Source organism: Poecilia mexicana, unplaced genomic scaffold (genome assembly GCF_051168715.1).
Source record: "Poecilia mexicana isolate PSO_F unplaced genomic scaffold, ASM5116871v1 scaffold_22, whole genome shotgun sequence".
Taxonomy (NCBI): Eukaryota; Metazoa; Chordata; class Actinopteri; order Cyprinodontiformes; family Poeciliidae; genus Poecilia; species Poecilia mexicana.
In genome coordinates, this window is record NW_028263391.1 from 3,851,347 (window position 1) to 4,139,704 (window position 288,358).

A 288,358-nucleotide genomic window follows, 5' to 3' on the forward strand; every position below is an offset into this window, starting at 1 on the left:
GCTGCCTGAGTCACTGCTATTGTTCTTCTGATTGGTTGTTTGGGAAAAACTACAAGAGAGGTAGTTTTATCTGAAGTCTAAAACTTCAGTGAGTCTGTTACATCAGCCTCTAAATCTGATTATGCCTTTTGCTTTGTTTTTTTTTTATCAGCTAAAAACAAACCCACTGCCTTTCAGATGAACTCACAATTCTTCTTCTTCCACCAACTTTCTTTGTTCTAATTTGAAAAGAACTTTACATTTTGGTGACTCTCTCAACTTTACAAATACTGTGGAGCATTTCCTGACGGTTTCATTTTTCTGAGACCTGATTCCAATCATTGTTTTTGTTTCTTGATAGTTTGACTTTGTCAGTCAAGAAGTTAAGTTGTTTTCCTGCCGTTTGCAAAGTCCAAGTGCCAGTCAATCACTGTAAGATGGGAGATACAATTGAAACTGCTCATCATTTATAAGCTGGAATCAATAAACCTTCAAGAAAAATGTAATTGTTGAAACTGTTTTTTTTTTTTTTTTTTTTGGTGTGTGACAAATAATTGAAAATAAAAAGGCAGCACAAAATGGCAAGTGATAAAACATATGGGTTTACCAGATGTTTTATGTTTTTATGTCTGGATAATAACGTATGATAATTGTTAGATTATATTGATTCCCCAGTCTAACAGATACTTATTCCTTTCCCAGTTTATAAATCACTTCCTCTGAAATATCACATGAAATCAGAGAAATCAGATCTCCCTCCTACTCGCGACAGTTACAAACAACACCTAATATAATATAACATTATAATATGTAGCCTAAGGATACATTATTTGAACTTGAAACTTCAGTGTTTACATGAAACTGTAAGCCATGAAATATTTTAGTTTGAAGACCTCCTCACTAAAATATTTAAAATGCAGTTCTCATTCACGTCAACTACATGTTTTTTAATTGAACATCAACAGCATAATCTTAATGTGTTTCATATTTTTTTTAAATCTCAAAACTACTAAGTTGAATGTCGAAATTATGACTTTGTATCTCATAATTTTGATCAATCAATCAATCAATCAATCAATCAATCAATCAATCAATTGATTGATCAATCAATCAATCAATCTTTATTCCAGACACAAAAAGGTCCATAGTAAAACAAAAGGTAAAAAACAAACAAAATAAAATAAAAAATAAAAAAATAAACATGACACATTATTCACTGAGTCACAAATAAATGATGACGCCAATGATTCCACAGTCTTGAAGACTTATCAATTATGACTTTATCTCATACTTTGTATCTTATGAGTTTGAAAGAGTGAATGGTGTTCATATGAACGAGCAATGCAGGAGTACAAAGGAGGAAAGTAAAATTGTATAAGTAATTTTCTTTAAAATAAATAAATTAAAATGATGTGAGAAATGACACCGAGATTCATAGCGGAGTTACCAACCTGAAGAGGCGGGATAAATTACCTGTTTTCAAAATAAGGGTTTCAGGCCACAGATGCTGCGTTGCGCATTTCCGTCGCCATAACGTCACTTCTGGACGTCAATATGCGGCTCGGTGCGGCGCTGGGAAACAGTCCCTGAAATGATGGAAACTAAGTAACCAGCGAAGCCTTTCCTTCAGCGAAGAGCCTCCGCTGTTTTACCTCCAGGGAAACGCTACAACCACCGCTTCGATAAAGAAGGAGCCCCCGCAGACTGACAGCTCCCTGGGTGGTTATCCCCCGAAGCGGCTGACCGCCTGCCTCAAGCAGCCATCTTTTGTGAGAGAATGTACGGGGCGACGCGGTGGGCCTGCTCGGGCTCCTGCTCTGGTCCCGGCCGGAGCTTGTTGATGCTCACAACCGCGCTGCTGCTCTCGGCCGTCGTGCTGCTCTCCGGGCTGCCGGGTTTCACCGAGGCGAAGGAATGCGACAAACCGTGTATGAACGGACAGTGTAACACCGCTACGGGCAGCTGTGTGTGTTTCTCCGGCTGGGTTGGGGACCAATGCCAGCACTGCGGAGGGCGATTCAGGTACACCGAGCACAGCAAACCGCTGGTTCCATCACTGGGGCCGGTTCAGGTGGTTTGTTCTGCGTTAGAAATAGCACACCGCTTTACTACTACTACTACTACTACTACAGGTTCTGTCACTATAACACAGGGACTAATGTGAAACTTCAATGGTAATGAGAGAAAATTAGTTTAAAAGTAACTTTGTCTGGACACAATTTAGCACACCAACAAGGCTCTCCGCTGAATATTGTCCTCTTTAAGTCTAAATCAAAATTTCTTTGATAAGTATTTAGTCAACGTACTAAAAATAGCAAAACGTTAGACTATCACAACCACAAACCTCAAGAGTATGTTTTAGGCTTTTATGTGACAGAATGAGACAAACCTATGAAGTGCAAAGAAACTGTGAGAACATCAGTTTCTTTTTTTTTTTTTTTTTTTACATAAAAATCAGGGGGACTAATGTGACATCTGTACATCTGCACAGTCATCTTTCACTGGAGTTGCAGCTGCACATCTTTTGGCTGAAGTAGTGCTAATGTGTCTATCCACACATTAGCATTTTTGTCAGTTCCTCTTTGCACAACAGCTCAAGCTCAGTCTGGATGAAGAAAGTCTGAACATCAGTTTTCAAGCATCTGAGCTCTTCTTTACAAGTCTGGTTATATGTCCGAAGTCTCTTACTTTCTGTAAGACTTTTTGCTCTTTATTTGGCTTAATTTGTCTTTCCATCAACTCCCAACTCATTGCATGATGCTTTCATCTCCAAGAAGCACTGCTGCGCCGATTACAGCGCTCCTTTTGCAAAAGGCAAAAATTTTAAATTTTTATTAGTTTTGTAAAGCTGATGGAGATCTTCCCTAAGAGATGGGCAGCTGTAACAGCAGAGAAACATGAGTCTAGAAAGCACCTCATTATGCCGCCTCATTAAGACTAAATCTATACGCAAAAAATTTTTGTAAACGATTTCCATTTGTTCTTTAAAATTATTTGATTAAGTCAGGTTATTACTTGGACTGTCGCATAACATTTTAAAAAGATACGTTGAAGTTTGGCTTTGTAACGTAATATGTAAAAAAATAAAAGTTGAGAAACTTTTTCAAGGCACTGATGTGACTTCTTCCAATTTCCATCTGAAGAAAGTTGGAGGAAAAAATAAGTATGCTCAGAATACCTCCAGACACAAACATAATACTCAAAATGCTTTACATTAAAGGGAGTGAGCGTATTAGGCCTGTCATGGTAACAGATGGACGATAAATTGAAGTTATTGCGATAAACGATGATATTGTTGAAGTCATATAATGGTTTAATAATGCAAGTACACCCTCTTGATGATCAATAAACTTTAATTTCTGACAAACATTTAACATTTGGATATTTAAGACATGTTAAATATACTAAATGAATAAGTGCATCCTGGAGTTTCTGTAAACAAAATTGCCCTAAAAAAAAAAACCCAGTAAATTGAGACCAAAACACCAGACTGGAGCCTTTTGTCGTCCAGTTTTTTGGTAGAAAGAAAAACAATTTCACAAATGGAAATGACCTTGCTTGTTCTGACATCATCATGCGATTAATTGATTTATTGCGTCAGGCTAATACGCGTTCTGTTTCCCGCGAGCGTAAGTCGAGGTTGGACAATATTTACTTGACGATAAAGCCTTTGAGCTGTGTGGAAACAGCTGCGAGTTACAGTTCATAATGTGGTGGTAAATACAGGAAACGCTCACAAACTGTCCCCAGTGTAGGATGTGGAATACAGCAGCTCCATGTTGACGTCCTCTCATGTCGTCGTGGTAGAGCAGAGCAGAGTGGAGTTAACTTTCCTTTGGGATCACTAAAGGTTTTTAAAATTAAAAACAACCTTTTATTGTCCCAATAAGGGGAAATCAGGTGTAAAGGCAGCATCAGATATAATAATTCACACAAAAAAGTTGTAAAAGTGTTAAAAACAATGTATGTAAAAACCCACATTAAAAATAACAAATCATAATATACTGTACAAGACTGTAAGAGAAAATACTGAGCAGTTCTTAGAAAAAAATCAGACTCATGATCCAAGGAATGTCAGTTCACGTTCCCAAAAAAATGTACATGATATTCATGTGTATTGAGCATTAAAAAAAACAGTCTTATTTACAATACAGTATATACCAGTGGAGAAAAACACAAGTGGAAATTTCATTAAAATTGAGTAAAAATGTAATGTACCACACCATGTATTTCTACTTTGATATTAAATAAATTTCTAAAAAATAAAAAAATATAAAACGGTGCAAATGATTGTGCAAATACCAGCAAGGATGCAAACACATTGATTTTATTTTATTTTATTTTTTAATTTAAGAGCAGTAAAAAATACATTATGGTTTCACTGAGATGGGAAAAACAAAAAAAAAATCTGCATCACTTGATGACAGCTTCATTCATATTACTGACTGCTTTGGACAGCATTGCGCCTCTCTGAACATCATCCCACCGATTCGACACAAACGAGCAGCAGAGTAAGAGATCAGCTCTTCCCCTCGTTTACTTTCTCCGGACCCTGAACTGAGTCGAACATGGAAGCCAGTCTTCCTGATTTTGCAGCAAGTTAGCGCGTCTCCACCGGCTAAGCGGCGATTCAGCATAGGCGCCATCTTCCTCAGGTTTAATTTGTTACCTCGTGTCATGCTGCCTCAGCACATTGCCAGCCTGTTAGGCTGTAAAGTTGAACCCGTGTAAGCCATGCCATGTTGTGCTGTGTGTGGCTCAGCAGTTGGACGGCGAAAAGGAAGCCCAGCCAGTTGCTGAGGGTCGGTGCTGACTGGACGGAGCGGTTTGCCTTTGGTCATGCTTACACAAAGAAAAATAATAATAAAAAAAAAAGAAACATGGCTGAACTCTACATGCTCAAGCCACCAGCAAGAGGGGTTTGGTAAACCACAATCTTAGATTCGTGGCCCTTTTTTAACAGAATTTTCTCACTTATCTGACTGCATAATCGTATTTACCAGTTTATAATGTCTGGTATCCGGGAAGCGCTGGTCTGCCAAAAACCGATTCAGATTTGTCGCTCTGAACTCTAAAAGGCAACAGAATAGTTTCAATGTCTTATTTTGCGTGCTAATTAAAATTTACAACCCAAAAAGACATTGGTATTTTTCATAACAATCAAAGGTCGACAATAAAACAAATCAATGATTTGAAGCAAACTAAAAAAATAAAGCTGTCTCTAACTGTGTCGTTGAAAGCTGTGATAAAATTCCACAGGTTACGATGCAAACATAACCTTATTGTTAATCTGTACTAACAAACCCAGCGGGAAAAATAAAAAAAATGTCGCAGCATAATTCCCTTTGTTCATCTACAAGCAGGGCTGGTTCATATGGGTTAAAAATAAAATCTCAAATTTTGTCATTCCAGGTCTGACTTCCTATTTACAGGAGACAGAAAATATTTTTAAAATTGTATTTTCTCTCAGTCAGTGCCGTTGTGAGTTGTACAATGGCAAATTTTGGTTTAATTTAGAGAGAATAATGCATTAAAATTAAGTGAAAAAAGTTGTTTGAGGTTAAAAAACTATAAACTTGGAGATCTGACGTGACCAACTTTCTCCATGTGGTTCTTTCAGAACAGGCTCAGTTGTTTTCACAATCGTTTCAAAGTGTTGCTACTGATAGTAATTTAATACTGAGGTGTTAAAAGATTAAGTATTTCTCTATCTGTAAAACTGACAGCAAAGTATATCACAAGTTTCTCAACATTCCTCATTTAAATTTTTTATTTTTTGTTCTCATTAAAATTACTACTTCATTCTCCTAATATTACAATGTTATTCTGGTCCTATGGAGATTTTATTCTCATAATATTCAGATTTTATTGTTGTACAACTTCATTCTTGTCATTATGACTGTAATTTTAATATTCTGACTTTAATCTTGTAATTAAAAATAAGAGAAATCTCGACTTGGCCCTAATGTTCTGGCAGAGTTGACCTGAATCAAAAGTCTAAATAAATAGAAGCTGTAAAACATGCTTATCAAACAAGATGATAGACCAAAAATCGGATTAAGCTTAAAAATCAATTTGTATTATTTATAGATACAAAGTTTATACAGCAGTCTAATATTGCTTTTCTGTAACGGTCTACCATAAATTTCATGTAAATTAGCACCAGTGGTTACATTAATGTTTGGAGAGAGCAGTTGGTATTATGCAGCTCTGGAGTTAAATAATTTCACTTTTATCTCACTGAGTTCCATGTATGGTTTAATAGCACTTCTGGTGGTTTGTGTTAATGCTAAACTAGAGGGTTACCTACAACTTGTACATCCTCTGTTTTTAAACTTGCTCCTCTAGTTCCTCTACATCTGCAGGGTTTCCCACAAATGTTCCTAATTCATCATAAACTTTGAGATAGACTCTTTAAAAGATAAAACAGAGCAATGATGTTAAGGTCTTTCTCTCGCTTTGGCAGTCTTAAAAAAAAACAGCTGACCTTTTGGTTGTCGAATAATTCTTACATTTCTGTGCTTCCTCGCTTAATTTTTAAAGACCTCGATTAAATTCAGTAGCTTTATCACTCAGTTTAATCATCCGCACTGAAGGGTGTTACTAGCACCTCTTAGTTTAGGTACAGACATTCACTGATCTGAAAAAAGATTGGCTTTCCCCCCCCCCACCAATCTCCTGAACAGCCAATCACCGATTAGGATTGGTCAGTTCTAATCGTCAGGTCATTTTTCCAAGGCCTCTCAAATGGCCCAGTTTGCCAAAAAAAAAAAAAAGCGACTTAATATGAAAATCTGAACTTGATGCGCTATGGCTCTGAAATCAGATTTTGAACTTTCTGTTTCTAAAACCTTTGTTTGTGCTTTGTAGGGAAAAATCTATGAAAATTCCCCTTCACTCCTGTTCAGAAACTTTTAGTTCTTCCTAGCCACTAAAATGTTGATATTGTGACCGAATTCCCAATAAGAACCTAGAAATGCACGGCACACACTCCCCAATGGAAAGTCTATCAGATTAAGTCAGCCAATTCATTTGGTACAAGCCACATTTGCAGTCCATGTTCATTATATACCTATTTTAGTTAGGCTAATTATCTCCAAGTGGAAGGGTAAACTCTGTATTTTTTTCCCCACTATGTGTTTTATCAGTGGCATTGATTTAAAAACTGGAGGTTTTTCAGAGGGGAGCCTGCTGTCTGGCTGTATTTAGCATACAGACAATGCTACCATACAAAGCTCAGGAACCCAGACTCATGGAATACATTTTTGCTGCTTTAGATGGTTTCCTGTGTTACTTTTATTAGTTTTACTCCAAGTTGTAGCCATAATTATTGCTTGTAATGCTGATACCCAAAGGCTGAACAAATTAAATTATAAATTGTAGCAACAGATGTCGGCTCTGTCCTTCTTGGTTGGAGCCAAAAAGCACTCCCAAGGGCAAGCCATGGCATTTTTATTAGTACGAGAAGGTTTTGTAAAGAGTACTCCTTTTAGACGGATTGAGGTCTTGAGTCGCTATTCTTTTGCAGACAGACAGATTTGTGAATAAGGTCCTTGTCTGTGCAACATAGAGCCAGTGTAAGCCTCTGACGTGTGTTCTCTTACGGACACTAACTCTGATTCTTTGGCTTTCTAATGTAATTAATGTGAAACTGTGTACCAGCGCGATGAGCTGAAAGAGTTTTGCGTTTGTAGAATTTATGAAAATGTCGTTTTTTGCAAGGCACTTCAAAGAAACAAAGTTTCAGGGTGCCTGGTTGAGGTTCTAATCTGCTATATGTATGCTAACGATGGGTTTCATAGTTGACTTTGTTAGGGGTGGAACGTACAGCTAGAAACCTACCGACACAACCTGTCTTTGCCGTCACTGTTACAGGTTTATAAAATAAACCTATTTAAAATAAATAAACAAACGATGCTTAGCCTGCCAGGTAAATCCTTGCGGCCCGCCAGGCTTATAATACACAAACGGAAACTGATGTGTTGGCATGCTAACTTTTTGAACTTAGAAAAATGCAACGCTTATCATAATGTATTCTAACATCAGGGAATTATTAAATATTGTGACAAAAAGAGAACACTTTAGCATTATCCTTAATGCAAACTGCGATCACCTATTGGATTGCTATATTTCTCTGTTGTCAGTTAGCACAGATAGGCTAGCATTAGCCTTGGATATGCTAGCATTAGCCTCGGTTATGCTGAGGCTGGTCATTTGCGATTCGTACTTTCTTTCCAGAAAATATTATCAAGAAAAAAACGGTTGGCATACAATATCTGTAAGTTGCACCAATGTGTTTATTTTTATGTTTTTTATGTTTCCTGTAATCTAACTTCACATCAAGCTCAAAAATTCTGTATTATATATAGCTGAACTTGACTTCCGATTGAAACTTCAGATACGGCAGATGATAAATCAGATCAGAAACCAGCTTCTGATCATTAATCAGATCAGAAGCTGGTTTTGGAATAGCCTTATTTTGCCACCATGCCGTGTAATACAAGTGATCTTATCATATGTGTTGCATTCATTCCCACTGTAAAAATGTGAAACTTCATTGAGTATTTACTGCCACATGGTTGTAAAATGTTATAAACAGTGCTTATATTGTGTTGACGCGTTCGAAAGCTGGGGCATATTGGAATGACAGAAGAGCATTGATTCATTCAGGGCATCAGTTGCTGTTACGGTTCTGGATAATCCTATCAAATGCTTCAGTTTCATTTTCGGTCCCAAACTAATTGAAGTTTTGAACATTCCAGGCAAAACCAAATGAAATGATTGAATTTCCAAACTCTGATTAAATTTTAGTTGTGAATGGTATGAAAAGATGAGTTTGTTTCCAAATAAATAAAGTCACACTAAAATGTTTCTAATTAGCAGAAATCTTTGGAAGCTTGGCTTTTATAATTCTGAACCTTCATACAATGGTTTGTAATACGGAGGTTTTAAATTTGTCTAAGATTTTAACCTCATGTGTTAGTTTGATTAAGATGCTTCAAATATTTTGCAAAAAGCCAATGCTGAGTTAGAGATAATGACATCTGAAAATTGTGCTTTCTCAACTTATTAGTCTAAAACAACTGGATCTTAAACTGCTAGTCTAAATAAATTCATTTCACTAATTATTAACCATGGATTACAGTACTAGCTTGTAGCTTACCATGCAGTCTGCCTCTCTATTCCCATCCAGAGCAGTACATGATGTATTGGTTTACTGACTCAGTTAAAGTTAAGTGGGTCATCCAAAGCTGATGAGTCGACAAACAGTTTAATTGCTGTCGTATCAGATTTTGTGTACTGATTACAATTTGGTTGTTTTGTTTTATTAAAGGCACCACAACATGTTATTCTTCAATATCTGATTTTTTCTTGATGTAAAGTGAAAGCAGATAAAGCAGGTTTCATATTTTTTTTTCTGGTTAGCTTTAGTACTTATCAAAGTCATTCATTGAACATTTTTAGATTTTTTTTCCTTTCTTTTATTTAGTCGTGCAGTGCACAGCTAAATCCTTCCCTATTTCCTTGACTTTGGGAAATCGGCAATCGGACGATACTTGTCTGAGAAACCAGTCTCATTTACTGTCTCACTGGTCTGAAAATCAGCCACGGTCCACTTCTGTTGACAAGAAAAATCGGTTTCTGACCGAAATCAGAATTGGCAGGTCAGGCCTGAAAACTCCAACTGGTGCACCCCTATTATTTTTCATGATAAACATAAATTGATTTTAATTTGGTTTTATGGATGTAAAATTTACGTCAAGTGGTAAAAGAGGCTTCATGGATTGATGGACCAAAGGAGAAAATTCAAACCATCTGACAAAAGCAAATGAAGTGGATTAGCAGCGTCTGCTAGCAACTGATGGCATCATCCAGTATTGTATAAATTCCCCAATATTTACTGGGTACAGTCCTTTTAATGTATCAAAATGTGGAGAAGGTAGACTGGAATGGCATGTATTGTTGAGCAATCTGTGTCAGTAGAAATTGTGTTTTTTAAAATAAGTGACAAGAACGGTGTTAAAGAAGCTGTGTGCTCGCTGCTGGGTGGCACATTGGGATCAGGAGTGTCTGAAGCCGCTTTTTGTTTGAAGGAGCTCAGCTTGTCTGCGAGCTGGGAGTCCCTGTATGCCCCTGAGAGCTGTGATTACCGGCTAACCGCTGAACTGATACTCACATCTTTACCTGCTCTCTCAAAGCAGTTGGTAAGCTGTGAACCTGTGATACCAACTCAAGCCGTCAGCAGGATTCTGTTCTCTCTGCCTTCATTTAAAATTTATTTTCTTATGTGTGATCATTTCCATTTGGACAACAGCCGAAATTTTGAGAAACATTAGGAAAACACTTTTGCGTGTTTTCCTTGTTCTGAGTGAATGGTTATTATTTTTGGAAACACAGTTTCAATAATCCATTTTAATTGTTTTTATTTTGGAGATTTAAGATGTTTTCCAGTTATAGTGTTAGATGTTCTTTAAATCTTTTCTTATTCTTTGATTGGGTGTACTTACACTAATGAGCCATTATTATAATCACTAACTGAAAATGACCTGAAAATGACAATATTATCGTTTATTGCAATAATTTCTGGGACGCCTGACTAAGTTTATTATGGTGACAGGCCTCATAAGTACTGCAGATACTACAACCACAAAAAAGGAGAAAATTCAGAGAAAAAACCCCCACAATTTTTTTTAAGTTTACATCTACGATGTTTGTCACAAGATACAGCATGGTAGCCTTTAGTGCAGTGCTGTCATATGTTTGGCATTCTCTTAAAAACACCCTTGCCAATGGACTTTGAGCCTCCCAACCCAAACAACCGCCTGCTACTGTTGACCTGTCCCTTTGTGGCTTTAGGAAACCTTTCACAAACAAGAGGTTGCAGCGCACTTGTTGCCTAGATATGAATAAAGTAACCTTTCACAACACACATGGCTAGAACTATCAAAGTTCCTTTGGTTTCCAGAAGCATATCCTTTAAATCTTGCAAGATCTGTCAGAATAGCATCTGGTTTCTGAGGTTTCTTGAGGCTGGAGGTATAATCTTTGGGCCGAGTCACTCCGCTCGGCAGTCGATGTGTGTTCTCGGCTCGGCCGTCTCTGCAGACTTTAAGGTGAGACTGTTGTGGAAAACAACGGTCTGGGGCGCGTCGGCGGGCTCGCTGTCGTTAATGATTACGCTCTCTCGCTCCCCAGAGTGGGCGAGCTTCCCTCTGCTGGCAACAACAGACTGTACTGTACAATTACCAGCGTTTGTGTCATGGCCTCCTGTAATTTGCCGTGAGGTTTAATCATCTTTACTCACTCTGTGGCTCACTCATCCACTACCTGAAGTGACGTGTGGCAGCAGAAGTTGGTGTTTACCTGAACTCACTGATCTGCTGGCCAACTCTTGTGCAACAGTGCAAAGTTTGTTTGGTTTTCTTTTTTGGTTTGTTTTGAGGTTTTTTAATGCTGTAATGTGACACGATATGCACAATTGTTGAAATGTGGAACTATTTGTAGCTTTTGGTTATATATTTTTCTTATTATACAATTTTATTACTTTTAGTATCATATAAAATGGACATTGTTGAGCTTTACATCATATTAAGTTATCCCCTCATTAAAAAACATACCTGAATGTTGCCTTGATTCTTTTGTCCATGTTTGAGAAGTTCTTTAATTTCCATGGCAACCATTCAGCTTTGCAAAACACCCGGGTGGTTCTAGCTCCGCCTTCAAGACGTAGCTCCTCCTCTGAGCTGCGCTTTTGGCCCTCCCCCGCTTGTCTCCTTCAGACTAGCCAGCAGCAATTAGCAAACATCTGGTGGGACTGCGCATCTGCTGAGCTGATTATAGGAGCTACTTCTCAGTGCAACGTTGGTAAAAATGTTGTTTAAGAGTTAATAGAGGAGCCATGTTGTGATGACTTCCTGAAGGTGGAGCTTCAGAAAGAGCAGGAGCTTCTTAAAGAGACAGAGGCCCAATTTTAAGGTGCTAAATTACAAAGTCACATTTGTTTTAAGTCATATTTGATATACACAGCATATTCATAACAACTTTAGTAATGTGGTCGATTGTGCTACAACATGGCATTAGTACTACAAAATGCATTATACTGTCTCTATAACGTAGTTTAATTCATGCAGTATTTTTTTTTGTTTTTTAATTCTTAGAGATTTTACCTTCTGACCCACTTCCAAGTGGCATAGATAAAACTAAACACGTACACAAATTAATGAAAATAAATTCATTAATCAAAAATAAATACGTAAGAAAACTGGAAAAAAGTGGAGGGAAAAAAAAACCTAGTAAGCCGCAGTTGGTCAAACAACTCGTATACCTAAACTTTGATCAGGTTTTTATTTTATTTATTTTTATTTTAAAAGTCTATTTATGGATTTAAATGTATTCTTTCTTTCTGTCTCATTTCTCCTCCAGGCTCACAGGACCGTCCGGTTACCTGACTGACGGCCCAGGAAACTATCAGTACAAGACCAAGTGTACCTGGCTTATCGAGGGACAGTAAGTACAGTGCAAACTCTCCATCATTAGGCCAGCAGCCACAGTGCCTGAACAAAATACTCGTATCATTTTAACTTTTTTTTTTTTTTTTGACTTTTTTTGACTTTTTTTTTTTAATTTTTATTTAAATTTTTTATTTGGAAAGGCAAGTTACAGTTACATTGTACATTTCAGTTTCCACCACAGCGGAAGTATGAGAAGGAATAACACAAGCCAATCCAGGGTTTTTGTGTAATAACAAAACATCCATAACAGAAGAGTGAGCGAGGGGTCGGACGGGTTTTTTGCCACAGGATATAATAGTTTTCAAACTGTTTTCCAAAAAATATCAGCAAATGTGGCATGCATTTGGATTGAGGCCTCCAGAAATATCTTTTGCTACAATTAGAGTTGAAAACATCTTTAATTTTCTTTTTCTTGATCCTCAACATTGAAGCTGCATTGAAGACTAAAACTAAAATGGATTATTATCCCTGCAGTAGAGGGTACTTTTTGTTTTCACAAATGGAAAACAAGGTTTCATAAATCACAAACTGTGTTTTCAAGAATATATCTTCGGGGTAGAACAGTTCTGTCCAATTTCCACCCATGTGAAGTGTTTTAGATTACATACTTAACCAAAGGTTGTACAGACTTGAGTTGTTAAAAGTTAAACATTACTGTTGAGATAATCTTACAGCATGAACACCATTTCCTGCTGTTGACACCCGCTCCAAGGGAAAGAAGAACATACGGTAACCACATATCACATCCGATAATATTGGTAAAGATTCCAAAGACATTATCGCCAATTACTGCCAAAGGTAAAATTATGCACCACACTGTGACTTTAATGCAACAATACGTATCCATTTGGAGTTGTCACAAAGCCCCGGTGTGTCCTTATGTGCCTGTGTTGATGCTCCTGCACTGCAGTCGTGCTGCTGCTGAATGAGAATCAGATTTTCCTCTAACTTGCTAGCAGACAGACAATGAAAGCATAAACTTAAAGCGAAACTGTCACCAAAACTTCCTGGCAGTTCTATAAACAACATGAAAGTGGTTCTGCTCCGTGCGACATAACAATAAAACTCGCTATCAACATTTTTTTTATGACTTGCGGTGTCAACTAATCCCTGAAGCGATCCATTTTTTTTTCTCTTCCGATATCTGAAGTTTAATATCGGCCAATACCAATTGAATACAGAAAAACAGTGCTGAATTGACTTTAAACATTTTTTAAACACTTACATAAATATACTGAATTATTTTTTGCTAACTCTGCACCAGAACGGCACACTTAAATACACCAACGGCTTCACAAGCGGTTGGTGTATTGACATGTTTTTCATGTCAAACACGAAAAGCAACTTTTAATTTGTTCAGTCAGTGCAGTTAGGAGGAGAACAGCCAATGGAAAGTGAAAAAGGAAACTGAAAATGACCAAAACAATATGCTGGCCAGCTTGTTGAAACATCAAAAATAAACTGCAACAAACTTTCTGTCAAATGGTTCAGAGAGTGCATTTAGGAATTTTGAAGTTAATGTAAAGCTAATAATACAGCATGACATCGCTGAAATCACAGAGCATAGAATTAGACTGAATAGATCTGTCCTTATGGATCGGCACATAGTCATCAATACCTGATCTATAATTTTTTTTCAATATCAGGATCGATACAGATATTAATATCTGATCGGTTCGTCTCTACTCCCCAACTTAACTTTACTTCCTTTGGTGTTTTTTCATGACTTGATGCAGTTAAACTGAGTTCAGTCTTACTACACTGCATTGATAGCACAATGTTAACCATGTGCTGTTGTTTTTTAAATTGCTAAATAAATAAACATGTCATAATATTGATTATAATATTGCATGATTTGTTCTGCATGGTCTTTCTGCATAGACCATGCATGTTCTCTCTGGATACTCCAGCTTCCTGCAGATAAGAGACATTCGTGAGCATTCTTCCTCTCTCCCTCTGTTTTGCCCAGTAATGAATTGGCAAATTATCCGAGGTACACCCTGCCTCTCGCCGATGACTGGGTGAGAAAAGCACCTGCTCCCCCACAGCTCTGGACACTTCCATGGGTGGATGATTTGCTCAGTTTGTTTTCTCCAGTTTTACTTGCTTGGAGTTTTTTTGGGGGGTTACATAATCTCTTTGCAACGTGTGGAGGTGGGCTCTACTGCTCGGTTCCACTCTAAAGCCTGGGTGAAGTACAATCTGCTGCTGTCAAGTGGGGCTGAACGACATGGCTGAAAAATGTGTCACAATATAAGGGTTTCATCGTATCATTCGATACTGATCAGTTTTTATTTGTTTTAAATGTATGAAATACTGCCACACTGGTGTTGGAAACAGGTTTTTTTTTTTTTTAACCAGCTATGAAGCATGGTGGCGAAACATGAAACTGCTGTGGCGCAGGTTACTCGACAGGTTGTTGCTAGGTAACCAAAGACGATGACATAAAAGTTGAATCACATGCGATATGCCAATTCAGACTGAAGACATTTTGAAAACAAACGGGTTAGTACTACATATGGAAGTGTCTCAAATCTGATTTTTTTTTCTTTTAAAGATCAGAATTTTTCACAGCAATTCAGACTGTAGTGACAAAGTGCCACTACGTTTGCCCATATGGGTTGCATATGGGCAAACGATTTGGATTTGGGTCGCTTTCGCCCACTCTGTGAATGTAGCCTGTGATGAAGCTGAACAATCACATTTGGGTCAACAAAATGCTGGATGTTAGCTGTGCTGTTCTTCAGTAATTATTAAGCCGGATACCTGAAGGAGACCAAATCTACGGACAATATCTGGTGGAAAAAACAGAATCCATCCAAAATCGTCAGTCCTTCATAAAGATATGAACAGTTTAAAACCCTTTTATACCTTGAAAGCCAATTCTTACCCCATTAATTGAAATTATTTTTAAAATGAGTCTTTTTTTTCCTCTCATGAAATCAGAAACGTTTGCTAAGAACAGCAGCAAACTCATAAACGTTGTCTTATGCAGAATCTGTCTGGCGAGGTTTAGGGAGATAGTTTCCAGACACTGACGGATGAAAATTGGGAACAAAGTAACTGCAAGAAATCCAATAGTGCCTATTGTTTTAGGTCAGCATATCTGCTTCCCAGAGGGCGGATTGGACAGGCTAAGCTCACAAATCTTAGACTGCAGATTTATCAACACCAATAAATGTGTCGAGCATTAAAGAAGCTCCCTCTGATCAAAAGGAAATCCATAAGATGAACATCATGATGTCTTACTTTCCATTATGAGAACGAGAATCCATTTTGTGTAGTCAGGACATGTTTTTTTTTTTTTTGTCTTTTTCTAAATGCCCCACTGTGACACCATTCATTAGTAGCATGTGGCGTCTTAAAAAATATTCACACCGCTTAAACTTTTCCACATTGCCTTATGTTATGAACATAAGGTGGATATTTAGTATACTGGAGGTGACACAGTGCATTACATCAGGATTGTTTTTTTTTTCAAATTTATATCTGTATTGGTGGCATATATTTATACATCACACTGAATAAATAGTAATAGATTGTATATGGCACCAGCAGCACCCTCACAGAAAATCCCAATAAGAAAGAAAAAATCAAAAGGAACTGTAATTAATGTCTCAATCTAAAGGGAAAAAATGTGACTAAATAGTTAAAATATGCTCAAAAATGGTTAATCTCACAAGTAGTACCAATTCTTCTTCAATAGTTTTCTATCCTTACAAAAAATATCAAGATTGATATTTTTTGTAAGCTAGCTAGGCATTTGCTGTGATACGGGTCATATATGTCATTCACAATAGTGTTAAAAAGACTTAATTTCATGTTGATGAAATTTGCAGAACCCCTTTTACCGTAAAAGGAATAACTTTGTACCATCGGACGTATTTTCTTCATTAAATGGCTTGCAGTGACGTGACCCATGAAGACATTTTGTCCTGATTTGTGTGGTGTTTTTTTTTTTTGCTCCAACGCTCAAAGGGATTCTACTGGCTGCTGCTAATGTAGAAGAGGACATTTCTTTGTTGCGGCTCCTTAGCCTGTCTCCAGTTTGTGTGACTGGTCACAAGTCTTGTCCTGTAATGAAGGGGCTCGGGGGCTGCTGTCATGCCTACTTTAAGTTTTCCTCTCAGAGAGGGGACAAATGAATCGCCACTTTACTTGAATGAAGAAACATTTTTAGGATAAAAATGTGACCATTAATAAAGCACTTCTTATATCCTGTATTTCACCAAAGAAGCGCAGAAGGGATCTTTGTTCTCTTGTGAGTGTTTTCATTTTCAGACGTTAAATAGATTTACAGCTGAGACATATTTTTATGAATCTCATGTTTTCTGTCAAAAGCCTCAGTAAGCAGGCTTGCTCTGCTGTCTGCTGCTGCTGGTGGTCAAATTTAGTGATGCATCATCAAATGGCTATGATTGGCATGTGAAATACCCCCCAAAAAACCCTACTTTTTTCCCCCTATGTTCATTAAAAGCACTGGCACTGAAAAGACCCACTATTGTCTGTAAAGTCATGAACAAAATGGTTTGATTCGAGCTGAATAAGACCTGTTAAAGGTTGGAGTTACAAAGATTCAAAACTCCTACCTACATCAAGGAATCTGCTCCATTTTATTTATTTTTTTGACACTAGCTGTGTTTCCGTTACAAATGTGCGCAAAACTTTGTCAATGATATCGAAAAAACATACTTTTGCGATAGTGGTGTTTCCATTAAATAAGAAATGCAATTAAAATCACACATGAATAAGTTTGTTCATGTGATAAGTCGTTAAGAAACACGCAACATCTTATCCTATATTAAAGCCCCCTTTTGCAAAGTTAGAATTGATTTTAAGCACTTTCTGAAAACTGAGTAATCTTTGCTCCATCACAACTTCCACACTGAAGCATGTTGTTGGCTATGTGTGTTTGCTGAATGGAAAAAGATCAGACTTTTGAGTTTCTCACCTGTAGGCTCTAATAGTTAAACTATTAACATCCAGTACCTTTTCTGCTAATTTGAGCTTACATGAACAGCTCAGAGGTTTTAATTTTCCAGCCTTCTTTAAAATGTATTTTTGCTCTTAGCTTTATACCCCAGTAAAGATTGAAATATGAAACATGTTTTGCTGCTATATTGAGTGACCACCTTGGGGGTTTTATTGTTCCTTTCATTGTTTTAACTGGCAGCGCTCTCGTTAGAGGCCTGCTTCCTGTCGGTGTGTGTGTGTGTGTGTGTGTGTGTGTGTGTGTGTGTGTGTGTGTGTGTGTGGATATAGCTTGTAAAATGTGGAATATAATTTTTCTTTTTTATGTAGGTGTTTTGTTAAGTACTTCAGGATTTTTCCACTTTTAATGCTAAAGAACAGTAGCTGCAAAAATAGTTAAAGGTTTAGAAACGACCTGTTTGCAGAATCCATCACTTTTAAAGCTCTGCTTGGACTCTTGATCAAGAATAAACGCTCTAGAACAGAAATGTGTTTACATGAACAATGACGAAAGCTTAATGTTTTAGTTTAAAGAGGAGAATATAATTAGCACACTGATCTTTTATACATGTAAAACAAATATCAAGTTCTTGCCACGTTTATGTAAAATGATGAATTTTAAATCAAGAACACCTTCCACTTCCTCAGCGGTCACACAGATATTATAATAATAATAATAATAATAAAACTCTGTTCTCTTCTGCAGGCCAAACACCGTTCTGAGATTACGATTCAACCACTTTGCCACTGAGTGCAGCTGGGACCATCTCTATGTTTACGACGGTGACTCCATTTACGCGCCGCTGCTCGCTGCTTTCAGGTTGGTGTCAGTGAGTTAGTAGATCCTTTCTTTATGCTGAAAGTAAGTTTAACTTCAGCATAAATTTAACTGAAGTTAGGTTTAACCAGCATAAAGATGTTCAGGTTTTCAGTTTGGGCTGCTTTGCTATCTGAAAACAAAACAGTCCTTCTGTAATAATAGGTCAGACAACTCCTATTAGAAATAGGAAAGTTTTCAAGCACTTTAACAAGTCTAATTAAAATTTTAGGAGTGCATCAAAAAATCAGCCCAGGTTTCCTTATCTCTGGGTCATGGGCAATTGGTCGATACTTGCGTGAGAAACCAACCTTATCTACGTCCACAAACACAACAGCCACCCCACTCTTGTCAACTTTGAAACTTTGTCATAATGTATATCGACTTTTCACAGTAACAAAATCGGCATCGGCCAAAATCAGAATTAACAGGTCAGGCTTTTTAAAGATCTGTGATCGGTCAGACAGCTGCAATCGGTGCAGCCCTAAAGATTTAACTTTAGATATTTAGAAATTTGCCAACCTCTGTGGAACCCTTGATATGTAATAACAAAACTGAGAAATTACAAATTACTTTATACTGTTTCGTACGAATGAACAAATAAAAAAATTCAGTACATTTAACTGTAGTGTTCGAACACGGGATGGGTTTCACATAGGCCTACCATGTGAGGAAAGATTTGAGACGTAACTATATGTTTTATTTGTTTGTTTTTTTTCTTCCAGTGGGTTGATTGTTCCGGAGCGATACGGGAATGAGACGGTTCCTGAGGTGGTGTCCCAGTCCGGCTACGCCCTGCTGCACTTCTTCAGTGACGCAGCCTACAACCTGACAGGCTTCAATATTTCATACAGGTGAGCTCTCCTCCACGGTTACCACAATTTATGCATTGTTACATATGCATTTGACTTTATATAGTACTCTAGACTGATGATAAATGAATGATTATGTGGTGTCGTCTTATGATGAGTGCAGTCCATTTAGTTTGGGGTCTTAAACTTTGTTGGACTCTTTAATTTCATATTCTCGTATGTTTAGTTTTTTGTCTTTGTGGGAGTTTCAGTCAGGCAAAGCTTTGCCATAACCCAGTCCATCCTGTGACTAGGATAGCTACATAGCTATCAAGCTAGCTCACTTGGCATTAAAAAGGCCTTAAAACGTCTTAAATATGTCATCCTAAAGCCTCATAAAAATAGGATGTGTATTTTTTCTGGTAATGTTTGATTTAAAAAAAACAAAAAAATAAACGGTACATTTTGACAAATGGGGAAAAACAAATCCTTTAGACATCAAATTTGCCTTAGAAAATCCAAAAGACTTTCAGACCCAAAGCAGAGCCACTGTCCGCTGTTATCATCTCTAAAGAGCACGGCGGCTCCCCTCCCCAGGCTCTTCCCTGATTCGTCGATACCGTTGCCATCGTGATGAGAGTCGGCGCTGGCGGAGAAACACACAGTCAGGATGAAGGCGGAGTAGCCAGAACATCAAACCTTTAACCAAAACAGGGAACATGAAAGAATGATGGGAGGGAGGCCCTTTGTGTCTTTCAATGCCTGTTCAAGGACAGAAATTAACATCTCACTGCTGTGTCCTGCTTTGATGGCTGAAAGCTTCAGTTTCGATCAAAATGTGACACAACTTAGTGTTTTCCTTTGTACAAAAACATTCTTTCCTATCAGAAATGTTGTAAATTCTCCATAATTAAAAGAAGTCCTAAGGTTTCTTTTTCCCCAGACTGTTTTGAGTTCTTATGTTGTGTCCTGATATATAATTTTATAATTGAAAAATTGTAACATTTTCAGAATAATTTTCCTTATTAGAAATTGGCATATTTCTTTTCCCAAAAAGAAACATGTTTGTCAATAAAGTTTTGGCACTAGAATGATGTGGATTTTAATTTTTATTTTTTTTGGTCGTATCAAAATTGGTTTATATCACAAAACTGCAATGGAAACACTTTTTTCCATCACACTGGTCACATGATCAACGACGGGATGTTGCTATTGGCAGAAACCATGTGGAGGATGATGACAGGAAGTAGAGTGTCATGGTTTTTTTCTAATGACTTATTTAATGACAAAACATATTCATATGTGATTTTAAATATGGAAATAATTATTATGGCTTTATCATTATGTTACTTGAACTACTCAAAACATCAATATTATAGTTTGTCACAGTATCTTCTGGGACAATTTATCATCCAGCAAAATTTGTTATTGTGACAGGCTTAACCAAGCCCTGTGTATAGAAATAAGAATGAATGCATCTGTAATAAAAGCGTTCATCATTCTTTAAGCTGACTCCTTGTGTCTGTCCTTCTCCCCGTGTGCGTCTCCATGGTAGGGTCAACACGTGTCCCAACAACTGCTCCGGCCGCGGCGAGTGCCGGGTGGGGAACTCCACCGCCTCCGTTTACTGCGAGTGTGAAGCCAACTGGAAGGGGGAAGCCTGCGACATCCCATACTGCCTGGATGACTGTGGTTACCCTGAAAGGGGCCGCTGCCAGGGAAAGAGCTGCATCTGCGAAGCCGAATGGCAAGGTAGGCGTTGGTTCTGCCGCGCCGCGTTCTGACACGAAACGTGACGAACCACAGCGCTTCCCACGTCGGGTTTTAAATCACTCTGTTCTCAGAAGTGAAACTGAACGGTGGTCAAAAGCCTCACTATGCAGAATTATTAATATGAGATGTTCATTGAAGCACAGTCTGCTGCTTTTTGGTGTTTATGATTCTCTTTCATTAGCCGCGGAGTTGTTTTTAGTAAGGGGAAAAAAGCTAAAAAGTAGACTGGACAGCTACACATGAAACGGTGATTCTGTTTCAAGTGGAGTTGTTGGATCACGCTAAGAGCTCAGAAGAACTACAAACTTTTCTAACTAGCTTGGTTCTGCTCGGTCTGCGTGTAAAAAATGAATTCTGTGTTTGATGTTTTGGGCTCACACTCACATTTTTAAAAAAGTGTTGCAGAAGCTGCCATGCAATTTGGTAAAGAAAGAAGAAGAATAGTCAACAACAATAGGTATGTTAATAACCAACGGGTTGCAGGATATGAGCACTGCTGGATAGAAATTCTGGGCCAGACTAAATCCTGGAGCATCTCAGTTTGTAGATGCAGGCTGATACAGTCCGATACTGTATCGATACCAATATCGGATCAGGACAACTCTTACGAAACACCCCCACACCATCACCTTCCATTCAAACCATAATGTCTACTATGTGCACAAATAAAGCAGAGAGGGTAAATAAAAACGCAGTGAAGAGATTATACCACTTGTCCAGTAAATTATTATTCGATTTGAAATGGATTTGATGTAAGTTGACAAAATGCTGTGAAATAGCCCTTTAGCACATGACTGAGTTTCAAGCCGACTTCCCCGTTGTGCTGCTTCCTGATTTGTGTCTAGTGCAAATAAATGTTTTGTGATATGGAGTCTAGAATAATAAACTCCAACTACAGGAATCTGAAAAAGTGCTGAATCTTCAACCTGAAAAATGTGGCGGTGCTAAATTTTCATACAACTCTAGAATAACTGTGTGTATTAATAGCACTAAGATATAATAATGTTTTATTTAATCTCTCCAGCATCATTATTTCAGCTCTGACTAAATTTGGTGCTTCTGCTATTATCGAAGCTTTTGTTGCCCTGAACATCCACCTGCTCCACTCAGAATGACTTAAACTTTTTGCCCAATCTGCTGCTTCTTGTTTTTTTTATTTTTATTTCGGTGACATTATTGTGTCCCTGAAGCCGGACCATCTGGCCCTTCCAGCTGCTTTGTTAGCTGCTCCAACGGCTCGGCGGCGCTGCTCTGCATGAACAGACACCACCGCTCAATTTAACCGCACTTATATCAGCAGCTCTGCGTGCTTATTATCTCATTACCAAAAGCTGAGGGAGGTTAGCAACAGACAGCCACTTTCTTTAGCCTTTATTGCCTTTGTCATGGGGGGGTTTTCACAGCGGAACTGCAGCCTCTCCTGCTTTTTTTACTGCCGCCTTCAGAGCCATCTCATTTTCTACGCCAACAAGTGCAAATGTGGGCAGATGTCTGTGAAGTGGAGCGGGCCTCATGTCTGATCTTTTTGCTGTGGAAAATGACGGCAGTTTGAAGGACCAGACGCTACAGTTGGTGGTTTTTCTGAAAGAGCTGAAGAGGCAGAACGCCACCAGTGTTTTGGGCCATCAGAGATTAGAGATGAACTCTACCGCAGGCAGCTGATGAGAAACAATCTTTCCATTTCTCGACTATTGCTAGCTGTTTTAGCAGAAAGGCTGTCTCTCTCTCTCTCTTTTTCTCTCTTCCCCTCCTCATTCTCTGAGGATTCCGGTTTGTGTCGGCCGCATTGTTCTGGTTCATAAACACAGGAAGGCACCTATGATTGCTGCACTCGACCCAACAAGGCAACAGAGTGAATGTAGTTCTTCTGTACATGACTTTAAAATGAAAAACTGAAATGTAAGGATGTACAGCTCTTTAAAGAAAGCTGACCCGCTGATTCTGATTTTGGTGCAAAAAAATATTCTTTTTTGCCCTTGTGAGCTGGTGGGCGGGTCAGTCAGCCTTCTCTCAAAGCAGAGCAAATGATGACCGTGGCTGGATTCCAGACCTTTGTGAAGGTTGATGAGATCGATGGATAAGATTAGTTTCTCATCTAAATATCAGTTGATCAAAAATCTCCCAAAATGAAGGAAATCTGGTCCAATTTGCATCCAAACTAAAATGTCTATTTAAGCACAAACAGATTCTCTACAAACATATGTTGTCACCTCTTGGCCTGTCGCAATAAATCAATCGCACGAGTCATATTTGATATACATAACATTTTTCTAACAACTGAAGATAACTTGGTTAATCAGTAGTCATATAAAATGGCACTATGTGCCTGGAAAACGCATACTGCTGCCTTTTTAATAAGGTGCTTTGGTTCCTTGAGACCAAAATGAATCCCACATCCGAACGCCTGAACACACCATCCCAACGGTGAAACCTGCTGAGCTGAGAAACTCTCTGACTCGTCGGTCCTTTCCCTCCTCAGGTCCGGACTGCTCCGTCTCGGTTCCCGCCAACTCCTCATTTTGGAGCCGCGAGGAGCACCTGGAGCCCGGCCTGGCCAGGGCGTCCCACAAGGCTGTGGTGGAGCAGGGCGTCATGTGGGTCATCGGGGGCTACGTCTTCAACACGTCCGACTACCACATGGTCAAAGCGTGAGTGGCTCACCTGTTCAGTCTGGGTCCACAGGCTGCATTTCTGGTCCAAGTAGATGAGAACATGCTGGTCTGACTGCAGGGGTTAAAACATGTGACTGATGGGCTTAAATATTTCTAAAGTGTTTGAGTGCAGCACTAGAGTTCGACTGTTGCAGGGAATCCACACACTGAAAGTTTTATTGAGAAAATAAAGAACAGTGAGAGCGTTTTTCTTCCCACACGAGGCTAAAATGAAGTTCTATTTCATCCCTACTGACCGCCAGAGGCGGTGCTTCAAGCACTGAATGATCATTCTTGCGCATGCGCAGGTCGAGTACTAATGACAACAATGTCACCTGTGACCTGCCGGGGACCCACGTGACTCTATATAGTCACATGACACCCGGCGTTCAATCCCTTTTGTTCTTCTCGCGCGCAGGTGTGTTGAGAACAGGTGTGTGGTCGTGTGAAGCTAGCTGCTTCTGTGTACCACTGTAGTATATCTGCTTGTTGCTAGTAGCCCCGTGACCGAATTTGGTCGGAGCTGCGGGCGTAAGTCTCGCCCTCCAGGGGCTGCACAAGCTGCTTCCCCATTTACCAGATCTGCGGTCGCACTGCGACGACTGGTAAGTGTTTGGTTTTTTTTCTTTGCTTTGATTTGCCTAGTTGTGGCTCTTTGACTCACCTGTAGCGTTTCTGCTCGCGCTGAGTTGATTTTCAGTTTGTATTGTAACTCACCTGTAGCGTTTCTGCTCGCGCTGAGTTGATTTTCAGTTTGTATTGTAACTCACCTGTAGCGTTTTCTGCTCGTGTTGAGTTCATTTGAGTTTGGTTGTCTGACTCGCCAGTGGCGTTTCTGCTCGCGCTGAGTTAATTTTCTGTTTGTATTCTAACTCACCTGTAGCGTTTTCTGCTCGCGTTGAGTTCATTTGAGTTTGGTTGTCTGACTCGCCAGTGGCGTTTCTGCTCGCGCTGAGTCCTTCTATAAGTTATTTGAACTCACCAGTGGCGTTTCTGCGCTGAGTTCTTGTTGGTGACGAACGGATCACGCCTTTCAGCAATATGATGTTGGACAATTTCTGCTGCTCGACCTGTCTGGCTCCACTTCAACCCGACGACGGGCATGACTTGTGTCCCTCCTGTCTCGGTGTGGAACATCTCCGGGAGGCTCTATCGGATGAGGCTTGCCCCAACTGTTGCATCATGCCCCGCTCTGTCAGACTGGATCGGCTGGCGGCGCTGGAGAGGCCTACTGACTGCGTGGGCGCTCTGCCGCATGGTTCGTTGCCCCCCGGACAGGCGACGTGCAAACGGCCTACTGTAACTGCGACTTCGGAACCTGCGAAGAGAGCCAGACGGACCGATGCAGGGAGGTTGTCCACGAAGGTGGATCACCTCTCTACGGAGCTAACCCGCATGAAGACCCTCCTCCAGTCGTTTAGAACTGATGGTGAGCACAGTGCGGCTCTCCCTCCCGAGCGGGATGAGGCATCGGTCAATGATGACGATGCTATTTCGGTGGCGGCCTCGGGCACCCATTTTTGTGATGAACCTCCAGGATTGGAGTCTGGGGCCTCAGAATCTGACTCCGTTGCCTCCCAGGAGGATACAGGGGAATCTGTGACTGCCGCCATTCGAGTGGCTCTTGCTCGTTTAAAGATTGGTGTTCCTCAGACCCGACCTGCAGCTTCCAGCGCTTTCTTTAGGCGCGGTAGATCTGAGGCTGCCTTAGTGGTTCCTCCCTCAGAGGAATATATTAGGGAACTACATGCTTGCTGGTCGGATACAAAGGCACTTTCACGTCTGACGACGGACGGCAGGGTTCTGGCGTCTATGCAGGAGGCGCCCACGGTTGGCTTGGGGCAGATGCCTGCGGTGGAACCGGGCATCGCCTCCCTTATTATCCCCCCTGATGAGGCTTTGCGGCCCAATGCTCGTTGTCCGCGGCCTCAGTGCCGTATTACTGATGACCTTCTCTGCAAGGCCTATGATTCTGGGGCCCGCATGGGCCGGATTGGGAACTCCCTCTCCCATCTTCTGCTGGCCCTGTCTTCTTCCTTGGAAACCGTTCCACTGGACCACAGCACGCAAGGCCTGGTTGATGCGTCTCTGCAGGCTTTTGCTCTCATGACGAGGGAGCTGGGGCGCACACTCTCCACGCTGGTTCACGCTCGCCGCCAGGTCTGGTTGGCGCAGTCATCTCTTACGGAGCTTTGTAGGAGGACCCTCCGGACCCTGCCTGTGGTTCCTGGGGAACTTTTCGGCTCTGCGGCACTCGATGCCTTGGATCGTACAGCCCAGGCCTCTCGAACACGGCAGCAGCTGGCAGGGCTTCACAGACGTGATCGCCTGCGGGTTGGCTCTTGGGCTGCTGCGGGTCCTTCACGGAGGTCCTCGCGCCCACCTCCTTCTTTCATTGAGACCCAGGGTCTGGTGACGGGTCAGAGATCGGCCCAACGACCTGCTCCGGATCAGGGGAACCGAGCTCAAGACCGAGCTGGGGCCAGGGCATCTCACCCCTTTCGAGCCGCGCAGTTTGGCCGGTGTCCTCCCAGGCCATCGAGGGGCCGGGGGGCCCGCAGGTGATGCCTTAGGGCCGGCGGTCGGTTGTTTTACCCCGGGACAGCTCCACTTCTGGGCTGCCCACACACCGGACTTGTGGGTGTTGTCCACCCTGTCCCAGGGGTACCGCCTTCAATTCCGCCGCCGGCCGCCCGTCCCTGGCCGGGTCAGGATGACTGTGATCTGCGACCCGGTGAAAGCACAGGCACTGAACCAGGAAATCTGCACATTGCTGGACAAGGGTGCTATAGTGCCGGTGGACCCCCTGCGGGATCCAGGGGGCTTTTATTCCATGTACTTTCTGGTTCCCAAGAAGACTGGGGGTCTACGTCCGGTCTTGGACCTCAGGGGCCTGAATGTGTACTTGAAGGTAATGCCCTTTCATATGCTGACCACAAAGGAAGTGTTGCAAGCCATTTCCCCGGGCGATTGGTTCACTTCCATAGATCTCAAGGATGCTTATTTTCATGTTCCCATCGCTCCGCCCCATTGGCGGTTTCTTCGTTTTGCCTTTCAGGGGAGACACTTCCAGTTCAGGGTCCTCCCCTTCGGACTTTCGCTGTCCCCCAGAGTGTTCACCCGATGTGTCGCAGCAGCTCTATCTCCTCTGCAGAGACGAGGATTGAGGATCCTCCCGTACCTGGACGACTGGCTCATTTGTGCCACGTCACGGGAACAGGCGATTCGGGATACTCGGTTAGTGCTCCATCATGTGGAATGTTTGGGCTTGCAGGTGAACATGAAGAAGAGCAAATTGACTCCCTCCCAGGGGACCGTCTTCCTGGGCATGGCAATGAATTCCGTCTCGATGACTGCTTGCCCGTCGCCCCAGCGGGTGAGCGGTATATTGGGCATGCTCCCAGAATTCAGGCGGGGCATGGCACCACCTCTTGTGCGGTATCTTCGACTCCTGGGCATGCTTACGGCAGCATCCGCCGTAGTGCCCTTGGGGCTGCTGTCATTGCGGCCCCTCCAGATGTGGTTGAACACCTTGAATCTGGACTCCACAAGGTACGCTCATCGCCGCAGGAGGCTTCGGGTGGGCCCTCAGTGTCTTCAGTCTCTGTCCCAGTGGAGGGTGAAGTCGTTCATGACACAAGGGGTCCCGCTCGGTTCCCTCCCGTGTCGTCGGGAAGTTGTGTTCACGGATGCATCCTCCACGGGCTGGGGTGCAACATGGCGGGGTCAAGTGGCACAGGGGATATGGTCCCCGCGGCAGTGCCGGGAACACATCAACTTCCTGGAATTGCAGGCTGTGTTTCTCGCTCTCCGGAGCTTTCTTCCAGGCTTAGGGGGGAAGCATGTGCTGGTGAGATCAGACAACACCTCTGTGGTTTTTCACATCAACCACCAGGGGGGGACCAGGTCCAGGAAACTATTTTACTTGACTCGGCGGCTCCTGATCTGGGCAGCCCCATGCTTGACCAGCCTCAGGGCAGCCTACATCCCCGGGCCACGGAACGTGTCGGCCGATTTTCTATCCCGTCAGAAGCCGTTTCCAGGCGAATGGAAACTTCACCGGGAGGTGGTGGAGTGCATCTGGACGGCTTTCGGCAGGGCGGAGGTGGACCTATTTGCCTCGAGGGACGCATTTCACTGTCCCCTTTGGTTCTCCTTGGACGACAGCGGTCCTCTGGGCCACGATGCGCTGGCACACGACTGGCCCCGGACCCTCCTTTATGCCTTTCCACCGTTCAGCCTACTTTTCCAGACTCTCCTGAGGATTCGTCAGGAAGGGCACAGGGTTCTGTTGGTGGCCCCCTGCTGGCCGGCAAGGGTTTGGTTTCCTCTCCTTTGCGAGCTCAGCTCAGGGTCTCCAATGCGTCTCCCCTCCAGGAGGGATCTTCTTTCCCAGATGGGGGGTCGGATTTTGCATCCCGAACCGGACCAGCTCCAACTCTGCCTTTGGCCCCTGCAAGGCCGGGAGCCGCTTTCTCCAGCTATACTGGGTCGGTAGGCCGTACGATGGCTAATGCATGGGCGCCATCCACGCGAGTTGTCTATGCTAACAAGTGGGCGGCCTTTGTGACCTGGTGCCATGATAAAGGGCAGGATCCGGTGCAGTGTTCGGTCTCTGACATACTGACCTTCCTGCAGGAATTATTGGATCAGGGAAGGTCTCCATCTACCTTGAAAGTGTATGTGGCTGCCATTTCCTGCTGGCATGTCGGTCTGAATGGTTGTTCAGTGGGCCGAGACAAGGATGTTGTGCTGTTTTTGAGAGGTGCTCGGCGTTTGCACCCACCCGCTCGTTCTGTGGCACCAGCATGGGACCTTTCTCTGGTGCTTGATGCTCTTCGATCCCTCCCATTTGAGCCCTTGGCATCTGCGGACCTCAAATGGCTCTCAATGAAGACGGCGTTCCTTTTGGCGATGGTTTCCGCAAAGCGTGTGGGGGAATTACAGGCTCTCTCGATTGCTGAGCCCTGCTGCCGGTGGAATCCGGATGGCTCAGGTGTTACACTGTGGCCTGATGTAACGTTTATTCCTAAGGTGTCAGGGGGGGCAGGCAGTACCCAGCCACTCCATCTTGCCCGGTTCTACACCGGTGGCTCCTCTGAGCCACTGTGCCCTGTTCGTGCCCTTGAGGCATATATCAATGCCACAGCATCCTTCCGACGGACAGATAGCCTTTTCGTTTGCTACGCTGGCTCACGAAAGGGTCAGGCGCTTTCTAAGCAACGACTTGCACACTGGGTGGTGGATTTGATCTCCAAGGCTTATGCCTTGCAGGGCCAGGAGCTGCCGGCCGGCGTGAGGTGCCACTCTACAAGGGGAATGTCGACCTCGTTTGCAGCTATGTCTGGGGTACCGTTGGACGTTATATGCCGTGCTGCCTCCTGGAAGTCGGCTAGTACCTTTACTCGGTTTTACAGGGTGAATGTGGCTGCGCCCCATCCCCTTCAAGGAATTCTGGAGCAGCACGCCCCTACATCACATTGAGGTGGGTAGTGCGGTGGTTATCCCTTGGATGTTGCCTATTCCTCGTGACCTTGTTGTTATGAGTCATCCAGTGCTTGAAGCACCGCCTCTGGCGGTCAGTAGGGATGAAATAGAACGAAAGTTACTGCTGTAACTACGGTTCTATGAATCCCGGATGACCGCCAGAGTGCTTGGTCCCTCGGAATCCTTGCTCTTCGCGAGAAGGTGGAGGGATTGAACGCCGGGTGTCATGTGACTATATAGAGTCACGTGGGTCCCCGGCAGGTCACAGGTGACATTGTTGTCATTAGTACTCGACCTGCGCATGCGCAAGAATGATCATTCAGTGCTTGAAGCACCGCCTCTGGCGGTCATCCGGGATTCATAGAACCGTAGTTACAGCAGTAACTTTCGTTATGTTTATGAGAATTTTCTTCATCTTAAACACCGCTCTGGAATATCACACCATTTCCTTAAAATCAAAGCTCAGGATTGTTTTAGTTTTTTTTTTAATTTCTACCCTAAAGCAGCAAAGAAATATGGGAGGGAAATCAGAATATTGGTTTCAGTATTTTTCCAGGACTGAAAAAAGGTTGCAAAAGAAAATAAGAGTTTATTCCCTGTCCCACTGTTTAAATGCTGCTTCCCTTTTTTCCTTCCTTTCTTGCTCCCTTTCCTCTTTTGCTCTTTCCGTCTTTCTCTCATTTGTCCTTCCATCCTTCTGCTCTACCTCCTTTCTTTCTGTCCTTCCTCCCTTTCCTTGCGTCTCTTGTCGTCTTGCCTTCGGTCAATCCTCCATTCATTTTATGCTGCGTCCATCCATCCCTTCCTTTCTTCTCTCCTTTCTTTCTTTTTTATTTATTGCAAACACATTTCCTTCCTTCTGTCCTTTCTTTTCCCTCTTTGATGCATCTTTGTGGCTGACCTCCCTTTTTCTTGTTCCTCCGCTCTCCCCCTTTTCCCCTTTGCTTCTAGTTTCCTGTTTTTGCAGATTTCACATTGAGTACCCACAGAGTTTATGTTTGTTTTGCATCATTCAGCCTGCCCTAAGTGTTTTTATGAGAACGGGCCAGCAGGGGGCATCGCAGACAGTCTGAACATCTCTAGTTGTTGTTTCTGCTCCCACCAGAGACCTGTGGGTTGACCCTTTCCGTCTGTTCTCCTCTGGTAGAAGTGATGACCCTCCTGCAGATACCGCAGATCAACCTGAGCAGCTTTGTTTGTTCATCAGAGCAAACGAAGGGCTTGGTTTCTCCTCCGTTTTGTTTCCCAACCAGGATGAGTTGCTTTTGAGACAGAGACGTTTTCAAATCTAAATCGAAATCATTTTTCCACTTCTTTCTTTTTTCTTTTAGTTACAATCTCAGCAGCAAGACCTGGCTGACCCTTGACCCCTCCGTCAACACGGTGACCCCTCGATACGGCCACTCGCTCGCTCTTCACGAGGTGGGTGAGAGATCGTTGCCTGTGGCTTTAAGTGTTCCTAAAACTCCATGAATGTTAATTTACATAGTTAATTAGCCTCAAGTTCAAGAGGTTTGAAGATGGAGTGGGAAGAGAATCAGTGGCATCCACACCAGAGACAAACACAAAGGTTATCTCAAGGTTCTGTTTCTGGACTCGTGTCTGTGTCTAATGTAGAAATGTTCAGGTTCTGATGTTTTGCTGCAGCATCTTGGGCAACTCCAGTCAGCATGTCTGGATCTGCTGATGGAATAATAAATCATAGTTGTGTCCTGATGTGCAGGACAAGCATATTAATATGTGGTATTTATGAATTAATTGTATCTTTCACTTTTAGAAACACCAAATCTTACCAAGTAATAAGAGTTTGGTCTCGTTTCTAGTGCAGATATCTTGAAATAAGACAAAACTAACATACAAGTAACTTTCCAGCAAGTCAATAATTCCTTAATATTAATTAAAACAGTGTTAGTTCAACTGGCAGATTTTTTTCTCTTAATACACGGTCTTGTTACAAGGGAAAAAAAATAAAAAAATCTGAAAGAATCCTTCTTTCTTCCAGGGGAAGATCTACATGTATGGAGGAAAGATCGACTCAACCGGGAATGTGTCGAGCCAGCTGTGGGTTTTCCACATCCAGAACCAGACCTGGGTCCTCCTCAACCCGCGGCCCAAGGACCAGTACGCTGTGGTGGGACATTCGGCCCACATAGTGCCGCCCGCGCAGGAGTGGGACAGTCCCGTCATGCTGGTCCTGTTCGGACATTGTCCTCTTTACGGTTACATCAGCAATGTGCAGGAGTACAACATTGGTGAGCGGCTCCAGCTGCTTTCATGTTCTAGACATAAGTGTAATTAATCGAATGAATCTCAGTTAATCACTTATTGAAATAACCATCAACTAATTTAGTAATTAATTAATTGCTAACTGGAATATACAGACTCTTAAAAAAAAGGCCAATTTCTGAAAGAATCACACCTTTGAACAGTAATTAGTAAAAAACCGTATAAAAAATAGAGGCATTTGTTCTTGTTTGTCTGTAAAAATATTTTACCCAGAACTCTTCTAGTTTTAGCTTCACCTGGTTCAAATTATGTGAAAATCAACAAATATATTGAGCACCTTTTGCAATGCAATAAGTAAATAAATATTCAACCAATTAGTATTTTTCTTAACTGCAGATTCAGCCTTTGCAACAAATGGTCAAACGGCCACTAAAAAACGCTGCTGTTGCATTTTAGGCAATAAAAGTTTTTCTTATTCAAAAAGTAGGTGAATTTTTTGCTTATTTACATCTTTTGATATATTCCTAATATTTTGTGTGAGATAAAGGTTAAGTGGTTAAATGAAAATCTGCAGAATGTGGCAAATTTTTGATTTGATTAATTGTCAGAATAATCGATAGAATTTTACAGAAATGATTGTTAGTAGCAGCCAAGCTAAAGTGTTTGGCTGGCGGGAAACTTGACCTCAGTTAGAGATCCTGATGCCTCCTCAGAGCTGATCTCCCTGAGAAAACGGGACGAATGAACCTTTGGCTTCGGCCGATTGCTAATAAAGTGGAAGTAATTAAAATGTTGTTTCCCTAGTGATCGATAACCAAACGCTGTTTCGAGCTGAATAATAACTTGAACCGTCCTCTGAGTCTCTTCCAGTCCGACTAATGAAACGCTGCATAAACTAACCTGAGTCCCGCAGTTCAGAAAGCTTCAGTCTAAACCAGAAACACTGACACATCCACCGTCTTGGCTCGTTTTGTTTTTTTTCTTCTTTTTTTTTGCGCCCTTCTTTGGCTGAGGGATCTCATTACGTTTCAACAACATAAGGCAGCTTTCCTTCCAGTTCCTCACCGACTCTGTTGTGTGACCTTCCAGTGAAGAACACGTGGAGCGTGGTGAGTACAGACGGAGCGCTGGTCCAAGGCGGCTACGGCCACAGCAGCGTGTTTGACCCCAGCACCAGAGCCATCTACATCCATGGAGGCTACAAGGCCTTCAGCGCCAACAAGTACGGGCTGGCGGGAGACTTGTACAAGTTTGAGGTGGACAAACGGAAATGGTAAGTCTTTTCTTTTAAACCCTTAAAAAAAATAGGACCAAGTGTGGAAGTCGATAGAAAAGTCAGCTGTGGTCCAAACCAGCATCTCCGTGTTGTTGCTCAGGACCATTCTGAGAGACAGTGGCTTCTTCCGCTACCTTCACACGGCGGTCATAGTGAGCGGCGCCATGCTGGTGTTTGGAGGAAACACGCACAACGACACGTCTATGAGCCACGGCGCCAAGTGCTTCTCCTCGGACTTCCTGGCCTACAGTTTGGGTTAGTAACACCCACACAGATGTATCGGCACCCCTATTTGTTATCTTTCCATTTATATCATGAGACTTTACTAGGAAATTGTGATGAGCTTTAAAAGCCATGCAAGAATCTCTCACGCTCTTCTGCAGATGAATCTCAACTAGGCCTTTTAGACAACCTAAATATTTGCGTACTGTAATTTCTGGACTATTGGGAGAACCTGAATAAAAGCCACACCCACAAAGAAAGAAAATAATAAAGAGAAGGACAATTATACATGAATAGATCACACTGTTCTATAAGCTGCAGGTATCCACATTGTAACATGAGATATTTACATAAAGATTTTTATTTTAACTATTAATGAAGTTAATTTTGTAAATGCTTTTCCCCATCTGTGCCTGTAACTCATCTGCCTACCAAGAAAAGTCTTTCATCATTATTTTTATCTCCTTCCTGTGCACTAATTTCACTAAAGTAATAAATCAAGTATATTCATATTGCACAAATCCCAGCTCTGAGGGACGTCCTGCCTGCAGTACTGCGTTGCGACAGCAGAGGGCAACGAGGCAGTTCAAAGTACTTTACCTGATAAAAACACAAGAATAAAAAGTCATAAACACCATAAACCACTAACACAACATTTGTCGAATACCACCATCCGAATCATCAATACACATCAAATATATTGCTCAATGTTCCAGTGACTCTAAATAGATGGGTTTTTAGCTTTTATTTAAAGGAACTCAGTGTTTCAGAAGTTTTGCAGTTTTCTGGAAGTTTGTTCCAGATTTGTGGCACATAGAAGCTGAAAGCTGCTTCTCCACGCCTGGTTCTGGTTCTGGTTCTGGGGATGCAGCGTAGAACCAGAAGACCTGAGAGGTCCTGAAGGTTGACACAACAGCAGCAGATCTTTAATGTATGCTGGTCTGAAGCTGTTCAGGGATTTCTAAGTTGCATTCTTTAGTTTTGGAATTGAACAGTCTCATTCACATTTCCTCAGTCCTCCTTTTGTTGTTGCTCTCACTATCACTGTTGTCTTGACACAAATTTGCCCTTGAGCTTCTGCTGTCCTCTGACCACTGCCCAGAGGTCCATCGTTTCATATCAGCCACATTTCCGTGTTCAAAGCGTGTGAAAAAGTAGCGGCGACCAGAAATTATGGTAATTAGTATTGTTTATCATTTCAAGCAGCGGTGGGTACCGCTAACTAAAAATGTAATTGTAACTATAATCATTGGTTCCACTAATGCTTAAGCGCTAGGATTAGCAGGAGCTAGAGCTAAAGTGTTTACTTCAATTCAGATTTTCACTCTGCTTGAAAACTGCAGCCTTCAAGCACTGATTTAATGTTGACATTATAATTTACATGCTCTATAATGCCTTTAGATAATGTGTTTATTTCTTGCTCACTACCGTTTGTGTCCTATTTTATGTTCATCTGTTTCTTTTTTGAAAGAAAGTTATTTGGGGTAAAGAGAAAAGGGAATGTGACGCTAACTACTTATAACTTTCTTAACCGTCAACGACCAAAACTTCAACACAGATGTCGGATTTGATTCAACTGAAAGTTTACAAAACCGCTGAGTAAATTTAGAATTTATAATTTGGGGGAAGCTAAGTTTACCAAATGTTTTCAGTTAGCAAAAACGCTAAAACGCTCAACAAAAAAAATTAGCACATTTCCTGTTCACCCATTTGCCTGTGTTTTAATCATTTAGCTGAGTTGAGACGAAACGGGATAATTTCTAATCATTTCATACGTTTCTACAAAGACCTCATCTTGACTTCTTGCCAAATAGCTCAATCATTCTAATCTGACTTTAAAACCCTTCTCCTGAAAGCAGAAATGAACTTTTTAGTTTGAGTCCTAATACCAACTATCATACCATCTACCCACCAACCAGTTGTTTTGACCTCTATTTTGTTCGACCATCACACATATAAATGTGCTAAGGTTGCTAAACGCTATGCTGACTTGAGGATTAAATAAGTAAACTAATAGGTTGCTTATATTATTATGCTCCAAAGAAGCTTGCTCAAACGGCTAAATGTTCTTCCTATGGGTTTATTTCTAGCCTTTTCACAGACGGCTATAGCAATAGTTGGCAGTTTAGCGTGATCCAAACTTTCCACAGTAGGTGATTCTCATTATTTTATCAGCCTACAAACGTTGTTGTAGGTTGAGTTGGCCTCGTTCTGCCGCGCTGTCATAAATGGCTCGTTAATTGGAGGCCGGAGGCTCCTGGGACGTCGGCCAGATTTCCCCAGAGGCTGCAGCGCGCCCTCGGGAAGTCCAGGCTTTTTCTGTGTCGTTAGAAGGTTTGACTGACAACCAGTGCAGTTTGAATCTGACCGTCCTCTCTCATCTGGGCCGCCACTTGCCACTGAAACTTCCCAGAGGAACTGTGACTTCTGCTTCTCTACGGGTGGGGGAATCATTTAACGACTCTGTAACGAGTTTAATATTTGTCATGACCCTTAACTTTTTGCTCCCACTCTCCGTCTCCCACTCAACAATATAAATATATGTATGTATATATATATATATATATATATATATATGTATATATATATATATGTATATATATATATATGTATATATATATATATATATATATATATATATATATATATATATAATTTATCGACTCTATAAATTGGCCCACCTTGACCAGCTACAGAGTTGTTGGCCGCAGCACCTTTGGTAATTGTTGGGTAATTACATTTGAGATGGGCCAAGTCTAGAGAGCTAATTCCCCCTCCCCTCCCCCCACTTTTAACAAGCTGAACTCAATTAAAGGCTAGAATTTACAGGCGGCTCCGTGTCCTGACATTGTCTGCTGCTGTTGTAATGGATCCCAGCTCTGAGGGACGTTGCTCTGTCCCTTCTGCAGTACCGTGTTGCGACAGCAGGTGGCACTGGCTGTTCGTGGACGTGGAGCCCTCTCTCCTCTGGGAGGCCATGATGACTTGTGCTCACAGAGTGATGGATGACATGCTGTGAGTGTGAACCAGTGTTCTGCTGCTGTTCCCAGTTGCTACTGGGTTGTTCAGAACCTGACAACATGGAGTCTTTGAGCTTTTTCAGGGTTTTCTTTTCCCGCAAAACATGATTTGCACTCATTTTTCAAGACGTCAGCCATCACTATCTACAGTAACTCTTTGAGGAATTTGAGTTCATATGAGTTACAACAATATTTAATTTCCCTTTGGATCAATAAAGTAGTTTTGAATTTGAAAATAATTGAATTGAATTTAATCTGCTCTGACCTGTTGCTATTCTGCTGGAAAAAAACGGCCTAAAACCTGGTGGATAAATATGGAAACTGACCACAAAAATCTTATTGACCAAATCTCTGTTTACATTACTTTGCAAAAGTATTCACACCCCTTGAATGTATCCGTATTTTGTTGTCACAGCCGCAAATTTGAATGCATTTTTTATTTTATTTTATTTTTTTTATTTTAGATGATGGAGATCAGTTGAGATCTAAACTTATTCAGAGGCAAGTAAAAAAGTACAATTTTATTTGTGTAGCACAATATCAGATAGACCACAAGGTAGATCACAAAGTGCTTCACAAAAGTAAAACAAGACAAAAAAAAAAAAAAAAAAACGTTAAGCAAAAACTTGTGTGAATAAAAATATCTGTAGTTTCTTAAGAGTCCTTTTCAAAAAGGATGTTTCAAAGCCTCGGCGTCACTGCCATTTAAGAGACACGACGGCTCAAAGTCCAGACCTAAATTCAGGGAAGAAATTGTGGCAAGTCTTAAACATTAGTGTTGGGATACATTTACAATCCAAAGGGCTGTTTTTGCCCTCAATTAAGGTAAATGAAACTCATTTAGCAGTGCAAATGTTTCATTAACTCTGAAAAAAACTTCAATGTTTTTTTTTTTTTCAGCTGATATTTCTGAACGATGCATTTTCAAAGAGCCATCTTCCTCACCTCATAGACTTGTTCTTGTTCTCGCAGGATGTTGGCTGAAACCTCCCTCAGTGTCTTGAACACATTTATCCATCGTTGTTAGGAATAAATTCAGTCCTTTCTCCCTGCACTGTCATCTTTATTCTGTCGTTAACCTCTCGACTTCCCTTCATGGACACTTTGCTCTTTTTTTTAATTTCCATTTGACTCCAGGAGAAGACTTGCTAAAGGTCTCTCCTAACCACCCGAGGCGCATCCTCCCGCCTCAGGAAACGTGCGATTGAACGTGTGAGAGTGGGCCGTCGCTCTGACCTCTGCTTCTTCCTCTTCTTGTTTCAGCCTGCGACGAGTGGACGGTGCTGCCCCAACCGGACCTCCACCATGACGTGAACCGCTTCGGACACTCCGCCGTCTTCAGCGACAGGTATGTCTTCATCATGACAAATAAGAAAAGAAAAATAATAATGTTTTTATTTAACACGATTACTTATTAAAGCTGAAACATGTAATTTTAATAAAACATGTATTTTTTACATGTTTGTTGAAACTGCCACCATGCCGTGACAGAAACGGGTAATCTGTGAAAAAATCAAGCTAATCTGCCTTCTGCTAGTGCTAACTATAAACAACCAATCAGAGGCAGAAGGAGGGACTTGGCGCTGTCAGTCTCTGTCACAGAGCCACACGGGGGCGACTGTGGCTCTGTGGGTCTTGTGATTGGAAGGTTGTAGGTTCAATTCCAGCTGCCTCCTGCCACATTTAGCTAGCATAGCCTGTTGTAAATGCTAAGGCCGGTCAACATAGTCACAGATAACGAGTAATATACCATTTTCTTGTAAGTGGTTTCTCTGCCAATAGCACATTTAGCAGCGAGTACATTAGGATGATTGATAGCGCCAAGACTCTCCTCTTGGCTCTGATTGGTTGATTTTGGTGCATGTCTTTAGATCAGTGGTTCTTAACCTGGGTTTGATCGAACCCCAGGGGTTCGATGAGTCGGTCTCAGGGGTTCGGCGGAGCCTCTGCCACGGAGGTAAAGACACACTTATTTAAAGTCGTGATGACGCCCCGCTTTACTGTCACTTGCTCCAGAGAATCACGTTACATTGCTTAGCCAATCAGAGCTGCGGAGGATCACTGATTGAAGGAGTTCCACTCTCAGCATGGATTTGAACTTGTGTCTTTAATAACTTCAGTAAAGCTCACCGTTTTTACCAAATTCTGTAGTCTAAATCTGCTCCTTAGTCACATCTTTTTGTGGTTGGGGGTGGTAATACAACTCATATAATTACATTACTAAACCAGAATACCGCAAATTATTTTCTGTGTAGGGGGTTAGGGGGATTGGTGAATGCGCATATGAAACTGGGGGGTTCGGTACCTCAAAAAAGGTTAAGAACCTTCTTTAGATGTCAGTAACAGCTCAGGGAGATGGAGGAGAAGATCAATCTTTTCACAGACTGTCTCATGTTATACTGTCATAATGTGGTAACAGTTTTAACAAGTGTTTTAAAAATATATTTTTTCTATAAAAGTTCCATACTGCAGCTTTAACTCTGGTGTTTATTTGCATTTCAAGAAGAGCAAACCTGCTCTGATCCCTTCTTGTTGATTTTCACTCTTGTAAGTGCATCGGCACAACGTATTTAAAGATGCATTCACTCTACATTTTGGCAAACAATATTCAATAAATTCAAGGCAGCATCTCAAACAGAAAACATGTTTGTATCCAGAAAAAAAGGCAGAAGTGCGCATGTCATTTGGAACGCATCACAAAATGAACACGACTTTGTGATCATTTGGAGCCAAAATGAAAACTCTAACTCAATTTATTAGCCATCCTGATGAGGAGTTATTTTGAAACGGTATGTGAGGAGAAGCGGTGGGAATGTGAGGGGCATGGTGCTGAGTCCTAAAACAATGACTCCAGGATTGTCTGACAGACTGCCAGCCACATTGAATTATACATCCTGTTGCAGAGAACGCATCAAATATTAACACGAATCCCCAACTGTGTTCCAGTCACTCCTTCAAATGTGTCTGCACCTCCAGGTGGTGGTAAACTATTTTAGCTGATCACATTGTCACAGTAAGAAAGTGAAGACGGAAACAAGTTGAAAAAACCGAAGATAAAAGTAGCTGCACAGGAAATATGGATTAATAAACGTCACCTGAAAGTCATAAAGGAGAAACTTATTGTTTAAGGAGTCAATATGAATTTTTATGCAGTGTAGCAGCAGAGCAGGCAATGTTTGGGGTTTGATTCCTGACATCAGGGCTCTGCCTGTTTCCTGTCTGAAACACTTCAAATAAACACCAATAGTGCCACAATATCATTGGAAAAGATGCATATATACAAATTTATATCAATTTATATCACTTTCAATGTCATTTCCTAGATGTATAATCACAATAATAAGAATAATCACAGTAACAGTTGACATCCTATTGGTTGGTGGTTTCATACAAGCAAATTATTCATTTTCCTTGTTTTCTGATTGGCTGTGCACTGCAAAAACACTAAATCTTACCAGATATGTTTTGTCTAGTTTCTACTGCAAATTCGTCAGGATAAATAATAATAATTAACAGTGCAGGAAGGGGCAAAAGCCTGATAGACTTGTATAAAACCTTCATCCAAATTGTGTAGATAAAAACTAATATAATCCCACAATAATCCTCCATCAGTTGATCATAAATTGAGAAATTCAATCAAATAGAATAAAACGCACATAAAAGCACAACTAAAAAGTATTAATGGAAATTTAAATAAAATGTGTAACAATGTAGAAAGCGACCATCACCATTCTTTAATTAAGTACCGTTTTAAATAACCTTTAAACTCTTTTACAGCTCCTATATCTTGTTGAAAAGTTACTCAAAAGTTATTTTTGTCTGGACCATTTTACAGTAAGGCTCCCCTTATAGATGGCTAATAAGTAGTTTACATGTGTGTTATCAATTCATCTATAAACACTTTATATCATTAATAACTGTTTCTTATGCATTAGGTGTGAGAAGGAGGCTGTATGCTTAAAAAAAAGAAGTTTACAAATTGTACCTGTAAGACAGTCTGAAATGTTTAGTACAACAACTATAGATAAAATATGTAAGTGAACAGATTTGCCTCAGTATGTGCCTTCTCCTCCTCATCCTTAATTAATGCATGCATAATACACAGTTATTATGATGCATAAAGTGTCTAGAGATGAATTAATAACATATCCATGTAGTGTACAAAGAAACTAGACAAAAACAACTTGGTCAAATTTTCCTGCTCTTCTACCAGTGAGGCAGAATAAAGACCAGAAGGCCGACATGTTCACTAACAGCAGGGTCATCATTCAGGTCACCTCCTCTAGAGGGCACTAGCTGGTGCCTTTCCTGGCTCACCTCTCCTTGTTCCCTTCTGCCCCCCCGTCCTGCAGCGTCATGTACGTGTTTGGGGGCTTCAACAGCCTGCTGCTGAGCGACATCCTGACGTACACCTCGCCCAGCTGCTCGGCCTTCTCCAGCCCGTCATCCTGCAGCCAGGCCTGGCCCGGGATCCACTGTGTGTGGAACGGCAGCCTGGGGGCGTGCCTGCCTTGGGAGGGCAACAGCTCCAGCGCCGAGCCGCAACAGCAGCAGCAGCAGCAGCAGCAGCAGCAGCTCCCGGCCTACTGCAACACCAGATCATGTAGGAGCAACCAGGTTTTCTGTATTTTGTTGGACACGTCAAACAGGACAGGAGATGATCCAGAGGGACAGCTTAGCTGCGTTTTCTCTGCTTTGTTAAGCTTGCCGTTTGTCAAAAAAGATAAGTAAATAAAAAAAATCTCCATCCTCTGCCTCTACTGGAGGTTTATTTTAAATGCCAGCGGCACTGAGAAGATCTTAAAGGGGCAGGATTATGTAAAATTAACTTTTATTTTTATAAATTTTATTTTTATTCCCTCATCAAAAACATACCTGGAGTGTTATTTTTATTTTTTCATGCATATTTGAGAAATTCTTTAATTTCCATGGCAAGCTATGCAAACTGCCTGGGTGGACCTAGCTCCGCCTTCAAGAATGAAACTCCTCCTCTGAGCTGCAGTTTCCAAGCCTCTGCCTCCCAGAACTCCACTTCCCCACTCAGTTCCTTCAGACTAGCAACCAGCAATTAGCAAAAACCTGGTGGGACTGCACATGAGCTGTTCCATATAAGAGCTACGTTTCAGTGAAATGCTGTTAAAAATGTTGAAAGGTTAATAGAGGAGCCATGTTGTGACGACACATACACGCCACACTTTTGAGATTCTTTGCAAAAGAAAAATTCAAGCCATGTACACCTCACTAAAGAACTATCTTGTGTTCTTTTATCAGTTGAAACTTAAACTATTAATTGCATTCAACTGGATTTGAGAGAAAATTTCTAAGATTCAAATTAAAAATGTTATCTCTCAACTGGAAGTGAAGTATTGCTTTAGATCTGCTTTTAGCTGCAACAAAAATAAACATAGCTGTTTTTTTAAGATATTCATTTTACTTTATCTTTATATCTCTTTTTTCTTCAATAAAGTCTTCTCTCCATAGCAACAGAAGCAGTGATGTGTCTAACTGTTGCAGATGCCGATAATGAGAGGTGTGAGCAGTACACAGACTGCTACAGCTGCACGGCCAACACAAACAGCTGCCAGTGGTGTTCAGGCCAGTGTGTGTCTCTGGGAAGTAACTGTACCGCTGCTACGGTATGAAAACACACACATGCGAATGCGATTGCATACATACACGGGCATGCACACCCATACAGACACACACACACGCACACACACACACATGTTTGTGTTGGTATCTTTGTGGGGACTTTCCATTGACTTCCATTCATTTCTACAGCCTAAACCTGACCTTTACCCTTTTCCTAACCCTAACCATCACATACCTAACCCTAACCCTAACCTAAACTCAATTCACACCTTAGCCCTAACTCTGACCCCTGACCCAAAAACAGGGTTTCCCCTCGTGGGGACCAGGCTCCGGTCCCCACAAGGAGCAATTGGTCCCCACAACGTAGTATATGTCAGGAAAATCGTCCCCACAAGGTATTACAAACAAACGCACACACACACACACACACACACACACACACACACACAGAGTCGTGTTTTCATGTCTTGTGGGGACTTTACATCAGGGGTCCCCAAGTCCAGTCCTCAAGGGCTACAGCTTGAGGACTGTAGCCCATCCTGCAACTTTTGGATGCATCTCTGCCCAAACACACCTGGATCAAATAAAGTTCTCGTTACCAGCCCATTTCAGAGCTGAATGAATGCTGGTGAGGTAACCTTAACCTTATATAAAACTTAATTCACATCGCACCTCTAAACATAGTAGAGCTCCAGTAAAACTGCAAGAAATGAGCTCCTCACCTTCCACAAATGACTTCCTTTTGTTGGTAAAACTGGTGAAAGTGGTCCTCTGTATATATTACATACATATTATACACTACTACTGAGGAAAAGCCCTAACCACAGCATGCTGCTGCCACCACCATGTGTTCAGGATGATGTTTTGTTTTAGTTTTTCACCCAACGTTCCAAGTTGTGTCCAAACTGCAGTTCTAACAAGTTACAGCTATTAAAGCTTGATGTTAAATTACTTAGAAAAACGTGTCAGAGGATGATTATTGGTGATTTATACTTAGTCACCAACTTTGGCGAGGGAAGAAAAAAAGAAAAGAAAGAGAGATCATATTTCACTGACATTGGTCCATTTTCCGTCTGCTCACAAAGGGACTGTAGGCGTGATAAGAATGCCAAGGATACAGTCACCCTGCAGATTACAAAGAACTGAAGTCCTTCAGAGCCATTGAAAAGTTCATCATCTAGATTTCTCTAACAGCTTGTGTTTTTTTTTTTTTTTTTTTCCTGAGAATCTCTGTGACGAGGCTGGCTGTCTTGCAGACACTACTGCAGCTGTTTATGGCTGAATGAATCTTTAAGACATGATCATCTAGCTAGCTGATGCTGATTAGCTCCACCATCTACCAACTGTAACGCCACTGAACTCACTCAGGTTTTTGTCCCTCTCCATTGGCGTAGATGAGGTGCTGCTGTTGTTGTTGATGAGCTTTCGTTGATTTCCTCCATGATTTACTTCACCTTGTAAACCGGGCTGCGTCAGGCGTGAGCGACGATTAGCGCTACGACTGATGGAGCGCCGAGCCGCTCGCAGCGCTGGATCTGATTTGTCGCCCTGCGATCAAATCAGTCCTCATTTAGATGGTGTCAGACACACAGATGCACCTCGTACGTCTTCCCCCCCAGGCGCTCTCTACCGTCTCTTAAACATTTCATAAATAAGGATCAGCTTTTCTATTCTGTTTTATGATCATCTTAAAGGGTTTATTAATGCTTCCCAAACTCCTGCCATGAGCAGTGTTTGTCTGAAATGAATGTTTATCCATTTTTAAAGAACAAATTGATGCTAACTCCTGACATATGTTGTCTTTTTGCTTTTTTTTTGTTTGTTTGTTTTGTTTTGTTCCTCTCAGGGATCCATAGCGGAGTATGACGTTTGCCCCAAAGACAACCCCTCATATGTGTGCAATAAGAAAACCAGCTGCAAGAGCTGCTCTGTGGACCAGAACTGCCAGTGGGACAATCGCAACCAGGAGTGTATCTCACTGCCAGGTAGTTCTGACGTTCACTTAGTTTGAAATATTGGCGTCATAGCATGAAAGTGAATAGAATAGTCTTAGTAAAAAGAACGTCTTTATGGTTAAATGAATCAGGGTTTAGCAAAAATTGTGTTGGAACTGCTGAACAAGCTCACATTGTCTGGAGATATATTTGTTTTGTTTTCTGAAAACTGAACCGTGATTTTTCCTAACAGCTCTACTTTGGTCCTATTTGTCCAAAGGTCATTGATCCAGAAGTCTTCTGAGTCCTCCAGAAGAAAATGTCTTTTCTCTGTTTAGAAATTGAAGCTTTACTACTGACGGCCTTTTCCACCAAGCCACACCGGATTTGTTCAGTTGCTGTTTTCTAATTTCTCTGACTGTGTTTACATTACAAATGTGCGCAAATCTTTGTTTAGCTTCTGTTGAAGTAAAGAAGAAAAAAATAATAATTTCACAACTGCAGAGTATCCATTAAGTAAGAAGCTAAGTCAAAATCAAACGTGACTAAACTTGTTCACATGATAAAACGGTTATATGTTTACAGTCATAGTGCTAGCGCTCATCTATCCGCCTACTTGGGAGTGGCTACATGTGTGAAGTTTTGGAGAAATTGTAGTCAATCATTTTACAGAAGAGCTATGGATTCGACACGTTTGAATTACAAACAAGTTTTTTTAAACTGATTTTTCACATTGACTGAAAAAACCAAAACAAACCATCGTCCTGCTACTTCCTGTCATCTTCTTTGTGGTTTCCATCAGTAGTAGCTTCTGACTGTTGATCACGTGACTCGTGATGCAATAAAATTGCTTCCGTTGCAGTTTTGCAAAATACATCTATTTCTGATAAACCACCTCATCCTCAAACATTTTTATTGAAAAAAAAAACAATTTCCCCAAAACTGCCACATTTCCATGAATCAAATTTGATTTTGTACTTTCAATTTTATGTTAATGGAATCACACTTATTGTCAGGAACTTGTTTTTTGTTCTTTCTTTTTTTTTTTTTTTTTTTTCTTTACAATTTCTCCAAGCATTGTTCAGCCTGAAACGTTTTCTCCCTGTAGGACGACGGTCTTCACATTACTTAGAAATTAATTTATTGACAACAAAAACTCCTAGAATCCATTTTTATTTTTTCTTACTGTTATAAACGTATTTCAGCTTGATTTCACGCTGCGTTTTTCTCAATCCAGTGTCTTTTCTCTCTGCTCCAGAGAATGTGTGCGGCGAGACCTGGCACCTGGTGGGCAACTCCTGCCTGAAGTTCAACACAACCAGCGAGTCGTACGACAACGCCAAGCTGGCCTGCAGGAACCACAACGCCGTCCTGGCCTCCCTCACCACACAGAAGAAGGTGGACTTTGTCCTGAAGGAGCTGCAGATCATGAACATCATGGTAAGGCTCGCGATGATCCTCGGATTATCAAAAACAGAATAGTCCCCTTCCCTACTGGGGAAGTGGGAGGCAAGATCCTGATGCCACACACGCAGCGAGAGAGGAGCCGATTCCAGCAGAACGGCGGCGGTGTTTGATCGGCTCCAACAAGAGGGAGACACGACAAGGGTTTTCTCGTCTAATCGTTCCATTCATACTTGACTAGTGAGGCGCTTCCCAAAATTTGCCTTCAAGTATCTTTGTTTCTTTTTCTCCCTGGGCTCTGTTGTGATTTTTTTTGTCAAGTTGTTGGACCAATAAGCATGAAATAAGTTTCAAATGAACAGATCTTTCCCTCCAGAGCTCAGACACGTTTCATTTGCTCGATCTATTAGAGTGGAAACCCAGAAATCTATCCCAGCAACCCACTAATCACTTACAGGCTGCGTTGGCTTCTTTGTCAGTGGGGAAAAATGCTTTTTTCCCCCCATTGTTTAGCTTATAAACTACTCTGCTTTTTTTTTTTTTATTTAAACCTGCTTGAACTTTTTTCATATTTGTCTTGCTACAGAAAGAAAGCTTTTATTTATTTTATCAGGGTTTTCTGATGAATCAACACCAGATAATTCCTAAAAGTGAAGTTGTGGAAACTGGGGGAAAAAATGTCTTTCAAACACTTTTCTAAATTGTAATCTGAAAAAGTGTGAAGTCCATTGGTTTTTCTTTTTTGTAAAATCTCTCAAACTGTCAGATTGGATTCAGTTAAACACATATAAACTCACATTTACTAATCAAATGTCTGAAGACTGAAGTTGCACTGGGTTTTATTAGTGGGTATCAGAATAAAGGAGGCTGAATATAAAATTACGGCACACTTTTTTTTTTGGGGATGAAAAAAGTCTCATAAAATTTCAGTCACTTCCATTTCTATTTGTTGTCATGACACAACAAAATGTGAACATTTGAACATTTGAGGGGAATCAAGTAATTACAATACCAGTCTCTGAACTGGGAGTTTATTTCTGAGTTAGTTAAACCTTTTTGAGAGGATAGTAAAGGATTTATAAGAAACGAGAAAAGAGCACAAAGCCCATGCAGTGTGCATTTTTGGTTGTTACCATTATTATTATTTTTTAGCTCCAAGCGTGCACAAAGGCGGTTAAGATGTCCTCTTATGTGATGTTGACGTCGGCTTTTCCAAGGATTTTTCTGCCAGCATCAGTCAATCCGAACTCTGGAATTACATGTCAGCCCTACTGTAATTTGTCTCTCTCAGAAAGCCTGCGCTCTTTCTTTGACATGGCAGCATATCTGCAGACTAGACATGGGTTTAAGTTGGAGAGCCCTTCAAGTCAGGTGAAATAAACCTGCCTTATTCCAGATAAATGACTGCTCTGTCGTTTTTCCTCTCCCCTCCCCTTCTTCAGTCAGGGTGCAGCTGTTTTCTGAAACAAAAAGACGATACTTGTCAAATAGTGTTTTTTTGTTGTTGTTTGTTTGTTTTCCCCCAATCTTCACGTTAATCTAATTGGTGGGAAGGTGCCACCATTATAACAGCTATAGTTTTTTTGTTTATGGAATCAAATGAACAGAACATGCCCAAACTGGACGTATAATCGAATCTTTCCACTTGATTCATCAGTACAAGACAACAATGACTCCCTGGGTGGGGCTGAGGAAAATCAATGTGTCCTACTGGTGCTGGGAGGACATGTCGCCCTTCACCAACACCACCCTGCAGTGGCTGCCTGGCGAGCCGAGCGACGCCGGGTTCTGCGGCTACCTGGCCGAACCGGCCTCCAGCGGGCTGAAAGCGCAGTCCTGCATCAACCCAGTGAACGGCAGCCTGTGTGAGCGACCCGGTAAGCTGTTGACGTTAACGCAAAGCCAAGGCGGACTGTCCGACCATTACATGTGTTTCTATATATTAAGAGTGCACTGATTTCAGCTTTCTGTCTGACCAGTGATCTTTAACAAGCCTGATCTACTGATTCCGATTTTGGCCAATGTCCTTTTTTTTTTTTCCCCTCCCGAAATGGACAGTAGCTGATTTTCGGACTTTTGCAACGGTAGATAAGATCGGTTTCACATATAAATATCAGTAGATTGCCTCATTTAAAATGGACCAAATCGGCTTGTCACAGTTACATAGTTTTTGCTGATTAATAAATTGTCTTGGAAGTTATTGCGATAAACAATAATATCATTGTTTTAAGACAGTTTTGAATTAATACGATGGTAATGGTGGAACTTTAGTTTTAAAATTGCTCATTTTAATTTATCTTGCGATGAATTAGTTGGTTGCTTATTGCAACAACTATATATTTATTTCTTTATATTTACAGTGCGTGAACTTTTGCCTATTTTGTCAAAAAATACAGCCAAGAATTTTCTAACGTATGGCATAGAAATGAAGTAAAAACAATACTTTCCACAAGTAAGATACATAAAATCCTACTAAAATAAATTAGTATTGTATTAAGGGTGAAAAAACAAATCCTCATTCAGTCTCCTGCTCCTCTTTTCCAGAGGCGAATCGGCTCTTAACCCGTCTCTTCATGCTTTCTCCTCTTAGCGAACCACAGCGCCAAGCAGTGCAAGACTCCCTGTGCCATGAGGACCACCTGCAGCGAGTGCACCAGCGGCACCTCGGAGTGCATGTGGTGCAGCAACATGAAGCAGTGCGTGGACTCCAATGCCTACGTGGCGTCCTTCCCGTTCGGCCAGTGCATGGAGTGGTACACCCTGAGCAACTGTCCACGTAAGACGACTCTTTCCTCTGGCTTCAACACTAACCACATAGGAATTCTTAGCCACGCTGCAAAGTAGAAAATGTTCAGTCCCAAAATAATTTCCCCATAATCACATTGTGGTATAGAACACAACAATGTGATTTATGCTGGTAATCCCCATCTAATCTCCTCTGCTGCTCCGAACATTACTTGTTCAGAATCAGGAGAAAACAGGAGCTGGATCTCACTGACGATTTTTTTTTTTTTTTTTGGCACTTTTTGATGGATCGTCCTGTTTGTTTTTGGTTCATTTGTTAACATACTGAGGTGAGAATAAGAACTGAACCCAAGTGTTGCTGTGTTTCTAAAACACCTGAGTTGCATCGTGCTGTATGAAAGACGAAGCTCAGGTTTTGGTGTCAGAAAGGGGGCGATTGGAAAACCCTGAAAGATTTCACAGCTCAAAGTGGGGAGCAGGGTAAATTTCTTCAGACTACTGGCTTTCCCCCAGAAAACCTTCTAGACCCGGTGGTAGGGGGCGCTAAGGCTTATTAAAATGTTACGTTACAAAAATTCAGAAGTTCACAAGCAGATGTGTGAGGCCGATATCAGGTGGAGACTGGTACGCACTGCCCAGTTCAATGTGTCAACTATAAACCTACTTAATCCATCTTTATATATCATTACTGATATAAATTTGTTATAAAAGTATTACTGATTGCACTTTAAAAATTAGGTAACTTTATGTTATTAAAGGTAACGTTTAAACAGTAATGATTTCTTGGTTAATGTCAAGTTGTCATAACAAAGACATTTTAAATAATGTCAAATTTTTATTAAAAGTGTCATAATTTACCGAATGACGCTTTATGACAACAGTCATAAATATTCATGAAGGCTTATTCATGTTTATGACAGTGTCATGTCAGTCGTATTCAACCCCCTTCAAATAAAGTGTTACCGAAGCTTATTTTAGGGAAAAGGTCATGCTAATATGGACAGTAGCTGCTACCAATGTGGGCAGTAGCTGCATTAGCAATGTTTGTGCTAATGTTAATGCACAGCCTTCTGATTGTTACTTTTGTAAATATCACATGTTTACGTCGTGGCACTTGGTTACCAGAAATCAGGCTCATCACTTAACAACAGATTAACAACAAATATTGTTATTGTTAAAAAAATATAAGATTTCTTCTGCTCTTTTGAAATACTGCTTATTTTACACAATTTACTACTTAACTACAATTATACAGTTTGTGAATTTGGCAGAAAAGTGACATTTTTTATTTATTTCTTTGTCATTGGTGGTAAATATATTATTAAACATACACGTCTGTAGGAAATGTTGAACCAATGTGGCATCTGTAGTTCCAACAGGAAGCTTTGCCCTCCTCTGTAGGAACTGAGCGGTTCCCTGCATTTCTGCCCTCCTCAGTGTTCTGTTGCCATTGTAATTAATCCTCTCTGAAAACTGTTGTGTGACTGAGACACAGAGGGGGAGACAAAATGTTATCTCTGTTTTGAGTCTGTGTCAGTTGGTTACGAGCCGCGTTAATTGTGAAAGGAAGCCGTAGCCTTTGCAGTTCTCTCCTATGCTTTGCTCTGGCAGGCCCCAATTAAAATGTGACATAGTGGCCTAAAACCTCTGTTGTAACTGTAAGTGGTGCTGTTATTGTTTTGCTCCAGCTGAAAACTGCTCCGGCTACAGAACATGCGGCCAGTGTTTGGACCAGCCCGGTTGCGGCTGGTGCACGGACCCCAACAACACGGGGAAAGGCCAGTGCATCGAGGGTTCCTACCGAGGGCCCTTCCAGACGTTGGTCCCGGCCCCATCCACCCTGCCCGGTCTGCCCGCCAGCCCCCAGCCCTCCCTGAACTCCAGCATGTGCCCCAGTGAAGCCAAGTATAACTGGTCCTTCATTCACTGCCCAGGTAGGAACCAAGGGGTTCTCTGCTGTATGCGCTGCCCCTAATTTGATTGATTTATTTTTTTTGTCGTGTATGTTTCAGTTTTACAAAACTATAAAAAGAAATTGTTTCTTTTCAAGGCACTTTCTTCTTCTTTTTATTTATTTTTTTTTAAAGATGTTTCAATTTCTAAAAATTAGACTAGAGACATCAGAGATTAGCAGCTTGATCTCTGGTGACCTGGGGAAACTTTGGGAAAAATTAAGTAATGTCTCAAACAATATTTTTTGTTTGCGTAACTAATCATATTTAGTTAATCAAACCAAATATGATTAACACGTTTAATTTGATTTTGTATATGTGGGTGGAGTGGTTGACCTTTGTTGACCTCTGCCAACACATTGCCATTATTATTATTAATTAAAATGATAGCATCAAAAATAAATCATTTTTGCTGCAAGAACATTTAGTTTAACTTGAAGAATGTGGGGTATGACCACCTCTCCTCTGGTTGACAGGCTTAGTCAAAGTTTAGGGGTATGAATGCTTTTGTAAGACACCTGAACGACGATGCTTGGATCATTTCCTGTGTGAGAGCCTCGGCTTTGACAGACGGCTCCATACTTGTTCAGTCCCTCACATAAACATTGTTGTTTGTGTTTGGAAATGAGCGTCCATGTTTGGCCCCGGGGCTGTTTATTGCTAAACCTTTAAAAAAAAAAAAGTATTTATTTATTTTCCTCCAGGGCTTGTGTGTGTGTCTGAGACATTAATGCAGTACGCGCTTTGTTTACTCCCTGCCAGCCTGTCAGTGTAATGGCCACAGTCAGTGTGTCAACGAGAGCGTGTGCGAAAAGTGCGAGGACCTGACAACCGGCCGACACTGCGAGAGCTGCATCTCCGGTTTCTACGGCGATCCGACCAACGGGGGCAGCTGCCAGCGTAAGTACCCGTTCAGGTCTGTGCCAGATCAGCCCGTCGGCTTTCCACTGCACGCTCCCTCGTCCAACATGTCACTTTTTTTTACTGTTCATTTTTACGTCTGCTGCGTCTCTGAGCCCTGGCGGCTCCTGTTGGGATATTAAAGATTTACTCCTTCCACAGCCGATACCGACAGTCACTCAATCAGGCTATAAATCAATCGTTTAGCGTTTGGACAGCTTAATTTTGCTTTCTGGTATATCACTGCTGCTCTCTATGCTGTATATTCTCTTTCTGTCTCCCACTTGATCTACATTCACAAGGGTCTCATCAGTGACAATCAGTACATTAGGCTGTTAAAATGCACCGTTTTTCCTTTACTAGGACTGCACAGATTGCAGTTTTCTGGCCGATCACAATCTTTCATTCCGATTTTGACAGATTTTTTTTCTTTTTTTAAATAACTTGTTGGGTGTTTTAAGGTCATCACACACCTTCAAGGTTCCAATTTTATTTTACTATACAACAATACACGCTTGAACTACAATACACAGCACTCTTAAATATAAATGAAAAGCTTAAAGCGTTGCTGTCCAAAGCTGCCAAATTAACTGAACCAGAAGAGTTTTATTTTCCATAGTTTACATTTTTTCCCCTCCCTTTGTCGAGGCTGAGCAAAAACAGACTCATTTTCAGACCTTAATTCCTCTAGTGGTAGCTTCTGCTAACTGAAGAGTTTGTTGCGTTAACCCTAAAGCGCTAATCATAAACATTGGTTCTGCTAATGCTAAAGTAATTAGCAACCAAGAATTTAGGGGAAGCTAAGTGCGCTAAATGCTTTCAAAGTTAGCAAAAAAGCTACAGAGCTAAACAGAAAATTAGCTTTACCGTTAAAATGAAAAATGCATTTGTAGATCTGTGTCTCATTGTTGAAATCTATCCTATAGAATGAATTTTGAGTGTTTGAAGTACTGAAGTGAAATGTTTCCCAATACACACCAGACGTACTCTTCGTTAGTAAATGTTATTTCAGAAAAAATGGAGCCCTCGTCGTGACTCTTCCTGTTTTTCCTCCAGCCTGTAAGTGTAACGGCCATGCCAGCATGTGCAACCCCAGCAACGGGAAATGCTTCTGCACCACCAAAGGCATCAAAGGAGATCGATGCCACATGTGAGTTTCACTTCTGCTTCTCATGTCGTTTTATACCTTAAAACCACAATATTACTACATCATATTTCCTTTATATGTTTATATTTTTCTGTCTGATAGACGTCGTGTTTTTTTGAACACCCTTTCTGCGCTGTGCAGTGTTTGTTTTAGGAAGCAGGATTTGAGTTTCACAAGGCTCTGTAGTTAACGTGACATTTGTCAAAATATTCATTCCGACTCCTTGAGGTTTTCACAAAAACAATCCATATGTGTTCGATTGGGATTCTGTTATAGACACTGAATGGCTGATAAGTGGAATAAAAAGTAGATTTGCAGAAAAAAATAATTCTATAAAGAAATTAAATTCCTATTCCTGGGAAAATCTAGTTTAGTTTGCCCTTTTTTGTGAAATTGTATTTTGAATAATTCAGTAATTTTTCTGTCTTTAAGAAAAGGCAGGCACATCTAATACTATAATTAGTATTAGATGTGATTTAAAAAAATACTTCAGCATTTAAAAAGCAGCAGATTGTCTCCTCCTAATACATGACTCCTTCAAAGTCATGTATTACTTTTAGAATGAAAGTAATACATACAATAGGTGGGATCTAAACTATCCCACCTAAATATTAATGAGCCTTAAAGACTCCTTAGTCTGTCCTGAATTCTTCTGATCATTTTCTGCCTTTTATTGTCCGTCTGGCCTTTATGATTATAGGACTTTGGAGAAACCCATTAAAACCTCCAGATAATGACTGGATGAATGGCATTCAGTATGAAAACGAGGCCGTATTTGTCCTGTTTCTGCGGGAAAATGTTTCCCGTTCGTTTCCTCTCGGGTTCATTGTTCCCCTGTCCACCAGTATTGTGATGTTAATTCAGCAGACAGAAAAATCAACCCTCCTTTCTGTTCTCCTTTTGTTTCATTCGCTCCATGCTAACCACCCACCTCCCATTTCGGCTCACCTTTTCTCCACCTTTGTTTTTAAGGTGTGAAGTGGAGAGCCGTTACCAAGGCAACCCCCTCAAAGGGACATGCTACTGTAAGTGTAACTCCTATTATTACCAAATCCTGAAAAAAAAAAAAAAATCTGTCTTATTCAAGTCAATGCAAAGTGAGTCTTATAGCGAAAATGACAGAGGATGATAGATAGAGGAGACTGTGGAGAAAAACAATGAAGTATAGATATGATGGAAATAAATAATTTTTTTATTTTATATATTTATTCCATTTTAATGATTGATCATTTTAACTATATATTACTGTCATTTTTGTTATTTTAGGTTATTATTTAGTAACCACTTTAAATGTTTTGTATTTATTTATACAAAATACAAAACATTAAGAAATGTTTGTTTTGTATTATTAATTTTGCATTAATTACAAAACATTTCTTAATGTTTCATTATTAATTTAGTTTAAGAATAAATAGGTTGTTTTATCTTATTGTCATCTTATTTATTTTAGGTTATTTTTCCATTTTAATTGATTTTTTTTTCATTTTGTTAATTATACACATATAAATTATAATTTGACATTTTTAAATTAATTACGTATAATATCATTCATAATCAGTGCAATTATATTTTTCTAAAAGAAAAATAGGAATGTATTTATTTCCTTTGGCAATTTTATTTATTTTTTTTATGTTTATTTGGCTACCTGTTTGTTTTTTGGTCAGGTCCACACTCTTGCACATTAGATTTTACAGAACAGGACTGGTTGTTTGTTGTTTTTTCCCCTCTCTCCACAGCAATCCTGTTGAAAAAGAATATGGTGATTTCACGGTTTTGGACAGGACTGCAATGTGATTTAGAAAGCTGTCAGAGATTAATGAACAGGAGTTTCTGTTATCAGTGGAATTAAAACTAAGTGCTGAAGCAATTCCCCGGACTGATTGGCAAGTCAATGAAAGTTTGAATTCCCCATCTTCCCCTTCTCCTGCTGTGAACGTTCATCACCTTTCTTTTTTTTTTTTTTTTTTGTGTGCCATTTTTAGACTCACCAGAGCGGGAACAACAAAGACATTAATTGGTTAGTTAAACAGCAGATAATGAAACGGCAGTCGTTTTGATTATCCAGCTTAGTGATCGGTTTAATGATTTAATTTAAAATGAAGTTCTTTGAGTTTTCTTCGGGTTGGGTCGCGCCTTGTGCAGTTTAGCGTCTGGTTACACTGTAGATGTGCTGCCTCTTAGTGGGAGAGACTTATATTATCACAGCAGATATTAAGCACATGTTACCAGAAGCATTTTTAAGTAGTATTAGGTTGCACCCTAAAATTCATTGCCTTACAAACATACACAGACTCCCCTTGAGTTAATACTTTGCAAAAAGATGTTTTTCTACCATTATAAATCAACTTTGCCTTTTTTTGTTTGCAAAATAAGTAAAAATGCTGTCAAATTTAATTTAGTGTCAATTCTCAATTATATTAATGTCTGGACTTTGACTAGGCCATTCTGATAAATAAATTCTTTTACCAGAGCATTTCCACGATGGTAACACAGTTGCGGCATCATGAGATTTCAACTGCGTCTTATTTAGGGGGGTGAATACAAATGCTCATCACATGTTGCTGTTTTACTTTTTTCTGTAAGAGAAAATGGGAAATATTTCAGCTCAGTGGAGGACTTGGTAACTATTTTTAGCATTGCTAACATATTTACACACATCTATTGCTGCATTTCCATTACAAATGTATGTAAATCTTTGTCTGTATTCTCCTAATGTCGAAAAAAACACAAGTTCTCAGTTGTGACGTTTCCATTAAATAAGACATTAAATTAAAGTCGCACGTGAATAAGCTTGTTCACGCCATAAATAATTAAAAATCATGGCAGCAACAAATGTAAGCGGTTAAATGAAATATATTCATGCATTCATATGGTAGAGACTACGTATGCAGCATTTTGGGAAAATTGTATGGATTCAACACGCTGGAATGTAAGTTTTTATGAACTGTGATGCTGTGAGAGCTCTGATGGACCAGCACCACCTCGTCTATAAATAAAACAAAAATCAAAACAAGATCCTCCATCTACTTCCTGTCTTCTTCGTAGTTTCTACCAGCAGTAACATCAGGCTGTTGGTCACATGACCCCTGTGGTTCAAAAAACGTATTTCCATTGCAGTTTTACAAAATGCATCCATTTCGATGCGGGTGAAAACCCACCTCCTTCTTGTACAAAATAATTTTTTTCTTTTGAAATTGCCTTGTTTTCATTAAGCAAATTTATTTTCATGATTTTGATTTGAGCAATTCTGTGGTTAATGGAAACGCAGCTGCTGTCTCCTTGAACGCTTTCTGATAATGACTCGGGCTGCATCATCTGGTCGATACGTTCTCACTTCTGGAGGTTAGCTGTTGAAATTGTAACTTTTTCACCCACTAAAACACACAACGCGACGGTTACAAGTTGAGATTAAAAGTCTTATTGCAAAGACCGGGGACATTGTTTGGTGGTGTAAATTTTAAATATGATTATTTTTCTGTCTCAGTGATCAGAACTGAAGTCAATCAGCTGATAAACCAGTATGGAGACACAACAGCTCATATATCAGGAGCTTTTTATTTCTTTTGCTGCTTCCCAGATCAACCTTTGGACATTGAGTTGTGGCAGCAGAATTTCTCCTCAGAGGTTTTACCAGACTGAGGATAGATGTATTTCTCTGTGGTAATTGTTATTTTTCTTCAAAGGTTGGGGCAGGACGAGAAGCATCCTCTCTCTATATATATATATATATATATATATATATATTATATATATATATATATATATATATATATATATATATATATATATATATATATATATATATATATATATTTTTTTTTTTTTTTTCTTCTTTTTTCTTTCTTCTTTTTTCCTTTTTTTTAGAACAGCAGCTGGCGCGGCTACACACTAACAAAGAAAATGGCTTTTCCTGTGCCAGTCAATAAAGCTGAAGAAAGGCTGGGAAATTGAATTCTCGGTTTCTAGATCATGACGAATAAAGTCCAGAGAAAAGTGTAAAACAAAAAGGAAACCTTTGCGATTTTTTGTTGTTTTTTTGGGTTACTCGTTGACTGTTGTTTTGATGCTGTAATGGTTTCATGACCTTTTATCACAGGACAAACACACACACAAAAATAAACATTCTGGTGGGGGAAAAAATAAAAAATAAAAGTGGAGAAATAATGGGGATCATTTCCCGCCCGGAGCGCTGTCTGAAAGCATGTTACCGGGCGACCTTCAAGCCAGACTTATTCGCCTGTTTTGGCCTCTCTCTCCAGACACGCTCCTCATCGACTACCAGTTCACCTTCAGCCTGTCACAGGAGGACGACCGCTACTACACCGCCATCAACTTTGTGGCCACACCTGAGGAGGTATGTCAGGCAGAAAACGCCCCGCTGTCATGGCAGCTGTCCACTTGCTAAGAATAAATATATTGAGTTAACCACCACATGACCGAGGTGCTTTATTTTCTGATTACAGTAGTCATGTGTCCCCTACTGCTGCTCCTCTAACATGTTTCTTTGGCATTACCTGAAGTGAGTCAATGAATGCTCAAGAGTGGAAAGAAACAAAGATTTCTGCTTTTATAAAACTCCTTAGGATCAATTAACATTAACATTTATCAGCACCATGCAACAACACTTACTTTCTCTGAGGACAGTAAGATTGAACTTAGTATTTTAGTTTAAAAAATATTAAATAGGGTAACCCTAACCCATGCGTAAAACCCTTTGCACATCGTTAGCATGGTTAGCCTTAAACACAACAAAAAACCAGAGATGGTGACCAACAAAGTTTGGGTGGAGTCATTTGTCGAACTTTTAGCAGGAGCTCCAGCAAAATGTAGTCCTCCATTGCTGTTTTCTGTCTCTGATGTTCTTAGGAGAAGACCTTTTTGGATGCAACTCTTTTAGTTTAAAAGACTGCAAATACAACCCAGCCCAAAGCCCTTGAAGCTTCAATAACTTTAACAAGACTGTAGATGATAGGCCAACAAAGTAGTTGGTTTATCATCAACTACTTTGTAAAGTAGAAGGAAAATAACGCCTGTTTTCATAGACTTGGCAAATAGAAATCTAAAAAGTGTGGTGTGAATATGTTTTCAGAACCCCTCAAAGCTCCGCCCACACAGGAGCACTGTTTTCATTTCAAAAACACCAACCTGTAATGTCATTTTTTTTACTCCCCCTGACCTGAAAGTGGTGCCGAACATGGAGTATGGCAAGTGTATAAAGCCTCCAAATGTCATTAGCATTGGTTAGCCATAAACACAACAGAAAATTAAAAATGACCCAAAGACCTAACAAAGTGCGGGCAGTCTTGTTTTAGTACTTGATCCACCAGCTCCTGATGGTAATCCTCCATTATTGTTATGTATTGTGTCTGTGATACGTTTAGGGTTAGAGGTCAAGTTACGAGTTAAGCTAACATGTTAGCTTTATCACAAAAAATGCTTTTGCTGTCAACACTAATACACAAGAGTGAAATTTTCACTTCGTAGCCTGTTTTAGGAAATATTGTTTTTGATCCCCTAAAACGCCGTTTCCATGTGAACAAATGATTTAAAACCTTCCTATTCTAGAAAAACAAGCTCTCTTGTGGGCGGGGCCTCAGTCAATTCTTTACGAGCCAAGTTTAGCTGCTACTCCAGCTGCAGGGGTTTTTGCGTGTGTCTCTTAAACCTTTACACATTTAGATACCCACTTTCCCATCACATCCTTTACAATCCAAAGTGCTGCTTTGGCTCTGTTTTCCTAATAAATACCATGATCACCTACTGTACGAACCGTGTTTTATAGCCCAAGAAGTAGAACCTTAGGATGACAAAACATGCTGGATATTTCTGATATCTTATTAAGACATGAGGGTTTATTAAATACCCGCCTTGAACAGATTGACCTGTGAATCGAAGTGATGTCTTATCATCCCGTCGCAGTCACACAGCTGTTTTCTCAGCAAACAAAAGCTCGTCCACTTGCGTTTATTCGCCAGGAGCATCTGGAACTGAAAGTGAAATGAAAGCGTCTGATGAAACGTTCCAGATGTTTTTTCTCCCCTGATGAAGCTTTTACCAGAGTGTTGCAACGGCGGAAATGTAATCCATTTGTCATCTGAGCAGGAGCAGAGATAATTACCTTCATGCAGGAAGTGGTAACGGCTTGTCTGACTTAACTTCATCTGGAAGATTAGGAAAGAATCCAATTTAAATGCTTGTTCTTGCTTTTAATAAAGTGTGATTTGGAATTAAGTTTTGCATCTAAAACAAGTGAGTAAGACCTACTGTCAAATAAATGTGCAATATATTGTTTGGTAGAGCTAAAGGTGTGTTGTAGGGGTGCACTGATGGCCCTCATTTAAAAAAAAATATATTCTAAAAGTTGGATCAGAAATCAATCCAATCAATCGCAAAGGTTTAAAAATCTTCCACATACTTAAAAAAAACAACAACAAAAAAAAACAATTGAAGTTTGTGGTAATAAAGTGACAGCATGTTTAAAAGTTTTAAAGGTTGGATCATTTTGTAGCTGCTGCTGAAAAGTGCTAGCTTTCAGTCTTCTTTCCTCAGTAACAACATCCAAACCGAAGAGTGACATAGTAGTGCTTGGTGTGGTGCATTCACTGATTGCATTTTAGTTTTTTTCTTCTCAAACTGAGCAGTCAACCAGCACAACTCGGTCTCTCTCTGCACATCTCCAGTCATGTCGTCTTCAAAAACAATATAATACACAGAGTTTGGAGTTATTAAATGAATTTATCTTCTGTTACCTGTGCCGTTTGCTCTTATTCACAAGTGTATTTGTGATGCTGCAGCGTGAATAAAATCTCTACTCCGCTTTCTGACCTGCGACTTTGAGTTTCTCAGTACCTAATGAAATCAAATCTAGCCTTTCCTCACTGGCTTTTGCTTCTCTTACAAGTATTTTTGTTGTTTGTTGTTGTTGTTTTTTTTGGAGACAAATTAAAAGCAGTGATGTTGCTGCTGGTATAATTGCTGTGTTTCCGCTCTCCCCACAGCCAAACCGCGATCTGGACGTGTTCATAAACGCCTCCAAGAACTTCAACCTGAACATTACCTGGGCGACCAGCTTCACAGGTACGTTTCTGTGCCACAGGAAACACACCTAGCAACAAGCAGCTGCTTCACACGTCCAGCTGAAAGCGAATATTTCTTCCATTTACTTCCAAGGAAGAAAAATGAAGTTTAAAATATTGTCTTGTTGGCTTTTTTGACTTTAAATTATGAATAACTTTGGCTTAAAAAGTAGACAAAAAGAGGTTGCTACTTAAAGGGTATTTTTGTAGTTTCTACAATATTTTCTTACTATGTTGAGGTAAACTGTTCTGCTTTTTATTAATATTTTTAGAATTCCTATAGTGTTCTGTTTGGTTCTTTTCTTTCCTACTACACCAACTTTCACTCCTTTTTTTTCTTTAAATTGTCGACTCAACATGGCTTCCTTTCCTGCCTTCTTCCCTTCATCCATTATGACACTTTTTTTTTTATTTTTTATTCTGTTTTCCAGCAGGCACCCAGACCGGAGAGGAGATTCCCATCATCTCACGGTGTAACATCAAGGAATTCAAAGACAGTTTTTCCAACGAGAACTTTGATTTCCGCAACAGTCCGAACATAACTTTCTTCGTCTACGTCAGCAACTTCACCTGGCCCATTAAGATCCAAGTGAGTTTCTTTCAACCTTTGCCGAAAGACAATCCTTGGGAAACTCTTAACTTTTTTTTTCAGTTATTCAGTTGAATACAGAAAAGACTAAACGGGGAACGACATTTAGTTTGTATTACAGCACTGTTATTATTAGTGCTGCGAATTGATTGAAAAATGTAATCATGCTCTAGCACTTTGATTCATCATAAAAATGCATGTTTTCAATAAACGTTTGGGAAAAATGTTCAGTCGTCTCAAGCTGGTCAGGTCAGTTCTTCATGTTCAGGACGGTTTAAAAGAAGTCATTTTGTTTCAAACGTAATTTAGAAATGCTAACTATTAACTGGTTGCTCTTCAGTGGGAGGATAATTCATTGTTGCAGTGAATAGGTTACACTTTAGCTTGGTGTTATCTAAATGTCTATCTTTTTTTTAAAGTGAAATTTCCCGCTGAGCGCACCAGTCCGAGTCTCCTCGCTCATTTTTTCACTCGCGCTTGCAACTCTCCATTTCTTTTTTTTTTAAGGTTTTATTGGCTCTACTAGCCTTTATTTGATAGTTAATTGACAGGAAAGTGGGAAATGAGAGAAGGGGAAGACATGCGGCAAAGGTCGCCAGGTCAGGAATCGAACCTGCAACGGCCACGTCGAGGACTAAGGCCTCCATATGTGGGTTGTGCTTAACCCCTGCACCACCACAGCACCCCACGTGACTCACCATTTCTGACCGCAGTACGCAGTACAAGACCGTGTAAAACGCTGCTTTCAACTAAGTAACCATCTGCAAGAGAGAGGCTTTTAGGTCAATGTAGGTAACGCCATTAATATGAATTATGTAATATTACCACATTAAGCTTTTTAGATCAATTGCATGCATTCATATGTTAATATTTATAGGCCTAATAATTATTAATGTGGTTAGGATTGTTTCTTTGATTATGTTTTCGTTCTGTTAGCCATTCTTGGTGGCCCTGCTTTTTTCCCCCCACTTCATCCTCTCTACATGGAGGGTGTCCATGCTTTGTTAAAAGGTCTTAATGTATCTTAAAGTAAGGCCTTAAAATGTCTTAAATTCCCATAAAATAAGTTGGCCGTTTATTATTCACAGGTCTTAATTGTTGCGGTAGGACTAGTTAACTTCATATATTTTGTGTAGTTTTCTTGTTTCTCACTGGACTTTACTGCTGCGTAAAACTTTGAGTCATGCTAGCTGTCAACACATTTTCTAACTAGCTAGTGTAAAGCCACCTAGACTTTTTACATCCATCATGGTTGAGTGCAAATTTATTGCTGGCTGTCTGGACGATGCTCATCTTAGCCATTGGCTCACTTCCATTGCCATTCCTTACAATTTCTTTATTTATTTGCGATTTTCTTTTGTGCATTTCTGTTGCCGTGCAGGTCTTAAATTCCTTTCAAAGTGTTGGTGAAACCTGCAGAAACCCTTGTATAGTTGGCATATCGGTAATATTTTTTCTCCTGAACCAGAGGTGCAGTGTTTTCATTTTTAATTGGTCATGAGGCAGAGTAGGGGTCAGCATCCGCTCACTTGTAGGCGGAAAGCTGTTTGGCCCAGATACGACCGAGGCTCGTTGCTTGCAGCCGTCAAAAAGTCAAACTTGCGACTTAAGTATAACCACTGGGGAGGCTTTCTCTAAATCAGCTTTACATATATCAAAATCCTAAAAGTTATTTTTCTCATTTCTCAAAAGTTTTAGGTCTAAGTGAGACGTTGGAGGCTGTCCTGAAAATGTGTCCAGTGTGGAGGAGCTGCTGCTCCTTCAGAGCAGAGTGTGTGTGCTGGACTGGTTGATGTTTGCTTCCTGGCAGCTGCAGTGAATGAGACCCTTCATCTGCTGTCCTGCTAGCCGCCAGCGTGTGTTTATGTGGCTTTGCTACAATCAGTGCTGAACTCAGGGAAGCGCTGATGGAGAGAAAACAGTCTTTCATCAGCGCTGTAGCTGTTGTGATGTTTAGTAAATCAAAGGCTCCTTGTTTTTTTTATTATTATTTGTCGCTAACATTTACTGTGTGAATAAACTTGAGAAGCGTACTGTCGGCGTCACACAGTAAAGCAAAACCTCTGTCCCAAAATATCCAGACATCTTCCTTTCTTCTACCTGTACTTCATTTCCTTCCTTTCTTTTTTCTTCCTTTCTTCTTTTCTTACATTCCTTTTTCTTACTTCCTTCATACCATTCTTCCTTAATTCTTTCATACCCTGCTTCCTTCCTTCCCTGCTTCCTTTGTTTCTTCTTTCCTTTGTTTCTTCCTTTTAACTTCCTTCCTTCTACCTGGACTTCATTTCCTTTCTTTTGTTCCTTCATTTCTTCCATCTTTTGTTTGTTCATTCTTTCCTTATTTTCATACTTTCCTCTGTTTTTTTTCTTATTACTTCTTTCCTACCTTTCTTGCCTTCCTCATTCTTTTCTTCCTTTTTACTTCCTTCCTTCTACCTGTACTTCATTTCCTTTTTTCCCTAGAGTTGAGTTCAGAGCTGGTATCAGGTCATTCCAGAAGCTTTATGCTTTTCATAGTAGGTTTGATGTTTAAGATATTTTCTCTGTTAAAAATAAATATCAATACAGTCTAAGGTAAATATGAAAAACTCAGACTTGACGAGTTTTAGCCTCACAGATCATAAGACAATATAAACGGTTCTTTGTTTAGCTGTGATGCTGAGGATTGTTCCCATGTGGTTCTGATCTGGGCTCTGAATGTCGACCCGGTTAGCGTTTGCAGGCTTGCATGGTGTGGTGGGAGAGAGAGGCGCTCCCGGCAGTCCGTCCCAGCAGCGTTCCACCCGGAACAGCTCTGAGTGATGTGACTGGTCACACCGTGCAGACCCCCTCTGCCTGACCCGGGGGGGTGAGGGGGGGGCAGAAACCACAATCCTGCCACCATCTTCTATGCTCAGCTGTGCAGTGTGAGAGGATTTCAGGTCTTTCTCAGCTTCAGAACCTCAGGTGGTCCACGTCGCCGCCCCGCTGCATTTCCTCCTCTCATCCTGCTCTGATCCACTTCATCTCCTGTCTTACTGGGTGGGATCATGTAGAAGATCACCCCCCTGTTTCTGAAACCAAAAGAGCACAGGACTTTTTCACCCAGCACTGAGGTAAACCTCTTCACCTCTCCTCCTCCTTGCGCCGCCGCTCGTCTCAAACCACTTTCCACCGCTTACTAATGGTCCTCCATTTCCTCCTCTCTGCTCCTCTTGCCTTCACTGACCTGCTGCTGGACTTTTTGCGCGTGTGATCGTAGGTGGCGGGTGCCTCCGGCGCAGATCGGAAAAGTGGCGGACCGAGAAGGAGTGAAGGGCAAAGTGGAATGTTAAGTTGAAACACATGCTGCATTCAGAGACGGCCGCGTGTGGAAAGCCAGAGCCCCACTCTCTAGGCTTCTAACACAACTCTGCTTACTTCCTCACACACCGACTCCGTCCACCTTCACATTCTCGGAAGTCGGAAGAATCGCAGCTCATGCGTTTTTCAGTTTTGCGACCAAACCACCTGCCAGTTCCATTAAACCACTGGCATTTGTCACGAAAAATACGTTCTTTGTTTCGCCCGCCCTGACACCAAAAGATGAGATTGAAATCTTTCATGTCATCATCGTCTGTGTCGAGCAAATCGGATCATGAAAACAAAATCAATTGCGGTGAAATTAGTCAGCCAAGAGTTCCCCAAACCCCTTGACTCTGTTTTTTTTCCCTCTTCCCCCACTCCTGATGAAGAATAGATCTGAATTTAATGATGTTTGTAATTAAACACAAATCCCAGACTAATTACATTAAAGAGCTGTGATCCTCCTGTTCTTTGCCTTGGTGAACATGTCATGATATGGTGGAGATTAGAACAGCCTCCTAATTTGATGCCCCGCTGCGGAGGAGCAGCAGTAGCTGCAGCGATGGGCTGGCTGGGCTCCACTCTGTGGAGCTGTGGAGTGTTTATCTGGGCTGCCTGTGGACGCCTGGTGCTTCACAGCAATCTGAGAGGAGGGGCAACAGGAGTGGAGGCTTTGTCAGTGTGCAGCAGAGAGAGAGTAAAGCTAGGTCATAATTTGAGGAAAGAAAAAATAGCACTGGTAAAAACAAATGTGTGTATATTTATATACATGTATACAGAGTTTCCCCCAGAAAATCCCGGTGTTCTTGGCGCCATCAGTCTGGCTTAATTTGTCTTTACTATCACTGTTACTAGTGTATTAAAAAAAAACAAAAAAAAAACATATTTAAAATAAATAAATGACACTTGGCCTGTGGGGTGGCAGGTAAAGCCTGGTGGCCCGCCAGGCTTATAATACACTGGAGGAAACCCTGCTATATATATATATATATATATATATATATATATATATATATATATATATATATATATATATATATATATATATATAATCATGAATTTGCAGAAGGTATGCCTTTACGGCACATTCCTCATTTCAAAAAGGCCTCTGATGCTTTCAGATCCGGCATGTTCGATGGACGTTCGATGCTTAAAGAAACAAAGCAGAACGTTTGCTGAGCTCTGTTTAGCTTTCCTGTTATCTGCAGAAAATGGGTAACTCTCTCACTTCCTTTCTCTCAGTGGTTTCCTTTTCAAATAGCTTCTTAAATGTCCTTTCACTGCTAACTACCTAGTTAGCTGTGCTAACCTGAAGCTCTAATCGTGAACATTAATTCCTCTAACGCTGCCCTGTTGACTTCCTTATTGTCTTCCTCTTATTTGTTTCTCCTTTCCTTTTACTTCTCCTTCCTTTCATCTCTTCCTATTGCTCTTCGCTTCTTACTTTGTCTCGCCTTCTTTACTTGTTTTATTTTGACTATATTTTCCTTACCTGTGTCCTTTCCTTCCTCCTGCTCTCTCTCTTCCTTGTGACCTTCATCCCTAATCTCTTTACTTTTTACCCATCTCACTTTACTACTTACTCTTTCCTTGTTTTGTGTGTCCTTTTCTTTCACCTATTCCTTGTGTCTTGTCTGATGCAGAAACATCTGAATCAAATTCATAATAAAAGTTTGTATTTTATACATTTTAAACTGAACATAAATGAGTTAGAACTCTAGAAAATTGAGCCTTGAAAAGATTTCACATGAAAAAGGTGTGGAAATCTTGGACAAGATTGTTTGCAGTTAAATCACTGCCATAATTCATTAATAGTCACTGGCACATAACAAATCTATTCTAGTTTTTAAGAAACGCAGTACAGTCATGTCACGTTTAAAATTGAGATTCCATTCGCTCTTTGAATGTAGAACCTGTTGAGTCACTCCCCGTCGATACCGTCGCTGTCTGCCAAAGCTCCGGTGTAGATGAAATAGCTGCTAGAAACCATTAAAAGAATATTTAATATTTACGTTTTTGATACCCTACAGCAGCACGTCCTATAGGGTATCTTTCTGTACCGGGCATGCAAGAGGAGCACCACCTGGGCTTCATACTCGCCTGTTGAACACAGCTGACACTCGAGATTAGCCACAACAGTAGCTGTTCTCAAATGTGTTGTCAGCATGGCAGCCTGCTTGCACTTTCTGAAATTGAGTCAGGCAGTGATGACATGACCCAGAGGTGCTGTTCGTGGCCTTTGAAGGCCTTTTCCTTCAGAGGTTCATAGTTGTCGCAAGGTGAGAATTCTGTACATCTAATCACTCAGAGAAGTCTGCAGCTCTTTATGGCGGCTGTCACAAGGAATAAGCAGTTCCAGGTCCCCAGCCAACAAGGTTTTCCTTAATAATTTAAAGCTTTAGCTGTATTTATTCATAAAGTCTCGGGATGAATCTCATTTCCATTATTCATGCTCGACCTTTTTCACATTTTGTCATGTTCCGACCACAAACTTTGTGTTTTGCTGGCATTTTACGTGAGAGAGCAGAACAAAGTGGTGCATAATTGAGAGACTGAGGGGAAATGATACATGGTTGTCACATTCAAGGAGCTGTGATCTAAACCGCTCCCCTGTAGCTCTCGATTTCAGCTTAGTCCTGCTGATATTCCTTGATCTGTTTTCTTCTCCAGACACTGACATTTTTTATCACAGGATTGCTATGTGTTTAGAAAAAAAAAAAAAACACTTGTGTATGATTGGATAATGTCACGATGGACCACTTCTGCATTATCAAGAAGTTTAGAAGACCTCTCCAGGACATAAGACTTAGAAGAGGAGCGGATGTGGCATCTGACCACCACCTAGTAGTAGTTAAAAAAGAATTGGATAAGAACAACCTATGGTAGAATGAACTATTATGACACACGACCTAAAGGTCACCAGCATCAGGGAGGAGCTTGGACTTCAGTTAAAGGACAACACTGAGGCGCTAAAAGAGCAACACAAGAAACTGGAAAAGGAGAAAAGGAGTATACAGACAAACTGGCAGACCAGTAAAGAGACACGGATAACAGCCTGTAGAAAAGTGGTCGGAATTAAGAAACATCATTGTTCACAGCTGAGTGAACAATGACTGAGAATGAAAGAAGATGGTTTAAAAGAACAACCACAGAGCAGTGAAGACAAGCATTAGGAAAGACAAAGACTGCATAGAAGCATGGGCAGGGGGAGAAGAACAGGTGGCATACAGTGGTTGTATGAAACAGCTCTATGACACACGTAAGAAATAGTCTGGAAAGTACAGCAAGCCAAAATGACCCAGCAAGGAAAAGGAGGGACTAGCACAGCAATTGAACTGATGGTCTGAACACCTTAAGTAGCTCCTGAATGGACCCATGTCACCAAATCCATCAGCCATCAACCCAGCCAACAAAGCTCTCACCATCAACACTGACAAGTTGACTAGAGAAGAGATTAGGAAAGCTGCTGGACCTGACGACATACCTACAGAAATATCAGAGGGGACGCTGTACCCACTCTTCAAGAAACTCTGGGGAAAAGAAGAGCTACTGACTGACTGGAAGACTGGAAACACTACAGAAGTGTAGTCATCTGTAGAGTCATCCACCACATCCTCCTTGAGCGGATGATGTTGTTGATATACAACTACAACAAGCAATTCAACTTCTGACAGACGTAATCATGCACAGATAAGATTGTAACACTACGCATTATTGTTAAACAGTCTTTAAAGAGATATTTAATGTTGTATATCAACTTCGTCAACTGCCCGAAAGTGTTCACTGTGTGGATCGAGAGGTCCTATGGAAGCTTCTCCTATACTACAATATCCCAGCTATGAGGGCATGACCTATAAGATTGAACCACAAAGGGCAACATACCAATAGCTTCCAAAAATGGAGTTTGACAAGGAGCCTCGTTGACCCCATTCGTCTTCCTCATCGTCATTGACTGGGTCATGAAGACTTCACAGGAATAGAATTCAGTAGATGGTCACACTTCTCTGCCACAACCAGCAGCAAATGCAAGAGGAGACAGGTGTATTGTGCATTGGTAGGACTTGTCATCCTTAAAATCCTTAAAATCAACTCTCAATAGCATCAACCCAATCACCCTAAATGGAAGTCCTCTGGAAGAAGTACAGTCTTTCACCTAATGATGTATTCTTACATCATTGACTGGCAAGGCTGAACCAATGCAGATGCCGAGGCAAGAATTGACAAAGTAAGAGTCCCCTTCATCCAGTTCAAGAACATGTGGACATCCAGAGAGCTGACACTGACCTCCAAGATCCAACTATTTAAACTTAGTAGTTATACATGGATTAATCCTGAAGGACGAGGTTTATCTTCCAAACATTGCATTTTGTAAAATAGGTCAGAAAGTTTAGCTTCTGCCTCATCAGACGAGGTCAACTTTGGCAACATGGTTGCTGCGTCCCCTACATAACTTGTGGCAAATAGGACTTTGAGTAGGTCTTGCTAAACAAGCTTTCTTCTTGCCTCTCTTTCAGCCACATTTATGGAGTGGCTGACTTTATAGTTTTCCTGTCAACAAATTTCCCCACCCTGGCTGTGGATCTCTGCAACTTCTCCCGTATCTCTTAGCTTAAATTGATGCTTTTTTTTTTTTTTTACCTTTCTCTTTAACATTATATATTATGCTTCTCCTTATATACATGTATCTTCAGTATTCTTACAGCTCTAATCGACAAAAGTATTTCCACAGTTTCTAATTAATTACTCTTACTTTTAATTCCTCATTGTTTTAGAATACTTGTTTCGTCAGGTTACTTAAGTTGATCATTTTGATCATTTCTTGAGGAACTTTGTGCTCTTACCCTCGGTAAATCACTTTGTGCTCTGTAAAGTTTGCTTGATTGATTGATATGGCTGCTCACATTACCCAGGCTCGGCTGGAGGTTTCTTCTTGTTAAAGTGGAGTTGTCCTTTCCATTGTCGCTCCATTTATTCTCAGTATGACGGATTGCTTCAAAGTTAACTCCGTGCAAACAACTGTCTACTGTTGCTACGTGCTCGCTCTGGAAGAGCAATTGCTGCAAAGTCAGGAACTTGATGCATTCGGCTGTTTCTTGAGATCAAATTTATTTTTGAATTTGCATCATTCTGGTGTGAATGGATTGATTTGACTCCCATTTTTCTGTGTATAAATTGGAAGGTTTCTTTGTAAAGATGTTATTCTCTGAGCTGTTCAAGGCTTGAAATATTTCTCAGATAAGTTCTGCTCCTGCTTTCTTTTAACCCAGATTTTTTTGCTCAGTCAGTGTACATCTTAAATTTTGAACTCTTTGTGGTTTCCCATGTGCCATTTAGTCTTTTTTTTGTCTGTCAAGAGATTAACTCTAGAGTGCCTGCAGTGTTTTTTAACTTTTATTTTTTCTAATTAGATGCCTAACAAGTTAGCTGACATTTTCCCCAGCCTCCTGCTTGATGTTGACGTCTTTCTGAAAGTTCTCAGTGAGCCTAGCAACACCTCAGAAGTTATTTTCAGTGATCAACAGACTGGAGGAAAATTGTCTCTCTGAGGATTTGAAGCTCATCAGCAACTACCGACTGCACTTTGGTGATCCATATGGTGCTGATTACGCGCAAATAAAACACTTGTGCACCTACCTACACAACAGCCGTCTTGATCTTGTTTCATCACCTCTCATTTGTTGACTCGTACCTATTTAAGGTCATTGTAGACTCTGGTTATTCAGATCTGTATGTTAACTTCAGCCTTTATGGTGAATGGTAAGCAGCAGTGGTGATGCGAGCATGGTCCAACAATTTCATTTCGGTTCACAGAAGTTTGTGTGTGTAGAACTAAACTCTCATGAAGCAGGGGCAGTACCCTTGGGATGCCAGAGAGGGGCAGTGTTGTGTCATCACAGGTTGGCGGTTCGCTGTGAGGCACTTTGAGGTTAAGGTGGGAGGTTGTAGGAGGGAAAAGTGGGGTGGGGAGGTGGAACGACTCTGCGTGCGTTGCCCCTGGCAACCTTGATTAAGACAGGATGTCGTTGGAGCAGGGGCACTTGTGATGATTACATGGAGAATATTTCTGCCCACGTATTCAGGAATGAAGTTTATTCATTCATTCATTTTCTGTTTTTATTTTAGCAGACAGGTTGTGGGTTGCTGAAAGGCAGCGCTGCCGGCTTGTTGTCTAGTTGACATGTTTGGTTTGGAGCATCAGATCAACTGACTCAGAGCCTTCAGTGGCTGCGGTGGAGAAATCTGAAGGAAAAGGGGGAGAAAAAGGCTTATAGCAACACTGCGTAACGTTATTGACACATCACAACCACTTGGAAACATAAACCACAAATTAGTCACAACAAACAATCTTCACATCTGGGCTATGAGAACCTATGTTTGTAGTTTGTCATTCAGTGGTGTGAAAAAATGTTTCCCCTTTGCATATTCTTCCCCTTTTTGCTTTTGCATGGCACCTAAATGACTTAGATTTAATATCAAACTAAAATAACCACAGTAAATAAAAAATGTAATTTTAAAATGATTTAATTTATTTCCCAACAACTGCCATCAAGTGTTTGTAATAACTGGCATTGAGTCTTTATCCATCTGTATGTGCGTTATCTAACCTCTTGATGTAACATTTCCCGTGTTCCACCTGATTTCTAACTGTTTTTTTCTCTCTCTCTCTCCACCTTTTTCTGTGTTTTTAACAGATTGCTTTTTCCCAGCACAGCAATTTTATGGACCTGGTGCAGTTCTTTGTCACGTTCTTCAGGTGAGCACAGCACGCACACATGAAGCTTGGAGACTCGTGAGTCCCTCGCAGCACACGTTCCCCACACTGACTGTAGGTGACAGGTCAGTTTATCCGCACTCCATCCAGCTTCAAAAGGCTGGGAAGGAAAATGTCAGCGCCACTTTAGTCGGCCACTTTCAGATGAGATCTGTTCAAGAAACAGAATCTTTTCGGACGATCTTAATCCACCCCAGAGTCGAGACACTTCTTTCCCTGCCTTCTACAACCACTTGTTGAGCTCTTAAATCCTCCCCACTCTCACAGCTTTGATTATTTAACATGACTGATATTCTAAAGAAGTGTTAACGTGCTACAAATTAACTTTTCTGAGATGTGTAATGTGTGGTTAAGTGTTTTTTATCCGTGTGTGTTTAGTGTGGTGAGAGCCAGTTGGCAAAAATCTTTTGAAATTACTGAGAGAAACTAATGTGACTCACTGGTTTCAAGCTGCTGGTTAGCTGTCAGCATCCACAAACAAACTCAAGACAGGACATTGTCTCCTATGTCACACAAACATATTTTTAAATTTATCTGTGTTGTCAATCCAAAAAAATTATACTGATTGCCTTTCAGCCAATACAATATTGCCATCCTTATGGTGATGTGGTGGTGGCAATATTGTTCCTCTGCCTACTTGCCTAGAGTTGATAGGCAGATGGACTAGATGGAGTTTCACCTTCCAGCTGAAAAATGACACCAGACATGCAGCCAGAGCTACACTGGCACGGTTTATGCCATAAGTCCCTTGTCCACAGGCTTTAACCGGTTCTTAGCAGTCAATCTTGGCCAGATTCATCTCCAATTGCAGATCCAGCACGGTTCTTCCCCGTTTTTTTTTTTTTAAACCACCAAAGTGGTGGTGCAAGCTAGTGATTCAATTGGCAGCAGACTGCATTCGTTGACTGGCCTGTGGTGTTGCGTCACTGGACGAGTGAAGGCGGTACTTGTGGATGCCATGTCAACTGGATGGGCAACCTGCATCAAAATAATTGACAAAGAAATTTTGGAGAAGCTGAACCTTCAGAAGGTCGATCACAGCTCCTGCGTCCACATGGACTGCTCATTTTTCACATTCCCAGATATTGAACAGCTGGAGTGAGACATGACAATGGAGAAAGGGCTAAAGTGTGTCAAAGACCTGGGGTCAGGGGGCTGCAGACAAATGCAGGCCACTTGCTTCAGATTTACAGCTTTAAAAATGTTTGGACGAGTTGGTTGTGGTAACGCAACAGATTGTGAAAAGTTTCAAGACTTATAAATAAATTTGCAACTGCGCCGCTTTTAGCCTCATTTAGACGCTGAACAACCAACCATTCTCCGTTGCCAGACACGAGGTTCCCCCAGCAGGTAGAATGCAGAGCTTTTTTCTTCTTCTCCTGAAACAACTGCCTGCTGCAGCAGGAAACAGTGCTGATGAGCGTGGAAAGATTGAAATGAAAGCAGGAAGGTTGTGCACCTCTGTGGAACTGAGCGCGAGTCAGGAGTCTTGCCTCACCACTGCAGATGACAGCTTCAGAACTGCCTACTGCTGCTTTTTAGCAACACGAAAATGGTTGTTGGAGCAGATTTCTTACACGATTTTTATGTAGTGTGCTAAATCTGAACATATTATAAGTCCGGGGTACTTTGTAATTATGGATGTGCGTGTTCTGGAGCAGGTCTGAAAATGTGCGTGTGTTGTTGCTGCTGCTGTTGTTGGATGGCCTGAATTGTACATCTGCAGGAATTGCTGTAATGTGTTATTGATTTTAAAAATGAACTGGACCATAAGTACAACAGTGTCCGCATTGTGGTTGACTGGATGTGTGTGATTTCTCTCTGGTGTCCCACAAGTGTGTTCCTTTGTGTGCCTGTCGTCCACAAGAGAACTACAGGATCATTTCTTTTCTCTTTGTTTTTCTGGACTCAGCACATTACTTTTTGTGAACAGCCATTTATAAAAAACTGTGGACACAACAAAGAATCTTTCTCTTTGCTGAGGTTCACTGTATAAACATAGTGGAACCATTTACCATTTATGTATTCATCCCTCTTGCCTTTATCCACATCCTGTCATGTTAAATCCACAAACACAAAGTGATGAATAACTGAAGTAGGAAGAAAACTAGTATGATTTTAATTTTGCATGAGGTGTATATTTGTATTTACCCCTTTACAGTGGTTCCTCTAAATAAAATCAAGTGAAGCAAACGCGTGGAAGAAGGCAAATTAGACAAAAGTAAAAACTAAAATTTCACATGTGTTATAATGACTCAGTCGAAAAAAATAGTGACAGCATTTAAGCTAACTTTAGAATTTTAGCGAGTTAGCTTTCACATTGTTTTTTTCATACAGAATGGAGAGTATTACTGCAGATCCACATACTGTCCGTAGCCCTCGTGCTAATGTTAGTATCTTCATTTTGATATAAAAACTAAACCTAATAGACTGAATGGAGTGAATTGGTGGATGTTGACCTACAGCAGTGGTTCCCAAGCTTTTTCTTCTGCGCCCCCCAGTGGTTTCCAAACATTTTCTGTGCCCCCCCACCGCCATGGATTACAAATGGTTGTCTGGTTGAAACGACCGGGGGGGGGGCGGGGGGGCTCGACTTTTTTGGGGGCAAAATGAATGTACGTAGCTGAAAATAGACACCAACATCGGTAGCCTACAAGGTACTTGTTAAGCTTAAGGTTCTGTATTGATATTAGCTAGTCATCTTTTAGCTAACATTACCTGCATCCAACAGCTTTACTCAACTCAGTCGGTTAGTTTGGAGGGAAAACTGTGAAAAGTTCTTTGCGTTTTCTTTGCTGCCGTGATTCTAACACAAACCTATGTAGCTCCGCACAGCAGCAGCAGGTCTCCTTCACAGGTGGAAACCCAGCAGGAGTGTCGTAGCGCTCATGTTGCGTTTAAAGGCGGCTCGGAAAAACAGGTTACGACATGTTAACAACGGATTAAACAGTTTTAACTGCTGATAAAAGTGACAGAGGACACAAATATGGGAAGTGTGGAAGCCTCTACTGTATCAAATTGACATAGGAATAACAGAGAGTTGGTCATTCTAAGGTAAAAACCCAGCGCATACAGTGTTCATGTTTTGTTTTTTTCATCCAGACGGCTTCCCGCGCCCCCCCTGCAGTGACACGGCACCCCCGCTAGGGGGCGGGCCCCACAGTTTGGGAACCTCTGACCTACAGTAACTATCATTATGATAATAGTAGCATCTTTGGAAAAAAGTAGCATGTTGGCTAATTTTGAAGGAAAGCAAAGAGGAGAAAAGAGAACCCTGGGACTCTGATTGGATGGCCATTCCTGTTCTTAATATGTCACAGCTACTGTCCAATATTGTACTTTCTGTTATTTGGTTATGTAAATTGAAATAACTATGGCATGTTTTACCATGTTTTTGTAAAACCAGGTTGCTCCTCATGTTTCCAAAGTTTGCTTGTATAAAAGAAGACAAAAGGGCGGACCAACAAATTAGTTGGCTGATAAATTGGCTGAGATTTTCTTAATTTTGGGGGATCGCTGATTGGCCGATGTTTTCATGGATTCGTCACTTTCCCTTTTTGGTCTTCCTCGAGAGAGGGGTGATTGACTGCCTACCAGTACAACTATAGTCAGCCCATTGTTGCCATCTTAGCAATTTTGATGTTATGTTTGGCAACTTTTCAGACAAAAAAAGGTGGTATCAGCCAAATTTGGCAGACAGTCGGTGCTTGGCCAGCAAACTGCAATCGGTGTGCCCCTAAGACAAATGCATGCCACACTTTTCAGTTTTTGTCCTTATTTTGTGGCTTTCTTCTTCAGCTGCACGAGTGGACATAAAGCACAGCCATAAAACATTACTGTCTGTGGTTGTCGCATGACAAAATCCCAAAAAAGTGAAAGTGATATGAATACTTTTTCCAAACCATTTATCTTAAGCTATATTCCTCCTGAAGAGAAGCTTGAGCTCTGAAAGCGATCAGCGTTTAAGGTGACCTCCGTCTGTCTCTGTCACTTTGTACCGATGCTGCTCTCAGCCGCTGCTGATGATGCCAGCGTATTTACACACCTGCCAGCACCGAATTGTTTTGTCAGCAGTTGTTGTGAACAAGTCGTGCCCACTGCTGGAAGCCGGCTTGACAACAATTGATAAAGTAAAAATAAAAGAACAGACAAAAAAAAAAAACGTTCAGCCTTTCCTTCCATGTCGACCATCTTCACTTCCTCCTCTTTTGCAGCGTCTCCTTCCTGTTCTCTTCTCCATCTCCTTTTGATCTCTGGCTCTCCTCTTTTCCTCCTCCCCTTCCTCTTTCTCTCCACACTTTTTTTTCCCCTTTGCCCCCGTTTTCTGTACTCCCAACCTGCCACTCCCACTTGCTTTTTTTTTTTTTTTTTGCTGGCTGCCACTGATTCAGCACCGATGAGCAGAGAGCCTAAAGTTAGCAAGCCCCACCCCCCACCCCCCGTCCCCGTTTGCCTCTGCGTCTTTGGGCGCCGTGTTGTTTGTGTTGCGGGGGCGGTAAGGGATGCTAATTAACGTGAAAATTGTTTGCTCGCATTTACTCCGACGTTCTCCGTTTCCTAATCTCGCCTTCTCACCGCGAGCTCCGGTTCTCTGTGCGCCGCTGCTCCCCCGCGGGGACAGATGAAGGTGGTGCCATCCTGTTATCTGCAGCACCAGCAGAAACTCTCTCTCTCTCTCGCTCCTCACCCCTCCCAGCTCCACAAGCCTCCGCCAGCCGCAAAAACAGATGCACTAAACATCCGCGTTAACAGCGCACAGATGCATTCGCATATTCACACCCAGCTGTCCAGCAGCTTCATACCGCAGCTCTGCAGTTGTTAGAATTGAAATGCCACTTTGGGGAAAGAAAGGGGAGCCAGAGTCAGGAAGTATGGCGAACTTCTTATGAAATATTTCACGAAATGAACATGAATTTCGCTTTTCGTTCTAGATGCTAAAAAAGCAACAAAAAAAAAAAAAAAAAGCCCCGGAGAATTGTTAAAAAAAAAAAAAGCAGTAGAAATGTTTTCCTACACTTTTTTCCCCTCTCACTTCCCACCAGCTCAGACTGAAATTTAAAAAATGATTGCTAACGTAAGCACGCTTTGAAGTAATAAGTGACCTGAATGACGAATTTCTTGACGGCGTAACTCCACACTGCTTGAAGGAGGAATCCACAAGAGCAAAATGCTACATTTTAACAATGCAGCCCCACAATGGAAACTTTTTGCTACTTTAAAGAGGAAGTTTAGTTTTCTAAATAGTTTTTCTGTACAGATATGACACAATTTGCTAAAGATGCAAATTAAATTCGTCTAATTATAGAGACACGTAGAGGGGTGCTAATACCTCGTTTGTTTTGGCCAGCAAAGTTTGACTTTACTGTACAACTTTTAAAATAAAATTATATTTAATGTAACTGGATCTTAAAGAAAATGTTTAATCTGAGCTGCTTTGAGCCAATCTGAATCCTGTATACCTGGAGAAATAAATCGGATTTATTTGATGATACTGCAGATGACATTTGTTTCAATTTCAGGCCAGATAATTAAAGAGAATTGAATTCAAATGCACCGACTCTATTTCTGTTTACCTGGTTCTGTTTCAGTATCGACTGATTGGTGGTCCAGAGGGAGAACAAGTTTTACTTTTAATCAGCTTAATTTAGAAACAAAAACCAGTAAAAACTCTTGAGTTTTAACAAGTTTAGCACTGGAACAATCAATGGAGCTGCGTTCAGAGTCACCGTTTTTCAGGCAGGTGTATAAATGCAGTTTGTGACGCCAATCTGAAACCCGGTCAGGTTTTTTAACTTCACTGGCTTTGTCCAAAATCTTTTCTTAAATAACATATATAAATCCTATGAGTAGGGTTGTTTTAAACACATCAATATTATCATTTAACAAGCTCTTTTTTTAACAGTGGCTGTTGTTTCAAACGGCCGTTACTGCTAGTTATTATTATTATTATTGCTATTTTGATTGAACCAACTGGCTTTTCTAAATTCTTGAAACATTTAGTGCAACTACTGTTCACAGCACTATTTATAAATGCAGATTGGGTTTAGAAATGCTGGTGACCATTTATAAAAAGTTGAGCTACTAAAACAGCTTTTATAGATTTGATTAGCAATATTAGAAACAACTGTTTGTAGGTGGTAATAATAGAAACACGTGAATGTGTCCAGTCTAAATCAGACAGAACATCAATCATTATCTAGAAGAGAACCTGATAGTCTGCTAGAATCAGTTCAATTACAGACCAAAATTTGTTACATTTTCAGTTTCTCTGGTTTGTTTACAAACTGCACTGCGTCGAACGATCCAAACCATTAAAAAACCTCTTCCCTTCCCTTCCTCGCCTGTAGGGGCGCTGCACCAAGAACCTCTGAAAAAACACTGAGTAAAACTTCCTTTGTCACAATATGCAAACCAAAATGGAGTTGTGTGTTTTTATTGGTTGGAGGATTTCTCTAAAAGAGACCACAACTCCATTTCTCCAGCTAACGTGAGACACGTGTTTGTTCTGATTGTATCTACCCATAATTCCCTGCGTTACAGCCCGCTTCCTGCTTTTAGAGCGGTGTCTGGCCCACTTGGCATTCACATATGCATTCTAACCTTTCACTTTAGTTCACTTTAGTTGAACAAAGACCTGAGTTTTCAGGTTCAGACACATTCACACCTCCCCATACAAACTGGACTTTCTAGGCAAACAAACTGGAGTTTGATTCAAGTTGAAACCAATTTTATCCACCGATGAGCTTTAGAACAAAATTACATAAAAGCATTTAAGATCCTGCTCAGAAAAGGGGCTCTAGCCCTTTTAACAGAGGATTTTTTAAAAATTGTAAACTATGATTAACGGTGTATAACCTTGTAAAAAAAAAAAAAAAAGAACTCTCTAACTTCTGTCCTGAGATTTCTTTCTCTCTCTGATTGAGGCATCAGGGTAACAGAAGCTAAGAGTGTCTGAACTATTGTTCCAGAACAATCACCACATGTGGGGCCCAGTGTGTTTACTCACCGAAACTGGGATTTAACCTTGTAATAGCGGGTACTGCGCCGCAGCCTGATGGCCCAGAAAATTTGCCGTCCCCCGAGATCCGAGTGCCACATCTGTGCTGCGTGTACGACTAATATTAAAATAACTTATGCTTTCCAGTGGGCACTTCCACCCCTCATTTATTTTTTGGTGCATGACAGCTCCTCAAGTACATGCGAGGCCCTTCAGTTGACATGGCAGCGCTCGGGTTTTAGCATTCACTCTCATTGTTATGCATCGTTGCTACAGCCTGTCAGTTTGATCTTTTCATTGCGTTTGTTTGATTTAAGAAAAGGAAAAAAGAAAAAGTAGAAGCTTCAGCGTTCGTCTGTTATCCTTGTCTTATCAGGTCACTGACAACATGCCTTTTGCACCTGCAGTGACACGACAGAACGGCTCACCGCTCGTGGGAATCGGCAGCGCTGGAAAACGACTTGCACATTCGGATCAATTATTGAGATCCAGCAGACATTTAAATCTGACTGCTCGAGTCAAACTGCAGCGCGTTACCGCGGCGGTGGAGAGAGCGACTTGCGCATTTGGTTTCTCCACAGCAGGAAGATGTCGTTTCGGTTCGGGACGAGGCATTAAGAGAGGCAGCCAGTCGACTGCCCGACCCATAACCGAGTCGGGGTTGATGTGTGGGTGGCTGAGAATCATTGATATTAATGAGTCATGCCTCCGCCATCAAGACGATTTAAATTCACCCCTCGGAGATATTTGACTTGAATTTCCATGAAGAAAAGCTTCCACTTCGGGCTAATTTTTTACCCTCTGTGTCAGGAATATTTGGTCTGTTAGATTTTCCAGGTCACCAGTTTGCAGCATTTCCATCCTTTCGAATGTCTTTAGAAATAAATTGATCAGCAATTTTTTTTTTTTTTCTGATCTTCAGTTTTTGTAAAGCTTTGAACTACTTGGTGCTAATATTAGCTGATTCTGATTTCTTTTTAAGAATGAAATCATAGAAAGATTTTTTTTAAAAAGCATTGAAAATATTTTTTCTTGTCTTCATCCAGTGTAAATTTAATTTAAATGAGTTTTTTTTTGTTTTTTTTTGTCTATCCAATTAAATGTTTAAACCATATCATCCAAAGAGTTGTGACTGGTGATGCTGTGGGCCGTCATGCAACAAATGAGAAGAGGCCGTCCGACAGAAGATGTGCTAATCATCCAGGTCCTGCTCAGCAGTAGCCATGTTTTCTTTACAAATGTGTGGAAAACTTTGTCAGGATTCCGCAAATGTTGGAAAAAACACACAAAAAAGTGTTTCCATTGCAGATTTTTGAAATGAACCAATTTTGATCATAGCTCTAGAACTTTTCTCAAAAAACACTTTTTTATTTTTTTTTTAATTGCAGTATTTCCAATAAATTTCAGGATGTGAAATTGTGTAATAATATGGTGAATGGAAACGCAGCCAGACACGATATTCCACAGTCCTGGATGATGCCATCAGTTGTTGCCACGCATTGCTGAACCATTTCATTTGATTTTGCTGCTCATCTGTAAATCTCTGTCTTTAAATGTTGAAAGTACCTTTCAACATTGTTATGCGCATTTTGAAGTAGAAAAGATTGATTGAAACGACCAAATCCCAAATAATTTCCTCAATTTTGTAAAAGAAGGTTTTTACGCCTGATTGAGACTTTTTTTTATTTCCTGAAAAAGAGTTGATGTTGCATGGACCAATTTGCTGGTTTGCAACCTCTACATCTTGTTTATTACATGTGCAGCATCAACATCTGACAAAATTACTCTTAACTTGGCTAATTCACTCCAAACCAGTGGATGAGAAAAAACTCATACTTGGCATTTTCTTTTTCTTTTTCTTTTTTTGTGACATTTTAAAAGATGCTTAAAATTCACATGGCAGTTGGCTGGAAACATGGCTAGAGAGACATTGGAGTTGGATACGTTATCCTCCTTCTCTTACTTCTCATTGGTCCTTCACCATAAATCCTCCTTTTCAGTTTCATGTTTTTGAAGTATTGCTTAAGAAAAGATTGGTGGAAACGGCAAAATTCAAAGTAATTGCCTCAACTTTGCAAAAATTGAGGATTAGTAGGATTAATGCTAATTAGTAGCATTAGCAATGCTACTAATTTCCCCTCTAGTGGAAAGAATGCTGACCGCATGATCAGGAATTGTAGAATGTGAAGTTTATATTCATCTACACTATCAAAATATTAAGTGAATCCATAAATTTATTTGACAAAAAAAGCAAAGCATTACCCTGTTCTTTAGCCCTAAAGCATGTCTTTTTTCTTTATTTAAAAAGTAGACCTTGGGAATGAAAGTCAGGCGTTCTTGCGCAGTAATGTATCAGATGTTAAAAAAAAATAAAAAGAAGAAGAAGAATCTTAGAGTATGCACAATCTGCTCAGTGTTTTCTCCACATGCAGCCTTGATTATGTCCAAGTGTAAAAGAAAAGGCTGTTTTTATTTCCAAGCAGAGTCTCCCTCAGAGTGATGTCTTAAAGTGATTAATAATGAAAAACTGCTGTGCATGTAAACAGCCTGAGTGTTCAGTGGGCTCTATAAAGCATTTACCAGCTTGCTTTTCCTTGCTGTGTGCTCAGTGCGGTACTGTAAGTGTCACCAGAAATGAATCATTCATGCTAACCATCATGCACTGGATGACGCTTCACTGGACACATTTTCTGCTGGGCCTGTTTCTAAAGTGGTGGTATTTATGTAAAGTTGACTTTTTTTTTTAGCTTTACATCATGTCGTCGTGTTATTCCCTCTTCAAAAACAAACCTGGAGTGTTGCTTTGATTCTTTCATTCATGTTTGAGAAATCCTTGAACCATTCAGGGATGCCTAAACGCTGCTTCTCAGAAAGCGCTGCCCATTTCCACAAAAACGAGCCTCACAGAGCGGCTCTCCCGTGCAATCCCAGCCTCTCAGCTCCTCCAGACTAGCCAGCAGCAATTGGCAAACCCTTTTTGGAACTGCACACCTGCTGAGCTACTTCAGTCCCACGCTCCTGAGAACAGCATAGCACTGTTGTGATGACATGCTGAAGGCTCAGTGTCGAGCAGAGTAGGAGCTTCTTAAAGAGACAGAGGCCAATTTTAAGGCATCAAATTGTCAAATTTCTGAAGGCAACATAGGTACTAGATTGTGCTACACAATTGACTGAACACCTGCCTTTTAATAGGTCTGTTATGTTGACCACTAACAAATAACTGTTCACAAATTGCACCTAATTATTATTTTACTTGTTAATTTATGATTTGTCAAATTAATTTAATAGGTGGTGATGCTGCTTATTATTTCCTAGGTTTTAGTCTTAGGTTCCTGCTTATTCCACAGATGTGAAGCCAGACAAAGTTGATCGTCGATAGTTGAGGCACATGAGGCTGATCTACGGAAGAGAGTAAGAGCCTCGGTTGACCAAAAAAAAAAAAATTTTGCTCAGAATTGAGGGGGAAAAAAGTCAGAATTCTGACTTTTGATCTCAAAAGACTAAAATCAAAATTCTGAGGGAAAAGTCTGAATTCTTTCTTCTTTTCAATGGCCCTAATCCTCTTCCCTGCTGATCTCATTATAATGAATGTAAAATGAATAAATCTGTAGCAGCAATGCTTTATTTTGCAGAACCGTTGAGTCGGTCAAAGGTGCGGCTCTCTGCGGAGGCGCAGGCTGCGTTTCGCGGCAGCGGCCTTCTGCAGCTGCAGGTTTCGGCAGCCGTGAAGTGCTCTGACGACTCACTCAAGAAAAAGAACGCCGCTCAGCTTGGGACTAAATCGTGATTGTTTCCTGTTGAAAGTCGGTGAAGTGGAACAGAAGAAATTACCATTTCATTTTCCGCCCACGGACACGTAAAATTACTGCTGCTGAATATAATCAAGGAAAACTCTGCGATGTTATGGCAGTTTGGAACGCCAAAGGGCTGCATCGATATGTGTGTGTGTGTTGCTTAGGTGTATCCCTTCAATTTGGTTTACACACACAGAAACACACACATGCACTCAATTGTCATTTATACATAGGAGGCAGATGGATATTTCGGGTTGCAGTGTGACCTTCAGGCTATAGGAATGTTCCTCCCTCCGTCACACACGTTACATTGACTGGCTTTTCCTTTAAATATTTCTACTGCTGCCTGCATGAATGAGCGAGGTGAGGCGGTTTCAATGCAATCAATTCCAGATGTCAGATTAAACTATAACCTGTTAACTAACGCCGAATCGCTCTATATCATTTTCCCGTGGCATTTGTTTTCATCGAATCATTATGGAGCTGAAAGCTTTTCTGGCCTCAAACTTGGAGGGAGATCAATCACAGGAAATTGGCTCAAAGGGAAGTGACATTGACCCCGGCTGTGACTCGGCGGCGCCGTGCGCACGCGTGCACAGACGGGTCCAATCCCCCGTCCCTTCCTCTATGTGTTGGTGTTTGTACATAAACGTCGTTCAGGATTAGTGTCACCGGCGCCGCCGACAGGCTGGGAGGCGGGTGATTGACAGCGGGATAGAATGTGGAAGACTCTAAGAGTGAATATAAATCAAAGCCATGATTCAATATCAGCCTGCTTTTCAGGAGCTCTACACAAAGACCCCATAGGAAAGACTGAATCTGGTTATGGATTATGATGTTGACCTCTTTTCCACCATCTGTACTCCTTCCAGCTGCATTGTTCTTTAGGGTGTTTTCACACCTAACACTTCTGGTCTTTAAATGGAGCGGAGTGCATTTCACCCTTTAGCCCTGACCTTTTGTGCAGGTGTGAATACAATCAAGGGGTCCAAACAACCGGACCGCTTTCTGACGTAGTCTCAGTCTGCTTCCAAACCATTATGGTAAGGTTCGCCTTTGGTGTGAAAATATGCATCTTTTGGGATTTTGTGAGCCACTGTTGCTAGGCATTATGGTAAAACGAGCAAACCTGCGTCGCATGAGCTGCACTTGACACTGAAAATGGTATTGCTGCTGTAATAACAGCACAAATGTCCACAAGCAGGACTTCTGGAGTCTATAGTCTATAATTTTTCCAGGTCTGTGATGTGTGCTGCCCCCCATATTTCTGTCCAATGGAAGCAATGAGCTACACCCCCATAGCTTTGTTTACAAATTGTAGTCCTCTTGCAAAAAAGCACAACGTGAAAGCAAAACACACTGACTGAAAAAACTGAAGTTAGCTTTCAGTCTGGACCAAACAAGCAGACGAAGGGACTTTCCTGGGTTAAGTAGACCCTTAAAGACTAGATCTCACCACTATGCACTTCTTTTTAATGTCTCTGTTTGTAGCTGATAAATACAAATTAAACACTTGTTGGACAGAGTACAGGTGATAGATTTAAACTAGAACTAAAATATCAAAAGAGATACGGAAGTAAATTCCTAAGGTTGCTTAAAGGCGACCCAAAGGTACACATCAAGACCCAAAGGTACACATCAAGACCCAAAGGTACACAGCAGTCAAGACATCAAGGATCAGTAATTCAGTCATACAGTATTTCAGGATACAAGGATTTAAATGAAGTGATTAACCTGTCTAGGCTGAACATATCTGCGACGATCCAACCAAATTTGCTGTACCGTAATTCTGTGACACTGCGCTATATGAAAAATTCCATTGTTTCTGAAAGGGGAGACGTTGCACATTCCAGCCAATATCTGGTTATTACAGTAATTTCACTCCCACCGTAGCAGGGAGGGAAATTAATCTGAGGGGCGCTCTTTTAACCTAAAGACGACAGGCTGCTGGATGAATGACTGCCCTAGCACCCAACCACCAGGCTCAGCAGGTTTTCTGGGGGAAACCTTGAGTTGAGGGTTATCAAGAAGGTTTGACCATTTTGTGGTTGCTGGGCAGAGAAAGAAATGTAAAACAAATCCTGGACAGTTCCCTAGTTTTCATCTTATGTTGATTCCTTCTCAGGTTTCGATTCTTGTGATTTCTTATTTTATCTTAGATTGATAGTTTTGGTCTGTAAGAGAGAAAAGTTAACTCTAAAGTTTGATTTCTATGGCATCAGATGTAGCTAGCAGCTTTCTGCCGCAGCTTCTCTCTTTGCTCTACAAACTTGATAAATGAGACATGGGCAAATCTTATTTGTATAACTGTCAATATTCTGGAAGCCAAGCTGCCAAGCTTTCCCTTTTTTGCTTCAAATACTAAGTCTCACACAAACCCTGTGTTGTTTGCTCTAAGCTGCTTCTTTCTGGTGCAGACTGACAAACTCGCTCTCTCGTTCCCATGGGAAACCTGAGAGAGGAGGAGGGGAAAAAGAGAGAGAGAGATGGAGAGGCCCTGAACATGCATCAGAACCTTCCTGTCTGTCCTAAGGGGCCTCTCCAGGTGCTTGACTTCCTCTGCTGCCAGTGCTGTGCCAGAATCTCTCCTCTCCTCCTCTATCAGCTTCTCAGTCTTTTATTTCTTCCCCTTGTGAATCTCTTTCTTCTCTCTCAATCTTTATCTACACATTTGCTGCTGCAAAACTGCTTGTATGTTTTCCTCATCCGCTTTTCCCTTTCTGTTTGCTCTGTCGTTTTTATACCCTCTTCATCTTATCCTTCTCTTTCTGTCTCCTTTTCTATTCTTATCCCTTTTTACTGTTTTCTTCAACTCCCTGTTTTTTTAGTGTCTGACATCATTTTCAGGTTGCAGGTAGCCTAAGAAGTACCTCACGGCTCAGTCTTTGTTCTGATTGGTCCAAGAGTCTTTGGCTGTTTAATAATCAATGAGCAGGTCCACTTTGTTCGACTTTAAGCTTTCACTCTCTCCTCCTCACCGGAGTTGACGGTAGAGCACAGGGAACATGTGCAATCATGGCCAAAAGTTTGGGCGGTGATGCAGGTCACCTTTGTGACTGATTTACAGTCTCGCTGATTTTCTAAAGCTCTGACCCATTTCAGCCATTTTTTAAGAATAATATATGAAGACGATATTGGAAGACCGTTCAAAATACTTTTTATAACTTTTTATATTGTCCGGTAAAAAGGATCCCCATCTATTTGTGCTTTACCTAGATGCAGTGCTGCTTGACATGCTATTGGCTGGCCTTTGCATAGCAGCCAATCAAGATTGTTATGCAAAGGCTGCTTGGTGCTGATTGGCTGAGATAAGGAACACTGTGGATGTTACCTGCTGGTGTAGAGCCAAGATGGTTACCAGTGTGTGTAATAATGCATATTAAGGTAGTTTGAACTATTTGAATCTGCAGTTCAAAGCATTTGTCGAGGTGGTCAAGCATTTACAGATTTCAGTTATTCTCTATTCTCTTGTTTTCTGAGCCTTTTCACCTTCTGTCTTGAAGAAATAAGCAAAGCTGACTAAAAATAATAAAGTGAAGATGGAGGACATCTCTTCACTTGTTAGTTTAAGAATACCAGCGGTCCACTGAACTATCTTTGAAGCTGTAAAAAATAATAATTTGACTTCAAATTTTTAGCGGTCTTCAGGATCTCATAGAGTACTTTTTGATTACAAAAGCATTTGCTTTTTTCTTGTTTTTCTCATGTCAGCCACCAGGCAGTGCTGAAAATCAATTGCTCAGTAAATCTCTTAATGCAAATTTCTTTTGCAGACTGTTTGGTTTTTAAAAGTTTGCCTGAGTACATGTGGAGAGCTTTATTAGCTTTAGGAGTTTCTGTGTTTTAGCTAACTTCATTTGAGTTCAGTCAAGCCATCAGGACAGATGAAGCTGTGAAAAAATACAACAAAAGTCACTCGTAACCTACTGAGCTCACTGTTGGCTGAAAAGGAGAGTCAGAAGTTACTATGACTGCTGGAGATGAGCACCTGCTAAGTTACGAGGGTATAGACGATTGAAAACGTTTGAATCTTAATTGTAATTGTTTTTCAGAATATGTTAAATCGTTAAAACAACTATAAAAATGTTAGTTACAAAGCAAAATGTTTCATTTCCCAAACTTTCGGCCATGACTGTATGGTGCCAAGTCTCTCTCGTTTCCCTACAGCGAGGTATCTTCCTCTTGCTTATTCCTGTCTTTGTCACTGAGCACAGGTGTTTTCAGACCTTTGCTTTGTGGAAATGAATGTTGGCAGTGTGGGACTAGGAAAAGAAAAGCTTTCACAATCAAACTTGATCCTCGGACTAAACTGCACTTCTCCTGCAGCACCTCCAGCAAGAAAAAAAAATGTCTGAATCCCATATCAAAGACCTCCTGCATCTTCACTTTATTTTTAGTCAGCTTTGTTTATTTCTTCAGAGTAGAAGGTGAAAAGGCTCACAAAACTTCATCTTTTTTTCTTTTTACTTTAAGGAAAGCAATTTATGAAAAATTTACTTCAAAATCCTCATTGTCCCTCAGAAGCTTTTTTTGTCTATTTATTGCAAAAATTCCTGTTCCAGTGTTTTTTCTTTGTCATGTTAGCATGTCCCCTAGAATCCGACATCTTGGGCAGCCAGTGCTTTTTGGGCACCAAACTTAAATTTTTTTAAGCAAGATTTCATTTGGAAAGTAAGAGTCAATCAGTTCATCACAGTCTATCTGGAATCGCTCAGTCCCAGCCAGACTGGGTAGATGCAATCAGGAAGGATTTGTTTTCAACTCTTTCCTAAGATTTCCAGTATAATTGAGATCTAGACTTTGAATGGACCATTCTGACACATGAATAAGCTTGTATTTTGTATTTTCCTGACACACATTGCGATTTTGTAGCACGGTCAAGTAGCCATGTTACCTTTAGTTGTTATGAAAATGCTGTATATATATCAAACATAACTTAAAAGAAGTTTGACTTCATAATTTGACACCTTACAATTGGACTCTGTCTCTTTAAGAAGCTCCTACTCCTTCCTGTCATCACAACATTGCTACTAAGCTTTTAGGCACCCCTGAATGGTTGCCATGGGAGATTCAAGGATTCCTCAAACATGCGTGAATCAAGCAACACTCCAGATATGTTTTTGATGAGGAAATAACATTGTAACATGATATAAATCTCAAAAAAGTTGAATGAAAAAACTTTTCCAGGCCAAAAAGATAAGTTCCAATTAAGAAGCTGTTTTTAAGCCAAAACAGTTTTTAGGTATAAAATCTCATTCACAACAAATAATCTGTAACCAGGCTTGGGAATGTTGATGCAATCAAATAGAAACGAGTCCAGTGAGATGATGCTCTCCACTGGGCGGCAGATCGTTGCCTCTCTAGTCGTGAATGAAAACATGTTCGGACATGCCGGTTTTTGTTTCACTCCGTCTCCTTCACCAAACCTAAACGAGATCCCCTATCCACCTTCCCACCTCCGAGCCCAGCAGAAGGAGGTAAACAAAGCGTCTGAAGCTGCGTGGATTACACAGCCATTTGTATTCTGCTGTGTTTTCTGTCCTTGTTCTATTCCAGGTAGTTAGGCTTTCCATGAGAGGTCCCGCCTATCTGCAGGTGCTGCAGGGTTGATGACAGGAGCAGGGTGTCGAAGAGGACCTCTGAGCAGCCGCTGCTGCCGGCGCACGGTTCAGTGAACAAAACTTATCAGCCACGGTGAAAACGAAGCGCCGCTTGGCCAGTGAGCAGGTTTCATTTGCCACCCCTGGAGTGAACGCCAGCAGCAGCAGGGAGGATTAGTATGCAGCTGGCTTCGGACAACACAACCGGTGTGTCGGTGTTTGCCCTGTGGCTGTTGTCTTGCTGTCAGGTTAGCCAATGACACGTCAGAGCTCACCTCGCTGGCCTAAGCAGCCTGTGGCAATAATGCACTTCCTCTGGCTCCATTTCCACTCTGCAGTCTGCCTCGGAAACAGTCGGTATTCATCATTTTTAACCATATTTGATTGTGACAGGTTTACACATATGGCCTTTTTTTACCAACTGTTTCCTTCTTTGCTTAATAAGAACTAAACCAGATTTCACTTCACAACCATTTAAAGATGATGCTAAGATAAACTCATAGTGTTCATGAAAACACTGCTGTAGTGAGATTCTGGTGTATTAAATTCTCAGTAACAGAGTTTTGAATTACATCATTACCAACACTGCTGCATATTTAAATAGGCAGAATTATGTAGAATTGACTTGTTTTGAGCTTACATTATGTTGTAATGTTATTTCCTCATCTAAAACACACCTGGAGTGTTTCTTTGTTTCTGTCATGCATATTTGAGAAAGCCTTTAATCTCCCATAGCAACCACACACTGGTGCAAAAGCTAAAGCTCCTCCTCGGAGCTGCAGTTTCCAAACTTCAGCATTGCACAGCAGCCCTTCCCCATGACTCTCCCTCTCAGCTCCTTCAGACTGACCACCAAGAACTAGCAAACACCTACCCTAATGTTAGCAAATACCTAATTTGCTAACATCGAGGTAGCAACAATGGTAGTTACCCCTTCAGACTGTTGCTAATCTGAAGGAGCTGAGTTACTAGCTCCTGAGTTACTGAAAGGTTACTAGAGGAGTGAAGTTGTGACGAGTTCCTGAAGGTGGAGTTTCATGAGTTTAAGGAGCTTCTTAAAGAGACGGAAACCCAATTTCAGGGCTTTAAATTACAAAGTCAAATTTCTTTTCAAGTCATATTTGACATTTATAGTATTTTTATAACAACTGAAGGCAACATAGTTACTTGATTTTGGAATCACAAATGGCACTATGTGCCTGGACAATACAAAATACTTCCCTTTTAATGCTGGCTGCGTCCAGAAGGTTAAAGGTTTTACACGAGTCAGATACATCTGAACAATAAAACATCAGTGCCTTTTTATTTCCAGCTAGGTGTGATGATACATCACACTCATTAAACAGGAGGGTACATTAATTTTTTGGTTTTCAAAAAGTAGAGTGAAGGTTTGCTTTAATAAATATGTAATCAGGTTATTACCTTGTATTCCAGTTTTGACTAGAACCATTTATGCTTGTCTAATTCCAAAGAAAGTATTGAAAACGGTCCCTTTTGTGTCTCAAATAAATCAAATGAAGTTTTACTAAACCATAGAAGTGGCTTAAACAATCTCTGTATCATTATCTATTTCATGGTTGAGTCCACTTTTTTTATATTTTGCTCAAACAGACTGTATTTATTAAAAAAAAAAAAAAACCCTTAGGGCTAATGGGAAGCTGCTAAACAGAAACCAACTATAGCATTGATACAAACTACCCAGTCACGGTTTTCTGACCATGCTGAATCAGTTGTGTCCTGTGTTACTTTACTTATCCTTTCACTCATAATGCTGCCTCACAAACATTATAAAAGTAATGGAGGTTTCCTTTGTAACCCATTCTTTGTTTTGCTGACTCTGTCAAGTTAGGATGCTGCTCTTACATCCTAACTCCAGTCAAAAAGGCATCAAGTTGGGAACTTTGTCCTTTCTTGCTTCAAAATAAGATTCTAAAACAAAGAATCTTATTTTGACCTGAGACAGTAATCGTCAATAATCATTCCCAAAGTTTTATTTTGTTTCCGTTTTGGTGTTATTTTGGTTGGTCACTACAACCATAACAGCAAATCTGATCTACCTTGACATAGAAGTGCTTTACAACAAGATTGATGAAACAAATGCTGCATTACCTTCATGTACCGTCAATGTTGCTGTTGGAGTAGTTGCCACATTAAAGAGCAGGAACCTGCTTTCCATTCACCTGTCACTGTCAAGGGTCTGAGGCTGTTCATCACCAGTCGTTAGCACTCCAGCTAAGGAAGTTTGCCGGTGGAAGTGGATTTATTTTAGGCACTGTGGGTATTTTTCTTCAAACTGAACCTTGGAGTGCTTTCAGTCTACTTGTCGGCTACCTCCGTGCTGCTTTAGAAAAGGCATGAAAACACAACATTTGAGACAGATCTCTGCATTGAGTGGTGGGTGTTACTGCCCTTTGGGCTACTAGCAGCAAGATCAACCCTCTGCAGAACCGACAGAAATCTGAACACTATAATCTGTGTTTTGGCACCGAAATTCTTAAAGTCAAAAGATGTTTTCCGACTTATAAAGCGAGGTTTTCGAAATGAGAATGTGGGTGAATATCGGCAGCGTGTTTATCGTGGTACTTAACAGAGACAAAGATTATATTTAAACCTCAGATTTTTTTCCGTGAACTCTCTCTGTGGCTGTCACTTCTGTGATTTATGTCGGTGCATTTGAATCAAAGAAGCAAGGTGTGATTGTCACAGGTGGTTGCACAGAGACAGCGGAGGCCCGTAGCTGCTCATCTCTGCTCCATGTGGAAGCGTGAGATGTCGGCGTAATGGGAAGGTGAGATCTGAGGCGCCGCAAACTAGGCTTGTTTTCTTTTTGGAGCTTGAGATTTAATGAGGTGCGCGACCTGGTCTGTCTCTGTTTGTGTCATCCTTACGGTGTTCGCCTATATATGTTTCTGTCCTTTGATCTGTCTTTTGTTTCTTTGTCTTTTTACATTGTCAATAATTTTCTGTTTTCATCTCTCATCTGCTGTGAATCTGTCGGTTATTTCTACAATCATTATTCCTAATTTTTACCCTCTCTCCGTTTTTTTCGATTGCTGTCTTCTCTCCCCCCCTCTCCCTTACGCTGCTAAGAAGAGAAGCACATCTTTGATGTGAGTTTCATTTCCATTCATGTTGATCATTCATCAGCACAATGTCGCTCTTGAAGCAGTGAGCAGAGAACCAGATCAATAAGACTGAATGGATGGATCTCTTGAAGAGTTCTCTTCAGCCGAGGGAGAAAAAGGGAGTTATTTTTTTATTTTCAATGGATGGCTCCTTAAAGAGTCACTCGAATTGGGGGGGGGTGTGTTTGGGGGGCAGGTGAGGGTGCGATGAACGAGGATCTTAAAGCATTACCTTCAATACCAGAAACAGGAGAGGCATTTATATTGGGGTTGTTAATCTTTGGAGAAAAGTCTGCCTCACTAGAAAGTAAAAAGATGTTCCGCTTCAGCGTGGGAGTTTCTAATTAAATACACCTCAGAAAGCCTGGAAAGTCTGTTCATGTATTGTATTTGAGCGGAGAAGAAAAGCCCAGTAAACACTGAAGGGAAAAGAAGAAAATCACAGCCCATTAGCCTGTTTCTACTACATGCCAGTAACAAGAAAAGTTTTTTTTTCTTTTTCACCGGTTGATACAACACATCTTTGTAGCCGTCCGGTGGCTACCTTAAATTCATCCAGTGGATTGAGTTTTTTGTGCATTTGCTTGAAACTTCAACCTCCTTTTTCATTCCCAGTTAATCAGCCAGTTACTGATATAGTTAAATTTTTGAATCACTGATTATAAGAGGTTCAAAAGTCGAAAAAGTAATAGTAATTTCAGCAAAGCTGAAACACCACCACATTCTTTGAATGCTGTTTTGAGGTTAGAAAAATATAAAACCCATTACCTGCATCAATGACCCTATGACAGAGTTTTTTTTAATTTGATGGTCAATTGTTAGATTTAATTGCAGAAATAATAAGACTTAGAAAATCTAAATCAGCAGACTCTCTACTGCACAGTAAAACCCTGATCTTCACCGGCTATCTGGGCTCCAGATGTTGGGGAGAGAATTGAAACCATGTCAGTGTATTTATTGAAGCTCATCTTTCAATTAACAGTGGTGTGCCCCAGGGCTGTATGCTCGCTTCTTCCTCTCCAAAATCTTTTCAGAGATTACTGTACCGATTTCCACTCTTACACAAATGACACTCAGCTCTTTGTTTCAAACCCACTACATCACCACCCCACTCCCCCCTTCTTGACGTCTTGATTCATAACCTTCTCATACGTACTGTAAATGAAACTTAAATACTTTTTATTGGCACAAAATCCACAATCTCCAAATCGGTTAAATTTTTGTTGTATATCGACATCTCTACTGTTCTCTGTTACCCATAAGTCAAGAATCTGGGTGTTATCCTCGACACCAACCTCTTTATGGCTTCTATTACTTACATAATCTCCTCTCCTCATCGTACTTTTTAGCCTTTGTTCATGATCTGTTCATATGATGTTCTTGATGTAAAGCAAACTTGAGTCTTGAAAGGTGCCTATAGATAAAATCTGTTCTTTCCATCATTACTTAAAAAGTACTATTAAATTTCTGTAGAAATGTCATATCAACAGCATGTTGAGGTGCTTCTGATGCATATTAGCCAATTTGAATGACAACATGGTGTACGTTTTCATTACAGTGACAAATGTTACCACTGTACCTGCAGTTTTTCTTTGTTAATTAAAATCTCCTTCTGGAAACATCGAGCTGTCAAATTAGTTATGCTTGGCTCATTAGGACTTTTTGACTTATTGCTGAATAATAACCCATCAGATAATATAAGCCTGCAGCAACTAAAAGACAAACATTGTGCTCAGACTGTTGAAGACAGACCTACATTTTTTTTTAGATTGCATAAGGCAGAAATGTTTAAGGTGCAACTAAACCGCAAGTCAACTTTTTCTTTTCTTTGCTGATGAACTTTCTAAACAGGCCATTTACAGTTCTCTCTTTATGTTACTGTGTGAATTTTGACATTTTTGTGTAAATTTGTTTATTTCATGAATTTCCTTAGGTTGAACGGTGCCAAAGTAGTTAATTTTTCTGATTGGTTACAGAGGTACAGCTTGGTACGATCACATGACAGCCTGGGTCTGAAACGGTTTTATTCAGACACACAGCCTCACCTGGTGCTGAGTCGGAGTTAGAATAGCGATTGTGGCTGCGGCGAACATTGATTGATGGTGTTACTCTGCTTTGCAAATGTGTGATTTCTTCCTGCATGGCAACAACAGCAAGTACAGTGAAATGTCAAAAGGCTCAACAGAGTTTATGCTAAAATGTAATTTATGCTAAATCGGAAGTTATACTAGGAAGTTTAGCGTAAATTCTCTAAATAATTTACGGTTTAGCTTGTGTATTTTGTTAACATTTCTGTATACCATGCTCCGATATGCATGAACTGAAAAGGATTTTGATGGACTTTAGTCTGTGTAGGTGTGAGTACACAGTGCCTACTCTGTTTTTCGCTGTCATGGGAACACTGATGCTATAGTTGCTCTTTTGCCCTGTAACTTTACATCCAGGTAAAGGGAGATGCCGACTCAAAACCACCCAGGAATGAGAATAGCACACAGAACGATTTCCATTCCAATTAAAGCTGTTTTACCTGGAGTTGTTTAAACCGAACGCCCTACTGTGCCTTGCCTACTTCCTCTGCCTTTTTTTACCGGCCTGAACAGATGCTGCCTCTGTTTGACATTAAACACTTTCACCACATGTTGTGGAGCAGTGAAATCATCCACAGTTGTTTTACATACTGTACCTGTGAAGACGCTTCTAGTCGCGACTCCGCTGGAGTTCTCCTTTTGTCTACACAAAGCAGGTGGAATCTTTGAATGTTACATTGTTTGAGTGCTAGGATTGTCATAAAAAGGGCCTCAGAGAAACTTCTCCTAATTTAATAGTGGTATGATTGAGCTGATTTACAGTATTGTAAAACATTTTTCTGGTTATGATTCTCTTCATTGGAATTGGATGAAGTGGTTAGCTGCAGGCTTAACTTCAGCCGATTGCTTTTTAAGAACACAATTCGCATGCTGCTCCATAAACGTGTAGACGACACAAAATAAGTCCTCAGCCTCCCAGTTTTTGTCCCGTCCTCAATCAGTCTCCGAATTTCCTGCTCATCTATTCATCTCCCCACCTTTCCGCAGCTGCTTCCTGTCGCTCCTGCTGGTGGCCGCCGTGGTGTGGAAAATCAAACAGAGCTGCTGGGCGTCACGACGACGAGAAGTAAGTCCGAATCTTTTTATTTACTTATTTTTTTTAAGGAAATATAGATTTCCTCCTTCCCCCGGTTTGGGGGGAAAAAACAACCATCCCAATACATTTGTGGTTCTATTTATGTTTGATGCTGTGAAATTTCGGTTAAGCTGGATTTGTCTGATCAGTGTAAGAAGATTAAGCTCTGGTACTGATATCAAACTCCAGAGCAACTTTTGAACAAGTCTCTATTACCATGGATAATTACATATTAGCCCTGTCATGCTTTGTGATCACTACAGTGGATTGCTATTCAGAAGCTGTTATCTTGTGTTCATGCTGGTGTTATGGGATGTGTGCAGAAGCCACTCTAAACAACTCTGTTGCTGCTATGAGGTTTTACAAAATGGCAGGTCAAATTGTTGCAAGGGAATCACTCTTTTGACGCAAACAGCCAATCAGTAAACAACACTCTTCTGACATCACATGGTTGGAACCCCAGCAGAGCAATGTGATGCCACATCACTATTACCAGTGGAAAACCCTTACAACTGTATAGTGCTGAGTTGGTGCCATCTGTGAGCCGCTCTTCTTTCAGAACTGTTTTATTTCAGCCCTGACCGGACTGCATAAAGTCACACCATAGCCCCTTAATTAGGATTTAACTAAGGGTATTTATTGCCCGCATAGTTGCCCAGCATTACAGACAGTCTAAACATAGTGGTGGTAGTGTGTTTGTTTTAGGGATCCTCACTTTCGACATTCCTTGGGGTTCTTTTTGGTCAGCAGTGGTTTTTATTTAACCCGTACCTCTCCTGGAGGCCATCTTTGCCCAGTCTCTGCAGTATTTCAAAAGTTGTTCTGTGTTGTTTTTGACCTCCTGGATAAGTTGCCAGTGAGCTTTTGGGGCAATTTTGAAAGGCTGGCAACTTCTGGGAAAGTTCACTACTGTTTCATGATTTCTTCCTTTTGTGGAAATTTGCTCTCATTGAGGTTTGTGATGTTTTCCAGACTGATGGATGTGAATCACTTTAACTCCTTTTCCAGGGGCTTATCCGCTTCTTCCCAGTCAACCTTAGCCAAATTCTCCATTTACAGAATCTGCTTCTAAGTTATCTAATAATGTCTTAGTTTTTCGAATCTTCTAGCCTACTTTAAGTTCAGACAGAATGGTTTTATTTATTTTTTTCCTCAACAGATCTAGCAGTAATCAAGCCTGGGTGTAACATTGAAACAAGTACATGTGGTTACTCCCTGTTAATTCATCAAATGACTAGGTGAAGAACTAACTTCATAAAGAATTGGATAGGCTATCTTCATCAGAAAATAAAATTTGCTTCTTTGAAAACATTTAGTAGTGACCAAAAAGGCTGCTTTTGCATTTGTCATTTGAATTTCTTTGTTGCCTCCACCTTCTAAAACTCTTAACGTCTTTTGTCTGGAGATGTGTGAAACTCTTTGACGGTACATTTTAAAAAATGAATTTCAACCTTTTTTTCATGCTGAAAAATTATTGAAAAACAAACTTGACAAAAATGAAGATTAAAGCATTGATACAGGAAGTTGCAACTTTTGCTGTTCAATCTCGCATCAAGTCATTCACACCATTTTCTTTTACAGTCAGTTGACAGTTTTTACAGAGACAATTGAAGAGAGGAAAAATTAAAGCTATTTACACAATGGTAGCTTATATCAGTCCCAAGAATGACATGTTAGTGAGTCACATCAGCTGCATGGAAACTAGGGTAGTTTAGGACAGGAAGTTAACATTTCATTTTTCTTATCTAAACTCCCCAGAATGAAAATGGGGCATTTGATCTGATGACAGTCTTTCCATCTTCTTCTTAAGCATCAAGCGATTGCCTGAACATCGCTTACGGTCTAAGATGAGATGATGTTTAATTTCTGCAGCAGAAATGTTTCTTTGTTTTTTAAATCAAAATAAAGCCATTTTACTGTCAGGCAGGTGAAGGAAAACCAAATGGATGTTTTTATTATTCCAGCAAGCTTCATTACTGTGACGGTTTCCTTTTCTGTGTTTTAGCAAGTTAAGACCAACTGCGACTTGTTTAGCATGCAAAGGTTGTCGCAACGATGAGCAGACGTTGCATTTCTGTCGTTTGTTTTAATGAGAGAAAAACATTTAAATGAGGCATTATGTTTTGTATCTAATGCTCTTTTTATTGCTGTTTGGGATCCATAACTAAAACAAACAGTTGTTGTATCTTTCAAACACAATTTTGAAGCAGTCACCTTTATCCTTGAGCTTTTTGTGGATTTTGTGAATTTCAGAGCAGAACATTTCTTCAGTGCTTAGAAATGTTAATCAAATGCTTGTTAAGGTGACCTCTGGATGTTTTCACTACCAATCTCAAGGCATTAAATGCTGCGGCGGTCATTGAAAATGATTTTGTCCAGCAGACATATTATGTCTTTCCAGAATAACTGCAACATTTTTGACCTGAGGGTTAAAAACTTGTATGAGGCTTCTAAGCATTTCAAGCATTTTGAAGAATTGTACGTGGCAGAGAAAAGGCTATATTTAGGCAACAAAAGTGAAATTATGAATTTCTAGACGTTGGTCCAATTCACCTGGCTCAGTGAAGATTGGCTGTGAAGTTTTGGCTGCACTGCAGATTTGAAGCTTTTTTTTTTTTTTACTTTGTGTAAAGTTGCTTTCAATTGTTTTGATCAGTGCGATCTCTTGACAGATGGGAACAATGACTACTATGCTGCTTCATATTGCAGATTCACAGTCGCAGATTCACAGTCACAGTATGTTGGGATCGCTCACTACCCGTTCGCCTTTGCAGTGACTTGCTAAGATATTCCCACACTTTTTCATGAAACACATTCACATTGTTCACTGCAAAACACATCTTACAAAGTATTTTGGGTCTAGTTTCTCATGCACTTAAAATAAGACAAAACCAACTTAGAAGTGAATGTTCAGCAAGATATAGGTGCTTGTTATAAGTCAGTAATTCCTTAATATTGATGAAAAATTAAGATTATTTCACTTACAATATGGACGAAAAATGTTGTTACAAATTAAATAATCTGCCAGTGAAAGTAGTGCTTTTTTATTACTTGTAATTTAGTTTTGTCTTCAAGTGCACTAAGATATTTGCACTTGAAACTAGATCATAAACACTTTGTAGGATTTTGTGGGTTTTTTTTGCAGTGCATCACATTAAAGCTACAATCTTTAGTTGAAATTTTATGATGGAACAACCAAGAAAAATAATAGATTTTATTTAATTTTATTACAAATAAAATCATGGTAAACGTTTGTATTCACCAGTCTTGAGTAGATGGCTTTTGCTGCCAGTTTTGCACATTTGATTACTGAAATTTTTGCCATTTTACTTTTCTTCTTTTCATAATATCCTATGTTTTTTTAGATTTCAAACTACACATTTAAAAAATAAAAAAGAAACATCTGAACAGGACAATTTCAATAAATCTTGTCACACTGAAACACAGAACAAGCCACAACACCATCAGTCTTGTAAGAGGCACTAAATTCTGAGTGTAGGACATTCAAACTATGCTAGGCTCGGTTAGCAGTAAACACAACAAAAACAATAATAATAATGCCACTGTCTGACTACAACCATAATTCTAAAGCAGCCCAAAAACTAAAAACCTTTATTCATTTGAATAATCAAACTCAATGATAAAAATCCCAGACTGAGCACTGAAAGGAGATGAGAATCAAGCTGAATTGTGTAGGAAAGCAAACGCCACTCTACATCCACTTCCTTGGAAACCCTTAAATCTCTCACTTAGTTTCTCACTTTACAAAGTGAGCTGTTAAACATTTGCTGCTTGGACTGCAATGCTCAAAAAGCTCCAATCTGAATAGTTGAGCGTTAACAAATGAGTTTTTTTCTTGGCCTGTCAGCCAGTCTGACAAACTTTGCTGGCTAAGCTAATCCAAAGTGACGTGGAAACCCTAAAATGTCAGATTATTAGCAGTGGTGAAGAATCCCTTAAACGATGGCAGCATGTAGAGTCATAGCAGATTCTCATTAGCACCATTACTGCCTTTTGAATGACTGGCCTGGAGGTAGACTGTATATGCTTGGGGAGAGTTGTCGGGACTACAGGGATGTGGGGAATGTGTATGCGTGTGTGTGTGGCAGTTTCTGCAGGTACACAAGTCATGCCCGTTGAAGTGCCCTTCAGCTGTCACCGTGCCCCAAAGTGCTGTCATCACCCTCACCTCTAGAGGTCTCGCAACATCCACCCCGCACCCACTCCACACTCACTCCATCACAAACCTGCTGTCGTCCAGCTGGGCCCTCCGCTGCCCTAACCTTTACTCAAAATTGGCTCTGGAACTTTAAGGGAATTGGTTGTTAAAGGCAGGAGAGGTCCAAATAAACACTCTCCACTCCCCCAACAGATTGGTTGAGTTTCATTGGCGTTTATTGTACTGCTGATCGAAAAAGTGTGTTTTGAAGTATTCAACTACATAATGGAAGAACAAAGAAGTCACCAGTTATCTTTTATACCATATAAACTTTATACCAAGCTGTTGTCAGGTGGGATATAATCACTGTTATTTGTTTACCTGTCAACATGATTACTCTAAAACTTCCAAGCTGAGTTTGAGGGAAAATGATTTAAAGGTGGAAGAGCCGATGACCATTTTTCTGTGGACGTGGATCATTTTCTTCACAAGTGCGAGGTGGGCTTCCATCCCCAGTGAAGGATGACGCTCATTGAAAGGTCCTTCTTTTTGTTTGGCTAAATTGAGATAATCATGTGAATGAGTTATCAAGCACTATCAGGGAAAAATGAGATCAGAGGAGTTTCTGTCTCCGATAAGACATAGAATATATTTCTAAAAAGTCCACAAAAGCCTATAAAAAATTCAGTTTCTCTCATGTAAAAAAATTGATCAAGAAAAAGTCATGTCAGAACATTTTTCTACCGTATGCTGTAACCTAGGGTGCGTTCAAACTGCAGCCTGAAGTGACTCAATTCCAATTTTTTTGACGTAATGCGACCTGTATCCGACCTTTTCATGGCAGTGTGAACAGCACAGGTCGGATTCTTTTTCGAATGTGACCCATATCCGATACGTATCCGATTCAAATGCGACCTGACGTCCAGGTCGCATTCATCCGAACTGAACGTCACTGATTCTCAACAAATCTCACTATTCTGCGTCCTGATACGCGCAAGTGGGAAGAAAAACAATAACCATGACGGATTATATGAGGATTAAGTTGTTAATATGCTGCTCCGGCTGGACAACAACTTCAAATATGTAAGCTAAGCTCCACCGTTAGCCTCCATGTTTACTTCCGCAAATACTGAGCACTTCTTCTTTTTATGGTGGTTGGCAGAACACTTAGAACGCTGACACTATTGCGCCCTCTACTGCGCATGCGGGACACTTTCAGGTCGTTTGCCCATTTACACTGCAGAACGCATACAGGTCGCATTTACTGGCAGTGTGAACGGCCCCGGCAAAAAAATCGGAATTGAGTCACTTCAGGCTGCAGTGTGAACGCACCCCTAGAGTTTATATTTATGGATCAAGCCCAAGCCAAATCTCACCCAAAATTCGGGCCAAAATAATTTGCTTGATGTCGGGCTCATGCTTGTGTGGCTCGCTTCATAAGCCTGCAAAGAAAAAAAAAAATCACAAAATAAACTTGTTAATCTACTTATTGTAGTCTCATTAAAGGAGTAGATGGTTTAACTCATTGAGGACAGAAAGAAAGTAAGGTGCAGAATTTTATCAGACTCTTGACAAGTGCAGCGCAATAAATGTGCACAATTTGTTTAAACCATTTTTGAATTCAATTATTATTGTAGTCAAGACCACCAAGTGGAGACCATGCTAATATTAGGTGACATTAGCTTGTTCACCAAACTAGGTGTCAAACGACTGACAAGAAATGGAAACTAGTGCCCTAAAACATACAGAATATTCTGTATACAGGTATCTAAATTAACATGTATAGATAATACTGACAAAATCTTTTGTGAAGAATTCTAGCACAGGGGCAGATTGCTAACGTTAGCTAATTGGCTTTGCTGATATAACTTAAACATAGCTCATATTTCTTTGTGCTTAATTTCTAAATGACAACAAAAGTTTGACATAGTCCCCAGCATCTCTGAAAGCCTTTATGCTTCCTTCTGGATGTTGTTTAGCAAATATATCCTTTATAATTTATGCTGATGTATTTCTGAAGCGCTAATCCCAGAAAACCACCACTCACTTGCTTGGAGTGCGAGTGAAGGGAGTGGGTATGGTTGACGGCAGTGACAAAAACACATAATTAGCAATGAGTCACATTATAGCTTGGAATTGAATCATCATGTTCTGCATCCTGTCAAAGCAAGGATGCTAACAGATACATTTGGGAAAAAAATCTGCCTATTAGGTAATATTTCCACAGTTGTGGTCTTGAAATAAAATCCTCAATGTCCGAGAGTGAGAGAAGATGGAGTCCAAGACCGGTACCAAATATTGCAACTCTGGATTCAAATTCAGCATTCAGAGCAAAAAAAACCAAAAAAAATCTGGCATTTTTTCTTCACCAATGTTCAGTTTCCTTGAATAAAATGTTGCAACGTTGTTATTATTATTATTATTATTATTTCCAAGCCAAAACAGCATTACACCATGGGGAGATGAAGATCATTAAGTCTGCACAAAGGTGTTTGCATCACATTCAGATTGTGCCCTGACTCGTATGTCTCCTCCATGAAGTGGGTATTTTATCTGAAGAATCCTGAGCAGAAAACAAGGCAGTTAATTAATGTAGTCACTTCCTCCAATCAGAATTGCAAATGTAACTGTGACACAACAGGTGGCACAGTTATATTTGCAGTAAAAAAAAAAACAAAAAAAAAAACATTAGTTGCATAACAAGACCCTCTGTCACAGATGTCAGGTCGGATTGGGACTTGGACACCTGAAGAAGTATTTTTTTTTGGCATCTGACGTCCGCCTCGCTCTACACCCACTTACGGCAGTGAAGAAAGAATATGGTTTTTATCTGTGCATAAAAAAGAACAATGTTTGGTCATAAAATTTAACGGCCTTTTTCCAAGCTTTGTGATTGACCTACATCTGCAGGCGAAGGAAGCAGATACTGTTCTGCTGCCTTACAGTTCATTTGCTCTCATTCACATATTTGCCTCCTATGTTTCGTGTACTATTGTGAAATAAATTATTTAAAAACACATATTCTCTACTTCATGATCACCGTTGATGGATTTTTCAATGTAGCTGGTGATGAATACTTGGGTTGATCCATTTCCAACATCCCAATGGATTGGCCTTAATAATTCTGCTACAGTTGAGGCACAATGAAAGTTTCTACGATTGCCGGTGTCCTCACCAAAGGTTCATGCCAGAGCCAAGCATGGGATCACTTTTTTTTGGCCGTGTGACTGTCTAGAAATTACATTCGTCTACCATGAGTTCCTTGATGCACACCAAGACGTAATTCTGTACTTCTTCTTACCCTTTAGATCCATGAAGGATGTATTGTATTCATTCACCACTCCAGAGATGCACAGTGTTCTGAAATTCACTTTGATTTGTGTGACACCTCAGATCTCTTTTGGTGTGTTTTTCCATCAAGGTGGTCGTAGGGTTTAACTTGCGCTGGAGACTAGAGTAATTTCTTAGCATGTTCTATAAGTAATAAAACTATAAAACCTTCCCATATTTAGACCCAGCTATGTGCCATGGCTTTGTGCTATTATAAATATCTCATCCATCAAAGGTTTCTCTTATCACTTTTAACCGGTACTTTTTGTGGAGATGGTTTAGCTGCACAAATTGGATTATTTATCTCTGTGCCCATGCAGGCAGATGCCTTAATTGCACTATCGTAATTAATGAATGTCATTGTTTTGAGCAACACATTTTTGAATGCATCGCCATCCTGACCGGCTAATCTTGATTTATTAATCCTGCTTTAAACTCTGGGAGTTTTTAACGAGGCTCTCTCAACATTTTGATCAGTTGTTTGTGGTAGAATGGCATTAATTGATTGTTGCAAGGTACTAGCGCCAGTTTAGTCATTTGGTGGAAAAAATAAACTCTTTGAAAGTCTTTTATCAGGAAAAAAAATGCTGTCGTCATGGAAACCATGAGGTCTAAAGTGGCATATTCATTGCTGTAGTGGTATTGTTGATAAAGTAAGTAGTTGGAGCGTTGAAGTTAAAAGCTGCAGATTTCTCTTTGTGATGAACAATTGGGGTCAGAGTTCAAAACACAATGCATATAATTGTTCTTCTTCTTGGGAAACAAGTTGGTATATTACTGCCACCTTGTTGTAACAATTCATTACAGCCAGTTACTCTAGTTCATAGCTAGTAATGTATTCAAACAAGAACCGTCCACCATTAAAGGTGCAGTATTGTGTAAAATTGACTCTTTTTTTTAGCTTGACATCATGTTATAATGTTATTCCCTCCTGGAGTGTTGACTTGATTCTTTCGTGCATGTTTGAGAAATCCTTTAATCTCCCGTGGCAACCGCTGGGCAAAACGCCTGGGTCGACCAAGCTCCGCCTTCGAGGACAAAGCTCCTCCTAAAAGATGCTGTTTCCAAGCTTCTCCCTCATTGAGCAGCTTCTCCCTGCTCAATGAGGGAGCAGGGAGAACTCAGAACCCACTCAGCTCCTTCAGACTAGCCAGCAGCAATTAGCAAACACCTGGTGGAGCTGAGCAGCTGCTCAGTTCATTATTTGAGCTACATCTCAGTAAAATGCTGGTAAAAACGTTGTTAGAGGCTTAATAGAGGAGCCATGTTGTAATGACTTCCTGAAGGCGGAGCTTCAGCAAGAGCAGCAGTTTTTAAAGAGACAGAGGCCCAATTTCAAGGCGTTAAATTATGAAGTTAAATTTCTTTAAAGTCATATGTAATAAAGAATTTTTATAACAACTGAAGTTAACATAGTTACTTGATTGCGCTATAAAATTGTGCTGTGTGCTTGGAAAACGCATAATACTGCCCCTTTAAAGTAATCATGAATTTTGGTTTTAACTTGTATATGATTGAACAAACTACAACCAATAGCCGACGTCTTTTCAGATACGTTCAGGAAGCTTTTCTGTATTTCTCCTTCTTTTATTAACAGCTTCTGTTATTGACATTTTGAACGAAAATAACATTTAAAGGTGGAATTTATATCTATGTTTACAGCACATTTTTAAGCAAATTGTAAACTTTACCCCATTTCATTTAGCTTTGAAAATCCTCTCCTAGCTCCCAGCCCTGGAATTAGCCTGAAGAGCCACTTTGATTTGATTTGCGGGTTTTGGTCGGCGCCTTTGTTTCCGAACTGCTACTGATGACACCGTGTAGAAACCACTTTTGGAACAACGAAAAATCCACATTCAGCGAATAAAATCCTCTCCTAACTGATGCAAACAGAAAGCCGGTCGTGTTCGAGGTCAAGTGTCTTAGTCGAAGCCTTTTGCCTCCCAAGTTTGTTCTGATCTCTCCAGCGCCATCCCTTCTGGCGCTGGTCTCGCATTCATCCTCGATTCCTCCAAGTTGCGCATTACTTGCATCAGACTTACAGTGACACATATTTGCATCTACTTATGCCCTTATTCATCCCACTTAAGGCCCTGTGCCGTGGGAAACCGAGGTGATTTCATATTGTGCGGTTATTGCAGAGTTGCCGGAGTTTAGGGGTTTTGGCCCTGAGACTTGTTCTCACTGGTTGGTTTTTAATTTTTGTAAAATGAGTCCAAGCTCATTGTTCTGTGACAGGTTTTGTTTTGTTTTTTTTTTTTTTCTAGAAAAACTGCGAGCGGCTGTCATGAAAAGCAAAAATAAGCTCTTAAAGAGAGGCTTAGAAATTGAACATATTGTTAAAGTTATCCCCATGGACGCTAATTTTAAAGTGATAAAATTAAGTTTTTATTGGTGAAATTATTAAAGTTTATAAAAGAAAGTTGAATTTTGGATTTATTATGACCATTTTGGTTCCATTTCAGCTATTTTCCACGGCTGACTGTGAACTGCTGTGGGCTTTTCAGGCTGGATGTGCCTAGAAACCACTAAAACATTAATGCTGCATAATAAAGGATGGCAATTGGATGATTAAAACTTTAAATCCAAATATTTATCTTCTATAAAAGCTCATCTTCAGTCCCATTGTCCGTCTGATAGATATTTTTGGGACTTAAAAAATAACCCTGCATAGCAACAAACAGGAATAAGTTCTTACAAACACACTTAGCTATTTAAATATTTTGTAATGTTTCTCTTGTCATTTAGGCGTCATGAAAGCAAGACAACAGAAGACGTTCAGTAAGGACGCACTGATCTACTTTTTTCACTTCCGATATCGATGTATCGGATCGGCCGGTACCAATCCGATACAGAAGCAGCACTGAACTGTCTTAAAATGTTCAGATTTTTAAACAGACATACATGGACTGACTTACAGATTTATTTGCTAACTCTGCACATCTACTCTAATAACTTAATAATCTTGGTCAAGCATGTAGAAACAGCTTTGATTTGTTCAGTCAGTGACATTAGGAGTAGAACAGCCGACGTAAAATAAATGATAAAGAATACATCAGACGCGTCAGCTCTAGCCATTGTTTTCCGTTGGATGCTCTTGATGCATCAAACGCTTAAAATGCTCCAAATGGTTTAAATCTCGCCGTACTAGACACTCAAAATGGACCACAACGGCCCTCAACGCGACTCCACATAGACTTTGAATGTGAACCAGACGCGCCTGACGCTCTAAACACTTTTGGTGTGAACATACCATTACGCAGGTTTCATGTAAATATCTCATGTTCAGGATTCCATCAATACATCCTGTATTTTCTGTATAAACAAAGGATAACCCAAAAAGTGTTCTTTTTTGTTTTTGTGTTTTTTTACTAAATTAACAATCCATAACCCACCTGTTAGCTTCGGGGTATTCTTTTCCGCCATGTTTGCCATGCATCTGTTTCTCTGTGTTTGTGTGTGTGCCTCTGTACTGTCTGAGCCCTAATCAAAGCCTCCCTTTGAGACATGACAGCTCCTTTGAAGGAGACAGCAGCTGCCAGATGGCATTAGACCGGCCAAGCTGCAGCAGCCATTTAATGTTGCCGAAGACGCCGGACCCTTCAGTCAGAGATGAGCCGCGCCGCAGCCTGAGCTGCCCGCTCGGCGGTGGAAGCTTCTTATTCCTGCCGCAGCGTTGTTGGTCAGCATGGGTGGTGTTCACCTTTCTGCCCTCTCTTCTTTTAAACGTTGTATTTCCTCTTACCCCGACGAGTCTGCCACGAGGAGAAACTAAGTGATAAAACGAGAAATGTCGCGTTCGCTTATCGGCGGCCAGCAGCGGTAAGAACACAGACAGGTTTCAGGCACAGCTTACGGAGGCCTGTAAGCTTCCTAATTAAAGTGGAGATCCAACAGAAGCGGCTTGCGAAGGGAGAGGGGGAGCAATGCATCATGATGCAAAATACTGTAACAATGGACCAACTTCCTTTGCCTCAGGGCCAGACCGTCTTCATTCATGATTACAGAGGAGATTTCAGGCCAGATTGTGACTGAATGGGTATAATTTTAGCACTTTACCTGTAATAGTTGAGACACGTCCAACAGACGTAGAAGGGGAGTTTCTACAAATGAAACAGTGTTGGATCTTTCTCACGTTTTGTCATGTTACAACTTCAAATTTGTTTATGAGGTAGTCTCGGTTAAAGTAGCACACGGTGAAGCTCACATTAAGCTCATACTTCCCGGTCGTTCAGCAAAGAAACAAAATGACTCCAAATTTTGGCCGTCGATAAAGAAAGGACCAGTTGAGACTTTCATTTTTGTAGTTTCCTTTGTTTTGGTACTTGCTGCGCATGCATCCGTTCCAGAACTGTCTGCGTGTTGACGTTCAGTTTTCGGTTACGAAATGGAGAATGGGCGACGTTGAATTTGTTTTTTCTTTACTTTTTTCATCAATTGTGGGGCATATTTAAATCTCTTCTCCAGTTTTAAGTCTTTTACAACATCCAACAGATCTTCTTTTTAGGATTCTCCTATATTTACCTCCATCCTGTACTTCTCTCCAATCTGACCATCTTCCCTGCCTCTGCTGATGTGATCGCAATGTAACAAAATCAAAAAAAAAAAAGTGAATGGAGTATGAATATTTTTCCAAGGCGCTGTATTCCTATGAGGATGTCATATTTTCCTCCCAAACATCCTCTTGAAGGAGTGTGAACGTATCCAACATCAATAGTTGCTTCTAAAGCGCCTATAAATCTCCTCTAACTTGACATGGACGGAACTGTTTTGCACCCCAAGGTATCTGCACAAATACAGATCCGTACAATGCCCCTGACGATTGTTGCCATGCCGTACATGATGCACCGTATTGTAGGTTCTTTCCATTAGTGGCCAGGGAAAGGCAGGGAACTGCAGGGATGTCTCTTGATACCTTCATTTATTTATTACCCCATTAAGCTGCCCTCTTCATCCCCCTTTCTCCTTACAAACACCTCCCTCCTCACTGCCTTCGCCAGGCCATAAATATGAATGACAGCCACTAGTATCGTGGCTCAGCCACCTTTTTAAAGGATATCACCTATTATGCCATAAAATAGGTGGAAAGCTGTTTAATGAGCTGTGATGTGTAAACCGAACTTTTCTTTTATGTATTTATTCTCACCTCCCAAACTAATTAAATGTTTTGTGGTTAAAGGTATAAGGTGGTTATAAAGTGACATGCAGAAGAAGAAGAAGTTGTCGTCCCTGGAGAAAAAAAAAAAAAAAAACCTCCCTTTGAACATGAGCACATTCCCCCTGCCAGGAACACAGGCCCCCATTTCACTTCTCCCTTTGATGATTGTGTGAAGGAAGGTCTGCACATAAAAGTTTCTGAAGAATGGAAGCAGATCAGAGGGAAGATCTGAGACCCTAACAAGACAGGCTGCAGTGAAATAGTGGCGCTCTCTGACGTAAGAACTGTCACTCGCTGGTTTTGAGCACCTCTGGATTCCTCTTTCTTTTTTTTTTTTTCTTCGTTTAATCGTCTCTGTAAACATTAGAGGGCGGCTTTTGAATTGGGCAATTTTACATAGACTTGTTTCATCTATACCGGTAACATTTCAAAAATATTCAAAGAGCCTTATGGTCGTTAATGCCAACTGTCCTAGAGATGACGGTCAAAACTGATGTCATAAGGTGCGTTTGATAAAAACGTGTTATAGTGATAGTAGTTATAGTAGTCTGTTAATGCAAGTTTTAGTACAACTTTGCATTTAAACTTTCATTATTTACTGAATAATGAAAAGTTGGCCATTTTAATGGACTTTTAATGCAAGTTTTAGTACAGCTTTGCACAAAGTCTCATTATTTACTGAATGACACTTCATGACAACAGTCATAAACATTCATAAATTCTCCTTCAGATTCATAAGGAGAATATGAAATGTCATGTTTATGACGGTGGCATGTCAGTCTTATGCACAACCCTTCAAATAAAGTGCTCCCCATGTTTGTAACTTCTGGCTATCACACCATTAGTTTTGTTAGATATTTGTATTGTATTGACAAGTTGTGTTTTTTTCTTGTATATTCAGTATTTATTTTAATCAATAAAGGGTTTAAAACTACTTTAAACCATTTATTTGCCATGAAGACACCGGTGTCCTGACAGACCAAATGTGAGCGTTTTGAGGGCGACAGTTAAGGTCTTAAGTATTTTTACTTAACCACTTAATATTACATATAAATATATAATATGTATAGATTATAAATACAGAAGTTCAAGTTCTTGTCAGAATCATCTTGCAACATTTATACAAATGGAACATTTGTTTTCCAACTTTCATTTAGATTTTCCGAAGGTCAAAATTTAAAAACCTCCTCCGGTTTAATCGCTGCAACAAACACGAGCGTAAAGTACAGTCTATGTTAACTATGACAGTTTAAAGTAATATCTGTTCTGAAAATGTCCCCCTGCCTATCCAACTGGAAAATTGGAAACCCAACTGAAACAGTTTGACTGGTAGTGGTCTAATTGCGCCGCACCTCCTCTTAGACCTTGGGTTGTGGTCTGATCCTCAAGGTGAGGATGAATCAAAACTGGCAGTAAAGTTGTTAAGCGGTCTCGCGGCTGTGCCCTTGTGTTCACGCCCTTGACCGCCGCAAACCGTTGACCCACCTGTATTTTATCTCGCAGGTGACGGTGTCACCTAGCCCTCACGTCTCGTCCAGTTTTCTTCACCATCTTTCTCGTCTGCCCCCGGTCCATTCACTTCCTTGTTGTTGGATGAAACTGTGTGACATCTAACCTGTGCCATGGCTGCCCCTGTCCAAAGTTTCTCCAATTCTGTCTGCTCCTGCTGCTCCTAAGCTAGAGCTACATGAGTATGTGCCGTGTTCAGAAATCTCTTCAGAGCGATGCACCAGTACCAACAAACCAATCATTGAATCTGTTTTAAATAAAAGCAACTAAAGCTGCTGTCACACTTGTTAACTTGAGGCTTATGTGTTCAGTGGATCAAAATGAGGAAATGCCAGGTGTCTTACACTGGAGCTGATCAAATGTACAGACTCATTGAAAACTGAGACGTTTAGCATTCACATTAAACTGTAAGTCTGCTTTAGCATTGTTAGCAGCTGAAGGTTAGCCAGTCGCAGTATGGCTAAATGCCTTGTTTCTCATCTGTCACTTATTTTCATTTCTTTTCCTACAAAATTCCTAAAGTGCTGCGAGAGAAACAGTTTCTCTCTTTTTGTAACAGAGTGCTAGCAGCAGCCTAACAATTAGTCTTGGCTAGCTTTCTCTAGCCACGTAATGTGGCAATTCAAGATCTACTTCCTTCTACTCTTCAAAATAAGAGTCTTGAGCACAGATTTAGGGTGCTGACCTGTAAGCACATACACTAAGATGTTGAGCACATAAACGCTAACACTTCACTAGACAAAGATTTTTGGACAGCTGTCCATGAATAGTTAAGACCCTCGCTAAAAACACTTAACTGCCTATTTTATTACTTGTTCAAACACCAAATATACCTTAATGTGCATTAAAACACCAGTGGATACCATTTTATGACTAGTGCAGAAGCTAAGATGTGTTGTCTTCAGTATCTCCCCTATTGGAGGCTCAGCCAATCACTGACGAGAAAAAATGTGTGGCGTTTCTGGATTGGCTGCTTTCAAACATCAGCTATCAGAGGGCTAAGTAGCATTGCGACTAGGTATTTTTTTTATACATGCCATCTGAAAAATTCAGAATACTCAAATTTTCCACAAATCTGCAGTCACTTAACAAAAAATGTTCAAATATGTTTACCCAGGAATTCTAAACCAGTGTGTCCAACAGTGCTGCAAAAAAATTGAAGAGCGTAATGTTATGTAAATAAAACTGAAGAATATATGTGATGTATGAAGAAACTTAATGCTTTGCATGTCTTTAGTTGTGGATTTTTACCTTTCTACTCAAGTTAAAACTGGCGTATGTGACTTTTATAAGAATTATGTTTTTTACACATTAAAACTGTCAGGATGTTGTGACAATATAATATGAGATGAATAATGTGTTGAAAGTTGAAAAAAAAAAAAAACTTTTTTTTTTATAAAAGTTACATACTCCAAATCTCCTACACCTCCATCTACATTGCAGTGGCTCAGCATTGTAAGAACATTTTTGTGGGTAGAAAATGATTCACTAACACTAAGTTAGAAAGAGGTAAAATATTCTTATTTTGCCCTCATCTGAATCCTTTTTTTTTTTTTTTTTTTTTAAAAAACATGTTTGTTTCTTCTTTCTGTTCTCAGGTTTGTATTGGGCTTTTACAAAAAGTCTGAGAAATTCTGTAAGTTCTGCAAGATTTATATCATGGAAGCAACTTCGCATAATTTCTTTATAAACAAATTTTTAGGGGGAAAAAAGCTTCCTCGGCTTTAATTGAGTCGTTAAACGTTACATTCACAAAGTAAACATTACTGGTAATTAAAAAACACTACATTTTCATTCTTTAGTCATTCTCTTCCAAAAAAAAACTTCAGCACATGTAGTTTGTTGCAGTGGCTCAGACATCGAGCAGCTTATCTGCATGCAGTGCTGCAAATGAGGCCTTCAGCAGATGGTTCTGTGTGCAGGGGCAGTAGAGTGGGAGAGACCGACATCCCAACAGTAACCAGGGACCCGGAACACAATGACAATACCCACACACACGCACACACACACACACACACACACACGCGTGCATACACACATGTGTCTCCACGTTAGATCAGACCCCAGCGTTGTCCGGGGGACCTTCCCGTCCGCTGCAGGACAGATGGCTGGATGCAAACGGCCAGGAGAGAGAGAGCGGAGGAAACCTGTCTTTCCCCGTTTGCATTACAGCCGTTACCCTCCCATTCAGAGCACTTCTCCATGACGCTTTGTAATACCTAATCATTTCAGAGTCATTGGAGTGCTCTGCAAATTTCAGTCTCATCGGTTCTTCCTGCCAAAAGTGTTAAACGACCCAATCAAGGGAGCGAGTTAGTCTGTAGGGCTCCCCCGGCTGCTTTAATACAGTCTGAGCTCGCCGTCTCACGTTTTTACATATCGTAATGAAAGCCAAGATTACACACACAAAACAAAGCAACAAACCGTTAACAGTTAAGGGAGCGAGGGGATAGAACACCGGAGTGTAATACCTGCATTACTTATCTGCTGCTTTCATAAAAAGAAACGTCAACATAATGCTATTATGGCTGAGATGTCGTTACATGCCACTTTTTTATTTTTTTATTGTGCATAAACATTAATTCTATCAAAGGAACTGGAACGTTAGCATTTCTTTTATTCTTGCAGCATGACAAAAAACCTTTTCTGGTTTAAAATATGGTGGAGGGGAATAATTCACTCCAAGCTGTAACGATAAAATAAATCAGTAAAAAGTTCTGGATGAGGGTTATTTTCATGCATGTGACCTCAGGCTGCGTTCTGATTCCCCCTTGCTTTTGTTTCTTGCTTTTATTATGTTTCTTTTGAACAGGAAGGTTTGTCTTTAGTCTTATTACTGCACAGCTGTACAGTTAATAAATTCATTCACTTATGCATGTATTGTTTTGTTTTGTGCACCGTTAGAATAGAGATTTAAAGATCAGGAATTTCAACTTCTTATGCCAATTTTTAGCCGAGTCTGAATAGTTCAAGACTTTTCATAAAATGCAAATAAAAGGATTGTAGAGCAATATGAGGCAAAATATAAAGTTTTTAAAAAGCAAGGTTTAACACAGTCTAACAAAAATAAGTACTATGTCTGTTAAGCAAACGTTTGGGTCACCTGAGGTCACCAGACCTCATAAAGGTTAGCAGTAGATCACTGAGACAATTGTTAACAACTACAGGGCAATTTAAACATCTCGGTGAAACTGTAAATAGTTAACCTTGAGTCTTCTAATCACAATAATACAAGTATGGATTTGTTTGTCAAAGTAGCAGAAGGTTTCCACGCTAAAATGTCTGTCCATATTTAAACCCATATATTCTGAAAGCATATAAATAGCTATGTTTCCATTGACCATAAAATTGCACAATTTGACATTTATAAAATAAATTGGCTCAGTGGAGACAGACCAATTAAAAAAAACTTTTTTCAATAAAAATGTAGTCTCTAGGTTGAGTTGGGTTTTTTTGGGGGGGGCATTTTGAAATTGGTTTATTTTACAAAACTGCAGTTGAAACATTTTTCGCATCGCACGAGTCACATGATAAACTGGATGTTGCCACTGCCACAAACCACAAAGAAGTCAACAATAAGTGGTAGGAGGACGATGTTTATTAATGACTTATCACATGTAAAAACTTACTTTACTGTGATTTTAATTCCATTTCTAATTTTAATGGAACCACCGCAATTGCATAATTGCATTTTCTGGACATAAGTGAAATACTGACTTTTTTTTTTTTGTTTGTTTTTTTTTGCACATTTTTCTAAAATAAACTGAGCTACTGACTATGAACTAGTCACATTATATTAGTAAAGCAGATAAATTTGTCCAGCAGATATTATGAACAGGTTCTGAGTAAAGGATAATTTAGACTTTACATCGTCTGTCCTGATGATGCATCATTCTTCTTCCCTTGTGCTAAAAAAGTCCCTCTGAAAGCTGAGAACACAAGTTTTTCTTTTACAAAGTGGCTCCTTTTTATTTTAAGTTTTGGTCTTTTTGTGACTCATTATTCTGTTGTTCTACTTTTGAAACCATCTCAGTGTTCTGGGCTGAAGAAAAAACGTTTTTTAAAAACAGCTTATTAAAGTTACTGATGTCCCCTGGCAGAGCTGGGCTGGAGCTAATAATATTTAGTTGACTCAAATTGAAGTATTTCAGGAGCCAAGTCAACCTGCCAAAGCGCCAGAAGACTGCAAAACATGAGTCTTGTTGAGAGTTGGGAGCACTAATGAGCTATTTTTTTGTTTTCTTTAATTTCAATACAAAATCTAACCTTACGCATACACAGGCATACACCTATGATACATTTGGTTGGTAGTTCACAACCAGCCCAACCTGGTATTTATTGGATGATTCGAAATATTCATGGAAATATTCAACAAATTAGAAATATTTCAGATTCAGATGCTCCTCTAGAAAGAGAAAATAAACCATAGCCAAGACAAAGCAGCCATACTGCGGCCACTTGTTGTACACTGGAGCTGAATCTCATTCTGGCGCCGGCAGACTTGTTGGATTCATTTCAGCTGTCAGGGATGTCCGGGCGTCGTCTTTCCAACCGGTCCGGGGGATTGCTTTATCCACCTCAGTGAGGGAGATCACTCGCTTTGTCTCGCTCTTCCACGGAGTGCAATTAAACGAGAGGAAGCCGGCTATATCCCCCTCGGCTCCTGGGGGTCTCTCTCAGCTGGAGCCGGGAGATGGATAGCTCAAGGTGACCCCCGGCTGGTACTTTGAATGCTCCACACCCCCCGCCCTCCCTCCCCACCCTGCTCTCATACCAGCGCTCCCCACACTTATTTATTCTGCTCTTTCGTTTTTTGTGCTCTGCCAGTCCCTCAGGCATTAAACTTTAGAGCCGCCATCAGCAGCTTCTTGCTTGAGAGCCGTACCCCCCCCCCCCCCCCCACACACACACCCCTCCTGTTCTGTTTCCCCCCGCTGCCGCACAACCTGCTGTTTCTCACCGAGCACATGACGCAGAAACGGACCAGAGCTGTGCTGCTAATGGGCGCTAATCATACTTAATTACCAGTGACTACAATAACATCTCTAGGCCTATATTAAGTGAAAACCTCTCCATACTTACATACTTACTTACTTTTGCCCTTAACCGTGAAACTTTTACTGTAGAGTTGGAAGGTGGATAATCGCCCTCTTGAAACATGTTCTAATAACTTCTGTGCAGCAAAACTTCTTTTACTGACAAGTGTTAAAACATTCAAACCAGTCTAAATTCATCCAGACAAAAGAAGCTTAAATCATATTCAGAGTTTATGACCCCCTCAATTATGACACAGTTTAAAACCCTCAATTTATCATCTGGCATTGTTCTCGATTTAACCATCTTAAACAATTTACCATAGTAGATGTACAAATGAAGACATTCCCCTATTTTAAAAGCACAACTCCATCAAAATTTGTCAATAATTATACATTTTATTCCTCCTGTAAAAAAAGCCTTTTAATAAGAGTGTTAAAATCAGTTCTTTTGAAATAGAATAGCTTGTTGCCTTTGACTAAATAAAAGAGAAGGACATGCTTTAGTCTTCTGGACTAAAATAACCTCAGAATATTTTTTTTAATAACAATTTGCCCCCACATGCTTAATCGCTTTGGCAGGCGGCTCCCTTTCCCTAAGAGCCTATGTGGTTCCAATTAGAAGGTTCCACCGGTTTGATCGGCACAGTGCACCGTTCTCCATGAGTTCTGCTGCAATTTAGGGAAAAAAAATACAAATTCAACATGCGCTTCAGATGGAGAATTCAGTATCATGTTTCAGTTGTTTTCCTGGGAAACCTTTAATTCTAAAGGTTCGTTTCCAGTTTTGTATCATTGTACAAGATGTGAGCAAAAACCAGTGTGTGAGACGACTATGTCAGAGTGTCAGCTCAATACAGCTCCTTCAGAAGAAGTGCAGAAATATTTCCTAGACAGACTTGGAGAACTTGCCTCTCAACAGGCTGCTGAGAGAAATGTTGCCATGAGAAACTGACTTTTTCTTGATCTATTCCCCTCCAGCCGCAGAAAACCAATTCTGGCAGATGACCTTCAAAGAGGCAAAACAGAGAACCCTGAATAATAATTAGGGTGGAGACTTTAAGACTTTCATTAACTACATAAATCTTATGTAGTTAATGAAATCTACATTTCATAACTAAATTTTAAAAATCCTATCCCCAAAAAATTGTATCTTTATTTTATTTGGGGTTTTTTCTTCTTTTTTTTTTTTGCATAGATTGTGGAACTTTTGTATCCGCATGTTTCTGGCACATCCGTAAATCTGATGCAGAAAACAAAGCCGCTTCTCTTGGCCCACTGGGGGTTCATTTTTGTTTCAAAAACCAGTCTGATTGGACACTGGTAAAGACTATTGTTGAGTTCAAGTTGTGTTAAAGAAGAGTTGGTTGGGTGTACTGTGGTGGCACAGGGGTTAAGCACAGTCCACATATGGAGGTCTCAGTCCTTGATGCAGCTGTCACAGGTTCAATTCCCAGCCTGGTGACCTTTACCGCATGTCTTCCCCCTCTCTCATTATCCGCTTTCCTGTCAACTATCAAATAAAGGCCACTAGAGCCGATAAAACTTTTTAAAAAAAATAAGAGTTGGCCTATCAGTGAAGCTATTCAAGCATAAAAAAACATCTCAATGCTAAACATGTTGTAGCAGCAACATCAATGTCAACATCCACAGTCCATACTTTCATATTTCTCCAAAGAAGTTCCATGAATGATCAGGACTTCCTGGACCCCTTGATAGTTGAATGGGTATATAAACACTTTCCACCATTCTGAAGGCTTAGTAACCTAAATACCAGAATAAAATCAATAAATTAAAAAAAAGCAAAATCTTTTTCTTAATTGAAAGTGTAGCCTTTTTTGTTGATGTATGGATTTGGATTAAAATGCCACTTATTTCAATTAAGTGTCAAGTGAATTAATCATAGACCCTGCAATTAACTTGATTAACAATTTTAGTAGCATCCACCACTTATAAAAATAATCTAAATATGAAATCACAACATTTAATTTCTCTTAATCCTAAAATTAGGTGATGAATGTATAAGAAATCAGTGTGACTCCTGGGCCAGCAATGTCATCTTCCTTTCTGTCGCTATGGTAATCAGTTGCTCTACTGCTCAATGGGTGGTGGTAGTTTCCACATCACAGTTTATTTGTATGTCAAATTTCAGCAACAATGCACTTCAAGGTGTTTTACATCATAAAAAGACAAAAATTAAGCGAAACAAGATCATCTGTACACCAAGACGGCAGCATCAATCAAGTTCCTCCCGCTAAGCTTTGGAAGGCCCCTGTAGATTCACATGAGCATTGTTTTAAATTCTGCGAGCAATGCCTTCCATCTCCTCCTCCCTCCTGAGGTCAGCGTTTGCTGCGCCATCGCTCTGAACAAAAGGCCTACTTCTGAGGTGATCAATCCTGATGTAAGAGGTAAGGAGAGAGGTGTTGGGATGATGACAGTGAGGGAGTACAGAAGAGCAAAAGACGGCCCTGAAGGTCACACACAAAGGAAACTGACTATGCTTTTTGAAAATATGCCTTCTACATACCTTCTTTTTTTAAAATGGCAACCTCTGCGTATTCACTCTAACTACCCTTGTGTCTGATAAGAAGTGGATTCATTAAGCTGTGACAGAAAAAGGAATTAGAAGCCTTTTGAGGACCGGCATACTGCCTACAACAACATTATGAAAGGCCTTGTTACTTACGCTCATCGCTGATGCTTTACAAAACCAGTGCGTTTCTCTTCATCTCCCACTGTACCAAAGATGGAAAGTAAATGGTCAGGGTTGGTTTCAGTTCGATGACCTTCTTTGGGACCTCATACCAGAAATTTGCTTAAAGGCAGAGCAAGTAATCATACGGATTAGTGTGGCTTCTCGTCTTTCTTAGCTATGACCCAAACTCTGGTGGATCATGGCTAATAAGGAGTCAGATAAGTGAGTTCTTAACTCCCCTAAATTGTAATAGAGTTGTCTACATAAAGTGACGTGGAAATTACCAGAGTAAAGACTGAACCAAACCAAGCCAAATGTTATCAGACATGGAAAGATTTCAATCTTTTCTTGGGAGAGAGCTGGAGTTGCTGGGGCACCTGGAAAGTTGGAGAAATGGGATTGAAGGAAATGTTTGAGATGCTCTTCATTGATTTGTCTTGTAATTACGAATCCGTCATATTCTGACCCTTAGTCGTCCATCCATCCAGCCATCTGTGATCAGGTTCTGTGGGGATAGGTCCAGAAGAGAAACCCAGACGTCCCTCTCCAAGAAGACGCACTCCAGCTCATTCTAGGGTATCCTTATGCGATCCCATAACAGAATGGAAACCCTGGGCATACCCAATCGGATGAATTATAGTCTCCCAATAGACTGTAATTCCTTCCTGCCCTGTGAATACCTTTGGATCCTCAATGATGAGATTGTTGATCAGCATACAAAGTGCACTTTGTAGACAACTGCTCAAAACATGAAATGTCATGGACCGAATCTTGATTTGAACCAAACTTGATCGCCACCCAAGTTGCACTTTCTTGATTGTGATCAATAGTTCAAGGAACGAGTATGAGCTCTAATAAAAGCGACAGCCCTTTCTTCAGTATGGATTTTTTTAGCTCTAGTGACTTGAGTGAGTTGACAGGAAAGCGGGTTGTGACAGAAGAGAAAGGTCAACAGGCCTCTGCACCAAAGCCACACCCCAGGTTTTTCAAAATGTGAAGCTGAATCTACCTTTAGGTTATATGATTTCTGCCATCTTAGAAAAAAATATCTTTCTTTGTGATGGAAATTTCTCCATTGGTGGCAAAGATCCAACCACTACCAGCTTAGCCCTGTCCTGAACAGGGATCTGGTATTTTCTTGTAAACCATTCATCTGTTTCTTCTACCATCTGATTCTTATCATCTTTTGTCCTGCCATCAATGTTTCCACTGCTGTCTCCTTCCCTTCATCCCCACTCTCAGCATCTGACTGCAATAATTATCACATGGAGACCTGCAACCCGCCGTCCGTTTACTGTTGGACTGATCTGTCAGTCAAATCTGCTTGAAGCCATTCTGGTGCAGTCTGCCATCTTTGATCATGCAGTGTGACTGAAGGTACTATGATGTCAAGCTTACACAGTATGACATGTTCAAGTCCTGTAGGGTTTTTTTTTTTTTTGTTTTTTTTAAATCGCACAGCGTACTGGGCTTTAAATACTCGGGGGCGTTTGCCTTTTCAAATGTAAGATGAGATTTCGGAATCTAGGGTGATTGAGGATTTAGGGATAAATACGGGTAATTATTTAAATAAATATAAAACCGTAGCAAGAATATTCATTTTTGACTGAAGTACATTTAACATAAACTTGAAGTTTGATCTGGAAAATCTCTTTCCTCTGCTTTTTCCCTACATTTATAAGCCTTCCTGTCAAATTCGCCTCTTTCTTAATTTTAATGGCATTACACTGGCGAATTGACTTGCTTTGTTTAAGTCACTCAGCCTGACATCCGTTCCTTTACATCTCATCCATGTTTTATCGTTTTCCCTCAGATCGTCTCCGTTCAGCCCTCCTACTCGCCATGTTCACCTCTTCCTGATGCCCAAGGGGTCTCCTCTGAAATGTCAGCTCCTGGCTAACACCACCAGCATGGAGACTATTTTTGGCAGTTCTATCAAACCCCTCAGTTTATTTACCACATCCACATACTCTAATGTCCAAATCAGAATGTTTTAAAGCCTTTTATTGATTCTTTTATTTTCGTAAACTCTTTTAATTAATCTCTTGTTGTCAAACGATAGATATCTACCACATTTTGTTAGAACAGAAGCTTAATGATTATGTGATGGTGTCTGCCGTTTTCTGTCTTTGCGCTCCAAAGATTCTTGGACCCCAGCTAATGTTTTTTTTGTTTGTTTTTTTCCCTGTTTAGACTTTGCATATCATTTGTGTGGATCAGTGCCTTTGCTTAAATTGCTGCCGCTTTGCAGTCTTTCCACACATCTCAACCTTCTGGCATTGTGGCCCTTGTTTGATCATTGGATGCTCAGAACTGCAGTCAAAGCTTCACTAATTTCCTTTTTAATTGCAATTCAACTAATTCCATGTTCCTTCCACAAGCATATTCTTTTTGTTTTAGGTGTTTTTTCTCTTTATTTCCAGATGTCTTTGTCTCGGTCTTTGTCTTCTCTGTGATGATCTCCACACCCTCTTCGGTTACAGTTTTGCTCGGCTGCTTTTTCCATAGATTTCCACAGTTGAATCTATGAGCTTGTTGCTCTCCGTTTTGGGTCAGTAGCATGTAGAGGATTGCTTATTCTGGATCGTTTTAACTGTTTGGTGAGATTACTTTTGTTGCTTTGACATTATTTAACACTATCTATCCCTATATTCATCCATCCATACATCATGTTGTAATCATTTTGTGTGTCATATTTTGTCCTCAGATGTTTCTGCTCTTCAGTGGCATTGTACAGGTTATCATGATCTTATTTTTAAACATTATGGAACCTTTTATTAACAAGGTGTGCAGATTTGTTTTTAATACTCACTGTATTAGTATTTGTATCTCTGTAAGCATCTACCACAAAGTAAGTTTTCACACCTCTATGCATTATGAATTCTTGTCTTGGGTTTGACTTTGACAGCTAAAGTTAGTTATGTTGTTTGTCTGACCTTTTATTCACCAGCTCAATTTTCCCTTTTGCCAATTCATCCCAGCATTTTGTGACTACATGCTGCCAATTTGGTCCATTTCTGCCTCCTTTTTTACCTATAATTAAAACCAATTCCGTATTTTATAATTTTTTTGGTTAAGAACTATCATTAATCATGTGCATTCATTTTTTTTATTAACTTTTTTAATAGCACTTAAATCTAATATAATTTACCTTGAGTTTCTTCTTCTTTCTTTTCATTTTGGGTCAGGTTCTTATGTGGGCCAGTTGACTCTCACAGAAAACAACAGATTAAAACCCCTGATAAAACCAAAATAGCTCAGCTAACTCCTTCTGGTACATATCATTTATTGGAGTTATAAATATTACTTGTTGGTTTCTGAAGCAAATTGATGCCAGATAGAAATTGTAACCAATGGTCGCTCCCACATGTCTTGAGACTGACTGAAATCTCACAGTTAAAAGAGTTGAATACTAAATGAACAAATCTGTGATAGAAGTGCACGAACTGCCAAAGGGATAAATTAACCGAATCCCAATTTAGGACTAATATATTTTTTGACATGCATATCTATACTTTTTCACTTTTGAAAGTCTCAATAAAGATATACATTTTACTTTTATGTCCTCTAGAAGCGTTCCTTTGTTTTCCATCTGGATACACTGGATATAATGTAATTCATTGGGGCTGTCAGATGTTAATGGTGGAGTTATTCTTTATACATGATTGGTTAAAAAAAGAAAAATAAAGGGACCTAAACAAAATGAAAACAAAACAGTTATTTACAGCCCTAGCCGAGTGAAAACCAGCTTCTTATTCACACAGAGGGTTTGGAGCCTTGGCTGATGGGAAGTGATTGTTTGTTCAGGGTTTCCCCCAGAAAACCTGCTAAGCCTGGTACTCGGGGCGCTGGGGAAGTCATCCAAACGGCAGCCATGTTTCTGAGTTAAATGTTGACAGTGAAGTGAAAATATCACTTGACAGTTATGCATTATTGGAAGGCTGGGATTTTAATCACCAACTATAACGTCTTTAAAAAAACTCAATGATTAAAATAAAAAAAAAAAGCTAAGCCTGGTGGGGGCACAAGTAAAACCTGGTGGTCTGCCAGGCTTACAATACACTGTGGGAAACCCTGTTGGTGGAGGCGTGGACTCTTGATGTTTTAAATGATTGGATCTGATTTTAGCCGATCGCTAACGTTTGGCAGTGCCAGCTCGACTGTGAAGCAAGCTAACCAGACATTGCGTGCACTGTAAACAACCATCCTAATAAAATGTTCTTAAACATTCCTCTTGCTCTGACTTTAATACGGAGCAATGGCTTTGTTCGCTTCCTCCTCTGCCATTGCTAAAACTACAACCCTTTATGGACTGACTACAGCACAGAAACTCAACACCATCATTCACAACTCTCCTGTTCACTGATTGACCATGATGAAATTCTACTGGAGTAATTGACGTCAATGGGAGAAATCCCAGACTGAAGGGAGATGAGAATCAAGCAGAGTTGCGAAGGAAGGCAATGGTCAGGCTGCTCTGATGCTTCCATGGAATTTAGTAGGAAAAGTAGCAACAAGAATCTGTTGGTTTGTTGGTAGACAAACATCAGCAGTGACCCTTAGAAAAAGAATTGAAAAGAAGGCACAAAAAGTACACTAATAAAAAAATAGTGATGCTAATCAAGCACTGCGAATAAAATTCAAATAGGTTGTTAAATTATTTTGGGCAATATGACATCTGAGTCTCAAAAACTACAATATTTAATAAAAAACGTTCCATGTCTAATTCTGCTTCATTTGCTCCCAAACTGTTTTCGCTTCGCCCGCGCTCAAACTCAACTATTTAACACATTTCTCTGTATCTTCCGTCCAACAGATCCATTTCAAATTGAGTCGGTTCAAATGAGCAGCTTCAAACGGACTCGCCAAGCGTCCAACTACATTGTTTTGATGAAACACTCTTCCAGTGAATCTCAGTAAATTGGTTTGTTTGATGGCTTTTTTTTTTCCAGAGCACGTTAACTTAATTTTTTTTTTCCCATTTCATCTCTTTGTTAAACTCGCGTGCATTGCTCTCGTTTCTTCAGCTTCCTCATGAGCCACTCTTCTTTGATGGGAGTGTATTGTAGCCCTGCAGATAAAAGAGGTACAAAAGACAAACTTAAAACAAGAGATGGACTGTAAGGTGCGCGGACAGCAGGAAACAAAGAAGCAGGGAGAAAAATATGGAGAATGCATCAGAGTCCTCTCCTGTTCGTCCTCTGGCCCCAACCTGACAGTCAAAACAACAGAAGGATGCCCAACATTTATTATTATAAAGTTTATTTGATAGGGACAGATACACATTGACATAGACAAACTGAATAAAACATCATCCCATGTTTGCATCATGGTGCAATAGCAACAGCTACCTCGCAGCACTTGTCCCTAGTTGGGCTTTTTAAAAAATAACTCTAAAAATTGAAGTGATAATCATTTAAAATAGCACAACATAATGTATACAAACAGAAAAATGTAAAACATCAAAAATGGGTACAGTTCTGTTTTTGACATAACCAAAGTTTTGTTTGATTTTTGAACGTACTAAAACTGGTTACAGACTTTAAATGAACAGGAAGTGAGTTCCAGACTGCAGATCCTCTCACAGACAGAGCACTTTGAGCAAAGGTGGTTCTTCGAGAGGGGACCTTACAATTTCCATCCAAAGCTGCTCTGGTAGATCTGCTATTGCCCTGCAGTCTCTGTATACAATCGCTTAATGATGTAGTCCATTTAAACACTTAAAAATCAATTTTAATACGTTATAATTTAGAAAATTTGTAAAATCCAAAATGCCAAATTCAACCAAAATGTGACAGTGGTGGAATCTAATCGACTTTTGATATAAAACCTTTAAAGCCCGATTATAGAGACTTGCTAATGGTTTGAGTACAGTTTGATTAGTCTGAGACCAGACAGTAGCTCCGTAGGTAAAATGTGAGGATCAGTGAGTTCAAAAACATCTCTGCACAGTGAAGTGTCAAACAATGTCTAATCATTTTAAAACAATTTATATTCGATCTAACAGTTTTGCAGATTGTATCAACATGGCTCCTAAAATTTAACTGAGCATCCAAAATTATTCCTAAATATTTTTCTTGTGATACATGTTCAATAGGGTCCCCATTGATCTGAATATTCAAGGACTGTAATGATGTTTTCTTGATTGAAAAGCAAATACACTTTGTTTTCTTTCTATTGAGAGTTAAACAAGAATCCTTTAGCCATGTTGATAATCTCTGCAGACTGTTCTGAAGTTTTTCATTAACAACAATACTGCTTTTGTCTGATGTATAAACAATGCTGTCATCAGCATACATTTACAGATTGACTTCAGGACAAATTTCAGGAAGACTATTAACATACAAACTAAAAAGGACCGGACCTAAGATGGTTCCTTGTGGAATCCCTGTTACAATTTTGCAGAAGACAGATTCACTGTTATTAGTGACAACACATTGTTCACGATCTTCCAAATATGATTTAAACCAAGACAATGACCGTTGTGAGAAATTAAATGATGAAAGCCTTGAGATCAGTAAATTGTGATTCACCGTATCAAAGGCCTTTTTCAAATCGAGAAAAACGGCACCAGTAATTTGTCCCTTGCCAAGTGATTGTTTAACCTTTTCAAGCAGCAAACTTACAGCGTTCTGTGGAATGTTGACGTCTGAAACCAAACTGAAGCAGATGCAGAAGATTGTTACTTTCTAAGTGCAGTAATAGTTGTTCCAGAATAATTTTCTCCAGCACTTTGACATGACCGGAACCATATTTTATTTACATATAAATAAAAATCAACGCCTGTATTTCTTTACTTTCTCCTCCTTTCCTCCCCTTCCTTCCCCTGCTCTGCTCTTGCTCTATGCACTTTTTCTTCAGTACATCTGAAGGATGATTGAGAGCTCTCCAGCGACAGCATTTTTAAACAGGCCATCAATAAATAAACGCCTTGATTTAGTGGGCCAAGATGTGCTGCACATTCTCTGCGTGTGTGTGCATGTCCACGTGCAGTGATATGAGGACACAGGACGTGTGTGTGTGTGTGTGTGTGTGTGTGTGTGTGTGTGTGTGTGTGCGCGTGTGGGTGTGTGTGTGTGTGTGTGTGTGTGTGTGTGTGTGTGTGTGTTTGCCCGCTGCACCCAGGCGACTTTGCTCCTCATTCTCTTCTTTCCAGCTCAGGACGAAGGCTTTGAACGCCTTTGTCTTTCTCTCTCTCTTATTTGTTTCTTTCTCGTCTCTCTGCTCAGCTTCCTTTTTTTTTTTCTTTTGTTTTCATCTTCACATCTCGTCTCCCTTCAACTTCCTCTCCCTTTCCTTGTTAGTCTGCCTCTCCTACGTGCTCCTTCTCCTTTCTTTTTCCCACTCTTCCCTCCCTCCGCTGAGTGCTCTGCTGACGCACTCGATCTCTTTGGTGCACCGCTGCTGCTCACTTTGACAATGCTCAAAAACAATTCCCTCAGACAGCTTAAGTGAGACTTTGTGTGCCAGCTTGAATATAAACATGTTTGAATGCACCGATTTGTCCCGGGGCTACAGTCGTCGACTTGTGGCCTCATCGATCGGCCTGCTGATGATTTGACGTGCTTTGGTGATTGATAAATGAGCTTCTGATTATTTTTGTGCAACTCTTTCACCTGCTTCTTGTGTCTTTGAGATCAGTAGATGCATTCTACTTTAGGTACTACCAGTTTGTCTTGAGAGCAACACTTTTCAGTGTGGATGTTATTACTGTGGGAAGAAGACTCAAAACTCACTTTACTCTTCAAAGTGCTTCAAAAACATAAAAGACTGTCCAGTCAACAACTGAGAAAACTAGTAACAAATATGAAACTTTAACAAGTGAAAAATCTTCAATATTCCTCAACTATGTTGGTCAACGTTTCATTTATTAATGCTCAAAAGCATAATAACATAGTCATTTGTATTTTGACCAGTCAAACCAAACTGAAATATTCTATGGTGATTACAAGTTTTTTAAAAACATAATTAACCTTTATGTGGTGAATACAAAAAATAGTAATTTTGAGTTTTCCCCAAAATATTGCAAAATCCTTCTCATTCTGATCTTGTGAACCCAGGCTGTGTGCATCATATCTCTTGTAGGATTTTGCCTAATTATTGGAGGTATTTCCCAATTTTTTTTAATTTTTTTGTGTGTTACATTGAAAATGCATTAAAAACAATACCAAAACATTAACAATGAGCAAGAAGTGCTATGAATTTTAATATTGATTTCATACTGTTTTATAATCCATGCCCCAGTGTTTATTAAGCGCCGGTTTCCTCATGCTTATTGCAGTTGAGCGTTTCCCAGGTTGGTCTGTTGTAATTCAGTTTTGCCTGCTGAGATAAACTCCCTCTGTATTTGCGTGTGTGTAGGTGTGTGTGTTTGGGGTAATGTATTCAAAGCTGAGTGGTCATGTGCAGGTGTCTCAACCGCGCGTGCCTGTGTGCGTCCACGTCTATTCACATGTACTTCCAGGTTTTCGTATACAGTTTTGCGCTGCCGTGGTAAATGTTGTCAAATATCACTTCCATTTTCAGACACACAGTCACACTAACTGGCCTGCAGAAAACCAAGAGCCAATTTAAGAAGCAGGAGACATTCACTGTAGCGCTGCGGCGTCTGGTTATCTTTGGAGTGCTGAGTGTTTGCTGTGCTGCAGCTGCCTACTCACAGCACAAGATAATGAGATTTGTTGGGAAAATGTACAATATGCTCTGAAGGAGTTCTTCCAGAATGGCTACTCCTCCGATTTCGCTCCAGCTCTGCCGCCTTCTCAAATCCGACAGCGGCGGTCCAGCAGTTAAAAACACACGAGGCAGACTGGCCATCATATTCAGAGGAATGTACAATACTGGTGAGAAGTTTACATCATCGACATCAATAATTTTGAGGCTTTAACAATGTGAAGCGTTCTTTTTCCTAAATGGAAGGGTTACACAATTTGAAACTTCAGTTATTTTGCTGCACAAGTTTAAATTCATAATTCATTCATGCATATATGCAGCTTTGGAAAAAATGAAGAGCCCACTGAAACCTTCACGGTTATTCTACTAAATATTGATTTCTGAACTCTTCTTGAGTTAAAATATTACTATTGTTGATTCTAAATTAATATGAACTTGTTCTCTTTGCATTATTTGAAAGCACTGCATCTTTTTTGTGATTTTCACCATTTCTCATTTTCTGCAGATACTAAATTTTCACTTGGAATTTCAGAGACATGTTGTCAGTAGTTCATACATTAAAAGAACACTTTACTCAAACAAATACCTAAAATCAGAGAAACTGATCATTTTAAGAGGTCTCTTAATATTTAATAAAACCATCAAGCAAAATTGCTGGGAAACCTCCCAAATACATCTACCTGCGTTTCCAAAGAGACGACACGCTCGATTAGTGTTTAATAAGATCGTCCTACTTCGTGAAACAGAATACTACGTTGTAAGGTAAACCAAATCTGCCGTTGCTTGTTGCATCTCTACATGTTCTGCCTGTCAAACTCTTCATACAGCCATATGCCTAATTATGATGAATCAACATTCAGCACATCGACTTGCTCATTTCCACGTTCATTTCTTCAAAGTCCTGAAGAGCCGATCAGACGCTCCGGCCTGGTTCTGGTCGTCAGTCGTTGCCTCCATGTTTTGGATTCATTCATGCTTTGTGGCTGTGTTGGCTCTCCTGTTATCGTTCTATTTAAAGCTTCTGATTGCGTGTTTTGCGTGTCATGAGTTTATATTTGGTTTTCTCTTTGATGTGTGGAGCATTAATGAACTCGCCCCAATATTGTACTTCCTTTGCAGTGAGGCTTTTTCACATTCTGTTTCATCAGCAGCTTTATGATGCTTTATTAATCTGAAGCGTTGCTAACGAAGCTCCTGTTACTGGAAAATGTTGAGTTTGTGTGACATGAGCTTTGTGGATCAACTTGTGGGTTTTAAACATAATGGGGACGTTGGGTCGTGTTGTGAGGGGGAGTTCTGGTTTCTACACAGTCTGGAAAAGTCCGGAATTTGGTTGTAGTTACGGGTTGGATTCAGAATGGAAGAAGAACATGGAACGTTTTTCTTTTACGTCCAGATTTTAATCTTATTGTCTAAAAGTTTTTTTTCCATCGGTCACTCCATCCAGGCAACTGTCCATCCGCTAATTAGTTTTTCACGAGAATCTCTCAACCAAACGATGGAAAGGGATTATCAAGTTTAAAAACAAAAATCTGTTTTTATTCATATTTTATGAAACAAACAATGGCTTTTCTAAAATTAGCCATAGCCTTTTCAATAGATAATGGGAAAAAAAAACCTTTTTTGACATTGCAGCCGCCCACTCCTCCTTCTAATTGTTGAGCAGCTTTTTGCATGATGCCTCTGGTATTTTCACCCGTTATCCGCAGTGAATAATTTCTGAATCTTAGACGTTGGAAGGCCTAAAGTTGTCATGACCCTAAAGTTTCTCTCCCTCCACAAATTCACCATCAGACTGGCCTGGTCTCTGCAATATGTTAACATTACTTGCAGCCAGAAGAATACTTCAATAGTGAGCAGTAAATGGACTGTGTTGTTTTGGATTTTGAGCTTGGAGAAAATCTGACGCACAAGTGACATAAACAAACAGCAATGGATGATAAAGCTGCTTCTCTTGGCTCGTTAGGGGTTAATTTACACTTCTATACATGATGTGATGGGACAATGGAGAAGACTGCTGTTACGTTCAAGTTGTGTTAAAAGGAGTTAGCCTATCAGCTAAGCTATTCAAGGCTAAAATAGCATCTCAATGCTAACCATGTAGCAGCACAGACGCTCCTAATGCTAATGTCAGCGTCCACAGTCCACATTTTTAGAAAAGTTTTTTTTTTTTTTTTAAAGTTCCTGAAACACTAGAAAGCTGAATGGATATAAAAGCACTTTTCACCAATCTGATGGTTGAATAACCTCATTAACAGATTAAAAACGATAAATATCTTTGTTGTTGAGCTCATATGTCCATTTATTTATCTGGTTACCGATTTAAAATGCGATCGGTCGCAATCAAGTAATCAAGTAGTTAATCCTGTAATTAACCCGATTTTAAACGTTTTTTTATGGAGTCCCACCTCTACTCACTACTGCTGGCTCTTCAGTTCTGTTTTCTTAAAAACAGACCCTTTGTTGTTAGAAAATCCAAAATTAAAAAGTAATGATCCAATAAATGGAAGACACTGATTGGTGCAGGGTTACTGGGCTCCCAACTGGCTTGCCTGATATTTCTAGAAGCCAAGCTGGCTTTATCACTGCTGGTTGTCAGCCGGGGCGTAATGACAGGCAAACACGGCGCCACAGGTGTGACATGCTAAACAGCGAGCTGCTGTGATCCTGATTGGTCTTGTTTTGCTGCTTAAGACTTCAGGGTGCTGGGAATCTGAAATATCACCTCATAAAAAATATTGATGGCTCTTTTTGTTAAAGGAAAAGGACTGAAGAGGAGGGGGGGGTTCTCTTTTACTCAGATGTTTGAGCTGAGAAATCTGGAACTGTTGCAAGAGTTAAAGGGGGTTTGCGTGCTCTACGAAGAGAGTCTGTGATAAATACGTTTTCTTCAAGTTTTACCATAGAGAGAGAGTTTGCTTCAGGCTTCTACTGTAACCCTTAGAAAGGACATCATTCTAAGTGTCACATTTAGGAGAAAGGTGCTAACATGTCAATAAGCCCATTTGGCAGCCTCACAGAGGATGAAAGCACTCAGCAGATTAATTGAAAGCTGTCAAGAGGTTCACCAGGGGGACCGCTGGCCTCTCGCTGCACAAATATTTTATGTGCGATTCTGACTGTCAGCGCGCTCCTCAGCTGGAATTACAGCAGCCTGCACCTTGCTTCTTTCATCCCAACTCTTGTTTTCTTCTTCTTCTTTTTAATGAGACGAAGGCCAGAGGAATGTGTCACGCCACTTGCGATTGTTGGGTCTACAAACAAATCCGGAGCAACACACACACAAAGCCTCTTTGGTTCAGTTTGACTTCCTTTTGAGTTGAAGTGCCAGCAGACAGAAGAGATGATGATCAATAGTCAACGCTTTTTTAAAACTCTTTGTTGAACTTCTTTGGATTTTCTCCAACTAAATCTGATTTCTGTTCTTTTGACTGTTGTGGATGTTGTGTCTGAGTGAGTAATCGGGTATTTTGACAGTTTGGGTTTCTTTACTTTGGCGGTCAGTGATGGACGTGCCGCCTCTCATCCGTTTGTCCTTATGTTGCCCAGGCGCTGGCTCTTTTAGGTCAGTCTCCTCTTCCTCCACTCTAATTCTCCTACATCATCGTCTCTTCGTATTCGTTAGCTTCTGTTTCTTGTCCTCCTCTCCGTCCTTCCGTAATAACCTCTGCTCCTCCTCCTCCTTTGGCCAAGGTCCATGTTATAAATCAAAAGAAAATGAGGATGGGCCGCTGCCTCGCACTGTTAGAAAATGCATAATTACTGGAGTGAAGTTGGAAGGTGCTGGTTGTGTGTTTTCTAATGGACATGGATTGGATTCTGAAAACTGCTTTTTGTGTTGCAACCATATTTCTTTTTTATTCATTTTTTTGACAATTTAAAAGAAATTTTGACTCTAAGATTTGATTTCTCACCTCTTCTCCTGAATCCTCTTTATTAGGCCTACAACGAGCTGTGAGTTATTGATTTCAACTAAAGCTGGGTTAACCCCTAATTAATACTAGAAATGGTCCATGAAAGACGCTGGTGACCGTTTGTGAATGCACCACCATGTTTAAGTGCTACCACTACCACACTCTAAGACTCAGTATCAATGAGATGTTTAACATGATGTTATGGAAACAAGGTGGACCTGGAGTCCATCTTGGAATCCATTTTCTCAGAGACGTCTAGACGTGCTCAGTTCATCAGTGGCTCAGAATGTAGCTATATTTTTTTGATTTATAATGCCTTTCGGATCTTCTGTTCATAATTGGGGTGTTTATACGTTTAGTCTTCTCTCTCTTGCTCCGTTCTGAATTTTTCCTCTGAATTCTGACTTTAATCAGGATTCAAATAAAACAGACAATCTTTTTTTTTCTTTCCAGTGGCCCTAATTCTCTTCCGTATCTTTATATAATTTTACTAAAGGTGAAATCAGAATGGACTAAAGATAGTACTGCCAGGTAAAAACTTTACAGGACCACAGAAAAAAAAAAGCCCTGTAACATTGAGTGGTGTCTTTGTCTCTCCTGTTCAAAATACTATCAAGATTGGAAAATAAAATAAATGTAAAAAAAAAAAAAGAAATGCAGAAATCAAACATCCATATTTGGACTGTTTGTGTAAGTTTTTGGATGATAAATACTGTTGCCACTTAAAACTCAACTATCCTGATTTGTTATTCATAATTGCAGCAGAATTAGTTGTTTTTTATTCCTGAGGTGCTCTGCAGCAGAGAGGTGTGATGTGCTCATTGTTGCCTCTTCAGTCTCAAAGTTAAATTGATATAGACTAGACAGCATTTCAAATCTCCAAGACTTTTTGAAATAGATTCTCTGCTGGATACAGAAAGTTTCTCTGCGTCAAAAACAAACTGAAGCTGAAGTCGCACACAAACAAACTCAGTTGGTGGATTACACGCTCCTGTTTACTGAAATTCATCAAAATGCATCCACATTCCTTTGTTTGTCTTTATATTTTTGAGCCCATTATATTTAGAAAAAAAACTGAGCAGTGCATGATGGGAAGTGAAAAGCAATGAAATGCGGCTTTCAAAAAATAAAAACTCTCTGAAAAGTGTTTTATTGAGCCCACTTTAAACACGATACCCTGCATGTCCTAAAGACATTGGGAGTTTCATTGCAGGCTAAACGTTTAGCCATATTCTCCATTGAAAGTCCTTGAGAACTCATATTGGAAACCTTTTACACGTAAGCAATTCTGACACTAATCAGAACAAAAACCCATCACCTTTGCTGACATGCTCCAGCTGGGACTCGCTCAGCGGACGCTGTCATCGTACTTGATTAGATTCCAGATACTTAGTCTTAAATCACCCTGATTGGTAGCAAATGAAATCCTGACTGAGGCCGTCTTTGTAAATATCTCTGAATGTTCTCAATTAAGGAAGATCATGCAAATGTCTGACAACAGACTGAGTCGTTCCAGGAGGATTGAGCAGGTTTCCAAATAAGACGGAGCCTTTAGAGAGACGCCGTGTTCTGACACATTAACTCGGCAGCTGCCCCTGTTCCAAATCACCATCAAAGATATTTGGCTGATTGGACAATTTATAGTAATTATTTACCTGCCACTTACCTTTTTTTTCTTTTTCTTTTTTTTCTCCTAGCAACTGCTGAGGGAGATGCAGCAGATGGCCAGTCGGCCTTTTGCCACCATCAACGTGGCTTTGGAGGCAGACGAAGAGCCACCTGACCTGATAGGAGGAAACGTCAAGGTGAGTGTAACTTTGTCTCGAGGAAACCTCAGTTCAGCCCAGCTGATGTATCGTTTGGCATTGTTGAACCATGATCAGGGGAGCTCCTTCTGTCACTGTCCTACAGGAGCCTAGATGTGTAGCGGCCAGCCGCTGTTCAGAATATTGTGGTTTCTTTCTAAACTGACCTGGATAAGTCATGGTAGTTTCAATTAATTGTCACATGATTTACATCTTCTCTGATAACAGGATTTCTAAAGTTTCTAAGGTTTCTAAGTCTAAGAACCTAAATATCCTTGATGGTAGAGTTGATATTTGGTGCATTTAAAGGAGTTTATTGAATAATGACACATTTAAGTAGCTGTAACTCGTGAACTAGTTCCCAATTCTAGTTATAAATACAGAAGGCATTCAGATTTTAGGCATGCTTACATGTTTTATTCCACAGTGGAGAGAGAAGAGCAGGATGTCAAACTCAATATTCATTTTGGGCCAAATCAGAAATCTGAATGTTCTTAAAGGGCCGATTGTGTCAGAATGTATTGATAAAACCCATTAAATATCAATAAGTAGCTGTATCAGCATTCAACAAGTGTTTCTTAAAATAAAATAGTATTGAACATCTTTTCACTCCGGTAGTCCAGGATTTTGTTGTTTTTTGTTTTTGTGGGTTTTCCTGTAATCAAAGTCACAGATTTTGTGGTGCTAATCTAGAAATATTTGAAAGCACTTTCTACGATATTTGCACTAATGTACGATGTTAAATGTGACTTTTTATTAATCGCTGTGTCAGTCACGGACTACAACTTGACATCAAGTAAGGCTGAGGCAGCAGTCACTTAAACCCAACGTTTTTGGAAAATTTTGAGGAAAAATTTGTGTAAAATCAGAAAAAAATGTGGGGATCTGTTGATTTTGTGTGAATTTCATGGATTAGTGGAAAAACTGGAGGGGCTTACTGGTGTAATTTGGGGTCTAGAGGGCCACATGAAAAGCTGCGGCGGGCCAGATTCGGCCCCCGGGCCTCGAGTTTGACATGTGGTGTAGAGTATAAAGATGTTGTCTCTTTTACGTCGTCCATCTGTCCATCTGTATCTGCTTAATCCATGCAGGATCAATTGGGGGTTGGTTCCAATCTCCAAGGTTAAAGTGTTGGAGTTCACCTTGACTGGGAGCCATTTTTACTGCTAGTGATAAATACGTTCATTAGTTTTGGTTGTATTTACCCAAAATGCCCTGCTCTACAGTTCACTTCCTGCTTTTAGAGTGCTCATCAGTCTGTTTCACGTTTGAATTGGAACCACACCAGAGTTGATTTCAACCAAACAGAGTTGGCTTTTTTGATTGTTTGCGTTCCTGCCTCCCCAAATGAACCGGACCTTCAAGACCAACCAACCGGAGTTGGATTAAAGTAGACTAAGCAGGGCTGAGGGTATATTTAACTTTTGATGTGAGTTAAATATTAAACTGGAAAGCAAAACTGCAGTAGAAACCTTTAAAAAAAAAAAAAAACTTTTCATTCCCAGGTGGGCATTGCCACTTGATTTGAGGTGAAAGCCGGGACAAGATATACCAGGGGGAGCTTCTTCCTCTGCAAATCTGAACTTTAGGGGTTGATTTGATGCTAACTTTTAACTACCAGATATATGCGGTGGAGCTGAGTAAAAGTGAAGTTATTTTATTTTTTCCCATAATTTATCCTCTTTAAAGTTTGGCAGAGTTACAGGAATTGCAGCGAGGCTTTTGGTGGGCGCAGAGCCGCAGGCGAGCGTACCTGTGACTGTGCACCTAGTGATGAACGAACTCTGAATGCAGATGCAGTGTGGAATAATAGGGGCTGTTTCAGAGCGGTGGCTCGGGGCGGGGGGCCCCGGCTCTGACAGGGCCCATGCATCTCCAGGGATTTGGCTCCGGAGCACAAGGTTACTCCCAGCAAAGGTTGCGGGGGGCTCCTGGGAAGATCATCAAGAGAGCTGCAGGCTTGAGCAGAAACAGTTTTTTTTTTTTTAATGTCTGAACTCGTCTCTCTCCTGTAGACGTTGTGTCATCCACTCCTTTCAACTTTCTTCCTTTTTTCCCTCCCTGGCTTCTCTTCACTTCTTTTCCCACTTTCTGCTCGTACATTTTTTTGGAGTTGTTTGAATTGAGACATCCTTTCCCGTCCTGTGAGACTCATCTCCCTTCTGTTTCCTGGATTCTTCTGCAACAGAATTCATAAATGACAGCTGTATCTTTGGCTGGCTGGCCCCACAGTGAAAATCACTGGATTTTTTTGACATTTTTGGTTTGCCTCAGTTTTTTTTTTTTTTTTGCTGTTGCCGAGCCGTGAACGTAAAGAGAAGTAAATTGATGTCATTTATTTTCCCTGAATGGATTCCCAGTTTGTACAGCAGACAGTGTTGTTTCAGTGCAGGTGAGAACCAATCCCATTAGTCAATGAAGTACAAACAAATCTGAGATTGTTCTGAAATGTGAGTTTTCTTACTTTATCTCTGTCAGTTTCCCACCTCGGTCTTGGTTTCCATTAGTGTTGCTGCTCTTCTCTTCTCTCACAGATCCGTTTTGTTGTTGATCTCTTTAAGGCCCTGTGTGTTTTCCTCTTAGCTTTTTCCCCTCACAATTATCTTTTCGCAGCTCTATATTTATCTTTCACTACCAATTTATTTGTGGTATTTCCATTTGTTCATGATTTGTTTTTCTGCGTCCTTCAGGATGGCAAAAGTTTTCATGCAACTTGGCATCTTCCCCACATTTGGTCACATGACACCCTCAAAAATGGATGTGTTTTTGCAGCATTTTATTTTTGGTACTTGATGACCTTTCATGACCATCCATCGCTGCCATAACTTTTGATGACTTATCACAGACACAAGCTTGTTCATGCGTGATTTTAACTTTTTTTCTTATTTAATGGAAACACTGGAATTGCACAATACATATTTGTGTGTGTGTGTGTGTGCGTGTGTGTGTGTGTGTGTGTGTGTGTGTGTGTTTAATATTTGTAGAATGTCAACAAATATTTGCTCACTTTTGTAATGGAGACACAGACGTCTTCGTCTCTTTCCTGGTGTCTTCTCTCCTCTTGTCCATCATCTCTCGTGTTTCCTCTAATTTACTCTCCCTCCTGGCCCTTATCAGTTGCCTGGGCTTCCTGTTTTTTTGGCCTTATCTGCTGGTTCTCTGTATGCGAAGGGCTTTTATTTTATTTATTTATTTTATTTTTTGCAGTGTTTATGAGTTTGTGTGGGTGTCGCCCTGTGCGTGCATGTTTGCATTTTGTCATAAAGAGAAAAAGATGAAACTTGCTGTTAAATCCAGCCGGCCTCCTCCTCCGTCTTTTGCATTACCTTTTCTTCTCCTGACTCTAGACCTTTTTTTTTCTTGCCTTTCTTCCCAGCCTGCTCTCCTCCTCTCCATCAGGGCTAAAGCAGCCCAGGAGCAGAGATCCAATTTAGATCTTCCTCTTCAGCTTTCTGTGCCATCACCTGCTCAGACTGTGAGTGCGCTCTATCCTATCTCCTCCCCAACTCGGATTGAGCAGCATTGGACGCGGGTTATTCCCCTTGTTTTCATGCCTGTTTTTTTTTTTTTTTTTTTTATCAGGATGCCACGGTAGTATATTAAGACCTGCAATCGGAATGTATAAAAAGCCGAGCACCGCACAGGGAGTTGAAAATCATTAAAGTTGTTTATGCTTTTCTGATGGAAAGTCCAAACTTGCTTCCTCAATGAGATATATACACTTGGTTTGTGCCAAATGAGGCCTGCAGCTCCAGCATCGCAAACAGATGATTACTTTGTGACACTTTCTTTTCTGCTTTTATTCTGAGACACAGACGGGGACAAGAGGAAAGTGGGACGTGTGTGTGTGTGTGTGCGTGCGTGTGTGTGGGCAGAAAGAGGACTGTTTTTATCTGCTGTAATTGTGCTGTGCTGTCAGCACCTTCACTCACAAGGTTCTGTTGAATTGTAGCTACTTGGCTGGGTTTTCTACAGGGCTTCATGTTTACATGCTTAAATGCCTTGAAGGCTTCCCTTATCGGGTTCTAAACCATTTCTATGCAGACTGGGGATATTTTTTTTTCCCATGTTAGAAAATGTGTGGAAAGAGAAAATAATGTCTGAGAAAATACAGCTGGAGTCAGATGTTGGTGTACACATTGATTTCTCACAAATAGTCTCTTAGAAAAGGTTGATGGAAACGTGGGACTTCAAATCGACTTCCACAATTTCGCAAAGAAGTTTTTACGATCGCTTTTGGGTTTTCTGAAAAAGAGTCGGCGGTAAATAAACCAGTAAATAAAAACATGCCTAATTTACGTCTATTTTTGTTTTTCTTTCTCTTATTGTTAAGGTAAGGTAATTTTATTTATATAGCACATCCTCAGCAATGAGGCAGTTTAAAGTGCTTTACATGAATTAGAAGGAAATACAAACGAAACAATAAATCAAAGGAAAGAGCAAAAAGAGAAAAAAAAAGTAGGCATAAACTGAATGTTGGTTCTTCATGTTTGATTCTATGAAGTAAGGCGGTGCTAAATGTTGATCTAAAGCACATTAACTAAATGTTCCTGTTCTGGTTTCCAAGTTTGTTCTAATTCCTGATCTGGGTTACAAGATAATTATAAATACTCCATAATGTATTAAGGATTTATTAGTTATTGGCAACATTTTAAGATTTCGCTCAAAATTTGCATGACAATTGGTCACTGTCTGAAGTTCAGTCAGACCAAACTTCTTTCATTTTAAGTTGGTTAAAATTACCAAAAAAATTGTCAGAAATTTATTTGTCTATACCTTCAAAATCAGATGTTTATATTTGTATTCTCAATATCTGGTAGCATCGCCTTTGAGCTGTATGACTTGTGTCACATGTTCTAGGCTTCCTCATGCTTCACATAATGGCTTGCTGAAGTTCCTCATCAGACTAGCCAGCAGCAATTAGCAAACATCTGGTGGACCTAAACATCTGCTGACTTCGTTATAGGAGCTACTACTCAATGAAATGTTGGTTAAAAACATTGTTAAAGGGTTAATAGAGGAGCCATGTTGTGATGACTTCCTGAAGGCGGAGTTTCAGAAAGAGCAGGAGCTTCTTAAAGAGACAGAGGTCCAATGTCAAGGCGTTAAGTTACAAAGTCAACTTTATTTTAAGTCATATTTGATATAAATAGCATTTTTGTAACAAGTGAAGGTAACATAGTTACTTGATTGTGCTATAAAATGACATCATGTGGCTGGAAAATGCTTCTGCATGTGAAGCTCCAATTAACTCAAATGTGTCCGTTAACCTGGGGTTTCCAAAGCCCTCACAGTTTAAAAAGATAGTAGTCACTCTGTATGCAAACTTCTGACCTTGAAGACAGTAATACATAAATCTCACATATTTTTCTCTCGTTCTTGTGGCTTTTAGCAAATTGAAATAATGTTGGTGATTCTAACTGCCCTAAATAAGAGGGGAAGGTGTAGCTGTCTGCTTATTCAGCGTACACAAACTGCTGCTGTCAACTGTGCACACAGCTTGTTTTTCCAGCTTGTTGTCTTGCGTAGCTCCAGCCACCGTCGTAATCTCCCGATTTCTTGGCAAAGAAAAGGAGTAAAAACTCCTGGAAGTTCCCTCAGTGGTGCCGTCTGTGGTGAGACCTAACAACGCGCTCTGGCTGCTGCTGAGGAACACGCGATGAAAGGCGAGCTTAGTGTGCCCACATCAGTGCCCGTGTGTGTGTGTGTGTGTGCGTGTGCGCGTGTGTGTGTGCATCTGTGTGTAATACCTTGTGGGGACGATTCTCCTGACATATACTACGTTGTGGGGACCAATCGCTCCTTGTGGGGACCGGAGCCTGGTCCCCACGAGGGGAAACCCTGTTTGGGTCAGGGGTCAGAGTTAGGGCTAAGGTGTGAATTGAGTTTTGGTTGGTTAGGGTTAGGAAAAGGGTAAAGGTCAGGTTTAGGCTGTAGAAATGAATGGAAGTCAATGGAAAGTCCCCACAAAGATAGCAACACAAACGTGTGTGTGTGTGTGTGTGTGTGTGTGTGTGTGTGTGTGTGTGTGTGTGTGTGTGTGTGTGTGTGTGTGTGTGTAGGCTCAGCAGCGATCCCACGTGCTGCTGGGCTAATTACTGAAGGTAATTTAACAAAACCTTTCGCCGCTCTGCCTGGCCGGTCTAGATAAGTCTCCAGAGTGGTGATGTTGGGGGTGGCGACTTGCGAGTGGCGGGCTGGAATCCTATAAAACAAAGGCATCTGCTGGGGAATGCTATTAAGATACAGGACCACCGGAAAAGACTCTACCTTTGGGGAAACATCTTAAAGAGAAAGAGCCGGCACAGAGAATTTAAAACCAGCAGGTAATTGAATTTTCTCTGGGTTTGATCCGCCCCACACTGAAGATGAAATGTGTGTGTAAAAGGGGACGCAGAGGTTGGTTTTTTCTAACAAATACAAATGTGAGCCGCCTGTCTCATAGTTTCAGGTGGAAATTGAACTTCTGGTTGTGTGGTGACGAGTGCCTTGCATGTCCTGTTGAAGGGAAAGTAATCCCACACCGTCTGACAAGTCTCCTCTGATTCCAGATATGATCTTCCAGATCTTTTCATCTCCCATGTGCATATCTGATGTCGTGAATGAGGGGATGCGATGGGTGCATGTACGCAGTGCAGTGGAAATGGGGTTTGGCAGACGAGCATTAAAACAGTCCTAAGCTGTGAAATTAAAACGCGTCAGCCTCTCCACCTTTGCTTTATTCCACAAGGTGTGCAGGTTCGTTGGTGTGATCAGACACAGCTCGTTATTTTTCTAGTGTAAAGACGGTAAAGTGAGATGTACGTGTAACCCAAGGCCAACCCGGGCCTGGAGACGCAACCTAAACAAGCCGGGTTTGTTATTTTTTGGTAGGATCCGGTTTAATACTTCCACTTTTGAAACAAAATTAGCCAGCTGGGAGATTACAAAACCTGAGGCTAAATGGAAACAAGATTTTTGTTCTTGTTACTCGACTGTCAGTAAATATGAATGACTCGCCTGCATGGTGGGTTTTATAACTGAATGCAATCATCATGCATTCTTTTGTTATGCATCCATTAATTAATGTAGTCCACATATTTGTCCATCCTTCCTTTCATCACCAGTTCCATCCATACAACTATTACTCATCAATCTATCAATGATTACATCCATCTGTGCTGTCTACCAGACCCTCCATCCATCCACCTATACTACCATCTATCCTGTCATCCATCCATACTATCATCTATCCATATTTATGTTAAAAAATGGTAGAAAAGTTGCTGAGAACTTTGGAGAACTAATGATATTTCTAAAAGTGAGAATGAACCCTGTACTTGTGACTTACAGTCATGTTAAGTGGCCCTGGTGTTCTTTTCAAACACATTGGAAAACTAAAACAGAGTGATTTTGTTAATAGAAGCATTTTTATTCAAGAACTGTACTATAGACGAACCTTCTTAGCCCTTTTGATTTTCCTGTCAGATAGAGGTGGAAAGAAATGTCAGTCTTCTTAGCATTTCTAATACATTTCTGCAGAAATACAAATTAATTCATTTCCAATGAAAGTAAAATATTTGACCTTGGAATATTTCTTCTTATTTCATATTCTGTAAAACTTGGGATTGTAAAGTTTTGCAGGTTAAAAAAAAGTTTTGTTTCCTCTCAGAAGACCTCTTAGCCAATCAGAATTCGTAGCTCTTTAGGAGTTGGATTTTTCCTGCAGAGATGCTACAGCATCAAATAATCATTTTCATCGACTTCGGGTTATTCCATCCATCTATTTCATGCTTCTAAATGACCATTTAATGTTGTTAAAAAGGCCAAAGGAAATTCCTCCAAACCACAGTGAGAGGCAGTGTGTGAAAGACCATCAGTAAAAGGGAACAAAATGTTTTTCTTTAATGAAAACCATTAAATGGAAGATGGAGCTGTGTTTCCATTTTTGATGAGTTGGTTCCAAATCCTTCCTTCTCTGACTCAAAGGTTGCAGGATAAACCACATCCTGTCCAGCGTCTCCAGGTCAGCCAGTTTAAATAAACCTGACAAGAGCAAAATAAAAGACGACCCAGTGGAAGCTGGAGATGGAAAGAAAATAAAACAAAGCGGCGACCCGCTTCTTAATTGAAGTAATTTGTTTACTTTAGTCAGGCTCATTTCTCCAAGTCAGGACGTCGTCGAATCATTTATTTATAAAATTTCCACACATTGGGGGCCGAGAAGCAGCGGCCGACTTTAATATCCGCCTGCTTTTGCGGCTCCGAGCGCTGCTTGGACTGAGCTTCCATCCCTGCAGGAGCCCATTTGTCTGCAGCTGAACTGTTGACCTCTGTCGGCTCCTGGGGAGACGGCGGGGCCGCGTGTGCGCACCGGCTCAGCTCAAAAGTGTTTCGAGCTCCGAGACGGGTATGGAGAGACATACACAAGTTGTTAGGAAGTGTCTTTGTTCAAAGATTCATGACAACAGAAGTTCCCAGCAGCTTACTGCAATCACTCTGCAATTACTCATGAGCAAGAAAAAAGAAACGGGAGCCATTTTTTGACAAAGAATCTGTAATGTTAGTGTCTTTTTTTTATGCAAAAAATGCCTTCAGGGGATTTGTACACAGGCTTTAGCTTTTTTAAATGGCCTAATTTTCTCCTGGAAGTAAAAGGAGAACAAAAAAGAACATGAAAAAAACTCCTTAATGTCTGAAATCATATTGTTGAGCTACTTAGTCGACATGGATTTAAGGTGTTTTCACATCTGATGGTCCGATAGACTCGATTGGGAAACCAACATTTGTTACGTTTTGCTATGTATCCAAACTAATTGAAGAACCTGTTCACCTCCTCGCCTGTGGTGGCGCTGCCCCGAGAACTACTGAGGGAAACGTCATAGAAACCTCAGAAGAAAATCTGCATAACTTCCATCTTCACAAAATGCAAACAAAAATGGAGTGGCATCAGATTTTAGTGGTTGTAGGATTTCCTTTTGTCTCTGGTAAACGACCACGAGCCGTTTCTCCCACCAGCTCTAGACTCGCTCATTTGTTTTGTTTCTATTTACCCAGAATGCCCTGCTCTGTAGTCCACTTCCTGGTTTTAGAGCGATCTCCGGTCCACTTGGCGTTCGAACCGCACCAGAGTTCACTTCCACCGAACCGAGGCCGAGGTTTGTAGGCAGACATGCGTTTGCTTTGATGAGTTTGATTCTGCATTCACACCTCCTCAAACGAACCGGGCTTTCTAGGCAAACGAACTGGATATTGATTAAAGGTGTGAACGCACACTTTAAGGGCATGACGCAGTCTGGGCTCAGATGAGCCCAGGATCATGAGAAAGATGGGAATGTGTGTTCAGATCCTGTTGTTATTGGGTTCCTTCAAGTCTGCAGCAACATAAGCATTAACTTGAAGGAATTTGAGACTTTATTCAAATTCCCACAAAGTTCCTTTTTCTGTAAAATCCAGAAGAAATGGGAACAAAGAAATCTGTGTGAGAGAATACTTATTTGCAAATTTGGTCACATTTTAGCTAAACACGTCAACACATTTAAACCAGTGCTGGAACTGCAACGCGTTAAATTAGATTAATGCATTATAATATAACGAGAAAGATTCCTCTTTTAAGGAACTTTCCCATTTTATTGAGATGAATTTCATCTCATTAGAACGAGAACTTTCCCATCTTAAGGCATAAAAATACACTCCTAACAGATCACAGTGTGTGAATGGACGAATGACTGAGCGTAGAGTGAAGTAATGTGGACTTCATAAAGTGTCATACAAGTACAAGACATTTACCGTTTACCATTAGGACTTTTTAAAAAGGCATAAACCGGCTCGCTGTGACTCTCCTAAAACGTCCAAGAGGTTCTGCTGTTTTACTGTTGCGACCTTTCTCATTTTTAAGGGAAGATATTTTGGTTTTAATGATGTATAATTCTCATTACATCGAGTTTCTTTTTAATCGTCGTAACGAGAATCTTTCCTGGTTTAAACGAGATATTTCTCCTGAATTTATCTCCAAACTCTGGTAGTTAAACACTTCCATAGAGACACACATTATATTGGAAGAAAGACGTCTCTGTGCTACAACGCAGTGAATCTACACACAAGCGCCTCGGGGTTTTTACGCCTCATCCATGTGACGGGCGCCGCGTATGAAAGCTGCGGCGTGGAGAGATGGAGCAGAGAATAAATGTGTAAAATGGGTCAAAGCCTGAATAACTACTACCGCTGTAATGTGTGTGTGCATGTGTGTGTGTGTGTGTGTGTGTGTGTCCGTTACAATGACAGAGATGAGTTATGATGAACCTGTGCAACACTGTACGGAAACACCAACTGAAACTCCAGCGGCATTCCCTCTTGGGGGATTGAACCCGACTCAGTGGGGAATAAAAACCAGCCTGCTGCGTTCTGGACGGTGTCAGTGGTGTGTGTAACCGTGTCATGGCCCAGTTTCTCACAACGGCCTTTGCAAATTCAAAACACAAAGCCAACGAGACGTAGAAAAGTTATCGGTATGCTGCAGCGGCGGCCTCTGTGCCCACACTCTGTTCGTCCAGGTAAAGCCCATGAATTTTGCAGGAGGCGAGCCGCGGCGGATCCAGGACAGTGTTTACAGGAGGATGGTGTGTGTGTGTGTGTGTGTGTGCGTGTGTGTGTGTGTGTGTGAACAGACTCATCTCCACATATGGATGAGATGCTGATAAACAGGAGATATTGGTTTTTAGAGAGTCAGGTGTGTCACCCAGCCTGCGGTGACTGGAGAACACCGACGTAAATGCAGCCGATGCAGACGGCTGACTGCACTGAGCTCAGTGTGGGTGGAGGGGAGCGGTGGGTCCGATTTGTGATTGTGAATCTGTTTGTTTATCTCTGCTGAGAATAAATAGCATTTTTTTTGTCATGCTTGTTGCTGACACAGATGAGAACAGTAGCAGCAAAGCTTCTGTGATCGCTCGGATTTAGCCGGCTAGTGATGTGTAACGCTCTTTTTTTTCCCCTCTTTCTTTCCACAGTCCGTTCCAAAACCCATCGCCCTTGAGCCTTGCTTTGGCAACAAAGCCGCCGTGCTCTCCATCTTTGTACGGTTACCCAGAGGCTCTGGCGGCATCCCTCCTCCAGGACAGTCTGGTAAGATGCAGCTGCTGACTGCTTTTGCTTTTTTCTTCTTTTTTTTTTTAATACATTTTCTTTGATCTGACATTCTTCCTTTCTGCTGCATTCTGTTGCTTTGGTTAGCTGGAGCATCACAGTTTCAGTCCTTCGGGCTCCCCCAACCCGGTTCACTTCCTTCTCTTTTTGTCCTTTGTTGTTCAATTCCTTCTTGGTTTAACAAACACAAACTTTAGTTTTTACTAAAAATAAACAATTTATATTAAAGCTACGGAGACGGATCATCAGACATTTGCACAGACAGGAATAACTTTTCTTAACAGCGCATCAAGTGGGACGTCTCAACGAACATGTCAGGGATGAAGCTGGGCTTTGAAGCCGCGTTTGGTTACAGAACTATATCCTAAGTTCTGAACATCTTACATCTCAATGCATTTCTGAGGATGAAATGACTACAAACCTGCCAGTTTACCCCAAACATGTGGAACAAGGTGTTTGGGGTAAATTTGGTGGAATTTGTGCAACACACAACAGTGTTTCCCCCAGAAAACCTGCTCAGCCTGGCAGGTGGGGCACTGGGGCAGTCATCCAGCAACCCATCGTGCTTTTGAGTTGAAAAATGTTCAAAGTTGACAGGAAATTTGAAAGTATGGTTAGGTAATTGTAAACGTGTTGGTGGAAGACATTAACAAAACCCAAACAGCAACTATAAACTCTTATAAAAGGTAAACATAAAAATACCGAATAAGGAAACAATGCTTAGCCTGGTGGGGTCGTAAGTAAAGCCTGGTGGCCCACCAGGCTTATAATATCCTGCACAAAAAAGATGATGCAGCACCTTATGTTTAAGATGAAAACTTAACGAGACTAGATTTGTTTCCACCAAAATTGTAATGTTTGCTACATTTTTAGCAGGTTCTCTTTCACACTGCACTGTCAGTCATTTCCCATTCATATGTAATGAAAACTTCACATTTAAAATTAGAGTAATACATCAGACCAGTAAAAAAACAAAAACAAAAAAAAGATTTGTAATGAAAAGTATGCTTACTACCTCCTTAAAGGTTATTTTTAAAGTCACTTTTAAGCCAACAAATCTGGGTCGTTCTTTAGGAATACCTGTTGTTGTAAATGCAATAAAACCCTGTTACTTTTACAAACTAATTTCAAATTCCGATAAAACGCTGAAATCCTTTACGTCAGAACTGCAACGCAGGCGATGAGATGGCGGTGTCTCTGAGCATCCACCAGCGGCTCACATCATTAACATGTATTAACACTCTCTGAGGCGCAGCATTTCCAATCAGCTGTGTTTATCACTTATGATTAATGCAGTTAACCTCACGGAGAACAAATAGCTGGCAGCAGAACGTGAACTCCCAGAGGAGCAGCCGGGATCACACACACCCTCCTCGCTCCCGGTGGAGGCTGCACACATTTGCTCGTCATCTGATCTAAGAGCGAGTTTACTTTGGCTCACATTACCCAAACAAGCCTTCAAACGCAAGCTGGAGTCATCTCTGTGGATGTTTGGTGGGGCGTGAGAGCGGCCATCTTGGAAGCAGAGAGAAGACAGATGTGATGGGAGGCCGCAGCGCAGACGACGGAGAGTTTTTGATGCAGCGACCGGATGGGAGACGACTTAACAGCGTTTGTAGCAGGAGCGCAGCTAACACAGGGGGAGCGCTCTGCCGAGAGCCGGGGCCACTTTTGTTTTGACAAAAGGACTTTATGGTAATTAATAAGAGCCCTGGGCACACGCAGGGTCTGGGGACTGAAACTGTGAGAGGCGAAGCAACATGGTGGTGGTAAAAAAAAAAAAAGTTTTTGTTAAAGTCCACGGAGGAATGAAGCAAGTCAGGCTATCCTGGGGAAAAGGGATAATAAAAATAAATGTTAGATCAAAGGAGAAGAGAAACATAGCAGAGAGAGACGGTTGAATGGTGTTGAAAAATTATAGTTGATGGAAAAAGATTAGTACGGACAGAAAGATTAACGATCGGAGGAGTCTGAGGAAAAAACACCAGACCAACGACTTCTAGCATCAGGTGTAGAGGCGTTCAAAAGTATTCACACCTAAAAACACCAACTTCAGTTTATGTAGATTATTTCTGAAATCACCCTGATTTTATAAAGGGGTTCAAAGCAGATTTCAGTGGAAAAAACAATACTGTAGATTAAGCTAGTTAGCATAGCTGAAGCTGTGCTAACTAACTAGCATAGACGACCGCTGTAGCATAGCAGTGTGTGAGCAGTGTTAAGACCCGCCCCCTGGCTCTGATTGGTTGCTTTTGTAGATGAATACTTACTGCAACTTTACATCACAAACATTTATGGTGGCAATGAAGCAACATATGTGAAACAACCGGGGACTGTAAATGTTTTTCCAAGTCGCTGTATGTAACTGACACGTATGTAGCGCTGTACGTCTTCACCTGTTTACGCCGATGTGTGTGTGTGCGTGCGTGTGTGTGTGTGTGCAGGTCTGGCGGTGGCCAGCGCGCTGGTCGACGTCTCCCAGCAGATGTGCGTGGGCTACAAGGAGAAGTCTGGGGGTCTGAGGAGCCGCAAGCAGCAGCCTTCTGCACAGCCGTCCACCTGCATCTGAGCCTACCACCACCCTACACCCAACGCTCTTCATCCCCCCACCCCGCTCCCTCCTCCTCGCTGCTCAGCCTCCCTCCTTCAGAGACTTCTGCCAGCTCCGCTCTGGCAGGGAGAGGTGCATGCTGGGACGTAGTACTGGAACATTTTGATGAGATCAGCAGGTTTTCCCCCCGATTCCCCTACACTCTCTCTCTCTCCTCGTACCAGAACTGACCGGTTCAAAGATGGAGGGATGTGGGGGGGTTCAGGTGGGGGTGAGAGAGGACCAGAGGAGACGCTGACTCCGCCCCTTCCTCCATGTTTTACATTTGTTGACATGGACTGGATGGAGTGGAGGCGGCTCGCTGCTACAGCACATCCTCAGTCTCGTAGTTTCTAAAAAAAAAAAAAAACCTCCAGAGACTCTGCAACCCTAAATGTTGTTTTAATTTAAATTATTATTATTTTTTTTGTTATTGTTGTTCTACTTTTTTTTTTTTTTTTTTTTATTTCACTTTGAATCGAAGGAACAAACTGGAAAACTACACACTCCAAAAAAAAAAAAAAGAAAAAACCCCGCAGCTTCCCCAGCTGCGTCGTTACCCATCTGTAAGCACCGAGTCGAGGCTGCTGACCGGTCGCCCCGGGCAACATAACCTCACATCCAGCAGCCTTCCGGTGGCGATGAACCACAGTTGGATGATTCCCTGCGTGGCCAAAGCCCGACGTTTCCATCCGGAGCCGCCTTCCTGGAACCAGACTGGACAGAGGACAGGAGACACTCCGTCCGTCTCGGGTCAGCTCAGCAGAGGCCGCCGCCCTGCCAGTCTGCTTCCAACGTTTCACACACGGCGAAACAAATCATATGTTCATCCATCGGTAGTTTGTGGACATGAGAAAATGGCGTCTGATAAAAACGTTCTGGCTCCTAAAAGCTAACTACAGCGATGATGAACATAATCGGACCAATAGTTCTGTCTCTCGGTTGTTCAAATTATTGATCCTGAATCCTAAATGCATTGCTTTGAATTAGGATTAGTTAGCTGCTCAGTCAGCTGCTCAGTCAGCTGCTCAGTTATGTACGGCTTCCTGTTGACGGACCAGGATTTATACGGTACCAGACCGATTGGAGCTGAGTGGTCATCATGTCTTATTCCGTTTCTTTGTTGTTTTTCTATATGTGCTGAGTGATTCATTTTACCCCAACATTTTATTTCAGATTCTTTTTTCAGAAAGTCGTAATGAAAACAACCGTTAACGTCTAGCTGGAGGCCGTGGCACCAAACTCCACTGATTCAACCAGCCGAGGTTAAAAACACTAAATTTGTCTATGAAAAACATAAAGATGCTGCTATGACAAAAAAAGTGAACAATAAATAAACCAATAAACATACTTTAAAAAATGTAAATTCCTCACATCATTTAGCACAGCTGTAAGGCTGTAAAACTACCATCTCTATCCCCTGACTAAATTAAAAGAGAAAAATAGCACTAATAAATGTTTATGCCTACTTTTTATTTTTTCAAAGAATGGAAGATGAGGGAATCAAAGGAATCAGTAAAACTTCTGCCGGTTGTATCAAACAACAGTGTAGTTATTGTTGTGAGTCCATCTGGACGTCGGATCGTCTGCTGTTTTCACCAGAGTTGCATCGGTCAGACGCTTCAGGCCGACTTCCAGTCTACGGTTGTTTTTCTCAAATCTTTGATCTGAAAGATTAAGATTTTCAGCCTTCCTGAAATCTGCTGAATTTGTCTCCCATGTCAGGTTCACTCATACAGCAGCTCTACCAAACACCAGCTATTGTTTTGAATTTCTGTTTGCATCAACAATAGCCTGTATGAAAAGCACAAATCTACTAAATTAAACCCAGCTTTCTGTTGCAGGAGCCTGAGTGAATTTTATATCTGCTTTATTTGAAAACACCTTGCTTTTACTTAAAATGGACAATTGAGTATTTTTCCCCACAGTCGCCATGTTTCCACCCAGTTTGCATGTGAATAACAAGCAAACATTTGAAATGTGTGAAACGTGTTCCAGCTACTGGTTTGGAGGGAATCAACCAGACTATGTTAGCCATAATTTAATCTGATGATGACGCTATCCACAACTGTCATAAGCAGGAAGTAGCGGCTGCTAGCTAGCACAGACCACACATCTCAGAAAAAGGTGTGGTCCTTCCCTCCTAGGTGAAGGTTCAGATTTTAAAATTCTTCCAAGTTTTGTGCTTCTGGTAAGGCCCAGCAGTGGATGGGAAAGTTTAATATGTTAGAACTTATTTGGCAAATCTGTTTCCATCTCCTCCTTTAGCGCATTAGCTCTTTTTCGGAAAACCCATTTCTTGTGGGCTTTCCGATAAATGCTAGCTTGAACGTTCCTCAGTTTTTTGCGAAACCCCGTTTCCATCCACCATTTCTAATGCCGATTAAAAAACAGTAATGAAAACACAGTTAGCAAAAACACAGAAGAGTTTTTTTAGCTGTCGCTGCCAAGTAGCATTTCACGGAACCGGAAGGGACCTGATTTTTTAACTTTTGACTGACCAGTCACCTGTCCAGCTGCATTCTGGTCCAGAGACGATATATTTTTTGTATCGCATTTCCACTTTTTTTTAATTTATCTTTATTTTTTTTTACCTTCAGCTCCATTGTCATTCTCTGTTTCCTCCTTGATGGTCATCTTTTATGCAGCCACAACACCTGCAGGGTTCTGACAGAAGACAGAGACATAATTCAGTAGAAGAAATCCCCCCCCCCTCCCCAACGCCTCACAAGGTTATTAACTTCCCGCCCTCTGAAAAGTGCCGTTATGGAACAGTTTAATAACCTGCGTTGTGCCCTAAAGAGCTTGTTGTGTTTGGTTGCGAGCTCTCCCATGTGCTCGGTGCCGTAGAACTGCGCAGCGTCGATCTGGTCGGTTAAAGGGCGCACTTTTAACGGCGGGAAAAGGTCAGAGCAGAAACCATGAACGAAGTTGACATTCTGTAATTATAAAGTGCCCCACAACTCCACTCAGCAACTCCAGCAGTCACTGTAGCATTAAGAAGTCAACACTACATCTGCTGCTTTTGCTTTTTCTTTCTATTTTTTTTCCTCTCCACTCATCATTCCCATCTAAGTAATTTTTTTTTTTAGTGTTTATTGCAACATTAGGAACTACTGTTCATATCTGCTGCTTCTGCTGAAGCGTGGCGTTTTTAAAAGTTTCTCAACATCACACACACATGCACAAAAATGAAGCAGAGGTTATAAAATGCATGTTACTGTTGGATCTTTTTTTTTTCCACCATCTTTAAGAAAACAAAGGCCTCCCTTCACCGCTTTGCTGCGCTGGATGTTTAATATCGGAGTTTGCAGTCATTCGAAAATGTCGCCGCTTTCTCGCTTTTCACAAACTGATTTGCAAATCAAAGATTCTTCATTTATTACAAATTGGAAAAATGAAAAAAAACAAAAAAATAAACATTCAGTAGTGTGTAATAGATGGCGACCAGAATAAAGATAACCTGCGCAGCCCGGTTACCATGACAATGGCTGATGTCCTGCTGACACTAAGATGGCCGACCCCTGTATTGCTCTGTCTGGCTTTTGCAGCTTTAGCAGGACTTTGAGTCCAACAGCAGCAGCAAATCATGTTTTATTTACTATTGAGTTTCAGCACCTTGGTAACCGCCAAACCACACTTATGTTTGTGTTTTATTTTTCACAAACATCACCTACTATATTTATTATGAAGTAAAACAACTAAAAAGTGTCTCTTTTTAACTCCTAAATGATTGTACAACTAAATGAAATGTTCTTAGTCTCAGGTTTTAGGATAGCTGAGCAGAGCCGGTCTGAAGTGATCCACTGATTGGTTTTGGAGTCGTGTTTCTCGGCATTGATGAAACCTAGAAGCATCAAATATGACCTCAGATTTACCGTCAGCTGCTGTGTTGCCTCAGTGTTCAGATGCATTGTGAGAAAATAGGGGAATGTAAATGAAATATTCTCTTGGACATTTCACCTCCAACTCTTTTTTTTTGTTTTTTGCTGAGTTAGCGGAACATGTAGGCGGAAACAACCTGCTGGAGTTAGACCTGTAGAGCAGTGCTGGTCAATTTCATCTTAAATTAGGATCACTGCAGCATTTTAACTGGCTAATGTTTATCACAGCAAAACAAGTCCAGTCACAGATTCAGTAGACCTGTTTTTGTTGTTTTTTGCCAAGTCATGAAAAGTTTTTTTTTTTTTTGTAACATCGTGGAGCAGTTTTAGCTCAACTCTTCCATCTTATTCAAGTCTGTTGGATTGTCAGATTTCTTCAATGTTTTCAAAAAATACCTATATTTTGGTTCAATGCCAACAGGTACAGTGTTAAATTATTATTAACAAACAAAAACTGAAACAAACAGAATGATCAATTTCCAGTTTCTTGTTTTTTCCGATACTTTTTCCCCCCCAATTTTTTTGGGGGAAAAGCTGCCGATTTCTTGGCAATTTTAATTTGTCTTTAAGAACTCATTAGCAGGAAGGCTACGTCGAACTGACATCTTAAATGTTTTCAGCATCTTAAATGTTTTTTGCTTTAGGCTAGCGGTTAGCATACCAAGCATTGCTAAAGAAACGGATGTTTGCCATAGCGATCAGATTTCTAAAAGGATTCCAGGACGTCGAGGTCTAGCTTGTTCCATAGCAGAGTGAAAATGAGTTGAAAGCTCAAAAAGATTTAAATTTTTTAAAAAGTGTAACTTTATTTTTCTCCGCTCCACCTTTCTGTTATCTGCTGAAATTCTGTCTCTCTCACCCTAAACGAGCCACAGACGTTTCTGGACAAGTCTTACATCACTGTGCTTCCCCTGACCTTACGGTAACTTTGAATTGTCTTCACTTTGACCGCATCCACAGTTGTGTCGGACCAATTTTTTAATCTTTATCACTGATCAGGAAAAAAAAAAAGAGATTTCTGAGCAAATCAAACCAAAAATCTTCCAGATTCCCCCAACAGTCGATTCCTTGGTTCGTCCCCACTGCACCTTCCAGAGCAGGTTGAATGTTAAGGTGTCGATGTTCAGTGGACTGAAGGGTTCCACCAGTAGATCAGAGGATGGTATTTATGTGGACCAGCTGTAGGAAAATGGCATGTGTCTGTCCAGCTGGCAAGGCTTTTTTTTATTTTTTAGCTTTTTTAGCTATGTTGCTTTTAGATTAAAACTGAAAACTGCACGTTGCTTTGTGTACAACACAAACCCGGCCTGCAACATCTTACCAATGGATTTGTTTTAAATATTGCATGGGGGAATGGCACAGTGACTGCAAGCGGACACTTTTTGCAGCTACTAAAACAGATTCCCCACACAAGTTCTTACCTTGCCGTGATGTGCTGGCCGATGAGAGTTGTGAATGTCTTTTTTTTTTTTTTTTATGAATTAGTATCATAGGACGATGTTTTAGCTTCATTTTATTTGTTTCCTTGCCAACTCAGACATCATCAGTTTAACAAATCAGATCTAAAGAGCACAAAACATCCCCTGGTATCTGTAAGACTTCAGTCTCTTGACCTTCTCCCTCTGAGTATCACACATGGAAGCTCAGCCCTGACCGAAAACATGAACTTTACTGTTCGAACGCTTCCCGATGTCGCGTTAAAGGACTTCCCCCAGTCCTAAAGTTCAGATTTTCCACACGATTACCTCCCGCCACCATTTGCGGCCACCCGAGTGTGAAGTGGCCCCCGAGCTGCTCTAAATATCCGAGGGGGTGGATGGAGTGTGTGTGTGTGAGTTTGGGGGTGGGGGGACGTGTAGGAACCTTGTACGCTGTCACCTCAGTGCTTGTGTGAAGAAATGGGCAGCTTCCTCCAATCGATCTCACTTACCGAGCCTCAAACTCTGCCAGGTAACTCTCTCACCTCTACATTGGCCTTACTTCCGCTCACTAATCTCTTGTGTTTTCCTCTCGAAGTGTACAGACAAATATTTATAAATCGTCATGGAAATAATGTCTAATTTTAACAGTACAAGTAGATTTATTTTTGTCAAACACTGGCAGCATTAATGCGTATTTAAAAAGCTTCGATGCACAGGTTTAAAGCATCCCAATAGGGTCATTGTAAAATCAGGCATTACCCTCTTCTCTTTCTCTCTGTCTCTTTGTATAGCGGCATTATATATATTGAGGAAGTAGTTTGTTAATATGTATAATTTAGCAGTTGCTGTTCTTTATTTGTAAATAATGAGAAAGTATTGTGAATGACTTTTGAATGAGTTTTCAATTCATTTAAGGCAAGTTCCATTCAGGCTTTTAATCATGTGATTACAGCACATTAGCATATTTTGTATGTCAGACGGCACTGTAAGGCAAACCAGCATCACTAAAAGCTGATGAACAACATGTAAAACTTGAGAATGGCTTACTGACCTTGTAATTACTGATGTACATAAAAGAATGACAGAACATTTTGTCTATTATTAAATGTGAAAATTTCACCCACTGCTCTGTGTCCTTCTGTCTGGGTTTCATATTTAAGGGGTTAGTTAAGGATATTAGATGTGAAGGGTCTCTGCCGACTGGTCTGGGGTTGCAGTAGATAACGCTTTACTTAAATAGACGACTTCTAGCATTTCAAACGGCTCCAAGCTCATAAAACGATGATTCTATGAATCTTTAAACCATTGTCACTCTTGCATTTGGTGGTTATTAAGACTGAAGCCAATTAAAATCCTTCCATCCGTCCTTTATTTTCCGCTTAATTCCGGATGGGGTTATGTGGTGAAACAGAAAAGCCAAGACTTCCCTCGGACCTGCTCCTCTGGGGGAATCCCAGACCAGAGTTTGTCTCTGAAGTGTCTCCGGGTCTTTCTCTGGGTTTTGTCCCAGTGGGACGTGCCTGGAACACCTTCTCACCAAGCAGGTATCCTCACCAAGATGTCCGGCACCTGAGGTCGAAACTGCTGCGCCGGAGGTCGGTAGCCTTTGCTTACGAGGCGCCAGCGATAAACTGCGTCGCGACGCCCCAGTGTCGACTAATTTTGATCATTTCAAACTTTAAAAAAGGGTGCAGTGCTAAATCTGGCTATCTTGCTTAATAACCTATATTTTACACAAGGCTGAACAGTTTGTTTTTAAGTTATTAGACAAGAACCCGACCGGAAGGGGGGAGAGATATGCGGAAAAGGTGCTGAGGACTGGAGCTGGAGCTGAAGCAGGGGGGCAACTATTGGGTCACGCGACGCTGCAGGGTTGACTAATTTTGATCATTTCAGCCTTTACACTGAGAATGTAGTGCTCAATCATGTTTGAAACAGTGTTGAACAACTTTCGAAAAAATATTTTTGTAGGCACTAGTGACCGTAAGGGTGCCGAAGAGAGTCACAATACCTTTTTCGGAGCTCCTCCGTTTACGGGGCGCCTGCGCTAAGCTAAGCTAACTACCGCGAGTCGCGACGCCCCAGGGTTGACTTATTTTAGGTGTAGCTGCAGGTCAGGATGTCATGATCCGCTTCACTTTCCATTTATAATTCATGTCAAAACCGAGAAATGTTTGGTAAAAACAACAAAAAGTTTCCTAAATGTCCCGGAGTCATGCTGCGCACATCCATAAACAAGGCGAGATGACGATAATTGTCTGAACGAGGCTTGGTGTCAATCGCCTCAGCAGGTGTCGCGCTGGCGCCCTCTGAGAAAGAAAGGTGGTGTTTCTTCCCCCCACCGTGTTGAACTGTCATATTGTCGCACACGCCCCGCTCCTCCAAGTGGGATGAAACAAATGTTGGGAGTAATTATTTGTAAATACGCTTTTCCTCGGGCCTGTTTTCAAATGATCGCTGCTATTTTTAATGCGGCGCTTGATGTTTTTGCGAGGCCTCCGGCGAAGCGGGAGAGGCTGAGCGTCGCTGCTCCGCTGTTCTCACCACCAATTATTCATCAGCAGTCATCCCTCATCACTCTTTCATTCCACCTCTCCCTTTAATCTCTCCGTCTGACACGTCTCCCTCCCTCTCCCTCACTTCATGTCTCCCTTTCTTTCTCTGTCACTTGCTCTGCTTGCTTCTTCCTCCTTTCCCCAGTCTTTCTCCTTTTTTCCCCTCACCCGTTTTCCTTTCTAATTTCATAATCTCTCATTTTTCCCCCCTTTACTTTCCTCCGAAATCCTATAATCTTTTCAACACCTTTACTTCCTTTGCTCTGCTACTCCACCAAATCCAGTCCCTTCTGAATTTCTCTTTCCTTTGGTCTTCTCTTTTCATCTCTACTCCTCTATTCCGGCCTTCTTTCACTTTCCTTCCTCTCACTTCTTTTTGTAACTTATGGAAGGTCAGTGTGTCAGTGCTCAGTGTGTCGCCTCACTCTTGCTCCTTCCTTCTCCCTTTTATGTTCTCGACAGCCAGTGTTTACTGCACAGATTATCCGCATTTTATGTGATAGAGCAACTCAAAGTAATCCATACTTCTGAAGTGAAAGGAAAATACGTTCCTTGACTTCTAAAGACTAAAAATTTTGCACTTTCTTCTTTGTAAAAATTTCTCAGGCTCAGTCAGATCGGACGGAGAATGCCTATGAACATCGATTTTCAAGTCTTACAGCAGAATTGTACTTTGGTTAGGTCTGGATTTGACTATAGGCCGTTTTCATACTAAAATATTCTTAGATCTAAACTATTCCGTTGTAGTTCTGGTTGTGCAGAGTCATCGTCCGGATGGAAAGTGAAACACCAACCCAGTCTGGAGTTTTTTCCAGCCTCTAACAGGTTTTCTTCAAGGTTTTTCCTGTGTTTAGGATCATCCGTCTTCCCATCATCTCCAACCAGCTTCCCTGTCTCTGTCTTCATCACCTAATACATTACTGGCAGGCAGAGTTTTCATGCATTGCATCATATTATAGCCTACCAAATATTGTATAGAGGCAGTCCATTCCGGTTGCAATATAGTATGATATGATGTTGCAATAATGACTGCAACATGATACATTTGGTAGCTCTACTTTACAGGAAGACCCTTCTTATAAGTCTTTAAGTCAAATCAAGTTTATTGGTGCACACACGTTCCACATTGTTGTTTACACCCAGAAATTTTGTGCATGTACAAAAAGCTGGAGGGTAAAAAGTCGAATCTTTTACTTGTCATCCATAGTCGTGCTACTGTGGTAGAACGGTTTCATCAACAAAATGAAATCTGGAGTTGTAGGTATTACTAATTTAGTGCAGTGCACACCGCAAAGGGAAAATAACAGAGAAACAGTTGAAGATGAACCCAAAACCACTTTTATTCTACTTTTCTCTCACTTCCTGTGAATGATCGCTGTGATAGGTTAACTTGATTAGCTGATTTGAACTCCTGCTCTACTGATGATCTGTCACAGAGTTGGTGTGTCGGTCACCAAATAACAGCAAATTCTGCAGCACATCTACATGTTAAGATTGTCAAAGTCAAGCTAGCGTAGCTGTGCTACTTCCCTCTCTCTCTCGCTATTTTTTTATTTATTTATTTTTTTTTTACTTTTTCCTGGCCTTGTTAGCAAAGCAATTCAAGGTGCTTTATATGATGAAAACAATACGGTAACCAATTATGAAATAACCAATAACCTTTATTCTCAAACAACAAATCACCATATTTGGTCAAATGCCATCATCCAAAACATGACTAGTCATCATCAAATATACATTAAATTGATGAATGTTCCAGTTATTGCGAATTGAAAACAACTCTAATTAGGTGGGGTTTTAGGCTTGACTTAAAGGAACTCAGTGTTTCTACTGTTTTGAAGTTTTCTGGCAATTTGTTCCATATGTGAAGACGCTGTTGCAGTATCAATGCGGCTGAAGAGAAACTCACAGATGAGTTTCTCTAGATCTTGCTGAGACATTAGTCCTTTAATCCAGGAAATGTTCTTCAGGTGATAGAAGGCCGACTTTATGACTGTCTTTATGTATCTCTGAATGTTCTGGTCAGTTGGCCAATAAATACATTTAATGGCCATCCAGAAACCCACCGCCACACTATCTGGATGAACAACCAAATGACAGACCAAGTCGAAGTGTGACGATAAATGATGCTGTGTAGATAATTCCACCCTCCAGGGATAGAAATGTGTTTTAAATTTTTAAATCGACACATGATTTATATGGAACCGCTTGAGAGAGCGCTCTCCTTGAGAGAGGCTGGACGTACTTCCACTCTGGAGTTCCCCATGTGAGAGGCACCGGGCAGGAGTGGGCATACTTGTTGCCCTCCATCTCGGCGCCTGTACGTTGGGGTTTACCCCAGTGAACGAGAGGGTAGCCTCCCTCTGCCTATGGGTGGGAGACGGGTTCTGACTGATGTTTGTGCTTATGGGCCGAACGACAGATTCAGATTACCCACCCTTCTTGGAATCCTTGGAGGGGGTACTGGAGAGTTTATAGTGGGGATGATGTGCTATTGACCTCGACTCTGGATGTTGTAGGGCCGATGGACAGAATACTGTCCCACCAAACATGCCTCCCATTGAGGAAGCTAAGCCTGGGGACTCTGGGTCGGGCTCGTCCTGAGTGATACTAAACTGAGTTTTCGTGTGAATGAAAGAGCATAAAGACTGAATTTCATCAAATCTGGTTATTTTCTGTTCTCATGACTTTTCAAGCTTCATTGTTCATTGAAAAGTCAACACAACATGAACCGATGATTTGTCCTTTTTGTGCTCTTAGCTAAGAGAGTACTTGGCACAAATGGAAGTAAAGATCATATTTTAAGTAAAGATCATATTTTTTTGTGCTTTGTAACTGCGTCACCGTTCAGTAGCGATACACCATTAGCCTAGCTATTGCCTTCCCTTCCTGTTCCTAAGAAACAAAATCTCGCTTACAGCACAGTCTGGGCTTTCTCTCGTTCACTCGGATTGTCTTCAGTAGATTATACACTGGGCCAATCAGTAAACAGAAGGAGAAGTGAACAATGATGATTTTCTGCGCTGTTTTTCAATTGTAGCCTGCCTTTGAAGCGGAGGAAGTGAACGAAGCCGTTCAGTTCATGTGCCACGCTTCCAAATATTCAATTAACATTACCAGCCTCCTCGTTCGGCTCAGTACTTCTCTGTTCTCAGTTTGCTTACAACGCAGGCCATTTCTGGAAAGCTCCATAACACGAAACTAACACACCAAAGTAGCAATTGGTCAAAATTTTAAACTCCAACGCAGTCAATGCCTTAATAGCCTAAATAAACATTTATGATAGCATCAAAAACAATGGTCAAAACAGCAACGACTCGAACAATTTCTTAGACCGTCTGTAGGCAATAAACTTGCTCACAATGTCAATTTAAACATTCAACGAGCACTAAAGGGTTAGATTATATCAGGTTTTTTTTAACAAATCTGGAACAAACTTCCAGAAAACCACAAAACAGCCAAAACATTGACAAGGAAAAAACCCACCTGTTTAGATTTGCTGTTGATTAAAGTGGAACATCCACCAAACTATTTGTTTGATGATTTTGATTACCTTCCAAAAATAGTAATTATAATGAATGTTTTCTTCTTGGTTTAACACATATTTTGGAAATAATTGTGGTAATTTTTTTTTTAAATTCAAAATAAAATCTTGGAAATGTGACGTCATGGCAATTTGACAAAAAAAATATATTGCATGTTCCATAACTGATGACTGTGTGAGGTTTTTATGATGTAAAGCACGTTGGAGTGCCATGTTGCTGATGAACTTGACTTCATAAAGTTTGGATTATTTTATTTAAACTAGTCAGAGTTAAGGCTCTGACCTGTAGGGGAGTTCAAAGTTCAAGCTGCACATTAATGACCAACACCTCCTCTCAACACTAATCTGCGGACCGCAAACAGAACAGTAGATCTGCACAAACACGTTTTCCGTGTTTATTTTTAGTTATTGCTTTTTATCCAGCATGGCTGTAATCACGGGCTTGTATTGCATGTTTGTGTTTCTGCACAACTCAAACCACTTTCTGCTGAGTGTCCAAGCAAAACTGTGACAGCTGACATTAAGAAATTCAGGTGTGGTTGTTGGCGTGTAAGAGTTACCTGAACTATACAAAAATATACATATGTTTATTCATGATTTCACATAAGGGGCAACTTCCTTTTCTCTTAGAGCCAGGTTGGTTTGGAAAGCAAACCAACCTGCTTTAACAAATTAAAGCATTATTTAAAAACTCCTTTGTTTTTAGTGCTTTTTAACTGCTAGAATACAGTTTTATAGATTTTTCTATTTTTCATAGTGCTCGTTAGCATTATGAGTAAAAGAATTGACATTCTGCTTCACACTGGAGATTAAACTGCTGTTCTGTATTGGGCATTTAATTACAAAAACACCAGCTCTGTGTGGAAAAAGGAAAGTTCCCTCCAGACAACAGCTTATAGAAAATGTAATTAATATTCTTTTTTTTTTCTTCCCAACGTTCCTTCTTAGAGAAACCAGCCCATTGTGCAGCTGGAATAATTACCCATATGAGCTTCAGGGAGGCTGGCTGTGCAGTTTAATGTGTCTTCAAGCAGATAGATATTTGTTGCAAGTTCGCATTTTATTTGTTCATATTATAATTATGTTTAGTTTTAAGATGTGAATACATCTTGTGGCCAACAAAAGTATTTATACTGTCCCTTGAACCTTTTCAAATGTTTAACTATACAACAGACTTCATTTTGTCTTATTGGGATTTTACGTGACAAACAGCCTAACAGTAATAGGGTCTTGGTGCTAAACATGTTGGTCTGTGCATAGATGAACTAAAAGATTTTAAATTGTTTAATTTTTAAATTCAAGATGATTAGATTCAAGAACTGGGAACTTCATTTTGTAAGAATGTAAAGAATAACCTTCATAACGCTGCAGCTTGAAAAGATTTTTCAGTGAAGTCATCTCTCAAAATTTAATGAATTTGTGTGTGTTTTTTTTAAATATCTACACTTGGTTATTTATTTATTTATTTATCATACTTGCCTCTTTAAAAAAACTGTACTGATGTTTTTGCCTGGTTAGGGGCAATTTCTGCGGCCAAATTTTTTTATTTATTTATTTGCAGCTACATTGCTCTCAATTTTCAAAATCTAATTTGAATAAAAGTTATTAAAAAATTAGCTCATGAGATTCTCTTTTATGTCAATATGTTGACTTGACAGCGATGATTGGGAGCTGAAGGGAAGGCATTATGATTGATAACGGTGGGTGGGACAGAGAGCAGGTGGTTTCCAGTGTTTGATGCAAGATCAGATATCCAAAAAAAAGTTTGAAAAGGTTTAATATGGTTAGTGATTCATGTTTAGACAGGCTGTATTTGTGAGTGGAAAATTTTGTATTGGCAGAAAATGAACAGCAGTAGCAACCGAAATCCCAACAGAACTGCCAAGAGAAAAAAGCTGCTGCAATAAAAAATAAATATTTCATCAATAAATAGCTAGCCAACGTTAGTTTCGAAGCGTCGCCCTCTGCTAGCTATGCTCAGCCAGAGCTAACTATGGCTAACTTTAGCGAGGAAGAAATGACGCAGGTGAACAAACAGGACAAGATAATGGCGCCTCCTCGAGCTCATTGGAAGCAGGGAGTACCTTCATGAAGATCCAGCACCACCAATTACAGAAAACATCCGGAAGGAAATTCTACTCACAGGAAATTCAGCCATTCAGAAACTGTGAGGGAGAGGAGAGACTTTTCTAGAACTGAAATGAACAAATAATAATAAAACTCACATCTAATATGAGTCGAAAAAGGCTTTCTGGAATGTTCTTGATGGCTGATGAGCTCGTGCGGGAGCTAGACTTTGAGGACTTTATTTAAAAACCTTTCAAGGAAAAAACAAGAAAGAAGAACTTCTAAAGATAAGAGCCATTTTGCTTTCTGTGAGTTCAGTTGGATTGTGCGCCCAGATAACTAATATATTCTGCTTATTTGATATGCAGTTTGGATAACGTCATATTATGGTTTGATGCTGATGGTTGGTTTAATGCTGTGTTCCGGTTACCTGGGAAGTAGGAAATGGGGAAATGAGAGAATTTCATCATGGCGGTTCTATAAGCAAACACCAATTTTAATTTGTTCAGTTTAGAGTTGCATGTAACATTGTTTGTAGATCATTTTAAAAGACTCATTTTTCCATCACAAGCTACTACTGTTGTTATGAGGAGCGGCCATATTGAAACGCGAAGTCCAAGTCATAACTGTGGGTAGTTGGAGTTGCTCCCTGTTTCCCAGTGGGAAATCAGACTTCTGAGGGCGTTCCAGTCTTTTTTTTATTTTTTTTTGACTGGGAAGTTAGAATTTCCCAGTTCAGAGTTCAACTGGAACGCAGCATAAGGACAGTAATTGGCTCTTGGAGTGTGTGAAGTTGCCCAGCTCATTAGTGGCTGTTCTAATGTAACCTGCACTGAGCTGTTATGTAATGGCATGGTTATCTTCAGTCTGTAACATCTGAGCTGAATTGGTTTGCTTTCTGCTTGGGTGATTATCAGTGAACAATTTATTCCCATAATTTTGAGTCATGCCTTGGCTTGGAATTAATTACTTGATTTATTGTATGGTTCTGTGATTTGTGTGTGAGATGGCAGTGCTTGGTTTCTCATACTGGAAAGGCTTACTTTCAGTTGGACGAGTCATTCAGCTTTTGAACATTTTAATATGTGTTTGTGTGTGTGAAGTCTGTCTGGCAAAGGGTTTAAGTGCCTGGAGCTTGTAGGGTGTCATATGGCCCATAAATGTTGTTTTATTACTGAGCATATTGACTCTGTAACAATTATAAAGTATCACATGACTTGTGGTTGAAAACGTATATGTTGGAGCAAGAATTTTAGATTTTAATCAGCTTTGGCTAGCTTCGCATCGGTGCTAATGCTAAAGTCATGCTAGCAAGCTGAGATACTTAACTCTGAGGAGGCAATGGTTGCTAAGACCAGCACATTTCTGCTTTGTCTGTCAGAGAAAATGCGTACATGCCTCCTTGATAGAATAGACTTAAAAAATGTAATAATACATACAAATGTTTTATGATTTGATCACAAATCGTTTTCAATTATAGCAGGATTTCCTACATGCCATATTTGTGCATTTATAGTAACCATAATCAGAGTTTGAAATGAATTAAAATATGAAACATTAAAATGCACTTTATTCTGAAAACCCAACATCTCTGGGTCCTGTCTGTCTCGCTGCACGCTACTGTGCGCTGCGCTGCTCTCAGTAGTGAAGTAAAACTAGAGACCACAGCCTGAAATAGAGGGAGAGAAGGTGAATGAAATATATTTTAAAAAAGATGAAGTTGAATGCATTTTTATTTTGTTCAAACCTGTGAAAACAACCCTAACGTTAATGTTTGCTGCATTTGAACTACAGTATTTAATTAATATAGTTTGACCTTCATTCGTAATGTTATATGTTTTGAAGGCTCCCTGATTACAGTGTTCAATAAGCAGCTTTGTGCCACCGCCCTGCTTCAAGGCATTTTGTTTCTACTTCATCCTGGTTCATCATTTAAACATCTGTTATTGCTGTCATTTAAGAATTTTAATCTGGCAAAACACACATGATGAGAAACAAACATTTTTTTCGAGGTCCAGTAAATGATTAGCGCTGCTGCAGGAGTTACTGATATTTATAAATTAGATTCAGGATTAGAACATTAACAAACTCAGTAAGTAGAGCTCTATGATTTAGGAGCAGGGGAAGAACATTCTTAAACTTTACAAATAAAAAGGAACAGAATTTGAATAGTTTTAATAGATTCTAGTATGAGAACAACATTTTTCTTTGCTTTTTTTTGCAACTGCTGAAATTGAATAAATTGTCGCTTGGAGCTGGAGTTGCAAGAGAGCATTCTGTGTAGACGTTCTGTGGTGGTGTCTGAGTGAGACGTGGTGCCGCACGCGGCTCCCTCCCTGTTGGTGGGATTTCAGCTTCCTGTCAGCCTGCAGCAAACAGCTACAGTATTTGGAACAGCAGGAGGTCTGTCCCACATAGCTGCTGACCCAAAACGTGCAGACTGGCGGCAATTAGAGCCACCATATGCAAAGCGCAGGTGACACACACTCTGCAAGAGTTTCAATTTGTAACGAGGTTCCCCTGGGCCATTTTTCCTTTTTTTTTTTTTTTCTTTTTTTGTTTCTCTATTCCAAAACAAGCAACGGGGATGAGATAATGATGCAGTGATTTTTTTTCTTCTTTTTTTGATTGCAACAAGTTAGTGTCAGGCTTGTTTTTTTTTTTATTGTTTTGTTTACTAAGTAAGAAAACCTGAAGCAATTTTGTGAATATTTTCATTTCACAGTTGCTCATCAGGAGTGTCAGAAGCCAAGGAGTCTGATGTTTCTGTTCAAAGAGGAACTCTTAATGATTCACCAGCAATTCTGTTTGTCCAAAACATTAAAGCTGTAACCTGTAGGGGGGGGGATGTTACAGCACTTTGCACCATATTTTGTCAAATTACAATCATAGACCTCAGTGGATTTTTATGGATTTTATCTGAGCTCATCCATTGGTCCAGAATAACTACTCATCAGACTGTTGAGACTTCAGTCAGAGGTCTGTACAAATCCCGCTGTAACCCAGACTGCTACAGGAGGCCCTTCCTGAGGAACCACGTATGAGTGTCTGGCGATTTGTTTTGTGATTTTTGGCGGTCATGGTTTGATTCAGAAATTATTTTTACTTCAGAAACGACCAATTTTTCTAGTTGCTTGGATTTTTCTTAAATTAAAAAAAAAACAAATGAAAGAATTTTATAAAATAGCCATCCATCATCCATTCATTCATTCAACACCCTTATCCCTTAGTGGGGTCAGGAGGGGTGCTGGTACCTATCTCCAGCTAACTTTACAAGCGAGAGGCGGGGTCACCCTGGACATGTTGCCAGTCTGTTTTTTCAAAATATGATTTTACAAAAAATATTAAGCAGACTAAAATTGATTTTTAAGCATTTTCAGTCAATTCTGAATCGCCAGGACTAGGAATTGCGAATATATAAAATATAAAAATATATGAAATCTATTATTTGAAACAATTGCGTCTCTGGTAAAACCATCCGATTTCCCTTTGGGATTAATGAAGCATTTTTAAATTTCTGAAGGAAACTTTTTACATTCAGTGAAAAGATGCATTATCTCCATTTAAAAAAGGACTTTGCCATCACCAAACCATACCTTAAATTGAAAGAAGAAAATTAAAATCAGTGCCCACAATTGATTGGTAGTGAATGCTATCTGTCCTGGTCCTTTGGCTCACATGCAGCCCCATATTGTCAGCAATATAATGTTCCATAGCTCAGAATGCCTCGTTTCCTCCCCCTCACAATTGACAGTTTAACCTCTGAATTTTCTGCTTAACTTCACCATCTGGTTTCCTCAAATGGTCTCTGTTCCTGTTTATTCTTTAATTCATGCTTTGCTTTGTCCTTTGACCTGACCTCCACATGACTTTTTTTATTTGTACTTGCTGACTGAAACTACCTACACCTTTCGCCACACTTCATGCTGATTTTCCTTTTTGAAGGAGTTTTAGAATCTTTTCCACAGTTTTAAATAACAAGTTGTTGTGGCCATGTTTTAATTTCAGTCAGCTCCAGACTTTTCCTCAGCTCTCCAAATGCTCTTCTTTAACACTCTTAATTTGCCAGATTAGATTTGAGCAGGTGTTTGTCTCAGGAATGCGGCTTTCAGCAAAACTAAGAATTTGTTTTCTTGGTCTAAAAAAAAAGACATCTATCTAGTAGTTTGTGGTAGGTTTTCCACAGTCAGAATATCCTGCTGTCAAAACATGTTTTGTGTCATTTTTGCTCTTTTGCTTTTGTGACTGAATATCCATAATACACCATTCAGTGTGCTTCTGTTTTTCTCTACCTGTCGTTTTTCAATTCTATATTAAAACTGACACTATGAATTTGTATTTGTGTTGCCCCTACTGGCCTTGCAAAGTTATTCATATGAACTCAACTTTTACAATTTGTGTATAATTGATTTGAATTTGATATGATTTTTATGTGAAGAGACTGAAATTTTACTTAAACCTAATTATTCCTTTCTCTATTCATGTCCTGTAAGGTTGTTTTTTTTTATAGCATTGTACTAACGAAGTGCTAAAATGAACAGAAACCATCTTGTCTAGTGAAGCGACAGCAATAAAAGCAGGTACCAGACTACATATGAGTGAACTGGCCCTTTAAGACAACTATTTACATGTTGAATTGCTTTAATTCCTTTTGTAAAACACGTTTCTGGTCTCGTTTAGAAAAAAAAAGAAAACATGGGTGACACAGAGCATCACATCCCATAGAACTCATGAGAACAAACATGTTTTGTGCTGTTATGACGTCATCAGGAACGAACAGTTTGGTTTTCTCAGCTTGAGCTTGATCAAGTCTTACGGCAGCCATTTTCAGCCTTTTGTTAACATCATTTGACAATTCACAGTATTACACTGAATTCAATGGTCAGAGTGGAAAGTTTGCCCAAGAACTCCCACTCGGGATGCTTGAAGGAAATGCCCACTCCAAAAAGCAGATCTGTGTCTTTTTATTGTACGGTAAATATTTTTTGATGTCCCACGTTGAGCGAAGACTCTAGAGGGGAGCGGAGGGCGACGCGGGTCACCACTTTCATTTCACGGACAGCGGGGACGTCGTCACCTGGAGCCCCCCCGTCCGTGTCCCACTGGTTCCATAGCAAAATGGCTCACAAACTCTTTTTATAGATATCTGTTGTCTTTGTGACAAAGTCCACATACATTTATAAAATATAAACTTGTCTCAATCTCTTACTGCTTCACAGAAAAAAATTACTTGATTGATTTTTTTAATATATATATATATATATGTATATATATATATATATATATATATATATATATATATATATATCAGAAAAGAAACAGACCGAAAGTCCTCACATTTAAAGCTTAATGAATGAATGTGAAGAGTTCCCTTCCAAAGTGAGGTATTAAAAATTTACATAAGGGGGCATCTACTCATACACTTTTTATCAAAAACCTAAAACTGAAAAAAAAAAAAAAAAAGTTCTAAGTATTCATATTTACCCCATTGGATCATTACCAGATTGAAAGTTGAGCTTCAAAATGCAAAAAGAAGAAACAGGAGCAAGATTAAATTGATAAATCAAATAACTGCATTAAGCTTAAGGGTTTAAGTTTATAACCTCAAAAAACCCAAACAGAACTTTGTCAACGTTCTAAACAGCAAGTAACCCCACAGATCCTAGTAATTAATTTCTCATATGTGGCATGCTCGATATGTTTCCAGTAAATTGCTCCTTGTGTCGAAGGTTGCTTCACAAAGGGAACCAATTATTGTTCTGGAACTGACATTCATTTTTGTAAACCTGTTTTGCCTTCCCCAAATCTTCTTAATGGGATTTAGACCAGGGGGACATGTTGGATGGTCCAAGATGGACGTTGTACTCCTTAGAGACGTACTTTGTCTGATGGCAGTAGTAGAGCTGTATCTATCTGTGGACAAAGAGGGATCCACTTAGCCAACTATGGGACCTAACGCTGGGTTGAGAAACCACTTGTGTTTTTGTGGACATTCTAATGGATCCTTTGGCTCAGAACAAATACTTCCCCCCCTTACCTTCTTTCGGCCTTACTTACAGTTTTTGTCCCTTGATTATTACATTTCATTAAGAAATTCAAGATGTACTGCTTGTTCATCTCAGCAATCCTGAAGACCTTTTCGCCTTTGCTATCAGGCACCATGTGAATGCCTGACAGAAGATATTGCGGAACCAGATTCAGATGCAGATCGACACTTTTTAAGGCAACAGTTTTACCCTTTTGATCAATAGATGAGAAATCTTACTTTAAATGTAGTGTAATTTGCCTTCTCTGTTTTGTATATCACTCCTGTTAGTTCTTTTCAAAGCTTTTAACCACATCTTGCAGCCTGGTTCTGATCCATCAGAACAAAATGTCATTACTTGTAGTTTCCTTCCTAGTCTTAAGACTTTGAATAAGGCTCTTTAAAAAAATCAGACAGTTGGTCCTCAATTAACAGTATTAAATACAGGCAGATCCTAATTTTGTTTAACTTTAGCATAATCTTAGGTAAACATTTTCATTGTTCTCGGAACTGAACTCTTCGACCTTCAACTCAAAACACGACCACGGACAGTCAAAGAATCTCATTGTGGTTTGACTCGGGTTATAACATGTGCTTCTAGCTAACATTTGTGGTAACAGCTCTTTAAAACAAAATATGTGGCATCAAAAATAAGGAGCGAAGCTAAAAGGGCGGAGCGCTGCATGTGGACAAACACACACATTCCACCTTAAATCTCGTGTAAGATGTCGTCTGAGAGAAGAGTTTCTTACATTGAATGTCTTCTTTTTTACATCAAGGAATGTTCAAGAACAAAGAAAATCATTTATTCGTTTTATTATATATATATATATATATATATATATATATATATATATACAGGTGCTGGTCATAAAATTAGAATATTGTGATAAAGTTCATTATTTTCCATAATGTCATGATAAAAATTAAATTGTCATATATTTTAGATTCATTGCACACCAACTGAAATATTTCAGGTCTTTTATTGTTTTAATTTTGATGATTTTGGCAAACAGCTCATGAAAACCCAAAATCCCTGTCTCAAAAAATTAGAATATTATGAAAAGGTTCTCTGAACGAGTAATAAAAATAATCATCTGAATCAACAAAGTAACTCTAAACACCTGAAAAAGATTCCTGAGGCCTTTAAAATCTCCCAGCCTGGTTCATTACTCAAAACCGCAGTCATGGGTCAGATTGCTGACCTGACTGCTGTCCAGAAGGCCATCACTGACATCCTCAAGCAAGAGGGTGAGAAACAGAAAGAAATTTCTGAACGAATCGGCTGTTTGCAGAGTGTTATATCAAGGCACCTCAGTGGGAAGTCAGTAGGAAGGAAAAGGTGTGGCAGAAAACGCTACACAACGAGAAGAGGTGACCGGACCCTGAGGAAGATTGTGGAGAAGGGCCGATTCCAGACCAAATTAAATTTTCATCTCCATAAAACTTTTCAGCAGATGGAACCATGAAGTGCTCCAAAATCTTCTGATAGCTGCTGCATTGATCCTGCCCTTGATAAAACCCAGTGGACCAACACCAGCAGCTGACATGGCACCCAGACCATCACTGACTGTGGGTACTTGACACTGGACTTCTGGCATTTTGGCATTTCCTTCTCCCCAGTCTTCCTCCAGAGTCTGGCACTTTGATTTCCGAATGACATGCAAAGTTTGCTTTCATCCGAAAAAAATACTTTGGACCACTGAACAACAGTGGTCCAAAGTGCTGCTTCTCTGTAGCCCAGGTCAGGCGCTTCTGCCGCTGTTTCTGGTTCAAAAGTGGCTTGACCTTTGACCTGGGGAATGCGGCACCTATAGCCCATTTCCTGCACACGCCTGTGCACAGTGGCTCTGGATGTTTCTACTCCAGACTCAGTCCACTGCTTCCCCCAAGGTCTGGAATCGGCCCTTCTCCACAATCTTCCTCAGGGTCCGGTCACCTCTTCTCGTTGTGCAGCGTTTTCTGCCACACTTTTTCCTTCCTACTGACTTCCCACTGAGGTGCCTTGATATAACACTCTGCAAACAGCCGATTCGTTCAGAAATTTCTTTCCGTTTCTCACCCTCTTGCTTGAGGATGTCAGTGATGGCCTTCTGGACAGCAGTCAGGTCAGCAATCTGACCCATGACTGCGGTTTTGAGTAATGAACCAGGCTGGGAGTTTTTAAAGGCCCCAGGAATCTTTTTCAGGTGTTTAGAGTTACTTTGTTGATTCAGATGATTATTTTTATTGCTCGTTCAGAGAACCTTTTCATAATATTCTAATTTTTTGAGACAGGGATTTTGGGTTTTCATGAGCTGTTTGCCAAAATCATCAAAATTAAAACAATAAAAGACCTGAAATATTTCAGTTGGTGTGCAATGAATCTAAAATATATGACAATTTAATTTTTATCATGACATTATGGAAAATAATGAACTTTATCACAATATTCTAATTTTATGACCAGCACCTGTATATTTATATTTTGTAATGTTTTCGGTCACTGCATCTTCAGTGTCTCTTCACTATACACTTTCCAAACCTGTTGGCCTTGTTCTCTGCAGATATGCAGCTGAGAGAAGTCTGTGTGTGTGATTTTTTTTTTTTCTGTAAAAGTTGGGCTGGTGTGCAGCAGGGAATGATGCGTGGAACCTTTTTTTCCCCAACTCTGTGGTGACACCCTCTCCTGTGGTCCTGTCCATGACGCATCCTCCACAACACAACGACTCTGAGTCATGATTCACAAAAAGATTAGGTGGGATTCTGGTGTGTGACAGGGAGAGGGGAGTGGGGCAGGACAGAGCTTGCTCTTCTTCCCCCACACCGTCATCGGACACTCAGGACTGGCCGTTTCTCTCTCGCACCCCAACCCTCCTCCCTGTCGGCTCTGAATAGCGCAGTCCATAAAGGTCATTAAAGGGACGCCTCCTACGGCTGGGAGAGCAGCACCATGATGGGCCAGCCTAGGATGAGCAGCATGGAGAGATGGACGGGCTCAGGGCCGTGATCCAAAAGGCCCGGAGAGGGAAGAGTGGAGTCTCCCTCTTCGCCCCACAATCTGTCATTACCATTTACCTGAAAGAAAGCACACGGGCGGTGATTTATGGTATCGTTTTTGGGTTTGTGTCCCTCACAATCATATTGGCACCTTCAGAGGAGGGGCCCTCAAATCAAGCCTCAAGGGCCAGTATCCTGCAACTTTTAGACATGTCCCTTGTCCAACACGTCTGAATCAAATGGCTGAATGACCTCCTCGGGTCACCAAAGCTCCCTAGAGTCCTGCTATTGATCTCATAATTTGACTCTGGTGAGTTGAAGCAGAGACACATCTAAAAGTTGTTGGATACTTGCCATGAGTCCTGGATCGGAAGACGCCTGCCCTAGAGATTTTCTATACTTTGATCATAATACAAACAAACTCTAATGTATTCTGTCTGGATTTTATTAGAGAATTTGACACAGAGTACTACTTAATTGTGAGATAAAATGTTTCCAACATTTTTACAAATGAAAAGTAATGATGTCCTAGACTCATAGGCTAGGCAAAGAGAGCATTAGTCAGAGAAGCAGACAGAGGACCGATGCCTTGTCTCCCCTGAGCGGGACAGGACGGTTTTGTTCAATACTCTATTTGATCTGTTTCTATTGTAAAAGTGGTCCATACAACCGACCCGTACACCATTCCTGGGCCCCCTTCAGTTGTGGGTTCAGAAGACAATGGTACCGTAAGTGTGGAGCTACTGGCTTTACACAACACAACCCACTGACAGAAAAAGGTGCAGTTTGTGACAAGTACGAAACATAATGTTTCGTACTTATGTCTCGCACCCCAACCCCTCCTCCCTGTCGGCTCTGAATAGCGCAGTCCATAAAGGTCATTAAAGGTACGCCTCCTACTGCTGGGAGAGCAGCACCAGGATGGGCCAGCCTAGGATGAGCAGCATGGAGAGATGGACTAAATGCATTTAGTTGCTAAATGCATTTAGTTGCATTTAGCAACTAAATGCAACATGCTATGTTTGAAAAAGCTAATTGCGCATCACCTTTAAAAACTCATCTTGAAACCTTTTTTTTACTTTTTGGACAGTTATGATAGCAACAATGTTTTTTAACAAAAGTCTAAATACATAAATTATGGACGTAAATGCCTGAGTTAAAGAGGAGACCTTCTCATTCACCTACAGTGCCTCTTAAAAGTATTTACACCCTTACATGTTTCACCCTTTTTATTGCTTCAACAATTTTTTTTTTGTCATAAAAATGACAAACAAAAAAAAGAAAAACCTTTAACTGATTATGGCATTGCTGCATTATGGCACAATTAGCATTTTCATCTGTTTGTTCAAAAATAATTAAAGCACTATTTTTTTTTAACAATTAATATAATTACAAACATTTTCTTTCTTTTTCTGCTGTGGAATACCGGAAACAAAGAAATTACAATCAAAGATTGATTAATTTGTCATTTGTAATTCAGCTTTCAATAAATCTGGACCACTTTTCATTTGCTCAAAATCTAACATGCAGTTAAAGTTTTTAAAGCTGAACTGATTTTTTTTCCAAGCTATGCACAGATTCGCTAAAAAGCAGAATATGAACCATGAAACGTTTTTTTCTGTTTGGGAAAGCATCAATGGTGCGATTTGAGGGTTAATAAATTGACTGTCAGATGCGCTATGAATGCTCCCCAGTGCAAAATAGTTTTTTAAACAACTACCTTTAACTTTAAACAATTCGGCCCAATTTTGACCAGTCCAAATATTTTGAACTAAAACAGATCAAACTTATTTCAGATTAACTATACAATTAAACAGTGAAATGATTCGGGCTGTGATTCAGATGCTACTTCTGGTCGGCCTAAGTCAGAGACCTGAGGAATAAAAAGTTATGTTGATGAAAAGAGTTGATTAAATGATCAGAGATTTAAACTTTATTTCAATGGACATCATTTAAGATGATCTACAACCTCTTAATGACGTTTAGCCTAAACGTGGGCTGCCTTTTTATGAACACCTCTCTGAATATCACCTCACAAAAAATAAATACGATATGGTTATTGTGTTATTTAAAATATATGAACTTGTAACTTTGTGTGAAAAGTTACCAAAAATCAGAAGTATGAGGCCAAAGCTTGTTGATACCCAGTTCAATCCATCATCTATAAGTCTTGCTTAATCCATTTTTACTGTCACTGTTACTGCTGTATAAAATACCCTATTTAAAATAAACAAGCATCACTTAGCCTGGTGGGAGGGGCAAGTTAAGCCTGGTGGCCCACCAGACTTATAATTCACTGGGGCATGCCACAAATCCAGACTGCCATCCAGTCTGGATGGCAAATCCAAATCAGCAGCTCCTGTGATGTTTTTGTTACTCCTTTGTTTTATTTGTATTACATGTCCACCCACTAGGGGCACTGTTATGCCAGGAGCATATGTTAAGGGTTTGTGTTCTTCTTCGGGGCTCTCGGTCTGGCTGTTCGGGAGATGCACATGGCGGAATAAAGTTGAGAAAAGAAACGAGTTATTTTTACTGACTGACTAACATTGGTAGCAGAGGATGGTTAGTAACTACAGAGTTCCGCCAACGTTTGAGGAAGGAAAGCCTTACGAAAGCTGGAAGAATGAAGTCAACATTTGGACGAGAGTTACAGATTTGGAGTCGAAAAAGCAAGCGCTGGCTGTCGCCCTGGCCCTGTCTGGAAGAGCGCGGGACACGGCGATGGAAATTCCGGTAGATGATCTAAATAAAGACACTGGAATGACAACGTTGTTCGCTAAACTAGATGACTTGTTCTTAAAAGAGGAAAAGGACAGGATCTATGAAGCATACTCGGATTTTGACCGGATCATAAAAGAAGTTAACATGTCGATGGCGGACTATATTATTGATTTCGAGCAGCGTTACTCGCGGATGAAGAAATACAACATGGAGCTGCCTGACCCAGTTTTGGCTTTTAAGCTTTTGGACACCGCGTGTTTGGATATAACGGACAGACAGTTGGCTTTAACGGCATGCTCAGATGTAACATTTGCTTCAATGAAGTCCGCTTTGAAGAGAATATTTGGCGAAAAAAGAGGTGCGGCAGCAGAGGGCATTAGCCAGGAGTCCGTGTTTGCAGCGGAGCAACGGCGGCAAAAAGGCAAGTTCTGGCGGCAGAGTCCCCATCAGAAAACTTCACAGCTCAACACTCCGCAGCCCGGTACAAACCCGCTGGATAAGTACGGACGACGGTCAAAATGTGCAGTGTGCCAAAGTACTTTTCACTGGGTTAAAAACTGTCCGCACAAAGCTGATAGTGTTAAAATTGCTGATGATACAAAAGACGTGGAAGAGTGCAACTTAACTCTGTACACCAAAGAATCACCAACAGATGCAGAAATATTCATGACAGAATGTTTTGGCTCAGCAATAATAGACACTGCTTGCACTAGGACAGTTTGTGGACAAGAGTGGCTGGACAACTATAGTACTGTGTTGCAAAAGAAAAGTGTGAAGACTATGAAAGAGACAGAAACACAAAGTCACAGGCCCTTCAAGTTTGGAGATGGAAAAATCGTCTACTCCATAAAAAAAGGTAAAGATACCTGCTAAAATCGGCAACACAAAGTGTAATATAGAAACTGAAGTAGTACCTGCTAACATCCCACTGCTGCTGAGTAAGACCTCATTGAAAAGGGCAGGGACTGTTTTGGACATGGAAAGGGACAGTGCAGTGATGTTCAACCAGCCTGTCAAACTGGACTTTACTAGTTCAGGTCATTACTGTGTAAACATTGTGGACAGTGAAAATAGAAGTTTCATTCACTCTGATAAGCTATTGCAAGCTAATGAGGAAGAAATACTGACGACAACAGACAAGATGAACACAAGTGAAAAGATGAAAGTTCTGGAGAAACTTCATAAACAGTTTGGACACGCATCTGCTGACAAAATACAGAGACTTTTGACTAATTCTGGCAACAAGGACACAGAATGTGACAGCCTGCTGAAAAACATCGTGAACCAGTGTGAAGTGTGTCAAAAATATTGTAAGACCAAACCAAAACCTGCTGTCGGCTTACCATTGGCATCTACATACAATGAAACTGTTGCTGTAGATCTGCACGAACTTGAACCTGGGGTTTGGTACCTACACATTATTGACCAGTTTACCCGTTTCAGTGCTGGTAGTGTCTTAACCACCAAGAGGTCTTCTGAAATAGTCAGACGTTTTATCCATGATTGGATCAGTGTGCATGGCCCACCACAAAAGTTGTTCAGTGACAATGGTGGTGAGTTCAATAACGAGGAAGTGAGAGACATGGCCGAGAACTTTAATATTGAAGTCAAGACAACACCTGCTTACAGTCCATGGAGCAATGGACTGTTGGAGCGCCACAATCAAACTCTGACAGAGATCCTGCTGAAAGTCAAAGCAAGTACTGGATGTGACTGGAGCACTGCCATGGACTGGGCCCTGATGGCAAAGAACTCTATGCAAAGTGTCCATGGATACAGCCCACATCAGCTGGTGTTCGGGCAGAATCCTAACCTGCCTTCTGTATTAATAGACAAAGCTCCAGCTCTAGAGGGCACCACCAAGAGTGAATGGGTTGCCAAGCACATTTCAGCCTTGCATGCTGCAAGAAAAGCTTTTACAGAAGCAGAATGTTCAGAAAGGATACGGAGAGCACTAAAGAAACAGATGCGGCCCATAGACGAGCGATATGAAACTGGAGACAAAGTCTTTTACAAAAGAGTGGATTGTCCAGAATGGAAAGGACCAGGAGTGGTGATTGGTCAAGATGGTGCAGTCGTTTTTGTTAGACACGGAGGCACCTGTGTCAGAGTCCATCAACTCAGATTGAGGAAAGTTACTCACGAGAATGAAGAACCTCAGATTACCTGCGATGAGAAAAACAATCGAGGACAACACACAGTGGACATCATTGAAGAGAATGTAGAAGGAGACACTATTGCAGTAAATCCTGAGAATCATCATTTGCCTGCTCCTGAAAATGCAGAGGCTGAGAGACCGCACTCTGGGAACACCATCATAAAGACAGGTCAAATTGTGACATTCAGAAATGCAGAGGGTGTCTCACAAAAAGCCAAAGTGTTGGGACGTGCAGGCAAAGCAACTGGGAAATACAAGAACTGGTTTAACTTGGAGCTGCTTGAGCCAGCAGAAGTGGCTGGCAACAGTGAGTCAGCTGACCTGTCACAGTTGGAGGATCTTCACATCCAGGCAGATGCTGAGGATACAGATATGCACGAGGATGTTTTTGTGAGTAAGGACATATCGTTTGATGAAGCAAAGGAAAATGAAATAAAAAGCTGGAAACAGAACCAAGTGTTTGAGGAAATTGAGGACAAAGGACAAAAGTGTGTCTCCACTCGTTGGGTGTGCACTCTGAAAGAGACTGAAAATGGAATAATACCAAAAGCAAGACTTGTTGCACGAGGATTTGAGGAGCTACAAGTTTCTGACCTACAAAAGGACTCTCCAACCTGTGCCTCAGAGTCACTGAGACTCTTGGTGGCAGTTGTATGTCAAAAACAATGGGAACTTCACTCTATGGACATTAAATCTGCCTTTTTACAAGGAATGCAACTGTCCAGAGACATTTTCATCAAACCTCCTCGAGAGGCCAATAGCACAGGTGTGCTTTGGAAACTGAGAAAATGTGTGTATGGTTTAGCTGATGCTTCACTGTATTGGTATAACAGAGTAAAAAGCATCATGATTGAAGCAGGAGGCATCATGTCTAAGGTTGACCCTGCAGTTTTCTATTGGCTGGATGAGCGCAAAAATGTAACTGGTGTACTTGCTTGTCATGTTGATGATTTTATATGGGGTGGATCACACATGTTTTCAGAGTCAGTCATGCCTCACCTGAGGTCAAAGTTTAATGTCGGTCGTGAAGCACACAATAGCTTTTCCTATGTGGGTGTAGATCTTGTTACTCAAGGTGAGAAGGTACAAATACACCAAGAAACATACATTCAGCACCTGCAGTCCATACACCTCTCACCCTCACGAGCAGCAGAGTCAGCTTCACCTCTCACTGAGAAGGAAACAGAGCAGCTCAGATCTAAGATAGGCCAACTTCTGTGGGTGGCAAGACAGAGCAGGCCTGATGTCATGTTTGATGCTAGTAATTTAGCATCCCGTCTCAAACATGCTACAGTACAGACCATTAATGAAGCAAACAGAGTTGTGTGTAAGCTCAAGGCCAAGTCAGTTGAATTGAATTTTCAACACCTTGGGGATGACAGTAACTTAAAGATGGTTACATTCACTGATGCATCTTTTGGAAATCTTTCAGATGGAGGTACTCAAGGTGGGCACTTCATTGTTTTGATGGGTGACAACGGGCGGTTCTCTCCTATTGCATGGCAGTCAAAGAGAATTAAGAGAATTGTCAGAAGCACACTGGCAGGTGAAACACTCGCCATGTCTGAGGGGATTGATAATGCCATTTTTCTTTCCACACTCTTTTCTGAACTCAGTGCTGGTAGTACTGCTTGTCCTCCACCTATAATCTGTGTGACTGATAATTTCTCTCTTGTTGATGCACTTAAGTCAACTAAGTTTGTTGCAGAGAAAAGGTTACGCCTGGAAATCAGTTCAATTAAAGAACTGATGCAAACTAAGAAAGTTCATCAAGTGTTGTGGTCTCAAACAAAAGACCAACTTGCAGACTGTTTAACAAAGAAGGGAGCATCCGCAACCTCACTCCTTAGGGCTCTTTATGAAGGACTTTGGATTCTTCAATAAACTCAGTCATAAGATGTTTCACATTCTGTTACGTTGAGACTGTTCTGACAAAATCCTTAATGGCTGCGCTTTCTCATAAGCCCTGTTTTTGTTTGTTTTTTTTGTTTGTTTTTTTTTTTTTTAAGAAAAGTGGGAGATTGTTACTCCTTTGTTTTATTTGTATTACATGTCCACCCACTAGGGGCACTGTTATGCCAGGAGCATATGTTAAGGGTTTGTGTTCTTCTTCGGGGCTCTCGGTCTGGCTGTTCGGGAGATGCACATGGCGGAATAAAGTTGAGAAAAGAAACGAGTTATTTTTACTGACTAACAGTTTTGATGAGTTTACAGATGCACATTTTTAGTTTTAATTAACAGTGACTGGCACAGTCACAGCAATATTTTATTTGAACCTCAGCTGATGTTAAAAAAAAGTATGTTCAGCAAAGTGTCATTTTCTGTTCCTGGTCACAGATTGAGTTGAACAGCTGTGTGTGGGACGAGCAGCACTGAGGACACAAAGCAAAAGACCAAATTTTCACCACTTTTTTTTGTTTTTGTTTTTTTTTTTTAGCAGCTTTTCCTTCTGGAAATAAATATGGCCTACTTACACATTTAGCCTGTGAAGTTTATTTATATCTGTTGGCAGATTGTCAATTATGTTTTCTGCAGCATATTTAGACCTCAGGAGCTACAAAGTGTTTTAAGTACTTTTCTTTCACGTGCAGAAAATGCTCTTATTCCAATTTCTCCCTAATAATACTGCATATTTAAAGCTTGAGTGGTTTTGTACATTAAAATTATTTTTTTTTATTGTGTGGTCTTAAATCATGACTCTCACTGCCTTTGTTATGGACATGGACCAGTTCTAGACATGGTCGTACAGTGCATGCTTATAATTTTTTTTTGTGTATTTTTAGCCCTTTTTGTGTACATGACAAATAGGTCAAACATTGCTTTATGTTATAGACATCTTTTTTCTTTAATAATGTAATAGTTGTCTTCATTTTATCTTTTTTCTTCTCTGATCATTTAGCTGAAATATAACTAAAATGAAACAGTTGCGGTATGAGTGATGGCTCTGTTCAGGCTGAAAGTGGTCCAAAATATAAACAAAAATCGTGTCTTCAGTCAGAGGCCTCTTCAAATTTGCTGTAATACAGACTGCTACAGGAGATCCTTCCTGCCCAAAGCCTTCACCACCTACAACTCCTCTTTGGAGAATCTTGAAAAATTTGAGTTGCAACATTTGTTTTCCATTTGGGATCAATAAAATATTTTTTTTAAATTTGAATTGAAACTAATTAAGATTTTTCAGCGTCTTGTAAAAGTATCAATGCCCCCTGAATGTATCTTTACATTTTGATGGGATTATATGTGGTAGACCAGAACAGGAAGATAAAATGTTTGTTTTTTTTCCCCCAGAAATAAAAATCTGAAGTGTGGAGCTTGTGTTTTCTCTGAGTCAGTACTTTAGAGAACAACACTTTGCTCCAATCAGAATAGGAGGCTTTTAGGGTAAATTGCTTTGACTGGGCCATTCCAATATTTTATGAATATGGTTTGATCTAAACCAGTGGTGTCCAAACATTTTGTCACATACGCCAAAATATGAAGTTGGAAGTCCTTGAGGGCCACATAACTTTTTTTTAACTAGAGCAAACTTTTTTACCCCCTCAAGAATTAAAAACATACAACAGTTTAGAAAGTCTTTTTTTGGAAGGAAAATAAGATGTAAATCATTGTAGAACCAAAACATAATAAGGATTTCGTAGACCAGGGGTGCCCAAAGTCGGTCCTCGAGGGCCGGCATCCTGCATGTTTTAGTTTTCTCCCTGGTTTTACACACCTGCATCAAATGATGGCCTAAGCAGAACACTGACCTGCTGAGGAAGTTGTTACAACCACTAGGGAGAGAACTAAAACATGCAGGATGCCGGGCCTTGAGGACCGACTTTGGACACCCCTCTCGTAGACTGTCGATGTTGACATTGCTGAATATTAAGTATTAAAGTTAATATCATTAAATAAAGCAGTAAATATTATTAGCTCTGTTTGATGTTTGGAGCTTGAATACTGTTTTCCAGTCTCACTTTGCTTCAAACCTCTCCATGACCTTCCCCCTGACCTTTCTACGATGTTCTGTTTGTCACTAATTTCCTCTAAGAAACCTCTAAGGGCTGTCGTAGAACAGCTGGATTTACAGAATAATTTTCCAGGTGGGTGGATTATTTACTAATTAGTTGACCTCTGGAGAGCGGAGTGTTTGTTAAATCGCTGCTGTATGACCCAGATCGAAGCCAGCGCCTCTCCACCGGCGGGTTGCTTCTTTAGAAAAAAGCTTGCACATCACATTTCCACTCTTCCGTCTCGTCTCACCTGAGTAGGTATCTGTGCTCGCAGAACGTTCTGCTCTGTTTCCATGGAGACGCCCGGGGCGGTGGTTGCCAAGTGTGGACTGTGGCTGTCCGTCGCCGGACTTGACATCCCAGGCTGACTGGCACCCGTTTTCACGTCAGATCCGTTCCCGAATGCTAAGATGGCATTTTCTGCAACACACCAGCAGCAGAAGGAAATGTTTAGAACACGCAGGATAACAAATCTTACTGTTATGCAGATGTATCTTAACACAAGATAGCGTAAGGTTTCAGCAAGTCAAATTTAAGACTTTTAAAGACCTTTTTAATGCCACCTTAAATGAATTTTTAGACTGAAAAAACTGTAAACATTTGGAATAGTAAGACGTCCTGCGACATTAAAATCAAGGACAGCAAAAATTGGGAAATTTTTGGGGGATGGGGTATTTGTGGGATCTTGGCAGCAGCTTTGTGTTTCTCTTCCTCACACTGCATATGGCTCTCTTCACCTGAAACCCCCATTGAAACCAGGCTTAAGTATTTTTTTTTTGTGTTTTTGTACAACATGAACCTAGCATTGTACGTGTTGGCAACAGGAGTGGACCAATTGCGAAAACAAACAAATACATTTGCGCTTAAAGGGCTCGACACACGAGAGGCGACGCAGACAGGAATATGTGGGCTAGTGACGAGACACAAGACAGTTAAAATGTTAAAGCCTCTGCGGCTATAATCAAATAAACACACAAACCAAACGCGTAGCCTCCCACATGTCTGGTTTTGACTTTCGCTGGTGATGACTTTTGCCTGTTGCCGTCATTCATTGAGCTAATCACCAATGAGAGACACAAAGAGCTAGCAAGGGTAAATTAGCAGCTAGTTACCGGTAGCCTCAACAACTTTGAGTCACAGAATGCACTGAAGATTTTGGCACACAACTCAAACTTTTACCTGAGAGAGAAATCCCACGAGGAAAAAGCTACGAGATTAAACACTCCTGCTCACACAAAATTTAAGACCTGTGCTTAATATATTTAAGACCAACTTACATAATTTTATTCAATTTGAGCTTTTTTAAGGTCTTGATTTTAGCTACATGAAATGAAATTTTTATGGAGACATTGTAATAAAATAAGCTATCATATTAAAGTCATTATTTTCAGTATATCAATTAAAGTGAATATACATGATAAAATATAGATTAATTACAGACCGTGATATGCTGCAGTTAAAGTGTTTTCTGGTATGCTACTGTTTACCTCTTACAGCTCAAATGTATGATCACATAACAGTGAATAAAGGATGTTAATACAGAAATGTTAGGGCCATATTGCACATGGATGCACTTTAAAAAGTCCCAACATCTTCTTTAGTGACCGTATCTATATACTCTTCAGTAAGCTCATATTTCTGATTTAAAAATTTGAATTCATGAAGAAGCTAATTTTGGATTCTTACTATTTGCAACAATCAAAATGGAGAAAAATATCACTCTGTGTGTGATAAATCCCAAAAATGCAATGACTGGGGAAAAAAAATCACATTTCAATGTGAATGTATGCCAATCAACCAAAACAAGGAGAACTCCGTCTGTTCACGTTTGAACATCTCCTGTCTTTTCTTCTTACAGGATGCAAAAAAAATGTAGATGATTTGGGAAGCAAAACCCTGAACACAGATACTTCTGATTTTCCACATGTATACATCTAGTATTTCTCTCAGGATCACCGGTGTTAGAAAACAGCTACGAATATGGAACATTGTGTGTAGTATTCATGCTTGGGGAATAGACTCCAATATGTTCTTCCTGAGGCAGAAAAATACTGCAGTCCATGATCCTGTACAAAGCTTTCTGCCGTTACGCGACAAAAAGAGTCCGAGCAGGAATTCACCACATACTGAAATAGAACGTTATTGTAACATGGAAGGCTGCCTCAGCCATAGGCAGATGACAGCCTTTGTTTTTTTTTTACATAAATATGTACAATCTTAGCCTAAAACAACTAACTATATGAGCTGTGGAAACCCTGGTCAAATAATGAATAACTCATCTGCTGTCTGTGGGCTTGCAGACACACCTAAATAGCTGCGGGGCAGTATTAAAAGACAGAGGCAGGAAATTTTCTAAATGCATTCAACTTGGCTTTTTTTTTAACCTCCCTGCTGGTTTTTAAAAGCTGTCAGCATCCGAAATCACCCTCCCAGCAGTGTGCCTCTGTCAGTTGTGAAAATATCTACAAATATAGGTTTTAAAAAGGCAAAGTATTTACTGGGAACTACTTCTGAAATGTCAGTGGGGGAACAACAATGGGAAGTAGGTTTTTTTTTCGTGTATTTTTTTGAAGGTGCCACCAACTTCCACTGAAATGCGGCAGAATATGAATTAGTCTACGTGAAATAAGAGGTTAAGAGAAGTAAAAGTGTTTGAATCACAAGGTGAGAGTGTGATCATTTTTGTATGACAACGTCTTGGGTCTTCAGCTACTCTCTCATACAATTTTTAGTAGAAGCTTCACAATAAAACTGGAGCACTTCCAACAGTTCCAGAAAGAAGTATCTGTAGCTGAAGGGGAGCATCTTCATTTATTCAGTGGAGAAACACCTAAGAGGTTACCTGTAGCTGCATGGTGGCAAACTGCTAAAGTACAACACAGACATCTAATAAACAGTTAGGTTTAGGATCTACAGCCCTGTGAAAAAGTATTTTTCTCCTTACAAACGTAGTCTTTTATGATTAAGGGTGATTAGTAGTCTTGAATTGATTCCCCTCCTCCCCTGCGGTGGCGCTACACCAAGAACCAATGAAGGAAGTGACACGAAGACACTGAGCGCAGCAAATGGAGTGTCATCATATTTCAGTTGTAGGATTTCTCTTTTGTCATTGGTAGAAACAAACAAACAAACAAAAAATGCTAGTGCTAGGACACGTGTGTTTTCGGTTATATTTACCCAGAATGCCCTGTGTTTTTGTCCGCTTCCTGCTTTTGAAGTGGTCTCTGATCCACTTAGCATTCATACACATTCGAACCTCACCAGGGTTCACTTCAACCGAACCAAGACGTAAGATTTAAACTTCTTTTTTTTTTTGCCCATATCAGTTTGTTTGAGCGTTCACACCTCCCCAAACAAACCTGACTTCCTAGGCAAATGAACTAGAGATTGGATAAAGTGGCCTAATCAAGACTGTTGTAAATGTCCCCTATCAAACTGAGATGGTAAATAAATTACCATCTGTTTTAGGTTCTTTCACTTTCACAAATTCTTGTTTAGTAAAATGTCACACAGTATCATGAGCACCTTAACATCCACATTAATGTCTGCTGGAAATAAGATGATTTATTTAAATTATTTTTAGTGTTAATAGCTCAATTAGCACCATAAGCTAAGGGGTAAACTTAGTGTTGCGGCGTATTGTTGGATTGATTTGGGATTGCTTCCATTTTCTACAATATAGGATTGATTTTTTTAATTTATTTATTTGTCTGTGAGTGTGAGGATTGGGGAGGGATTTCTATGGAGTCAGCTGTAGTCCAAGTGCTAAGGGAGCCAACAGAAGCGTTTTTGCCTAACAGAACTTTGAAGCACAAATTAGGATTGTTAGATTTCATTTGAACAACTGCAAGACTTAAATCAATTTTCTTTGGAAACCTGAGACCAAACCTGAGATACTGATCCCAATACAATGATTGGATGATCTCATGCACTTCATTTAATTAACATAATGACTCAAAAACAAAACGGTGAAGTACAGAACTCGAGCTGATGAGTGGAAACAAGAGTGATGGTCAATAAGTCAGTCTGGCTGTATGATCTATGCAAAGAGACATGCACATTACCCACTTAAACAGACTTTATAGGTTTATATAAGACTCATATAAAGTCTTACACAGACTATATAACCCCATTCACAGTTCAGTATTCTAGCTCTCTTTCAATGAGAATATGTGGAATATTCTAGACTATAATGAAGCGTTGGAAGTTGAAATTCCTAGGCTCAATGCAACTCTACGCACATTTATTTTTAATGGCTGACTGTACCACCAAGAGCAGAACTAAATGTGAGAAAGATGAGAATCTTAGCCCTACGGTAGAGCTGATGTGCTTTCCACTGTGCATATTAATGCATATAAAGTAGGGCTGAGACTTTAGTCCCTTAATTTTGATTAATTGATTTAACATGTTAAACATTTTAAAGCAATTAATCATGTTCTTTTTCTCATACAAAAGTCCAGAGCCTGAACCTTTTGTTGCTGGTACAGCCATAAATCTGATGTACAAACGAGATCCGCCAACGGCGGACAAGTGACGGACAACAAAGCCAGTTTCTGTAAAAGTATTTTTGGTATTTGAACTTTTAAAATGGGTTGTTATAATTAACACTTTATTTGAAGTGGTGTGCCATGATGAGTCTTAATGACAGTTTGACTGTTGTCATGAAGTGTCATTTGATCAATAATGACATTTTTAATGCAGAGATGACATTTTTAATGGCCTTTTAAAGCAGCTTTGCATTAAAATGCCATTATTTACTGAATGACACTATATGACAACAGTTAAACATTCATGAAGAATGCTTCATGTTCATAACAGATACTATGTGTATGACGGTGTCATGTCAGTCTTGTACTTCTTCAAACAAAGTGTTACCAATTGTTTTTAGTGGGGATCTCAAGTATTAGCTAGTGGGCAGCAGACCAAAGGTCCACTGAAATACCTCAATTTGACCATTTCCATTTTGGCCGGTCTGAAAATAATAACTTTATTTAGTGTTGTCACCATATAGAGCAAAATTTGAGTTCTTATCTTTTGAGCAGACAAAAGAAGCCAAGTTGTACAAAATGGTGGTCCAATGAGGAACCCAACAAACTTCCTCACAATTTTTCTGCTGATGTTTGGTTAAACGCTACCAAAATTCTGTCCCAGCAGAACAAACGCAGCATTTGGGTCAAATGTATAATCAAGCAGATTTTACAGGGTATTATTGTAGTGCAGCAAGCGAGTCATTACGTCCAATCAGCAAATAACACCCATATAAAAGAAATGTTGATTTGAAGGCCAGCAACAATAGTTATGCTGTTTTCCATTACCGCTGCCTACAGTGCTTCTGAAACCAGGATGCACCTTTCTGCTGGCGCACAAAGGCAAAACAAACAAAAAACTTTACCAAAATTATAGTCATGCAATCTTTGATGATGAAAGGTAGAGGGTCTAGCTAGAAAGCAATGCTAAGGGAACAGGTTGGATTATATTTATTCAGCATGAAAGCAGTTCTTTCTACCGTATAAAAACACACATTTGCAGCACTACTGTTCAGCAAAATTTGTAGATGCTGCAAACTGATAATCAGGGAATGAGATTCAATATAACACACATTGAAGTTTATTAATTGCAGTTTTATGTGTGCTTACAGGGTTTTGGAAAAGTATCCACACCCCATTGGTATACTTTAGTAGGATTTTACATGATAAACCAGAACAATGAAGAAAAGGAGATAATGATCTTAATACAGTAGCTGACTTTTTTGACATTATTTTTTGCAGAATAGGATTGGATGAGAGAGTATCCTCAAACAGAAATTCTTGAATCTTTCTTCAATGTCTTATTTGGAATGAAACCTGAAACCATTTCATTATAGATCTGACTGTATGTTTATGCTAACAAAGAAAAATACCATATTTGATTAAAAAAAAGATGGATACATGTGAGTTTGATAAAATTCAGAAATTGCTATTTAAAAAAAAAGAAAAGTCAAACAAATCAATTCTAATCACAGGTTTTTATCTTAAGCCATCTGGAAATAGAATAGAAAAATCAGATGCAAGTAGCTGCAGTTACCTACAGACCAAAAATAAATGTATTAAAAACTTTGATTTTATCTCTGTATAGCTAAAATGACAACTAGACAATTATTCAAACAGACCATTTACAGAAAGCAAATTAATACCTTAAGGAATATCAAATTATGGGAATTTGGCACCATGTATAATTTACATGGAAATGTGTGCTTTCATAACTCCCAAAGGAAACTCATTACATCAGACTTTTGGATCTACAACAACCAAAATGACTGATGATCATGTGATGCATTAATATTCCTTAAGCATTAATTTTCACCCACTTAATGGGCAACTCGGCGACAATTACATTTGCATGAAAGTCACTTCAATTAACACGTGCTCCAATAAAGAGATGCATGGCGGAACCATCAATTAATATTCTCGGTTTACACTGTGGCATTGATGTGGCGCTCGGAGATCAAAATTGCTCCACACTTCCATCTGTTTCCAGACAAGAAACAAAAAAAAAAAGAAGAGAGAAAGCCCTGAGATTTCTGAACCGGCTCGCTGATTATTAGGGAGAGGATTCCTAAGCCTTTAGCAGAGTATCGGGTGTGACATACAAACATTGATTTCTCACAGGATCAAAACAAATTGATCCATTCTCCCGAGGTAGTTTGCCTTTGCAAACAAGATTCTGCAGAAATCAATGTGGAGACTCCGCTCGTCTCTCTTCACTGATGCGATTCTGGGTATGAACTGCAAGATAAAGATGGAGGATTGGATGGATGACCTGGAGGCTTCCACTGCCAACCCAGCAGTTTTCATACTGTTTAACAAAGTGGATCATAGTCGAGTGAAATTTAGGACAGAAATAGTTCTGGGTGTCCGTTGTCTTTGATCTGAAGCGCACAGAGTCCGTTTGTTCTACAAAGAAGACGGGAACTACTGATCCACCCGACCACCTAACCCTCTAAGCCCCTAACGCAGTGATCCTTGACTCCAGTGTGTGATAGTGAATCCCAGATGGTTCAGAACTGACAGAAGTCCCTGGTCAACATGTTTTCTGTAGCTTTAAAAATTCATCAATCATTGTGATGTCATGCAAAAGCAGCTATTTACATTTTGCCATGTTACAGCTGCAAACATAAGTCATAATAACATGATTTAATGTATTTAGACCAATACAATGTAGTACGGAGTTGTAACATGGTTGAAAATTTTGCGCGGACTGATTTTTTTTTTTTTTACTTTAGAAATATCAAAAAGTGTGAATTGACCTGCTTCTATTTTGATTCCTCTAAAAATCTAATGCAACAAATGATCTCAGAATTGAGCTAATTAGTAAGTAGTCGATCTGTGTGTGATTTAATGACATAAAAATAAAGGTGTTGCTTGAAGACATTAGAAGATTGCTCGAGAACATTGGTGAACAAACGACATCACACAGAGCAAGGGACACAGGAGTCTGCATGATTAGCTTGTGAAACGATATCCCTAGCTCTGAATGTCTCACAGAGCACCTAGCAATCATCCAAAAAGTGTAAAGTGTTGTGAAATGATCGTGCTACCTCTAGAGGAGCTGCAGTCGTCCTCAGCTATTATAACTGTCTATATTGGTCATAACGTTAATTTAACCAGATTAAAAAAACCTTCTTTTCAAGACAAACCTGGTAAGACGGCAGCACCGTTTACAACACAGGTGTCAAACTCCAGTCCTCAAGGGCCGCTGTCCTCCAGTTTTTAGATGTGCCAGAGGTTCAAAACGCTGGAATGAAATGGTTTAATTACCTCCTCCTTGTGTAGTTCGGTTCTCCAGAGCCTTAATGACCTGATTATTCTACTCAGGTGTGGTGCAGCAGAGGCTCATCTAAAAGTTGCAGGACACCGGCCCTTGAGGACTGGAGTTTGACACCCCTGGTTTACAAGTACCAACAACATGCACTCTTAAAATGTGCTTCATTCAAGCGTGGCAAAAAGAACGTTTTTGTTGGAAAAAACACCAACTTCACTGTAAAACATGGTGGAAGAGACTTGAGCACAACAGGGACTCTATACCCAGGGCTACAACAGAATATTCCAGATAGAAGAAAATTCATGTGGCCCCCACTTCATTCTACACTGGTCAGCACATACTCGAAGTGGACTCAATGCACATGTCTGCTGGACACGTCCGTGCAAAGATAAATTTTTACAACTGTGTACTCTGTGTGCTACAGTAAATGACTCGGCAGGAAACTGTTCAAATCAAACTGTCTTGTATGCAACGTCGGGCTGATAAGGGCGAGAGTCAGCGCAAACGGTCACAAGAAATGAGGCTAGGCGTCCAGCTAACTCATCAAACTAGCTAGTATCCATTTGGATTGTGGGAAATTAAGGGACTGTTGTCGCGAGAAATGTATCCGATTGGCACGGTTGACTGTCACCGTCCATGGACGGGTTTGACGGTTGACACGGTTTAGAGTCCCTGCTGCTCAAAGATTATATCTCTTCAGTATGTGGAAGCCTTTTAAAAATGGCACTGAATCTAGTTGCTGTCCATTCAAACTGACTGACCTTGAGCTGTTTTGTAAAGAATGAGCAAAACTTTTACTTTAAAACTACACAAAGCAAGTTTCATCACAGTGAAAGGTGGTTCCACCCCTCAACTCATGGATATTAAATACTAATAGAAATGTGTGCAACACAAAAAGCATGTGTAATATTCCTTCCACTTCAATACCATCCTGTATTTAGTAGGGATGTGCCGATCAGGTTTTTTCCTGCCGATACCGATACCGATCACCCATGAGGGCCAATACACCGATACCGATCACCGATACCGATCACATAATTATTATTTATTTATTTTTTATCATAAACACTACTGGTTACATTATGTGGAAAAAGGAACCATGAATTCACCTTAATTTAGACAAACACTTGTTTTTAATAACTTTTTCCAAGAAGAAAACTAAACAAAACAGGCATTGTGCAAATTGTACTGCTATTGATAATACTATCTCTAACAGACTGAAAACATATGAAGGCTCTGAAGAGGCTAAATAATGCAAAGAGCCAAAATAAAACCTCTCAACATTGCCAAAAAGTTCAAGTATAAAACTTAACATTCAAAGGCAAAAACAGGATCCATTACAATAAACAATCCAGAGTTACTGAATGAAAACTTCCTGATAGCATGGCGGCTAGCTGATTACTGCTAGCTCTGATTGGCTGTTTCTGACTGAGCGGAGTAATTATGCAGAACAGGGAGGAGATCGATTATTTTTTTAGAGATTATCTGTCTCATGTTAGGACAGCGAAAGTTTTAATATGTAGGTAAAATGTATTTTTTTAAGTTAGATGCTGCAGCTTTAAACAGGTTCGGTGTGAGAGTCACTACCAGGTGGAGCAGAAGCGAAGCTCCGTCTGTGAAATATTACTACCTGTAGCGTAGCAGCGGTTCAACAGGAGAGCAGAACCAGCGTCTGACATCGCAGCTCGAAGACTTAAATAATTTTGCGGGTTATTTGTTTAGCTTTCTGACCGTCATGCTAATCCGGGTGAGTGTTTGTAGCTGTGCGCTGCTTTACCTGCTGTCTGATCCTCCGTATGTCTTTTTTACTGCAGTGAGCCTCGATGTAGCCAAACTCCGTCAAGTATGGCACTGTTTTTATGTTGTATTAGCTTCGTTGTGTTTATGAATTTTGACGTCCTTCAATTTTCCGCCGCAACACGCAAACTTCCCCATTCACTCAGTGCGTTATAGTTCCACATCGCTTAGGATTTGTTGTTGCGCGTTTGCGCAGAGTGAAGGAAAGAGGAGACCAGCTGCACAAGCAGGCTGCGAAATGAGAAGCAGGTGATCGGTATCGGTAAAAGAGACAATGATCGCCGATCACCGATCATGCACTTTTTCACGAAAATCGGCCCGATTATGATCGGTGAACGATCGATCGGCACACCTCTAGTATTTAGTGTTGGTATGTCACAATAAAGTGCATTAAGCTGTGTGGCTGTACTGTGACAAAAAAGGTTAAAAGGCTTCAAGGCATAGAAATACTTAGCTATATCTGAGGAAGGCAGAATCCATGTGACGGTGTACGTAGCTTGCAGATAAGCCTGTGGATCGGCATACTAATGACGCCGTGGGTCAATGGTGTCGGTGGGACAGGTGGGGAAGTATGCAGGAGCGCTATAAGTGTGCAGTTACCCTTCAGTAGCACGCATCAATCTCCTGGCAGGCACAAGGATGAGAGGTACAACTCCAGCTGCTCACCACCCGCTAGCATGCTGAGACGAAGTGCCAATTGATATCTTCAGTGGTAAGCTGTTGTGACAGCTCCTTTGTAAATCAATGGACACTGCTGTTAAGCACCACCACTCATATCTCTTTGACTTTAAAGTTTTTCCCCAAGGGTTATTTTTTTTTCTCATACCCTGACTTCATAGCTTAGCCAGCGGCGGCAGAGCACACCCCGTGCATACCATCCTGTCCCTAACCTGGCTGATGAATCCCTGGGTACACTCACTCTTTTCTATTACGCGCCGCAATTTGACTTGCAGAGAGAAAATTTCAAATAATTGCAGGAATAAATTAGCTTCACCTCCATCTGTCCTCTTCTTCTTCTTCTTCTGTTTTTTTGTCCCTGACACTCTCAGCTCGCAGAAAATGAAGAAGTCCAGATTCGTCGTTCTGCATGGTGATTTGGCTGTTATTGCTGTGATGAGGAGGTAAAGCAGGGTGACAGATGATTTTTAGGACCTGAGTGCGCTCACTCCGGAGCGCGATATTTTTCTTTTTTTCTTTTTTTTTCCTCAGCAGTTTTTCTCCCCTCTGTCTGCAAACAACTGTATTCAGCCCTGCCGCTGTTCTTTCTTTTCGCCTCATTAGTTCGGAGGCAGGAAACCAAATTACGCTCAATTACAAAGTCATCAAAGGCCATCTGAAGTCCTGTCTCAGCAAGCTGGACCATTCACCAGGGAAGGAGCTTGAAAAACAAAGCTGAATTTAGTCAAGATTTAGCCGTAAAAGAAACTAAAAGGAGGTATCGCATCAGTAATGGCTCAGTAAGAAAAAACAAAAAAAAAAAAAAAACACAAGGAAGCCAGAGACTTCTACTTTTGCAGATATGGATTGTCTCCAGACTCTCACCAGGCAAATTAGAGCTCATATGTTTATGTACGCAGCAAAAATTTCAAATATTTGAGAGATTTTTCAGGAAAAATATAATACAAAAACTGCCACTAATGAACTCCCTTCTTGCTTATCTGGGGTCGGGCCGCTGGGGCAGCAGCCTAAGCAGGGAGACCCAGACTTCTCTCTCCACTGTCCGGCCTTCTCATCTGGGGGAATCCCAAGGCGTTTTTAGACCAGTCGAGAAACACAGTCCTTTCCAGCATGTCCTGAGTCTCCATCCAGAGGGGTGTGCCTGGAACACCTCAGCAGGCAGGCGTCCAGGAAGCATCCGCAGTCTCGTTCTTACAGGGCTTGTGAACTCAAGTCAGAGCTCCCGGGAAAATGGTTCTGGATGGTCATCCTGAGTTCAATTTCCACTTTTGACCATTTGCTACATGTGTTTTCTCTGCTCGTTGTTTCCTCTCTACTTACTGCTCAATAATGACCACTAGTACCAAAAAGAAACTTAAAAATACAAAGATCTGCAGACGACTTTAGCTGACATACAGAACTCTTTGGAAAATGTGATGTGGGAACGTTTAAAGACGCTCTACAAGCAGGCTGTAAATCAAAAATGGGGACTATGGTGGCGACACCAAAATAATCCAATGTCTACTATGTCAAGCAACACAGAGAAACCTCAAAACATTTGGCGTATGTGTAAAGATGAGTTGATAAAACACCATCTTTGAATTCACACAACAAATAACCATGACGCATTATTCATACTTTCAACAAAATGTCCAAAAGGCAGAAATTCTAGTGGCGTATGTAAACTTATGAGCCCAACTGCATGCTTTCTGTAATTGCCCAAAATTCCGTTTTTTGCCAAATCATAATTTTTCTTCCCCAGAGAGCAAAGCACACTGCCTGCAGCTTAGCTACACAGACTTTCGTTTATGATGCGAGCTCGACATGCATCACCGATTCATAAATCGCCATTCCCATTAGAAACTTGTTCATCCTTATTATCTTGTATATACCGCTTCGCTTCCACCATTTTACTCAGACGAGAAGGACTTTTTTTTTTCTTTCCTATAACACAGGAAAATGAGGCCAGTCAGTCTTTTTTTTTCTCTGAGTCTCTATGGAGCTAAGGAGCTTAGAGTAAATAGCACACAAGAGCAGGCAGGGAGAGTCTGAGTCCTGATGCACACAAGTAGTTCAATTGAAAAGCAAGACTTCCATCAAGTTAGTGAAACATGTCTGACTAATCTGGAAAGTTTTTCTCACCACAGAGAACTCTGAAGGGGGAACTCGGAGTTTAACTTTCGGCAATCATGAGATGACGGCGGATCAATGGTCCAGCTTATTCCTGCTGACTGGAAACAATATGAACAGTGTTTGGAGTTCATATTACCAATTGGTACATCTGACAGAGAATCTTTGGAGGGAGCTAAAAATGAGTGAGATGGTAAGGAGGACTCCCAGCATCAAAGACTTGCTGCTTATCGCAAAAGATGTATTGGCAGAAATTCCTTCAATTTTAAGAAGGGTTTAACTGCAGCAGTGCCAAGAAGAAATGCTCTGTTGATTATTGAGAGGTAAAAGTAATAGAGATTTATTTTAATGATGGAAAAAGAACAACAAAAATTAAACTTAATCATTATCAATGTTATTTGTCTGATATTCTGCAGTTCTATTTAGATCTGTACCGTCGTGCACTCAGACTAAAAATAATTTAATTAAGGAAACAAAATCCTTTCTGATTGTTGGAGATTTACTCTAAAATGCAGCTCAGATAAAGTTACGGAGAGGACACTTTTTCTTTGGAGCAAGATTTCCTCCAGCTGCCTCCATGGTTGTAGGACAACTGTTACAATTCAAGTAGCCACTTCAACTATAAGTCCCAGGTCTGCCTCTAGATGTGCAGTCATTTCTCTTTTCTTTCCACCAACAAAGGAACCCAGACGGGTAACTTCCAGCTGCGTGTGGACTTGGGAGACAAAGAACGACCAGATAACCCAGAGGTTAACCGTTCAAGAATAAGAAGCAACGAGATTCCTCCTTCACAGAATACGAAAAGGACGATCTGTAAAAACTCAATCATTTTCCTCCTTAGTGGGAGGAAAGTGAATTTACCAGAGGTGAGAAATGTTTTTGCAGGGTTTTGGTGTTTAAGAAACTATCTGGATATGGGTATCGCATAACATTTGGACAAATGAATTCCCTTTTTTTTTCTTTTAATATGAACCAGAACTAGACTTCAAAGGAGAATTTAAATATGTTTTTCCTTAAAGCAAGACAATGTGACTGATGTCAGCGTCTCTAAATGTTGCGGTTCATGTCTTACACGGACATGATTCGCATTGCGTTTCTAGAAAGCTTCGCTCTGGGGCCAATTGTCAAATGTATGCTGTTACCATGTCAACCAGAGGTCAAACGCAACAGAACATCACCAGAACCTGGTGTGACCTGAGCCTAGAGCTTGGTTCATGCTTGACGCATTTACATTCAAACCCGTGTTGAATACCAGTACTAAGCATGTGATCCTACATGCAACATGTTGACCAGCCATCATCTTAACTCATTCATTTGTTCTAGACACAGCAGCCCCCTTGTCACAGGATCAGAATCGCCACATGGTCTCAGCATGTGTTTGGGAAATCATTTCTTCCATTTTGCCTCTCCTATTGATATTGATTTTTATTTCCCAAATACACAAACACACGTATGTACACGCACACACACACACACACACACACACACACACACACACACACACACACACACACACACACACACACACACACACACACACACACACACACACACACACACACACACACACACATTCAGATTAAGTTATTGTCGTCAATCAAAAATAGTAATTTGGATTTAGAAGGTTGAATATGAAACTGCCAGGGAGAGGTAAAAGAGCAAAACTACAGAAAAGGTTCATGAATGGATATGCAGAGAGTTGAGATGAAATGAAGTCCAATAACCTGTTGGACCGACCCATGAAGGGAGCAGCAGAAAGAAGAGGAAAGTTAAGAAGTAGTTTGAAGGTTGAGAGGAAAAATGCTGCTTGAAATAAGTGACCTACTACCAAATCGCATGTGGTTTTGTATTAATGCATCTAATAGAAAACGAAGCCTTTTATAGGGTTTCCCCTAGAAAACTTGCTAAGCCCAGCAGTAGGAGCACCAGGGCAGACATCCAGTGGTTTTCCGTGTCTGTGAGCTGAAAAATGTTTGAGGTTTACAGGAAATTTGAAAATATGACTGCGTTATTGAACGACACTATTAATACCTAAACACCAACTTTAAAGTCTGGGAAAAAGTGATTAAAATAAACATACCTGTTTTGCATTAAAGTTGTTTTAACCTACAGTATCTTTGAAGTGTTCATCATTTATCCAGGACTTGTCACTTTATTTGCTGAAGTTGTTGGTGTATAGACCCATGGTGGTTACAGAGTCAGTCTAATGCAATTCCACCTTAACATCTTTAGTATCACTGCCACTGGTGTATTTCAAAAAGAACTATAATATATAAACAAAATGCTTAGCCTGAAGGGAGCAGTAGTATTATTTTTAGCTTAACTCAATGTTTAAATTAGGTTTGACTTCAGCACCATCTCATAGCTATTTAGACGTCTTTTTGAGAGTCTGTATTCATTTGAAACATTTGTTATCTTTGGAGACAATAAAAATAATAATAAAAAAGAGCAGCTGTCTTTGAAATAGTTGCTATATTTTCTGTGTCTGGTGAAATCAGAGTAGCTACGATACATCTAAAGCACAGTCTTACCCTCGCCGGGCCTAAACAATGTCAGCTTTATACAGACGTAACAAGCTGTGACCTTGCATTTTGTCACCACATGATGTCTGTTACAGTTCGTCTCGTCTCTGGAGTCACTGGCTCATCACTAATGCTGTTACTCACAGCGACAGCCTCGTAAGAACTTGTCGTCTATTGTTAGACAAAATAATAACCCAAAACAAACTTCGCTGCCTGCGAAACCAGCAGCCACAATTTGTACTACTTAGTCACCAGTGTCATTCTTTCTGTCACTGGTGCATCATTCATTCGGAGGGATGATCTCTCAACATCAAAGCAGCCTGGTTGCCTCTGGCTGATGAATAAAAGCTACAACACAGAGTCTAAGACTGTAGAGAATTGGTGGATAATGCTGGATGTAAGCCGTAGTTTATCTGCTATAACAGTGTTATACTGAAAATGTCTCCATTAGCAGCATTATCACCCACTGTTATATATAAAACACACATTTTTGATAATACAGTCCTTTGTGCAGCTAAAGATACTCTTTAAAATCTGGTTCTGGCTGCAAAATTGCCAACTTTTCTTGATTTTTCATAAGAAAGATATTGTTGCCCATCATTTCACACTCATCCATGTCAGGGTTTCCCCCCAAAAAACTTGCTAAGCCTGGTGGTAGGGGGCGCTAGAGCAGACCACTGTGTTTTTGTGTTAAAACTTAAGTTACAAAAATTCAGAAGTGTACAAGAAGACGTCATAATTTAAAAATAACAGTGTGTGAGGCCAACAGGCAGTTAGAGGAGATCAGTATCTTTATAAAAGGTAACGTTAGAACGTCATTGGTTTTTGTTTTAGTCCATCATGTAACAGGTTTGGTGTTCTGTGATGGTTTTCTGGTGACTTCAGCTACTTTGCAGCTGCTCTGCCTTTCCCCATCTCCCCTCCTTTCCTCATTAACTCACTTGACTTCATTTTATAATCACCTTCTGTAGTACAGCATCTCAGGGTTTTATTTTCCATTTCGCCATCGGTTGTCTGTGTTCTTGTCATACTGCTGTTCACTGAGTTGCCAAAAAGTTCAGATTTGTTCCTCAACTTACTGCAGTTATAAAATTATCTATAAAGGCAGACGTAGGTGAGCTTGACTTGTCTTTAACGTTGATTGTTTAAACAAAGGCAGTAGTGGATACATTTTCTATCTTCTATAACTAGCCTGGCCATTGCCTTCCACTCAGTTCTCGGCAAGTTTTCTGGCATTTAGCAAATATGAATTTTGGTTATTCAAACCATATTTTGAATAACCATAATTACATGAGCTAATTTAGTTGTTTTTTAAATTAGATAAAACAGAAGTTTTACCTAATTTAACTTCAGGCAGTGAGGAAAAAAATGTTTGTATTTTTATTCAGTGTATGTAAATATCTGGTTTCCACTGTATATTTGAATAAATTTGGTATGATTGGGCTAAAGTTATGATTTTTTTTTGTCTGTGGTGGCTTCAGCTTTGATTCAGTGCAATAAAAGTAAACAGATTAAAATGAAGCTGAACTGAATTGCAGCTGGACACCACAGAGGAGGTACTTGGAAAGGTGTCGGAACATGCAGTACTTTGAGTTAATGGAATGGCTGAAGACTGATTAGATCTGATGCTAATTCCACTGCAGGCTGAAAGCATCCTCAGTGTTAGAGCAGCACTGAGGACAGGCAAACAAATCCTGTCCTAGCTGGTGACTGTAACACTTTTTAAAGTGAGAGGAAGTCATTCCCAATTAATTTATTAACATTTTGTCACGACAAATTGGATTTTATTGGCATTTCATGCTACAGAACGTCATCATTCTTTCAACGATTTTCAGTTCTTGCCACAGATTCTTGACTAAATTTAGGTCTAGACTTTGACTGGGTCATTCAAATTTATATGTTTTGATCTAAACCGTTCCATTGTACGTTTGGCTGTTGGAGGCATTAATAGGTTTTCTTTCAGGATTGACCAGTTTTGAGCTCCATCCATATTCCTTTTAATTTTCTGATTTTCTGTCCCCGCAGAAGAAAAGCTCCTCCACATCCACATGTTGTTCTTAGATCAATTTAAAGTTCTGGTGGGACACAATTAAAATTTTTTTAATTGAGTTCATTGCAGGGTCTGTAATTTATCGCTTTTTAATCAAAAACCATACATCGACAAAATAAGCAACATTTTTGATTCAGAAAGCCTTTTTTGCTGCTGGATTGTTGAACAGACATTTGAGCTCAATAGTAAAGAAATATATTGTTTTTAATCTGTTATTTAGGCTATTTAACAATCAGATTGGTGCAAAGATCTAATGTACACATCTAGTTCTCCAGTGTTTCAGGAACTCTTGATCGTTCGTGGAACTTAAATGGACTGTGAACGCTGACATTAGCGCTGGGGACGTCTATGTTTAGCACTGAGATGCTATATTAGGCTTTGGTGATAGGCTAACCCCTTTTAAGCACAACTTGCACATAACAATATTTTTCAATGTCCAATCAAATTCTGGGGGCTACAATTGGGTAAAGTTTAAAACTTCAACAGTGTCTACACCTCCATAAAGCAATCATTTCTCAATAGTTGAGAGTAGAGACCTTCTTGATTTAGCAAATAAGTGTTTTTTTTTACCAGACTAGACCCTTCTAAAAAAACATGTCTTTTTAGAGCTACCAGTTCTCTTCATAGTTGTTCTGGTCCCTTACTGAGTCGGTTATGTTTTGGCTCTTGCCACAGCTACTTCCTGTTACTTACTCAGACAAATGTTGTCATGGAAAAAGGCCAAGAAGTCATTGCATTGCTCCCTGTGGTTGCCACTTGCTGCACAGGAGCACCAGGGTCCCACGTTGGAAGTGGAGTTGTCAAGGTAGTTGGGAGTTATCGTGCTTCCTGCAACGGAGAGAAGGGAAGATGAGGCAGATCTGGATTTCTACAGGTACATTTGAGCAAAGACAGATTCTTACATCACCATGCTTGAACTGGACCAATAAGACACAGTCTCAGCAAAATGAATATTTAAAATTTTTAGCTGTGCCTCGGTATTTAGGCTTTCCCTTACAGATTGGTTGACTACTGTATGTGTAAAAATGAAACGGGATGTGCAGCTTCTGACGCAACACATAAAAATAACAGAGGGGTTGAACGTCAATTTGGGTAGAACTCTGGCTGATTTAATCTTGTTGTACGTAGGCCGATTAGGACTTCACTCTGATTATAATAATCAAATAAAGGTCTTTACGCAGCAATTTCTATCATCACACAACACTGGCCTAATCAGGTTTAGATGGAGATGTTCATCTGCATGTAAATGTAGTCATTTGGATGGACAGTGAGAGGAATTTAAAACGTGGGAAAAGACAAAGACGTTCGCGCGAATGTCTGAGATCAAGAAGTAGTGAAGAAAAAGTTCTGGCAATTTGTTCTGGACATCTTCAGCACCTGAGGCTGTCCAGAGATGGTGAACTCAGGTGTGATAAATCGCAGTTATTTTTTAACAAGGGGGGCAATCACTTTTTCACACCGGGCCATGTGGGTTTGGATCTTTTTTCTCCATCAATAATAAATATCTTAATTTAAAAACTAAGCTTTCTGTTTATCTGTGTGGTCTGGGATTAGGGCTGGATGACATGGCTGAAAAACGTATCAAGGTTTACATTTTTTTTTGTTGCCATTATTGATAATTGATTAGTTTTTTTTGTTTAAAATACTTGAAATACTGCCAAACTAGTGATGTGTCCTTTCCTGTTTTATCCTGTTTTCACTCGTGTGACAAAGTGGTTCAGTTTGTGTTCACCACTTGTCCCTTATTCTTTCTCATTCACTTACTTTCTATATTTGGTTATAATTATTAATTTAAACATTGCAATTTTGCTTCACTTACTATCCCAGGTTTGTTTGGCCAGCATTATGTTGCAGGGTACATCTATGTTTAGGTTAAAGTTATTATTTTTGGATTATGGGTTGTATTTGTTTCAAGGTATATTTATGGTATTTGTTTTCCTTTGTACTCACCATCATTTGTCCTTGTAGATCTGCAGCAGGGCAGGAGTATGGGAGGGGCCGGCCCAGTACTTCCTGCTTAAATGGCTGGATGATGTCAGTGATTACCTTCCTGGGTTCTACCAATTAGAGGGTTTTCTTTTGTGTATTGCTTTGTTTGTTTTTCTTTAACGTAACCTTTTGAGTTATCTTGTATCATGTAGTTTGTTTTGCAGACAACTTCATTATGTAGGAGTTTGTAAATTAGATTTGTAATTTTAGTGTTTCTCTGTTTAGATTTTGTTTGTCTGATCTGTTCCTTTGTGGCTGTGTCCAATCAAGCACAGGTGTGGTGCCAATTAGAGATAAAAACAGAGAGCTTTTGGATGCTCGGGGGAGAGAAGTCGGAGAAAAGAGTGAATAAAAAGTCCTTTGAAGAAACTGAAACCGGGTGGCTGGTACTGATTTTCTGTTCACCTTCTGACCCTTGTGCCTAAACTACTTTACAACTCGATGGTGCTATTTTTATTTTTTTTTATTTTTATTTTTTTAAAGAAGTTATGAAGCATGGTGTCATGTTGCCAAGAACTACTATAGGTACTGTTGTCTTATGATAACTTCTTTAAACTGAGTGGTTTCCAGCAATCTTCTGTGTATTGTGTGATCACTTGCTGATTTTTTATCTAAGGTACAATAGCCATGTTTTAAGCTTCTGTGCGCTTCACCTCATCATCATGTTGGGGATAATTCTCTTAAAACAGCAGTTGATAGTTGTAATTGCTTTAATGTGCACAGCCACTGGCATTATAATCAGACCACCATCGATCACTGAGGCATGCTTCTCATCACAACCCTCAATTCGTTCTTTTGAGTCGTGTTCAGTGGGCTTGACAATTCTGAGCCTTTCTTGGCATAAAAAGGCTCTTTTTTGATCCAGATATATCACAGAGGCTGGTGCGAGTGAGCAAGAAGTGAAACCGAAAGGCTCGGTCCTTACCTATCAAGCCGGTGTACGCGAGTAGACATGATCCATGATTCTCTCTCTTGCAGCCACTGGCGCTGTGCTCGGACGCTTCACAGTCATACTGGAACTGTGCCCAGCGGGACCTGCGGGAGCAATAACACGCCATCCATCATTCGCCGGCTGCTTGGCCGCTGCACTCATTGTGTCGTTCAGTGGTGTCGAGCACCGGCGCTTTTTCCTAACAACGGGACGGAGATCTAAAACCCACAATGCTCATCTAAATACTCATACTCCTACATCAACTCCCTCCGCTCCGCAAGAGTTCCCATTCCACGGCACTTCCAACCCATAATCCAGTCACCTCTGGTGACACTCATTCCTCTGTTTCCAATCCGGTCACTCTTTTCCCCCATCCCGTTATCATCTGGAAGGCTGCCAGACTGTATAGAGTCAATGAGGGGCACAGACAGGCCTTGGCTCCGCTCTCTAAATACCGTCGGTGCAGTCTGGCAGACGGCACGCCTCCCTGCCAGCCATTGCTGGAATATCAGATGGATATGGATGCTGCATATGAACACTTCCTCCCACGGTCACTTTGCTCTCCCCCTCCTTACCTTTTCAGTCAGCGACCCACACCACTACCCACATAACCGTCATCATCATCCAAGGCTATCGTGACCATTACGTTGCATCACTGGCCACCCCATCCACTAGAACTTGCAGCAGGATTCCCTCAGGGTGCCGCAGCTCTGCATCCTGCCCTCATTTGACATGTCAATGTAATGATGTGCATAAAACTCAAAGGGCTGTGCAGTGAGTGAAGGCAGCCTCCACAGGCGGGCACTTAATGCCGGCTGACTGGTATGGGATTATGAGGGGGGCCAAGACGAGGCCTTGAGATGGTCCGTTCGCGGTCGGACGACACCTGATCGATAGCCATGACAGATGAAGTCCTTTGTCTTTTTGACATTTGAAAGGAACCAGATTAAATGTTGGCGACGCTTTGCTGACAGAGAAAACAGACGGGACGTGTGTGAGAAGGCCTTGCTCTCGAGAGACATCCTGTATGCATCCTAATGACTTCATGACGTTGTTTGGATTTTTGATTCAACAAACTGATTCATTAAAATTTTCATGGCATCTAGTTTTCATTAGTACGTCACGTAAACACATTTTAGGCTGTGCAACCATAACATATTTTTTTTTGCATGCATTTTCTGTCGTTTGCTCTCATGTCCAGAGGACGTCTCAGTGTTTAATATTTTGCGAGCGTCCAGAAAAACAAAACGAATCTCAAGTGATAAAGACACGGCTGCTTGTTGCTAGCTGCGTCCTTCAGAGAATGAATGCGGACTTTAATTGAGCTAATTAAATGAAGTTAACAAATATCACAACTGAGAATAATTAACCACAACTGACAGCTTGCATCTAAATGAACACATCACACTTGGCAAACCAATCTTTTAGGTTAGAATACAATTTATTCTCTAGCAGTAAATCATCCTTGAATAGAGTCCTGAGCCCCTCCTGACTTCCCTGTGGTCTTCTTTTGCTTTAAAGAATTTCTGCCCAGTATAGAACGAATCCAGTTAAAGTCACACCAGTCTGATCATTTTAGTTCTCTAGCTAGAGACTGCAGGCGAAACCCATTGAAACAGTGTCAATGTGGGAATCCATGCACCCCACTTACTCCTCTGTGAAGAATGCTGGCCTCCCCACTGGGGCACTGTCAGTCACCCTCATGTACACGCTACTCACACCCTTCCCCGTGCTGTCTGCTAGGCTAGGCTATTGCTAGTCCCCCACAGAGCCTGTTGGAAATGCTCAGGCTAGTTAGCATGGCCACTGATGACATTGGATAAGCGGTTTTTCTGTGACTGTAAGTTGTTTCTCTGCTATTGGCACATTGAGTTGCATGTATATGAGCATGATTGACAGTGCTAAGACTCTCCTCTTCTCTCTTTTTTTGTTTTTTCCCCATGACAGAGCAGTATATATCTATAGATTGCTTTAGAACCACAGGGTGAAGGCCAAGGAGCTCAGTTTTTGTACTTTTTTCGCCCCCCAGAGATTATCTGTCTCATGTCAAACTGTCACGAAATGGTGATGGTTTTAAGACGTATGTAAAAAACATATTTCATAAGAGTACATACTGTTGTTTTAAAGTGGAGTATGTCATTTTTATACAAGTTTTGTGCATATCTGTTGAAATTATGTCATGAGAGCACGAGACGGATAATCTATGACAAACATCGACATCATCCTCCTCTTCCTGGTTCCACTATTTTCATCTGAAGAAATGCACCAATCAAAACCAACCAACCAGAGCCAGGAGGAGTGTGTTGGCATTGTTAAGCATGTGCTTACGTACGTGCTGCTAAATGTGCCAATGAAACAACTTTCTCTGCCATTGACGGTTTATCCGCCGTCATCGGTGGCTATGCTAACTAGCCTGAGCATTCACAGCAGCCTTCATTGTCTTCATTATGGAGTGGCATGTTTGTTCAGATGACAGCAGGTCCATAACTTCTAACATGTAAAGAGGCAATTGTCAACTCTTAACTGAGCTGCGATGCAACGTTCAGACAGTCTAAACACGAACATTTCTAAAAAACGGGCCAAGCGTCTACCTGCACACGTAGTCTTGTTTGCAGTCTCGCAGCTGAGCCAGGCAGTTGGGCTTGTCCTTTTCTTCGTATGAGCAGGATGGCACGATGGTTTGCCTGCGGCGCTCGGCGCAGGCTGTGTCGGTGCAGGGACAGAACAGCAACTCATGGGTGTAGTCGGGGGGAACGCGGTCAAAGAACTTCCTGAGCGCCTTGTTGCACTTTGGTCGGTTACATGGCCCCGAGCGGGCCGACGGCTGGATGCAGGCTGAGACGTACTCGGTGCGCAGCTTTTGACACGTCTCATCTATGTTGCACGCCTTGGCGGCATCCAGGCAGCGGTTCACTGTTGTTACCTCAGACTCTGTGGGAATAAACAAAAAACAAAAACAAAAAAACCACAAATGAGAGGTTACAAACAAAGCTTTTTATCCCTCTGTGTGGTGTGTGAGAAGTTCAAATCCCATGCAATGTTTACAAATGATCCCCAGACTTAATTGGGGCCGATCGCGACTCGCCACTGTCACACCTCCGGACTCAGACGCGGCGGATAAAACCATAAAACTGCATCTGGAGTTAAAATCCAAAACTGCTGATTATTTGTACTAAACCTCTTTGCAATGAATAGAACATGAGTGGTGTTTAAATGCTGCATGAGCTCTGGTGCTGGATGTGTTTCAGCCAAGGCCTAATAGCTGAATATTTCATTCTGCGAGGTTAATGCAGAGTGGCAGCGGAGAAGAAGGGGGCTCCTCCATCTCTCCAACCACACAACAAGGTCTGTAATTACTGTTCCTTCCCCTTCATCAATCTATTCATCTATCAAGCTCTCCCCCCTTTACATCTGGGGCTATCCCTCAAACCCCTGATTCTCTCCTTCCCTTCCCGTTTTCCTTCCGTTGTCATCCGTCTTTTTTCTTTCTTTTTGCTCAGGTCCCTCTCTGTCTGTTCATCTATTCTCCACAGTCTCCTCCATCCCTTCCTCCCTCACTGCCTTCCCTGTTAATGAGTCTCCTCTGTGGAGGCAGTGAAAAGCTCCCTTCACAACCGCTGCTGTTTCGGCCGCATTATTTCCCAATCCATCATCATGTGTTCATGTTTTCTCTCTTTTTTTTTTCCTCCCAAGAGATCCCCTTCCCCGCACCCTACAGTCAATACTGCCATGATGACGCTCAGCTCCTCTGGCAGATAGAGGCGCTCATTAGTTTGTTAAGTGACTGTGTTTGTGTCTCCAGGTGGATTTAACTCTGACTGAGCTGTCATATATGAAAAAAGGAGTGACCTTGGAGAGCGAGCTAACGGCCCATTGCAGAGCACGGGTTACTGTGTTCCTGACTTAAATGCTTGGAAGCCCACCTGCGTACACTGGTTGGACTTTGACAAATTGTTTCCTAAAGGGGCGTTAATGGCAAGGTTGCATCGTGAATTTAATTTTTGGTTCTTTGGGCACTTTTTTTCAGCTATTATGACCTTTTAATCTGCTGCTAACATGCCGTAAAAGTAACTGTATTGCCATCAACCATAAAACAGTGTGAATTTGAAATAAATGTTCGGTTAACGGAAACACACCATCTCAGAAAAAAAGAAAAAAAAAAACTAAAGTTAAAAGAAAGTTTTTGCGCTAGGAGGAGGCGATTTTTCAGCTGTAACAAAATTTGTTAATTTTACAAAACTACAATGGAAACACTTTTTTCCCCGCATTGCACGAGTCACATGATCAATTATTGGATGTTACTCCTGGCGAATATGATGAACAAGTGGTAGAAGGATCATGGCACATGTGGTTTTAATTTCATTCCTTTAACAGAAACACTGCAATTGCAAAATTGTGTTTTTTCAACATTAGCGGAATATCGACGAGGGTTTTCACATTTGTAAGGGAAACACAGCTGGTGTTGGTGTCTCTCGGCATTTCCACTCTGGCATTTTCATAACTTGTCTGGATGGTTTCATGTCAGTTTTAGTTCCACTTTAACATAAATAGGTGGTCTCACAAATCTTCACCATAGCAATGCAAGTTATCAATTGAGTTAATCTAAAGTTGACTAGTTTTAATGATTGACTAATGTTGATAAGCGACCATTTTCTTAAAAATACAAGTTTTCTCTTGTGTCAAGAGGACGACTCTCTCTCCATAACATGAGCTACATTTTTAATATGCTGAATTTGAATAAAGAAGCACATCATTATATCCGATTTTTTTGTCAGCTGTCAAACACTGACTGAATAAACAGAAAGTTGTGGTTTTCTCATCTTAATAAACTCAACCTTGCTTATTGACAGTTTTTTCCCACCTTATTAAATTTTTTTTGCATTATGCCCTCTGCTTATTGCATCCTCACCTACATAGTGCATAAGTAATTTTTGACTAAGAAGTTAATGCTGCTCCACCACGCAGCTCGACTGAATGAGCTTTATTTAAGATTAAACTTAAGGAACTTGAGTGTATTTAAAAAAGAACAGCATAAAGTGCATTTTGCATCCCACACCTATTTGGACTGTTTCTCTTTCCTGTTCTGGGATGCCCCTGCCATCTTTATTTCTGTATTAACTGGTTTTGCTTAAGGATGACCAGCGTTGCCCGCTGCTGGATGGAGACCACACAGCAACCCTGGCAGAAGGTCATTTTATCAAATGGTGGGGGGAAAATTAACCATTTATGGACAATTAATTGTAAGTTGATTAATTATTTTCATCCCTAATTCAACCCCAAAAAACTTGCAAGAGGCTGAAGAGGCTTAATACTGGGGTGGATGTTTTCATTTCAACTAGACAACTTGGATCCAGAAAGAGCTATAAGACAATGATTTAAATGGAAAACAGAATTTATTCATCCATAAAATATATAAAAAACAAAATAATAGAACAGAATGCATCTTTTTTTCCACCAAAGTAAAAAGAAGTAGAAGATATTTTAGCTCACAAATAATGGATGGGTACAAAACTGAACCTCACCACAAAAACAACACCTATAATCACAGAGCAGTTCAGTGTCTGAGGGCTGCTTGTTGACATTTGGGACAAATAACTTTGTTAAAGACACCTGTGGCCATGACAACACAGTAACTCCTGAAATGGATGTGAACAGTTGGTTGTTTGTTATTTTTTTTCTTGGCTTTTTTCCTTGTCATGTCAATGCAAATTTGAGATGTTCCCACACATTATTCCCAAGATCCAATCCTGTTTAATCTAGGTTTGTAGTCGCAGCTTGGGCAACCAAACCCACTTATAAAGACGCTCTGTTTTCTGAAAAGTTCAGCTGGCAGTCGAGAAGAGCCCCTAGATGTTTGCAATGCTCAGCAGTTCAGCTGCCTGTCAAGTGAAACTGGCTGCTGTGTCAGGTTTTTTTCTCTTCTCTTCAGTTTGTAATGCCTTATTTGTTTTAACTGTAAATCACTGTTTTGTTTTGTTTTGTTTTAAATACAGCAAAAGTCTAATTTTTCAAGTCCTTTGATTTACTGTTATTTGCTGCATTTTTGTTTTTGTATTATTTTACTTGCTATGTGACAGTCTTTTGTTGTATCTTTAACATACATTTTTCTACAGTGTACATATCATGATGGACACGTTTTTATTATATCGATACTTAATACATCTGATAGAATATTCACTAAACTCCCAATCCAGAACCACACAGTATTCTGGGAGATGTAGGCAGAGGAAAGACTTTAGCTGCTCAACTTCTCATGGCTAGTTAAGCAAAATTAGTGGCATCAGCCGACTTACTCACTTGTTGGTTACCTAGCAGCATCCTGTTGACTAACTTGTGCAGAAGCAGTTTCAAGTCACCATTCCTCATAAGGGCTAAAAAATAATTAAAAACACTTTATCAACAAGAACTGTTGATAAAGCAGGAATCATCAGTTTGACAGTATTTTAGATATTTAAAACTAGCAACTAATCACCAAGTTTCAATGTTGTCTATATGTCTGAAAAACATCAATGATATAAATGCTTCATGATGTCCAGCCATAATTTAGCGTTTCATTTCCTATGTGACACTTCATTACAGGGCATTACAGCTCATTGTAATCCCAACTTGGGGACTTAATCACCATTTGACTTGAAAGATAATTCTTCAGTTTTACTGCAGTCACAGAGAGATGAAACAAAAACTGTGGACTTTTCATTGGGTTGTTCTACAGGACTCCATGGCAACATGGACTTACATAGTGATGCTGGATCTAAGCAGCTGATTTCCTTATTGCTTTAACAAGCAACTTGTTGCATCAGACACCCAACGCAAACCCAACTGATGGCGTATTTTCTCTCCAGCCAGGGAGCATGAAGTGTAAAATTCTTGTATGAGGAAGCACAATTTGTAGCCCTCCTCAGGGCCAACCATGCATTAAAGAGCTCCTCTCTGGGTGCAGGACATGTAATGTGTTTCAATAGATGCAGTCTCTCAGCGCTACTGACTGTACTGCAGTTAGCTGATTAATTGGTGCAGGGTGAAGCACTTTGTTATTTGAATACTCTTCCAAATATGACGAGCTGCAGCTCCGGCTTGCATCTTTGAAAAGGGTCATTACTCTGTCTGAGGGAGACGTGCTGTAAGGGTGGAAAAACATCCATTAATCACGCTTCCGTTGTTTTGGCAGCCGACTTGTCGAGATGCACGGCGTGGATGTCAACTTTGACCTCCTGTGTAGTTACAGGAATAAAATTTATGAGGACGCGGTACAGTGCCTGTCCAGCCCGGCTGTAACTCAGAGCAGCGGAGGAACAACGGGGCATCATTCCAGTGAGCAGCATATGTATGAGGTGACAAAACATGACAATGCCTGTAGTAATTAGAAATATTTGAGACCTTCAGGAAATTCTTTGGCTGTTTTCATTAAATATCAGATGATGAGTTAGCTATATGCTTTCATTAATTCAGGCAAAATGAACCAATCAACCCAAAACAGTCAGTCAGTCTAAGGAAAGATGACTTCTGAGTAAGGCTGGACAATAAATCAATAACCATATATGTCACAGTCAATGTGATCAATATCAATAGACAATACATGTGATAGAATATTTACTATATGGAATTGTTACTGAACTCCAATTGCATTCTGGTCGATGTAGGCGAATGAAAAGCTTTATCTGCTCAACCTCTCATTGAGACACCTCACACATGGTTGGTGGCATTAACTACTCAGGCTTTGGTTACCTGGTAACAACCTGTTGAGTTACTTGTGGTTACCTAGCAATAACTTAAGAAACATGCGCAGCAGTTTCAAGTTTTGCCACCGTCCCTCATGACTTCTTACTGTGAATAAAACAGGAAAGATCATACCACCACTTTGGCAATATTTCAGGTATTTAAACTAGTTACCAATATCGACTTAAATGAAACTCTAATTGTTATAAGTTTTTCACTCGTATCATCCAGCCCTACTTCCGAAGTGAAAATTAGACCTTTTGGAAAACTTTAACCTGCCAATACCAGTTGATTCTGATTTCTCCATAGCTTCAATTTTCTGTTTAGTCATGTGCTCAACTCACATTTGTGAGCAGAACTGCAGTGGGTTGTACCCATGACAAACTCTGCTTTTACAAGGCAGCATGATGGTATGGAACAACATCTCCTTCCTTGATTAAAAGAAAAAACTGTATGCCACTGCTACAGAACTGTGCAGGGACGGCACAACTGGTGCTCAACCCCTCACACCCAGTTCAATGCATCAACTGTAAACCTAGCTTAATCCATCCTTACCGTTACTGGTGTATAAAAACCTATTTAAAATAAACAACGCCTAGCCTGATGGGACAGGGTAAAGGCAAGTAAAGCCTGGTGGCCCGCCAGGCTTATAATACATTCTGATATCTATGGTATTTAAAGGAAAATCCTCTGAAAGGGTTTGTTGTTTTACAAACCTCCTTTATTTCCTTAAAATGAGTCGCATAACATGTCAGCAAAAATGGCAGAAGAGTATTACCGCAGCTTCACACGGATCCAGGCCTAAGGTGTGGAAGGTAAATCTCTTCTTTCTGGTAGTTTGTGCTGTGGTTAGAGAGCTAAACAGTGTCTATGTGTCGGGGAGAACCAGCACTCTGAATACACAGCAATACTCTCCGACACATTCAGCCTCATCAGCCTGCTGTTTAGAGCAAAGCATCAAGCACTTTTATGCTGTGGACTACTTTCCTCTGATTCATTCTTTTTGCGCTCACAAAGCTTTTCAAGCAGAACTGCTGTGCAAAGCGCAATGCTGAGAGAAGTATTTACCCCCTTAGAGAATTCCTCTCTTTTTCTGCCACCCATGGCATCAACAAGCAGCATTAAGTGTTTGAGACAATTGGCAATGAGTCTCTTGCATGGCTGTGGACGAATTTTGGCTGACTTCACTTTGTAGAAGCACTTTAATTCAAATGTATCGCTCTGTTACATTACCCTGCTCAGTGGTTGGGTTCATGGGCAGGACAGTTCACCTGCCTTCCCTGCTGATGGAGGTCAAGGGCGCCAGTCTAATGCTAGCTGTGGCTACAATATAGCTCACCACCATCAACATGGATGAATGGCTGAATAGCTGAATGTAGTGTAAAGGGTTTCAAAGTCATCTAGACTTGATAAAGTGCTATAAAAGTGCAGGCCATTTACCATTTAAATTAAGTCCAGTCTTTGACTAGGCCACTCCAGTTAGATTAGAGTGGGCGTTAGATGGGATCTTTGATCTAAGTCTACCAACCTAACCTAAAGATTCAAATCTGGAATGAAAAATAACAATCATATGTAATTAAACACATGCAAGTCATTATTGCTCACTTCATCCACGTCCTGGCAAAACTACTATTTCAACATTCAGGCTCCTTTCACTAAATTGTGGGATCATTTATTGAAAATTTATTTTGTAAAATCTTAGACAAAGGAGTGTTTTCTCTCGTAATCTGCTTATTTAAAACACACTTCAGAGACTTTCTGTCTCAGCTTCACCATTTCAAAGTGCAGCTGATGTCGGGCAAATAAAAGCAGATGACTTTGTGTCTTCTCTGACGGCAAGAAATGAATGAAGCTTCTGACTTGTGTGCCAGGCTTTCTTCTCCTTTCCAAGTATTCAAAGAAATAAAAAAACAGTTGCCTTGCTTCTTTTTTTTTTTCATTTTTCTTTTTGTCAATCTAATATTTATTTCTTCTTTATGCTTCGTCTTTCTGTCTGTCTGCTACCCAGTGTCTGTGCTTCCCTCTGCATTAAAGTAAATAGGTAATTAAACTGTGCCTCGGGGGCACACAGCCGCGCATACCAACCCCACGGCTTGCCCACGGGCTCAGAGGCGAGACAAAAGGAGACTGAGGCCTGTAACTCATCAAACACTTCACAAAGCCACCTGTGTATCCACCGCTGTGTTCTGTCAAAGTGATGGAGGATAACAATGGCTTCTACTGACTCTCCCTATCCCTTGTGCTGTTCCACATTTTCTCACATTACAGTTTTAATGTATTTTAAAAATGCATGATAATTTGTTAGATTTTATTTAATTTTTTTAATTATCTAGAGATCTACCAGAATGTGGCAAATTTTTGTGTTCAGCCCCGATGAGTGAATGTTCGGTAGCCTCGCCACACATTAGTCCAAACCTTAAAACACAGTCGGAGCTGCGTCATGTTACGAGGAAGCTAATTTTGGGCCGTTGGTGGAATATCAAGTCAAGTTGATTTGTATAGTGGCATCGCAAATCAAGTGCTTCATGCCATAAAAACATAAAACAAGCAATAAAGATTACAGTCAATGTTCCAACTCCAAACAGCTAGGTTTTTAGACCGGATATAAAGGAACTCAGTGTTTCGTCTGATGTGCAGTTTTCTAGAAGTTTGCTCCAGATTTGTGGTGCATAGAAGCTCCTTCTCCATGTTTGGATCTGGTTCTGAGGATCCAGAACAGACCAGAATCAGAAGAGTGTTACTGCATACCACTCCTTCATTTTTGTGTTTCTAAAGAAACGTAAAAACCCATCATCAGTTTGATGTTACGTCACAACTTTGTATTGGTTTGGAACATCACATCTCAAAGAAAAGCAATTAGGTTTGTGGTTGTAACATGATACGGGATGTTAATATTTTTTATAAAGGACTTGTGGGGGACTTTGGCTGTTATTTCTATTGTGAGATGCATGGTTTGTGTTGTTCTAGTGTTTTTGTAAGGTAGTTTAAGGAAACTCTGCTTGCCGGTTACCTGCAGCGATGGAAGCCAGACGAACGTAGTCGGAGCCCCTCTCCTCTGGCTCATAGGGATAGCTCTCCACCAGACTCAGTCCTGGAAAACGCAAAGAAAGCAGATTGAATAGCCCAAAATTGCAGCAACATTTTACATTGTCTAAGTTTGCTTAGGGCATTTCATTGGTCTTCTGTGGTAAATCCTAATTGAGCTCGTTGTCTTTTTGTTGTGTCAAGCCGTTTCCTAAGACTCAGTAATATTTACACTTGGCCTTGTTGTTTTTAGCTTCTGTAATCCGATATCAACTTTTGAGTCAGATATTGATAAATGTTGACCCACTCCTTTGTTGTTATTGATGAATTTGTTGGCTTCTTTATGTTTTAGCATAAGCGGCTCAATAGTGAGTCAGGGCTGGTGCCTGTCTCCAAGAAACACCGGCTGAGAGGCGGAGGTCACCCTAAAAAGTTTACATAATCAAAATTAATGTGAAATTCCTTTTTTTCACCACAAGAAATGAGCTAATATCTAATTGGTCACATTGTCACAATTAAAATCAGTTGTCAACCAGAGATACACAACCCTATTGGCTGATGCGTATCCCCCTTAAGCCACTACATTATCATGTTTACATGTGACTCACTTTAACAAAATGAAATCGTTGCTCATGTGGACTTTTGATCCCACTTTTTGTTGGCATTGTATTGTGAATAAACTCTTTTACTAGATGGGAAGCAATAACCCACACAGGGATATTGGACCAGGATGCTTCACTTTTCACTCAGGACTTTATAGAGGTTTTTAACTTTTCTTCCCTGAACAAATAGATCTTGAATGTACTATGAGTTTGGGAAGATTTATCAGAGAAAAAATATATATATTTTTTTTACCAGTCTTTTGCAGTGCAGCCGTGTACTTGCTGCAGACTGGCTGTCTGTGTTGATGCTTCCTTTTGTCAGGAGTTTCTTCTTGGCTGCCTCCTCTAGTAGTAATATTGTCTTGTAAAATAAAATGGCTGTGAATTTCTACAGATAGGAATATGTGGATGTAAAAGAAAGAATCCGTGGTATAAAGTTTGTGCTTGTAAATCAGAATGTGCGGTTGTTGTGAGCAGGACTTTTAGGGCTACTGTGAATATGATAAAAATGACAGTAAAAAACCATTTATTGCTAGTTTTTTAGGTAACTGAATGGCTTTAATGTTTTTAAAAACATTCTCATTTAAAAAAGCTTCTTCAGGACGTTTACTTAAAGAAGAGAGATTTATATCACTAAACTGCACTGCATTTCATTATATTTTTGACTTCACCAAAACTGATTGATGCTCTTGTGAAACAGTGGAGAATAAAGTAAAAATAAAAGTTTCAGACAAGTCTTTTTTTTTTTTTTTTTATAATAATTGAAATTCATCGACAATAAATCAAATATCTTACAAGAAATTTTTAGGATGATGATAAACAATACAATACATATCCAGTCCTACATGTTGGTAAATAGGATGAATAAATTAAACTAAAATTAAACTAATTTAAGTTTAGGTGACAAACTGTGAAGATTAAATAGTTTAATAGTTCTTGCTTAAAGTGATCGGGTACAGTAGCACATCAGCGGAACTGTACAAATCAGAGCTTTGGCAGATTTTGACAAATTCACATTTTGCCACCATTATGAATGAAACTTATTACCTGTATCACAACAGAAAAACACAAGATAAAAACTGTGAATGTGTTTTTAACAGAAGCGAACCGGTAGCAAACATGAATGTCATCCAGTCAACTGGCGATGAATTTACACCATGATAAACACAAAAACGCTAGTCAGCTAGCTTACCAGCAAGGGTATTAGCAGCTGGTTACAGGTAGCCGCAACCGTCAGAGAACACAGTGACTTGAATTTTTGCCGGAGCAAAAAGTCTCATGAGAAAAAAAAAACTGTATAAAATGTAAGATTAGTCCTGGCAGGAGAAAATTTAAGACATGTCATCAACATATTTAAGGCCAACTTATATTTTTTAAATGAATTTAAGACATTTTAAGGCCTTAATTTTAGATACAAGAATTTCAAAAGTTTTTAAACGTGCACAAACATTTCTGCCGCTGCAGCTCTCCGGTAAGAATCACCTGGCTGATGTACACCTCAAACGCTTCTGTTTCATCTGCGCATCTCGGTGTTGTGACTTCGCATTTGCATTTGCCTTCCACAAAACACCCGGCGCTGTCATCCCCATGCCTCTGCTGCACTCGCTTTCTTACGTGATGAAAGTAAAACTCCCCGCTAAATGCCTCCTCTTGAATGTCAGGGTATGACAAATAATGGGCTTCGGCGATGATCAGAGAAGAGCGCTGGGAATGAGCACAAAAGTGATCAAATATAATGTGCGTGGGTGGAATAAAAGGAATCTGGGCCCTGGTTTTTCTACCTTTTCTTTCTTTTTTTTTTTTTTTTTTTTTTTTGACAATAATCGCTCTTTTCACTCTCGGCCCGGATTCTGCCGATGAGCCGTGTGGAGGCGGGCACCTCATTCACGCGCGGTGGCCAGCAACACACGCAGTAATCCCACCAACACGCAGCATGTACCTGCTCTCGCCCACCGCTCAGCCGTACGTTCTCTGTGCGCGCACTGCTAATCTCACCGTGCAGCACCGACTGGTGAAGGCTCCAGTAAATGCTCAGGCAGTTCTTCTCTCTCTTCATTCCTCGCTTGCACTGGCAGCCGTGCAGAGGAGTGGACAGCAGCGCCGTCATGGCGTTCTCGCACTGGCTCCGAGCCCCGGGCCCCAGCTTCATGCTGCCGTCTCCCGCCACGCACTGCCTGAGGGTGCGTAGTCGTGGGCTGCAGGTGTCATCGCTGGAGCAGGTGTCTCCGGCGTGCAGGCAGTCCCTCCCGCCTGCGGAGAGAACCGCGTGTGGGACTCCTGGAAGACAGCGGACGACAAGTCAGACCCACAGGAGCCCAGACACAAAAAAACTAAAGAAATTTTAGAGGGAATAAGTATTTAATTGCTTAAAAAAAACAAACTAATTTGTGTTATTTCACTTGGACTTTTTGCACATTTTGCCCCTTTGCAATCACAAATTTGAATGTGTTTCATCAGGATTTTGGATGATAGACCAGGAAAAAGCAACCTGTGTTTGTAAAATGTAAGAGAAAGGAATAATGGTTCAATATTTTACTGGTGGTTGGTAGGGCCATCACAATAACATATTTTGCTAGACGATAAAGTATCCCAAAAAACATTGCGATAAACGATAATATTGTCATTTTGAGACCATTTTCAGTTAGCATAATAATGAAGGCATAATAATGCAAGCGCACCCACTCAAACATAAACACGTTTTAATTTCTATAGGGCCGGAAAACATTTTAATTTTCCAAAATAAATCACAACAAATTAAACAACAATAATGGAAATGGAAAATTAAGTCTTTGTAACCAAAATAATTTTTCAAAAAATAAGTCATTCAGTTTTGACAGGGAAAACACACAAAAGTGGCAGGTAGTGCAGGTGTCAAATGTTTTAAAGGAGATGACTGTTGACCAAACGGACATCATCGTTCTCATTTTAATTTATTGTGCGATTAATTGATTTGTCACTTATTGAGAGGCTTGGCGGTTGGACTGGATAAAAGTTTTCAATCGCGTTTATTGCAGGGTCTGTAATCAACAAATCACATTTTAATCAAAAACCATATCTTGACAGAATTTGCAAGATTTTCAACTCGGAAATTCTTTTTGTAGCTGTAAAAAGTTGCTGAGTTAGCAACTTTGGGTGACTCGGGTTTTAGTAAGTCTGTGCTACATACGGCAGAGAGAAAGCCAAAAAGAATGCATGATATAAAGTTGTTAATCTACTTCAAAATACAGGAGTGGATAATTTAACCTGTTGAAAGCAAGTAGGATGCAGAAGTTAATCAGACTGTAACAAGCACATCACACTGCATGCATAGACGACTTTATAGGGTCCTATCAATCACACAAACTAAAGTTTTTTTCAGTAAATCAGTGAAATTGTAACTAAAATAATATGTCAGGAATCGGGCTCAGACATGTCTATGGGCTAGGCTCTGGTCGGGTTGGACATTTTAGTCTAAACTCCAGTCAGCCCTCTCTTTCTGCAGAACACAACAAGACGGTGGTAGATTTTTATACCTTCATGGAGTAAATAAGATCGTTTTAAGATGCAAGTATTAGCTGATTGTTGATGTCCGAAACTTAAGGAAATCCGATATATCATCTGGCCGATTTATCACTGGCCCCCTAAGAAGAACTGTCGAACTGTCACTCTCTTAATAAGTAAACCTGAGACAGACATACTGCAAAAGAAAATTCAAAACAGTTCGGGGAGAGTAAAATGTTTTGCAAGGCACCAACTAAGTTTACAGGTTTGAGCTTTTGGCTAATTAGGAGTTATGTGGGCGCTGCAGTCAGAGATCTCCGATTCAGGCAGTCTGATGTCTCAGAAGCTCAGTAAAAAGGGAATTCTGGCAGAGAATGCAGTTTTTCTCAATATAAAAAAAAAATACAGAAGTCATCAGAGGAATAATTTTGCTCATCGCAAGTTGTGACAGTTATTTTTTGTTTGTTTTGTTTTTTTCCAGTAATTAGTGATTTCCAGTAATTTCTTTCCTGTAATTAGTATTTTTACTAATTAGTAATTCAAACAGCTGGAATAAAATGCCCTTAAACTAATTTAAACTAAGCCAGTTTCATTATTTTCAGCTTTGTTCACCCAAAGTAAATGAGCTGGGTTTCTGAACTGGGTCACAGTTTATGACATTGCTTGTCAGTTGCTGCAACATCTTATTGCTGCATTCGAGCAATTAAATCTCCACTAATAGGGGAGAAAAGGAAGGGAACCATGTAGGGTGGTACACAGAGAAGAAGCGATGATATGCATGAGTTACTACAGTTGTCACATAAAATACATCTGACACTACTGACTGGAATCTGATGAAACCTGGGGGTGGCAATAACACGTCTTTACAATCTGGCCTGACATTCTGAAAATTACACTGTATTGTTTGAGCTTCAGCCGAAACAAGGTGTCATATTTGTTTGAGAGAGGCCCTGGGAGACGGTTGCATCACGTCATATTTAGTATCATCCAAATTCATGAGGCACTAATCATATGCAAGGACAGCTAAGTGTTTGTGTTTTCTCAGATACACAAACAACTTCCTCTCTTACAAATGGTGGGGAATTTCCACTCAACTAGAAGTCTAATCTCAGAGAAAACTTAGAAGCATAGAAGATGAGAAGCGTGTGAATTGACTTGAAAGTGCACCTGATTTATATTTGTCTACTAAAAAATAATGAATGGATAGTTATTATTTTCTAGTGAAGCTCATGTATTTACCCTCGTCTCAATACTGAAGGTTATTTCTGTTGTGTCTGCACGTTTTGGTTCGATGCAAAAGAGAAACACAATTAAAATCACAAACATCATTAAAAAAAACTCATCCTCCAAACACTTCCTGTAGTCTTCAACAACCGCGTGTTCCTACTGGAGGAACAGACAATCACATGAGAAGCGTGATTGAAAACAAGTGTTTCCATTGTCGTTTTGTGAAACACATTAATTTTGTTACAGCCGAAAACCACCTCTTCTAATGTGGAATATTTTCATATTCCACATTATATGTGGGAAAACTAGATTTTTTTTTAGTTTTAAATTTCCGTTTCTTTTTTTAGCCAATTTATTTTTGCAATTCCAATTTGACTATACGGTCACTGGAAATGCAGCTACTGCTGGCTAACTACATCCTCTTGTAAAATGATAAAAAATGTCAGCTGACAATTTGTTGACTCTACACGCCTGACTTTGAGTTCCAGTGAATGTGTTTTGTCTCCGGGAATATTGAAGTTGGTTTGGGACCAAATGGGTTTTTCGAAAGGACAATAAACCCAAACATAGAGCAAAATTAGAAAATGTCTTGGGCCACTCAAAGTCCATGTTTTAGACGATGTACATGTACAACCTGAATCAATTACAGCAGTGCTTTTTAGGAGGAATGGGCTAAAATTAAAGCAAACCATTGTTAGAAAACTATTATAACTTTGAAGAGTTTAAAAGACAATTCAGTTGATAAGGATTATTTTTTGCAAACTTCTACACCTTAAGAAAATTCTCTCATTCTGAGTTAGAAAATATAAAGTTTTGTTGATTCTTATGTGAAACAGCAGGGGTCTTCTCTCTTTGTCAGTGAATAAAAAAAATGCCTACATATGTGTTTTCATACAGAGCATATAAATATCTGGCTTTGCCCTCATTGGGAACCAAACCTCAAAGAATGGTTGGTGTATCTGTGTGCCTCCCCCACATCACATGGTGCAGGGCAACCCCTGGAAAAAGACATCAAAGCCCTTAACAAGATTCAAAATCAATACTTCCCAAGCACCAAGTGAGCCGTATTCCGATATCAGACGCCCCGCCAGGCTCCCCAATAGGACCAACATCAAAACAAAATAAGATTTCAACGTTTCTTCTTAGTACAGGAATCAAACCCTCCGTAACAAATGGGAACCCAATGTAATTATGTTCTCTGCATGGACGTCCTGTCTCAAAGCTAAGATTCATATTCACAATGACTGTTTGTCCTTGCTGGGCAAAAAAAAAAAAATGACCAAAAAACCCCAAAAACTCAGCAGAGCTGCCTCAAACGAACACTAGCAGAGATGAAGACGGTCGTATGTGGAACTTCCTCAATCATTCAACCTAACTGGAAAAAGAAACAAGTCTTTATTACAATATTATGCAAGTTTACTGAATACAACCATCATTTGTTCACGATGAAGAAACCCAAAGTGATTTTGAGTAGTTATATCAACAGAGATAGTTACTTTGATGCATTTCATAATTTAATAACAAACATTATCTGAGTAAAAATTCAATGCATACAGCGCTGTGCGAACAACAAACCAACTTCACTAACACTGTAACCCTCCCTAGAGAAGACTTGAATCTGAGTTACAAGGCAACAATGACTGGTTTGTTGATGTCCGAGTTGCTGTTGATTGGTAAAATATTTATGAACTTTCATTATCATTCCAATCATTTTTCGTGATTTTTGTGATATGATTTTTTATAAACTTATCACAAAAATTGAGAAATTCAATTGCTATTTCTTGAGGAATTGTGATTAAAGCCCTCATGGTGAACATTAGCCGTGTTTTCAGAAATGTTCTTACTGTATATTTTGAAGTATCGCATTAGGAATGGTTGATAAAAATGGCAAAATCTGAAACATCATCAATCTCACAAAGTTTTTTCACTCACTTCTAGTTTGAATCGTCTACATCTTGTCTGCGTAGAGTCAATATCCAACAAAGTCATCCTTGGCATAGCCTGGTTGATTTGCCCCAAACCAGTAGACGGAAACGTGCCCAATTTGCATTTCTTTTTTTGCAGCATTTTGAAAGTTCACTGAAATTTCATATGACAATTGGACGGAAACATAATAATTGATATCTTTTATAAACTGATCAAGTCATCAGAATAACAGGCAGTTTTGACGAGATCCCACTACACATACAACTCCCAAATGTTAAATGCTTCTCTACTTAAAGAGAAATAAAGATGTTTTCTAATGGTTCAGGGTTGTTTTGGCACAAAAACAAAATAACTTCTTGTGCTAAGTTTCTGGTCTTACCGAACGCTGCCTGTGCTTTTCCGAGACCTTTCCAAGGAGTCACCTAATCTAGACTTACGCTGTCAATAAAACTCTTGACAGACAACGAAGTGAGATGCTTGTGTTGAGAGATTTTTTATTTTTTTTTGTACGTTTTATTGATGCTGCTGCCAGAAAGCATCTGCCATTCATTTGAAAAGCTCACTTTTGGTGAGCTCTTGACAGGAAGCGCTGATCGTACTCCTTCCCCCTTCCAGAACCCACCAACTCTGTACCTTTAGCAGCTCTCTCTCTCTCTCTCTTTTTTTTTTTTTGCAAAGCTAACGAAACTGCAAAGTGACATAATGTCATTTGTTTGTGATGCAAATCAGCTTCAATATTGTTTTTTTCCTCCCTTGGATCAAGAGATCACAGCTTAAGAACCTGTTTCATGTAAACAGACTTTCCTTATTTTTTCTCCCGTATTATGCAGATTATCGTCGAAACCACTCGTTACCGCGCTCCCGTGATAGTTTTCTTCTCTTGTTTATGTTTTTTTTTCTCTCTCTCTTGCGCAAGTATGTTGAACTGCAGGTGGGGAGAGACACATGTGGGTGGTATGTGTTGGTGTTCTCATGCTGAAGGTAGAGCTGAGAGAATCACCTCAAAGCAGGATATGACTTCACACGTTTTCAAGCGAAAACGGTAGAGGGGGGAGAGAGAAAAGGCCCCCGTGAGCTCCAACAGCGCAAATCACATTAAATTGCAACTAATCCAGTGTGGAGAGGTTTGATATTTGTACGGGAAATTAAGAAGCACTTCAGATCGTGGGAGATAACCCGTTTGCCTAGAAACAGAGCCGCGGCGCACCGGCAGTTCAAAGACAGACAGTCAAAACCAATTAGGAGAAATCAGTTGCCTTGTCATTTAAATTCGTTCCATCCCCGTATGCCTCCCTGTTTATCATACTGCAGTAAATAATTTGGTTTGCGCTTCCGCTCTCTCAGCTTTTCCGTTTCCTTCCATCAAATCTTCTTTCTTTCTTTCTTTCTTTCTTTCTTTCTTTCTTTCTTTCTTTCTTTCTTTCTTTCTTTCTTTCTTTCTTTCTTTCCCTCTCTCTTCTCTTCTCTCCTCCACCTGCTGAAAACCCACCTGGGATAGTTCAAGAAGCAGACTTTGAAAGGAGAAAATGTTTTAAAGAGGGAAAACTCAAATCTGAAATGTGCTCAGCCGGTCAATCTGCGGTGCGCTGATTGACAACTTGGTGGGGAGTGAAATATGTGATATCTATATTATATATATATATATATATATATATATATATATATATATATATATATATATATATATATATATATATATATATATATATATATATATATATATATATATATATAAATCCATTCACATAAGCAACTCAGGAACTGGCTTAGTTAGAATTGTCTTGAGCAGAGGTATCCAGATGCTAGTTTCTGGTTTCAAGGTGTACTAAGGTTTTGAAACATTATGGCATCAGACCTCTTAAATTTTTTTAAAGTGCCAAACTAAATGCCTGAGTGACCAAAGTTTGCTTTTAGTATCTGAAGGATTAGAAAGTACTGCACTCCTTCTCCCTCAACTGTTTTTGTTTTTTTTGCCTTGCTAACCAGGAATGCTAATTTAACTACTTGAAATGTAATGGAAACCATGGTTACCAGTGCTAATCTGCTGCCTTATTAACCATCCAGCATCAATTAGTTTAGTAAATATTTTGAGCAATATGCATTTTTACTTATAAACTACAACTAAACTGTTGTGTGTGGTCTGCTTTGCTGAAGACTTTTACTTTTGCGTAGAAATATAATTTTACAAAAATACATTTAGCTAAATGGTATATATTGTGTATTACATCATCAAAAAAGTGACTCGTAACACCTCTGTTTTTGCAGTCTCCATATCTGTATATCTGGGCGTTAACATGTTAATTTTGATTAATTAATTACATACAGTTTAACACATTTAAATGTTAATCGTATTCAGCATTTTTACACATCTGAATGGTTGCCGGGGGAGATTAAAGGATTTCTCAAACACGCATGAAAGGATTAAGGGAACATGTTTTTTAATGAAGGAATAAGCAATTAACCAATTAACACGTTTTTTTTTTTACATACAAAGGTTCCCACAGGAACCGATATGTTTTTGTGTTTCTGGTACGTCTATAAATCTGATGCACAAATAGCAGCAATGGACCACACTCCGGGTTAATATTTGCTTTAAAAAAAATTATGCGATACAGTTAAAAAAAAAAAACTTAATCTTAGCACAATCATTTTTTTGTTGAAAAATACAAGACTTTTTTAAATTGCTGTGTTTCTATTTAGCAAATTCAACTAGTCATTGGATGCTAATTGTTGGCAGCTTTTGGAAATTGTGGAATAGAATCAGACTGCCGCCTCTTTAATTCCAGCCACATGCTAGCTACTAACATGTGATGCTTAAGCCAGTTTTAAATGTCGGCTCTAATTGTTTTGCGATTGTCGTAAAATATTTTTAAATCCCTCTTTGGCAGTGAGTTTTCTGTCACAGAGCAGTCACTCCGCTTGTACTTAACCAGAGGTATACTTGTCACTTCCGTCACCGCCGTCATCCAGCAAACTGTTGGCAAATGTCGGTGTCTTTTTTTCTCTTCTGACTGCTCCAAACAGAGTTTTATATTTTTGTAGTATATAATGCAATCTGAGAAAGATCAGCATATCCATAAATGACATCCATCACTGCTAATGCAATGGACGATGGTGATAAAAAGTCAGGGAAATCAGTGATGTTGACGGCAGAATGACTAATGTGTTCACATTATGTGAGCCTGACTCAGAATAAATCATAATCCTGGAAACAGTGACAAGTGTATTTTTTATCTGTTTGGTTTCTCTTTAATCCTAAATTGAAACTTGAAGCTCACAAAGATTATCTGAGCAAACAAGGATCTGTGGTCAGCAGTTTGTTTGCTGCTGGCATTTGTTTGTCGTATCTTGTAGCGTCTATCAATCGATCTATTGATCTATCAATCAATCGATTAATAGATTTTTCTTTCATTTTGTATGACTAACTAGGAGTTGTTACAGATGAGATTTCTATAAGAAATGAAAACCATGCATCATTTTTCTTTCACAACGAAACCTGATAACTTAAGTGTTATCCGTAAAAGATCGCTGCTAATGAAGCTGGTTGTTCAGAGTTCTGTATCTAAGATTTTCTTGGAAAGTTGAGTGGAAGGATAAAATGTAAAAAACCAAAAAAAAAACCTGTTGTAGTAGTAAATGTTGCACCAGCAGGGATAGGCACAGCCCTGAAAGGACCGTCAGGCAGTATCAATATGTTCGACATTCAAGAATGTTCAAAAATTCAGAAATTTAACGGATCTTCACTATGAGTGAACTTTTCACAAGCCTGACCTTTGTGTTTAAAGGGGCAGTATTATGTATTTTCCAGGCACATAGTTCCATTTTATAGCACAATGCAGTGACTGTTAACTTGTCATAAAAATGGTGTATATATAAAAGAAGACTTTAAAGAAATTTGACTTCATAATTTAGCATCTTGAAATTTCTGCGTCTTTCAGAAACTCCTGCTCTTCCTGAAACTCTGCCTTCAGGAAGTCGTCACAGCATGGCTTTAACAACGTTTTTACCAGCTTTGCAGTAATAAGTAGCTCCTATAATGAGCTCAGCAGATGTGCAGTTCCACCAGGTGTTTGCTAATTGCTGCTGGCTAGTCTGAAGGAGCTCAGTGTCATGCTGAGACAGAAGAAGCAGCAGGAGTAGCTGCGTCTCGAAGGCGGAGCCAGGTCCACCCAGGCGTTTTACACAGCTGAAGGGTTGCCATGGAGATTAAAGGATTTCTTAAACATGCATGAAATAATCAAGGCAACACAGATATGTTTTTGATTAGGGAATAACAGTATAACATAAAGTGAATCTCAAAGTCAATTTTACATAACACTGCCCCTTTAAAATATCCTTTTTTATTGCTCTTATGTAAAATTGTACTTCTCTGAAACAGTACTTTTTTATTTTTGTTATCTACAAACCATAATCATCAAAATTACAACAAATAAAGACTTGAAAGATTTCAATCTATGTGTAATGAAATGGAAAAATGCAACTTCTTCACAAGATTCTAGTTTTTTGAGACACACAAGACTGTATCGTCAGACATTGTCCCTACTACTGATTCCTGTCTCTGCGGAGGTTTGGCGAAACCTTGACAGCAACACCCCGGGATCACACTTTTGTCACTGTATGTTGCAGCTCCCCATTAGCTGCCTGCACCTCTGTGGACACTTTTCAGACTACAATGACTCACCATGTGCTGGGGTTTCTTCTGCTCCGTTCTCCTTTCTTTACTGCTACAGCGAAGGCCTTTCCAGCAGTGGAGCAAAGAGAGAATAAAAGCACCGCTCTTCACATCAGTGCATAGAAAAGACGAACCGACTGTAAGCAAGTGTACTTGCACAGATGAAAAAAACAAACCTATCTATCTATCTATCTATCTATCTATCTATCTATCTATCTATCTATCTATCTATCTATCTATCTATCTATCTATCTATCTATCTATCTATCTATCTATCTATCTATCTATCTATCTATCTATCTATCTATCTATCTATCTATCTATCTATCTATCTATCTATCTATCTATCTATCTGTGTGGTCTTCTTCTTCTACGGGGAAAAATGAAGTCGGCGGCTGCTCACTGTAGTTGCTAGACCTGTTGTGGCTCAATATTGGTCCATATATAAGGCGCACTGTCAGCTTTTGAGGAAATTGAAGGTTTTTATGTGCACCTTATGGTGCGGAAAATACGGTACTTTAATAACATGATAATCAGAAACAATAGAAAAACAGAACAAATTAGTATTTTTTAAGTGCAAAAATATATTTAGAACAAATCATATCAATTGAGTCAGAGTTGAGAAATTACAATACAAAAATAAAATAAAATTTTAAGAGCAAAACTGAAATTAAAGTATTGATCTTACTTCACTATATCATCTGATACTGATACCGACTTAGTATTGATATTGATATTTTTAATCTATCAGCTGACCTCTATTAAATAGTTTATACATACGATGAACATGAATGTCATATTAATATGGTATTAAGTGATTGATTTGGACCTTTATTATTATTTTTTTAATGAATGAAATGATTTATTATTATTCTATTTAACCAGGAAACACCCACTGAGATTTAAAATAGTTCTTAGCAGAATGACCTGGAACAAAATGGCATCAAGGTGCATTCCGCATAAACTTCTACAAACTACGTAACATCAGTTTCAACTAAATACAATCAAACAATTCATCAAGCAAAAGAAGATCATATTATTTAAAATGATAAATGTCTGCTTAAACCTGCTCAGAGGGACATGTTTGTAAAACTGCAACTCATTCTGGACCTGACCTGAACGTTTACTGTCTGCCTTTATGAAGGCCCAACATTTTCAGAGGAAAATGCTTTTGATGCCTTGGAAAATCAACAGTGATCTCGTCTGATTTATGTGAAATTGCACCAATCTAAGGTTTTCCACGTTTGGGTGTCTTACCTGCAGGGATGTGTTGTTTTTGATATCACAATGTATTTCTGGAATATAAATGTTTAAAACAACTGAGCCACTGAATACCATCTGCTAAAGCTCCCAGATAAAAAAAAGAATAAGATAATGGGTAAGTTCATAAACAGCTGGTAGGGTGTAAAGCTGATAGAAATATTTCCTCTAGAGTATCTGTATCAACCAAAACCTACAAGGTTTTTTTTTGCAAATTGGAGAACATTGTTATATAAACAACCATGAAAAGAACATTTTTCATACTTGAGCAAACTGAAATAGATTTTTTAGCACTTTAATGCACTTCCATAGCTGTGTGAATTTGTCAGAGACCTTTAAGAATATCAATCACCACAACTCAATCATAAAACCCAGCTGAAAAATAGTTATATATTACAGAATGTTCAAACTTGCATGATATGCAGTGCAAATGTATTTAGTTCTGTTTATCACTGTACAATTAAACCCAGTGCAACTAATTGAATTTGAACTAGGGGTGCACTGATTTATTGGCTCTGATTTCGATCTTATCTACCTCAGCAAAGGTCTGAAAATCAGCCACATATATACTTGCTCTGCTGTGACAGGTTTTACTGACAGAAAGGCAGACCAGGTCTTGTCTGCACGTTTGTAGTCAACAGTCACCCAACTATTACCAACTCAGTGACTTTCTTGCTAAACTTATTGACACCTCAGACAAAAAAAATAATAATAAATTGGTATCGGCCAAAATCAGAATCAGCAGTTTGTGCTTCTTATCGGTAATTGGTGATTGGCCAGAAAACTGCAATTGGTGCATGTGTTTGCAAGATAAATATTTAGCCTCAAACCAATTATTTATATCAGATATGAATTTTTAGTTAGCAAGCTAAATGTTTAGCCTCACACTGGACATTTAACTCCAAAACTAAATATTGGGTTAGCAAGCTAAATACTTATTTTGAAGTAAACTATTGAGCTTCATTCATGAATATTTAGAATGTGAATTAGATATTTCTTATTCCACATCCCAACTGTTTATTTTGGAGCTAAATATTTAGATTTAAGTGAGATATTTAGATTGTAAACTAAATATTGTTTATTTTAAGATAAATGTTTAGCTTGCTAACTAAGTATTTATTTTGGGGCAAATATGTGGCCTGTCTAGTTTGTAAACCTGCTAAATAAACCAAAATTTGACATGCTAAATAATTATTGCAGTTAAGTTTTGACTATGCGAACAATGATTTTCATGAAGCTGGGTGATCTGTTGATCTGCTCAGTCATGTGGGGGACAAACAGGGATAGTGCAGAATTAAATGTGTGGTTTCTCAACATACATAGTATTAGCATTACCTAGCAAGGATGTGAGGGCAATGCTTAAAGTGGGTTTCTTTGAGTTTTCTTGATTCATTTTCGTAGAAATCAGAGCCTCATGAAACCTTAAACGGCCTCTTGAAAACATTTTTACAGCTAAAAATTTGTCGGATAAACGTAAATCCCCCCCAGTCACGTTTACATTTTCCATTTCCTCTGGTATTGTGTTCAGACCTCCAAAGTCCTGAAAATGCTGATGCATCTGGAAGCTTTCTAAGCTGGATCTGCAGAGCAAGCAATAGGAAACATCAAATCTTGGATTTCAGTTAGGAGAAACTTTTTGTGAATTTTTCCAGTGCCTCGAGTTGATGCACTTCAGTCCCAACTATGTCCTTCTATCTTTCCAATGTACCAGGTGTTGAAAAGATAAATGCGTCACTGACGGTGTTTTGTCAGTGTTATTAGAGAAAATTTGAGACTGAGCCTATGAGGTAGAGTTTTTAAAACGGGGGCTAATGATCCTTAAAAAATAAAATATAAGGAATGTAAGTGTGTTTAAAAAGTTAGCGGTGAAGCTGAGGGTGTAAACGACAAGCATTCGAAGGCAACGAACACGAAGTAAGCACTTTAATGTTCAGTTGGGGGGAAAATAAAAATCCCCAGCTGCATGTTGTTAGAAATACTAAATCATCTGCTGGGGAGAAGAAAACACAGTGAAATGCTTCCCAGGTGCTTCCTCCATTAAAACTAGAAATGTTGCGTTTTACAGAATCCATTTTTACTTCCTAGAACTCTGCCTCTGGTTTCAGTCAAGCACTCAACAGAAGAGTTTCCTTAACCACAAATTGGTCCACTGCAGGGATAGAAACATATTCCACGAAGCTTTTCTGTGTGATATTTCACAGCGGTCTTTTAATATAATTTTGACACCAAGAATCATTGTTACAATTGAGAGAAAATTGAATGGATTTAGAAGTCACCTTGACAGGACAGGAGTCCAGCTGTTGAGGTGCGATTTGATGACGTTATGGGGGCCAAAGCCTGGTCCTAATGCAGAGGATCCCCTTGATTATGGTTAGTTGTTAGGTTTAATGGTAAGGTGTGAATGAAGTTTTAGGTAAGGTTGGGTTAGGAATAGATTAATGGTTAAAGTGACTGTATTTATGCGTAACCCTGGAAAAGTCCCTACAAGAGTCGAAGTACAAACATGTTCTTCACAAGTACTTGTGTATTTTTTTGTAAACAAAAAAAGTTAGAGATCCATTGATGCGTGTGTGATTATGAGATTATGATTGTTTCATGTGTCTTTGTGTTGCCCTGATAACCTGTCCCGGGTGAACCCCGCCTCTCGCCCAATGACTGCTATGGATCGGCACCGTATTAATATTCAAAATTAAAATCCTAAAAAGGCATTTAAGATTAGAAAAATCTTACCATTTACAAACAGACTGACTAGATGTCTGGTTCCAGGTTCTCATTTTGTGAAACAAACACAAAACTACCCAAACAATTCTACCAAAAAAAAAAAAAGTTAGAGATCCATTGAAGCGGATTAGCATGAGCGAGATTTATCGGGCCATGAAAAAGTCTTCTGTCCTATAGCCTGGTCAGAGGGCCCATTAGAGAGCATGGCTGGCGGCACACTGAACCGTGTCCACCCCGCCAGCTGCACCCCGCCGCACCGTGCCAACAAGCGAATGGAGGGCGTTTTACAACTTGACATTGATCCTGACAACAGAACAACTGCTTGTCAACAAGACATCCTATTATCCGTTTGCTCCGATTAAACATTTCCCGCATTTAGTTGCCCTGATGAGCCAGTCAGATGACGAAAAGCAAAAGGGTTGCTTCACGTCTTCTCTCTGAGGGTTGAGATGACCAGAGACGGGGGGGAAATAAATAAATAAAAATGAGGCTTGGCAGCTGTTGTAGATCACTGAGTTGGAAGAAAAAAGGCACTGAAAATGTCATCCACCTGTGTGGGAAATGCTCAGCTGGAAAAGGCAAAACCCGGGGTGTTTTCTTGATATTTGTCACATGTGCCAGGAAATCCATGGACTTGACGCAGTCGGTCCAGATATAATTGTTGCCAATTTTCTCCGACAGCGATTTTGGGTGGTTTGAGGGTAGGTGGGGGGGGGACAAGACTATTTGTTTCATTTGTTCCTGACTGCTCTCTTGTTGACCTTTAAAAATCCTCACTCTTATTCGAGCATGACAGCTTTAAAGCTCTTCCGTCTTAACTTTTGATTGCTTGCAAACACTAGCGTGTTGGTACAAAGGAAAGGCAGTTAAATGTTAAAAAAATAAAACTGGGACTGAATCCACAGTTATACTAGTTCCCTTTTATAGAGTAAATACTGTTTAAACATTAATATTAGTGTTTTAAACCAAATAAAATTCTCAGTTTTTCCTTTTATACGTGCACACAGAGATTACACCGTCATACTACGGGTGTTTAAAGTGCTGCGAGGCTAAGGAAGCCCAAAGAGGCCAAATGTCATCAAATACAGCCACTGATGAAGTTAAATACCCATCAGAATTGATGCCATTTTAAAATAAATTGGTACGTATTTAGTAAAATGTAAAGTCACAATCACAAGCAGCTGTTTTGCTTTTTTGTCACATTTACAAAATTGATTTGTTGAAACAAGTTTTAACGTCAAAGACAATGGAATATGTTGTTCAGTGTCTGAAGTCCAGTCATTTGAGTTGTAAACTAGAGGTTGAGGGATCAATCCAGAATATTGATCCCTAGTCGGTATCAGTATCGGATCGATAGTGTGATAAGATTGATATTTTAGGTTCAGATTCTTTTTGGAAATTTTGCCTATTTTTTGTAAAAGTATTTGATTTGCTGTCAAAAGGATTATTTTTATGTTCACATGTTATTGAAGTATTTTGTAGAAACCTGTGAAGGTTTTCCCAAAGTTTGGACGAAATAGTTTAAAGGAAAACACAAAAACATCAAAAGATCGGAAGTTTCATGATATATAAACCTTAAATAAAAAGTGTCAGTTTTGACATTAACAAAATATAATCGATACCAAAATATGCCGTGTCGCCCATCACTACTGAAAACCACTCAACTTCATAAACATGGCAGGAAATAATGTGCATATTGCAGCACACTGTGACCAAGTATAGAGGCAATTTTGCCGTAGATGCACAAACCGTCCTTTATAATTACATCACAGAGCCAAGCCACTTATGCAGGAAAACACTTTCATAAGTTAGAGGTTATGAGGCACCTAAAGCACAAACTGTGAATCTCTCAATCATGCAAAAAGACTTAATTGTTGCACACTGTCTGACCTCGTTTATCATATAAATCCTAAATAACCTAGGACACGTTGTACAGTGGGAAGATCGTTCTGCTGCAAAAACAAACCAACCAACACATGGTTCCAACTAGGGGTGCAAGTTATCGGTTATTGAGTTGATCTAAAGTTGATTGCTCTCATCAATTGACTGACGATTACTTAACAAGTGGCCACTTTCTTAAAAACCCAAATTTTCTCTTGTATCAAAACAAAACCACATAAATTGCATTTAGGATCATTTTACTGTGTGTTTTATTACAGGATATGGAAATGAGGTACATCACTGGTCTTTATGTGCTGCTGCCAAATTGCAGTCGCTGCAGGTCTGCAGATTTTCCCATTGGAGTTTTTTTTTTTTTCTACAAATGTATAAATCTCTGCATGAGTTGTCAGTTTACCTGGCTGTATGTGTAGATACCCCCACATGGTTTGGCATTTGCTTTGCAAATTCTTGACAAATGTCTGCTCCCACAGTCGGAACGCAATTGGGATGGATTCTGAAATATGCAGTAGAGATTTTAGATCTCAGGGAGACTATTACCTGGGTAAACACAGGATATAATTAAAAGGAAAACCTGAGAGAATCTTTGACAATTACAATTTGGTCAGTGGTAGTGATTGTAGCTCCTGATATCCAGCAGCTGATAGCAGGATTCCCACATATTTTAAATGCCAAGGTGCCTTTATTTTTCGAGACTGAAATATGTGCAGGTCTTGGTCCCTTTTGCTCATTTTTATAGTACAAATAAAACATCGCCGTTTATGTGGCAGATACTTATTAGTAAGAAATAAATTCCCAAAGCAGAAGTTAAATGACATGATTTTTTAGTCTTTTCCAGCCTGCATAGAAATCCTGGGAAATTGTAGATTTCTTTCAGAATCACTTTACATTGACAGAAATTTTTATGGTTGTTGACCGTTGACTGCCATTGTTCCTAAATTCATTGGAAATGTTCCTTTTAATATGTATATGTTCACATTTCTTGAAATACTAGTTGAAGACGAGGTGTAGAAACTATCCTTCAGTCTGATCAATCAATTAGTCAAACTTTTACATCCCATCAAATTTCTTATTTGATTTTGTGTTAAATACTGATGTGTTTGGATGCTGTTCTTCCTTTTACACAAAGACGTGGTTGTTTCATGTCAGCAGCCAATGAACATATTCATAAACTTTAATTCTCAAACCAATAATATTTTAGTATAATTGAAATGTAATCTTGCTCCAAACTGCTGCGTGCGGCACATGAACACCAGCATGGAGCATTCACATGTCCTGAATGTGTTTTCTGACACTTCTTTCCGCATACCTCCATGGTGTGTGTGTGTGTGTGTGGTCTGTGTGTGCCTGAGAGAAAAACAGAAGCTGTGTTTCCACCTATCTGTGTTTACCAGTGTTGACTAAGAATTACATCCGTTTTTGCAGTAAACGTGACTCCGTGTATTTTGGTTGCATCGCTCCATTGTTTGTCTGTTTGCTGTGTGTTTTCTGTGCGAGCGCCGCTGACACATTGTTCCAGTTAATCCCAGGAGGAGAAAACTACTGAAACAAAGCTTCTTTGCATAAATACAAGCAGAAATATAAAATGACAAACGAGGAACTTCCTTAAAATTACACAGCCTTGTTACTTAATTCTTTAAATTTAAATCCGATTAGTCAACACTGTGACTTTATATTTATGTTTTAACATGTGGAATTTTGTGTCTGTTAAAATATGCACTGAGGTTACTGTACTTCAACGAGACAAAACAGGAACATGTTACCCAACTGCTGATGAAGGCAAGGAAAATAAAAGGAGCTACACCACCTTACAAAAGTATTAACAGTTGAACTTTTCATATTTTGTCATAATGGTAATGGGACTCAATAAAATTTTTTAATTGAGTTAATATCAAATTAATTGCATTTTAATCAAACTTGACAAAAAAAGCTACGTGTTTAGCAGTGAGATGCTATTTTAGGCTTGATTAGCTTCAGTGATATGCTAACTACTTTTAGCAGAGAGTGAATATGACAGTAGTCTTTTCCACCCACTGATCAGATAAATGCTTTGAAGCATAAATTAAACCAAGTGGGCCAAGAGAAACAACTTTGTCATTCATTGCTGTTTGCAGATGTCGTTTGCGCGTCAAAGTTGTGGGCGTACCAGAAACGTGCTAATTTAAATGTTCTGGCCGGAACCTTTAGCATGTGATAAAAAAAATATTTTTTAAATAAAATAAAATTGATTAATTGCTCTAACATGATCACATTTAAAGGGGTTTTTGTCATATTTAATGGCATGCCAGGTTCCTGGCAGGACTTTTTGTGTGTTTATAAAAAAAAGTTATTGCATTAACATTTTTAATGTAATTAATTAAACAAAATTAACACATTAGACTGCCTGCCCTAGTTACAACCGCAAGCATGGTTGTATTTATACAGTTAAGCAACTTTATGCATTCATAGTTTAAATAAAACGCATGTAGACTGTTTGTACTGAATTAGTGAAGGTAATTGGTTGCACTAGCTTTTCTTTAGTGGTAACAGAGTGAACAGGGCTACAAATGAAAGGCTCGTCCCCCATTTCAGATTTATGTTTACAAAATGTAATCTCCTCTCATCTCCTACTTTGTGTTGCTTTATCACATAAAATCCCAGTAGAATACACTGGAGTTTGTGGCTGGACCATGAGAAAGTGTAAAAAGGCAGAACCAGTAAAAGTCCTGTACATAAAGTGTTGCTGTTATGTTCAGAAGCTGCTTTCATTGGCAGAAATCGTATTCACACCGCTGTAAAAATGATTTCTGTGAAACGCATTTCCTTTTTAAAAGTTATGGTTGAGGTGAAATCTCCAATCAGTCAACAGAAAATTGTTTTAGACGAGGCATATTTGCGTCGTCTGAGTGAAAAAGTAGACTGCTTCCAGCGAATAACGATAATGCCTTTGTCAATCGGCGGCAGCGTTGGTGTTAGTCATCAGCAGGTTCTAAGACAGAGAGGCACTTTTCTCCGCTGATGTGTGGAAAAAAAAAAAGTCACTAAATGGAAACGAAATGTTACTCTAAACAAGTCTCGCGCTTTTAATACGCAGTGAAATGCAGCTGTGTCGGTTATTAACTTGACTCACAGTCTTTAGTTTGTGCTGGTGTTGTGTATCCAGCTCATATTTTCAAATGTCACAGCCACAGTCTGTGGCTGGAAATGCTGCCTAAACATAAAAAGGCGATGCTGTAACTATGCTGACCCCATAAAGCCCTGAGCGACGCGCTGCAGTCTGTTTACAGGGCTTATTTTTTAATCAAACGTGTTATACTGTGACAGTAATGTGACTCGTGGCCTACTCTGTTAGTTTATGCAACATAAAAATCTTTTCAGGGAAGCAAAACTGACATAATAACTTTCAACACTGGTTGAACTTGCAGAACTTTGAATGGTTGTCGGGTTTTCAGAACGACTTGTTCAGGTTCACCAGTTCCTTTAATCAGCGGCTCTTTCAATGCGGTTGCTCTGTCTGTGTAAAGGAGTTGTTGCTGTGCATTCCTAAAGTGTTTATTTTTGAAGCAAGTAATGATGCTTTCCAGGAACTCTGACGAGTCGCTGATTATGAGTGGCTACTGATTCAGCTAAGAGGGTATGGAGGGCAGACTGGGTTCATTAAAACAACGAGCTTAAAATTTGAATCTTGATGGTAAAGATATACACCTGAATGTAGATGTTTATGTTCTGTCAGTCTCTGACATTAGGACCAAAACTCTCTTGCTTCAAAGAAAATTAGGATAATCAAAATGAAATTTAATTTGCATAGTGAGACTTATAGCTACACTATAACTTATTAAAAGTCTTTTTTTTTTTTTTGCATATTTGTAAAAATGATCATTTTGTCATGACAGATAATTTGTGAAAAAAATCAAGCTCCTTCTCCTCTTAGTACTAACTGTAGAGGCACATCGCTGAGTCAGAAACAACCAATCAGACCCAAGTATGGCCCTGCCATCTTTATTTCTGTATCAACTGAAATACAGACCTGCTGCGCCCTCTTCTGGATGGCAGACATAGTGCAACGATGAAAGACGGTCTAAGCCAGTGGTGTCCAAAGTGGGTCCTAGAGGGCCGGCATCCTACACGTTTTAGTTCTCTCCCTGGTAGTAACAACCTTTTCAGCAAGTCTATGTTCTCCTTAGGCCTTCTAACGAGCCATCATTTGATGCAGGTGCGTTAAACCAGGGAGAGAACTAAAACATGCAGGATGCCGGCCCTCGAGGACCGACTCTGGACACCACTGGTCTACGCGGTTGTTATTACTTAATTGATTGGAGCTAATGTTAACCCAATGAACCTACTTGTTCACTCTCATGCTCACCCCTTCCTGTTGCTCTCTGCTAAGCTACAGTTCAACACAAAATAGCTTGCCATGAATGCTAATGTTAGTTAGCATTCTTAGGTTTTTTTTGGAACCAATCAGAAAGATGGGCATGTCAAAAAAAACAACATTTAAACATTTTAATTTATATTTTATAACAATAATTTAACAGGTTATATATTATATATGAATAAAAACCGTTTTCTCCCCCTCATCTTCCCTCCAACTGGTTGAGGCCCCTATAACATAAAATCCCAGCGACTTGCACATTATTTGTGGTTATAATGTGACAAACTGAAAAACCTCAACAGGAATGAGCTCTTGACTTTGGATGGACTGTGACTCCTGCAGACTGCGTGTTGCTCCCTCTCTCTGTAAGGTGACTGGTTGAGGACATGCTAACTGATGTCATTGCTGCTGCATTTTAATTCAGCACCAGCTTTTCCAAACAAAGAGCTCTCCAAAATGTTCACTTTAACACTCAGGGCAGAGGCTCACACACAATTAAAATATAAAAAACCCAACTTCTCTGTTAGTGGAAAAACTAACCTTGAACACAAATGACAAACTTTGTTCCGTCAGATGCTTTTTAAGCCTTCACAGGAGTCGTTAGTGAGTTTTTCCCAATCGCTTTTGTTCTGCACAGCGGATGCCCTCGCCAGCCGACAATCTACCCCGCATTAATTACTGATTACAGATGCGTGCTAATCGCCACTGCATTTCCAAAAGATAAAACGGGGCATTGATGGTGGCGCTTGGCGGACGTCTGAGGTCTCGCAATTCTTGGGAGATGACCCATGATGAGTCGCGAGGCAACTCTGGAGTTTCATTATGCAAGACGGCGGATTAAAGGACGCGCTGTTGGTTTTCTGGCGCCGCCTTATCGAAGACGGAGGAACGCTATTCAAACGGAGAATGTCACGAAATGATAATGCCTATTGACAGATTTGGTCTGGACTCCTTTTTTTTTTCTGTCTCGCATCAACTCCCCTCATGCTCCGTCACACTCTGAGAGTAATATCATTCTGCATGAGCAAATCGCTGCTTTGGATCTCAAGGCAGCATCCAGTGGAATCGGTTCGCTCCCCGGGTGGATGTGATGTTTTCGTGCAAGGGTGACTAGGAAATTGAATTTTGGCCATTCCTTGCTCTGTTGTTTTCTCCGCTTTCAGGCCTGTTTATGTCCATATTCTCATGCTAACGTGACCTAGCGTGTGTGGAGGACATCACTGAATGCAGTCTGTGACTTTTAGAGCAGAGCTTTCTGATCTTGGGTCTGTTGTCAGGAATTAGCAGCCAGAGGCCTCTTCATAATGAGGATAGGGGACAAGCTGACCTTAGACGAGCCCAAACAGAGCCAGAGGTCTGTCCTGATGTTGTGGATTACTAATGTAGCATACATTGCAGTGTTAATAACATCAGAACCTTTTTTTATCCCACATTTTCTCACATTACAACTACAAACTTTAATGCATCTGACTGTCTTTTTTTTTTGGAACAACACAAAGTAATGGATTACTGTGAAGTCAAAATGGCCACTCGGCGAACAGAAGGACAAGTTGTAAACAATGACGTCAGTTTTTTTGTGGCGTCTTAGAATTGTACTCTGCCTGTACTTTTAGCAACGGCAGCAGAGGAAGTGAACAAAGCCGTTCAGTCCACTTTTGCCATGCTGGTTCAGCATGGCAAAAGTGCTGAACCAGTGGTGGGCTGCTGTTTACAGCGCAGGAAAATTGCCAGGAGTGTTGAACTAACACATTACAAATGAATGTTGGCAATTGGGTACATTTTTAAACGTCACCATCCGACAGCCCAGTCCCACTGTATGAAGCAAATGGAGTAGGACAAAAGGGCTGGTTTATACCAGGCTAGCGCATTACAGCTCTAATTGCACTAAGGATTTTTGTCCTGCTGGAAGGTAAACCTCTGCTTAAAGATTATTGCTGTGGAATCAGACACAGTTTTTGCAGCACCTTTGTTCTATGCTAGCCTGGTAAAAACCATACACTTCACTCTAGGGAGCAGTATAGGTCGCCTATGGCAACCGTGCAACACTATTGAGCATTTTTAGAAATAAAACAAAAACAAAAGCACAGTTGTTATAGCAATATGGCGACAACTGTAAGTGTAGTAGTACCATTGGGCTAACTCATCAACATGTCTGTCTTTGCGATCCTCCCCCAGGAGGAACACTTGCTTGTCCACAGGTAACTTTGCGCGTAGTTACAAGATATCAGAGTTGTGTGGTGCAGAAAATCCGATCACCATGCAGAGATGTGTTGTTGCTGAAATGACGCAGTTTGACTGAGCTGTGCCGCGCAGACACATCAAGCTTTATATATATATATATATATATATATATATATATATATATATATATATATATATATATATATATACACACACACACACACACACATTCTGACGTTACCCACCTTTTTTAATGTTGTCTGGTGAAAAAGTTAAAATAGTCTGACGCTTTGTGACCATTCCAAACACAAGGTTAGCATAGTTCCTTGGTGGAATATTTTTGGATGTCAGATGTTTAGTGATATAAAGTTTTCTTGTATTATTGCTAAGGAGACAGAAAAAGAAGATCTTCTTTTTCTGTCTCCTTTCCATTCCGTTCTTCATTCTCGCTGCTCGAGCAGCGAGAATGAAGAACGGAATGGAAGTTGAGGAAGACGAGGAACTGTAAAGATTACAGAGGCTGTTGTCATGGTTACAGCTTCTGAAGAGGACAGTGGTATGCCGGACGCGAATGAAACTGATAATGATGTGGGCTATGAGAGCTTTGATGAACACGAATTTGAGACGGCACGTCTGATTTCAGTGTCTCTCTTCAGTGGAACAGAATAGAAATGTCCTCTGTTGTCCCACAGCAGAGAAATTCAGCTGCATATGAAAACAGAAAACATAAGTACAGGATACAGTTCAGCACGGGCAAGTAAAACACGACTGTACAAGCATTAAAAGTAGCTTATTCAGATTGAAGTATTATAGATTTAACCTTTTTTCGGCAACTATATGACTAATTGTGTGTCATAGCAATTGTAGCCCCACAAACACAATATCGAATTAATTATAACTTATGATGTCCCACCCCTATTCTAATCATGTATTTACTTTATTCTGTTTCAAATTCCGTGTCAAAGCATTGGAAGCATGTCCAAGGTGTGATTCTTTTGCACATAAAATATTACTAATATTTAGTCGACTTCTCAGGGTTTCATTTTTATTCAGGTTGGCTGAATACATAATGCACAATCATAATTTTTAAGATTGTTGTTAAAACAAATTAAAAGTGTTACATCACAATTGAACAAAATTCCAACGAGGTTTTTTTTTTTTTTTTGTCTTTTTTCTTTTTATTGTAACAGACAAAATGTGAAGTCGCTCCAGCAGAATGGGTACTTCTACAAAGCACTGCGCACACACACACACACAAAAAAATCTTAGACAAGCCCTGCAGTGAAGGATCAAGTCAGGCACCAATGGTTAGCTGGGCTCATTCTGTGGAGTCAGTTGTCAAGCAGCTCAGGTAGCTGCGTTCACTCATACAGACATACTGACAGCATCTCTGCACCACTGATTCACTCGTATTCCACTTGCAAACCAAAGACATCTCATGTTTTGTCTTTACAAAGCTGTGCTATTTCTGGGAGGCACGACAGGAAGGAGAAGAAAAGGCAGAGTGTACAATGTCATTAAAGTATGGAAGGAAAATGGAGGAATTCTAACAGAGTGGGCCCAAGGTGTGACTGTTTTTGATTGCATTATGACATTATAGAAAGTTCGAAAAAGTTCATTTTACATACAAACGTAAATATTTTTTTAAAATGTACCATTTGAAACCATACATGAGTAAACAATCAGTTTGACGGGTTAACAGTCAATTAAATGTAACGAGTCCATAACTAGTTACCACCTCTATCTAGTCTTTAGCAGCTTTAAGTTGCAGATCTTTTTCAAGTCCACTTTGTAGTACCTCAAGGTTTTGTTTTAGGCCCCTCTTTGTTTCTGTTGTACACGGACCAGCTGTGGGACACTTTAGTGATGCTAATCAAGTCAAGTTTATTTCTGTATCACATATCAATAGTCAAACCGTTCAAAGTGCTTTACATGACACAACAAACTCAAGAATAATAATCATCAAACACAGATTGAATGAATAAGTCAATGTTCCAATTGTTTTTAATCTAAGGCAAATTTTATCCATAATTTAACTTAACTCAGTGTTGCAGAAATTTTGCGGTTTCCTGAAAGTTTGCTCCAGATTTGTGGCGCGTAGAAGCTGAAAGCTGCTTCTCCATGTTTGGTTCTGATGATTCAGAGCAGAACCAGAACCAGGAGACTTGAGAGGTCTGGACACCGGCAGATCTTTAAAGTATCGTGGCGCTAAGCTGTTGAGTGATTTATAAACTAAACTAGTTACTGAACTTAGTCTTTGCGTCAGTGGAAGAATTTTAGAACGGGGTGATGTGCTCTATTTTTGTAAAGTAAACATATTGTCCTTTAATGTCTCACACCAGATTTTCGATCAGGAACTGAGTTATAGTTTAATTTAAGATTCAGGGGCAGTATCAGGAACATTTGCTCGTTGTAACTCATTATCCACCTGCTTATGGAAACCGCATTTGGATAATCTCCAGGTTTCAATTGAAAACATAAATAATGGTGGCTGCTGAGCGACAGACTTAACTGGAATTCTGCTCCGAAATTCAATTACTCCATCAATTTTTCAGATGCTTACAAGTCCGAAGACAGGCAGGATAAAAATGAGGATTTAAAAAAAAAAAAAAAACATGGTTTGAAGAAAAAAAAAAACTCTATACACAAAAGTCTTTTAATGTATTTCCACCACAAACGATGTTCTCTAAAGCAGCTGTCAGCAGCTACACACACAGCTCAGCCCTGAACTGAAAGCAGCACTAACAATATTCAGTCAAGCAGCTTTTGTTGAGTCTGTTGTGACAAAAAAACAAAACAAACAAACAAAAAACCACCCAGTCCTCATATATATCCGATAATGATGAGAAAGTGAGTTAGGTGAGGTGACAGCTCTCCTGGACTGAGTGCTGTGCTCTAACGATTCACTTGGAGGAGAGGAGCTGGTCTACCCTGACTCTGAATGCAGCACATGAGAGGAATAGGAAGAGAGCTCTGTTTTGGCATGAATGTGAGAGTGTGGGCGGTGCGGAGCCGCTGCTGCTGCAGCCGGAGCCAGACAGGGAGGAATATACAGAAGCAGTGCGGTAGGTTTCAGAACCAGAATTGAACGCTTAGAAGAAGAAAAAAAAAGGAGTCAAACTCCTGATTAAGATTTAATTAGCTTCTGGGAAAGGCTTGTTGAAAAGTTATTTTTCCCCAGATGTATGTATATGTTTTACCTACAACTTCAAGTCCATATTTGTATGTATAGAGTCCATTGAAATCCACTTTAATTACATTTTTTTCCCCATTATAACCATATTTAATAACCCAAAAACAAAAAGTACGTCATTATGGTTTGAATCAAAGACTCGAGCTTTTTTTTTTTTTTTTTTTAAGAACTCAAACATTATGTGCAAACCTCATAAACCTCACTGACTCTAAACCTTGCACGATAAATTTTGTGTTTTTTATTAATTTTTTGGGGAAGAGGTCGCCATGGCTGCGTAACCCACAGTAGGTGTGGGAGCTGTGGCAGCAAAAACACTACAGTAACTACTTTATATTATTTACTTCTTATCGTTTTATTTTTTTTCTTAAATAAATATCTGATTTAGGGAAACAAAACTTATTTATTTAAATGTTTAAGAGTTAGCTAAAGCATTGGCTGCTGCTAGCTAGCTAGCTTCTTCTCTGTGTCTGAGTAGTCATCGTATCCTTGAGCCTCCAGCCAACCGTGATCAGGAAAAAGTACAGAAGTACAGAAAGGTTTTCTGTTTGCCTTTACTTGGTGGCCCTGACCTTGAGCTTAACCTCAAATGTATTTATTTTTTTGGGGGAAAACAAAGACGTTTCAGAGTTGTTGTTTTTTTGCCAGAGCTGACCGTTTTTTTCCCTCTGTGTGTGGAGAGGAGTAACAAGGTAACACAGGTACGGAAGCTGCAGTGGACAAAACACTACAGAAACTACCGTGTATCTTTCCCATCTCACAGATATAAGCTAATTCTGTGAAATTCTGTGTTTTATTGTGCTTTCAAGCATAGAAAATTCTGATTCCGTTGCTGCATCAAGGAAATCATAGTGCAGAGCGTGTTCTAAATTTGACCTTAGCTAGAACACCTTGATATTACCTTTGTTCACCTTGGAAGGTGAACAAAGGTAAAATGTAGGTGTTAATTTGTAAATTGCTTTTCCCAGAGTAGGAAAAAAGATTAGACATTATATGTGAGCATTTCTTAATAAGGAACTAAATGAGTTGTCCCATTTTTATTTTATTTTTATTTTTTTTACTTGACAGCATATTTCAGGATGTGCTGTGTATGTCTCTGAAATTCCACCCTAATTAGATTTTTAATAATTTGTTTACTCATGCCTCCCCAAAGCATGTCTGAATTAGACTAATCAGAGCCGTAGTGTTTCTGGAAACTGTCCTGCAGACGACACGGCTTCTTGGTTCAGGTTTCACTTCTGAAATCAAAAACTGGTGAAAATTTGATTTAAAAGTAATAAAAATGTGGAGCCATGTGAAACTATAAACGTTTCCATGTGAACACAGCACACTTTGCAATCAGTTATTTGGCTTTTGTTTCGTTTCAGAGACTTGTGGCTCACTATTATTATTTTTTTTCCTCAAACAAAAATACTGCCTGCAGTTGGACTTTGTGTTTTTCTAACATAAAACAGATGTGCTGAGTTTGCATTATGTTCCTTGGGAACGTAATGCACACTGTGGGAAGTTTCTGTATATCTAATAGTTTTTTTTTATGTTTAAGGATAACACTCAAAACTGGTCTAGTTGAGAATCTTTCACCTTAAATGACCCCAAATTTAAAAGTGAAAGGGAACATTTTTTAATCTTCTACCTCCATTATCAATCAATCAATCAATCAATCTGCAAGGCATTTCAAGGTGCTTTACATAATTAAAAAACAAAATAAAAACAGCATGTGACATTGAATAAACAGAAAGAGAAAGATTTTGAAAAAAAAAAAAAAAAAAGGACTCTAATGCTTCTCCAACCATATTAGGAGCTGCTGCTGCTGCTGCTCCCTTCAACCTGACAAACAGACCACAGAAGGACTGATCATCTAACCAGGTGGTCAGCAGGAGCACCACAGGGCATTGTACTCGCACCATTACTTTTCACTCTGTACACTTAAGATTTCCAGCACAATTCCAACTTCTGTCACCTACAGAAATACTCAGATTACTCAGCAGTTGTTGGATGTGAGAATCTGACTACAGAGATCCGATGGGTCGCTTTGTGTCGTCTCATCGTGAATACGAACTAAGCCAAGGAGATGATTGTAGATTTAAGGATTTAATTACATCAAACCCTGTGTCCATCACGGGAGAAAAATATTTGACTGGAGGGTTTTTGTGGTTCAGGCAAATGGGAGGAATTCAAGTTCCAGTGGTGATCTACATAATCGCTAACGAACTGTAATAATCAGAAAACTGTGATTGTCCGTCTTGCTCAGAAGTTCCTAAAAGAACAACTTTGTGAAAAACAACAGACTTCTTCAGAGTTTTAAATCAGAATTGTAGCAGAGCAAACAGAGAGAGACTAAAACTGATCTGGAAGCACTGCAGTCAGCTGCTGAGACATCTTAAAGAAATAAATTATTCCAACCCCAATTTTTTTTCCAGTTTTGGCACGTCGCAGTCACAAAGCTTCAATGTGTTTCATTGGGATTACAGATCGACACAAAGCAGCACTTCACTGAAAAGCAGAAAGAGCATAATGCAAGGAGTGATGTCTATTTAGACATATTACCTTAAAAATAAAACCAACTTACTAAGTGAATATAGTTTACCAGATTGCAATTTAATCTCAGTATACATTCAGCTGTTCTTTGAAGACATCAGAGGTTGGTTTGAAAGAGTCGGCGAACAAACAGCATCACGGAGACGGAGGAACCCGTCAGGAGTCGGGGACAAAGTCATGGAGACGTTTAAAACAGGGCTGGGTTATAAAAACATATCAGCACAGAAACACAGAGCACTGTTGAATCACTGTCTGAAAATAGAGAGTAGGACACAGCTGGAGAGCAACCAGAAAACATGAAATCCACCTAAGCTGACAGGTGGGTAAAGATAGCGTTGATCAAAGAGAAGAGTCTTGAGGTGAAAAATGAAAAGAGGTGTTAGCATTGCTAGAAGTGAACTCCACAAATCTGGCCTTAATAGGAGAGTATCAATATAACGGGTTAGTCAAGACTACGGAAAAGTTAGATTAAGACCTCAAAAAAAAAAAGAAGAATTCTGATTTTTTTTTTTTTTTGTATATTTATATTTATTCAGAATGCACATCCATACAAAATCTACATCCAGTGTACAATATTTTTCCTTTTCTTTTTTTTTTTTTTCCCCCAAAAATAAAACCCACCCACTCTCTCCATGTAGTAACACATATAGCAATATTACATTTAACACTACTCACCTTTTGAAAGGCCAGAGTTAAGAGAAAAGAACACAACAAAAATATTAGAAGAATTAAAACAAGACAGTAAAGATCAATACAGATCAGTCTCTCAGGTCCAATCTGGTTAGGATGTCCAGGAAGGGAGTCCATATCTGGTCAAACTTCGCCAATGTCCCACGTATCGAGTGGAGAATTTTTTCAGGAGTGCAGTATGATAACAGTTCGTTGATCCAATGTTTCTTGTTTGGAGGCTCCATAGATTTCCAATTTTTAAGTATACACTTTTTTGCTGCGGATGATGCTAATAAAACAAAGTATTTCTTACAAAAATTCAATTTCAAGGACATAACATCTCCAAGTATCCAAATCCTGGGGTCAGGATCTAAAGGAAGCCCACAAACTGTTGATGTTATCAGAATTACATTATTCCAGTAGATTTGCAAGTGTACACAATTCCAAAGCATATGAAGGAGATCGCCTACAGACGTCTTACACCTATGACATCTGTTAGTGATATTGGCATTCATCTTATTCAACCTGTATGGAGTATAATATGTGCGATGAAAAATGTTAAATTGAATTTGCCTGTGTTTTGTTGATATTAATATTGTTTGAGATGAGTTTAGTAATCCGCTCCAGTTTTTGTCATCATAGTTGCAGTTTAAATCAGATTCCCATTTCGATTTTGTCGAGTATTTGTTATAAGTTGGTGATGAGTTAAGAACCATTCTGTAAACACAAGAGATAAGTCCTTTTGTAGTGACACGTTTTGGATCCAGTAAACATGATTCAAGTAAAGTTTCCTCTGGTTTATCTGGAAATATTTCTAATGATTGACTCTTAATCCAGTGTCTGATCTGCAAATATTTGAAAAAACTGTGTCTATGCAAGTCATAAAATTCAGATAATTGATCGAAACTGGCAAAAACATTATTGGTATAAAGATCACCGACTAATCTAATACCTTTTCTGACCCAGGTTTGTAATATTCCATCTGCTATAGGCTGGGGAATGCTGGGATTATCTTTAAGTGGTGTGTTAACCAATAATTGTATGTTTAGGTGCAAGAAAGCATGTAGCTGAAACCATGCATTGTATGTAGCTAAGATTAAAGGATTTGATGTAATTGTAGAGAGTTGCTTTTTTGAACTCAAGAAAGGGATGATTGCCAATGATCCGAATTTCAATTCTTGTTGTTCTATTGAGACCCACCTCACATTGTTATCATTTGAGTGAGTCCACATCCATAGAGTACGGAACTGGGAAGCCAGGTAATACACTCTAAAATTTGGAAGATTTAATCCTCCTTTAGCATAGGGAGCTTGTAAAGTAAGAAGCTTAACTCTTGGGACCTTCTTTCGCCATAAGAATAGAGATATTGCTTTATCCAAATCTTTAAAAAATGTCATTGGAACTTTTAGGGGGATACATTGAAATAAATAAATAAATTTAGGTAATATAGACATTTTAATTGAGTTAACTCTGCCAATCAAAGATAATGGGAGATCTATCCACCGTTCCAACTCTGCTTTGGTTTTATTAATTAATGAAATGTAGTTCCTTCTGTAAATTTGATCATGCGAGGAACTAATATTAATGCCAAGGTATGTAAAACCATCCATGCACCATTTAAATGAGCCAGGTAGTAGTTGTGTCTCCTGTTCTGTCATATTAAGTGGAAACGCTTCACTCTTGGAGTAATTGATTTTGTAGCCGGAAACTGCACTGTATGTCTCAAGGCATGTCAGTAAAGATGGAAAGGATTTAGAAGAATTCTGATTTTTGATCTCAGAAGATTAGGGGAAAAAACAACAAAGAATTGAGTTTAGTTAGAATTTCAAGGAATAAAAGTTCTGAGAAAGTCTTGACTATATGTGCATAAAACAAAATGAACAAAAAACATGCAACATTGTGTAATTAGAATTACTATTATTCACAGCTACTGCTTTTGAAAGCTCATCCGGTTTCTTGTCCACTCTGCATTCCCCAGAAAAAGCAAGAGGAGGAAGCAGCATTCAGCTTCTATGCAACACAAATCTGGAACAAACTTCTAGAAAACCACAAAACAGCTGGAACACTGAGATCCTTTAAATCGAGGCTGAACACCCAGCTGGTTAGAGCTGTTTTCAAATAGTAATAACTGGAGCAGATATCAGTTTAGTGTATAGTTGATTAGACTTGATTGGATTATGGCATTCGACAAAATATGTCCATTGCTTGTTTCATAACTGGTTCCTGTATTGTGTTTTTATGATGTACAGTATTTTGCACTGCCTTGTTGCTGAAATATGCCTCACAAATTAACTTTTTTTAATTTGATATTTTATGTGAAGCATAACATAAAATCTCAAGTAGTTTTAGTTTTTATTTATTTATTTTGGGATGTGGAAAGAGTTGAAGAAGTAAGGAATGCCTTTGCTTGACACTGTAAAGAAAAAAAAAAGACCCAACGTCTTGTAGACTCTGAACACACACTGGGGTAGATTCTCGCTTCTGGGTGAGCAGTGTGTGTTCGCAGGTACACAGTATTCCATCTCAGCCTTTTGGGTATCGAAGGAACGACGATCAGAACGCTTTTGTAACTTTAGTCGGCACAGCCTGGGAGCTTTTTTGGGCAAACCGTAAAAGACGAGGCCACCTGTTATTTCCCGCTAGCTGGGAAAGGTTCTGACGAAGCAGCTGATTTAAACTAGAATCATACGGCAGCACATGGTCCGCTTTGGACTTTTTCTTTTTTGTTGAAATCCTCCCATGGATCAGCCTCTACGCACCAACCCAGAATGCGACGTCTCTGAGCCAGACTGTCTGCGGCTCTTTGCCATATCGAATCAGATCTCCTCCTGTTTAAACAGCAAAGATAGCATTCTGTGTGCCACAATGAGATGAAAGTTTGATTATCTTTTTCAATTCGGAGCGTGGATTTAGTTTATGTATGCAAATGCCTCGTGGAGGCAATTCATGAGCCTGGAAATATGAGGTCCCATCTGCATGCACAGTAGCTGTGCAATTACCGGGAGCGAATGTTGTGTCTGTTTTAATCACAAATGGATCTTTTTGCGGAGTTGGTCTGTTTTCGCTGGCCTTCTCCGGTCGTAGTTTAGATCCAACCGCGCCGCCCACACACACACACACACACACGATGCCGGACACAAAATGAACCCTGTCCTCAACACAATCAGATTTACCAATATTCTATCTTTTGAGTTTTTTTATGGTATGAAATAAGCTTTTTTTCTTTAAAATTTTTTCCTTAATATATTTCCACCTCCTACTGAGATGTCAAAAATCAAGAATCGCCTTACAAAGGCCAATAACACCAGATTAAAAAAAATACTGAAACACTTTTTCACTCTGGTACTGTTGACCAAATTTCTGAATACAGAATGAATTCCTGTATTTTCCAACTTTTGCTCTCACTTACAAACTATTGTGACTTAATTTTGAATTCAGATGAGATGTAAAGTAAGAAAAAGTCTTTTGACAACTTGCCTCTTTGAGATAAACTTCCAGTTATGCTATAGATAACGTGAAGTAAAGATTGCTCCCTTTTTGTTCTTGCTCTGTTATATTGCAAGTAGGAACAGGAAAAGTTTTAGAAAGCAGCAAACCCAAGTAGCTTTGTTTCCTGAACATACAACCGAGACCTCAGTATATTGGACTGTTCACTGTGACAAATGCTCTCTACTTATTGCAGAAAACAGATGAAGAACAGTAGTTCTTCATGACACTATCTTTTAGATGGGGGTAAAAAACAAAAAAAAAAAAACACCAGTTCCTGTAATAGAAAAAGCGAACTTTCTGGAAACGAGGAGATAAAGGGCTTTAAGCTCCCACAAAAATGCTTTATTTTCCTATTTCACTCGTATATATTCTTACTTGAGAAGGATATGAGAACCGTTGCAACTTCCCAAGGAAAATATCTCATTTAATGCACTCAGTTTAGGGGAGTTAGTAGGAAAGTCTGATAAAATGCTCCCTAAAGACCCAACAGAAGAAAAGAAAGGCCTGGAAATGTGCTCTCTACCTATTTAGGAGCCCTCCTGAAATCCGCCAACGCGGTGCAGCTTAGAGGAGATTGTCTGCTGTTTACCTGGATAGACCAAAAAGTTATTACTGAACCGCGAGGCCATGACACGGGTTTATTTACAGGTGTCCCATGGGGAAAGAAAGGGATTAACTCATTCAGCAATTTGTAACTTTGATGAAAGTGGGAAGAAGATAACTTTGAATTGGGCTTTCTTGTTTTAAGTTCACATGAAACACGATCTGGTTTGTTTGTTCGCCCTGTGATTTAATTGCATGTTCTCTTCTTTTAGATATTTATGTTTAATTCAGAGGGAGCTGCAGCGCCTCCTAGTGCTCCCGGTGCTGCCACTGTTGCACTTTATCTGTGTTTCCATTGACTATATAATTATGCAAACTGGAATTACAAAAATAAGTTTGCCAACATGGCGATGTCGAAAAATAACTCATGTTTTTCAACAAAATGTTTTTAAGCTAGGTATGACCTTTTGAACTTTTTTTGAAGAAATCCTTTAGAACATGCTTAGCACTCAGATGCTATTTTAGGCTTGAATAGCTTCTGTGCTGGCTAACTACTTTTAGCACAACTTGAACACAACAGTAGTCTTGTAGAGCGTCCAATCAGATTGTTTGTCAAAGTTAAAATTACTCCCAATGATCCAAGAGAAGTGGTTTCGTCATTCAAAGCTGTTAGCGGATGTCACTTGTGCATCAGGTTTACGGTTGTACCAGAAACGCTCAAATGCAGATTCCTGACAGAAAGACTGTTCAAAATGTGAACTCTGTAAGGATTTAGTCTTTATTTTAAGATGATGCCACAATGTATTTAGGCTTGGGGAGGAATCAGGACTAGATCTCTTTTAAAAATAAAGGGGAAAAAATGTCACCTCTGCTCAAAAAGGCTCAGTGGATCTGAGGCCCTCATGTTATGAGGCAACAAAGCACTACATGACCATGCAGCTAAGATGAAGATGTTGTTCTTAAGGCAACATGAGTTTGTGGCTGGTTCTTATTGTGAACAATGAAAAAGGTTTCTGACAGCAAAACAAAACCCACTTTCCATCAGCTAGCTGATCTGTAAGTAGCCTTGACAAAACATCTGTAAACCCAGAAATATCATCCAGTTAGGAGGGGAAATCAAGAAAGCGTTTTTATTCCGTCTTAAGACGAGCCAGAAACAGATTTCTCGGGCTGCTTGTGTTTCATAGGGATTTCAGAAAGCTTCACAGTTGAAAAATTTTGTAATTTTTATTTTTTGTTTGAAGGGGATAAGTTGTAACGGAGTCTAGTTCTTCGAATATGTATGAACACAGAACAGTTATCCCCGCGGGTTTTCAGAGACGGCTTCAAACGAAACCAACATGATGAATTTGACATGGAAAAATTCCACTGAACAAAGTCTGCAGTCAAAACAGGCTTTTAGCAGCGAGCGAGCGGAAAGAAAACCGGCCATCGCTTTACAGTAACCGGCGAATAACATCGCCCCCACTTAGATCCTCAACACCAACAATCATTCTGCCATTTCAAATCCCCCTTCCCATTTTGGGATCGTAAATCCAGACATTGTCGACTTCCGGACACAAAGCAATACATCGACTCCGTAGCATCGATCCGGACCGGCCCGAAATCTTAGCAGGAGACAGATTTGTGTTCCGACCAAGACAATTAAAACCTTCATGTGACTTTCAACGGCCTTGTCTTTTCTCAGAAATGGTTTAGTTTAAGTGACAGAATGAAGAAAAAGGGAAAAAAAGGAGAGTTGCTAAAAAAGATACAGAGTAAAGCGAAACACAGCAGAGCAAAGGGCCTAAATCTGATGCTTCTGACGAGCTAACTATCTTCTCTGGGAGAACTCCGGGATTGTGCCCAGGGGCGGTTTGGCTTAAAACGCACGAATCGAGGCACGTTGCATTTCATATCAAACAACTTACATCCTGCGTCTGATATCTCCCGAGATAAAGAACCTCAGCTGCTGATTCAACTTTGCCCCGTTTCAAGGCGCTAGCGAGAGAGAGAGCAAGCATTCGATGGCAAGCGTTCTTTGAATGTTTCCATCAGCTGAGATCTGAGTGAAAGCCACGAGGGTTCCGTTTCTCCAGAGTGACATTTCATTGCGTATTGATCCGCGTCGTCCCTGCGAGAGGGAGCCGCGCTGGATAGAGGCTCATTAATCAAGCCGACGCTTGGAACGGTACACGGGGGCCGAGGCGGCAGCGCCAGCACCTCTTCATCCCTCCATCTCCCTCAGAAGACCCCGCGAGTCATGAGAAACGTGATGTCGGCGCACAGCGCAAATCTCCTCTCCGATTTTATTTTTGCTTAGGCCCCTGCAGTCCCTGTGCTCATTCATTGTCTGCAATGGATTTTCACACAAACCTGAAACCTAAGGGAAAAAAAAGAAGTTTAGAAGTCATTACAAATAGAAACTGTTGAAAAGTGCTTGTTTGTCTCAATTTCTTTGCAGTTGTATTAAAGATCAAAGTGTGGTTGACTTTCACTAGGGATGTAAGGATATATGTAACTCGTGAGATGAACAGTAAAACTGGTATTGGGTTCACATCATCTGAAATTCTGTATATTTTTTGTCTTTACAAATTGTACATATAGTTACAAACCTGTGTTCAAGTTTGACTTGTCAGTTTTTGTTTGTTTTTTCCCCCACAGTTTTTAGACTTGTCTAATTCTAAGTTGGTCCATGCTGCCAAAGAAAAGCATTGAAAATTCTCCATTTTAACGTTTCAGAAATACATTAATGGTCCCATGAATGTCAAACTGTGATTTAAATAATCTTTATTTAGTGTAGAATTATCTGTAAAAGGTCTGATTTAATCTGTTATTTGAAATAAAGATAATCAAAAGCAAGCTGTAAAGTTGGTCTAAAGTTTATTGCTAGCAGGAAACTCTGAAGCAGATGCTAACATTAACACTATTAATGTATTAATGTTAGCACATTAACAGTGGGCACTGTTAGCTTTGTGAAGCTAACAGTGCCCACTTCCCCTCACCCCCCCTTTTTTGGGGGTGTTTTCAATGTCTTCACAAAAAAAAGTTGCCCATGGGCATCTTCCAAGACAACAAGCATTACCATGGCAACACATGCAGCTATTTTGGAGAAAACCAAGAACAAAAACAACTTGAGATAAATATGAAAACCCCAAATTCTACCTAAAACAACTAAATTGACAGCTAATTTTCTGGTTACTCATAATTTTCAATCAGTTCATTCTTAAAATTATTATTAGTAAGCTTACATCTAATCCCTAGCCTGGTAATGTTAAAAGAAACTATAGAAGCTCTCTTTATGAAGTAATTTTAACAGTAACAAGACCAACCCAAACATTGAAACCACTGTTAAATTTTCATCGGATGGCTATTTCCAGAAAGACTAACGATAGTTTCCACAGGTACAGTGTGTCACTACCAGGGCCGTGCAGAGACCACTAAAGGGGCAGGTGCTCAAAAAAAAAAAAAGGGCACATCTCACCACATTCTAGGACAGAATATTAACAAAGCCTCTCAGCTTTCAGAGTTTAATAAACAATGATAAATTACAAAATTGTGACATATACAATCAAAGCTAAGGTAAATCTCTATACAGAGCATACAACTATGTAAAATATTTTATTAGTAATTTCTTTCTGCAGGTCTATTTTGTTATAGGAAAGTATTGCCATATTCAAACCCGCAATTTAGCAAGAAATGTAAATCAGAGCTGGTGGTTTAGCTCTGATTTACATATTTTGTCTTTACAGAATTACACTATTAAAAATATAAACAAGGGCACAATGCAACCTTTTAGTGACTGTAATCTATAAAAAAACAGCTGCCTGTTTGGTTCAGTGGAGATGAAGATGGTCCATTCAGGAAAGCAGAGCTGCATCAAACTTTAAGGTGGAACTGCAGGAAAAAAGAAAAAAACAAAAGAAAAATTGAATTGTTAATGAATGTCACTATGGGAAAAATCTACAGAGTTTTGCTTAAAACTTTTTTAAACATTTAAATCACACATTTGTCTCATGAAGTGATTTTTTTTTTTGCAAAACAAACTTATTTGTGCATGTCAGAAATATTTTCTTGATATTCTAAGTTTTTGTTTGAGTCAAAGTTTTGCTTGTGATTCTCACATGACGTCATGGGCAGGAGCCAAAATCACAACAAAAGATTTCTGATGTGTGCAAATAAAAGTTTATGTTTGGCAAATAACTTTTTAAGTTCACAAGACAAAAATTTGTTATTTAATTTAAAAAAAAGTTTTTTAAACAAAACAATTTGTTTTTAAAAAAGAAATCATTACAATTCCAAAAGTTTACAATTTTATTTTACTTAACTGAGGTTAGTTTATTTTTTCCCATTGAATAATTGGGGAAACAAAAATTAACTACATACTCTGCAAACCAGACCCTAAACTTAAAGTCTGGGTTGAGATTTTTCCCCTTCATTAATGACATACATTATATCTATCATGGTAATTCAGGGTGAGTTATTTTTAATTCTAAATGAATATGCTTGTTGGACTTTTATGTAAGTGCTATTCTCCTTCAAGACACATTTACTTAACGCCAGAATAAATGCAATGTACATTATGGAGCAAAGGAAATTAGAAAATCGGACATATAGCCATTATGGAGATGATCGGTTTTGGATGGACGATGTGCCTCGTACACAGGGAAGAAGCTTTTTTGTTATCTAGCTTCCATCAAAGTCGTTAGCTAGCAGCTAACTAATAGCACAACAACAGCAGCCTAATGTCTGTATGATAAAAATACTGAATCGATAGTTAAGAACAGTTTTTCCTCACCTAGCTGTCTCCTCCCGCTCAGTAGTTCTTCAGAGTAAACCAGACGCAGAGGCCTGTCGGTGTCTGTTGCATTTCATTACCTCTTTGCTTAAACCGCGACTCCGTGCTGAAGCAGAAACGATACAACGTTCAACGTTTTCCGTCATCTGACAAGTAGCAGGTCTACTCCACTTTATTCACCAAAAACGTTTTTTTAAAATATATTGTGATATCTTCACTTCCAAGAAGTAGAGTCACTCTCAGCAGTTGTCTTGTTACTTGTTTATTCGGTCTTGAACACAACTTAACACACTACAGGCACTAACTTCTTCTGCCCTGGTCTTACTTGCTAAAACTCTCCTTCTAGCTTCCCACTGCTCCCTCTAGTGGTCTGGGGGGTAATCCAACTAAACTTAATGAGGAACTAACTCAGTATACTACATCCCTCCCCCTTTAAGAGTCAACTAAGTTAGTAAACTTAACAAGAACTAACATTCCAATGGTTCTGACAACAGTAATATCCGAACTCTATATATATTAAACGTGGAAAGTGAACAAACTAGCGAGTCCAGAGAACACTCTTACTTAAGGAACTCACTACTTGCACAAAAAGTCACTCAGATAAGGAGGAGTCTTCCTATGACGTTCTGAGCGGCGTAGTACTGGTGGTGGATCTGTTCTCTGTCCGATGTCCACGTCTGGCACATCCACCGCAGGAAAATGAACCTGAGCTGTTTCAGCAGGCTCCCCGAATGCCCTTCCTCCTGAAGATGGAGCCACCGAGTCCATCGGCCCGAGTGCCACTACTTCATCTGGAAACTGAAGAGCACATGGTGCTCCAGCCCCATCCATCCCCCTCTGCATCACATGTTGTTTCTTGATTTGATCAACATGACGCCGCATGACACGTCCATCTCCCATCTGCACAGTATAAGACACTGGACCTGTGCTCCCTAAAATGATGGCAGGCACCCACTTCGGTCCATGACTGTAGTTACGGATGTACACATCATCGCCGGGAGAAAAGCTTCTCCACTTGCTGTGGGTGTCATGATATTCCTTCTGTTTTGCTTGCTTCTTACGTACTTTCGCCTTGATGTCCGGCAGCAGGAGATCCAGCGTAGAACGCAATCTCCGTGACATCAGCAGTTCAGCAGGTGACAAGCCTGTGGTACTTTGTGGTGTGATTCTGTAGTTAAACAGGAATCTTGCCAACCTTGTTCCCAAAGTGTCCCCTTTAGTTTTCTTCAGGGCTTGTTTGAATGTCTGTACAGCCCTTTCAGCCAGGCCATTTGATGCGGGGTGGAAAGGTGCAGATGTAACATGCTGTATTCCATTCTGTTTCAAGAACACTTCAAACTCTTGACTTGTGAAGCATGTGCCGTTGTCTGAAACTATCATCTGGGGTAGGCCATGTGTGCTGAAACACTGTCTGAGTTTCTCTATGGTAACTTGACTTGTTGCACTGTTTGTGGGATACACATCAATCCATTTCGAATGTGCATCTACCACGACAAGAAACATCTTGCCTGAGAGAGGGCCGGCATAATCTACATGTAGTCTACTCCAGGGTGTCTCTGGCCACTCCCAAGGGTGCAGGGGTGCAGCAGCTGGAGCCTTCCTATTTTCCTGACATGTGCGGCAGGATTGTACTTCCTTCTCTATTTCAGCATCCATCCCTGGCCACCACATGTAAGAACGTGCCAAACCTTTCATTCTTGAGATGCCAGGATATATACAATGTAGTTGTTTTAAAAGGGTAGACCTTCCCTTCTGTGGAACAACCACTCTGGCACCCCACAGTATACATCCATCTTTCACACTCAACTCTAACCTTCTCTGACTGTAGGCTTTGAACTGAGTGTCCACTTTGTTGGGCCAACCTTTTAAACACCATGACAGCACTTGTGACAGAATTTGGTCTTTAGCTGTCCATTGTTGTACTTGGGATGTGGTGATGGGTGGATTATCCATCACATCCAGCATGAAGACTTGTCCTGAGTCTTCCTCCTCATCAGTCTGTGGCAGTGGCAGACGACTCAATGCATCAGCGTTAGCATGAACTTTACCTGGTTTGTATACAATGTTGTACTCATATGCTCTCAACAGGGTAGACCACCTTTGCACTCTTGGCGATCCCATCTGTGGCACTGGTTTTGTTTCATTAAAAAGGGAGATCAGAGGCTTGTGGTCAGTGCTAATTGTGAATTTCCGACCATAGATGTACTTGTGAAATCGCTTGATCCCGAATATGATGGCTAACCCCTCCTTGTCGAGCTGTGAGTAACGCTTTTCCGATGGCGTTAATGTCCTTGACATGAACCCTAAAGGTCGCTCACTCCCATCTTCCATCACATGTGACAGCACGGCTCCCACTCCGTAAGGTGAGGCGTCACATGCAAGCACCAGGTCTCTGTCTGCTGAGTAATGACACAGTACTTTGGCTGATTTCAGCAGCTGTTTAGCCAAGCTGAATGCTTCCTGCTGTTCTTTATTCCAACACCATGGAACTCCTTTCCTCAGCAGATGATGTAATGGTGCTAAGCGTGTAGCAAGGTTAGGAAGAAACTTGTTGTAATAGTTTAGGAGGCCCAAAAAAGCTTTTAGTTCAGTTACTGTGGTGGGAGGTGGAGCTTCCTCAATGGCTCTCACTTTGCTTTGTACTGGGTGCAAACCTTCCGCATCGATTCTGTGACCCAGGTATTCCACCTGATCCTGTAAGAATGCACATTTACTCCTGTGCAGTCGCAGTCCGGCTTCCTTTAGTCGTTTGAGAACTTCATCCAGCGTTTTCAGGTGTCCTCTGGTGTCACTTCCAGTTAGCAGTATGTCATCCAAGTAAACTACTACATTTGGGAGACCTTGCAACAAGCTTTCCATTGTTCTTTGGAAAATAGCTGGGGCTGATGACACTCCAAATGGTAGTCTGTTATAAGTGAAAAGGCCACGGTGTGTGTTTATCGTCAGGTATTTCTTGGAGTCCTCATCCATAACTATCTGCTGATATGCATGACTTAGGTCGAGCTTGGTGAACTGTTTGCCTTCTGTTAGTGCATTGAAAAGGTCTTCAACGCGGGGAATTGGGTATTGTTCCAGTGATGAAGCATTGTTTACTGTTAATTTATAATCACCACAAATTCTGACAGAGCCATCCGGCTTCAGAACGGGCACAATGGGCGCGGCCCAATCTGCATACTTCACTGGGGTTATGATACCCTCCTTTAAAAGTCGTTCTAACTCCTCTTCCACCTTAGACCTCATGGCATATGGGACTGAACGGGGTTTGTAAAATTTAGGATGGGCGTCTGCAGATACACGGATGGTTGCATGCACACCTCTTAACATTCCCAATTCTTCTTTAAAAACCTCTTCATGTCTCAAGAGAACTTCCTGTAATCCTTGTGCCTCTGTTTTCACGTGTCTAATCTCATCCCACTTGAGTTTCAATTCTTCCAGCCATCCTCTGCCTAGCAGATTTGGTCCAGTTCCCTTCACTACCACTAGGGGCAGCGTTTTCTTCTGGTTTGCATAGCTCACTTCAACCTGAGCTACACCAACCACTGTAATTTTCTCTCCACTGTATGATTTAAGAGAGAGTTTACTTTCTTTAATCTGTGGTCGACTGTCTTTATGCCACAACTCCAAAAAGTGGTTTTCATTCATAAGACTGACACTGCATCCTGTGTCAATTTCAAACTTCACTTCTTTTCTGTTAACTTCCACTTTTACTTCGAAGGGCTCAACTTTCTGGATAGACGTTTCCGTTGACAAACATGCTAGAGTGAATGCTTCTTCATCTTGATCTGAACTATTGTCATCATCTTGTTTTTCACATACCTTGTGTGATTTGTGTGACCGTCCTTGGCGCCCGCCTTGACGTGCTCCTCTTTCCAAAAGACTGGTCTCATCTTTCTTTTTATTTTTGGACCTGCATGCCCTGGCAATATGTCCTATTTTCCCACAAATGTGACATTTGGCGTCTTTAAACCTACATTCGACAGCACTGTGGCGTTTGCCATGACATCGGTAACACTCACTCTCTCTTTTTTTCCTATCTGCTCTCTTTTCTTTTCCCTCCGCCACCATGCTGTGACAGGTCGCTGACTGTTGCAAGTCTGAAACGTTCCTGTTTGCAGCTTCTTCGGCTACAGCTATCTGAAATGCTTTTTCAAATGTCAGGTCACTCTCCGACAGCAGACGTCTTTGAATCCTATCGTTATCAATCCCGCACACTAGACGATCTCTCAGCCGCCGTTCCAGCGTAGTACCAAAGTTACAATCTTGAGCCAGGCGTCTGAGCTCTGCTACATAAGCACTGACGGACTCAGCAGGTTGACGGGAACGAGAGTCAAACTTATATCTTTGCACAATCTCACTTGGTTTTGGATTAAAGTGCTCTTTCAGCCTTGTAACCAACTGACTGTACGTTTTAGAGCTGGGCTTGTCCGGGCTCACGAGGTTTCTCATTAGCTTATACGTGGCTGGTCCCACCACACTAATAAGGATAGCCCTCTGCTTATCACTATCATCAATGTCATTTGCTTCAAAAAACTGATCAAGAATCTCACAGTATTCTTCCCAAGTTTGTTCGTTAGCATCAAATGCTGACAGAGTGCCGAATGTCGCGCTCATTGTGGCCTTGCTAATCACCTCCTTTGGTAATCTCTCCGCCTCGTGTGTATCCGCACGACAACGTGCGTCCGTTCCTTCCTCCGTTGTGAATCAGGTGCTTCCCGTTTCTAGCCAGTATCCTCATCGCCAATATGTGATATCTTCACTTCCAAGAAGTAGAGTCACTCTCAGCAGTTGTCTTGTTACTTGTTTATTCGGTCTTGAACACAACTTAACACACTACAGGCACTAACTTCTTCTGCCCTGGTCTTACTTGCTAAAACTCTCCTTCTAGCTTCCCACTGCTCCCTCTAGTGGTCTGGGGGGTAATCCAACTAAACTTAATGAGGAACTAACTCAGTATACTACATATATAATTAACCAAAAACTGATCTGTAATCTGGAACGTTCGCTATGCTGAGCTCCACTGCGCGAGAGGCAACTGCGTCATGCGTCACGGGCAAAAGGTCAAAGGTAACAGGTGTTATGCCCAGAAACGTATGCCTGCCCAAAATTGCATCCCCTCTCGCGGGAGCGCGCATCGCTCTAAGCTCTCGCATATTGACGGGAAAACGGACTGAAATATGACCGAAGAGGAAATTTTAAAGATATAACACTGGTCAGAAAGACGCATTTAGTTCAGTGTCCATGAGATGATATTCAGAAAGGATTCTTTTACTGATTGATTTTAGTTTCCTCTGCGATGAACTCTTTGCGTAAAGTCTATCACGTCCTCGCATGAGGGTGTTAATTATAACCTGTCAAATGACCGACGGGCTTTAAATATTCATGTAGTTAAAAAAAAAAAACGGTCAAATACGGAAAACGTTCCGCTAACGCGACCTCTGGGTCGCATGTAACGAAGCACAGCACATGGCGCTACACCCCCCGCCATCAGGAGGCGGCACCCTGCTACAGAGCCAAGAAGGGCCGGTGGAAACGCGGTCACTCCGAAATAGAGCCGAGCCGAGCCGAGCCGAACCGGGTTGTTTCTATTGCCAGTGGAAAAGGGGCAATTGAAAGTCATCAAGCAAATCAGAACAGCGAAGAGAACTTAACAGAATGTCGCCAGTGAAAGTCCATGAGTAGGAGGAACAAAACAAGACCATCAGAGGGCGGTGTTGTCACATAGAACAGAATGGAATGGGTCAAACACGTCACAGGGTCCGAGCTGCGTCACGTGTTCCCTCATGACGTAATTATTATAAGACTTAAAAGTATTTTTTGGTCTTTATAACGTGCTGCACAGTTGGCGCAGTTGGTAGAGCTGTTGCCTTGCAGCAAGAAGGTTGTGGGTTCGATTCCCGGCCCGGACGCTTCTGCATGGAGTTTGCATGTTCTCCCTGTGCATGCGTGGGTTTCCACCCACAGTCCAAAAACATGGCTGTCAGGTTAATTGGGGTCCCTCTAAATTCTCCTTAGGTGTGAATGTGTGTGCATGGTTGTCTGTCTCTATGTTCCCCCTGGGATGTGCTGGCGATCTGTCCAGGGGCGTTAACCCGCTCGCCCCCGATGTTCAACTGGCGAACGATTCGGGTAATGTTTCATCACCTGTTCGGAGGGATACTCACAGGGGGCTGAGGGTTAAAGTGAATGATGAATGAATGTTTTACCTCACATTCAAAAAATAACATTTTTCAGATAAAAATATTTACACGATTGTTCCATTTCTGAAACATGAGTTAGAAAAACAAAATATGACTGTGGAATCAAAAATAAAATATAAGAGTGAAGTAATAATAATATGAATTGGATATATTAAATGGGTTTGAATATTGAATCCATTCAACTCTGTATTTATTTTATATTGATGTGCCGCAGCAATCTGATTGGTCTGATTGGAGTTACTTGCTCCACGCTGGGATCTCAAACAATTATTCGCTGAAGTTATTCTTTAAATACATTTAAAGAATAAGACCTGGGCATAACACCGGATGCTTTGGAACGAAATTAAACGCGCCATTTCTACCAACCTTGGTAGAAATGGCGCGTTTAATTTCAGTCTCCATTACATACAGAACAGAGAAAACTAAAGAGAATGCAATGTTTAATCCATTTATAGTCTAAACAGAGGAGCCGGCAGTTTATCTTGAGGAAATAAATAAAGGTGAACAAGTTAATTAGATCGTAACATGCGCAGTTCGCTGCAAAGAATTAAACTTAACTCACGCTGTGGCTTTAACTAATGGAGCTGAAGACGTGACCCTCCTGCACTCAGAAGGAGAGCGGCGTTCAGAAGCGCGGCAGACATAACATCTGTCTGTTTCGGGGAAGTGAAATCACGGAAAAAAAATAAAATAAAATATAAAAAATCCTCGCACGCACAGGGTAAAAAAAGAAAAGTTTAATGGATCGGTTTGGATCAGACAGATCCAACTGCCCGATGAACCAGCGCAGATTTCTCTGCAGATGCGAACCAGGAGGAATTTGTGAAGCTGTGCGTTCAGACCCCAGCAGGTGAAGTGCTGGTAATTTAAGTGGAGTCGTTTAATTTCATTCATTATAAGTTATTGGGGCAATAGTCAGTGGTTTTTGTCTCTACCGAGAAAAACCACGGGCTGCGGACCGGTCCAAGTCTTGACTGGTCGACGGTAATAAAAAAGGTTGGGGACCACTGACATCGAGGACGTTTATTTGAGTCAGGCGGAGTAAAGAGATTTGCTTCCTCTGGTAAACATCTCCTAGGTTTTCTGTGGTCAACTGTTCTTGTATGTTTCATTTGTAAAATGATTTTGTTTCCATCTACAGTTTAAAGGTTTGTTGGCCAATCAAGAGCAGGAAAACGATGGTTGTTGAACCTTTTTTTTTTTTTGTTGGTATTTTTAGCAGAGTAGGCAAATGTCAAGGCCTGATGGGAAATGAAATCATCATCTCTGTAAAGTTTGTCGTCAGAAAGAAGCATGAAGTTCTTTAAAATGATCTGGTAGATAGTTGAGTTGACTGGACTTCAGTAAACCCCATAGACCGACACCAGGAACAGACATGGCAACCCAAACCATCCCACTTTAAGCAACATTGATTCTTTGCTTCTCCACTCTTCCTCCAAACTCTGGGACCTTGATTTCCAAAAGAAATTAAAACTTTGGACCAGTCAGCAACAGTCCAGCTGTTTGTCCTCTGTAGCCCAGTGAAGATGTTTCTGACTTTTGTCTCAGCAACGTGAGGAATGTAAAGTTGTAGGATCTGTCTGTACACAGTCGTGGAATTTAATCACAACAACTTATGGTATTACATTATGAATGAGAAACTGAAAACTATTCATGTGACATCAAGTCACTGTTTTTGCCATGTGCTGTGCTTCGTTACATGCGACCCAGAGGTCGCGTTAGCGGAATATTTTCCGTATTTGACCGGTTATTTTTTTTAACTACATGAAAATTTAAAGCCCGTCGGTCATTTGACAGGTTATAATTAACACCCTCATGCGAGGACGTGATAGACTTTACGCAAAGAGTTCATCGCAGAGGACACTAAAATCAATCAGTAAAAGAATCCTTTCTGAATATCATCTCATGGACACTGAACTAAATGCGTCTTTCTGACCAGTGTTATACCTTTAAAATTTCCTCTTCGGTCATATTTCAGTCCGTTTTCCCGTCAATATGCGAGAGCTTAGAGCGATGCGCGCTCCCGCGACAGGGGATGCAATTTTGGGCAGGCATACGTTTCTGGGCATAACACCGGAAGGCTTATTATGTTGTACAAAAAAACAAAACAAAACAAAAAAATAATTTTAGTACATGTTATTATGTGTCAGAAGAGGGCTTTGAAAATAATAATACCAAAAAAAAAAAAAAAAAAAAAAAAAAAAAGACCAAAAGGGCACTTTGGGGCAAGGAGCAAAAAGGGCAGGTGCTCAAGCACCCCCAGGCCCCCCCTCTGCACGTGGCTGGTCACAGCTTCCTGTTATCTACCCATCTATTGAGAATGGCAAATAATCTAGTGAAAGGATTTATATAGTTAGCGTTCACCTAAACAGCTAAAATACTCTTTATATTTTTACCTCACTTGTAGATCAGTTTCTCTAAGGAGTGTTATTGTAGGTGGACTGACTCCATCCTCCATTTCTTGTGTAAATCATCATCGGCTCCTCTGTTAATAACTACCCACTGCAGACGTGACGACAGCTTAAAAGTTAGTGAAATAACATTTTCCAATAATATTTTGTAACATTTGTTTAGTCTGGACTTATTTTCAGATTGTAGAAGTTTGTTCTGTTTTAACTGAAGCGCACTTTAAAATGTGTAGTTAGTTTTAATCCTAAACTATTTCAGCTTAAATTAGCTCTAGTGGTCACCCTGTCCAATCTTGTTTAGTAAAGAAGATCTATCTAGGATTTAATGACAAAATCATAAATGGATTGAAGCCATATTTTCTTTATCTTATGTCCTTTTAAACTATAAGACATATTAACCTATTGGCAGAAATGGAAACAGAGAATCACTCCTTGCTGGAGTTCAGTTTGTTCCTGAAGGACACTTTAACGCGTTATTTCTTTAACACAAACTTCCATCCTCAATCCTGCCAGACAAAAATATTCTTTCCCGCCAATCCACAGCCGTGTCAAACAAATATAATGCATTTTTAAAACTAAAACTTATATGCCAAGGGGAGCGTGGTAGAGGAGGATACATCAAACCCAAGAAAAAGGAGACGCACGTCCGAGGCAAACTTTGTGCTTCATAAAGATACTTATTTGAACCGTTAAGACCGACACTGGCTGTGTGCGGCCACCGACCGCCGCTCTGCGTCACACAGCCCAGGGGTCCTTCTCGGAAATTATCAAAATGTTTCGCAACTTCAGGAAAATGTAACCATAGTTGAAAGCCAGTTAGTTGTCTAATGTATGTCATCTGACTTTTTTTAAAGGTTTTTCTGGGACTAGTGGCCTTTATTTGCAGTAAATCGGACAGGAAATGGGATTTAAAGACAGAAAAGGGGAGAAAACCTGGCAAAGGGACCTCACACCACTGTGTTGAAGACTACTGGCCTCTTTATATAAGGTGACCACTTAACCTCTACACATACATCACCCTTGGACTAGCACAGCTACAGGGTAAAACCTGGTGTGAGAGGGCAGGGTAAATAGGAACGAGAAAACCCTCAGGTTCATGCTACACTGTACTCACTGTACTCAGTTTTATTGACTTCAAAGTTTTACTGATCTGCTCCTCGATATCTTGTATGTCACTTTTCTGTGAACATCAATAGCAGTTGCAGTTTCCATTGACCACATAATTGTGCAATTTGACATTTAGAAAATGAATTTGCTGAATAGAAACACGGCAATTTAGAAAGAAAATCTTGTTTTTCAGTAAAACGTTTGGCACTAGAATGAAAAGGGTAGAAATTGGTTTATTCCACAAAACTGCAACATTTATCGCAATACGAGTCAGATGATCACCAACCGGATGTTGCCACTGGCGCAAACCACAAAGAAGACAATGACAGGAAATGGTTGGAGGATGGTGGCACGGCATGTTTTTCTTATGACTTATCATGTGAACAAACTTATCCACTTGTTATTTTAATTGCATTTCTTATTTAATGGAAATGCCACAATTGCGAAATAGTGTTTTTTGGATATCAGCGAAATATTGGCAAAGACGTTTTGTGCACATTTGTAATGGAAACACAGCCAGTGACTTATGCTCAGTTCATTACTCCTTCACTATGTGAAGTATTTCTGCTGACCTTCGGTATTTAGCTATTGTACCTAAAGCTGGTCTATTGCGTAAAAAATCCTAAAACAGTGTAGCCCTGGGTTTTGAGAACCACAAGAAGTGGGGGGGGGTGAATGAATTCCTATGACTGAGAGTAACTGAGATTTACGAGGGGAAGTGAAGTGTAAAAAAAAAAAAAAAAAAAGAGACAGAGGATTCTGGGAGAAAAAAAATGAGAAAGAGAGAGGAAGGAGATAGGGGAATAGAAAGAAAGAGGGATTGGAACAATACGAAAAAAAATCGTGTTAAACATAGTTGGCGAGTTAGAAATAAGATTATACGCAGAGTATAATTAATAATCGAGTAATGAGGAGTGTGGACCTGTTAACGAGGACTGCTACTGCTACTGTTTAGAGGACACTGCTGCAGAGCACGTGTGGGGGGGAAAGCAGCAAGATGGCGGGGACGTTTCCCTAAAGATAAAGAAAGCTACAAGAATCCTGCGTGGAGACGCTAAAGGGAAAGAAGAAAAGGAAAGTGGACTCGCTAAGCAGCGGTGACGGTGAGGACGTCGGCGGTGCGAGCCGGTTTCGTTGGTCCATCCGGTTCCAACAAGAGGGAAAATAACAAGGACTTCTGCGTTCGTTTTGCGAACTCAAACGTCAACAGGCCTGCAACGGAAGCGTCAACGGGTATTGGACTGTATGTGTGAGTGTGGGCCCTGGTGCGGATGTGTGTGAAGTTATATGCTGAAATGTGAAGTTGGTGTAAGTTTAAGAACTGTTAATGTTTGTAAATGCATATAAGGGGTTATAGAAGCTGTTATGTGTTAATTTCCTACCAACGTTCAGGGTAGAATAAGCCAGGTTAGTTTGTGGGATGTTGAAGATAAATAAGAAAAACAACTTTGTGTGGGTGTCTGGATTGTTTTACTGGGAAGGTAAAAAAACAGTAGTGGAGTAATAGCTACTTACATGAGGTAAACCTGCATGGTATCTACCTGACAATCACGAACCCAAGTAGCCACCCTGCAAGTGAGTTAAAGTTCTGCCCTGAGAATAGGTGATGGAGCAGTGGGGTGCTACATAAAAATTGGAGGCACCGCTGGGATAAATTATTTTATTTTATTTGACTAAAAACAGTATTACACCCAGACAACCAGCTATAAGCTAATCCTAAAAACAAAACAAACAAAAAAAAAAAAAAAAAAAAAAAAAAAAAAAAAAAATTTCTTGGTTCCTTTTGAGTATCAGTAGAGTATAAAAAAGTACCAAAAAGTTTCTACAGTTGATTCGTACAAATTGGCTAAGCATAGCAAAAGACACGTTTTCATTAGTGATTAGTTGTGTTTTATTTTGGTGAAAAGACAGGATGGCTCAGTTACTACATTGGTGTAAGGGGGAGGGAATTGATCCATTACATGCAGTTTTGGTTAAAGATGTTCCTGAAGACACCGAAGTTAGTGTGATAGAAGACACAGTGCAGGCCATCAAAGCTCTGGGACGTGTTAGAGTTAGAGGGCGAATGTATGATCCTGTGTCGCAAAGCTTGACCGTTCTTTGTGAGTGTAGGGAGACAGTAAATGTTAAAGCCATTCCTGCAGATGTAACCCCAGAAGGTAGTGATTCTCCGTGGAGGATCATTGGGCCACCAGGGGTGGAGGAAGAGAGTACAGCTCAAGGGAAAACAGATTCTCCACAATCACCAGAGTTAGACACGAGTCAAAATTCACTTTTTCAAGCATCTAGTCCAGAGGCTATAATCAGAGCAGTTGGTGACGTCTTGCAGCTAACGTCAAGACCCACTAGCGATTATGCGAGCTACAGACGACTCAGAACTTTTTCTGGCGTGCTTCCCACACCTCAAGGGGAAGAGCACTTAGAGAACTGGCTGGAGCAAGCTAGACTGATGATTGAGGAGTCTGATAAGCCGGACAGAGAAAAAAAGATGAGAATAATGGAGAGTGTAAAAGGTCCTGCCATGGAGATCCTACAAGCTGTGAGATTCAACAACCCGGATGCAACGTCCACAGAATATTTAAATGTTATTGAAAACACCTTTGGCACCACAGAGACTGGCGAAGAGCTCTACTTTGCTTTCAGAATGATGTGCCAACATCCAACTGAGAAGCTATCAGAGTTTCTTAGGAGAATGGAAAGAGCTCTAAATAAAGTGGTTCAAAGAGGAGGTTTGCCTTCTTCGTCCAAAGACAAGGCACGCATTGAGCAACTCATCAAAGGTGCCACGCGGTCTGACATGATGATGCTAAGTCTCAGGCTACGAGAAAGAAGAAGTACTCCACCCACATTTCTGGAGCTCCTGAACGAGATCCGCATTGAGGAGGAACATGAGGCGTCACGCCGTCGATTAAATCCCCCTAAATCTGTTCATGTTAAAAGTACCACTGTAGCAGCTATGGACTCGAAAGATCTAGCTGTGGAGGTTGAACAGCTGAGGTCACAGATTTGTGAACTCAAAGCTTTGTCCCTGTCGCAGCATTCACATCCTCCTGATCCACAACCTGCAGTTAAAGCAGAAATAAGCAGCTCGGAAGGGGATGGGAGCCTTCAAGCCCTCAGGAAAGAGGTTGTAAAGCTGAGAAAGCAAGTTTCAGTCATGTCAGTCCAGTCGACTGCAATACCAAAAGACCGTCCAACTTCCTCCGATCCTTCTCCAAGTCATGAGATGGCGAAAGCAGCTATGCACAGAGAACCCTGTGACATCTTCTGCTACCGTTGTGGCGAAGATGGGCACATTTCTACTAAATGTATGTCACCAGAAAACTATCCAAAAGTCATACAAAAGTTGATTCAGGCCCAAAGGAGGGGTAAAGCAGGTCAAAGATTTACCAGCCCTCGTTCTGAGTGGAAAAATGCTAATGTGAAGAAGAGCGCTGTGAGTCTGCAGGGCAGTAACCTGCCCAAAGGACTAGTAGGACCACCCGCTACTGCTCACGTTAAAGTAAATGGAACACCATGCACTGCTCTCTTGGACAGTGGCTCTCAGGTCACGATCATTTTTGACAGCTGGTATGTTGAACATTTATCACATGTTCCTCTACATCCAGTGTCAGGTTTAGCCATCTGGGGTTTAAGTGAGTCTGAGAGCAGTTACCCATATAAAGGCTACATTCAAGTAGACTTGGAGTTTTCTGAGAAGAAATCACGCAAAGGGAAATCGGTTCCCATTCTTGCTTTAGTATGCCCAGACCCCCGATGCTCAGACACCATTCCAGCTCTAATTGGCACCAATGTTAGCAAAGTATGGTCCCTCCCTAGAAACCATAAAGCAGCCAGTTCAGATCCCATTTATGCTGCACGAGTTGGTGTAACAGAACGAGAACTCGCAGATCCTGTAGATCTGAACTATAAAGAGACAAAGCACAACAATGTTACAGTGGCTGATGTTAAATGGGTAGGCCCAGGGCCACTAATGATCCCCGCTGGTGGTGAGCATATAGCCATCTGTAAAGTCATTGAAAAGAAGAGAGTGGGAGATGGCATTCTCATCTCTGAGCGTGCAGCTTCACATGCACTCCCACCCAGTCTGTTTGTGCAGCCCACAGTTTTATTTTCCAAGATGTTGGATAAAGACAAGTTTTTGGTGTTCATGCGCAATGAGTCTTTGAAAGAAACTGCCATACCCACTGGTACAGTAGTAGCTCATCTTCATGTAGCTGACACAGTGACTGAGATCCCAAACACCAAGACACAAAATCCTAAAAAACTTGATCCATCTCAATTCAATTTTGAAGACTCCTATATCCCTTCTGAGTGGAAAGAGAGACTGAAGAAAAAACTTTCTGAACGATCCCATGTATTCTCAGCTGAGGAGTGGGACGTGGGGTTAGCATCTGGAGTGGAACACCACATAAGACTAACTGACAACACCCCCTTCAGAGAGCGGTCACGGCGTATAGCACCTGCTGATGTTGAGGACCTTCGTCGCCATCTCCAGGGGCTTATAGCAGCTGGGATAATCAAAGAATCCCGAAGTCCTTATGCCTCACCCATTGTGCTGGCACGAAAGAAAAATGGACACATTCGCATGTGTGTCGATTATCGTACACTGAACCGCAGAACCATTCCCGATCAGTACACGGTGCCACGCATCGATGACGCTCTGGATTGTTTGTCTGGAAGTAAATGGTTCTCAGTGTTAGATTTAAGGAGTGGATATTACCAGATTCCAATGGCTGAGGAGGATAAAGAAAAAACCGCCTTCATTTGTCCCCTGGGATTTTTCCAGTTCGAAAGGATGCCTCAGGGAATAACTGGTGCTCCCTCAACATTCCAGCGGCTCATGGAAAAAGCCGTTGGGGACATGCACATGCTGGAGGTTATCGTATACCTTGATGACCTGATTGTTTTCGGGAAAACTTTGGAGGAGCATGAGCAGAGGCTCCTCAAAGTCATCGATCGCTTAGGCGAAATTGGACTGAAATTGTCACTTGATAAATGCCAGTTTTGCAGACCCCAAGTGACATATGTTGGACATGTAGTGTCTGAACGGGGCATTGCTACAGATCCAAGCAAAGTGGAGGCCGTTGCCCACTGGAAGGAACCCACTGATCTTCCATCACTCCAGTCCTTTCTAGGATTCTGTGGATATTACAGACGTTTCATTAAAAACTATTCAATTATCGTCAGACCACTAACCGAACTGTGTAAGGGATATCCGCCAACTCAGAAGAAGTGGAAATCCACAAAGTCTCCTGAGAAAACCTACTATAAAATCAGTGAACCTTTTGGAGAAAGATGGGATGGGAGCTGCACAGAGGCTTTCCAACAGATCCTCAAATGCCTCACCCAAGCGCCAGTGTTAGCATTCGCTGACCCGTCGAAGCCTTATGTGCTGCACATAGATGCTAGTTTCCATGGCTTGGGGGCGGTGCTAAACCAAGAGCATCCTGAAGGACTGAGGCCAGTCGCTTTTGCCAGCAGAAAGCTCAGTTCTTCAGAAAAGAACTATCCAGTGCATCAGCTAGAGTTTCTGGCACTCAAGTGGGCTGTGGTGGATAAATTCCACGATTACCTGTATGGCGCAGAGTTTGTTGTAAGGACAGATAACAACCCCCTTACATATATACTCACCACCGCCAAACTGAACGCCACAGGTCATCGCTGGCTTGCAGCTCTTTCCACCTATAACTTCACTCTGCAATATAGGCCAGGCTCTAGCAACATTGATGCAGACGCATTGTCTCGAAACCCTGTTTCTGATGACAGAGATGAGTTCAAGAGTTTAACACCTGACGATGTTAGAGCACTCTGCAAGCAGGTATCCAGAGACCAGTCTGTTGAACCAGTTAGTTGTGCAGAATCTCTCTGTGTCCCTCCTACTGCCATGCCAGAATGCTATGTGTTTCCAACCCGACTAGATCTTGGTTGTTTGACCCAGCTCAGCAGAGCAGATCTGATTAAGGCACAAGACCATGACCCAATGATTTCACTGGTCAAGAAATCCTTAAGTGGAGGACCAACAGTCTCATCTGAGAAGTGTACTGACCCTGGAGCCATCTACCTGCAAAGAGAGGCGAGTAAGCTTGTGCTGGTGGATGGATTGCTTCATAGAAAGATTAATAAACCACCTAGTACAGAAGTACTGCAGCTGGTTCTACCCAGAGAACATGTTCCCATGGTGCTCAAGTCTCTCCACGATGAATCGGGTCATCTTGGAGTGGAAAAGACGCTTGAGTTGATTCGCAACAGATTTTACTGGCCTAAGATGGGGTCAGAAGTGGAGCAGTATGTGAAAACTTGTGGTAGATGTATTACCCGCAAAGCGTTGCCACAGCGAGCAGCTCCTTTAAATCAGATCACCAGCCGGGGACCACTAGATCTGGTCTGCATTGACTTTCTTTCTCTCGAGCCTGACTCGAAAGGATATGCAAATATCCTTGTGGTGACTGATCACTTTACAAGGTACGCTCAGGCGTTTCCGGCTAAAGACCAACAAGCATCCACAGTGGCCAAGATTCTGTGTGAACGTTTCTTTGTCCACTATGGACTTCCTGCACGGATACATTCCGATCAGGGACGTGATTTCGAAAGCAAGCTCATCCAGGATTTACTGAGGATGTTGGGGATCCGAAAGTCCAGAACATCTCCCTACCATCCTCAGGGAGATCCTCAACCTGAGAGATTTAACCGAACATTGTTGTCCATGCTCGGGACTCTGGATCCCGCTCAGAAACAGAGATGGAGTCAGAACATCAGCCAGTTGGTGCATGCCTATAATTGCACCCAGAATGAAGCAACCGGATATTCACCCTATCTATTAATGTTCGGAAGGGAGGCTCGTCTTCCTGTGGACATCTGTTTCGGAGTATCAGATGAGACTGGGAAAGGCCCAACCTATCACCAATATGTATCCAAGCTGCGGAAAGATCTGGAACAAGCTTATCATCTCGCTGCAAAGAATGCTGACAAAAATCATCAGCGAAACAAGAAGGCACATGACAAACATGTGAAAGAGCAGATCCTAGAAGAGGGAGACCGTGTGCTTCTGAGGAACTTTGGCGTCACCGGTAAGCACAAGTTGAAAGAGAAATGGAGAACAGTGCCATACATTGTGTTGGAGAGAATGCCTAACTTGCCAGTCTACAAGGTGAAACCAGAGAGAGGACTTGGGGTTGAGAAAACGGTGCATCGCAACCACCTGTTACCCATTGGTCATCTTGTCCGATTTCCAGCTGATGCGGAGACAGAACAAGTGCGGAAACCTGTCACTAGGGGCCAACAGAGACGGTCTGAGTCTGTCAAGCCTGTTGCTCAAGAAGATGTTGCACTCTCTTCTGATTCTGAGTATGAGGAGGTGAACACGGCAGTTCCACTACAAGTCAATCTGAGAGAACTTTTGAGACAAACAGAGAGGAGGGCTAAAGAACCCTCTACAGTCACAAGTGAAGTTCAGATTTCGTCGCCCCACGAGACTATTGATGATGCTGGGTTAAGTCCCAACTCACCTCACAATCAAGACTCACTGCTCTGCTCTGATCTAGATTTAGAAGGGGGAGAAGGGGAAAGTGATGAGGTAGTAAGGGAGGGAGAACATGTCATTACAGAACGCTCTAAGCGAGTGAGGAAACCAATCCTAAGATTAAGCTATGATGAACTAGGACAGCCATCATACCAGCCAGTAAGTGTTGTTAGTTGTGGAGTACTTCTTGGAAGTGGAACCGTTAAAGAACCAAGACATTCTTTTTGTTCTACTGTATGGTGTCACTCTATGGCACTATGTTCTAGCTGTGTTAATTCTAACTTACCCCAGTTTCCTACTTTTATTTGGGTTGTGTAACTTTGATGTTTGATGGGGACATCAAACAGGTTTAAAGAGGGGAGAGTGTAGCCCTGGGTTTTGAGAACCACAAGAAGTGGGGGGGGGGTGAATGAATTCCTATGACTGAGAGTAACTGAGATTTACGAGGGGAAGTGAAGTGTAAAAAAAAAAAAAAAAAAAGAGACAGAGGATTCTGGGAGAAAAAAAATGAGAAAGAGAGAGGAAGGAGATAGGGGAATAGAAAGAAAGAGGGATTGGAACAATACGAAAAAAAATCGTGTTAAACATAGTTGGCGAGTTAGAAATAAGATTATACGCAGAGTATAATTAATAATCGAGTAATGAGGAGTGTGGACCTGTTAACGAGGACTGCTACTGCTACTGTTTAGAGGACACTGCTGCAGAGCACGTGTGGGGGGGAAAGCAGCAAGATGGCGGGGACGTTTCCCTAAAGATAAAGAAAGCTACAAGAATCCTGCGTGGAGACGCTAAAGGGAAAGAAGAAAAGGAAAGTGGACTCGCTAAGCAGCGGTGACGGTGAGGACGTCGGCGGTGCGAGCCGGTTTCGTTGGTCCATCCGGTTCCAACAAGAGGGAAAATAACAAGGACTTCTGCGTTCGTTTTGCGAACTCAAACGTCAACAGGCCTGCAACGGAAGCGTCAACGGGTATTGGACTGTATGTGTGAGTGTGGGCCCTGGTGCGGATGTGTGTGAAGTTATATGCTGAAATGTGAAGTTGGTGTAAGTTTAAGAACTGTTAATGTTTGTAAATGCATATAAGGGGTTATAGAAGCTGTTATGTGTTAATTTCCTACCAACGTTCAGGGTAGAATAAGCCAGGTTAGTTTGTGGGATGTTGAAGATAAATAAGAAAAACAACTTTGTGTGGGTGTCTGGATTGTTTTACTGGGAAGGTAAAAAAACAGTAGTGGAGTAATAGCTACTTACATGAGGTAAACCTGCATGGTATCTACCTGACAATCACGAACCCAAGTAGCCACCCTGCAAGTGAGTTAAAGTTCTGCCCTGAGAATAGGTGATGGAGCAGTGGGGTGCTACACAGTATAATGGAGCAAAATGGCAAAATTGGACATGAATACAGTGAACTCAGCTGATTTTCCTGTGGAAAGTAACTCCAAATTATTAGTAAAAAATTTGCTTATTGGTAAATTTCGTCAAGAACTTGGAAGGCAACATGACACAACGTTAGTTGGCATTTACAAAGCAACAAATCCAGGATTTTTGTTTAATTTCACTTGCTGCTGATTGGCTGTAACCCATGAGTGGAAATAAGGAAGACTGTTTATATTAGCTTCTAAACCGGTGCTAACACGGTTTCCGCTGTGTATATCAGTGCATATTAAGAGCTATTTGGTGTTTGAATTCTTACAATGTGCCAACTCAAAAACTCAGTTTCAATGCCACACATTTAAATGCCTCAGAGCAGCACATTTTTCCGTTTTAGTGGTTGTCCCTCTCTCTGGATCATCTAATCGAGTGAATTAGGTTAGCAGTACCTGGCTGCTGCTCAGCCTGTTAATGTTTCAGGAAGTATTAGGGATGGGATTACATGATCTCACACACACAGCTTTTGCTTTTTGGCTTCATTTTAATGATAAAAAAAATACATTAAGTAAAAATATTTGTTGCTGTTAATCTCATTTGAGGCTGTTTTTTTAAGACCTGCAGAGGAGCAGATGTTACATCCCGACAAGTTAGAATTAGCACTTAGTTCTTCCATGACTGTACTTGAAGTAAACACACAATAGTACCATGAGCTGATGTCATAATTCACCATCCTGTTTTCAGCCTCCCTTGATGCCTGTGTCCTTTTTTTCTGTGTGCGCGCACGCTGCTCGTTTCTTGTCATTTTTCATTCCCCCCATCATGTTGCCTGCGTCTGTGACAAATCTGCTTGTTAAAAGGAATTTATAAATAGATTTAACTTGACTTCCCTCCAAAAGGTATCACTGACAAGCAGGAACATTGTTGGCTGTCACCAGCGAGGGCACTCTGAGAGCGAAGTCTGGAAACGAGCCACGTACTTTCTGCAGCGATAAGGCCTAAGAGGAAGCAATAAAACAGTGTCAAATGTGTCGCTGCTTCAAGTCCCAGCAGCATTCAGGGTCACTGCAGCGGGAAGGAAATGGAGACTGAGATTCTGTCACTCGTCTCAAACTTTTACGCACACTGGAGGTGCAGTGATATAGCTTCTTATTCTTGTAAATCATAAGTTCCATAATTTTAGTTTTTACTTTAAATTGTAGTACTATATTGGAACCTATATCTGGAATTAATTACTATATTTTTAAAAAGCTGTGATTAATTTAACTTTTGGAATAATAATAATAATAATAATAATAATAATAAAGTGAACTCTGGTCTGACTAAAAACTGAGGTCTCAGTTGGGTTGAAGTTAACTGGGATGCAGTTCAAATCCATAATGTGGATGCCAAGAGGACCGGAGACTTTTAGAACCAGGAAGTAAGCCATAGAGCAGGGCTTTCTGGGTAAATGTAACCAAAACAAACACACGATTCTAGCGCTAGCTACCCAACGACAAAAGAGTAACCTTGCAACCACTAAAATTTGATGCCACTCCATGTCTATTTGCATTTTGTGAAGAAGAAATTTGCGCTTTGTCTTCTGCAGAGGTTTTCATGTTGTTTCTGTAAGTGGTTCTTGGTGCAGCGCCACCTCAGGCGAGGAGGTGAACAGTTTGCTCAAAGGGTTTTGGTTTGTTTGACACAGTGCTGTGTGAAAGAGAACCAGAGCCGCTGAAAAATGGAGTAAATGGTACAATTTTTAAAATTTTGGCCTCCGATCAAACAGAGTCTGCCACCGGGGGGCGTAGTAGAGATGTTTTTTGGCTTGTCAAATGTTGCGGGTGACAACAGAAGGTTTTTCTTGAAATAATTTTTTGACCACTTTTTGAACTTGTGTGATCAAACAGAGTCAACCTTTGTTTATGTTTTAGTTGGAAGAAATTATTGGTTATTATTTTGTCTTATGTTTTTTGCAAGAAATACACAACATGTTAAGTGTCGAGTCAGAGGTACGTTCAGAAACACACCATGTGTTGCCACTCACGAGCTTTTCTTGGACTATTTTTTGTGACACCTTGTATACATTGGCATTTCTTGGAACTTTTTCCTCATTGTCACATTACAAGCGCAAATTGAAATCTAATTACATATATAATACAAATGCACTCCATAGTTTTTCTTTAAATTTTTATCAGTAGAAAGTTGTGAAAATCCTCTCTGCTTTTTTTTTTTTTTCTTTGAATTCAAAAAGTTATACACCATCTTGTCTTGCTCTGTCACATGAAATCCCAATAAAACCGTTTAAGTTTGTGGTTCCTCTGTAACAAAGAGATGGCCCTATAACTTCTCGAAGCAATTTTTATCTGACTTCAGCACGTCGGCCAACATAAAGCACGGTCGAGTGAAAAAGACAGAGGCTTTCTGTGAAGGATCTCCATTTAAAATAGGACAACAAACTGCTGAACCACACCAAGATAATTAGTGAGGGAAAATTCACTGGGAAAGGCACGGAGTTTCGTGCTGCGCTAATTATGTTTATCTTGCTGGTATAATTACTTTAAATACCTCCTTGTTTTAAAAAGACACAGACGTATCAGGTTGCCCCGGCGCAAAAAAAAAAAAAGAGAAAGATTTTCTTAACATAGCGCTACAGCGGAGTGTCTCTGTTGGTAATCTCCTAGGAGAGAAGTCATTATAAAGAACTGCCATCCTGCCTGTTTGTTTGTACCCATGTGCAGCACAATGGGGTCCTGCAATGCAGAGAGCAAGCAGAGAAACAAGACTGCAAGACTAAAATAGCTTGTTTTGCTCTTATTGATGCCTTGTCATGTTCGTTCCCTTTTCCCATCTGTTTGTAATGCAACTATAAGAAGATTGCGTTTCACCGTGGTATCTGACGCATCGTGACCCACTGAGTTTCAGTCCCTGAGAGTTGGACAACAAAGGAATCCCAAATCCTGCCCTCTGGAAATGTACAGATTTTACGCCTCACAAAGCACAGCGAGGTATTTTTACGACTTGGTTTTATTGCCGTTATCTGCCATGCAGGGCGGACCGATGAGATACGTTGGATTGAGTGCGTCTGAAGTAAGAAGCTTGGTAAGAAGGCAAGTGGCGGCCGATGTGGCCTTCTGAGTTTGATTTGCTCGACACACGGAGGTCAGAAGCCACGTTTCCAAAGGGAATGTGGGTGTTTCTTTGTCGATATTCTGCTAATGTCAAAAAAGACTATTTCGTAATTGTGGTGTCAAATTAAAATGAAGTGTGAATAAGGTTGTTCATGCGATACGTCATTAGAAATTTATGGCAAAGGCAAATGTAAAATGTTACATGAGATAAAATCATAAGTCAGCCACGCCGCTAGTGCTCATCTATCAGCCATCAGCGGACGTCGATGTCTTATTCAGGCATTGGAGCGACAAGTCCTTTATTCTAGGGAGCGGCTACATATAAGGCGTTTGGGGGAAATTGTAGATGACGATTTTACAGAAGAGTTATGGATTCAACATGTTCGAGTGACGCAACTTTTTATGAACTGTGCGATGTTGTGAGAGCTCTGATGGAGCCAGCCATTGTCCAAAAGACAAAAACAAAACAAAACAGGAAAACAAACCTTTGTCTTCCACATCCTGTCATCTTCGGCGTTTCTGCCAGTGGTAACAGTCATCTGTTGATCATGTGACTCGTGTGATGCAAAAGAACTGTTTCCGTTGCAGTTCTGTGAAATGCATCTATTTCAAACTGGAATGAAAACCCAACTTATCCTAGCGCAAAAACTATTTATCACAAAAGTTGCTTTTTTTCTGAATTGGCGTGTTTCCATTAAGCACATTTATTTTTGTAATTTCAGTTTGTGCAGTTCTATGGTTAATGGAAATGCAGCTATTGGGAGAGTTTAAAGAGCAGACCAGGTGGAAACTTAAGTACTTAAGTAACCAATGCCAATATGTAAAAAAAAAGACTAACATCAGCCGATACCAGTACCAATAATATTACGTATCCCTGATGTGAAAGTGTGTACATTGATAAAAGAGGAAACCAGTGTTGAATCTGTTTAGAGAACTCTTCATCCTGAAATCTGCGTTGTTAAAATATCCAAACTAATAGCCTGAATTCTTGTGAACAGTGTAAAAAAACTAAAGAGGACCCAATCTGATCTCACATTGCGCTCCTACTCTCGTTGGGATTCCCTTTCAAAACGCAGCGATTGATCCCTGTTGTAGGTCTGCTGTCTGTGCTTCATGTCAGCCGCGAGGATATATCACATGATGTATCCTTAGGCAGCATCAGAACGCAGCCTTTGATTAAATATTTAATAATAGTTTAAACATGACTTGTGTTTTATCTAATTGACGACGACTTGTGGGAGCAGAATCACGCGTGATGCTCTAGAAAAATCTCGACCTTTGAGCAATATTAGCCCCTGATCAATTGGTTGTCGATTTAGTTCACCATTATTGAATGAGAGTGTTCATGCTGGGAGATTTTTGAAGAGGCAGCACTTTTTATTTCTTCTTTTTTTTAAGAGCTCCAAGCAAAAAAAAAGTTTCATCTCATCAGGAACTCCTTGGGAGTTTTCTCACTCCCAACACGGGGGCTTCCCACTTCAGGTTTTCCAAGTCCAACTGAATAATGCAAATGTATTAAGCCTATGCATCACATCAGCTTTCCTTAGAATGCTAATCATCCTGACAATGAAATATTAGGCCCTTGTGTACCACTTGTAAAGGCTTATCTTAAACCCTGTCACAGTGCTGAGCTGGTTATGCAAATCCACTCTAACCTCAGCATAAGAAAACTCTGAGTAGCCTCTGATGCCAAAAGGCCACCAGGCCCAAGGTTCCCCAGTGTGTCAGATTGCCCTGGATGATAAACGCTTACGTTCACTAAACACATTTCCAAAGTTTCAAAGAAATCAGCTGGAAATTTCCCAAAGTCTAGGTGTAGTGGTGGACTCAGATCTGAACCTTCAGAGACACATGAAGGTAGTAACAAAGTCGGCCTTCTATCACCTGAAAAACATTTCTAGGAGTAAAGGACTAATTTAGCAATATGTAGAGAAATTCATCTATGCTTTTATTGTAAGTTGCATTGATTACTGCTACAGTGTCTTCACAGATTTGCCTAACAATAAAAGTTTTTATTTTTTTAATTTTTATTTTTTTAAAGCAGCTTCAGCTGATGGAGATCGCTGCCGTTCTCACTAAAACCAGGAAGATAGAGCACATCACCCCAGTCCTCAAGTCCTTCCACTGGCTCCCTGTAGCTCAGAGAATAGACTTTATAACACTTCTGTTAGTTTATAATTCACTGAACGGTTTAGCATCACAATACAATTAAAGATCTGCTGTTGTTGTATCAACCTTCCAGACCTCTCAGGTCTTCTGGTTCTGGTTCTGCTCTGCATCCCCAGATGCAGCGCATTCAGCTTCTATGTGCCACAAATCTGGAACACACTTCCAGAAAACTGCAAAAGTGCTGAAACACTGGCAGCTCTAAACCCTTTGAATCCTGTCAACTGGAACACTGACCAACATGTCTGGACAATGTTGGCAAACTTGACAAAATGTAATGTAAATGTAATGTGAAATGCCAACATAATGTTGGTACTTTATGTGCTGGTTTCAAAGTTGGTGACTGTATGATTGTGTTTGTGATATTTAATGTTTTTATGATGTAAAGCACTTTGTAGCTGAAATGTGCTTTACAAATTTGATTGATTGATTGAAAATGTCCCTGACACGCCACTGGTGAACATCAGATCCTGCTCCTCATTTCGGACATAGATTGGTTCATTTTATTTCTATGAGCCAAGACTGTTATGCCACAGACTTTCCATAGCCCCGTACTTGCCTGGAGGCGGAGCCCCAGTATGATATTAACAGATGTCAGGTTGTGTTGGCATCATAGTTAGGGTAGAAAGAAAGCTCAGTAGGCTCTGTTCGTAACTGGGAGTGCTGCACTTGACCTTGTCTATTCCAATTACTGCTGCCCTGCAGCCGCCATCATGACACGTGTCTGTTGTCATTGGCTTGATAAGACCATAATGTGCGCTGTAAAAAAAGGATTATGAAAGGCTGTTAAGTGGAATTAAAATTCAAACTTGCTGAACGGAGTAACTTTTAATCTTTCACCCTGAGTAACACTGACATTAAGCAGAGGTGGTTCTGCTGTGTTTCTCAGAGAAGCTCCAAGGTTTTTGTTTTATTCAGCAACATTGGTACGTTGAGGGGCTGCACAAATTAAACAAATGCTTAGAAGTGAACCAATAGCAATTGTGTTGCTATTTCTGCCACCTTAAAGCATAAAAGCAAGTTTGAGATTATACAAACAAACTTGACTTTATCCCAGGTACTTGATTATGCAGTTCATGATTTATAAAAACTTTATTTTTTGAAACAAGGAGGGGTAATTTTTAATTTCTCTGAAAACATTGTAAAAATCGTATATTTACGATCTAAGCATAGTGTATTGTCTACAGGCTGATGAAGAGCAACTCAGCTGGTACTAAAAATAATTAAGGACATTGAGTTGTGTGGAGGCAAAACTTCTAAATGTTAGAAAAACCCACGTTATTGGAAAGTGCAATAATAATAATAATAATAATAATAATAATAATAATGAATTTGTAATGCATTTTTATTAACAAAAATCTGAAAGTGCTTAAAATCTCAAATGGATACCAAAAAGGTGTTTTTCAGCACAGCAACTTTCGTACTCTTTGTTTCCACTGAGCCACAGTGTTAACCCTCTTGCGGTCTCACTCTGTGCGCAGTCCGGCAGGGTTGCACTGACTCAATGTGTGCTTTTACAAGATTTTTTTTGTGTGTGTGGTTTTGGGAACTGACGGTCAGATAACCGACCGTGACATCTGCTGTGCTCTTCCTGAGCATCTCGCTAAGACTGCAGGAGGATTGTTGCAACTGGTATGATCGAGTGTAAAAATCTGAATTTTTTTGACAGTGTGAGGCAATATGATCACTGCTCACTCTAAAACACGGGGCGGTAGGGATCCATTTCAATTCCCTTCCTATGTTTACATAACTGAACCATTACTATCGTCTACTGGAAAGCGAAACCCAAACAAATGTTTGAAACGCACCTGCAATTTTTCAGTTGTGTTTTAATGAGGATGAAAAATATATATTTTTGTATTTCAAAGAGACATAATTAAGGTAAGCTATGCTGAAATTTAAGAAGAATAAAGCAAAAATACATCAGATGGGAGCAACTTATTTTCCTCTGGTGGTCTTTGAAGTCAACACTGACAGGAAAGTGTCACAAAAGAGGCATCTTGATAGCTTGGGGGCTGCAGAGGCTGACCGTGAAATCGCAACGTTCACAGTTCGAGTCTGTGAGGTGACCTTTGCTGCATGTCGTCTCGTCTCGCCCTCCGTTTTTTTTTTTTTTTTGTCCATACTCAGCATGTTTATACCCTTTGATCTTCCTCACATTTTGCTACATTAGAATCCTGAACTATAATGTGTTTAATGGGGATTTTATGAAATAGAACAGCGTAGTGTGTAATTTTGAAAAGGAAGGAAATAAATACCTATCCAAATATGATATATGTGACATATTGCTACATTGAATAATAGTTTTCTCATTTGTGACAGTTCAGTTCAATGTCACTTCAAAATAGAGTTGGAAAAAGTAAGTATGTATATTGTGATAAATATCATGATGTGAAATAGTGAATATCGTGAAATACGATTCTTTTCTCCTACTACATATACATAGGTTTAGACTTTGTAAGTCTTAGTAAAGTTTATCTCACTTTATAAAAATGTTCAAGTTAAAAGTTTGGTATTCATGGAATTTTGTTACCACAGTCACCATTTGCTAAAATCCGACAATACTTGAGATCCATTCTAAAAATGCTCATAACTGCACAATTTCAATTGTTCAAACACCAAATTTACTTTAACTTGCATCAATACGACCAGTGGAAACCGTCTTAGCACTACGACAGAAGCTAACGTCTACAGTCTTCCAGGTGAACAGCCAGTCAGCACAGGAGAATATGCCACTCCTGGATTGGCTGGTTTACGCTAGTATTTCAGCTTCTGAAGTTGCATTTTCTTTATAATTTACATATGTTCTATGAAAAAATCCTCAATATAATGAGAACTGTACAAATGCCTCATTAAAGGAAAAGCATGTTCGCTTGCAACCAGAGCTGAGTACGAGTCACCCTTACCAGAATACAGCAAGTGATTTTAAAGAAAGTTTACTGGACTAGTCCAGGTCCGTCTGCATCAACTACCTGTACAGTCAAGCAATCTTTGCATCAAGAACAAAAAGGTGCTCAAAGAATACTCATCTTTTGAGCTCAGAAACATTAAACATATATAAATGAAATCATATTTGGAAACATATTGTTGGAAATCCGTTTGCATGCTATAGTGGCAAGAGAAAAGCTTTGTGTGTTGCCACAGCTTTAACTATCTCGCTGTCACACCCGGAGCGCAGCGGGCCAGAAGACACAGCCGTAATGGCAGACGAAGCCCCGAGCCGCAGTAGGCTGCACAAAGTTGGGGTTAATGGCTTTTTTTATGGTTTAAGGTGCTCTGGTCCACCGGGTATATTTTATCAGAGAAACCTGAGCTATAAGGAACTTCACTGTGTGCTCTGATTGACCTCACACAGGGACATCTAGAAACTCACATTACCTGTCAGCAGTAAGCTGCCTGGAATGAACGGATTTATAATTGGTACTTAAGAATTGTGATTGGGGACTTATAATTACCAGTGCTACAGGAAACGAGGAAACAAACAAAAATCTGTTCTTGAAAATCCCATGACAGAGTTCACCTTGGTATTATTTATTTATTTAGCCAAAATGGGGGGAAAATAGAAACAAACTGCTGCACATGAAATGCACTTGATAACCCCACCATATATATATATATATATTAAAAAAAAAAAAAAAAATTCCCTTCTCACCCTCCGCGGGTGGTCTCTTTCATCCTCTGAGCTCGGGTCCTCTACCAGAGGCCTGGGAGCTTGAGGGTTCTGCGCAGTATCTTGGCTGTGCCTAGAACTGCACATTTCTGGACTGAGATGTCTGATGTTGTTCCTGGGATCTGTTTTAGCCACTGCTCCAGTTTGGGGGTGACTGCCCCGAGGGCCCCGATGACCACAGGCACCACTGTGGTCTTCACCTTCCAGGCCTTCTCCAGTTCCTCTCTGAGGCCCTGGTATTTCTCCAGTTTCTCGTGCTCCTTTTTCCTGATGTTGTGGTCACTTGGTATTGCTACATCCACCACAACGGCTTTCCTCTGTTCTTTATCCACCACCACAATGTCCGGTTGGTTCGCCATTACCATCTTGTCTGTCTGGATCTGGAAGTCCCACAGGATCTTAGCTCGGTCATTCTCCACCACCTTTGGGGGTGTTCCCCACTTTGACCTCGGGGCTTCCAGTCCATATTCGGCACAGATGTTCCTGTACACTATGCCCGCCACTTGGTTATGTCGTTCCATGTACGCTTTCCCTGCCAGCATCTTGCACCCTGCTGTTATGTGCTGGACTGTCTCAGAGGCCTCCTTGCACAACCTACACCTTGGGTCTTGTCTGGTGTGGTAGATCTGAGCCTCTATTGCTCTGGTGTTTAGGGCCTGTTCCTGGGCGGCCAGGATGAGGGCCTCTGTGCTGTCCTTGAGTCCAGCTTTCTCCAGCCATTGGTAGGATTTCCTGATATCAGCCACTTCAGTTATTTGTCGGTGGTACATCCCAAAATGTACATCCCAATATATATATATATAAAGACATTCTGCAGTTTTTTTGGTCTGGAGTGTCTCCACGCCATGACAGAAAGTCCTCAGCAATGATCTCCAAGATAGTGGCTGCATTTCCACTGACTGTACAGATGCGCAAATTGAAATTGCGAAAATAAATAAATAATTTCTTACAACATCCAAATGATCTCAACCCAAAGTCAGACAAAACAAAGCCTATAAATCTGTCTCAAGCTCATGCAACAGCTAATCTGTAACCACTGGTGTTCTTTGTTGTTACCACTCAGAAACCACTTGCTACATTGTTGTTGGTTGTGCAGGAGTCTCCACTTCTACTTATGAAAGATGTACAGTTGTATAATTGCGCCTCTGTTTGCGACCATTTTCACGTGGATGAACTTGGCGCCACAACTGTATTTGTTACTGACAAAGTTTGGTTGACTTGTTCCTTTGGGACATGATTTTTATGCAAAACAATTGTAAAAGAAAAAAAAATTTGACAGGACTTTGGAAAAATATGCAAAAGGCTGATAAAGTATGCTACCTTTATAGAGCAGCAACTTAGAAAGAAGTTGTTCTTTCAAAGTCTGACAAATGTTTCAAATAAGGCACCCAGTGAAAATCTTCCTCCCAGTCTGCAGTAGTTGTCCTGTAACTCTCAAAGTTGGCCCACTGACAACAAACCTGTGCAGGTTCCTTCAAATCCAGCACAGTTGGCAAAATTCATCCATTAGCTAAAGTCCAGTGTCACTATCCTCCTTTAGTTTCTCAAATGCTCCACATATGGAATGAACTGATAATGAATTCTTCTGCTCCTTCTTCCTGTTGCGTTGACAACAGGTTCCATAGTTTGCAAGTGTTGCATCATACACACGGCCTAGGAAAGCTATTCATACACCTTGAAATTAATGGAATTTCACGACTTGGTGGACTGCTATGTTCTGCAAGTTATGTTTAAAGTACAAAACAGTACATTGTAGCACATTTGCAAAAAAAGGTTTATTAAAATACGGAGCATTTATAATCTGAGAAGGTCAGAGATGAACAAAAAAAAAAAAAAAACAATGCGAGGGTTTTGAGTTATTCAACAGTTTTTCTGTTATTTTTCCCTTTGCCTCCAGCGTTGTGTACATGTGCAAAATTTACAGATGTAAACAGAAACATATGCGTCTATATATTGAATATTTTGTCAGATGTATTACCTACTGATATTGATCAATAGCTAAAACACAATATATATTATTGATTTGTAAGTAGAATTCTTTAGTATTCGTTAAGTAAAAGCATGTTTTTGTGGATGAGAGCAAAGCCAAGCTTCCAGATGAGATGCTGCGACCAATTTTAGTAGCATGGCGATAGGGTTGTGGGTGTTCACACTGTGACCTTCAACCACAGGGAACAGTTTCCCGGCAGCACTGCTTTATCAGTTCTTAACCTTATCAAGAGTCGACATAACTTTACAGCGACTTTTCGAGATCTTTTAACCACACAAAGCAACGGTGACTTTTCATTTGCCAAATCTAACATTGGTCACATTCTAATTAGCCTTTTTGCGGCGAATACATCATCCAAATGAGAGAAGGGCTTGTGTCCAGCAGGATGAATTTTAATTAGGCTGCACCGGGGGAGTCTGGGAAAAAAAAAGGTCATCACTTGCTCTCATCTAATCACACGCCTTTCAGACTCTCTCAAAAGGTGAAAACATTCCTGCCATTGTGACAAACTCACTTTTTCATATCTGCCTTTCAATTAAATGTCTGCAGTTCAGTGGGTAAATTCATATAATTAATTAGCCTAGAGGAAATTCTACATTTAATAGGCAACTTATAATTAAGTGGAGAGGAGATCAAATGTATCGGCGGTTTACCTTTCTTATCTCAATTGGCCCAGCAGGGAGATTAGATCGATTGGGCTCCTTGTATCGGATTACTGAAAAAAGTGGTGGTGGGGGGGGGGAAATCATTTTTTAATTACATTTTACCATATTTGGTTCAAATGCACAAATTAAAGAATTAAAGTAAAGATGTTTCTTTTTCATTGGTTGTCTACTTTATAGATGGCTCATTCAAAACAGGGGCCTACACACACATCAGATGTTATTGTTTATGGCTGAAAGACGATTCTTTCCCATGCCATCCATAGCTGCAGTGCAGCAGAAGAAAAATTCTGTTAATAAAATGAAACCTGGAGATGAAGGTGTTGTTAAATAACGCAGAAAAATCATTTTTGAACTGAAAGCAACTTGTATTCATCTTTTTTTTGGTTCTCTGTGTCGGCTATAGGGCTGTTGTAAACGAATATTTTAGTAATCGAGTAATCTATCGATTATTCTTACGATTAATCGAGTAATCGGATAAAAAAAAATTATAAAATGAAATATTGGTAAATCTGGCATAATACCGGTGTTACTATCAGATATCAATATCAGTCCAATTTTTCATATTTGAGCATCCCTAACAGTTGCTTTATTGTAGTTTAGAAAACTAACCTGTAACAATAATAGCTCACTTTCTAAGTTAACCAGAAGAAAAGTTATAGAAAAATCTGAAATTATACTGAATTTAATAACAAAGAGGCAGGCTCACAAATATGCTTATAAAAAATGTCTACAATCCAGCTATTAGTTTATGTATTCATCTTCAGTGAGTTTAATAGATTAATTAAACTCACCTTGCCACCTAACCTGTCACGCTTTGGGTTTGAAAATACGGGAAATGTCGCCTGGAGTGGGAGGAGAGGGCGAATGAACGAACGTAAGATGGGGTGGAGGGGAGGAAATAGACCAGCGGACTGACGAACCGTTAGACCGGGGGACGAACACGGGGGGAAGCAATACGGGATATTTACGACACCTTCACTGGTCACACTCAGAAACTCATCTACCAGCCATGTACGATGCGCTCCGCCACCCGTTTCTTCAGACCGGGATATGAAATTTATTGTGCGGTTCGTCGGTAAAGCTACATTTACACGGTAAGCATCAGCTACTCAGCCGCCCGCCCTGTTCAGTCTACCGCTCACCTCAGCGCTCTTCCCGCCGTTCGCTTTCAACCAGCAGCCCCGGAGGAGAAATGCTGCCGTACTCCAGGCATCCCCCCAGTCATTTTAAGGATGCTTATTGGTTCCCCAAAAATGATAAAAAGTCGGGCATTATCATCAATCAATAAAATCCCCACGGGCCAATCTTGAAGATTGGACTTTATGCCGCTGAGACTTAGCTTTTGTCAACAACTCAGAAGCGGAAGTGAGAGCTCCGCGCAACGCAAATGAAGTCCCGGCCGGAACACGGTGCGCTAACTAATAAAACATAAATTAACGAAGCTTCGAGGCAGGTAAATTTTCCTCGAGGAATTTTAGTAATCGAGGTACTCGAATCATTCGAGGAATCGTTTCAGCCCTAGTCGGCTACGCTACACACATAGCAACTGACTGACAACAGCTCCACTATAGCATCAGGACTCAACACCAAAAAACATGCAAACATTTCCCACACAAAGAACACAACATTCAGTCCGTTACAGTGCTATGTTTTCAGGCTTTAGATTGTGATTATTAATAGTTGATTGCTTCAACACAGAGGGTTGATTAGCTAATTTAAACCCCTATCCTAACGATGATCTATCAGATTTGGTATGTGGGTCGGCTTTTTTTCTTTTTTTGTTAACTGAGCCAAAACACACTGATTTCCACACCACATCTACATGTTAAGACTGTCAAAGCATATTTACATCGTCAAGCGGAGTCTTGCATCCCAACGTGTCTTTAAGAGTATCGTAATGCTACTATGCAGTGTGGACATCCTATAAGTAGAGGAAATATTAAAATATTCCAACAGATTTTTCATATCCAGTTAGACCCTGTTACGGTTTGAAATTCCAAAGAAAATGAATGGAGAATACATCTGCTCTTTGGCGCTCAGGCTTCAGTTTTATATTGGAGACAAAAGAAAATCTGTATTCCAGAGATGAGAAGTTGTTTTGATGTTGAAGTGCAATAATATCCGTCAACAGACCTGAGTAAGAGAAAAGCGACTGCTCAATCTGCTGTCAGTTCCAACACTATCATTCTCACCTGGAGCTCTACAGGTGTTTTTGTTGAGGGTCAAGATAAAAACAGAAAATTATTCCTGGATATTTTTGATTTTTGCACACCTAATTGTTTTAAATCATCCAGCAAATATTTTATTTTAGATAAAAATACCACCAATAAACACAAAAAGTTTTTAACTGCCCAATCCCAACCAACCTGTGTGCCTAACAGGTTGTGTTACCCTCAGTGTGTAAAACCATTATGTATTTCTGATAGCCAGATTTTGGGTCCTTTACAATGTTGTGGAGGATTCTTTTTGCCCACCAAACTTTGCAGAATTGCTTTATTTCAGCCACACTGGCTGGAGCGTTTTCAACATGAAAAGCCTACATAAGATCAGCATGGCACTAAAATTTTTCCTTTGAGCCACGCAGAGCTGGATTTCCTGCTGGGTTTTGTTTCATTGTCCTGCTGCATTACCCAACTGTGCTTAAACTTAGGTAGAATTAGGTCACTTTTATGAACTTATGGTTTTCTTTAACATATTTGGTGAAACTATCACTATATCCTGACAGTATCATATGACATGGATAAAAGAAACTGAACTCCTCTTGCTCCTCCCTGTGGTCCTACTGCCACCTGCAGAAATGCACCCAGTCAGAAACAACCAATCAGAGCCAAGAGGAGGGTCTTAGCGCTGTCAGTCATGCTCATGAACAAACTGCTCACAAGAGTGTAGCTTGTGAATTTGACCACAAAAGCTATCCAAAAACTTTATCACGATGTATCAATGAGGGTAATTAATTGTTCCAACAGGCCCAGGTTGTGTTGCATTACTTTTTTTTGTAAATAAAAAACATCTTTTTTGCATTTCTCCAGGTTGTCTTTGTGTCATATTAATAACTGTTTGATCTGAAGCGTATCGTGTATAGATATATATATATTAGGGATGTGCCGATCAGGTTTTTTCCTCCCGATACCGATACCGATCACCCATGAGGGCCGATATACCGATCACCGATACCGATCACATAATTATTATTATTATTATCATAAACACTACCAGTTACATTATGTGGAAAAAGGAATCATGAATTCAACTTAATTTAGACAAAAACTGGTTTTTAATAACTTTTTCCAAGAACAAAACAAAACAGGCATTGTGCAAATTGTACTGCTATTGATAATACTATCTTTAACAGACTGATAACATATGAAGGCTCTGAATAGGCTAAATAATACAAAGAGCCAAAATAAAACCTCTCAACATTGCCAAGAAGTTCAAGTATAAAACTTAACATTCAAAGGCAAAAACAGGATCCATTACAATAAACAATCCAGAGTTACTGAATGAAAACTTCCTGTTAGCATGGCGGCTAGCTGATTATCTGTCTCATGTTAGGACAGCGAAAGTTTTAATATGTAGGTAAAATGTATTTTTTAAGTTAGATGCTGCAGCTTTAAACAGGTTCGGTGTGAGAGTCACTACCAGGTGGAGCAGAAGCGAAGCTCCGTCTGTCAAATAGACGGAGCTATTTGACAGACGGATTTGACAGACGCTGCTACGCTACCTGTAGCGTAGCAGCGGTTCAACAGGAGAGCAGAACCAGCGTCTGACATCGCAGCTCGAAGACTTAAATAATTTTGCGGGTTATTTGTTTAGCTTTCTGACCGTCATGCTAATCCGGGTGAGTGTTTGTAGCTGTGCGCTGCTTTACCTGCTATCTGATCCTCCGTATGTCTTTTTTACTGCAGTGAGCCTCGATGTAGCCAAACTCCGTCAAGTATGGCTTTGTTTTTATGTCGTATTAGCTTCGTTGTGTTGATGCATTTTGACGTGCTTCAATTTTCCGCCGCAACACGCAAACTTCCCCATTCACTCAGTGCATTATAGTTCCACATCACTTAGGATTTGTTGCTGCGCGTTTGCGCAGAGTGAAGGAAAGAGGAGACCAGCTGCACAAGCAGGTTGGAAATGAGATGATCGGTATCGGCAACAAGAGCCAATGATCGCCGATCACCGATCATGCACTTTTTCACGAAAATCGGCCCGATTGTGATCGGTGACCGATCGATCGGCACACCTCTAATATATATATATATATATATATATATATATATATATATATATATATATATAGTTGGATGCTTTTCCACAGCACTATACACCATTCTGTTCAAGTCTCATGAAGCTCTCTATATATCTCTATCTGATGTGATTTACAGTAACACATCTCTAGTTGCTTCATCATCCATCCGGCTCTGAATGTCGTCATTCAGAGCCGGAGCTGAAGGATATAAAACACAATCACAGAGTTCTGAACACCTCCGATACACCCCAACACCAGAACCAGCTTCCAGCACTGTCAGACAGTTACACACAGGGCTGCGCATCTAATAACCACATAATGGGTTTCAAAGCAAATTCTAGATCCCAGCAGAGGTTCTCTAAAACAAACAAGGAAAAACACATCTAAGGCATTCTGTTACATACAGCAATGACAGAAACTCAGCTCAGTATTCATATTCCTTTAATTTTTCCATATTTTGTCACTTCATAACCACAAGCTACAATGTTTTGTTTTTTTTACCCTGCCTGTGTGTAATGTATTCGCAGACGGTACATAGCCAGATGTTCTGTGAATGCCTGAGGTTTGCTAGGAAACATTAGTTAACTAACAGCATTGTGAAGACCAGAAAACTTCAGAGATTTAAGTTAAAACACAATCCTCAAGCTTTAACATCCCCACTTGTTAATTTACCATCCAAAAATTAAATGACAGCAATAAAACTACCAAACAACAACAAAAAACAAACACAAAAAGCCCCCAATCTTTGACCTAAACTGAACACGCTACTCTGGAGGAGTTACAGAGAATAAACTCCTCAGGTGTTCTCCACAAATGTGGCCTAAATACACAGGAAGCAAAGAGAAATTTCTCTAAATCTAATTCTTTAGAGAGTAAATTTCAATCAATCAATTCATTAAAAATGTTTAATCCAATTACTCCTATTTTTCTATTTATTTTGTACATTAAAAAGGGTTCCGGCCAGAACTTTTGTATTTGATTGTTTCTGTAACACCCAATTAATCTGATGCACAAACAGACAAACAGATGACAAACCTGCTTCTCTTAATCACTGAGAGTTCATTTCTGATAGACATTGATAGACATTTTCTACCTGACTGAGCTTCAACTAATTTGCAAATTCAGACTCTTTGGACAAAGCTGGTAGAGCCATTCTAAAATAAAAAAAGGTTGTGGTACATAGCTCAGGACAGGTATACAAATTGTTCCAAACAAACAAAACGCTGGTTAAACCCTGCTGCACACCTCTTTTTTTTTTTTCTTAGCGAGGCCAAATCTCCTTCCTACAGCTGTAGACGGAGAGTTAAGACAACTCTGAGCGGCTCAGCAGAATCTCACTGCAGTTCGACTGAAACTCATTGTCAAACATTCCTCGTGTTCCATCTGCCTCCGAGCGCCACAGCCCTCCCCCCAAAAGAAAAATAAATAAATAAATCAAGTGCTGCTAGCAGCTCGGGCTCCGATGGGCAGACCCACTTTTCAATTATGCGCACAAGGCAAAGGAATTAGAGGTCTAATTCCAGCCTAATCCCCAAACAAACAAATCTATGGCCTCCATTTCCAGTCAAGGCGCCATGCTCCCCCCTTTATTACCCCCCCTCTGTCTACTCTTGCCAAGTCTCTGCCCCTCCACTGGCCTGGTCAGGTGTGGCAGTACTTTAGCTCCAATAAGTTCTTAAACTGAGCGCTCTAGGTGTTGGAATCATTCCACAGCCATACTTGTTACATTCTGTTAGTTTTCCGTTCAACATTAACAACGTCGCTGCTGAGAATGAGCTTTGATACTGTAGCTCCTTCGCTTAACAGTTGGTAATTTGATACCCATGGAGGCCCGATTCAATCGCGCTGCCCTCTGCAGTGAAGATGGCCGTTCATCTTAGCGACCACTCGGGCTTCTTTTCAACGCCGATAACACGACAATTATTCAGCAGCAAAAAGTTCTTTTCCACAACGCTGGTCCCTCCTCAACAGGGGATCTGTCAACAGCTAATAGGAAATGATAACAAAATAAATAAATTAAACATGTGGATGAAGAATTTCTATCATGTTGTAATGTATTCATTTGCTGAAACATAAAGGTTTACATAATTACTTAGCTGAAGATGTTCCTACCAGTCATCACTCCTACACTCTAACACCAACATTACTTCTTAAAAACAATAGTTGGCGACTGGGAGCGTGACGTAATGCCCACAAGACGAGACACAAACCTTAGTTCACGAGACGGGACCAGGTTTTATTATTCATGAGAAAACTTCAAAGATCAAATTTCTGCTCCATAAAGGCATTTGTTCTGTATTTTAGCACTTTGACACACGATATGGATGATCTCTGACTTTGTTTGACTTTTTCTTTAAGACTGAATCTTGTTAATTTGGCCCGGAAATATAAACCTCGTGTTTACTTGGTATTTCCCATCTCATATGACGACTACGCAATAAAATATGCAGAGGTTTATATAAAAACAAAACGCATCATAAAAACACTGTCATTGTGAAACCTGTGTATCATGAATGTAGAACGATTGACTTTCCACTAAATGCCAAAGAAATTCATAAACATCTAAAAAGAAAAAAAGTTAGTTTAAACTTCAACCGTTTGAACTACACTATTTTAGACCAAAAGCCACCAACAAAATGACTCAGTTTTACATGTGGAAATGAACGTTTTTCTTACAAAAAGATGAAGCAAACGCAAAGTCTGCATATGGGCAAAAAAAAAAGAGAAAGCAACGTATCCTTTCCTGTCTCGATTGCTCCACCGACGGCCGATCAATGAATCTCCCAAACACACTCTGCCCATAAGCTCTCTCCTATTACGATTCTGTCTGAGAGTGATTCCAGCCAATCCGAGGGTGGTCAGATCCTTCTCATTTCCCTCCACTTGTACAAGCAATCGATTCCACTCAAAGCCAAAGGCCGCTGCTTATTCCCCCCCGCCGGCTCGCTCCCGACTCCACTCTCTCTCTCCATCGGCCTCTGAATGCAGATGGCTTACAGTGGGGAAAAGGGGGCTACATGGAGTTGGATGTGAAAAAAAAAAAAAAAAGAGCAACACAATTTTTTTTTATCTGCAGTCGTTCCAGCAATCCACACCTCTATGACGGCTGCTGAGAAGATTTGGCTCCGGCTAAAAGACATGCTGCTGTGGGTGTCACCTTGTGAGAGCTTTTCTTAGATCCGTCCGTTTTAGTCTCTGAATCATGACGATGACTCCATCTACACCTGGCAGGAGAAATACCAGCAACTCCTCTGTCTATTAATAAACTGGATTTTTTTTTTGCTCACCTTTAAAATATGTATTTTTTTTTGTTTGTTTGTTCTTCTGCATGGTGACAAAAACTCTCTTACAAAATGTTTATAAAACACATTTTCTGTCTGGAACTTTTAGAAGTGAAACTTAAAACAAAAATGTGATAAATTGTGATTTTAAAAAAAATGTAGCATGTAAAAATGTATGCAGTTAATTCATCGAAGTGTTAAAATCATCCGGAATTGGTGTGAAAACACATGCATGTCACACTTTTCAGATTTGTTTTTGTAAATAAATAAATGAAATGAAATTGAAAACTAACAATTAAATTCATTTTACGGTGAGTAAAATTTAAAGGGATTTGCCAGGAAGGAGCTGCATTTCCAAGCTGCAGTTATTTGGATTTAATAATTGTAATGTGGAAGTTACAGTACCTGCGGTGTTGGAACTAACAATCCAGAATATTATTATACTTTTAATAAAATCCTTGTTTTTATGACCCGAACAACTTGTAACATTTTTAAAGGGATCATAAAATTTGGAACAAAGGAGCAAATATCTTTGCTCCTTTGAATGTGTGTTAGCCTCATGACACATACCCATCATTATCATAAAGATATATAAAAAAACACTTTATAAGACATGAATGCTGCACATTCAACTGCTTTTTGTTAGCAGAGATAAAATGTGAGCCCTAAGTTTTGTGCCACAGGGTTGACACAATGTGTGTGTGTGTGTGTGTTGAGCAAATCAGCTACTGCTGCAGTCTGAGATGGCTCCATTGCTGCTTTCGCTCTGATGATAATGCCTTTATTGCTCTTAAATCTGCTGTGATTTCTAACACAGTCTGCCTCATCACAGTGTGCGGCGCGCTGAAGTTTAGATAAAAGACAGATCCCTCCTGACTTTGCCGTTAAATCCTACATTTCTCGCAAAGCTCCGGCAGTTGGGTCGGATTTATGGCCACATTTCAGGCAAATCGCTTCCACCCAGTAGGCAGCGAGACCTTTGCATGCCGCTGAATCGGGGCGCAGGGTAAATAAAAGACGGGCAGCAAGCGGTCAGAGTTCAGCGGGGAACCTGTATGTCATCGCTACTCACCGTCTCAACTTCTTCACATCATTACTGACCAATTCTGAGATTCGATTGGTGCTTAAAGCTGCTATGTTTACTTTTTTTTTTTTTTCCCCACCATTTCAGGCTTTCAGAAACGATTTCCTCAAAATAAATTTTGAATTTAATCTAGTTCCAACATAATCGCAACTAACATTTATTTTAGTAACCAGCTATTCTGATGACTAATCAATTAGTCGGGTAACAAAAGAAGCGGATTTTTCATTAAGTTTTTTTTCTAAAATATTACAAATACGTTTATAGATGCAAATAAACAACATAATTTTTATTAAGACAAGAAACATTTTATTGCCTAAAATGCAGTACCATGGTGTTCCTTCGGCGTACGCTTGGTCATTTGTAGCAAAAGATGCTTCTGCAGTTCAAAAAATTTCAGTAATGTGAAAAGCTCTTTCGGCTTGACTTAATGTCAGTAAAGTGTAGTGTTAATCTTTTCACTCATTTTTGAATTCATCTATAGCAAAACAAGATTCTTCTTGATAAAACTTGAACCAGGTGAAGCCAAAACTCTTCTAACATTGGGTAGAACATTTAAGATTTTTTTTTAAATCTTAAATTGAAAATGCTTTTTATTTTTTGTGCAGTTACATCTGTGACTGTGTTGTTCTTTCAGCAAACAGCCAATTCTTGAGTCTCCAACACTCCAGAATGTACAATATAGGCAGATTTACGTTTAATTTGTTCCACAGGGACTTAAACAGGAGCCTGAAGTGAAGTCAGATTGGCTCAAGGCCTTCTTTATGTGTTTGAATCCAACGCTGTGTCTACGGTGCAGCTATGTGTCAGATAACAGGAAAAGGACAAATAAAAAAAAAATTATATGGCATCATTTTACAAGAACTATAATTATTGCCCAAGGTTCTCACGGTTTCACCACTGCTGACACAGGATTTTCATGTGGGAGCTGCACAGATGAAAGGATTTGTGCTGTCAATAAAGTGAAATTCAACATGAGGAGATGTACCGCTCTGAAAGAATCATTTACTGTCAAGAAGCTTTTGCTCAAACTTCTACTTTTTGACTTCTGCTGCTCACGACAATGGAAATAAATGCTTTACGGTCTATTTTAAGCAGAACAATGAGTCTTTTTATTAAGGAGTATGATTTATTACATTTTCACACGACGTTGATCCCTCTCCGTTCATTTCTTGTGGTACTTCTACGATGAGGCGGCAGTCATTAGCTCTCCTTCAGCTAAGCAACTGGCAAAATTTGCGCCCATAAAATTTGGAGCTGATAAACGTAGAAGTTCACACGCGTTGTAGCGACACAACAAAGTAGAAAATGTTCATCTTTTGCCACCATTATCGCATCCAGTGTGATGAGTCCATAAGTGCTTGAAGGTGTGAATGTCGGACTTTTAAAATACATCCATTGACGTGACTCCATTCGACTCAACAGGATGAAAAATCCTTCTTTAGAAATGTGGACTGTGGACGCTAATGTTAGCTTTGGGGACATTTCAGCTGCTGCGTCATGTTTAGCACTGAGATGCTAGTTTAGGTTTGAACAGCTTCACTAATAGGCTAACTCCTTTTAGCACAGCTTGAACACAACAGTAGTCTCTTCCAGTGTCCAATCAAATTTTCAATAATTTCACTGAACCCTGATCCAGAACTGCACAGCATTGTGGGGGATGTAGGCAGAGGAAAGACTTAACGGTCTAAGCAACAAACTAACCTCATCCACTTTTTGGTTATCTAGCAACAGTCTGTTGAATAATGTGCGCAGCAGCAGTTTAAAGTTTCATCTCAGTGCCTCATAAATTACTAAAAAAAAAAAAAACAGCATGGAGTGAAAACTGGATAAAATTCACATCATAAATTTGGCTGTATTTCAGATATCTACAGCAAATAATAATTATCAATAAAGACTGATATGAAATGCTTATTACATAATACATTTTTCATGATGAAATCATTTTCTTTTTAGGGAACAATTTCCTAAAAAGGAATTGTTTCATATTGTATCCTTGTGAAACCCTGGACATGGACAATCTGCCACCAAGTTATGGTTAGTGCATCCTCACCCTGCTTACGTTTTGCTGCTGAGCCATTTCACCTGGACGCTCTGTGGCGATGGAACGAGGACGGCATGTGCTACGTGGCAGAATTTACAGCATTGTCTCCGTTTCATTTGGGACGATGTTCTAACTACCCCATGACATAAACGCACCTGTGAAAAGGGCCGAGGTTATAACAGCTAATTATACTCTCCAGGACGCGTGGAGTGAGAAACGACTCCTGTCGCCTCGTTTCCACTGCGAAATGCTTTCCATATTAGTTAGTACTTAATATCCCCAAGGTCATAACATTTGATAGATCATATTGTCAGCAGGGGCAGCCATAAAAATCCTCCCCCACTACTACAACCACCACCGTCGTCCTCCGTGGCAGCTTTAGTCTGCTCACATCAAGCGTCTTAATTGAAGGGGAGCGGGGCCAGACGGCGCGCCCGGCTGAAGGCAATCGATTGTGACAAACAAATTAGAGACGAGTTTGAATGATTAAGTTATGTATCGATTTTGATTTAAACATTAAGGTGCTCATGTACTCGGCGGGATTAGATGGGAAGACGAAATGTAATCAATGCTTCCTCGTACATATCCACGGGATTTAGCATGTAAAGACACGGGTCAATGAGGTAATAAGAGGCCTCAAGGACCACACGTTGTTCTGCTTCACCGCTAATTGGATATAGATTACGCCAGCCGGCTGCAGAATATGATGGAGAACACATTGTTATGAATCAGGTTAATTTTATCGGCCAGAATCAATTTCATGCTATAAGTTTTCTTTAAACTCGACTGTTCTCGGCCGAAATGCTGCAGCTCCCCAAGTTCGTTTCACACATAAGCCATTTCTCATCACAGGCCTCAGATGCTAACTAATGGCTAAGTGTAAATCAAAGATGATTTCATTCACTTTTACTTGCTCTACAAAATGACCGTAATATTTCTGCAAGCGGCTGATGGGAACTTGATCAAAACTAATGGCGCCATTATTCCAGTCTGAAGTCCTGAAAAATCTGTTTAAAGCTCACTTATTGTCCTGCTGTGGAACAGTACACATATTATAAAAATAAAAAAATAGACAAGACTGCTGTGACTAATATTATATTATTATATATTATATTGGATGGGTGATGATGGTTGCTAAAATGGGAAGAGCTATGCTTTTACTGATTCACCAGTCATGTTTGTGTTAATTCTCACAACTGACTTATGATTCATTTTAAATAAATGACTTGTTAGATTAAAATCGTTTCCAATCAATCACAATGACGTCCGCTCAGACCTTCTTTCACTGTTGTAGTTGGGCCACCATCCAGCAGTGGGTGCATCCTTGAGCGGAACCAGTTAATACAGAAAAAAAGCTGGCAGAGCAATGCCAGAACGGGAAAGAGAAATGGGCTAAACGTAATCAGATGTGGATGCAAAATGCACTTTATGCAGTTCTGCTTTGAAATATAAACCCTCGACAAGCTCAAGTTTCACCTTAATAGTCATTCTGCCGAGCAGTATTGCGTAGCAGCGTCAACTTTTTAACCAAAAATGATCAGTTTGCTACAAATGCAGTAAGGTTAGAGCTCCTCCTGAATGACGATATAAAGTTAATGGAAGATTTAGTGTTTCACACATTTTCTAATTTTTCAGCTCAGCAATCCAGTAGGTTAATGTCTTCTAATATTTTATGAATATAATGTGAGAAAACCACTATTATCTGTCTATTCAGTCAGTACATAACACAGCTGACAGAAAATACAACGTGCTTCTTTTTTAAATCAGCATTATGACTCAGGTTTTAAAGAAAATGGTCACTTATCAATTAATTGTGGGCAATCGATAAGATCAATCAACTTTAGATGAATTCACTAATCCGATCCCTAATATTGATACCGTAAGTCATAGGAAGACAGGCTGTTTGTGGAATGCACCTTCACCACAAAAATATACCAAAAATGAGGCACTGAAGAAAAACTCCAAAATTAAAAGCAGTGGATTCTTGATATTCTCAGGGTTTATGGACCACAAGCGCCTACAAATACGTGACATTTGTGAATACTTCAGACCACCTCTAAAAACACTTAGAACTGGCTGTTTTAATTGTTCAAAAACAAAACTTAACATGATATGTATCAACATGCACAGCAGAAACCGCGTTAGCACAGAAGCTAACAGCCAGAGCGTTCCTGGTCTCCACTCTTAGGTGTACAGTCAATCGGCGACAAGGAAAATCAATGGCGCTTCTGGATTGGCCAATAGAATGTCAAGCAGCATCATGTAGAAGTATTCCAGCTTCCTACACTGCAATTCAGTTTCAATATTTTAGATTTTCTCTATAAAAATGTTTAAAAAGTAATTGATTTCAAGTTTTCATTGCCAGGTGTCTGTGATTGGCGTTCGGGGGTCTTCATGTTCATATCCACCAATCAAATAAAATGTTTTAAGAGACTTGCTGGAAATTGTCATTTAACTTCAGCATAATGTAACAGAAACACAGATTTAACAGATTTAACATTTAAACCATCACTCCCTGCTGGGCTAACTATTTTAACCTCATATAGTGGAAAATGATTTTAAAATAGTAAAGATTAGGACTAAAAATGATATAAGATCTTAATAACAGAAGGCAGCAGACGAATTGAAATATGCAAGAAGAAATGTCAAATCCATTCATGATTTAATCATGTGGCTGGGGTTTTTATATGCTTTTTAATTTGAACATCCACTGGCATATTTTTCTTTCTCTTTTTTTTTTTTTTTACTTTTTGATTGGTTCTCTGATTCTCCCTCCACCTGTTTTACAGGAACACACACATTATCCATTGTTGGGAAACCTGGGTCATAATGTATTCATAACCAGCTGCTTTCCTTGTTTGTAAATTTGTACAATTATCTGGTGAACAATGTTCATCTCCCTTCACAGTGGGAATAAAGTACAAAATATAATTTTAGGTTATCCTGATGGCGCTTTAAAATATATATTTTAAATCTTCCTGCAGCGATAATTTAATATTTATGTCGGAAACAGAAGCAAAATCAAACAAGTGTGAGTGAGGAGATGCTGTAAAACAGATGCTTGACCCAGCTTGACCCCGCTGCCTTTAAGTGAAACTGAGAGTAAAACTTAACTTAGAGGCGCTATTATGTGTTTTACAGGCACATAGAGCCATTTATAGCACAAACAAGCAAACAGTTACCTTCAGTGGTTATAAAAATGCTATATATTCCAAAACATAACTCCAAAAACGGATAGCAAACTACACTGCAGAGGATTCTGGGTAAATACAACCAGAAGAAATGTGCTAGTCTAGCGTTAGCAGGAGAACTGACTCGTGGTCTTTTGCTAAAGACAAAAAAAGAAATCCTACAGCCACTAAAATCTGACACTACTCCATTATTTTTCCACATTTCTTGACGAGGAGAGTTGTGCTCAGTGTCTTCAGAGGTTTTTGTGTTGTTTCCTTTAGTGGTTCTTGATGCAGCGCCCCCTCAGGTACGGAGGTGAACAGGTTTTCAAAAAACCTGTTCACCTCTATCTGCCTCTATCTCTATCTGCCTCCCCACATGAACCAGACTTTCAAGGCTAATGGACTGGAGTTTGGTTAAAGCAGACTAAAACAGGGCTAACACATCATTATCTTATTTCTTATTTTTTATTTATTTTTATTTTTTTTAAACTCTTTCTCACATGCTGTTTTTATTTTAATTATGTAAAGCACTTTGAAATGCCTTGCTGCTGAAATGTGCTATACAAATAAAATTTGATTGATTGATTGATTGATTTCCTGATGCTCAGTTGAGCCTTTAGTCCGATCAAAAAATAAAGAAATTAACACACAAAAAAAGCAGCGGCGGCACAGAAAAGTGTCGTGACAAGCTGTGAACTGCACCTCATCGATCTCAGTGTAAGATGACGTTTTCACCAAAGCAAGAGACATGCATTCATACAGATTGATGTAACCAGTTCTTTTCAATTCACCAGCTTACCTGGCAGGTCAGGAAACAGTCCGATAACAGCCGAGATGTCCAAGTCCTGCCATGTTCAAAATTTTCGATCACTTCTACAAACTTTCCAACTTCAAGCCTCAAATTATTTTTACAATTTCATCAGAATGCCATGAAAACTGAAATCACATTATGGTTCATAAGCCAGGCCATTTTGATCGGCTCACGCTATTAACATTATTCATCTGCGAAAAATCAAA

At 40.2% G+C, this 288,358-nt stretch overlaps 3 protein-coding genes across 4 annotated transcripts; 2 read left to right on the forward strand and 1 right to left on the reverse strand.

The window, feature by feature from the left end:
- The first annotated feature begins 216 nt into the window (after positions 1-216).
- atrn (attractin) lies at positions 217-148,255 on the forward strand. Of its 2 annotated transcripts, XM_088002895.1 has the most exons (29): positions 217-2,001; positions 12,403-12,486; positions 18,169-18,282; positions 19,005-19,133; positions 20,626-20,822; positions 23,323-23,491; positions 30,313-30,403; positions 30,984-31,233; positions 32,297-32,480; positions 32,584-32,738; positions 36,989-37,073; positions 40,078-40,328; positions 41,240-41,361; positions 43,164-43,302; positions 44,510-44,691; positions 46,313-46,532; positions 47,246-47,431; positions 49,089-49,334; positions 50,115-50,252; positions 51,309-51,402; positions 52,372-52,424; positions 55,659-55,753; positions 58,398-58,476; positions 58,907-59,064; positions 69,081-69,142; positions 91,751-91,829; positions 128,010-128,117; positions 139,106-139,220; positions 141,686-148,255. In XM_088002895.1, the coding sequence occupies exons 1-29, from the start codon at positions 1,757-1,759 to the stop codon at positions 141,808-141,810; spliced, it is 4,155 nt and encodes a 1,384-aa protein (XP_087859021.1). In that variant the 5' UTR covers positions 217-1,756; the 3' UTR covers positions 141,811-148,255. The 2 variants fall into 2 exon arrangements, with proteins under 2 accessions (XP_087859021.1, XP_087859022.1); XM_088002896.1 differs by lacking the exons at positions 128,010-128,117; positions 139,106-139,220; positions 141,686-148,255 and adding an exon at positions 115,539-117,710 and having other exon boundaries at positions 219-2,001.
- LOC148152758 (uncharacterized) lies at positions 23,558-26,061 on the forward strand. The gene has a single exon (XM_088002897.1). The coding sequence runs from the start codon at positions 24,536-24,538 to the stop codon at positions 26,057-26,059; it is 1,524 nt and encodes a 507-aa protein (XP_087859023.1). The 5' UTR covers positions 23,558-24,535; the 3' UTR covers positions 26,060-26,061.
- Positions 148,256-163,793: 15,538 nt separating the features above from the next.
- gfra4a (GDNF family receptor alpha 4a) lies at positions 163,794-206,697 on the reverse strand (the record flags this gene model as incomplete). The annotated part of the gene is made up of 7 exons (XM_088002824.1): positions 163,794-164,384; positions 173,431-173,600; positions 190,830-190,964; positions 193,051-193,160; positions 195,648-195,987; positions 203,783-203,863; positions 206,394-206,697. Coding segments are annotated over 7 exons (1,287 nt in total), but the record flags the coding sequence as incomplete, so codon positions are not given.
- Positions 206,698-288,358: the final 81,661 nt, after the last annotated feature.

Coding starts and splice junctions, on each gene's coding strand:
- LOC148152758 (XM_088002897.1), top strand. CDS start 24,536: ATGATGTTGGACAATTTCTGCTGCTCGACCTGTCTGGCTCCACTTCAA.
- atrn (XM_088002895.1), top strand. CDS start 1,757: ATGTACGGGGCGACGCGGTGGGCCTGCTCGGGCTCCTGCTCTGGTCCC. Junction 55,754..58,397: donor TTGTGGCCACACCTGAGGAG/GTATGTCAGGCA, acceptor CTCTCCCCACAG/CCAAACCGCGATCTGGACGT. Junction 91,830..128,009: donor GGGCGTCACGACGACGAGAA/GTAAGTCCGAAT, acceptor TTTTTCTCCTAG/CAACTGCTGAGGGAGATGCA.